The sequence below is a fragment of the Mytilus galloprovincialis genome, chromosome 3, assembly GCF_965363235.1.
Source record: "Mytilus galloprovincialis chromosome 3, xbMytGall1.hap1.1, whole genome shotgun sequence".
Lineage (NCBI taxonomy): Eukaryota > Metazoa > Mollusca > Bivalvia > Mytilida > Mytilidae > Mytilus > Mytilus galloprovincialis.
In genome coordinates, this window is record NC_134840.1 from 39,171,307 (window position 1) to 39,459,664 (window position 288,358).

Genomic DNA, 288,358 nt, shown 5'->3' on the forward strand with positions numbered 1-288,358 from the left:
GTTATAGGCATAATCCAATGTAATGTTGATAAAACGTCAATAACATTTCCTAAATTACGATGAAACATTACATAAATTACGAAAAAGTAACTTCCGGTTCCAAAATCGCGGCAATAACGTTGAAAATATCTTTTTTTATAATTTCTTTCTGATTAACAATACCTAGTTTGGTTATAAAGACGAGTTATGTCTTCAAACTAAATCAAAGCGGCCATAAACGTCCGTTACATCTGGAAATACTTCCCATGCAAGCTGACCTCTTCACTCTCCCACAAATGCTGACACAGTGTCACATCCACAGAACGCATGAAATGAAGGAATAGCAGCTACACGAGGACCAAACGCATTTGATATGTCATGCACAAGAAGCCATCGAAAGTCTTTTTTTTACCTATCCACAATTTTTCCACACCTAATTTTGCGAGTTCTGCAGTTCCTTATACTACAACATCTGTGACAGTACTACTTAACATTACTTTTTTCGACCATTTTCACTAGCAGGCTTATCATGGATAAACATTCGTGTATCTGCTTCCTCATAACTATTATAAGGGGATAGCTAGGAAGTATCCATATTGAAATTGCAAAGAATATTTTCATCTTGAGTATACGTTACATAAGCATTTTTATTAGTCTCTAAAGGTTCAATTCTGTCAGCAAGAACCTTGACCTATTTTGTTTTGTTGTCATCTCCATAGAAAACTACTCCAAACCCCTGGCGTTCTAACAGAACCAACAACTTTACGTCTAGCACCAAGTCTTTAAATAATTCATTTAGTAAACATCAAATACAATGTCTACTCTTGAATACTTATCGGTGCAAGATTTTGTGTAATGCATTATGTCATCATTTGCATAATCATCAAATCATCAAATATTTGTGCACGTGGTGGCCTGGAATCAACCATTGCGGCCCCACCAACGATAAATGTGTCCAAATTTGGATCAGTTGATGGCAAATCGCACAATATTTAAGTATACCCATTTGCTGCGATTTAATACCACTATTTAAAGTGGCTACTTAAACAAAGACAGAGGAGGCAATTTGGTTTTCATGGATAAAGAAATCTTCAAAGTCAAACTGTCTACTTTGACAAGAAACGATAAGTCTAGAAAAGAGATCGCAATCACTTTTCATGTTCTCCAGCTATGTTTTTTGACAAAGACATTTTGAGTTTCATTGTACGGTTATAACTGGAAATTTATCTTTTTTATCTGGTTATAAAAAGCATATTCTCCTTTGTTTTGCATTTGGTTCAAAAGATCTCCGTATTGTTTCAACCCAATATCTTGGAGTTTATATACCATGTATACATATCTTACCTGCTTCCGAGTTATCAATTTCCTTACAAATCTGACAACTGTTCTAGAAATAGATTTCCAAACTCATTCTTCACTCATGGAAGCCTTTGACACTTTTCGAAGAAATCCTTTTGTGTTTTCGTAGAGTGCTCATGATGTCGTTCATCTGTTGTAGAATGACTCAAACCACTATTATTTTTTCAAATTCATCTATCAGTCTACTGACTTCTGGTCCAGCTACCATCTATCGTCTCTAGGGTATCTTTGATTAAACCTATGGCACCAACATCGCCTTTCATAATTGCTTTATTCTGATTTTGTTCCTGGTCAATTGGGATATTAAAAAACACTTGCTGGTCTTACGTTCGGTGAAATTATCGTTTGCAAATTCCATTGCCTCTTGTGGATGATGTTCGTTAAGGGAAGCAATATCTTGGAGATGGATCGGTAATCATCGAGCATAATTTACACTATCTAGACCAAAATATACGGTATCATGCTTGATATGAACTGTTTGTAAAGTACGATATCTAACTTATAAAATGAGCGTACTACCGAAATCACAAGACGTTCGTAATTCATAATTAAACGTAAGAAATTAAACTGTGGTCGAGATTACTCTCTTTCCTTACACTAGTCTAGCAAATAATCGAACGTCACAGAGTTATGAGCTATATTTTCTGGATTTACGTTTTCATAAGCCGACACTAATGATTCAAGCAAAACATATGCAGTTATTGATGCCTGTGTCTAGTCCTCGTTACATTTGACCATACATGAAAAGAATATGCCGTTCTTTATGCTGCAATATCGGCTTCTGTGAGACCACATGTCCATCCACTATCGTGCAATATACTGCACTAAATTTTAAGACAAGCCATTTCAATGTACCATCCACCAAACATGATGATAATCTTCTCCGTACAATCTGGCCTTTCCCACTGAATTTGCTTAGCCAATATTACAAATGTCTGATCTGCAGCTATACTTGATGTTTCCTTGGGATTTAGAAAACTTATCACTTTGTTCACTTTATCCATCGAATGCTTGATCGTTGCAACTGAATGGGCGTGTGAGGCCCATCCCCGGGTGCGGGATTTTCTTGCTGCGTTGAAGACCCATTGGTGCCTTTGGCTATTATCTGCTCTTTGGTCGGGTTGTTGTATCTTTGACATATTCCCCATTTCATTCTCAATTTTATCGTGTATGTATTATACAATACATGTATATTATGTTTAGTTGTGTTTTGATGCTTGCTAAAGGGCAATTTTGTGCTAAATGCTTTTTAATCTAGTTATTCTTATTATGGAGATTTATTTGGTGTCTTAATATTCCAAAGATTGAAATAATCAAGTTTAATTTCGCCCTGTACAAATTCAGGAACTCTGTCGGTAGTTTTCATTGTTAAACTGTTTTGCTAATTTAGGAATTTGGTGTCAATATTTGATCTCGGGTATAATTCACTTGTTTAAGACTGGTTTCAATTAAGAGCTTTGTTTATAATTAAATTCTGTATTATTTGTTTGTTTATATATGTTGTAAGGTTGCTGTCTCATGAAGATACCATTATGAATCTTTGTATCAATACCAATAATGTATATACGTATATACCTTATATTCAAAATTGAAATAGTTTTTTCAATAATGAAAAAATAATATAGATGCTAGAATTGAATTCATTTTTATTTTAATGTAATAGTTGACAGCGCAGATCAATATCTTCTTTCTTTTTTCGACAGAAAATCCGTCATGTAGTGCACTAATTCACCATCTTAACAATGTTCCATCCATTCTACTTGGCATACATCATTTTTATAAATTCTAAAAACAGAATATATGATTTAATTTTAGGAATAAAAATTACACAATGAGAGAGAGAGAGAGAGAGAGAGAGAGAGAGAGAGAGAGAGAGAGAGAGAGAGAGAGAGAGAGAGAGAGAGAGAGTTTAAATACCATGTAAAAGAAAGCATACATATGTTCTTTTTGAGGCTTACATCAAAGTCCTAGAGCTCAGATTGTCTTCTTACATTTTTCTATTTCATTCTCACGATCAGAGCTGAACCTAGATACTGAACTGTCATAATCTGAAAGTTAATTGTAATATTTGTCAAGTGTGAGAACACATTTCTTAATAGCAACATATTATCTATTATTTATTATATTTACCGACATAATCAATTCTACCATCACCGTCAATATCGAAGTCTTTAATCATCTGTTTGACCTCAAACTCTGACATTGAATCGTCACCTAAATCTTTTAAAACATGAGTTAATTCTTCTAAGTCAATATATCCATTACCATCTTTGTCAAAAACGTTAAAGGCATTTTTCAGTTCTTCCTCTTGGTCGTGATGTTGGTCAATGACAGATGTGGCATAATACGTTGTAAACTCATCTATATCAATATTACCAGAACCTGCAGTTAGTAATGTTAATTATTTCATTATCTGCATCCAGGTTCTTCGTGTGTATTCTGTTTTATATCCAAAACGACCATTTGTATTTTGTTATTGTTTATCAGATATTATAATACCATGTTAATTGCCTTTGTTTTTAAGTTATTGCTATTACTTCTCAAAGATATTTATATTTGAAACAGATATACAGATTTTCATATTTCCAGCAATTATTAAAAGGACAACATCGAAGCAAATAAAGTTGTTGTAAATATTGGTATGTAAATCAGGCTAATGTTTTTTAAAGTTTTAATCTTGATAGGGTTATGTTTATTTATTACTATACCATGATGAATAAAAGGAGATGTATAAGTTCGTCAATGGATAGCAATCTTACGACACAAATGACTAAATGACAACTAGAGGTCAAAATACACCTTTTGCAATAGCAAAAAAATCTTACAGTCAAAATTTTTGATGCATGTTCGGTAATATTTTGTATATGGATATTCAAGGAAACCAGGGATTTTAAGTGGTAAATTTGAAGTCATCCCGTCGGAAGTTTAACGGAAGCCATCACAAGTGGTCATTCTGATTAAAATCAAACCTCTCACTTGCTATCGTTTATTTATATGTCGCGCAAGGGGGCTCCCGCGCGACATCAGAAAACGGGAGTGTTGAAAGGTTTGATTTTAATTAAACTTCTCAAGTGGTTGGCCGTTTTCGAATATCTATGTCACAGTTGACCACGGATATGTTCCACAATCCGTTACCTTAGTTGTGACATCACCGAATTAGCCTCATCATTGAACTTGTACATGTACCTACCATGAGCACCATAACGGGTGCCACTAGAGGGGCAGGAATTGCTTACCCTTCCTGGTACACCAGAGGTTACTCCTAGTTTAGTTTTAAAGGTGTTTGTGTTTGTGTTGCTTTTGCTTTAGTTTTCAGTGTTGTGTTTTGTTATATTTATTTTTCAATGTATATTTTGGCACTGCTGGTAATTGTCTCGTTTATCATTCGGTCAAGTTTTAGGGTAAGCTATTTTAAATGTACCGATGGTTTTTGTATTTGGTGATGTCTTATGGTTAAAGAAGAGACTCATTAGTGTATGTTGACAAGAGTAACACGACGGGTATCACTAAACGGGTAGGATCTGCTGACTCTCTCGGTCCCCATGATATCGACATAACTCCACTTATTAATATATGAAGATGTTTAGAATAAAAAAAAACCCACATCACATTTATATGAAAAAGGTAATTACCATCTTTGTCAACTTCAGCAAACATTTCTTTTAATTCTGCTTCCGTTGGATTTTGTCCTAGTCCACGTACAATTTTAGCTAGTTCGTCTAAACTAACCTTTCCAGATTTATCGACATCAAATAAATCGAAAAGTTCTTTAATCTCTGAAAAATAAGGTTATATAAAAAGTAAAAACACAAAAATACTGAACTCCGAGGAAAATTCAAAAAAGGAAAGTCCAAAATCAAAAAGGCAAAATCAAAAGTCCAAACACATCAAACGAATGGATAACAACTGTAATATTCCTGACTTGGTACAGGCATTTTATATATCAGATATTTTCTTTTTGAAAACTCGTGTATTAAAGTACATTCCCAAAGCTAACTCTGATGAACGCGTTTATTTTAGACCTCCACGATCCTTGATACTACATTTATGTAAATGACAAATGTGAAGTAATACATTTTAGTGACAAATACAACAACAAACAAAACATAGTCTAAAAAGGGTATTAATTAGTAATTTTTCAATACAAAAAAGTAGAAGAATTTGTATGATTGCATATTCAAGTATATTTACAAACGTTTTAATTCTAGTGTTATGAAAAAAATAATCTGTTTAACATCTGATTGTTTTATAAATATTCTTGATCACAAATCGCAGCTTGCACGCAAAACAAGTTGTTTAAGATTGGGGACTATGCGTACAAACTATTAATAATAGGCTGGTACTGGTATTTTCTATTGTAATTGTATTCTTGAATGCATGCATTACCTTTCTTTTGTTCTTCTGAAAGTCTTTCTGCCTGTGGAGTAAAAAATAAAGACGACAGTGATAACATTGGAAATTCAGTGAGTCTGTAGTAAATAATGCTTTTATTGAAATAAAATTGAATTGTAAACCAATTACTGCCCATTTAGACTTCGATCAAATCATATCTGCAATTCAAACTGTATTTTGTGGTCTTTGACCCAATATATAAATGACTAAGGTCCTGAATTATTTCACACTATGGTCATTTTTAACGCGTTATTAATATTAGCATACAATATTTTCAGTATCATAACCTCATATGTACTGTGCATTTTGAGGGGGTAGCATTTGTGTAGCAAACAATGCTAATCAAAATGGCACTAGTGGCCGTCCTGAATATGCAAAAACGTATAAGAGTTTTGCTCCGTGTTATAGCCCTCACTAGAGATGACCAGGATATTGACGAACGAACCTATCTCGACGAACGAACGTAATGGGAGCGGTAATTGTATGTGTACAAAACGTATGATTTTAAAGGTGTTATTATTTGGATGACATGTATTAAGGATCTACCATTTGATTTTTATTTGGGGGGGGGGGGGGGGGGTAGGATTAAAAATTGTGTCTTACATTTTTTTGGAGTTGTTTGAATCACTGTCCTGCCTTTTTTATTTTTCTCTCTATTCGGTCCTGCCTTTTTTTTATTAGTTTATCCTGACTTTTTTTACATAAATTGTCATCCTGCCTATTTTTTGCCAGGTTGCTCATCCTTCCTTTTTTTTACTCAAAACTCCTGTCCTGCCTTTTTTCAAATTTCTTCCTAACCCCCCACCCCCCAATAGGATTATTCGAGTGCACCAACGACTTTTGCTATGCTCAAAATTTAAGTTTCAACCCTCCACACCAATCCCGGAATTACGAATTGCAAAAGCATTTATAGATTTGCATTTATCTTATTTATGAAGATACATTTTGTTTGGTTGTTAGCATTTGTCAAGCGTTTTAAAGACATTCTTGAAATACTTAAGGTATAACAAGTACTCGGAAAATAACAGCAAACAATTGTCAAAATTCAACCTGTATAGTAACGAATATGACAAGGTGATTGTAAATATAATGTATCATTTCTTTGTTTTGATAGCGTCCCTTTTATCACTTTGATGCGCAAATTGCAATAATAAATCCCTGTTGCATACTGTTTTATTAAAAATTTTCAAGTTCATATTTGTCTTCAGCTTTAATATTTGCTAAATGTATAAAGTTGCAAGTTAGATAAAAAGACTGAACTGAAGCAGAGCATATTTCAACATTTTCTGGGTTTTGTTTTGTTTGCAGTCGCCAAAAAAGTTTAACATTACGACAGATAGTGGTGTATACACGTGACTTTAAAAGAAATGGTTAATTATGTTACAAAAAAAAAAAAAAAAAACAAAAAAAAAAACACGGGAACTATTAAAAAGATACGTTTTTAGTTGGTTTTCCATTTCGATCGATATGACTGCTGCAATATGGTCCGGTCCGTTTGTCAAAGCATATTCTTTGTAATGAAATAAAATATCTTATTCTTTTATTCCTAAATATCGGTTCCGTCAAATGGTTGAAAATTAAGACATACTTACCATGTAATACTTGGTAATGACTTAAAAATTCGGCATTAATGAATCTCTTTTTAGATCATGACAAACGGGTAGTTAACTGTTCATGGTATTAATAACAAAGGTGTCTATCTAATTTGTTGCAAAGGAGTTGAAATGACATAGAATAAACTTGTAGCATATGTGAAATGACAGATGCAGCATATGAAGCAGGGTGTCATATGTGGAGCAGGATATGCTTGCCCTTCCAGAGCACCTGAGATCACTCCCAGTTTTTGGTGGGGTTCGTGTTGCTTGGTCTTTAGTTTTCTATGTTGTGTCTTGTGTACTGTTGTTTATCTTTTTGTCTGTGTGTCTGTTTCTGCTTACGCCATGGCGTTGTCAGTTTATTTGTCATCTATGAGTTTGAATATCCCTCTGGCATCTTTACTCTTCAGGAAAATCATTCGAAATCGATTTTTTTAAGATTGATAATGATATAAAATCTTCTTTTCTTCTTTTTCAATTGTGTTTATAATATTATGATAAAGCCAGTTATTTCTTTTCACATTGAATGTTAAGTAAAAGATTTGGTTCAACACCACGTCAAAAAAAGATCAATGAACAAACAACAGTTTACAAATTAAAACCATATCCTAAATAAAAATTATTGCCTGACACTAAACTAACCAAAAGCAATTGAACACCAGGAGGGTGGACATTTCCTGCTCTACCGTGACACCCATCGTGGTATTACTTATAAAATTTATCATTATTGGCAAAATTAGTATACCTATGTTGAAATCTCATAAATCCATTAAGTAGAAGCAGATCAAGGTTTCTAACAAAAACAGGGGAAAATCTCATGAACTCTAAAAGGATCGAAAAATAGGTGTGTTGACCGGTATATTTGTAAGCATGCATCACCTGTTATGCGAATCCCCATTCAGTCAAAATGTCACTATCAGTAATTTTACGAATGAATTTTTCTGGTATCTAATGTTTTAAAAACCGCGAAAACATGTCGCTTGTGAGTTCAGATACAGATACCTCATATCTGTCAACTAATTTTTTAAGATGACCCTAAACTTGTGTGGTGTCGATATCATTCGTTTTCTTCATATCTCTGTCAGAGCAGTTTTTGTGTAAGGACCATCTGTCTGATAATTAATACCATATAGTGTGAACATGCAGGAGTATAATAATTTTTTGAGATATGTAAAACAACATATGATTGGAAAGAGGGTATGTTTCTTCTGAGAAATAGGATGTTGACGATTGGAAAGTTAAAATTACTACGTTTATCATTGGTTCGTGTTTGAAGTCGCCCATCTGTGCCAATATTTAGGAAAAGATATGAAGCAGACCTTCTTGTTTCGGAAGTATCCTTAATATCAGGTTCACTGGGATATATGAAATACAGGCACTTACTGAAATTTTGGTTATTGAGTGACAGGCCATTATCAATATATCTTAAAGTGAAAATGAAGTTAACAATTAAAGCAACTAGGATTTAATGGGTAAGGCAATGCGACATACATGTATGTGTACAGTTTCTTTTGGTAAACAATGAAAGTATTAGCACTCACAATGAATGTAGCTAATGTTTTGATATCGAACTTAAAACAAATCTAGGTTTAATCAACTTTAGTGCGACTATAGCCAGTCATATGGTTCACTACGTTTCAGAAAATATTCTTTTGTTACTAATAAGTATTTAAATTACAGTATAATGCACAAAAAACTTGAAGAGTACTGAACAGATTGTGTTCCACGGAATCTTAATATATATAATTGTAATGCAACATCGTTTGTAACGTTCATTTTGATTGGATAAATTCACAAAATTTCATGGCATCAATTGACAAATGATTCCACGAACATGTTCGCGCAAGCGAAGACGATATATGCCTTATTTTAAATGTGTGATTTGACGTTATTTTCTGTCAGTTTCATTAGAATGGAGACAACAACTTTGTATTTTAAGATCCGACGGCATCAATTGGTCATTTAATTGATGGTGGAAAATACCCTTTTACTTAAATTTATTTGCGACCATCAAATGACCAATTGATGTCGTCGGAGCTTAAAATGCAATACAGTTATCTCCTAGATGACATTTGTCACAACTCGGCCCATTTCATACTTTCGGATAACAGAGTAGCGGATTCCCCCAAGGATTACCGATTGATATAAAGGAGTGTTGAAACATTGTAGATATAACTCCCTTTTATTTTAATAGTAGAACAATAAAGAAAAGACATACAAACTAGTTACAAACTATAGGTTTAGTGATCATATATAGGATAGCCACCACTATTGACAATAAAACCTCACCATGCCCAAAAACAAGACTTTAAAGTTGGACAGCATACTTTCATATCAGCAATCTCAATACAGAGGGTTGCTGCTTACTAGGAAGCTATTAAACCAAGACTCAAAATCATTCCTTCGTAAAATTTACGGACGCCTTCTCGAGTTGGTTGACCGTTATGGAATATCCGTTTCGCAGATGATATCGGATATGTTCCTTATGTTGTAACTACAATCCGAATCCTTTTCACGAATGTGACCTACCGAATTAGACAATTTACCGGTTTTGTAATAACATGAGCAACACGACGGGTCCCACAAGTTGAACAGGATCTGCTTACCATTCAGGAGCACCTAATATCACCCAAGTCATAACATTGGAAAGGCAGTGAGTCTATGGTAAATAATGATTTTAATGAAATGAAATTGAAATTGTAAACCAATTACTGCCTATTTAGACATCGATCAAATCATATCAGCAATTCAAACTGTATTTGTTTTAAACATACCATGATTATTGAATGGTTATTGAACCAATTTATACACGAGTAAGATCCTAAATTTATTTGGCCGTCCTGAATATAAAAAAAGGTATACGATTTTTGCTCTGTGTTGTAGCCCTCACTTAGACGGATAAATAAGAACAATAATAAACAAGCGTTGTTCCTTTTCTTTCGGGTTTCGTCGAGTGTAGTGGTTATATGGATTGTGCACCAGAAATTATTATCAAACGAAATCAACTCTTTTCCATTATGTTGGATTTCTCAATACTGTTATTTGAGATGGACAACAGCAATAAATATGCAGTTCCTTTGCTATTGTTTTTTTTTGTAGGGGTGTAGATATTTGTGTCCTGATTTGTTACACCATATTCTTTCTTTGTCATAAAAGATAGGTGAAAGATACCAGAGGGACAATCAAACTCAAAAGTCGAAAATAAACTGACAAGCGGCCATGGGTAAGAATGAAAGAAAAAAAACTCAGACAAACAACAGTACATAAAATACATAGTAGAAAACTAAAGACTGAGCAACACGAACCCCACCAAAATAAAAATGGGGAAAAACGCAGGTGTTCCGGAAGGTTAAGCAATCAGTCTTAATCGGTAGGTCACATTAGGGAAAAGGAAACGAGATTGTATTGATGACATTAGGAACAGATATTTTATAACGGTCAACCAACTCGTGATGGCGTTTGTATAACTTACGAACGGATGATTCAAAATTCACCACTTGAATCTCTTGGTTTAATATCTTCCGACATCATGTTACCAATTTAGAAATGCTTAACGATAAATTTAAACTTCAAATCAAAATATGAATACAGTGTGAATTATTGACTAAAAATCAAAATTCAACCGAAAACAAAATTCTGAATGACAAGATAATGATATGGCGCTTTGTATGATACATTTTTTACAGTTAAAAAATGTAATTTTTCTTTCTTTCAACTTGCAGGTATTCTCCAAAATAGTTCTGTCCTATGATAATTCCTGAGAAAATATGCAGCACAAAGGTGATAATAGTGATATATTTCAAAAAAGTTCTTGAGAGGACGATTAAAAATTGAATTCATATAAATCAAAAAGTTTGTTAAAGATTTTTGTTCTTACCATATTACAGTTCTTCTAGATCAAGTTAATAATAGTAGTGTTTGTTTATACTTTAAACAAATTAAAATGACATAAACAATAGGTGAACTGTCCCTTATCGTCCCTACGCTCCAATGCATAGGTAAGTTCAAACCAGTTGATTTATTTTTCTCCAATTGTGAATGAACAGTTGAGCAAACATAAAGAATAAGAATAAGAATAAGAATAAGAATATTTTATTATTCCAATCAAGGGCCCTTGATGGGCAGCATAACATGTACACATAGAACAATACATCATGATTTGTAACAGAAAAACATTTTTATATAATAAAAGGAAACATTAAAAAAAGTTCAGATAGGTGTTATTATCTTCATTCTATAAAAATAAAATACATTTAGTTCCAGGCAGGATGAGAACCATAAAATCATTACAATTATCATTGTTATTACATACATTAATTAACATTTCGTCTAACTTCTAGACATGTAATAATATAGCTCCCTAAATATTTAAGTATAGACAAATTTTCATTAGTAAATAACCAAACAAATTTTGCCTCATTTGAAAGATGTATAAAATTAGGACAAATACAGTTTATCTCCTCGAAAAATATCTCCCTATCATTTTTGTATGCTGGACAACTAGTTATAAAATGTTGTTCATCTTCAACCAGATTTAGAGTACATTTCTTACAAAGCCTTTGATTTCTTTCTATATATAATGTTTTATACCTGTCTCTTTCTATTTTGAGATCATGTGCACTGATTCTAATTTTACATATGGCACTTCTCAATTGAAAATTGTTTAAAGATAGATACATTTCTTTCGAAAAACAAGTTTTAAGTTTGAAATAAGTATCTAATTTACTACTCTGTGTATCTGTTCTTTTTTTGTTCCAAAATTTTATAAAACTATTACAAAGTTTTTGCTTAACTGACTTGATAAATGTAATGCTAACACATTTCCACTAAATAATTTATAATAAAATAACTCTTAAAACCTTTGGTGTGGTCGAACCGCGTTTCTGGATCAAACATAGCCGGGAAAACGCGAATTCAAAAATGTTAAAGCCAGTGATTTTTGAGGAGTTATTACATGACGAAAAGGGACATAAAAATGGCCAAATTGATCTATGGTCAACTTTGAGTTATCTGCTCTTTGGTCGGGTTGTTGTCTCTTTGACATATTCCCCATATCCATTCTCATTTTTGTTTAAAACTATGTTTCTGAATAATATGCAAATTTTTCAACGGATAATGTTGGAAATATATGTAATTAATGGTGTCAGCAGCAAATATCTGACTAATGTGTTAATGATACCCTCGAAGATTAATAGTCCGCTGGCAGTGACATCGACTCATAGCTCAAATATAAAATTTCAATCCTGGTATCTATGATGAGTGTATTTATAGCTTGAAAATAGAGTGACTTTATAAATTAAGTGCGTCCTATGAGCTTTCTTGAATTCACCGTGAATGCTCAAAACCAAAAACAAACTCTGGTGCACTGAATTGCTTCGTGGTTAATTTTTTATTCTCTGACCAAAAACAGGCATTATACAGAAGTTATCTTGTAAGAATTTTGTGTTAGTTTTGTTTTCATTTTACATTATAGTTGAATAACTTGTTCTGTTTATAGTGAACTCTTCCTTCAGGAGTCGATTTCACAAAAACACTCACGACTAAGATTGGTCGTAAGTATACTGCATTTTTCAGGACTTACGATCAATCTTAGTCGTAAGTATTTTTGTGAAACTGACACCAGGACTCTAATGTATACTAACTTGATAAGAGAGACTTGATACAGGGTGTAGATCGCTATGTCTCATCGTTATTTGTATCACATAGCAGTAACAATGTCATACATGAGCTTGTTGTCGTGATTTACCGTGATGGAATATATTTTACTGGTTTCACTAACTTTTCAATTTAATAATGCCAACATACAACCTCTATTGTATGAACATCATATTTGGGTATTTATGATCAACCATGCAGTACACGATACTAGTAACAGTCTTTTACAGCTGACTATGCGGTATGGGATTTGCTCATTGTTGAAGACCGTACGGTGACTTTCTGCGTCATTGGGTCTCTTGTGGAGAGTTGTCTCATTGGCAATCATACCACATGTACATCATCTTTTTTATATTGTCAAATACCAAAATACTGATATCTTGATGTTAATCTTATCATCAATGTGTACCGTATGGTTGTACTTATTGTATAGACCCGAGTTTCTGTAAGACACATCATAAACATTTAAGAGCTAATACACCATGCAAACAACATGAGTCTCAGAGTATGTTGTCACTTTAGTACTGTGATATAAATAAATGTAAAATCAATAACATTTTTTTTGGTGTATGTACATATGTGTTTCTATAAAGTATTTGTTCCGCGGTTTGAAGTCCTGCTTAACAGTTTTCGTGCTTTTGGCTGTTACCCCCTCTTGCCTAATGGCACACATATATAGTGGTTTAAAATAATACACATTCAATGATAAAACTTCACATTTATTTTAGTTGAAGAATTAAATTAAAATAAATAGTACAACAAATATCAATAGTCTACTTATAATATAACGGAAAAAATCTTTGTCAATATCGTCTTTCGTTCTCATTTAGTTTTGCACATTTATAAAAGTAGATTGCAAAGCAAGTTCTCAATTCCCATTTCCTGTGCAACACTGTGGATTCATCAAATTGACAAATTCTGAAATATAAACGCAAATAACAAAAACATCAGAAAGTATAATCAAGGCATGCTTTTATAAATATTTGTCGCTTCTACTATCATGTTACCATTAAATCCCACACATATTGTCAGGAAAAGTAACATTACATTTCAACAGCAACCAATCAAAAATTAAAATTAAAAAAATACATACAGATTTCAATTTACAAAATAACCAGCATGTACATTCCTGGGATGCCTTATACCATCCATCGTTGAATCTGCCAACGATTAAGTTAAGATTTATCTTTATTTCAGTTTTTTTTTCTTTTTCTTGAATGTTTCAATTTAAAATGATATTTTGACGAAGTAATAGAAATGATATTCTTTAGATACATTTTAAATATTGTCTTTTATATAAATCATGGATTTCTTAGATATATTTTTGGCCCCTTCCCTGTCATTTCCCTTTAAATTTGCTCAAAAGTCATACTTTTAGTCCATTTACAGTAACGGCTGATTTGTGATTTTATCATCTTAACTGCAATTTTCATATTGAACACATTTGACCATTCAGTATGAGTTCCCATGTATTTTTGTCTTATATGAAGGAGGTTTTAGGTCATATTTTCATAAACACCTTATTCACTGTGTCTCAACCACACCGGTAAAATTTGTTCGGACTCGATGGTATCTAACATCCGGCACAATGACGGAACATTAATAGACAGAAGAAAGCTAGGTTTCTCCTTATTGTCTTATTTTTTTTTTATGATATCGAAGAATATATATACATATACAACTATTTTCTATTGTGATATGCAATATTTTCTACAACCGTTCTATATTAACGGAGAAATAAGTAAAAATGCACGTCAAAATGACGAATTGAGTGAACCTTCCCTTGAAATTGTTTAATTTCTCGTTAAATTGTTCACATTGTACGGAAAGAAAGGTACGAGAAGATAGATACTGACACGGAGATTGCAAAACTTGTTTTTATGAACATCTCAATACTTGTATTTCTGAGTATGAAACGAAAGAAATGGGTATGTCAAAATGGAACTGGCCGGTTTCGTCAATGTTTACCACCCGGTTTGGTCATAGATTTCACAATTCATAACCCGGTTTGGTCAAATAAAAAAAAAAATCATAATCGCATTGCATTATAATTGATAATTTAACTTCAGTGTTAAAAAGGAGTTTTGTGACTGGGTCGTTGGAAAACAAGTTCTTTCACAGGACAACGGCTTATTATTTATATGATTAGTCTCAGATTCAAATAAATAATTATTAGCAAACACTAGAATTCCTAATCTTATAGAACACAAATAATTTTAATTTTACAACGCATTCAAAAAATTTTAACAGCAGAATACATATAAATGAAGGTTATAACGCAAATTGAGGTTAAAGCTCTAAAATATGCGTTTCTATATGAATTATGGAAAATATGTTTGAACTTGAAATTAGAGTTAAACTTTACGGTCTTAAAAAATCGAAACACACAATTGGTATGTGAATTTCTCGTACAATAGGATGGACACCTTTATCACTTTTTAAGTAATCTAATCATTCTATGTTTGTAATCTTTTCTAGGATCGTTAAAAGTAAATCTTCTAAAGGATAAACGTTGATGATAAGACAAATGTGTAAATGCATGCCTAATCGACATGGAAAATGAATGTTTATAGGAAGAAAAGGATTACAACTACCATGCATCAAAGGTGGGGTCGGGGGGGGGGGGGTGCAATCTATACGTCTTCTAGATTCGCCACTTATCTAATCAAGTGTATACCGAATTAAAAATATTGTAAGAAATAAGAAAACAGGGACACCCGCGAAATCGGATTATGTGAGTTTGATTATGTTTATTATAAACATTATCATTGATATTTTTAAACAAGCGACACTAAGTGATTCGAATTCATAGCGTTTTGAACTATTTGTATAAAGCTGCATATGTCAAAAGTTAGATGGTTTGACTGTAACATATACAAGTATGGAACACAGATCTAACGATTTTTTTCCCTATTTGCCATATGTCCATTGTCCTTGCCCTTGACCTCATTTCTTTATTATTTTTCCTTCGGCCACAGACCTTCACCATATATTGAATTGTCAGTGCGTACACTTAAATATAAATAATATGTCTTATTTTTTTATTGAAAAAAAAACGCCAGTGAAATTGTTTGCTATGTCCGATCCTATGGAAAGCCAACGGGGTCAAAATTCTTAATTCGTAATTTGTCAATTCGTAACTTGTAACTATGTAATTTCTAAATTGTTAATTCGTAAAATGTTAATTTGTAACTTGTTACTGTGAAATTCATATTTGCTTAATTCGTAAATTGTCAATTTGTAACTTGCACCTTTGTAGTTTCAACATTCTTAATCGGTAAATTGTCAGTTTGTTACTTGTAACTGTTCAATTTCATAATGCTTCATTCGTAAATTGTCAATTTGTAACTTGTATCTTTGTATCAAAATTCAACATTCTTCTTTTGTTAATTGTCAATTTGTAACTTGTAGATTTCAAAATTCTTTATTGGTAAATTGTCTTTTTGTATATTGATGTTTTGTAACTTGTAACATGTTACTTGTCAATTCGTGAATTGTCGATGTGTGAAATGTCGAAGTGTTAAATGTCATCGTTGTATTATGCTAACGATCATTATGACGACAGATGGCGCTCGGCTTCTTCTTCTTTGTATGAGCCTCCTGTAAGTAGGAGCACCGCCATATGGAATATATACCAAAGGAGTTTAAATCAATTATGTACAGCGCATACATATAAAAGATAACAAATAGATAAATACATTGTTTGTTTTATATGGCATGTATAACAGGGGCTCGGTTTTGCATTGAGGTAACCTCGTTTAAACATGTTTGTTTACTGTACTAGTCACCAAACCTGCAATGAGGTGTGTCACTTCCCTTTTTAAGGTATATACATGTAGATGTGTCGCTGGAACGGGCTTCCTTATCAACTTCGCAAATATATCACTGTCACTTGGCAAGAAATTTCTACTTAATATTTAACCGGGTCAAAACAAGACTAAAAACATGAAATATAAGGATAAGAAGACATATCGGCACCTAGACAAATCGGCACCCAAGTCCTGAGTAATGAACATAAATCAGGACTCTGATGTACAGTAGTTGTCGTTTGTTTATTTAATTTATACATGTTTCTCGTTTCTTGTTTTTTTTTATATAGATTAGACTGTTGGTTTTCCCGTTTGAATGGTTTTAGTAAATTACACTAGTAGTTTTGGGGCCCTTTATAGTTTGTTGTTCGGTGTGAGCCAAGGCTCCGTGTTGAAGGCCGTGCATTGACCTACCATGGGTTACTTTTATACATTGTTATTTGGATGGCGAGTTGTCTCATTGGCGCTCATACAGCATCTTCCTATATCTATAAAAGATGTTTAATGATATCATATAAGTACTTTGCAAAACAAACTGCATGAATGACAAATTATTTTAAATGAGTCACCTAGTTAATGTATACTATATATCAAAACGGTGTTGAATATGCACTATTTTCCAATAAAATCTAAAGGAACCAGAAAACTAATCGAGGCCCTAAAATTTGAGATATTGTCAACCGGAATGCGAGAAAACCGCATATATTTAAATGGTCAGGTCAATAATGGGATATCATATCGTCAATATGGGACCAGTTCACATCTACAATCATCAATAAGCTTGAAAGAATACAGTGACAACCTGTGAGATTTATAACAGGACAGTACAAATCAAGAGAAGTTGGTTGCGTCTCAAACACGCTCACCAAACTGAAACTACAAGACTAACAGACAAGACGCTCAAGTCAGAAGCTTATATTTCTGTACGAGATGGTCGCAGTGCTATAGAACCAGACAATTTAAAAAAAAAAAGCTCGTCCAAAAAGAACACTAAACTGCTGTCAAGGGCTCGATTTAACAATTATCAGTCAAGAAATGTTGTGAACAAACATGCAGATAAAAAAACTACTATCAGTTTAATTGAGGTCTGGAGCTGGCATGTCAGTTAACTGCTAGTAGTCTGTTGTTATTGATGTATTATTGTCATTTTATTTATTTTCTTTTGTTACATCTTTTGACATCGGACTCAGACTTCTCTTGAACTGAATTTTAATGTGCGTATTGTTATGTGTTTACTTTTCTACATTGGCTAGAGGTATAGGGGGAGGGTTGAGATCTCATAAACATGTTTAACCCCGCCGCAATTTTGCGCCTGTCCCAAGTCAGGAGCCTCTGGCCTTTGTTCGTCTTGTATGATTTTTAATTTTAGTTTCTTGTGTATAAATCGGAGTTTAGTATGACGTCCATTATCATTGTACTAGTATACATATTTTTAGGGGCCAGCTGAAGGACACCTACGGGTGCGGGAATTCTCGCTACATTGAAGACCCATTGGTGGCCTTCGACTGTTGTCTGCTCTATGGTCGGGTTGTTGTCGCTTTAACACATTCCCCATTTCCTTTCTCAATTTTATCTAAGTGTAAAATACAACAATATTCTAACTCATTGTTCGTAAAAACAGTATTCGAATAGAGCCACATTGAAGAAGCGTAGTGCGTACACCGAGCGTTGACAGCCGTTCAGAAACTACTCTTGGGCATCGTCAATACATCGACGGCGCTCTCTCTACCGTTGTATTAAAGCCCGTATTTGTATCCACAACGTTCTCCTACAGATACAGATGGTACAAGATCGAAATATACTAGGAGGTGTCCCCTCTGTATATTTTTTAATGACCATGATCGTTAAACTATGAAACTGTTCATTTTTTACTACACTAGCGTCACCTACATCAATTTGAGAATGGAGATGGGGAATGTGTCAAAGAGACAACAACCCGACCATAGAACAGAAAAACTTTTAAACAAATTGACGCCCTCTCCCTCTGACTTGTCAGAGAAAATATCTTGCAATATCGCCATTTGCATGAAAGAGGCTATTATCTCTTATATGCTTACACTAATTATTCCCCACGCAACGAAGTTGCGGAGGGTGTAATGTTTTGACCCGTCCTTCTTTCTGTCTGCCTGTCCGTCCGTACGTCAGTCCGTCGGTCCTGTTTCTTGTCATCGCAACTCCACTCAAACTACACAACAGAATTTCATGATAATAAGGACATACTAAGTAGATTTGCATATCGACAAGAAATTACAATTCATTTTTCCCCCAGAAGTTACGCCCCTTTGAACTTATGAGCTTCGATATACCTCTGCAACAGTTTATCGTCGCAACTCCTCTGAAACCACACCACAGAATTTCATGAAACTTTGTAGATAATAAGGACATACTATGTAGATGTACATATCGACAGGATATTATGATTCATCTTTTTTTCTTATACAACTTTTTTTGTATCTTACAATTATTTTATTTCTCCAGTGACAATATGGGGACGGTGGGCATGTGAGCGCGCTCACTAAGGTTCTTTAATTTTATTACTCCACGAAAATATTTGCACATTTATTTGGGGTTTGGCCAAAGGAGTATGTATTTTGTAAATTTTAGAGTAAAATGATAGCCTGGGATCCTGGCCGACAGAAGAGGCAGGCGGAATACAGCCTGGGTTGTCAATAGGATATTAGGATTACATTGCAAATAATTTTTTATTTTATATTTGACATGCAAATTTAAAAAAAAATAGGTATATTGATTAACATCGTGAATCATTTCAGTTAATTAACGATTGACAACATGTTAGATTTAGTTGACAACATGTTAGATTTAGTAAGGTTGCCGGGCTATAAGGAGGTGTGGCACCAGGTGGGGTTCATATCGGGAGTACGGGGCATTAAGCAGCTGTTGAGATCGAGGGACTCGTGAATATTTTGGTCTTTTTGGTTGTACATTTTTATTGTAGGAAATCTGGTAGCAGCAATTTTTAAGCTTCTTGACTAGAAAAATCAGTAGGCATATATAGCAATACATAAAATTGAGAATGGAAATGGGGAATGTGTCAAAGAGACAACAACCCGACCATATATAATAACCGACAACAGCAGAATAGAATATATAATATGTCAGCCCTTTCCTGTCAGAATAAAATGGTCCGATAATAGCATTTTATGATTAATAGAAATCGTTTATTACTAGTACCTGGGTTTTTCAGTAATGATGTAGCCTTTTAAAGCCGACTATATGGTATTAGGTTTTGTCATTGATGAAGGCCGTAGGTTGCCTATAGTTGCTTACATCGACTTTATTTGTACTTCTCATTGGCAATCATACGGTCTATTACCACATCTCCTTATTGTATACACCTGAATAATCCAGTCGTAATATTGCACTGACCAACGACTATTTCATTTACCCCGTAATTAGGAGAGATCAATTACGTTGAGGGACTAAACTAGTCGGGATGGTTTTTTTTTTATATAGATTCCGTTCTCGAACGAAAGTCCACGCCAGTAAACAAAATAACACTGGCCATGGGATCCTGTAAACATGCAATTTTTTTGTTGCTTTTTTTAGAAGCATTTTCTGTTATTAATGGATTAAAACTACTTAATTATAAATTCACACATTGAGGTACTCCGACTTACAGGAGGATTATACACCGAAGAAGAACCCGAGCGCCATCTGTCGTCATAATGATCGTTAGTATAATACAACGATGACATTTAACACTTCGACATTTCACACATCGACAATTCACGAATCGACAAGTCGCATGTTACAAGTTACAAAACATCAATATACAAAAAGACAATTTACCAATAAAGAATTTTGAAATCTACAAGTTTAAACAAATTGACAATTAACAAATGAAGAATGTTGAATTTTGATACAAAGATACAAGTTACAAATTGACTATTTACGAATGAAGCATTATGAAATTGAACAGTTACAAGTAACAAACTGACAATTTACCGATTAAGAATGTTAAAACTACAAAGGTGCAAGTTACAAATTGACAATTTACGAATTAAGCAAATATGAATTTCACAGTAACAAGTTACAAATTAACAATTTACGAATTAACAATTTAGAAATTACACAGTTACAAGTTACGAATTGACAAGTTACGAATTAAAAATTTTGACCCCGTTGGCTTTCCATACGATCCGGTTCGTGAAATTTTCAATTTTCAGTTGTTACACTTTTTTTTTAAATTCAAGAACGGTGTAATTTTGTTTGGAATTCTTGATTGTTTTTAGCTCACTTGACCCAATAGGAATTTCATCACTTGGCACCGGTCGACCGTCGTTCATTATCTTTCAATACAATTTTTTACATAAATGTTCACATCTAAAATTACTAGGCTGCATTTAACAAACCTTATTTAAAATCATACGTCTTTTTTAATTATAATTAGGGTATCTGGTTTTAAAAAGTTTACTGTGACCCCGCTTGTCAACCAAGAAGGCCTTCATGGCTAAGAAAAAAAACAAAGGGGGGCATGCAAGTGCATGATGTCAATTATTTAAAACAGCCGTAGACATAGACAGTTCGAAAGGGCCAGATGATTATCTTCAAAATCTTGAGCTCTACCATTTGTCCATTTACTATAAAATTCTCACATTAGTTCTTAAAGGAGTTATTGCATTGCCCTTAAATGACAAATTTTAAGTTCTTTTTATTAATTTCTATCTATTATTTTTCAAACATATATATAAAAGTAATATAGCAAAAATGACTTAGGAAGTCAAGAAGATATACAAATAAATCGACTTGGCCGATATCCTAATAAAACTTATTGACCTTTAATTAAGAGTTTTTTTTCATTTCATTGTGTTTTTACACGCCCGTCACAATTTTGACAGGACGTATTATTGTATACATCCGTTCGTAAGTCTGTCTTTCCTTCCTTCCATCCGTCCGTTCCTCCATCTATCTGTCATTCTGTCCGTCCGTCCGTCTATCTATCCGTCTATCCTTCCGTCCAGCGTAAACATGTCGCACCGTAACTTGAGAACAGCTTATCTAGTTTTTATGAAACTTAAGAAAGTTATTTCTTGAAATGGTCAAACGATCTGTAAACCTTTTAGTGAAAATCAAATGAAATCTTTTTGAGTTACAGAACTTTGTAAGTAAAACAGGAGTGTGTTTTTTTAACATGTCGCGCCATATCTCAAAACGATTTATCATTATTGCATCAAACTTTACACACTTCTTAGTAATATAAATCTTAACTTCTGCATGTTTTAAATTTTGTTTATTAAGCGTTATTTAGGGTTTTTTTGTAATAAAAAAAAGGGGGGTCACATATTGCGATGTATCTCAAAACCTATATAAAAAAATATCATAATGTTAATGTAAAAAAAATAATTAGATATCAGTGTTTGCTATTGAGTATTTATATTCCATTTAAAATTAGTTTGAAAATCAGTGAAATAACGGATACGTCTTTCATTAGGAAAATGTGTAGTACTATAATTACCTATGTAAATAAATGTAAACACGCCAAGTTTACTTTATAATAAATATATATTTAAATTCTTTCGAAAGACAATGTTCAGATCCGTGTTAACGTTGCTTTTCAAAAATTGTTGGTTTTAAAAAAATATAAAAAACCGGGTGATATATATAGACGAAACCGGGTGATTGTGTAGTAAACAACAATGACGAAACCGGTGTATTTTTATTTGACATGACCCATTTCTTTCGTTCCATACTCAGAAATACAAGTATTGAGATGTTCATAAAAACAAGTTTTGCAATCTCCGTGTCAGTATCTATCTTCTCGTACCTTTCTTTCCGTACAATGTGAACAATTTAACGAGAAATTAAACAATTCGAGGCAAGGTTCACTCAATTCGTCATTTTAACGTACATTTTTACTTATTTCTCCGTTAATATAGAACGGTTGTAGAAAATATTGCATATCACAATAGAAAATAGTTGTATATGTATATTATATTCTTCGATATCATAAAAAAAATAAGAAAATAAGGAGAAACCTAGCTTTCTTCTGTCTATTAATGTTCCGTCATTGTGCCGGATGTTAGATACCATCGAGTCTGAACAAATTTTGCCGGTGTGGTTTAGACACAGTGTTATTGCTATTTGTCTATGAAAGGCCGTTCATGTCAAAAACCCGATAAAATAACGCGTTAACATTTAACGCGATAAAATCACATTTAACACGATAAATACAGTTTTAACGCGTTTAAATAATTTTTAACGCGTTATTTTATTATTTAACGCGTTAAGCACAAAACTACAAAAAATACCGAAAATACTTTCTTCTTTCACCATAACTACAATTTAAGGCGTCAGATTTTACACGAAACTTACTAAATGAAATGGCCACATGTGTCATAACATTATCAATTAACGCGATAAAGTTTATTGATTTTCAGCACATTTTTGATATCATCGTCATTATAATTACTTATCGCGTTGAAATAAGAATTTAAAACGCGTTAAATGAAGGTTTAACGTGTTAAAAGAGGGTTTAACGCGTTAAAAGAAGGTTACCGCGTAAAAAGATAAGAAAAATGCAACTTTCACGCGTGACAAGCATTTTTAACGCATAAATGCAACTTTAACGCATTGAATGCAACTTTAACGCGTTAAATGCAATTTTAACGCGTTAAATGCAACTTTAACGCGTTAAAAACAACTTGTACGCGTTAAATGCAACTATAAAGCGTTAAATGCAATTTTAACGCGTTACAAACAACTTTAACGCGTTATATGCAACTTTAACGCGTTAAATGCAATTTTAACGCGTTAAATGAAACTTTAACGCGTTTAATGCAACTTTACAGCGTTAAATGCAACTTTACAGCGTTAAATGCAACTTTAACGCGTTAAATGCAACTTTAACGCGTTAAATGCAATTTTAACGCGTTAAATGCAACTTTAACGCGTTTAATGCAACTTTACAGCGTTAAATGCAACTTTACAGCGTTAAATGCAACTTTAACGCGCTAAATGCAACTTTAACGCGTTAAATGCAACTTTAACGCGTTAAATGCAACTTTAACGCGTCAAATGCAACTTTAACGCGTCAAATGCAACTTTAACGCGTCAAATGCAACTTTAACGCGTTAAATGCAACTTTAACGCATTAAATGCAACTTTTACGCGTTAAATGAAACTTTAACGCGTTTAATGCAACTTTACAGCGTTTAAGGTGGTACCCAACACTTTCACTAAAATTAATTTGGCTCGTTTAATTTTCATAAAATTTTGTCAACTTATTTACTTTGACATTTTAACAAAAATATAAAAGTTTCGAAAATTTTGAACCAACCGTTTTGTCAGAAAAATTACACTGGTTATATAGCAGTTTGACAAGCACCAATTTTGATCATTGAGGAGCTTAATATTTCTTTTCCAACACAATGTAATTAAAACGTTTAGCTAACTTTACAGAGTTATCTCCCTGTAGTGTTAGGTACCACCTTAATGCAACTTTAACGCGTTAAATGCAACTTTAACGCGTTAAATGCAACTTTAACGCGTTAAATGCAACTTTAACGTGTTAAAAACAACTTTAACGCGTTAAATGCAATTTTAACGCGTTAAAAACAACTTTAACGCGTTAAATACAACTTTAACGCGTTAAATGAAACTTTAACACGTTTAATGCAACTTTACAGCGTTAAAAGCTACTGTAACGTGTTTAAAGCAACGTTTAATTTAATTCAACCTTACTTACATGGACTGATTATGTTAATTTAAAAAAGGCCAGCTTAATTTAAATTTGTCAACCTGTCTTTACGCTTCGTCTTGAATAAATTTTGTTTATAAGTCAGGTTTTTCAGATACTTTACTTGGTCTTTTTGCATCTTTTGATGTCTGTATCTAACATTAGGGTTTAACATAAACTATGTTAGTTTGACGTATACTTACAAAAGTCTCTACAAGTGAAGTTGTTTTTGCTGCAGATGGTGAAAACATGACATATCTTTACTACATCTATCAACCATACCTCAGTTAAACATTACAATCGGATATTGTTACACAGCTGTCAGTCAGATAACCGCCCTTTTTTAATTTTTAGCTCACCTTGCGCGAAGGGCCAAGTTAGCTTTTCTCATCACTTGGCGTCCGTCGTCTGTCGTCCGTCGTCGTCGTCGTTAACGTTTTACATTTGTACTTCTTCTGGAAAACCACGGAATGGAATAGAACCAAACATGGCATGAATGTTCCTGATGAGGTGCTGACCAAGTGTTGTTTCTTTGTAGCCGATCCATCATCCAAGATGGCCGCAATCGAGGGACTTAGTTTAACATAGGACGCAAGGGAAATACATACAAATGTCTTCTTTTAGAAAACCACAGAACAGAATGCAATATTAAACCAAAAAATCTTTTTTATACGTTTTCAAAAACCCAAGTAGAGTCAGGTGAGCGATACAGGCTGTTGAGAGCCTCTAGTTTTTCATTCGAGCGTCATTGATAAGTCTTATGTAGACGAAACGCTCGTCTGGCGCAAATACAAAATTTCAAACCTGGTATCCATTATGAATTTATCAGCTAGCAATCGTGTGTGAATTGTGAACATGTTTAAAACAAGAGGCTTTTAAGAGCAGGCATCCAGTATCTAGTAAACCATACCCAATAAGGTAATGAATCTGTGCCAAAAGTAAGAGGATGACCATTTGATATCCATTGGGGAAAGAGGATGTTATTCTTTATTTTTACTACTTATTAAGTAGGTTTTTTTTTATTGCCGCGCAATCATTCATTTTCGACATTTTTACCTCTAAATACTGCGTTGTTCTGTAATATGGCATGTATGGAGAACAGATTATTTATCCCCCCCCTTAAAATGGGCGCTATAATTAATGCCCTACCATTTAAAACTGAAAGAGACTCTCTCTGACTGTCCGTCCGTTTCTCTGTCCGTTATCAGTCCTGAATTTTGTTTAAGGTTATGATTGTCTTTCTGATATTGTTTGTCTCTAACCCCATTGTTTTATTTTGTATTTACATTGAGTCATAGATCAAATTTATTCGTTCAGTGTATCTTCATTAGTTATTTTAATATGTCATTTGATTGAGTAAAGCCATTTCAGTTGATATTTTAAAGTGTGTCTTTCTACGTTGTGATATCACACTATTGTTTCAAGTTGGATAGAGGTTGGTGCCTATTAAAACGTTTTAACCCACTGCATTTGTTTGTACCTGTCCTAAGTCAGGTATCTGGTATCGTGGTTGTCGTTTGTTGATGTGCTTCATAAGTGTTTCTTATTTTCGTTTTATAGATTAGACCGTTGGCTTTCCTGTTTGAATGGTTTTACACTAGTCTTTTTTAAGACCCTTTATACCTTGCTGTTCGGTGTGAACCAAGGCTACACGTTGAAGGCTGTAATTCATTCCCGAGTGTGCTAAAATGTTATCGTCTTCATTGGTGTCATCTTCTTGTGTTTGTGGTGGTTTTTTTTTCATTTGCAGCACTTGTTTTTGATAGTATGTTGTTCAAGATACCTGTTACAAATAGGACATTAGAACTTGTATGGTTTTCAGTTAACAAACCGTGTTTGCTATTTTGAAATCTGGTTTTTTAAAGAGAATGGGTTAATCGTGAGAGGATGTAATGTCCAGGACACCACGGTACTCCAAAAAATGCGATCAGATCATTGTATTCGTTAGCAACATTATTCCATAACTCCATCCAACGATGTTTTAACGTGTTAAACGATGTTTTAACACGTTAAACGATGTTTTAACGGTTTAAGGATGTTTTATCGCGTTAAACGATGTTTTAACGCGTTAAAGGATGTTTTATCACGTTAAACGATGTTTTATCGCGTTAAACGATGTTTTAACGCGTTAAATGATGTTTTAACGCGTTAAATGATATTTTAACGCGTTAAATGATGTTTTAACGCGTTAAAGTAATATATCGTAGCAACGTAATTGTGTTGCATTTAACGCGTTAATGTTATTCATTATGACACATGTGGCCAGTGCAACGGGTATTTTAACGCGATAAACGTCTTTTTTCACCTACGGGTTAAATCCCAAACTTGATAATTGCAAAGTTTAACGCGTTAAATATATTGATTTCTTAACGCGTTAAAATCTTGTTTTAACGCGTTAAAACTGTATTTATCGCGTTAAATGTGATTTTATCGCGTTAAATGTTAACGCGTTACTTTATCGGGTTTTTGACATGATCGGCCTTTCATATTTGTCTGTCTGGATTGTTAAAACCACAAAATCAAATATCGATGAATATGCAAGTTTTCAACAATCCAGGAGAATTGACATCCACGAAAAATATAGGAATCCACAGTAAGATTTAGGTTTTGATAAATTTTGGAAATGACATTAGGAAGTTATAAAACTTTATTCTTTGAATATGTTTCAAGCATATTACATGCATGCTCAGCACCGCTTTTTATCAGGAATTTTATAATTTATGTTAAAATTCGGGTGTTTTCCATTATAATAGGAGGATTTTCAAGTTAATGAGAAAAATGCTTTGTTCACTAATTCAGCAATGCTTTAACTGTTGTGAATGTGAGCTCCCTTCGGCTATTATTAGAATCTAGATTTACATCATTCATTTTCAATGTAAGAGTTTTCCTTTCATTCAAAAGGTAGATTTCCATGTTTGCTGGTCACTTGACTAGAAACTGCATTCAGTGATATTGTTTGTCTCAATTTACACCTGAATTTCAGATTTTTCCTAATACCAATCACTAAAATAAATGTCATTTAATACGTAATAAGTACATGTAGTATTGTATGTAACTATCATATTCATGTTTTTATTTGACATTATGAAAGTACTATTGAGATCCAGGATTCTGACTTGAATAAACAGTGTTTGTAACACACATGGTTTTATCCGTTTCTTTGCCTTCCCTTAAAAGTATCTTTCAGTTTGAAACTACCTGACAATCATACTGAGTTCACACCTAATTTGAATTGGATTGACATTAACTAATTTGAATTAGTTTAATTCACATTTGAAACGGTTTACATTAACAAACACATAGTTCAAATGAGAATCGAATGCAAGTGAATTGTTTGTCTATCTATGGTCAACATGTTGGGGTATGACTATACCACTTTTACCAATTTTAAGAAACACTAGAACACACCCGTGATATCGCGGGTCCGTGACTGAATTAAAGTATATAACTATGCGTAAGCCTTATTTTGGTATTGGTATTGTCATCTGATAAAGTCATGCCGATTATAAGATACACAATTTTCTCTGCTTTCAAATCTTTCTGTTTGAACCCGTCGATCTGGAACTTATCAATTATTGGTAATATTAATTATTTGGAAAACAAAAGGTCCTGGAATGGAGTATTTAATCAACAGCATTGTCCTATATAAGTTAAAATAAAGTTGAATTCTGTGATTCGCTGTTTAACGTCATGCCCGCTAACAAATACAATGATTGAATTTAGTAGTGTCAGCCCTGTGATTATGACCTGTGTATATAGCCAAATCCTAAATACACCGTTTGGTGGTGCGCCTGTCAGATGCGGAACGTGCAGATAAGGTAATAGGTAACAGATGAATATACTATTGGTATCGGTATCGGATTCGACCCGGAACTTGTTTCAATAATGAAAAAAATAATATAGATGCTAGAATTGAATTCATTTTTATTTTAATGTAATAGTTGACAGCGCAGATCAATATCTTCTTTCTTTTTTCGACATGCAGTGCACTAATTCACCATCTTAACAATGTTCCATTCTACTTGGCATACATCATTTTTATAAATTTTAAAAACAGAATATATGATTTAATTTTAGGAATAAAAGTTACACAATGAGAGAGAGAGAGAGAGAGAGAGAGAGAAGAGAGAGAGAGAGAGAGAGAGAGCAAAAACGCGAAAACGCGAAAACGGGAAATGAAATAGATTTCTCGATTTCGCGTTTTCGCTTTCTCGATTTCTCGATTTCGCTTTCTCGATTTCTCGATTTCCCGATTTCCCGATTTCTCGATTTCGCGTGAAAGTAAAAGGAGAAAACGCGAAAACGCGAAAAGGCGAAATGGCCGCATCCGGCCACCATGAAATCGTGATATATCATTTAAATAAAGTTCATGACAGGACGATTAAAAATTGATTTCAAATAAAGCAAAAAGAAAACATTGTATTACTAACACATTTCCACTAAATAATATATAATAAAATAACTCTTAAGGATGTACATGTACTTAGGTGTGGTTTTGGAATTTGTGTCAAATGTTCGAACTCCTTAGTGTTTTCCCCATACAATACCAGGTAAAATATTGTGCCCCATAACACCAAGGATTTGTATAGTCTTACTATACAAATCCTTGATAACACGCATTTATTTTTTCATATAAGACTTAATAGCTCATGAAAAGTCATTTACCAAAATTTAAGAAGATTTTTGATTTTCTTTGTTTTGTTTTGAGACCCTAATAATAACAGTGCAAATATAAGGTAAAAGTCTGAGTCAGCCTTTTCCCGCCATATTTTAAATCTCAAATATCTCGAAAAGGAGGTCCATGACCTATCAATATTTTTAGCTTATCTTTATCCTTAGCGAATGCTGTACCGGCTTAAAGTATCAATTTTAATTTATTAATTTTCACCTAACCTCACCTAAGTACATTTGGTGTGGTCGAAGCGCTTTACTGGATTAACCATAGCCAGGAACACTTCCAGCCAATTAATTGCAAGCATCAGTTGTTGATTGTTCATGTTGGATAATGTTATGTGTAACTCTACGGCAAAACACAGACTATGTTGGAACCTATAAGTAGGGAGTTTTTATACAGAAGCCCGATGTCAGTTTGTCGTGGATCTTCAGTAATATTCCGTATTTTGTCGTGTTGTAACGTAGTAAACCGTAAAAGACTTTCAGAACTCTGGCTAATCCCTAGCTATCCATTATGCAACGCAATGAGATCGTGCCGTTCCGTGACAAATTCGTAACAAACCGTATTCTGTACATAACAAATACGTGGTGTAACCGTACTAGTACGTAATTCTCCGGAACTAACCGTTGAAATCCTTCGGGTCTACGATTAAAAACGGATTGATACGGTTTTGATAGGGACTAAAACGGATCAGTACGTTCTAATACGGTTTAGTAAGGATATACTACGGTTGTTTGGTCCGTGGTCAAATTTTGTGCATGTTCAAAACTTGTCACGGATATACAAATACAACTACGTATGACTACGGCTACGATACGGAAATCTACGGACCAATACAGATTTGCCACGACTGATGCCGGATCGTATCCGTGGCTTCCGTGAATGTGTGACCTAGGCATTAACTACAACACAGAAGTTATCTTGTACGAATTTCGAAAGGATACCTATAAAAATATTTGTTTAATTGTCAATGTTCGTGCGTCGGTCCAAATTCATAGTTTTCCATCAATATTTTTTTTATAAACACCATTATAAAAGTCCTTCGTCCTGAACCTGCATGCAGTATTGCCACTTGACGTTAAGAAACCATCTATCAACCAATCAATAAAAGTCTTATAACCAACCAATCAATAAAAGTCTTATAACCAACCAATCAATAAAAGTATTATAACCAACCAATCAATAAAAGTCTTATGCATATGTTCTCCATCTTTCAGTTTGCTTTACGTGTTGATGTACAATATAACATTTCCTGATTGAAAGTGTTAGTCCGCATTTGGAATATATTTTACTTGAAACATTTGAGTGTTTCTTAAATTCATGCCTTTATGTAGTAATTGTTTTGGTTTTTTGTTTGTTATGTGTTTGTTTAGTTTTCGTTTTACATTATGGTTGAATAATTGGTTCTATTTCTGATGGACTCTTACTTCAGCGCTTTTATGTATTAGAGACTTGAAATAGGGTTGAGATCATTATGTCTGTTCGTTGTTGGTATCACATAGCGGTAACAATGTCATCCATGAGCTTGTTGTTGTGATTTAACGCGATGGAATATTTTTTACTGGTTTCACTTACTTTTCAATTTAATTAATAATGCCAACCATACAACCTCTGTTGTATTAACATCATAGTTGGAGATACCGGATCAACCATGCAGTACAAACGATACTAGTAACAGTCTTTTCAATACCAAAATACTGATATCTTAATGTTAATCTTATCACCAATGCAGATGGCTCTATATAATTTAATAAAAATTAAGTTCAATGTTGACTTCCAAACTCGGTCCTTTCATTAAATTAATTCATGCCGTCGAGGCATTGAAAGACGTTTTGTATATCAGGGTCAAAACGATTTATAAATAAACATAGATAGTAACAAAATAATACCTTAAAATCACATGAGTTAGTGATGAGCAGTAACTGTGGTGGGGGTTGGTTGTACAACGACGTCAGACAACTGCTATCCGCCATCAACACTCGTCGTCTTATCAATGGTTTATCTGCTGGACTGATATGAGCAACCCGTGCATTTACTTGCACAGATGGACAGTCTCTCATTGACACACTGTATTTATCTTTTTCTATGCAGAAAAGCCATATATTTGAAGAATTTAAACAGACGCTTTTTGATGTGACCACTTCGACTTCCATTTTGTTAATGAACCGTAAACTTCCGGTGATCGATAATATAATCCGTTTCTGCGTGCCGTGTGCAAAGTGTCGTCCCTCCTCTGTCACCAATGTGTACCGTATGGTTGTACTTATTGTATAGACCCGAGTTTCTGTAAGACACATCATAAACATCCAAGAGCAAATACACCATGCAAACAACATTGAGTCTCAGAGTATGTCGTCACCTTAGTACTGTGGTATAAAAAAATGTAACATTAATAACAGTTTCTTTTTTTTGCGTATACAAATGCGTTTCTACAAAGTGTTCAGCGGTTTGAAGTCCTGCTTTAACAGTTTTCATGCTAAAGGTTGTCAACCCGTCCGGCCTAAAGGTACACATATCTAGTGGTTTGAAATAATACACGTTCAATGATAAAACTTATATTTTTATTCAAGAATAAAATTAAAATAAATATTACAACAAATATCAAGAGTCTACTTATACCATATTAGTCAACAAAAGAAACGATACAAGGCAATGTATTTACCATATATAATAAAATTGGATGCACTGTACCAAGATAAATAATTGACCAATTGGTCTAATATTTGCAGAGTGTTATTTTCTTATCAAATCCATTGATTTAGGGCAAAAACGCGAATTTTGTTTTTTGCAATTTTTTGTTGTTTAAAAAATCGTATTTTCAACCAAAAATTTAAAAATCGATATTTGAACTTAAAACTTTAAATTTAAACATGGTCTGCTTAAAATTTTGAATGCCTTTACAGACATTTGAATACTTAATTCTCATCTTCGAAATTAAGCGCAATTTTTGTCATCTTGTTTTTCATTGGATAATAGAACAGACTTTCCTATTTATTATATTTAATGATAATTTAAAATTGGAGTTCAAATTGTGTACTGTTACTTTTGTTGACTAGTATTTAACGGGAAAAAATCTTTGTCAATATCGTCTTTCATGTTCATTTATATTTGCTCATTTATAAAAGTAGATTGCAAAGCAAGTTCTCAATTTCCCATTTCCTTTGTAAAAGTTATCACTGCGGATTCATCAAATTGACAAATTCTGAAATATAAAAACAAAAAGATCAGAAAGCACAACCAAGTTATGATTTTAAATATAATGTTTACTTCTACTATCATGTTACCATTTAATCACACACAAATTGTCAGTGAAAGTGACATTACATTTCAACATAGTAACCAAATCAAAAATTAAAAAAAAAAAAACATACAGATTTCAATCTATAAAATAACCCGTATGTACCTTTCTGGGATGCCTTATACCGTGGTTTGATCTGCCAACGATTAAGTTATCATTTATTTAGAAAAAAAGAGTTATCTTTGTTTAAGTTGTCTTTTTTTAATGTTTCAATTTAGTATGATATTTTGACGAAGTAATAGAAATAATCTTCTCTAGATACATTTTGAATATTGTCTTTTATATAAAAAATCATGGATTTCTTAGATATTTGGTTGACACAAAAAAATATAACTTTCATTAGTTTATTAGATATAAGAAGATGTGGTATGAGTGACAATGAGACAACTCTCCATCCAAGTGATAATTTGTAAAAGTAAACCATTATAGGTCAAAGCACGGTCTTAACACGGATCCTTGGCTCACATCGAACAGCAAGCTATAAAGGGCCCCAAAAATGACTAGTGTAAAACCATCCAAACAGTAAAACCAACGGTCTTATCTATATAAAAAACGAGAAACGAGAAACAGTAATAAACCACATCAACAAACGACACCAACTGAACAACAGGTTATAAGTCCCAATATATGTTTATCGATTGCAATGTAGCGCCATCTGCGTATCTTTCGTGAGTGATAAGGATTTAAATGTAAAATGTTTCATAAATGGAAGTCTTTCACTCGATTGTGCCATTACATAATGCCGATCGTAAGACCCTCACTGGCAGTCAAGTTCGTTAAACATCCCCTAGTAGTAGTAGTGTGAATTAAATAGTTCAGTCGTTTTCTACCATATGGTCTTAATATGTAGAATGATCAAAGAGAAAAATTCAAAAAAAAAACATATCAAAAGAAAACAAACAGATACTATGGTCAAACAAAGAGATGGCGACAAGATCAACAACAGCCTGAAAAACAAAACACAGAAAAAGAATGAGTAATTTTAAACCTAACAACACCAACGACACTCATCGTGTTGTTCATGGCAAAATAAAATTAGGGGACTAATCGCATTCTGATATTTCACAATGAAGTGAAATATGGTATTGTGGCTACGAACATTGTTTTATCCTGCAACAGTCAATTATTGTACAAACGATCAATATATTTTTGCTTTATTTGTACTTGTACAAAAAAGTGTCCTGTTACCACGCTTACATATTGAGCAAACGATAATGTGGATATTTCCCTTTGCTTGACAGTTCATTGCGGGGCCCTCTTCGCGGTCCCGGTTTAAACTTGGTCGATTTCTTTAAAAATAAAATAACAGAGACAAATATTTGGATTTCAACGACTAAATCTTCGGGTGCTAGGTAAAAAACACAGGATAAAACAATATATGTACATTGTCGGAATATAAAACGTTTTTGTACTCGCTACGAAACAGGAGAAAAGCTCTCGAGCCTCGGTTTTTATATTTACCAACAATGTACATAATTATATTGTATATTGCATATGTTACTTATACAAACGCTAAAACTGATGTTTTTAACATCCAAATTGTGAATTTTTACTGTATTGTTCTGTTTTCTCTAATTTTCACTTCGACTTAGGACTCTTAAATATTGAAATCAGTGGCGTAGCTTGCATGTATGCTCAGATGCTCAAGCATCCACATCATTTTGACAAAAGAAAAAAATAGCAGCAGTTTAACTCGGAAGTATCCAAATATAACAAGGCTGAGGATATGAGCAGTCATTTTCGAAGCACTATGCCTGGTCTTTCATTAAGGATAATTTCGTTTATGTAAACAAGATAGTTGAATCGCAGAATAGTGTTTCAAGTTAACTTTTGGTCGTAAAAAAAGGTCTACGTCATCGGCTTAGGCAAGCGGAGAGGACTGATACACAGACCCGTGGACATGTTTCATCTGAAATTGAACCTAGTGGAGTGATGACTTCTCATTTGACTATAGCAACTAACAACTAAAACACCATATCCTGATATCGTAACGTTTCTTGCGACATGGTAAACGACGTGATGAAAAAATCAATTTGTAATAGATCGTGATAAGTCCTAGGCTAATGAATCTATCTAGGTTCAAATACTAATTTTAATTCAATCAGTAAAGAACAAAGATCCAATTTTCCCCGCCAAGCACATTCCATGTCATATTTTATCTATTAAAGGACAAGGAACAAGCTAGGGAATAACTAAAAAAGCACTTTTTTTTTCTTTTCAATAAGCTTCACAGCAAATGAAATGGGATTTCCATTACAATTTATATTTCAAATGGTCATAACTGGTTAAAAATATTTGATCACGACTTATTTTCCAAATTGTCAAAGACATTGCTTATGATATGAGTTTCACTTAATCTGACAAGAATTGTACACATAAGAGTGCTAACAAGACCGGACGATCGGACGCCCGGTATTTCTATGTCTCCTGCAACGCGTTTAGCTCAGTAATAAAAAAATCAAAAATCCAAGGTTGTAGACTCAAATTCCTGGAAAGAGAAGTCACTTCAGTTCCTATATGTCAAATATAACTTTAAGATTGGGTGCAGAGGCGGAATTAGGGGGGGGGGGCAAGGCGGCACGGGTCTCCCCTTTTCTGCGAAAAATTTGGTTTCTTATATAGGGAATCACTGAAGCATGACCGGAGCGAGCCCATACTTATGAAAATTTCTGGATCCGCCACTGGGGTGGGAAACTTTACATCAAATATTTATGAATTGAATGATGGTAGTTTCGAGGAAACAATAACATTTGGTTAAAAATATAAATATATGTATTGGTGGGAATTTTGAATTTAAACAAAAATCTTACTAGTGTCGGATTCTGTGGGAGTACATGTGCTTAAATAAAAAGTAATTTTCTGCATAAAAAGGTCAAAAAAAATTTTCGCCTCGCTCCGCTCGACGCCCAGACATCCACATCATTTCAACCCTGGCTACGCCACTGGAAATAGGAACTGTGTGTTACAGTAAAGGGGTGAAATATATGGTAGAACAGCTACATTTAACTGCACATTACTCAGAGCATTATTTTTTTTGTAGCAATTTTCTGGTTAATTAATAAATAAATATTTCAGATTACACTTGGATGTTGGATAATATGATTACTTACCTTCATAGTTAACTAGTCCATCTCCATCAATATCAACAGCAGCTATCATTTCTTTAAAGTCATCGTCTGTTAAATGATCCTCTCCTTTGTTCAGCAGTGCATCCTTCAATTCGTCTATATCTATAAATCCATTCCCATCCTTATCAAATGTTTTAAAAGCTTCCATTAGATCAGCATGCTCATTTCTGTTTTGTGAACCAAAGGTTTTCATGTAGTATTCTTCAAACTCATTGTATTCTATTTCATTCGAACCTGAAATATAATGGTCTTTTTTAGTTACCCCAATTCATTCGTAAAAATGACTAAGCATAAATTTTTCCAAATGAGATATGGAGAGCAATGTAGTTGTCCCATGGACAATCCTATCATGTTTCCTCTGCATTTGTTTTCCTGTGAATATAAAATAAAATTCCTCGCTGAACCAAGCACCTGTTAAACGCAGAATCATTTCCCCTGAAGTTGTCATATGTCAGCTTAGTAAAGTCGTAACATCCAATAACCAGTCTTTTAACTCCATACATTCTTGGTAGCCACGAGTTTGTAATTTGCGTCGATCTTGTGTACGTCTGCTAAACTGGAACATGGCTAGTTTTAACAACCAATGCAATCTTCAAATTTTTCCTACTAATTGGCAAAGACATTTAGAAATCATGTTCTAGTTAGAGATTTTCTGAAGATTTCGATATTGTTTGTATAGAGACATGTCTGTAATTGTATATGTTAATATTTTTGAATGCATTTTATGAAGGAGTTCAAATTAAGTATAAAATTAAGTTCAAATTAAGTAAACAATTTATAGATTGCAAAAGTTTGCAAATGACTACAATTATAATTCAAACATTTTAGCGTCCAATTAATATGTAAATATGTAATTCTTCATAACATATATACCAGCTAAAATGATTTTCTATAAAACAAAATAATACTTAAGGCAGCTCCAAATCGATGCATAGTTCTTTGGATTCGTCCGCATCCAATTAAGGAAGCCTTAAAAAGGATTTGAGTCATTGTATACATTTTGTATCTCGGGCTTCCAGATATCAATCATAATAATATATCTCTTATTTAATTATTACCACAGCATCGTCTAAAAACGTCCTGATAGGATGTTTATAAATATACTACATAACTGACCGTCTATAAAAATACCACTCACAATATTACATACCATCTTTGTCTATTCCTTGAAACATTTCTTCAAGTTCATCTTTAGTTGGGTTCAGCCCTAACCCACGTACAACACCAGATATTTCAACTCTTGAAAGTTTCCCTGATTTGTCTTCATCAAAAATGTCAAAGTATTCTTTAATTTCTAAAATAGTTCATAACAATTTAATAGTGTATATTATTGGTATGTATATATTTACATACATGTACTCGAATCAGCTTACCAACTAAAATTGAGAATAGAAATCTGTATCTTTATTAAAGATAAAGAAACTATTTCTCTTATCATTTTTGTTTCTCTAGCAGGGTCAAAGTCAGAATTTTAATTTGTAATGGAATTTGAATATTAAATCATTATATTAGTCAATAATTTTTTTAATTTCAATAAAATCAAGATGTTAATTTTTTAGCGCTACACAATGTACATGTGACTGTGACTTTTTATACGGCAATATGTACATGTTTATTCGAAATTTGCTGTTGTCGAAATCTCAACTTATCTTTTATAAGAATATAAATATCGATGTTCAGAGTTACTGTGAAGTTAATATCCCAGACGCAGGATAAATCAGATTAAAATATCATAAGATTCATAAGATAGATACACTTATCATATACTTAAAGAAAAATAATGGTATAATTTTACCAATGATAAAAAACTAATTTGTACATATGTTTATTCATTAAATCTGAAGAATTGTCTTAGCCGTGTAATATGACTTTTGTTATCAACTGTTTCCGGTTAGTATCGCATGCCTTTCTGTAACGTTTTCGCATAGGCCAGTCTACGATTTCGCATGGCATTTCAACGTCATTCGGCAAATTCCGGAAAATACACATCAATAGTACGTTTTTAGTGAAAAACAAAATATATTAGGAATGCGGAAAAATATTATTAAAAAATGCAAAAAAAAAAAAAGAAAAAAATAATACAATAAATGCGAAGTTTAAAAAAAAAGTTCTTGTTCGAATATGTCCTCTGCTGAAGTATATGATAAAAAGAACATAACATGTCATTTTCATATCAGACCCCTTATCACCCTATGGTCAAAATCATGTTATAATCCATATTTATCTTTATTATATCAACAATACCCACTTGACATAACATATGCGACTTATTGCAGCATTTTTACTTGCAAGCAGGAAGACTTAGTGCATACCATTATTGCATTACCTTTTTCTTTTGACCATGAAGTTGTCTTTAACTTAGTTTAAACAATATTTTATGTTTCAAAATTTCTCAAATGATAATTATAATATAGAAATACAGGGATTCAGTAAATCCGTCTCCCTTAGACACTTAGAACATGATTTTTGATTTCTCATATTATGGTACATTCTTTTTCAATTTTTTGAGTTTGCAGTTTACAAAATGCCAAAACTCTGCTGATGTTAAGTTTACCTTGTTGTTGTTCTTCACTCAGCTGAGAAGCCTGAAAATTAAAACAAGGATTTGTATTGCCAACAAGTCAAACATAACTGATTTTTGACGTTAATCATTTTCATCAAAGTATCACCAAAACAGCGGTTTTTTATCTGCTATATAGATTAGGTATAGCCTTAAACTAAACCGGTCCTCTTTCTTATACAAATAATAAGATGTTGTATGATTGCCAATGTGACAACTATCCATGAAAGACCAATAATAAGATGTTGTATGATTGCCAATGTGACAACTATCCATGAAAGCCCATAATAAGATGTTGTATGATTGCCAATGTGACAACTATCCATGAAAGACCAAAAATAAGATGTTGTATGATTGCCATCGAGACAACTATCCATGAAAGACCAATAATAAGATGTTGTATGATTGCCAATGTGACAACTATCCATGAAAGACCAATAATAAGATGTTGTATGATTGCCAATGTGACAACTATCCATGAAAGACCAATAATAAGATGTTGTATGATTGCCAATGTGACAACTATCCATGAAAGACCAATAATAAGATGTTGTATGATTGCCAATGTGACAACTATCCATGAAAGACCAATAATAAGATGTTGTATGATTGCCAATGTGACAACTATCCATGAAAGACCCATAATAAGATGTTGTATGATTGCCAATGTGACAACTATCCATGAAAGACCCATAATAAGATGTTGTATGATTGCCAATGTGACAACTATCCATGAAAGACCCATAATAAGATGTTGTATGATTGCCAATGTGACAACTATCCATGAAAGACCCATAATAAGATGTTGTATGATTGCCAATGTGACAACTATCCATGAAAGACCAATAATAAGATGTTGTATGATTGCCAATGTGACAACTATCCATGAAAGACCCATAATAAGATGTTGTATGATTGCCAATGTGACAACTATCCATGAAAGACCCATAATAAGATGTTGTATGATTGCCAATGTGACAACTATCCATGAAAGACCCATAATAAGATGTTGTATGATTGCCAATGTGACAAGTATCCATGAAAGACCCATAATAAGATGTTGTATGATTGCCAATGTGACAACTATCCATGAAAGACCCATAATAAGATGTTGTATGATTGCCAATGTGACAACTATCCATGAAAGACCAATAATAAGATGTTGTATGATTGCCAATGTGACAACTATCCATGAAAGACCAATAATAAGATGTTGTATGATTGCCAATGTGACAACTATCCATGAAAGACCAAATGACATAAATGTAGAACCTATTTATTTTTTTATTTCAGTCAATGTATTGTAATAAACAGTTTTGTAATTCGGAAATTGTGTAAAATTTACCATAATTTCGGTTTTTTTTTACTGTTATCAGATGAAAGTATAGCTACAAAAAATCTAGACCACCACACAAACTGTTGTTCTTAGTGGCAGACTTCTGAAATTTACTTCAAATTAATTTTTAACCCTGAAATAGTCAAACATGTGGTATACGGGAGGCAACTCTTGATATTCATCTCATTATAGGCATATATATTTGGAAAAACATCGGTTTGAAAGAATAAAACTGTCACACGAACTCCCACAAAGGAACACTTTAAGATTTCACAACATTGTCCATAAACGTTTAAGCAAGTTCAAATAATCTCAAATGCCTACCAATTTGAAAGATGTATTTTAGAGGCAAAATTCACTCGGTGATATAAATTTATATATTTTCATTGACTTTTTCCCCCTTTAATAATTTGTAATCCAACTGTATGGCTGTACTCAATGACATTGATAAACCAACTAGTGCACGAGAAAGCATGACATTCCGGAATTTGTCGGTCACTGGTAACAAAAAATCTTAACTACAAATGTATATTTATTCCCCGTTTAGTACCGCCAATCGATAACAGTTGTAAGCAATAAAAATTCACCAAAAAGTCTTCAGTATTGAGCAAAACTCATACTTTACAATAAACTATAAAATACTTTGGCCTGACACAATCTAAAACAATTCAATCAAGAAAACTAACGGCCTGGTCTGATCTATCAAAACAATAAACGAAAAACAAAATATGGAAGACAGCAATTAACAAAGCAGGTTCCTGACTCGGGAAGCCTTTTAAGGCACAACCATGATGTGGCGGGTTTGAACATGTTTGCGAACGCTCAACTCTCATGTAAACCTGCGACTTTAGTGCAATGTGCTTTAATTGTACCGCATATCACTCAAAAAAGGCCTGTCTGACTCGTCAGATCGACACAAAGCACAAAAAACAACTCACAATAAAACTAAAGACACAGAGTATTCGGAGTTACTGAAGGCTAGTTCAAAGCTAATTACAACTAACAAATAAATCATATTTCCTAGTCGACTAAACCCAATTTTACTCATCATAACATCTTATCGGAAGCAAAAATATAATAACGACCATTTATATAAAAATAAGGATTCCAATGAATCAACTATCCACCAAATAAAAGTTCAAATGAAAGTGATTGTACGCAATTATGCGCAACCGTACGGCCTTCTTCAATGAGAAAACCCATACCGTATAGTCAGCTATGAAACGCCCCGACTTAAAAAATATGAAACAAATTCAATCGAGAAAACTATAAACGGCCTAATTATAGCAAAACAATTTACGAAAAACAAATAATACAGACAAGAACTAACGACCGCTACTGTACTACAGGCTCCTGACTTGGGACAGGCACATACAGAGTGTGGCAGTGTTAAACATGTTTGTGAGTGCTCATTCTCTGGTTTACCGGTTGATGGATGTATTTTCAAATGGTGAATCCCTAAATACAACATATTCATAAACTTTTAAAACCCTCCAAAAAAACTAGAAATAGAAAAGTCTATGTACAGACAATTTGTGCAGTACCCCATAATCTAATGGAGATGTTACAGTAACTGTTACTTCTGTTACGAATTTACAGTTTACGAAGGTTTTAATTTTCCTACAGTTGTATATTTTTCGAAACCTCTTTGAATTTTCCATTTGATCTCTTTATCATTGAAAACGGCATTAAAAATCATCCCTTTATCCTTTGTTGCTATCAGACGCTTTACCTGTACAGTTGTTGCTAGGGTGCTGTCTTCGAGGTCCGCGTTCGAAGTATAAATAGTGGGTTGCTATTCAGTTCAAATCGTCATTTGTACCGAAGACAGCAAACAGTGAACATCGGAAAGGTTGGAAAGGAAGTAGTTTATAGCAGGCAGTCGGTTAAGTTTAAATGAAGTGTAGTGCTTGAAACGTGCGGACAGAATAAAGAAAGGCTGAGACTGTTGGTTCGGTACAGATTTTCCAAAGTTTTGCGTCTCACATCTCTCACTATTGCAGTGAGTGTTTGCTGACATACCATGCCTTAGTGCTATATAAAGTGTTATACCTTTTAGGTTTCAGACCAGTTCCAAACATTTAGGTTTCAGACCAGTTCCAAACATTAAGGTTTCAGACCAGTTCCAAACATTTAGGTTTCAGACCAGTTCCAAACATTTAGGTTTCAGACAATAGTTCCAAACCGTCTGACCCGTTCCAAACATTTAGGTTTCAGACCAGTTCCAATCATTTAGGTTTCAGACAATAGCTCCAAACCGTCTGACCAGTTTCATACATTTAGGTTTCAGACTCGTTCCATACATTTAGGTTTCAAACCAGTTCCATACATTTAGGTTACAGACTATAGTTTCAAACAGTTGGTTTAAACAGTATCGGACTGAAAGGGTTTTAAACAGTTTTAATTCAATAGGTTCGGGTTAGGTTGATAGGTGTTGAAATTCGTTTTATGTAGTATTTGTTTCATATTTGTTAGTGGTAGTGTAAACTTTTTATTGACTTTAGAACTTTTGAATTGCTTTTCAAATCCCAGGAAACTGGTACGAACCCGATATAAAAATATCTAAACGTCCCCGCCCGGTTACACGTTACACTTCGTTTAACTTACATATTTTTTTTTAATTTACTGACGTTTGGTTGGCAACATTATTAATCATAACAAGCTTGGTAGATACATAAATTTACCAGGGAAACTACTTAATTAGAATATTGCTGTCAATTTGAAACAATTATGTAAAAAAAAAAAATGTCATACTTTGAGTTTTATTTGTTGTAGTGATTTAATCTTTTAAAAAAAGTATTTAAAATTTCATAATAATTATGTTTGTGTATGTAATGTGTTTAACGTATAATTAAGTTGTCAAACATTGTATATATCGTATACGTTGTTCTTGCTTTTGGAATAAAAGTATAATTATTTATAATGATTGAATACTAGTAGAATGATACATTTTCATGGTTTAATATATAGTAGTAACACGAATTAAAGCGTAATCACGTCACAGTCAGGACTGGCTGATATTTATTTTCAAAATATAAAGAGATTTTAGGTATATGTAAAAAAAAACCAGCCACCCAACCATATAAAATGTCAAAATACTTTGCTTGCATTTACCTTTAAAATTCGTCTCCGTAATTTATTCAAAATAAATATTAATCAGTGCTATTCACATTGAACGGATGTAAATTAGTGTGACGACTTTATAATGGCAGCACAATTTATATGTTTCGAGTATCTTGTGTGAATAAATGTTTTTGTTTTTATGGTTCGCCCGTGGCATGAATCATACGGAACTAGTTTATGAACTTGTATGTATGGCCTAACAAATATATTATTTATAGACAGATGTTTTAGTGTATTTTGTTTTGATCTTACTTTCGCTGCATGACTTAAATAAAAGGTTTTTAATAGTCTAACGATTTTATCACTTTTAAAACTTTGCCATATTTTCTTTAACATGTATAAGCATATGAAATCATTGTAAATCATTAACGAAAAAGAAAGTACTATCTTACCATAATCAGATCTCCTTCAGAGAATCCCCATTAAAGTTTGTTTACTCAAGGGTAAAGGAAAATAGTCAATAAGTTGATTTTTTAATATCTAAATGAAGTATTTTAAAAACGTTTTCTGACATGTTCCGATCATGACAATGAAACCTTTAAATAATCCTTAGTGATTCTTTGTATAGACGCTGTCGATAGTAAATATAAATATAAATAAAGGTTATTGAATTTATACTTTGGATTGATTAAAAGTAGGGTTGAGGGTCTGCTCTTAATCAAGTTAATGTTTAACGTATTTTGCAAGATGACCGATCCATTTTATATAGAGTCTATTGAATGAATATTAGTGGGGTGAAGTGTTTCCATATAACCACTAGATCTTTTGATTTCAAACTTAAATATGAATAAATTGATATTTAACTCCAAAAAAGCAGCATTCAATGATAAAAAAGAAACAAAGAAACATCACTGTTATGCATGTATATATATATATATATATATATATATCGAACCAAGTCTGAATAAACGGTGAATGGCTTCAACATAAAAGATCAATGGAATAGCTTATTATAGCAATCAATTCCCAGTAGAGAAAAACAAAGAGAGACAACGCAGACAATTGTCAAGATTACTGAATTTGAACGGGTACAGAAACCAGTTTGTAGCAGAATGATGAAAGAAGCATATTTTAAATGGCCAATCACAACTTTATTTTAATTTTATGATGAAATGATTTTAAGTATTTCCACATGAAAGGATGGTCACAGTAACAGTTTTGGAAAGCAAATTGAAAGTACTTCATCTGAATAATAGATGATATGGAAGTTACTGTAATTGTGACATAAACTAAATAAATGAAAAATATAAACCAAAATAATAGCAACAACAACATATGTTTTTCTTAATATTTGTAACTGTAAGAGTTATAACGAATTGATATAAATCAGCAAAATTCACGAACTGAGTGATTCAACAACATCATTTAAATTTTTATCACTGATGGATTTAAATGTTGCACAAGAGGATGATCAAAGCGCTTTCGTACATATTTTCTGATGTGATTTTTAAAATTATGCTCCATTGTTACTGAGCACGGAGTATCTAGTATGTCACGACATGAAGAATGCAACGCTACAAGTACAACAAAGAACCTTATAAATATATCGAAAAGTAGGCAACTAATGTTGAGTACTATAAAACTTAATTTGCCGACTCTATCTAATTTATAATACTTTGCAAAAGTTGTTTTCCATTCTTATTGTATCCTCACATTATTTAAGGACATATTCTATATACTGTTGAAATTAAAACGTATCCTGATTAGTCCGAGTTGCCTCTCTGATAGACGACTCGACATGTCTCTAGACGGTCGGATATGTTTTTTTTTAATAAAAAGGACCGAGTTGTATTTTACTCGGGCATGAGTTGGTTACGCTGTAATGTTTGTGAAGAGTTCCAATAAAGCATGACTCATGGATACATATAAACAACTGTCGATCTGGTGTAAACTATTGATAAGCAAAATCAAATACAGCAAGGTAATAATAAACTTTTGCTAATTTAAATCAAGACTGAATAAGTAAGAAGTACACTAGACTTTACTTAGAATAGAAAATTTCCATTTACTGACTAGGAAATCTATAACCTATTGAGCATAATTTTTGGAATTAACACGTTTTGTGTTTGAACCAGCTGACAGAGCAGTCTATGTTGAACCATCTGTCAAAGCAGTCAGTAAAGGTGTCGATGTTGAACCATCTGCTAAAGCAGTCAACAAAAGTGTCGATATTGAATCATTTGACAGAGAAGTCAGCATAGATGTCGATGCTGAACCAGCTGACAGAGCAGTCAGCATAGATGTCGATGTTGAACCAACTGACAGAGCAGTTAGCATAGATGTTGGTGTTTGAAGTACTCATATGAAATCTGTAAATCCAGAAACGTCTTCTATTACTTTTTCAAAGATAAAAAATCGTAGGTGTGCATGTCCCACAATTATTATATAAAAGTTATTGAAAACTGGTCATTATGTTTATTTCATTGAGGAACCATGTTTTTAAAAATTCTCATAAATTCATATTGTACAAGGCAAACTCGAGTTATTGTACGATTTCTATAGGAAAGAGTGAAGACCAGTCATAGTGGTAAGTATAAGTCACTGACATTCATTTAAGTGCAATTTTTCAGTATATGAATACAAAATAAAGTTTTCTATAATTTTTTACCACAAAGTATTATAAATTAGATAGGGTCGGCAAATTAAGTTTTATAGTACTCAACACTAGTTGGTTACTTTTCGAAATATTTATAAGGTTCTTTGTTGTACTTGTAGCGTTGCATTCTTCATGTCATAACATACTAGATACTCAGTGATCAGTAACAATGGAACATAATTTCAAAAATCACATCAGAAAATGTGTACGAAAGCGCTTTGATCATCCTCTTGTGCAAATTTGAACCCTGGCATATTTTTATGAATACACAATGTATAATCAGCTATAATAGTTAGAGGAGTGAATAAGATCTACTCTAACAATATTAGGTTGATTTTCTAGGCATTTTAAGAATATTCCAACGCCTGGTATTTCTTAGTCATAGCGGTGTATAAAGTCTTACCTTGCTTCTGTTCTTCGCTTATTTCACCCGACTGTAATTAAATGATGAAAACAAACATTACTTTGCATTAATATTACGAGTTCATAGGACAACTATATAATTTTATAAATCACGAGCGTATTCTTTTTGTATGATAGACTTGTATTGCATGCGTCTTTATTTTTAATATTTCTAAGTTTGTTGCTCTTCTGAATTTCAGTTTTGAATTTTCAAAACTAACAAAAACTAGATTTAAGAACTTCAGTCATTAGTTTTGAAATATTCACAATTTTTTACACTCGATGCGATTTAGTGCTTGACATACTTGTCCATTTAAAAAACAGTGTGTTGTCTCTATATGTCTTCTGGCTTTTGGTGTTGTTGGGATATTTTGACTTAAACGTATATCTCATATCATCTTTTATTTATATTAATGGACACCTTTCATTTACTCCCGATTATGAAATAATACAAACGAACGGAATCTAACTATTTTGGAGAAAGGTGAAATTTTGAGTTAAACTTATCTTGAACAATTGGTATCGAATGTTCAGTTTTAAATTAGAATATATTATCAATATGCAACCTTTGCAATCGTGTTTTCCTCCTCAACATCGAAAAAAATGCCATCATTCTTATGAAGAAAGTTTATAAAACACTTGGTCTTTTAGTGTTTTATAACCAGAGGCTCTCAAGAGTCTGTGTCGCTCACCTCATTCTACTTTGGTTTTGGAAATCAAGTAAAAATAGATTAAAATCATAACAGATACCCTAAGAATGATTGAGGCCAAACATTGTTTAATATTGGCCCCGTAATTTAATAACAAAAATCCTGGTGACCATCTTGGATAATGGTTCGGCTACAAAGAAACAACACTTGGTCAGCACCTCATGAGGCACATTCATGCCATGTTTGGTTTCATTCTATTTAGTGGTTCTCTAGAATAAAACATTTGTATGTATTTCAAATAGGGTCCTATGTAAAACTTTCTCCTCCTGCTGGCAGCCATCTTGGATGACAAATCAGCTACAACGTAACAGCACTTGGTCAGAACTTCAAAAGAAACATTCATACCATGTTCAGTTTCAATCCATTAATCGGTTTTCTAGAAGAAGAGATTTGTATATATTTCCCATGGGGTCTTTTGTTAAACTAAGTCCCCCGTTGGCAATCATCTTGGTTGATAGATTTGCTACAAAGTAACAACACTTGGTCAGCATCTCATAAGGAACATTCATGCCATGTTTGGTTTCATTCCATTCAGTGGTTCTTCAAAAGAAGACTTTGGTATGTATTTCACATAGAGTCCTTTTCACCACTTCGTATGTGACGTCATTGTTATGACTTTTTGCGTTCAGGCCTGGACTGAGCCGGGCGTGTCTATTTTCTGTGTTGGTATCAATGTATTATGTATTCGGGTTTTGTTTTCTGTAATTAGTTAAGACGTCAGTTTTATCATGTAAATCATTTATATTCATTTCATAAAATTTACTGTTAGCAATAGCATAAATTGTTCTATATAATAAGGATGTTCTTATCACAAGCAGAAAACCCTAGCCGTATTTGGTATTACCTTTTTCAACTTTTGATCCTCAGAGCTGTACAACTTTGTACCCCTTTTTTTGACTTTCGAACGTTTATATCTGGGCGTCACTGGTAAGTCTTGTGTGGACGAGGCGCGTTTTTGATGTATTGAATTTTATACCTGATGCCTTTTGTTATGTATTATCCATGTGTTTCTTTACCTAATACGTTCTCCTATTTATTTGTATTGTAGTCCTGTATTATTATGTTGTCATTTTAATGTTATATTTAACAATGCCATCAAAGTGCGAGGTTTGGCATGCCACAAAACCAGGTTCAACCCACCATTTTTTCTTTAAAAATGTCCTGTACCAAGTCAGGAAGATGGTCATTGTTATATCATAGTTCGTTTCTGTGTGTGTAACATTTTTACGTTGTGTTTCCGTTGTGTCGTTTGTTTTCTCCTATATTTGAGTGTGAATTCACATTACTATAAGACGTGTCACGGTACTTGTCTATCCCAAATTCATGTATTTGGTTTTGATGTTATATTGGTTATTCTCATCGGATTTTGTCTAATGCTTAGTCCGTTGCTGTGTGTGTTACATTTTAATGTTGTGTCGTTGTTCTCCTCTAATATTTAATGCGTTTCCCTCAGTTTTAGTTTGTTACCCCGATTTTGTTTTTTGTCCATAGATTTATGAGTTTTGAACAGCGGTATACTACTGTTGCCTTTATTTGTTAAACTAAGTCCCCGCTGGCAGCAATTTTGGAGGATTTATTGGCTACAAAGTAACAACACTTGGTCAGCACATAAAAAAGAAACATTCATACCATGTTTGGTTTCAATCCATTAAGCGGTTTCGAGAAGAAAACATTTGTAGTTTTGAACAGCGATGCTTTAAACCTGATGCTTTTTGTTATTCATTAATCATATGTTTCTTTGTCTAATGCGTTTTTCTATTTGTTTGTATTGTAGTCCTGTAATATTGTGTTGTCATTTCTATGTTATATTTAACATTGCCATTAAAGTGCGAGGTTTGGCATGCCACAAAACCAGGTTCAACCCACCATTTTTTCCTTTAAAAATGTCCTGTACCAAGTCAGGAATATGGCCATTGTTATATTATAGTTCGTTTCTGTGTGTGTTACAATTTAACGTTGCGTCGTTTATTTTCTCTTATTTTTGAGTGTAAATTGACATTGCGATAAGACGTGTCACGGTACTTGTCTATCCCAAATTCATGTATTTGGTTTTGATGTTATATTTGTTATTCTCGTGGGATTTTGTCTGATGCTTGGTCCGTTTCTGTGTGTGTTAGTTACATTGTAGTGTTGTGTCGTTGTTCTCTTATATTTATGCGTTTCCGTCAGTTTTAGTTTGTTACCCCGATTTTGTTTTTTGTCCATGGATTTATGAGTTTGAACAGCGGTATACTAATGTTGCCTTTATTGTACATATTTCCCATAGAGTCCTTTGTTAAACTAAGTTCCCCGTTGGCGGTCATCTTGATTGATTGATTTGCAACAAATAAACAACACTTTTGTCAGCACCTCACAAGGAGCATTCATGTCATGTTTGGTTTCATTCCATTCAGTAGTTCTCTAAAAGAAGACATTCGTATGTATTGTCCGTAGGGTCCTATGTTAAACGAAGTCCCACGCTGGCGGCAAACTTGGATGATGGATCGGCTTCAAAGTAACAACTCTTGGCCAGCACCTCAAAAGGAACATTCATGCAATGTTTGGTTTCATTCAATTCAGTGGTTTTCTAAAAGAAGACATTTGTAGGTATTGTTCATAGGGTCCTTTGTTAAACGAAGCCACCCGCTTGCGGCCATCTTGGATGATGAATTTGCAACAAAGTGACAACACTTGGTCAGCACCCCAAAAGGAACATTCATGTCATGTTTGGTTTCATTCCATTCAGTGGTTCTCTTAAAGAAGACATTCGTATGTATTGTCCATAGGGTCCTATGTGAAACGAAGTCCCCCGCAGGCGGTCATCTTGGATGATGGATCGGCTTCAAAGTAAAACACTTTCTCAGCACCTCATAAAGAATATTCATACCATGTTTGGTTTCATTCCATTCAGTCGTTCAATAGGAGAAGTTCAAAACGTAAAAAGTTAACGACGGACGCCAAGTGATGAGAAAAGCTCACTTGGCCCTTTGACCCAGGTGAGCTAAAACGGAATATTAAAACTACAGAAGCCTGTTTTTTTCCCATAGGGTCCTTTGTTAAACTAATTTCCCCGTTGGCAGCCATCTTGATGGATGGATTTGCAACAAAGTAACAACACTTTGGTCAGCACCTCACAAGTAACATTCTGATCATGTTTTGTTTCATTCCATTCAGTGGTTCTCGAAAAGAAGACATTCGTATGTATTGTCCGTATGGTACTATGATTAACGTAGTCCCACGCTGGCGGCCAACAAGGTGATGGATCGGCTTCAACGTAACAACACTTGGTCAGCAAGTCATAAGAAACCTTCATACCATGCTTGGTTTCATTCTATTCAGTGGTTCTCTAGAAGAAGTTCAAAATGTAAAAAGTTAACGACGGACGCCAAGTAATAAGAAAAACTCACTTGGCCCTTTGGGCCAGGTGAGCTTAAAACGAATATGAAAACTACTGAAGCCTGTTTATTTCTTGGTTTGAATTTGTTTTCATGACATGATAATTTTGTTTAGCATTTTTTTTTAAAGAAAATTTACAATGTAAATGATAAATAAAAAAAAAAAAAAAACATACAAGGTAAATAAAATGTAAAAAAAAAAAACCTGAATAATTGTCAGTTGATCAATATGAATTCTACCAAATGGCATTTCAAAAGACGTTGAAGATGTGTTAAATTAAATTTAACAAATCCACCGGGAAATAAAAATAAATAAAATTGTTTTCTGATGGTCAGTTTTGTTTAGATTGACTCCAATCTTATTTTTAAGATAATTAATATACGCAAAAACAACAACTGATAAAAATGCGGTAAAAAAAGAACAACACGTTAGAAATCCGTACATCCGATACGCTTTTCTGTATACTATTTAGATATAATTTAATTTTGGATGTAACGTGTCTTTTGATTTGCTGACAGTGTTTTTTCTATCAGCTCATAGACATAATCTTGTCATGAGACCGAGACGTCATCAACGTTTTTTCATGATTTACTCCGGCTTCAAATGGAATTTGGATTTTAATTATAAGGAATGACTGTAATATTTTTTCTGTCTATTCGAAATAACATAAAAAAAAATGTGATGCACACTTTAAAATAACCTGCTACGCGGATTATTCAGTGTGCACCACATTTTTTATGTTATTTCTAAAAAGACAGAAAAAATATTAGTCATTCCTTAAATAATTATGATTAAGTTAGCTTTTAAATGTTTTTTGATAAAACATTAAAAAGTGTTGTCAAAGTAAAAAGTTAAATAACAAAAATACTGAACACCGAGGAAAATTTAAAACGAAAAGTGCCTAATCAAATGGAAAAATCAAAAGCTTAAACACATCAAACCAATGGATAACAACTGTCATATTCCTGACTTGGTACAGGCATTTTCGTATATAGAAAATAGTGGATTAAACCTGGTTTTATAGTTAGCTTAACCTCTCACTTGTATGACATAAAATTCCATTATATTGACAACGATATGTGAACAAACAGCAGTCAATATTGTGTTATAATCTTAAAAACTATAAAACAAACAAATATGTCAACAAAGAATAACAAAAGGGCATAAAGACAAAGCAAATAGAACAAGGTATTAAATAAAATTGGAAATCAACATCAAGTTTAGAAAAATTGCATTACTTCTTACTGCCCAATTTCACAATGTCAGTTAGATTATTTTTTGAATTTGATGTTTCAATTTGTGCATTAAAACTTACCTCAATATATAAATTACAAACACTTGATAGTATGACTGAACTTTTTCATATTATGTAAACATGAAAACTTGAGAACTAAGCTTATTCCATGTATGCATGGAAGAAGGCAACTTACGTTAACTTACTCTACTGTCCAGTGTTTGTAATTTATTTATTAAGGTAGTTATAATGCACAATATGTCTTTATATCATAATAGAAAAAATCAACTAAGAAGAAAAAAATATAGTACAAAAATGTAACATCAAATTAAAAAATAATCTAACTAACATGGAAATTACGCTGTAAGAAGTAATGCAGGTTTTCTAAACTTGATGTTGATTTCCAGTTTTACTAAATGCCGTGTTCCTCTAGGCAAACACGAAAGACAAGAATACATTTTTTTTACCATAGCACAATAACACAATGACGGGATGTATAAGTACCGAGCCACGTCAAATGGATAGTACTAAAAATAGACCATACAGTAAAAGAAATAATTTAAAAAACAAATAAAATAATAATATGACATGTTATTAAGATGATAAACAACGTCAATACCTATAATCTATACTTCAAGTCCATCGTATATTATTTGTGAAGTTGATACGGAATAATTATCAACAAGGTCTTGGTATCTTTAATAAACTTTTTTTTAGAAAAAGGACGAGACGTTCTTTGACATACCCCTGGTTCATCAACTTTTTGCTCAGACACTGATGATGGTTTATAAAGTCTTGAATACCGAATGAGTTGGGAAATGTATATCCAATATGCAGGTAAAGTTGTTATATTGCTACTAAGGTAGGGGAAATTGATAATTTCAAAATTAAAATTTGTCATAGATTCTGGTACTGAGATGACCGCTTATGTCAAATTCGAGGTATAAGTCTAAAAATGAGACAGAGGAAGCCGTGTCTGTTGTTTCTTTAAATTCTAGTTATGGAGGATATATTTATGGAACCAAATCAGAAAAGAAAAAATGGAAAGAACATCATAAATATATCTGAATGTGAACTTAAATGATCTGGCTTCTTTGATCATCTTGTTTTTGACAAGTGTCTGAAGATACTCCGACTCATATGAAAATAAGAAGAGGTCGGTAAGGAGAGGCGCACAGTTCGTCCCATAGGAATTCCGATAATTTGTTGAAAAAGTCTACCTCCAAATTCAACAAATATGTTGTCAATAAGAAACTCCAGCATACTGACCACTTGTTCCTCTGTGTAGCATGTTTTACTTTTTTTCACTATTAACAAAATATGACGTATGGTATCACAAAGTCATAAATTTATAGCGTATGCTACCATTTTTATGTTGAAAAGCATTGTGGATTATTTCTTTTAAACAATTTTTCAATTTCACATGAGGAATGGTGGTATATATGGTTTAAAAACTAATTTCAGAGAAATATCGAGATTTAAAAATAATCCAGAAGTTCTTTAGAGTTTTTTAGAATCCAGATATGGTAAATACCACTACACGAGTAAACAGTTTCACAGTAAGACCCCCTTTCAACTGCGGACAGAATTTTTTTTTCAATTTATGAATGGACAATTCTTTCGCCGAACGTCGTAAAAGATATGGAACTGGCCGTAATGAGTTAAATTGAAAAGTCAGAAAATATACACAAATATATCATACCACAGCAAAAAATAAATATGGAATACATTCAACTTAACCAGACAAATAATAGCATTTTTCTTATAAATAAAACAACTTACCATGCTGATCCTATTGTCTGCAACTAACAGTCGGAACTAAACACATTTATTCAAAAACCAGTTGTTGGCATGACATGGGTTATGTTCTTCTCGTATATGTTATGATGGTATGATACTAAACCCCTAACGGGAAGGATTGTGCCTGATGTTCATATGATGAAATCATAATCTTTCAGTCAGTTTAATTGAAGTCTGGAGCTGGCATGTCAGTTAACTGCTAGTAGTCTGTTGTTATTTATGTACTATTGTCATTTTGTTTATTTTCTTTGGTTACATCTTCAGACATCAGCCTCGGACATCTCTTGGACTGAATTTTAATGTGCGTATTGTTATGCGTTTACTTTTCTACATTGGCTAGAGGTATAGGGGGAGGGTTGAGATCTCACAAACATGTTTAACCCCGCCGCATTTTTGCGCCTGTCCCAAGTCAGGAGCCTCTGGCCTTTGTTAGTCTTGTATTATTTTAATTTTAGTTTCTTGTGTACAATTTGGAAATTAGTATGGCGTTCATTATCACTGAACTAGTATATATTTGTTTAGGGGCCAGCTGAAGGACGCCTCTGGGTGCGGGAATTTCTCGCTACATTGAAGACCTGTTGGTGACCTTCTGCTGTTGTTTTTTTCTATGGTCGGGTTGTTGTCTCTTTGGCACATTCCCCATTTCCATTCTCAATTTTATTGTAAATATGATATAATTCAAAAGAGAACAGTTAAATTGTTATAAGACAAAAGAGTCGTCAAGCATTTCGCTAAAGACATTAATAATAGAACGGTAATTCAGTACTCAATATTAATAAAAAAAAACATTCTTTAAATCGTGTAATAGATTTCACCGTCACCAACAAATTTTCTATAAATCAGAATTGAATTCATTTATCTTCAACAGCAGTCTTGACATGGTATTGGACTTCTGTCTTCAATAATAGTGGCGGAAATTTACCAAAATAAAAGTCAAGTGACCGATTAATCAAATTATAACATAATAACATGTGTATCAGTGGCCTATAGCAAACATATGTCGTTTTGGTTTTATTGTGTCGTTGGGTTGCTATTTTGTTGACGTTTTTCCTTTTATACAAATGGATGGGAAAAAACGATCGATCAGTGCTCTAATGATCAATATTTATTCATCTATGTCGAAATCCACATAACATAACATTACATAAAAAAACAATATCAATTCTAGTGTTTCAAAAGTAGGGGAAAACTCGTACGGTCAATAGAAAACTTTACGTTTCTCATAAACTTGATCACTTTTGGTGGGGAAAATGCTTTATTGCTTTTGTTTTCAAAACCGATTACATATATGAGAATTTCTTACAAGTTTGAAATATGCAGAACAGTTAAATATAAGAAGTCTACTCATCTATAACAAAGTCAGAAGTATTATTTGACTTTATTAATGACCGAACTGCAAGTATATGTTAACAACATAATAGGTTGTAAGATTGTTAGATTGGTATACAGTGTCATATATCAATATCAAACAGTATGAGTATATCCGGTGATTCCATTTGGATAACTTTAAGCATCACAAAATGTTTTGTATTTGTCGAGAGATGTCCTCCATTTACACCTTTATAACTTTGGTCAATTCTGAAAATACGAATATTACTACAATTAAAGCTTTACAACTACAAACATAACGAAATTACTGAAAGAGGAGTGTTTCATTCGCCAGGATTTAGACCGTTACATTTGATTAAACCCACGTTAATAGAAAAGTTAAAACTTTATATGTTTTTTTTTTTTTCTATTTATAATTTAATCATCATTAGATTTGATAAAAAAAGTGGAAACATAGCATAGCTACACCCACAACTTCGAAAGTGAAGTGAAATAGTACCCTTCGTCCATCTTCCTGCTCCACAGCCAATGCTTTAATGAACACGCAAAGCAATATAAAGGCATATGGAAATGAGATAATTCACAATTAAAGAAAGTTTTGACCATAAGAACAATTAGTTTAGTAGGTAGTTTTTTTATATCATGTATCTAGTTCTCCTCATTGTAATTCTTTCTCTAAAACTGTTTTTGTACTTACCACTTACATGTAAATCAAGATATTAGTATCAAAACACAACTACTCTGTTCTTACGTGAAGTATATTATTGACAAAGAAATATTGAACATACCGAGGTAGCAATACAAATCATAAGTAGAAGAAGGATAAACACAATATCGTGGCTGAATTTAAAAGAATAACATTCAAACTCATAGCATTGTAAAATTAGCAAAAGACACCCACCTTCATAATCTATTTTCCCTTGACTATCCACCTCTGCCTGTTTAATCAAAGACTTTGCTTCCGATTCTGATAGTCGTTCACCTCTTGTTGTGACAATTTGTTTCAGTTCATTGGCATCTATTAAACCTTCTTCATTTCTGTCAAAAACTCTGAAAGCTTCCCGTATTTCTCGTTCTTCGTTCTTTTTGGTATTAAAGTGCTTTGCATATGCATCGAGGAAATCACTATAGTCCACCATTCCAGCACCTTTAGTAGATAAGTTATCGTTGCAATCATTAGCAGAACCTTACATTGGGCTCATACATAACTAAGGGAAATCTTTCTGGAAATTGTTTAATAATATACTTTAATTAAGAAATTAAATTCATAATCCTATCTATAGTGTAACGTTTTTTTTTATTCATATCTGGATATAGGGATAGACTTGAACTCTTCTTACGCCCTGGTAATTCGATGAAAAAAACTTTTTTGATGAAGACAGCTTTTTATTTCTCCGCTAAGTCGACAGCAGATTAATTTAAATTACCGAGCAGGATTTTGTCAGCAAGGAAAGTCTTATCCAAATCAAACTAAAATCTTTCATCCCAAAAACGGTAAGAATCAGATTGAAAACCATCATGATAAAAACACACCCAAGTTGGATTAAGAATACATTATCCAGCATCCACTCATCGAACTCCATGAATATTGGAAAATATACTAGCTTACATAAAGTCGTCAAATATACCAAGCTTATAATTGTGTACGCCAAACTCGTGTTTTGTATATGAAAAATGTAAAATAACAAAAAATATAGTACTCCCAGGAAAATTCAAAACGGAAAGTCCGTAATCAAATGGCAAAATCAAAAGATCAAACACATCTAACGAATGGATAACAACGATCGTATGTGGACTTGGTACAGGCATTTTCTTATGTAAAAAATGGTTGACTAAACCTGGTTTTATATCTAGCTAAACTACTCATTGTATGGAAGTCACATCAAATTCCATTATATTGACAACGATGTGAGAACAAAAAAAAAACCAGACATAATAGGTAAAAATGTCAAAAATAGGGTACATCTGTCAACATTGTGTTACAATCTTAATCACTATAAAAAAAACATGTAACTAAGAAACACAAAAGATAAATGGACAAAGCACATTAGCAAAAATGAAAGACAAGAATAAAAAAAAAACATATCACAATAACACAATGACGTGATGTATAAGTACAGAGCTACGTCATATGTAACAATAAAACACCGAAGGCACATAGACAAAGCACATAAGCAGAAAGGAAAGACGAGAATACAAAAAAAATACCATAACAAAAAGACGGGATGTACAGAGCGGTATATATTTCTTGAGATAGAATTTTCTTACACTTCGCCAAAGAGAAGATTTTACTATGCTTTTTTCAAAAATATAATAAAATGTATGGGCCACCGGGCTATTTTCCAAGCTATGAGTCGTTGAAAATTGCCTAAATTTGGTTATATTGTTCATGAAAAAACACATAAAAAAATCTATCAGATAGAATTTTGCAATAAATTGCAGAAGATAGGTTTTATAATATGTTGATATAGTTGTCCGATAATAATAGAAAACAGTGAACATTTTTAAATTCACACTTTTCCTGGTCAATAACACAAAATTTGATATTTGTTAGAATATTTTGAATTATACAATAAATAACCAAGTTTTCTTTATATAAATAAACAGTCTAAACAATAAATTGCAAATCTGTCTCCAAATTTGCAGATTTAGACAAATAACTAGATCGATTTTGTACTGGGATTGTACAATGCAAGGTGGTGGTATACCATGATTCTACCTTAAGATGATAAACAACTTCAGTACCCAGAATATATTCAATAATGGTTTACTTTTACATTTTGTGACTTGAATAGTTGTCTTATTTGCACTCATACCACATCTTCTTGTATCAATTCAAGACCATCGTGTATTATTTGTGAAGTTGATATGGAAAATTTATCTATAAGGTCTTGTTTCCTTCCGATGAACCGTTTTAGAAAAATAACGAGACGTTCTTTGACATACACCTGGTTCATCAATTTTCTACTTAGACACTGTTAACGTTTTACAAAGTCTGAGTAGCAGCTGCAATCTCATGAATACTGAATAAATTCGGAAATATATAACCCATATGCAGGTTAAGTTGGTATATTGCTACTAAATTTGGGGAAATTTATAATTTCAAATTAAAATTGTCTCATTTGTCAAAGATTCTGGTACTGAGATGACCGCGTATGTCAAATTCGAGGTCTAAATGAGGCGTAGGAAGCCGTATCTGCATCTGTTTCTTTATTTTCTAGTTCTGGGGGATTGAGCAGATTTCTTTTCTCTCACTCGATTTATGACATTTGAACAGCGGTATACTATTGTTGCCTTTATCTAGTGGAATCCAGTCAGAAAAGTTTAGGTTGTTAATGGAAGGAACATCATCAATACATCCTGAATGTGAAATTAAAAGATATTGTTTCTTTAATATATCTTGTATTTTATATATAGGTGTCTGAAGGAACACCGACTCACATGAAAATAAGAAGAGGTCGGCAAGGAGAGGCGCATAGTTCGTTTCCATAGTACTGCCGACAATTTGTTGAGAAAATCTACCTCCAAGTTCAACAAATATGTTGTCAATAAGAAACTTCAGCATACTAATCACTAGTTCCGAAAAGATTCAATGTTATGATATTACAGTCTTGGGGAGTATATTTTACAGCTCAGAATTATTATATTTATACATATTCTAAATGACCTGCATGGTTACAGTATGCTAGTATGATATACTGTATGTTATTGTTACACTTACGATCTGGTCTTGTTGATTGAAACATTTCTTGTAGCTCTTTCTCTGAGGGGTTGTGTCCCATACCACGAACTATAGTAGCGTAGTCATCCTGTGGTAATTTTCCTGTTTTCTCTGTGTCATACAAATCATACATATCTCTGATTTCTGAAACAACAGATTTAAAATGTAGAATAACGTGTTGTTACAAATTACGAATACAGATATGTGTTTTAATATATTTGAATAATCGTTTATTTTTTACCTTTAAGAATGAAATGTAAGCACTGTAGACTCATCATAGATACTAAGATTGAAATTTTATATTTGCGCCTGACGCGGGTTTCGTCTACAAAAACCCACCAGTGACGCTCGAATAGAGCAACATGTTAAAAAGGCAAAATAAAGTACGAAGTTGAAGAGCATTGAGGACCAAAAACTGCTAAAAGTTTTGCCAAATACAGCTAAGGTAATTTTTTCCTGATGTGGAAAAGCCTTAGTATTTAATTCTCTCTGATCCGATATGGTAAATGCAAAAACGAATAAGTTTTTTAAATAAACGCTCATCGAAAAAGGAAAATAAAATGAGAAATAAAAAATAAAAAAGTTCCTTCTTATTGAAGTTTATATGTATTAAATAAAACATTTAAAAACGGGATTTTTTAAATATCGGTTGAGTTTCTACGTACCATCTTTTTCTGCCTGGCCTAATGAAGCAGCCTGAAAAAAATATATTTCAAAATAAGATATCCTGGTGTCTTCTTTATATAACTGTCGATTTATAGAACTAAAATACTTTGTACGTCATTTGATATGCTTCTTACTTAAAAAATGCCCAACCAATTTTTAATCCATAATAAATTTTACACAATGTTATTTTTTTTGCTAAAACGTGAAGTTAATATCATAGAACGAATGCATATTCATTTGGTACAAAAGACTTCTACAAAATACACATTTTATGTGAATTTTTTGTTATATAATCAGTATTTAAAAAACTTACCATTATAAAAAGTAAAGCAAAGCTATATATTTACAATTAGTTTTGGACATTGATATATACCTTACAAAAGAAATCTCATTTCATTAGTTACAAATAGCCAAAATTATATTATGCCATTCATGCGTTTATAATTATTTAATAGGAAATATCAATCACAATAATTCAAACACTATACCAAACTTACAGTAACTGCAATTATATGTACAATGTATAGGTGATGCTATCGCTAACAAGAAATTAATTATTGACAATATAATTACTTTTAATTTGCAGAAAACAGCAGGGGTTACACGAACCACAATGCATTATAAATAAACAGGTACATACACATATATTGAAAAATGAATCATTTAAACTTGTGAACATTGGCTTTTTAACTTTCGTTGATTTGTAATAAGACAAAGAGAAAGGTAGCATTGTACCGGATCGTTAGGCAAATTAATTAAATCAGTTTCTAAAGAAAATAGGTGTCGTGTTTACAACTGTTTCGACACCATTTTAACTCTAGTGCACTAAAACATACACATGCACAATAGATATGGTGAGTAAAATAATATTTTGTTTTATTTTTTTCAATTCTGTAATCGTGCTTTTAAAGCGTCAGTAATATTGCATATAATTTAAAGCTTATAATTTCCTTTAATTTAATTTTTTTAGCTGATAAAAGAAAATTATTTTGCTGAAAAGATAAAATTGTGTCCCGAAATGTTTCAGTTTTTTTCGGCCATTCAAACGAAAGAATTCACGGGTTTGGTTGAAATTAATGTATAACTCGCGCGTATTTACCTTCAAAGTCACATGTAGCGATGGTTGATAATAAAACATTAACACGTAAGTCAACGTTAGAGAACGTCTTGTCTTGTTATAAAGTTTTCATTTGTTTTAAAGCAACGTTCATCAAAAACAAGCAATTACAGTGTTACGAGTATCAGTATCATAATAATCAAATGGGATTTTGTCTATAAATGTGCTTCTCCTTTTATTCTTTATTCCCAAAATAATAAAAATACAAATGTCATCTATTTTACCAATGATACATTTTAGCCTAACAATTCATCGTTAGAGGAAGCAACCCAATGATGGTAATTTTCTATTTGATAAAAAAAAATCTTTATCGATATCATAGCTATGTTCGATTATTTCCTTCTTTATTACAGGCTGACGGGCTAACAGAGGATCAAATAACAGGTATATATACCCAATATTATAATTCAGGCGTTTTTCTAGCCAGCCAGTTTTGTTAAAATATGACAGATAGTCGTTGAACATAAACAACACTAAAAAGCAATCAAATATTAATTATGACAGATAAAGTACAAATACAGCACTAGAATAAAAAAAAAAAAAACATTAAATACAATTAATACTTTTTTTTTTGTTTAAACGATATGAATCCAACACCCATACTTTTCATTTTAAAGAAGCACCATGGGATCTGATAAGGTGTGTCTTTGAAAAACTCTTGTTAAATGCATATAGTCAGCTATGATTTCAATTTTAAATATTACTTTATGTATCAACTTTTTCAGAAATTAAAGAATGTTTTACATTGTTTGATAAGGACAATGATGGTTTCATAAATCCACAAGAGCTAGGTACAGTAATGAGAGCGTTAGGTCAGAGTCCATCAGAGGCTGAAATAGAAATGTTAACTAAAAACTACGATGAAGGTGGTAAGTATAAGTTATTTTATTCAATTTTGAAGCAAACATGATAACGTGGATTAATACCTGGCTACTTATGTGAATCATGCAGAAAAGGAGGAACAAAATGCACATTTTTGTTCATCAATACCTAAGATGTATACAGTTATCAAAGGTACCAGAATTAAAACTTAGTACGCCAGACGCGCGTTTCCTCTACAATAAGACTCATCAGTGACGCGCATATCAAAATAATTATCAAGCCAAACAAGTACGAAGTTGAAGAGCATTGAGGATCCAAAATTCCAAAAAGTTATGCCAAATACGGCTAAGGTAATCTATTCCTGGGATAAGAAAATCCTTAGTTTTTCGAAAAATTTAAAGTTTTGTAAACAGGAAATTTATAAAAATTACCACATAATTGATATTCATGTCAACACCGAAGTGCTATCTACTGGGCTGGTGATACCCTCGGAGACGAAACGACCACCAGCAGTGGCATCGATCGATTGGTTTAAATAGTTATCAAAGGTACCAGGATTATAATTTAGTACGCCAGACGCGTGTTTCGTCTACATAAGACTCATCAGTGACGCTCATATCAAAATATTTATCAAGCCAATCAAGTACGAAATATTCCTGGCATCCGATTTGTCATATAATTAACGAACTTGATACAAATGAGAATAAATTTCTTATCAAAACTTTCTCCTTCAAGTTATTAAAAGCTTCGCTAAAGACTACATACTAGCAAACAGTTTAGCTAAAAATGGTTTGCTAACCATAAGCCAGGTAAATTTAAAAGGTGACATGATTGACATCTAAGTATTATTTCGATTCTCATTTGATAATTATGATGATTACTTAGGTCTATGTCAAGCCTTGGTCGAAGCTTTACAAAAAAATCAATTTTACCGTTTCATCCCTCCCTCTTTGCTATCATTTACAACATCATATTCAAATTGAATATAGCGGGAAATCAAACCATAAATCATCCATAAAAAAATCACCTAACGAACCAAAAATGTTTTCTATAAACATGATAAAATAGATTGCTACATTTCCTTGTCTGTTATAATCTGTTTATTTGCTAAAATTACACCACAAGTGTGTTCATCAATGAACGTTGTAGAGTTCGAAATGGCCAAAGTCCTAGAAGTTCCCATCAAAACCGGTGCTTGGAGGATTTCATGAACTAGCAACAAAATGCAAGGTTTTGTTATGTGTAGAACTTCCTCATTGTAACATTGTTGAGAAGAATAGCCAATAAAAGCTATCTTTCTTTGGTTTTGAGTTTTGTATAGTGCATTCCGTATTTTGTGTTATTAATAAATACATAAATTCTTTTGTTTCAAGCTCAATATGAAAATAGGGTGATGTAAAAAATAAAATACAACTAAAACTTAAACTACCATCATCATGTTTTCTCTCTCAGGTAATCAAACTATAGACTTTTCTGAAATGTTGAGTATTATGTCAACTCGAATGAAACCAAAAGACCCTATGACCGAACTTCAAGAAGCATTTAAAGTTTTCGATAAGGATGGAAAAGGATACATTGATTCCAAACATTTCAGACACCTAATGACAACTATGGGTGAAGTTATGTCAACTGCAGAAATAGAGGAATTAATTCAAGAAGCAGATAAAGACGGCGAGGGGAAAATCAATTACGAAGGTAATGTTAATGTTATTATGATATACTTTCAATAGCTTTTAAAATAATGTAATAAAAAATAAACAAATTTGAATATCTGAAGAAATATGAACAAGGGAAATCCAGGGCCGGACCATTCTTTCCAGTTTCATATTTTAAACATAATTTTTTAATATCCATTGAAATCTAAGTACTCGCAATTGGCCGATTGATACCCTCGGGATTAACATGCTTACTGATATTCGAATTAAAATATATATGTTTCATTAAGTTAACAATTTAGACACACTGAAATTTAAGGGAAATTTGAAATATCCTTTCTAAAATCCCTTGTTATTTTAATCGAAAATCCGTGGGAAAGCGTACAATAACAGTAATTCTAGAAGAAAAAAAAAACTTTTTAATATATGAAACTGATATTGCCAAACATTTTAGAAATGTTTAGAGAAATTACAACACGATAAAAGAAGAAAAGATAAAAAGTAAAAGGGAGGCTCATTTGGGTTATGTTAAGATTTTTTTTTCACCCAATGACAGTCCCAATTATGATAAAAGTGCGGATGAATTCTGCTAAAGAAGCAATTGAATTCAAAGAAACTGTCAATTGTAAGACAATTCTCAAATATTAATTAAAAAAAGATGTGAGGAATTTTTATAATAAACAAAATTATGAATTTTACGATTTTACTTTCAGAGTTTGTGATGACGGTGACATCAAAATGATAACGACACAGTCATATATGTTGAAGATTTGAACAGTTTTTACTTTGAAAAGCATTTAGTTATTATGTACTAAAACAGTACACATTTGTTCTTCACTACAAGAAACAAAATTTTTCAGTTTTCCAGAGATAAATGTTTTCGCACAACAACTTCTAAAATTTATGTTATGAAAAATGTAGATTTTTTTTTTTATAATTTATAACAGTTCTTAGAAAGATAAAATTGCCACGCGGCATGGTTGTTTTTTTTTTTACTATGGTTTTTATAATGAATGTAAAGATGTGATATTTACTTTACTAAACTTATCATATATACCAGGATTAAAATTGCGTACGGAAGATGGCCGTTTGGTCTTCAAAATACTCATCAATGACACCCAAATAAAATACATTAATAAGCCAAATAATGTACAAAGTATTAAAGAAGCAATGAGAACCTAAAATTCCGAAAGGTTTTATATTATATGTTCATAGTATTGTAAACTATCGAAATTGTTCACAGAATTTCGGGATGAAGATCATACTATGGGGTTTTACACTCCTGTATGGTGTTACACCTGTAATATTATAGATAACAACGGAAATTTGTGTTGCTCCATCCATGATTGTCTATGTATTGATTAATGTTTTGCAGACTGGTTAAGTCTGCCGTCGTTTTTCGTGTTTTAACATAGTTTTTTCGGTTTTCTCATCGACTCATGAATTGTGATAGTTCCTTTTTTTGTGCTGTGAATAACATTCAGTAATGGATTTCAGAATATATGATATAGGCTTTCATAGTGCACATGGAGCAAATTTAAACTAAACACATAGAATGAAATTCAAAACAGTGTGGCTGTGGCCATTGATTGACACATTAAATTCATCCATTTACTGGGACAGTTTACGTGAACGTCTGTCTGTAACGACCACTGTTCACGACGTACCTAGGATAGACATTTAAACTGTGGGGTCACCAAAGATCTCTTAACGCCTTTAATTATAAAATAATTCGAAAAATTAATCAGGAATAACCTTTATGTTTTGATTTATATAATTGATATAAATCAAAACATCGTGTTATTTCTGATTAATTTTTCGAATTACTTTATTAAGGTGTTGAGAACCTTTGGTGACCCCATAGTTTAAGTGTCTTTAAAAAGTACATAGTGAGCAGTGGTCGTTACATACAAACGTTCACCTAAATTGTCCCAGTCAATGGATGAATTTAATGTGTCAATCAATGGCCACAGCCACACTGTTTTGAATTTCATTCTATATGCTTAATCCCGCCACATATTGAATGTGCCTGTCATTTGGAGTAACCAGACTTAAGTATTACTTAGAACACATCAAACGCGGATTTTGTGAAAGTCGTCTTATACAGTCTGAGCAAAACATAAGTACTTTATATCGTTGGGAAGTTTGAATTTATCAACAACAACAAAAACCAAATGTCCTTACCGATAAAAACAATAATTTAAAACTTACTGCGGTGTTAAATTGATACCCTTCGAAATAATTGTATTCAAAGGATCAGTAATTTTACATGGATCTCCATCCAAACAAAAGAAGAAAAACTAGGGTACAAACAATCGTCCTTTTTGTTTTACATTTATGTGTATAGATAACCATGTAAAACTGAAATATTAAAATATATTAATACACAGTTATTGCTGTTTATATCAGTTGTTTTAAAAGTAATAACTACATTATATTGAGAGTACTCTCGATTACTGGTATTTAACGTAAATAGTTTTTCAAGAGAATGGTAAAAGAGATGCGACAGATGCCAGAAGGGATAGTCACATTCATCATGCGAAAACAAATTGACAATGCCATGGCAAAAATACAAAACACAACATAGAAAGCTAATGAATGAGCATGTGAGTGCATACGTTATAACAACTATTGTGTTGCTCGTGTAAGTACAAATCCGGTGATAAGTCTTATTAGGTTACATAGAAATAGAAAGTTCGCAATGTTGAAGCTGAAATCAAATCTTAAGTAAAGTAATATTAATGTTTTCAACCGACCCTCGTCAATTTATAGATGTAAGTCAATATACCAGATAGACTTGACTGTTACTAATGTATACTTTATCACAAGTCCGATTCGAAAGATGCGCACAACATAGTCACCAAATTTAAAATTATTAAGTGAGAGAACATCATCTACATAGCAGAACGTGAAGTAGAAGGATAATGCTAGCTTTTTTCATTCTTCCTGATAAGCTCCTGTATTAATTACAACGATTTTTGTTACAATTTATCACTCTCTACGACAAGATACTTGTATCTATGTTGGCCATTATCTTTTATGAAACAATGCAGGATAATTGTTTTTTTTTTCAATTTGTCCTTTACTTTGGAATGGGCAATACTTATGCAAATGGTAGAAAAGTCAAATGTGTTAGTATTACTTCTAGTGTATGTACTGTAACAAATATTGTAAAAAGTTTGGTATCCACATCTGATTCATGTCTTCTCTTGAGAAGTTAATTTTACAATGACATTGCAGTCCGCTTCAATCGCTGATAAAATAGAAATTGGCAGTAATAGGGACGTTACATATAACATTTGAAAGACCTAACAATATAACGTTGTTTGTAAGTACACATATACTTGTTTCCAATACAGTGAAGGAAGATCCAGTTCTCCATCTTTGGTTAAAAAACAGACCTATGATTGTTCAGGATTTCCTCCTAGGGGATTGTTGTGGGTGCTTCTGGCGTGTTTAGAATTGAATTGTCAATACCTAACTGCTTTATCACGTCGTTTTGACGTGGGATTTACACACAAAAATTGCGTTGTTTTGGGGATTTATTTACGGGAACATTTTTGTAATATGGAGGTAGGACAGGTGGTTAGCAACATTTGGGTCTTTAAAGATTGACATATAATGTGTATACATAATACCATTAATCTTTTTTTAATTCGAGTATATGTACATATTTTTTTTTCGTGTTTAGCCCATTGCATGTCATCGAATTGATCCATCAGTATTTTGAAGTTTTGTTGGTTCATTGTATTTCTGAACTCTGGATAACAAATTTATAAATTTACTGTTTGCATAATTATGAATTATTCGAAATACTGAGGATGTTCTTATCCCAGGCATAATTACCTTAGGCGTATTTGGCACGTCAACGTTTTGGAATTTTTGGTCCTCAATGCTTTTCAACTTTGTACTTCTTTGGTTTTCTTACTATTTTGATCAAAGCATCACTGATGGGTCTTATTTAGACGAAACGCGCGTCTAGCGTATTAAACTATAAGCCTGATATCTTTGATAACTTTTCGCAGAAAAGTGTTGTTGACGAGGTGCATATTACCAATAATAAAAAAAAAACGGATCAGATATTTATGGAGAACTAGAACTTTTTGCAAACAGAAGGTTAAGACTTAAATAAGTAAAAATTGAGATCCAGCAACAAGTGTTTGTAATGGTTGCAATTGAACAACTGGATGAAATTTTGACTTCATTTGGCCAACAACTATGTTATTACAATACAGGAACTAATATGCAATTGAAGGGTCAAAATTGGGACTAATTGGAATACTAGTACCTATTAATTGACACATCCAAGAAAACAGACATCATTTTGTATTCCATACATACGTTTCGCTAAAAAAAAAAAAAAAAAAACACCAGTGGCGCTCGAAATAAAAAAATTAAAAAGGCGTATCGCAGTATGTTGAAGAGCATTCAGGTTCGAAAATTCCGAAAGGTGTTACCAAATACAGCTAAGTTTATATATACTTTGGGGAGAAAATCCTAGATATTTTGAGCAATTGCAAGTTAATTTAGTTACATAGTAATTTATTAATGCGACCATATCAATGATAATACATCAATTTCATGTCAATTAAGATGTGCTGTCTACAAAACTGGTGATACCTGCTGATACATTTTATTGCCGAAACGTACAAATAGAAAAAAGAAAGTGTGTGTTGTGTATGTTCCTCTGCATCTCCCGTCATCGTGGGATGCTAAATATGAATATCCCAGAAGCTGAGAAAACAGTTTCACACTTTCATAATCTCATTAGACGAGTGCCACATGTTGAGCAGGATATGCTTAACCTTCCGGGGCACCCTAATATCAACCTATTTTTTTTTTTTTGTAGTTTTCTATGTTGTTTTTTGTATACTATTGTTTTTCTTTCATTCCTTTTCTTTTGTAGCCATGGCGTTGTCAATTCATTTTTTACCTATATGAGTTTTGGTGTCTTTCGTCTCTCTTTTACACTTGCAATAAATAGAGGCAACAGTAGTATATCGCTGTTCGAAATTCATAAATCGATTGAGAAAAATACCAAATCCAGGCTTCAAACTAAAATTGAAGGAAACGCATCAAATATAAGAGGAGAACTACGACACAACAGAAACACAACATTAAAATGTAACACACAAAGAAACTATAACATAACAATGGCCATTTTCCTGACTTGAAAATGGTGCGTTGAACCTGGTTGTGTACCATGCCAAACCCCTCGCTTTTATTGCAATGTTCGATATAAAATAAAAATCACAAGTAAGTATGTCTAGCATATATACTTTTTCCTTTCAGAAGAAAACTAAAAAATAACACTTTATAAGAGGGCTTCTGAAGCGGTGATTCCCGAAAGTTAATCGTCCATCAGCAGTAGTATAGATAAACTCAACATAGTACAAAGATTAAATTTTATGTTTACGCCAGACCTGCGTTTCGTCTACAAAAGACTCATCAGTGAAGCTCGAATAAAAAAATGTTAAAAAGGCCAAATAAAGTACGAAGTTGAAAAGCATTCCCCCAGTGGTTGTCAAAACTCAACAAATATACCAGGCTTATCAAAATGTACACCAGAAACGATTTTTCGTCGGCATTAGACTCGCTAGTGGCACCCAGATCAAAACAATTGTAAATAAAATAAAAAACAAAGTTGAAGTCACTTTGGGTAAATAAATTTAAATGTGTTTGACTTGTTGACTTTAACCAATTGCAAATGACTTTAAAAAAAATGAAAAGGTGTTTTATTATCGATGAAATATCTTAAACAAAAAAAACGTAATTGAATAACCCTTTGTCTATAATCCTTTCAAAGAAGTATATGTCTATTGTTTTCCCCCCAATATAATTATAAAAGAATTTAAATTACACAGTAAGGGAAGTCTTTGATGAGTATTCCTTAATAACAAATACTAGACGCAGTGATAGGAACAAACAGTCACATGTATGAGTCATGTATAGTCAATTATAATAACAAAAACATGGGGACTACGAAAATAATTAAAAGTTTTAAAACCTTGAAGTGTGAATTCTTGTTCGCACTAGATTATTAGGTGAATGTTCATGTTGGTGTCGAGTTTCAAAACATTTAAAAATAAAAGTGTAGCAGAATGGTAAGTTTTATTATTTTTGTGTAAGATTTATTATTTTTGCGTGTGATTTTATTAAACTAGTCAGGAATAGATAAGTTCTTCTCAATATCTATATTTGTTGATTGGTTTTAATGTTTCATCTTTTGATACTTGGGAATCTGCAAATATTTAATTGTTTAAAATGTTTAATATTTATTGTTATCTTAAATGACGATCATAGTAATGTATATTTGTTTGTTTCAAACAGGCGTCTGATTTTACAGAAGACCAGTTAGAAGGTTTGTATAAGCACATTTTTAATACAATTAAATATTTGAAATAAAATTACAATGCAATTTTATAAATACACATACATACATATCAACAAGAAACGCATGGCCTAAAACTTCTTACACAATTCACGCAACAAGCCATTATGGTCTTCAACTATGCATGTACGACTTTTGCAAAAAAAAAAACAGACTCTACAATATCATGAGTTCAAAATGCAATTTTACGTCGCATTCATTTATAAACATATAATGCTTTGTACATGAAGTCAAAAAGTAAAAATAAACGAAGTATGCGTATTTAAAAAACTACAGTCAAAGCCGTTATATCCTTTAATTCTCACATAACGGATTGTGGTATAGAAATCTGTTTTCGACTTTTTTTTATATGAAAATTATAGTCAATTCTCTTGCTCCAGGACCATATATATGAAACATGTATTGTTGTTTTAGAAATACAGAATATCTTTAAACATTTTAACAAGAACAAAGATGGAAAGTTAACTTCAAGGGATCTTGGTTTACTCATGAGGGCCTTTAATCAGAGTCCAACTGAAGCTGAACTACAGGATATAATCAAAGAGATAGATCAGAGGGGTATAGTATATGATTGATGTTTTATAGTATGTGTAGTTGAGACTGTCATCAAAGTGAGAGGGTTAGCGCTATAAAACCAGGTTTAATCCACCATTTTCTACATTTGGAAATACCTGTACCAAGTCAGGAATATGACAGTTCTTGTCCATTCGTTTTTGATGCGTTTTGTTATTTGATTTTGCCATGTGATTATGGACTTTCCGAATTGATTTTCCTCTAAGTTCAGTATTTTTGTGATTTTACCTTTGACTGTGTGCTTATGTTCAGGAGTACAATTTAAAATTGTTTTCATTTCTTTGAAGATTTAATCAATAGCTTTTATCAGATAAATATAATTGTTCTTCGATCTTTTTTTTATATATAAATGTTCTTCTAAATGGTTACCTGTTTTCGTCTCTTTCATAGTCATTTAAACATCCGATAAAAGAACAACAAACAAAATCCAACAAACAACCAAAGAAAAGTAATAGAAATGTCACAAAATGAGTTAAATAAAGACTTGCTATAGTATTGAACATGGACCTAGTCCTTAGCCTAAGGTAAAACTTAATTTTAGGAAATGAGGGGATAGATTATGAAGAATTTTTGGAACTTATGTATGATGCTATGAAACAACAATGTACCGATGAAGATTATAGAGAAGTATTCAATGTGTACGATAAGGATGGTAACGGCATCATTGCATCTGATGAGTTCAGAGCAGCTATGAATTCAATGGGAGAAAATTTATCCAAGGAAGAGGCAGAAGAAATGATAATGGAAGCTGATTCTGATGGAGACGGACAAATAGATCTTGCAGGTAGGCAAGTTTTACTAATGGTACAGTCAAACTTAATGTGTATGACCTAGACTTTGAAAACAAACGGTCAGAATAGACAGAATAGATATGGAACATAAGAAAAAAATATAAAGGATTATAGACTGGGAAACAAGTACACAAAAGGGTTGGATTTCAGAATATAATGTCTACATGTTAAGATTGTTCATGGGAGAAGGTTGCTTTAGTTTTATCAATTTTATTTCAGTTTAGTGCAAAGATACGGTCATAGCCTCCCATAATTGCTTGGGTATAAGTTTCATTTAGAACGCTGCTATTAGAACTTTGGTTTGTTATCTACACAATATGAATAAATAAATACGAACATTTTACAAGCATAATATAAAAGGAATTCATGAAGCAACCATAACTCGTACGAACACAAATATCAGATCATTAACACTACAGTCAAAAGAAGGGAAACACGTTAGCCCATTCATAAGAAGACATACCACATCTTCCTATATCTATAAAACATAATGAGTGGAAAGCAGACCAAAACACAAACAAAATAACATATAATAGTACATCAGTATTAAAATGCAACGCTCAACATGAAAAAGGAAGTCGTAAGATTCCATAAATAAATAGTAGTTTGTTTAAACCGCAACACAACAAAAATTTAATGAACTATTACCCCATTTTGATTTATAGTTTATGAAATAATATTTCTTTTCCTATGTTTTCAGAATTTATAAAGATGATGAGAGAAAAATAGGAATATTTATTCTAATACAGTACACACAACGTTAGATATAACGTTAACTTGAGAGTTGCATAATATGTCGTCGATTTGATATGAACGTAGACATTATAGTCTTTATATACTAAAAATGATAATTATGTATGATTTTATTTTACTTATAGTATTTATAGTATTTATAACATTGGAAATGATATTAAAAAAACAAATTTGAAAAATACTGGCATTGTTTTTGGCAGGTGTATTTTTGAAAATGATTAACCCAAAAATGTGCATGTTTTTTTGTTTTTTTTAAATAAGATGTAGTTTCTTATTCTATCTCTGACTATCATGAAAGGAAATATCACACCCCATAACAATCAGTATATGTTTATCAAAAAATTTTTAAAGACTGATTGTGGTGTAATTTTACATGAAACATTATCACTTTCAAACACTGGAATATTGACAAAGCAACTACATATTAGTTGAAATCAAAAAGTCAATAAAAAGACCATCACATCTAATTTCAAATGGTAATTTATGAATAAATGGGTTATAAAAATATCATTTTCTCTACTCCTTGGCAAAAACGAATAAGTCACTTCATGTTCAACCTGTAATTATTTTGTGTTGTTGTTCCTCTCAAGTCTTATATGGTAATAAATATCTTTGAGGTTGCAATTCATCTTAGAAAATCTGGATGTCCTAAGGTGAGTTAATGTTCGACACAATAGCAATCGGACATCTGCAAAAAATCTGACCGTGACATGTGATTCTGGTAGATCTTTAATTGCAGCGAACAGTAAAGGTCCAGGGACAGTTCTCTGTGGCTCATCAAGATTATAATCACTAATGTATTATATGTTCCTACATATATCTAAGGTGGCAATTTAACTTATATTGGAACTTCTTGGGGGTCTTTCGTTAATTGAATGTTCCTAAATAGCAATCAGTCATCTACCAATAGTCTGACGACCTGTGATTCTGGTAGATATTTTTATGACAGTGACAGTTCCTTGTGGCATATCAAAATCAAAATAGTCACTGTTTTGATGTTAATATGAAGCGACTGCTCGATTGCAATGATCTTGATGTAAGGAAGTGTGAAGGTTACATATAAGTTACCTTGCTGTTATATGAGTTTCGCTAGTACTTTGTTGTAAAGCCTTTCAGAAATCAACAATGCTCATAGCTGCTATAATGATCCTCTTGTAGCCAAGTTTTTATCAGTAGTCAATCTTGCTTTGCTCGATCTTCTGAAGTATACAGATGTAATATATGGTGCCGGTTCTTTGTGTGGGTTTTAGACAATTTTTTTGTATTCTGTCTTGTCAACTATTCATTGGATGGTGTTATTATTTTTTTTTTTATGTCAGTCGATTCCTCAATTTCAGGTACTAGGTGTAATGGTACGTTCTGTGATTTATGTTTTGGTTTTTATTGGCGATGTATCCGTACATGGTACATGGTTTTGTCTTGCCATTAGTGTATGTAAATAAACTCATCATAGATACCAGGACTAAATTAAACGAGTGTTTATGATTTTAGTTTCCTCATTGGTGTTGTTTGTGGTGATGCCATTAGAATCAATGCTATCCTGCTCCATATAGTTCATACATCTCAGACTTCAGGTTGTTTTAATCCCCTTGTTTGCACCTTTTGTTAATGAATGTCTCTTTATGGAACTTTACCCCAAAAAAAAAAAATCATCGATACATGTAATCGTTAAAACTCTAGAGCTTGATCGAACAGGAAATAGAAATTGAAATGAAAACAGGACAATAGTTGCTCCTCGGGACAATAAACTTACTATTCCACTCATACCCTGTCAATAAGTATACACTTTGAGTTATGTATTCAATACATGTATTCAGAAGCGAATGGAATGTTTCTACGCGCGAATGGAAAGTTCACAATTGGACTATTTTGTCTGAAAGTTCAGTTCTCAGACTACCCTTTGAAAAACGGGCACAAAACAATACATTTAACGGATAAGACAAGATATTACTTGAAAATTGAATAGCTCAAAATACAAAGTTAAAAGCCAAAACGAGATCCCCTATAAAACACAGCTACCATGGCTATGAAAGAATAATATTTTATTAGATTAAACACATTCCTATATAATGCGTAAACAAATGATATAACAAAATTAAACATGATAAATAATGTTAAAACAGTATAGTTTATTAAAAAAGTTATAATAACCATCTATAAGTATCAAAATAATTCATATATAACATCTAAAAAAAAAAAAAAAAAAAAAACCATGGACGATACGTCTTTACAAAGTATGGCCGTTTTTGTACTATGACCGTTTCATCTTTTCAGGGTATGGCCGTTTCATCCTATGGACGTCATGGCAGTATGGCCGTTACGTCCTGCATCGTAAGAAACTACAGTCAGGTATATTCATGTTCTACTGTTTGCACCCGTCGTGTTACAATGTGTTACTCATTGCAATTAAAAAAACTCGTTTTGAAATTTTAAAATGTTGTCATGTCACAATCGAGGAAAAGAAAGAAAGAATGATTATGACTATAACCTGATAACAAGAGGAACATATCATCGGTCACATTGACACATTTATTCCATAAATATCAACCAAATATAGTTGCGACCGTAAAACTTTCTTAGGTTTTTAGGATAGACTCAATAGCTTTCTTGTGATAGGAAACGAAAGCCCTGGTACATAGTATCAATTATTATACCTCAGTTATCATTTTCTATATAAAAGTTTCACTATTTTGCAAATTACAAGCTTTGAACTATTGGACCGGTTAAATACTAAATATATCCTAACGGAATAAATGGCATAGAATATTTGTTCCAACAGGAATAGATAGTATGACAATGTTTATAACAATGTTTCCGTTAGGCGGAACAATTCACTGTCCATTCCGGAAAATACTACACTAGTGTCACCGATACCTAAAAAATTAGAAACCACTTCCGGTGTAAACAGAAATCCACAGAAATTAATTTTGCAAACAACTTTTAGAACCCTGTTTTTGTTTTTTTTGCTGTTAGTACAAGTTTATATATACAGAAAATATATAAGCATTACAATCACAATTTATTAATTTTCAATTATCAAATTCTTGCATTAATTCGAAGACATTACACTTGCCTTCACTTTCACTTTCAATTCGCGAGGGAAACCCTTTTTGATGTAAAAACAAATCTTACTCCATGATAGATCATTCAGCAGTTTAGATCTTTAGTTGTTAGTTTCTGATAAGAGGAAACATAAACTAAAAAACTTTTACTAGGTACCGTATGAATTGGTCAAAACTGAGACAGGCATTACCTGTGAAAGAGGACGAAGTCCATATACAATTTTTTTTAATTCAAGCCTATTTTAACTTCAAAATCTGTTAAAAAAGAAACCAAAATACTGTAATGTTTCGTATTTTGGTCCTGTTGTTAGGGATTTTAATTGTATCATTTAAGTTATGACATCTTTTTTTTTTTATAAAAACAAAGAAACGCTATCATCATGTAATGTTTTTCATATCAAATAACTATCAAAAATGAAATTGTTATTTTGCTCCTTCCTATATTTTAAAAGACTGATAGATATATATGTCACTCGAGGTCTCATGACAAACGAGACTGGAAGAAAGAAAGTGATCATTTCTGCAATTTACATGTATGCTATTTTGTCAGCTCTGATTAAAAATTTCTTAATGTAAAGAAATGTTTTACAAAAAATGAACTTCATAGCAGCCAGTAATGGGGGGGGGGGGCAGTAACAACCCTGTTGATATGTTTGACAATAGACAGCATTTATATGCTCCTGCTGAAGGGGAGGAGGCATTAAGTGTTACTCTTGTAGTTGTAAGTCTGTACGTATGACATCCCTATATCAGGGTTGGCAAAGTATTACCCACCCGGGAATTCCCGGGCGGGAAAACCCGGGTTTTCTCGGGCTGGGCAATACTCCCAGAAATGGGTGATAGTGGGCATTACTGGGCAATATGATTTTTTAAGCTTATTTTAACACAAAATAGTAAAGACTTGTTATAGTTTCATAGTATAACAGCTAAATATATACTTTTTATACAGATAACCATTGACAGTCATTTCTAGAAAATTCAATTTCATTCTCTTCTCTATTAATTTTATATGTAGACAGAATACAAGATTTGCACATTTAAAGATACCTTTTAATTACCAAGTATTGTTTCAATAATCCAAACTTTGAAAAATGTATTTTATAGCAGTGTTTAAGTGAATTGTTAATTCTAATTGTTATACATTCATATTGCTAAATAAACACCCTACAGGGTCATGCCATTAACACTTATAAAATTGAAAGGACTGATTATTGTTACATAAACAAATCTGTGTTCTAATCTGAATAATTCCTTATTAATTAGTGACAGTACATATACATTATTTAAATGTGATGTTTCTTTAATACATGTAATTGTTCATTCTTAATAGGAGCTATATTCATTTGAAAAAAAAAAATGATTTATTTGCTTTCTATTTACAGTTTGCCAATCTAAACAAATGCTAAACAAACAAAATAGGGTATAAATATCTTATTAAATGTATTGCCTTTGTATTTATCACTGAATCCTCTTTAAAATTAAGACAAATATTTTATATTACCCAGTATTGCCCAGTATTACCCACTAAAACCCAGTAAAACCCCGGTTTTCCCAGTATTTCCCACTGGGCTGGGCAATACTCATAAAACCCGGGTTTTTGCCAACCCTGCCCTATATTGGTTTCTGTTCTCTAACTTTAGTTTGGCTCAACCAAATGTTAGGAAACTGATACACTATGATTGTTACTAAAAAAGCGCAGATCAAGTTTGAATTCTGGTGGCGTCACTGTTGTCATTTTAAAGATATGCCCCTCTACAAATGGAAAGTCACTGAATTTTTTGTTTCCTTTACTCTTACTTAAAAATGCTTGAGTTGCCTCAACCAAATTTTTCAAATTTATACACAATGCTTATTACCAAAAAACTCAGATCAAGATCATATTTGGGTGATCAGTGTCCCATGGACAAGAATAGGATTTTAAGCGAAACAGAAACTTGTGCTACATTGTACTGTGTTATCGTCATAAGTGTTTGAATCGGTATGTACATGTACATTTATGTGCTAAAATACCCCTTTAACACAATGTTAATGCCTGTTTTGAGGTGTTCAAGTTATAAAATTAACATATTTCAAAATTCAAGTTGAAACCTCTAATGGGGATAGCCCTAATAAATTGGGATTGTTGGCAGGTCTGACAAAAAATTGGAAATCAATTGGCAGATTAAATTTGGTCATGCATTTTCTATTAGAACTTACCATGCTTACAGTGCATTGGTAATACAATCAGATTCATTAAAAAACTGAATATTTGCATTGCATTGATATAAAGAAAATGTGATTTTAAAAAATAAAATATTCACAATTTGATTTTGCAGAGCAAAAGAGGATCTTTTTATTTCTAGTTGTAGAAACAATGAATGCTAACTAAAGATGTTTAAAAGAAAGAATTTAACAGAATCAGATGAACCAGCAGAAAAGAGAAGTAGACTATCTGATGAAGGAGTGAATGAAGGTTTATACAATTTAGATTATTCTCTAACATTCTTTAGCATCTTTTATGATAATATGATGAAATCCAAGGAAATCAAAATTTGTTTACCTTTAGAAAGCTTCAAAGCATGTTTACCAGTTATAAATATTTCAAGGGAAGATAATTATGTGAAATATATAAACACAATTGAAATAATGTACAAGTTAGTTTTTAATTCTTTTGGAGGATGGAGAACATGAAAAAAAAAGTGAAACTTTGAATAAATGAGATTAAAAATAAATTGCAATGCATACATGTATAATTTATGCAAAACACCATTACTTCTACATTCCCATTGTTTGTATTGTTAGTTGAAATTTTATAAAATTGAATGTATTTTTCAACAATTGCACTGAAGTTAAATTTGTAGAATTACTTTAAATAAATATACTGTATGTGTTTGGAATGGGAGGAACACACAGATTAGACTGTAAGATTGGAACTGTTTTTAAGTTATTATCCTATGGGCTTATCAGAAACAGGTGGAACTCATCCCTAGTGAGAAACTGAGACCCCTAACTTACCTGTTGGCTTTTTTTTTGTTCCATTTATGGGCATTATGTTGTCTGGTAGGTGCGTCCCTTCATCCTTCCGTCCGTTTGTCTGTCCGTCCTGCTTCAGGTTAAAGTTTTTGTTAAAGTTTTTGGTCAAGGTAATTTTTGATAAAGATGAAGTCCAATCAACTTGAAACGTAGTACACATGTTCCGTTTGATATATGATCTTTCTAATTTTAATGCCAAATTAGAGATTTTCCCCCATTTTAACTGTCCACTGAACATAGAAAATGATAGTGCGAATGGGGCTTCCATTTACTGGGGACACATTCATATTTATATGTAGAATTATGTTCCAATATACAGCTCTGGTTAGGTTTTTATCCATGAATAAAGAGGTGGATTATACCTTTGAGGCAGTAGTCACTAATGTAATCTTTACAAGGGTTACAATCCATATGGCAGACTACAAATGAATATTAATCATTATTACATTGACAATTGAGAAAAATTTATAGAGGCATCTATTCATATACATGGTGTATAAAAACTCAACTTTAACAAACAAATAATTTATTAAAGTCTCACCTCTTTAAAACATTTGATATAAAACACAATATAATATTAACAATTTATAAAAGAGCCATTCTAAAAGAGTTATGAGAGACTGTAAAAACACAGATTAAAATACATCTATATTACATCTATAACATATATCAATATATCTTAGCATAAAACACCATACTATTAAAAACAATTATACAAAAGAAACCATAATATACACTTATTACGAGTATAAAATACACTTTCTCTTAAAATGTACTTCATGGCAGATTTTGACTGTAAAATAACAAACTCTATCATCATGAAACATAAATAAAAACTTTTCTTCATTACTTAAATTACTAAAACTACTTTCTATATTACATACACTGTAAAAAAATATGGTTTGCAAATCTGCATATTCTAGGCATTCTTATAAAACCTGTTTTTCATCTTCAATTATATTCAAATCATTTTTTCTACAATTAAAACAAAACCTTTAATTTACATCTATACCTTCATATCTGCCAGTTTCAATTTTAATTGGAGCAACACCTGCTCTAAATTTAGCATATGCACTTCTATATTTACCGGGCATAGCAATGCTTAAATATTTTTCTGTACAATAATTTGATTTAAATAACCTGTAAATACACAATTTACTGCTTTCATTAGCTAGTAAATTTAAATGCCAATTATTTTGGTACATAATAAATAGTTTGTTTTTAATATCTTTAATAACAGACTTGCTCAAAATACATTCAATATTACAATACTGATTAAGATCAAGTTCTTTAAACTTAGTATTCACTCTGCAGTTCCAATTTTTAACTTTATTAAAACTGATATTATTACTCCAAAGAAAAATTTTCTTATTAAGTCTACAATTAGACATCTTATTAAATTGTGACCATGTCCTAAATATGGATGACCATTGTTTAACAATACATGGTTTCCATCCCATATCTCCATAAAGTGCTAAGCTAGGGGTATATCTACCCACTCCCATAAAAAAATCTCATAGCCTTATATTTAACAGCGTTTATACATGAAAATTCTTTAGTACCCCAAATAGAGGCACCATAGTCAATCACTGACCATACAATTGAATTGAACACCATGAGCTTTACATTTTGCTATTAGTAACCCGTATGCCCTACTGGCAGATTTGGCAACTGCTTTTGCCATATCCTCATAACTCAAATGTTCGGTTAATAATAAACCTAAATATGTATAATTTGATACCTTATCAACACATTTTCCATTAAAAACAAAAGGAAAACTAGTACATGGCACAGAAGGTGTTCTAAAATGCATAACTTTTGATTTTTCTAGATTAACCTTTATCATGTTTCTATCACACCAACATTCTAAAAAAACTACATTGTCTGCATATAACATTATACACACTTTTTCTTCACCTATGCTTATACCAACATTTAACTTTTTGACTTCATCAATTAAATCATTAATGAAAAACTTCATCAATTAAATCATTAATGAAAAACTTCATCAATTAAATCATTAATGAAAAAATTAAACAATAATGGTGAAATTATACACCCTTGTTTCAAACCAGTATTAACAGGGAACCAGTCAGATAAAATCCCATTTAACTTAATACAAGACTGAACATTATTATACAAAGATCTTAATGCCTTTATCATTTTAGAACTAACACCAAGTAACTCTAATTTGCTAAATAACAATGCTCTATTTATAGTATCGTATGCCTTTTTAAAGTCAATAAAAGCAGCATATGTAGACTGTTTACATAGTTTTCTAGACTCTATTATACTAGTTACAGACAAGAGGTGATCAATGGTGTTATGATCTTTTCGGAACCCATTCTGCTCATCATGGATAATATCTAATGCATCAAACTTTTCCCACAACCGACAGTCAAGAATCAAATTTCTAGGTGGACATTGACAACCACTGACAAGGCTACACAATCAAAAATATTGTAGAAAATAATAGTTTTATAAGTACTTCATGTATTAAGTTAATCACATTTACAAATTGTACATCTTACATGATCAAACAAACAAAAATACAAATTTACTATTAGAATTGAAATGATTGCCAATATTCACACATCTCTAACACTTGAAGATATTAATGAAATATAATGGCTAGTAATTGTTTACCAATGTTAAAATTAACATAGATGATGGAATTATTTCTTAAATACATTGTAAAATATATTGAATTATTATATAAGATACATACTATGAGGGGGGTAGGAGGGTTCTGATACCAGGCTTAAAAACACGAAATCCTGAGGTCCCGAATTTAAATAAATTTAAATCCTGACTTCCCGAAATTAAAAAAATGATTCACGGATACCGAAAGGGCTTAAAAACACCGGATCCCAGAGTCCCGATAAAGGGCCTATCCCCTCTCATACTAAGCACTGTTATGTTCATAATGATTTGCACATATTAAACCAAATTTTGTTTGTACATTTTATATACTTGTTCTTCTTCCAGATGATGGAGAGAATAATGACATTTCTGAAGAGAACACCAGTTTACAGGATGATGAAACCTCTATTAACCAATCACCAAGCAAATCTTCTTATAAAAGTTTCCTTGGAAAATTTATGCCAAATTTATCTTGTATGTATTAAATGAATATTCTTAAGATGAATAATTCTGTGTTTATAGGTGATTTTTTTCCAGCATTATAAAGACAGGATCCAAAATCCAACATAAATTAGCGGCAAATAATTTTTATATGACTGCAAAAATGTTTTGGGGTTTGCATATTGCTACTATGTCGTCATTGTATGCGTCTGTGTCGTCATCATCCAAAGACACATTTGGTTTCCAAATAGTAACTTCAGTTTAAGTGAATGGATCTCTATGAAATTTCACAAGAAGATTCAATACCACAGAGGAAGATATGGATTGATTTTGGGTTTATGGTATCAACAGGTTAGGAATAAGTGCCAAAACAAGCATTTTTGTTGTTTCTGGAAAATAACTTGTGTGTAAGTGTATGGATCTCTCTGACATTGTACCACAAGGTTCCATATCACAAAGGAAAGGCTGTGGTTGAGTTTGAGGGTAATTGCCCCTTACATGCAGGAATCAGGGGCAAAAAACAAGCATTTTTGTAGTTTCTGGACAATAACTTGTGTTTAAGTTCATGGATCTCTCTAAAATTGTACTACAAGATTCCATTCTACAATTTACAAAGAAATCTAATATTCATCTTCTCTTGATCATGTTTATGTTGGAAAATTGCTGAGAATAGAGTGACTAGTCTTCCTACAACATGAGCACTACATGTATCATACATGTATGATAAGTCCAAAGAACTCAAAATCATGGATATATAAATGCACTGCATCTCTCCCTAGACCATAATTGAGCTCTTGCTCCACATCCTACAAATTTTATGTTTGTGTTGACAACACACAATTTACACATGAAATAAACCATGTTAATTAAATTTTCTTGCTAAATTGAAAAAGATAAATGGAATACATCAAAATTTGCTCTACAAAGAACATTGTTTTTAAGGAATATGGTTATTGAATTGAAAGATAATAACGAAAGTAGTAATACAGGAGAATCATTCTTATATCATTGGTCAAGTTTTATTTGTGTGAAAATTTTATTGACTTTTACAGCAAACTAAAATTATGATTATCATGATTAAATTCATGTGTCTCTGAAATTGCAATAAATTTTGTTAATTTACTTTTTAGGGAGAAAAACTGGAGATAGTCCAATTGTAACTGAAAAAGGAGACAACTCCATCAAAGGTATTTAAGGTTTATCTTAATATTTATTTACTGATAATGATTTTATTTTGTCAAATGATTTCTGACAATAAACATATATTCAAGAAATAAAATTGATAACAAATAAATGTATATGAATATTTCATTTAAATAAAATGTATACAAATACAAATATGAAAGTTTTTTTTTGATACGGTTCACATATAACAATTCAAACATAAGCTCTTGAGAGATTTTTATCAACTAAAAAATAACATATATGTAACATTAAAACACACTACATGCACATAAGATATATAAGCAGCAAACTATTTCAAATGCATAGAGATAGCATGGGCGTATTGAATACATGCAAATCATTGCTAAACTATACATCTAAACATGCCAGAACTGAATCACAACTAAAATTTCAACAACTAAAATTAACCACAAATAACAATACAGCACACATGCAAAACTTAAGTCATAATTCAAAAATTTAGAGCAATTAGTAGAGTATGAAAACGCTTATCTACATGCAGAACAACATCATTTTAATCATTCCAGGACTGTATCAGCCTCTTAAATTGAGAAATTACAATATTAAAGTCCACTGGATTCATGTTTGAGTTGATATTTATCATGTAACTTTAAATTTTACATAGCCTTTTGTGTTAACATCGATGCATGGTTTGCATAGAATTTTAGATGTAACTTTCTCTTATAATTTTCATTAGAATTTGATATGTAAAATTATAAAGTTATATAAAGCAGATATGTTTTTTACTTATCAAATCAGTTTGTTCTAGCATTCTACTATGACTGCACAAGTAGATACATTTTAGATGAAAGTGCAAGTGGTTCAGTATCCAACAGAAACAGTTTGTCCCCCAAAAAAGCAAGTTCTATGTTTACAGACCGTAAAGGTAAGAACATTAATTAATTTTGGCTAAGAAAACTGCCTGTAGCACAAATGAAAATGCTATTCCCTTTAACCCTCTATTTTTGCTGTTTCCAGTTTCTGTTTAAAAAAGTTGTCCTCTAACTGTTTTGTTTCATTATGACTTTTTATGTGTGCATAGAATATTGAGAGTTAATCATTTATACATTTTTCCAGCTGACCTGCATATATTAACAAGATTTTGCTCTTTATCCAATCTACCATGTGTAAATATAGCACATGTCAACCAATTTGCATTAATTGGCTCACATGAAGCATGATTTAAAATTATGTGAGAACACAATATCTTGTTCAAAGTGAAATTATTTTGCTGAAAAAGGTAGGTTAATGACAATAAAGCTTTGGTTGTGCTTCAGGCAGTACATAACAGTTTATGAATAAAAGAGACATATGCATGGAGTAAAATGAAGAAAAAAAGCCAGCAATGTATAATTTAGATACTTGAAACTGGATCTATTCCTATTTCAAAACAGAAACCCTTAAGTCAGTAATTTTCATGTTTTCTATATGAAATTTTTTCTCTACTACTCAAACAAGTCCTTAAAAAATCTATCAGTCATTATATTAATTAGAGCAATCTAGGACTAGCTACAAGTTATGTTTTTGGCTAATTGCTAGATGTAAATAGACTAATTTACAATAAAAATCAGTTCAGAAAACATGCTCCATGTCTTATATGATCAAATAAAGGTTTAAGTAAAAAAGGAAAAAATTGAATCACTTTTACTTGTATTTATATTTTCACTTAGATTAATATGTTCACTTGTAAGATTTCTGCCTACAGCAGAATTTGTATTTAGATCTTACAAGTGATTTATGAATTAAGAATGTTCGCTCCTCTACTTTTTGAATTTTTGCCAGATTTTCGGAATCCTCTGGTGTTATCCATGTATTAACATTAAAAAATTTTGCACACTAACCCCTACTTTTCTTTTCATATTTTTATTACATATTATTTAAAAAGCCATATTTCAAAATCTTATGAAATCTTTGTTATTTTTTCATAGTTTTTTAAACAAAAAAGGTGCCAATGTTAAGTGAAAGAAAAATCTAGAGAGAATTATTTCCCGCCAAATTTTCAATGGCTTATATCTCGAAAACAAGCACAATCACCCTCCATTTTTTTCTGCTTTTTTAGTTTCTTTATTTATATACTTTCAAGTTATAACTGTCTTTTAAAAAGCTTGTTATTTTTAAAAAGAGTAGCGAACATCCTTAATGCATTTTTTATATTGTAACTGTATATTTGGTTTCATTGTAGGTACTGTTACACTAGAAGGTAAAATCAAACTGAAGAATAAATGGACAGATGATCTTCTAGATCCTTCTACAGAGGAGTACAAAACCTTGTCAACAAATTTTGTGAAAGAGGTATTATCTTATTACTTATGCTGTCAGTAAATACAAATATCACAGAGGTATTATCTTATTACTTATGCTGTCAGTAAATACAAATATCACAGAGGTATTATCTTATTACTTATGCTGTCAGTAAATACAAATATCAACATTGTTTTGTCACAGAGGTATTATCTTATTACTTATGCTGTCAGTAAATACAAATATCAACATTGTTTTGTCACAGAGGTATTATCTTATTACTTATGCTGTCAGTAAATACAAATATCACAGAGGTATTATCTTATTACTTATGCTGTCAGTAAATACAAATATCACAGAGGTATTATCTTATTACTTATGCTGTCAGTAAATACAAATATCAACATTGTTTTGTCACAGAGGTATTATCTTATTACTTATGCTGTCAGTAAATACAAATATCAACATTGTTTTGTCACAGAGGTATTATCTTATTACTTATGCTGTCAGTAAATACAAATATCAACATTGTTTTGTCACAGAGGTATTATCTTATTACTTATGCTGTCAGTAAATACAAATATCAACATTGTTTTGTCACAGAGGTATTATCTTATTACTTATGCTGTCAGTAAATACAAATATCAACATTGTTTTGTCACAGAGGTATTATCTTATTACTTATGCTGTCAGTAAATACAAATATCAACATTGTTTTTCTGGCTTTTGTTCTGTACTTCATCCTTATTAATAGAAATATTAGAACAAATCCTGCTCCTTATGAAATGAACAAATCATATACATCTGTAACTGTCAATTAACAATCCTTTTCAATATGCACTTTAAGTATCTGTAGTATAAAGATGTGACAATATAAGTTAGTTTGTATTTTTAATTTAAGGACTTGACAATTTAAGTGAATTTGTATCTGTAGTTTAAAGACTTGACAATTTAAGTAAATATGAAATTCAAGGTATCACAAATACACAATTAATCCGCCTTAGATGAAATTGCTCCAGTTACATTTAGGTTTATTAGGTGTTGAAAAAGAAGTGTATTTTCATATTGAACCAAAACTTGCAGCTTGTGAAGAAAACTTCATGTTAAAAAATACTATATTACAATATGTACTAGAACATATCACAAGTTATTCTGAATGATGTATAATTTGCAACATATTTTTTCAGTGATAAGGGCCATTGATGTTAAATAATATTTCATAAATTTTATGAAATACATATATAATAATGTTTTCCATTTAGTGAAATCACAATTTCTGTAAAGAAATGTCACAGTAATAATAAGTAAAAGCCTAAATGCAAATGTCCTTATGGTTAATGGTTTTAAATTTCTCATAAGACATTCTTGTATTGTTTCAGATTAATGGACTGCTGCAGAACAGTAATGTTTCTAAAGTTTATATGAATGATGTAGTTGTTATAAAATACAGGTACATTTTTAGGCAGTTATGGATGTCTGCTTGTCATGTTTTGGAATTTTTGTCAGATTTTCAGAATCCTCTGGTTTTGTCCATTTGAATGCCTTAAAGAAATTTCCCCATGAACCCCCATTTTTCTTTTTATAAATCTTTTACATGTATAATTATAAGTCATTTGTAAAAGTCTTATAACATTTTATTTATTTTTTTAATAGTATTTGAGAACTTTAACTGGTCAATGATAAAGCTATGAAAAATCAAGAGAGAACATTTTCCCGCCAAAATTCCAATAGCTAATATCTCGAAAACAAGCACATTGACCCTTATAATTTTTTTGCTTTTTTGATTCCTCAATTTATTCCCTATCAATACATACTAGTTTTATGAAAAGTTATTTATTTTGAAACTGAGCAGCAAACATCCTTAAGCTGCTTTATGCTAGCACCCTAGAGTTGTGTTCTTCCCAACGAATGCTTAAAAAAGTGCCATTGTTAAAATCTAGCAGGCTTATATGTTATTTATAACTAATTGGACACTTCTTTCATACTTTTAATTCTGGAATACAAAAAATATGACAAGAATAACCTTAAATGATCGTCGAATGACATATAATATTTGAAGTTGCACATAGGAAATAGTGCTTAATAGAAATCCCTAAGTAGTTTATTATCCCATGTGCTTTTGGCTAAGATGTCAAAAAACAATTGTATGAAATATTTCATCGCCGAAAATCTGTAATTGCAAGTCATTTATATTTCCTAAATTGCAATATGCGCAGGAATATTGCTCATGTACACCAAATCTCTATGATAGAGGAAATAAAGTTATATATAGTAGTCTAAGTTGGTGGTAATTTCAACTTACACAAAATTTAAATTTATTGGTCGTTTACCTTTTATATTTTCTTTTAATTTATTTGTAGCAATATACAGAACAATACAAGATCTACAAGAAAAAGGTAAATGTCTCAAAGTTTAAACTATTTCTACGAGAAAGAGAGGGGAAAACAAGGGGTATATATTTGTTCACCTCATGCCTGACATTGACCTCATTTCATTGCTCTTGGTTAACATTCAGTTATATGGTTAATTTGTAGCTCAGATACTTTAAACAATCAGTAAATTGATTTAGAGCATTGGATGATTTTAAGGTGCATACATCCTTCCAGCAACTTTCATTGGACCTGGACCTCATTTTTAGGAATCATTTATAATGTTAAGTTTATTTGATACCTGTAGTAAAAACCTTACCTTGACTTCAACACAAAATTCTATTAAAAGGCAGGCAAAAAATTTAGATGGGCACTTTAATTTATTACATATATTATTAACATATAAATTATGATTACTGATTTTTCTTTTTTTTTTAGTCCAGGGAATATAATGGTTCATTCAGAGATGACATTCCACCATACATATACAAAACTATTTAGTAATCTGAATGAGCTGTGTGATAACATAGAAGATTTTATCATACTCCAGTCCTCACTAGGAGAAACAGGAGGCACAATACAAATGGAGGATGGAGCAGATTCTGTCAATAGTGGGAGAAATTTTATGTTTATAAGTTTTAAGTTTATGAAATGAGTTAATGTAAAAATTTAGGGAAATGAGTCCATGTAAAAAGTTAGGGAAAAGAGTCCCATGTAAAAAGTTAGGGAAAAGAGCCCTTGTAAAAAGTTAGGGAAATGGCTCCATGTAAAAAGTTAGGGAAATTGGTCCATGTAAAAAGTTAGGGAAATGGGTCCTTATAAAAAGTTAAGGAAATGAGTCCATGTAAATAGTTATTGAAATGAGTAATGTAAATAGTTATTGAAATGAGTCATGTAAATAGTTATTGAAATGAGTAATGTAAATAGTTATTAAAATGAGTCATGTAAATAGTTATTGAAATGAGTCCATGTAAATAGTTATTGAAATGAGTCATGTAAATAGTTATTGAAATGAGTCATGTAAATAGTTATTGAAATGAATCCATGTAAAAAGTTGGGGAAATAAGCTATGTTAACTCATTGAAATAGCTAGCTAGTGAATTTGGATAAGCAGTAAATATTTAAGTATGAAGTGATGATTATGTTCATTTTTAGCTCACCTGGCCTGAAGGGCCAAGTGAGCTTTTCCCATCACTTTGCGTCCGTCGTCGTCCGGTGTCCGTCGTCGTCCTGCGTCCGTCGTCGTTAACTTTTACAAAAATCTTCTCCTCTGAAACTACTGGGCCAAATTTAACCAAACTTGGCCACAATCATCATTGGGGTATCTAGTTTAAAAAATGTGTCCGGTGACCCGGCCAACCAACCAAGATGGCCCCCATGGCTAAAAATAGAACATAGGGGTAAAATGCAGTTTTTGGCTTATAACTCAAAAACCAAAGCATTTAGAGAAAATCTGACATGGGGTAGAATTGTTAATCAGGTGAAGATCTATCTGCCCTAATTTACAGACCAATGGGACAACCCTTTGTTGGGTTGCTGTTTCTGAATTGGTAGTTTTAAGGACATTTTGCTGTTTTTGGTTGTTATCTTGAATATTATTATAGATAGAGATAAACTGTAAACAGCAATACTGTACAGCAAAGTAAGACCTGAAAAGAAGTCAACATGACCAAAATGGTCAATTGACCCCCTAAGGAGTTATTGCCCTTTATATAGTCATTTTTTAACAATTTTCCCAAAATTTGTAAAATTTTACTAACATTTTCCACTGTAACTACTGGGCCAAGTTCATTATAGATAGAGATAATTGTAAGCAGAAAGAATGTTCAGTAAAGTAAGATCTACAAACACATCACCATCACCAAACCACAATTTTGTCTTGAATCCATCTGACAGTGTGTCCTTTGTTTAATATTCACATAGACCAAGGTGAGCGACACAGGCTCTTTAGAGCCTCTAGTTGATATTACTAAGGGGTCATCCATAATTGTCAACCATTTTCTAAAGTGTACAAAACGTACACTTGGGGGGAGGGGGTGAAAAAAATCAACATTTTTACTGTATTTCATTTCCATAGTGAAGGTCGATGTATAAAATCGAGAATTGGCTAGGGTGTGTTTCTCTTCTTATTTCTTCTTTATTATTTTCACTTGATGATATTTATTTCGATATCATAATTCTCCTCAATCCGGATTGAACGATTAAAAGATCAAATCATATGAAAACTAAATCTTTCAAAAATGTGAACTAGTAGAATTATTTAAACAAAAAGTTTGCAAGCATTTCTCAGTACCCCCGATTGTCAATTTCACCTGCTTTATTATAGATCGTTATCGTTTCACTCTGTTTAATAAACAAAATCGATGGAAACACTAAATTCTTTGAATGTTTTGATTTTGACAAGACGCCATTTTGTGAAAAGATTTTAAACTGGTTCTTTGATTAATTTCCTTGTAATGCATTCCAAAATAGTAAACCAGTAAACCGGAAGTAAACTTATTTTTCTTAGTATAAGCCTCCTTTAATTAGGAGCACCTCTATATGAAGTTTAACCTTAACTTAAAATATCCAATACATGTACGTTACATTATATATATATAAACGATAATAGTGGCATGAATGGCAAATTTACAGGGACCTTTTAAATAGAAATACAGCCGAGAAATTTAAAAACTTAAAATGTTTTAAAACATTACACTTTTATTGATTGCTGTCTTGAGCTCTGATTCCATCAACAAGTGTCAGTCCATACTTTATCAATGCAATATAACCATGCATATCCCTTTCTTTGATTCTTAGCATAATTTATGTGCCCTTTTGTTAATCTTTTGCATGCTCTAGGTGCCCTTTTTCATTGGAGTTACCACAAACATCACAGATAGATGTCATCAAATAAAACAGTCAGATATGTTTTAGTTTAATTTCTATATTAAACTAAAATATAATAAACAGGATCTTCTTTTTATTAAGAATGATTGATTCCTCTGTTGAAATCTGAAAATGGTTGATGTACACTTTTTGAGGGAGGGTAGGGGGTCTAAAAAAGTTTATGTTTTGTACACTTTGGAAAATGGTTGACAATTATGGATGACCCCTAAGCTAAGACACAGATAATCTTTGAAATAGGAAAATTTTCTCAAACCATTTGAACAGCTATCTCTTGCAAGAGATCTTTTCTACAGTACCAACCTATATAATCAATTGATGATTTAATCCAGTGATTACCAAGAAAAGTGATTCCTCCAAAATGCATATTTTAAATTAGACATGAATATATATTTGAAATTATCTACCTTAAATATATTTGAAATCCTACATTCAAGTTACAAATATGATATATGGTATTTAAAACTTGTGTATTATTTAGGACATTTGTTGATTTCTAGACATCTTTGCTTGATTAATTATGATGAGATCTTAGACCCGTTTTGTCTTGCTAATGTAAGCCATTTCTCTCAATTATACCCATTTTCTATCTGTGATCAAACGTTGATGTTTTACATGTAAAATTTTGTATTTAAAGTATATCTTAAAAATAATTGCTTAAGTCTGTCAGATTTGATATTTTTAAATGAATTATTGTTGTAGTAAACCAGAAGGAAGAGAAATCTATAGAAGTAGAGGAAGAAGAAAATATGCCACATAATGGCCAAACAGGTACTCTTATATAGAAATAAAAAACCTTATTTTTTGTAAACTGGGTAGAGTTTTTATATTTTTTTCACTGTATTTTGTTATCATTTAATAGTAATTTGGTAAAATTGGCTATTTATGATGCATAAATATACACAACATTTTAAATTGTTTGTCAATCTAACTTTTGACTAAAACTTTTTATATGCTACTATTTAGCTTTGGTATAATTAGCTGCTTAAAGTATAATTTGTCAACAATTAAGTTTGTTAAAAAGTCTCAGATATATGATCCTAATTAGCAAACATTTGATTAATACAGAAGTTGAAATAGATGAAGAAGTAATTGAGGATAAGTTTGTTGATGCAGAACAGATTGTATCAATTGATGTTGATGAAATGAGAACAGAGAACAGTAATGATATAACTGAAGAACAGAAGACAGAAACCAATAGTAAACAAGGTGAAGCATCAGCTGGAGTAGAAAATAAAGTTAACGGAAGAGAAATTTCTGTAACAGAACGTATGGATGACAGTGGTGCACCTGCAGAAGGAGAGGAGATAATTATTGGCAAGGCAAAGATACCAGATGTTGTCCGTGAGGAGACAGGTATACATGATATACAAAAGAGAAAATACATTTTTTGGGGTTTCGTGGGTACAGGTGTTCAATGAAATACAGATTTTCTATAGGCTTTGTATGTAGAGATTGGCAAAACCTCCAAATAAAAACCAATGAAAATGCAAGTTTTCCTCAATCAACGAAAATGGATACCCACAAAAATAAATGAATTCACAGTATGTTTTGGTTGGATGGAAAGATAGTGTTCATTTGTATTTATTTCCCTTTTCAAATTTGTAATAGTTTACATGACTTTCCCATTCACAGTAATAAAATAACTGAGTCAAAAGACAATACAAGGTTTTCTGTGCTTCTACAGTTATTCAAATCCTACGATTTTATATTTTATATGAAAATCATGCTCTCCTGTTACATGTTCACACTTTTTCTTTGTTCACACAGCTAAACAACTATTTGCATTAAAATGGTATGAAGTTGTTGCTAATGTTCTCCATTTGTCCAGTGGTCATTCTGAAATTTTACTTCTATGATCTAGCTGAAAAAAGACAAAATAATAGAGAGAAAATTAAGAGAGTTTAGCAAGGCTTTGAAGTAAAAAGATAAGGAATAGTCATAGATGACCATATGTGTATAGACATTCTCCTCTTCCATTTATTGTCCTTGATACTATTCCAAAGTCACATCCAGGAGCAAGTGTCAAGGTCAAGTTTAATGTCAAATGGATGGTGACTGTAAAACTTGTTAAATGAATACACTGACCCTTAAGAAAGGATGTCAGGCATTATGTCAGACAAGACAACAGATTGTTATTATATTTTACAGACTCCAAAGTTAGTAAGGCTGAAGCTATGAAGAAGACACCTGTAGTTAAGAAAAATAAAAGAACACCAGGTATAGTTTACTATATATTCCCTGTGATAATGTGCAAAGTGAGGCTAATTTGACATATTTCAAATGTGTTTTTATTTAGAGTTCTGCTCCTTAATGTTGGGAAGATTGTCTCTCAGGTCAAGTTCAAATTTGATATATTTTTCATTTTCATTTTGCAAATGATTCAGTTCAATTATATGCATGGGACATGGAACTTTGTGTTAAACTATACATCCTTTTATTTTATTGAAAGAATAACTTGCTCATGTACACTGGCATGAATGTTTTTAGAAAGTTTTACTCGGTTAGAAAGACATAATTAGAGAATTAATGTCTTTTTAGTTGTAACTAGCTAGAATCCCAGGTTTCTTTTGTAACAAAAATAGACAAATCATAATCATATCTGTCTATAAATGAGTTCTGACTCTACTGAAAAACATTTTGTTTATATTTAAAATGTTACCATATAGGAATAAAACCACTAATTAATGGTCCCATTGCTTTCTATGTTAAATTCCTTATTTTCAAGCTTTTATAGCTCTTTCGTTTTAAGTTTAAATGAAGTGACACTCATTCCATGTTAAAACAATACCTTTTGGTTACCCATGCGGGAAAAATCATCATACCTTTAATTGCACATAAGACCGCAGTGGTTCCCGTCAGTTTGGAAGTACTAAAACAGGTACTTCAGATCTGAGAATTAGGCCCTCCTGTTTCAATTTCATATAACTTTCTTATTATTTAATATAATCATTCAACAAAGGCTCTACAATGATCCACAGTAATTCACCCTTCATTTGATACCAAAATTGCCAAAATATTTTACAAATTAAAGAAGTTACAGCTATGCGTAGGAACTATTTTGTTTTTTAAATATGTACTCCTTTCTTGTATGTTCTTTCAGACCGGGCCCGAATTAGTGGCTCAATACATATATATGATATCAATAGTTGCACATAATTAATTATCATTTTAGAAAAGAAAGATAAACCAGAGAGTAAAAAAGACCAGACCAAACAGGAATCTTCTAGAGAAAACCAACCATCAGGTAAGATAACACAGGGATTACCACAGATATATTTTCAATGCTGGATATGTATATATGGTTTTCATAAATTCAATTAATATATTTTTAGCTCACCTGGCCCGAAGGGCCAAGTGAGCTTCTGAAACTACTGGGCCAAAGTTAACCAAACTTGGCCACAATCATCATTTGGGTATCTAGTTTAAAAAATGTGTCCAGTGACCCGGCCAACCAACCAAGATGGGTGCCATGGCTAAAAATAGAACATAGGGGTAAAATGCAGTTTTTGGCTTATAACTCAAAAACCAAAGCATTTTGAGCAAATCTTACAGCGGTAATATTGTTCATCAGGTCAAGATCTATCTGCCCTGAAATTTTCAGATGAATCAGACATTTCGTTGTTGGGTTGCTGCCCCTGAAATGGTAATTTTAAGGAAATTTTGCTGTTTTTGGTTTTTATCTTGAATATTATTATAGATAGAGATAAACTGTAAACAGCAATAATGTTCAGCAAAGTAAGATCTACAAATAAGTCAACATGACCAAAATGGTCATTTGACCGCTTTAGGAGTAATTGCCCTTTATAGTCAATTTTTAACCATTTTTCGTAAATCTTAGTAATTTTTTAGAAAAATCTTCTCCTCTGAAACTACTGGGCCAAATTTAACCAAACTTAGCCATGATCATCATTGAGGTATCTTGTTAAAAAAATGTGTCCGGTTACTCGGCCAACAAACCAAGATGGCCGCCATGGCTAAAAATTGAACATGGGGGTAAAATGCAGTTTTTGGCTTATAACTCAAAAACCAAAGCATTAAGAGCAAATCTGACAGGAAGTAAAATTGTTGATCAGGTCAAGATCTAACTGCCCTGGAATTTTCAGATGAATCGGACAATTGGTTGTTAGGTTGCTGCCCCTGAATTGGTAATTTTGAGGAAATTTTGCTGTTTTTAGCTCACCTGACCTGAAAGGTCAAGTGAGCTTTTCTCATCACTTGGCGTCCGTCGTCTGTAAACTTTTACAAAAATCTTCTCCTCTGAAACTACTGGGCTAGATTTAACCAAACTTAACCACAATCATCCTTGGGGTATCTAGTTTTAAAAATGTGTCCGCTGACCTGGCCATTCAACCAAGATGGCCGCCATGGCTAAAAATAGAACACAGGGGTAAAATGTATATTTTTGCTTATATCTTTGAAACCAAAGCATTTAGAGCAAATCTGAAATGAGTAAAATTGTTGATCAGGTCAAGATCTATCTGCCCTGAAATTTTCAGACGTATGGGACAACCTGTTGTTGGGTTGCTGCCCCTAAATTGGTTATTTTAAGGAAATTTTACAGTTTTTGGTTATTATCTTGGATACTATTATAGATAGAAATAAACTGTATACAGCAATAATGTTCAGCAATGTAAGACCTACAAATAAATCAACATGACCAAAATTGTCAGTCAACCCCTTAAGGAGTTATTGCCCTTTATAGTCAATTTTTAACAACTTTTCGTCATTTTTTGTAACTTGTACAAAAATCTTCTTCTCTGAAACTACTAAGCCAAATTTAACCAAACTTGGCCACAATTATCATTGTGGTATATAGTTTAAAAAATGTGTCCAATGACCCTGCCTCCCAAACAAAATGGCCGACATGGCTAAAATTAGAACATAGTGGTAAAATGCAGTTTTTGCTTTATATGTTTGAAACTAAGACATTTAAGGCAAATCTTTCAAGATTTAAATGTCCATCAGAATCAGATCTATCCCCTCACAAATTTTCAGATGAATCCGACAACCCGTTGTTGGGTTGCTGCCCTAAAATTGGTAATTTTAAGGAAATTTTGCAGTTTTTGGTTATTATCTTTAATTACACCTTATGTAAGATTACGGGGTTTTGATTACTGTTATCAAATGAATGTCGTTCATTTTTAACGACACCGGGGTATTTGCTAAAAGGATATGCCTTTTTTACCCTCTCTGCCGTGGTATTTGCCAAAATATACTCTATCCGACTGGACGCTTGTAACGTCACGATCATCAATGCGTTTAAGTACATTAACATTCGGTGTAATTAAACAGATATATCATGTTATTGAGGGGTATTTGCGAAAAATACCAGTCTTGAGAATGAATTTCCCTCGCCTTACGGCTTGTGAAATTTAACATTCTCTCGACTGGTATTTTTCGCAAATACCCCTCCTTAACATGATATATCTGTTCAGAATACTATTATAGATAGAGATAAACTGTAAACAGCAATAATGTTCAGCAAAGTAAGATCTACAAATAAGTCAACATGATCAAATTGTTAGAGGACCCGTTAAGGAGTTATTGCCCTTTATAGTCAATATTGAACAACTTTTCGTCATTTTTGTAACTTGTACAAAAATCTTCTTTTCTAAAACTATGGGCCAAATTTAACCAAACTTGGCCACAATCATTACTAGGGTATCTATTTAAAAAAAGTGTCTAATGACCCCACTTACCAACCAAGATGGCCGACATCAGTAAATACAGTAACAGGTGAGCGACACTGGCTCTTGAGAGCCTCTTGTTTTGTTATTATCTTGAATATTATTATAGATAGAGATAAACTGTAAACAGCAATAATGTACAGCAAAGTAAGAACTAAAAATAAGTCAGTATGACCAAAATAGTCAATTGACCCCCTAAGGAGTTATTGCCCTTCATATTCAATTTTTAATAATTTTCTTAAAATTTGAAGATTTTCAATAACATTTTCCACAGAAAGTACTGTTATAGATAGAGATAATTGTAAGCATCAAGAATGTTTAGTAAAGTAAGATCTACAAACACATCACTATCACCAAAACACAATTTTGTCATGAATCCATCTGTGTCCATTGTTTAATATTCACATAGACCAAGGTGAGCGCCCCGGGCTTTTAGAGCCTCTAGTTATTTTATAACCAAAAAAAAGTTCAAAAGTTTATTATAGAAATGTATAGTATTTCCACTTTATACTGATTAAAAATTCTCCAAAATGATTTCATATTATCACATGTAAGGTTTCAGCTGAGAAAAATAGGAGTGGTGCTGGAAATCAAAGGGTTTTGCTGAAAATCTAAAAGAGAATGAGCACAAACATTACATGACTTGTGAGGATCCTTCTTAATATCTTTAAAAGTTCAATTATCAATAAAAAGGTCATTTCAAAATAGGGTTTCTCTCCCCTTTGAAAAAGTTAAAAAAAAAATTGTGTATTTTTGTATTTTTTTGGCAGTGAGATCAGATGTTTGGCTGTTATGACAGTTTTAACAAACAGCCATTTAATATTATCATAATAAGGTCGCAATTTAGATTTGAAGTAGTTTTCTTGCTATTTTAAATTGAAAGATCGATGTAATGGATAAAAAGGACCCTGTTCAAAAGGTCTCAAATAGACCTGAAAGCTAATTTACCTATTGGAAATTAAAAACGAATTGGTTTACTAGTAGAGTAATAGGATTTATTGATAACTAGAAACTTCACATTTGACTGACATAATTTAAATTTGACTTTGAATAAAAAGGGGGGAAAATAATAAGTCAACAAAAAGTGAAGTTATTTAAAGTACAGAGTACAATATCAGAAACCTTAAGAAAAATAAGAAAAAGGTTCTCACAACTAACAACAAACAAAATACCTTCTTGATGAAACGTTTTAATTAAAACATTTTATATTTGATATAGGCAGTGGGTTGCAGTCCAAAAGTCCAAAGGAAACAAAAGCCCCAGAAAAGGCAGCAGATGAAGAGTCTGACAATGATGATGTTCCATCTGATCCAAGTGTACCAACATCTGTAGCTACTACATCAAATAGTATTACATTAAAATGGAGTCGTCCAAAACGAGGAGTCAAATCTGTAGACCATTATGAAATAAAATATAAGGAATGTAAGAAGGGGAAAGGGAAGTGGGTATCTGTTTTGTCAGAGGGAGCAGAAAGAACTGTTAAAGTGAAGGACTTGAAAGCTGAGACCAAGTATGAATTTAAAGTTCGTGCTGTGAATGAAGACGGGGAAGAGGGGCCATTTTGTCTTCCTATCAAATTGACAACAGTATCATCCTTGGCAAGATCTCTCATTCCAAAGGCTAACAAAATAGAAGATGGTCATCCAGTTGTTTACAAGCTGCCATTAACTAAAAATATTGATACAGTCAATGAACTTGCTAAAACGAGGAAATGTGTATTTGGATCAGGTATATTGCAGTCTAATCAAAACCCTGAATAGTTAAGACATTTGTAATGCATTGAATACTGTGAACTCAGAAATTATTGCAATATTTTTATGATCTGGAAAATTGCATTGGAATATATTTGCAAAAATAAGAACTTGTGTTTTAAATTTTGATTGCATTATTAATGCAGCACTTCCAGAAATCAAAATGATTAATCTCACATTTGTATGATAATGTGCTATTTCCTAAATAATACACATGCATAGTTCGTAGAAATTAAGTCATAAATTGTCACAATTATATATATTATATGTTTTCCAAAAAAGAGGCCAAAAGAACATCTATAGAGCCATATCATACTGGTGTGGTAAAAAAAGAAATCAATTGCATTATATGTGACATGTATATTCTTTAAATTTAACTTAATATTTTTTTACATCTAAGTACTCTTCTTTTTCAGCTTCGGAAAACGTTCCTGGAAGAGAGAAAACTATAATGGTAATAGGGGCCACTGGATCAGGAAAGACAACTCTTGTTGATGGAATGATAAATTACATCACTGATGTATCATGGGAAGACGAGTTCAGATTCTCTATGGTAGATCTAACAGAAGACGAAAAGAAGAGGAAAGCTAGTGAAGTAAGAATCATTGAAAACAATAAATAAATATCTTTATTATTTTTTATGACTTTCAAATTGGTAGTAAATAAAAAAACTAAAAATATTGCCTAATTCAGTGTCAACACTATGGCATGATGATAGTAGTTAACGGGCATGTATATATTTTGTATAATTCACTCTTCCTACAGTTTCCAGTTAGGTCCTTGAAACTTTACAAAATGTTGACATTCATATTGATGTTGTTCAACTCTGTTTTAGAATTGTTTGACAAACTTTTTCCTGACTTTTCCTGGATTTGGAGCTAAGCCCTTTTTCAGCAAACTCTTTTCCTCAAAGAACGGAAATTAATTGTTCATAAAAAATCAGTTAATCTATAGTTTTATAGATATAGGAAGATGTGGTATGATGCCAATGAGACAACTCTCTATCCAAGTAACAATTTATAAAAGTAAACCAATATAGGTCAAGGTACGGCCTTCCACATGGAGCTTTGGCTCACACTGAACAGCAAGTTATAAAGGACCCAAATAGTCTTATCTATATAAAAACAAAAAACAAGAAACACTTGTGAACCACATAAACAGATGACAACCACTGAATATCAGATTCCTGACTTAGGACAGGTGCAAACAATTGCAGCAGGATTAAACGTTTTATTGGTACCAAACCTTCTCCCTTTTTGACTTGTTTTCAATATTTTATTTTGATTATCTGGATCCATTTTGCTCATGATTAGAAAAATGCTTTGTGCTGAAATGTTATAACAGGTTTATTTTATATAAAATTTGAAAATATCATAATGAAAGTAATATATCATTTCAACTATTTCAGTCTGAATCTCAAACAGAATGGATCACATGTTATACAATTAACAAGATGGAAGGTAGTACCATAGATTATACCCTAAACATCATAGATACTCCTGGATTTGGTGATACTAGGGGTATACCACGTGACAAGAGAATAGTTGATCAGATCAGAGAATTTTTCACCACACCTGGACGTCAGGGGATTACATGTCTTGATGCAGTGTGTTTTGTTACACAAGCCCCTCTTGGTAAACTCACTCCACCACAGAGGTACATATTTGATCAGATCTTATCTGTTTTCGGTCAGGATATTAAATCTAATATTTTTGTTCTAATAACATTTGCAGATGCCAATGAACCACCAGTTAGGGCAGCCTTGAAGGCAGCTAATGTGCCTTATCAAAAATCTTATAAGCTTAATAATTCAGCATTATATGCATCACCTGAAAACCAAGCTGAAGCAGAAATGGGAAATTTATTTTGGAAAATGGGAAGAGAAAGCTTCAAGACTTTCTTTGATGAGTTGAGAACAGTGGAATCTAAAAGTTTATTGCTAACATCAGAAGTATTACAGCTAAGAAAGAGACTTGAGACTACTATTCAAGGGTTACAGAAGCAGATTGCTGATGGTATGAATAAACTCAATACTATAAAACAGGAAAAGGAAATTCTAAAGAGGCATAAGGAGGATATAAAGGCAAAGAAGGATTTTACATATGAAGTGGACGAGGTTCACATGTATCAGATTGACCTTGAACCTGGAGTTTATGTTACTAACTGTATGGCATGTAACAGAACATGTCATTTCCCATGTGGCATTCCTGACGACAAAAACAAACAAAACTGTGCCGCCATTGATGGTGAAAAGTGTACCATATGTCCAATGCACTGTCACTGGAATATTCACAAAAATAATTCATTCAGATTTGACACTTACACCATGAAAGTCACGAAGACTTATGATGAACTAAAGAAAAAGTATGAAGTCGCTCAGAAAGAAGCAGAAAAACATAAAACTGTTCTTGGAAAAGTGAAAACAGCTTTTTCAACTCTTGGCTTAGATGTAATGAAGATGGTTCACGAGGTCCGTCTCCTCATCAATAAGTTACATGACATTGCTCTAAGACCAAATCCACTCAGTGATAAAGATTATATTGATCTTCTGATTGAAAGTGAGAAAAGTGAGAGAAAATATGGATGGGATAAAAGAATCAGTTTGTTCAACAAATTGAGAGAAGAGGCAGCGTTATTGGAGCAAATGCACCAAAAAAACTTCCAACCATGGGTTTACATAGACAGTGATGAGAGTGATGAAGATGATGAAAAGACAGATGATTCACAAGACAATACTGATGATGACGAAAAGACAGATGATTCACAAGAGAATGATGATGGTTCTACAGCTGATGATGAAGATTACAAACCAAAGGACTTGCCTCTCTATCAAGAACCAGATATGGATGTGGAATAAACTAATAAAACCGACCATATTTTATCTTCAATATAAGATGAGAAACTATTTAAAGGCAGCTGTATTAATCATTTTATGGAACTGTTTTAGTTACAACAAGCTGTAATTGTTTTTTAGAAGAGTATTGGTCATTTGTTTTGATGTATCATATAATCAAGAGCACATCTTTTGTTAAAATATACCTAGCTATGAATATTATGAATTGTTTCTATTATTACAGAGGGACCCAAAAAAAATCAATGATTGATCAGATACCAGTTTGAATATAAGTCATTAGGTAGCATTTATGAAAATTTATATGAGAAATCTGTACTTTTTAATTTTATGATATCAACAAGTTCTATATTGCAAAAACCTAGTGTACTGCATTAAATTGATGTGATTCCCATTGGTCTTGATTAGTTTTTATAAATTTTAACTATGATAAGAAATTAACCTATGCATGCAGTTGAAAGATAATATGAATTTTTTTTTGTCCTAAGATATCAAAGTTAATTTACGTTATAAGTAGGCATGCATGTTAAAAATGACTGAAGAACAATCATTTATACATTTATTATGACCTATATTATTATAATCATATGTTTAGTATATCTTACATTAAAAAAAAACCAGTAATGTTTGTTTTATACAAAAAATACTAGTTGATATCATAGGATTGTAATGATTTATTTGATTCTTATCTAATGATTTTTGTAGATCAAAAACCATTTGTGTTTTAAAATCTGAAGTCAAAGAAAAGATAGATTAGTTCTAATTATAAGTTAGTTTATACTATTTAGCTTATTTTGTAATTTTATTTGTTGTTTTTAATGCAGTTTGAAGTTCATTTTAAAACAACATATGGATGAGAGTATCATATACATTGGGTTTTTCATTTGTTAATTTGTATCAATTTTACTTTCTTTAAGCACAGAGAATAAGAATACATAATGATAATTACCTATAGTGTAAATGTTTGATTTAAAATGAAAAATGTTTTTTCAAAAGTTTTTTTGTTTTTTAGATATATTTTGACTGTTTTAAATTGGTTTTCCTCAGCCAGTCAGATGATGCTGTCAGTGACTTGTTTCCCTATGTTTCATTGACTTCTGGAATAAAATAAAATAATGTTTATAATTTAACCAATAGACAAATCTGGTTAAAATTAATTTTATTTCCCCTATCTTTTTTTATTTAGTTTCTTAAAATACAATTGCATTAAGGTACATAACTTTAGCAAACATTTTAGCCTTTGTCTACCTTTATAAATTATGCATGTAAGTTTTTAGTGAATAACAATTTGATAACTTTGTGTAAGATGTTATTCTGGAGTAGAAAAGTCTCTCACCAAAAGGCTGAACAACATAATCTTTGATAAGATAGATAACCAGTAATTTAAATATACACTATTGTATGAAAAAAGGTCAAATATAAAATATTTGATAGGTTAGAGAGACAATATCATTGCAATCACTACACAATTATCATTCAGTGTAGGCTACAAACATTACTTTTAAATTAAATACTACATAATTTGATATATTTGACTTTCAATTTTTAGCAAATTTGTTCGAAATGGTAGTGAATCATTTTGATAAAATACAATTTTTATTTGCCTATAGATGGATGTTAAAAATTATGTAGTCTGATTATTTATCAATCATAAACTGTGGTTTATTAAACTGTGTTACATTTTAATGTTGTGTCGTTGTTCTCCTCTTTTATTTAATGCGTTTCCCTCAGTTTTAGTTTGTTTCCCCGATTTTGTTTTTTGTTCATCGATTTACGAGTTTTGAACAGCGGTATACTACTGTTGCCTTTATTTAATGAAAAGTTTTGACTTGATATGAACTTTTTGTCGTTTTATTATTTGACATTAAAGTTTTAGATGGTGAAATACTAGTACATTTATTGCCTTTTTTCCCTACAGTGGCATTACAGGCAATGAACAGTTTGTACAGTTGTTATATATTTTTATCAAGTCATATGTGGAAATAAGTGTCGCATAAAAAGTAAAATCACAAAAAAAACTGAACTCCGAGTAAAATTCAAAACAGAAAGTCCCTGATCAAATAACAAAATCAAAAGTTCAAACACATCAATCGAATAGATAACAATTGTCATATTCCTGACTTGGTACAGGCATTTTCTTATGTAGAAAATCGTGGATTAAACTTGGTTTTACAGCTAGCAAAACCTCTCGCTTGTATGACAGTCACATCTTTTTCCATTATATTGACAACAATGTGTGAACAAAACAAACAGACGTAATAGGTAAAATGTTACATTTAGGGGTACAGCTTTCAACAATGTCTATAATCTTAATCAATATAAAAACAAACAAATATGTAACAGAAGCACGAAAAGGCATATAGACAAAGCACATAAGCAAAAATGAACGACAAGAATACAAAAATCATAGAACAATAACTAAATGATGGGATGTAAAAGTACAGAGCCGCTTTATATGTTAAAAAGTAACACAAAAAGGCATATAAAAAAGCACATTATCAAAAATGAAAGACAAGAATACAAATAATATTATAGAACAATAACACGAGGATGGGATGTATAAGTACAGAGCCATGCCAAATTGATTTCATCAAAAACCAGACTGAACAGTAAAATTAATGTTCATAAAGGCATGCAAAAAAATACTATAACATGTTATTAAGATGATTGACAACTTGTTTATGTTTATGTAGTTGAAAGTTTATTTTGAATTATGTTTACATAAGAAGAAGTACATACTACAGGTGTTTGGTGTATGATATGCAGCATATGCCGTTGAATATATAAATGTTCATTTGATTGCATACCAGCAGTTGTTGACAGGAGAAGTATTAAGTAATTGTAGTTCAGGAATTTTCTTTTTGCTATTTTTGTCTTGTGTTGATTTCGTATCAACAATAATTTACTATTTCAGTTTTTTTTGTAGCTTAACAAACATTTACTTCCCATTTTAAGCTCACTTTCCAAGTGAAATATGAGCATTTGCCATCTCTCTTGGCGTCCGTTGCCGTCCGTCCGGTGTGAACTATTTCAAATATCTTCTCTGAAACTACTGACAAATTCCAACCAAACTTTAGTTGAAGGATCCTTAGGATATATAGAATAAATTTTATGTTTTATTTTCTGTTTTTGAAAATAAATATTGCTGCCATGGCTAAAAATAAAACATAGGGGTAAAATGCTGAAAAATATATCAAAAACTAAAGCATCTATTTGGAGTAAAAGTGTTTATTAGGTCAAGTTCTGTCAGGCCTTAAATTTTCAGATGAATCTAATAACCAATTGTTGCGTTGCTACCACTTTATTTGTAAATTTTAAAGAATTTTCGCAGTTTTTGGTTTTCATCTTGAATATTATTATAGATAAGGTAAGATCTACAACTAAGTTATATAACCAAAATTGTCAATTGACCACTCAAGGAGTTATTGCCCTTTAAGGACAATTTTACACAACATGTTTTCTAACTTTAAAAAATCTTCGACTCAGAAAAAAACAAACTAAAGCTCTATGATCCTTGAAATATCCAGAATAAATTTTGTGTTTTATTTTCTGTTTCTTCAAAAAACATTACCGTCATAGCTAAATATGGAACAAAGGAGTAAAATCCACTTTTTAGCTTATATCTCAAAAACTAAAGCATTTATATTTAAAGCAAATGTGAAATGGTTTATTTAGTCATGTTCTCTCAGCACTGAATCTTTTAGATGAATCTAACAACCCATTGTTTGGTTCCTGCCAGTAAATTGGTAATTTTTATGAATTTTGCAGTTTTCAGTTATTATTTTGTTTATTATTATAGATACAGATAAACTGTAAACAGCAAAAATGTTCATCAAAGTAGGATCTACAAATAAGTTTTGATATGATCAAAACTGTCAATAGACCCTTTGAGGAGTTATAGCATTTTAAAGTCAATATGTCACAATTTGGTCATCTAGTTTGCTTACTTTAAAAAATATCCTCTACTTTGAAACTGATGAATCAATCTCAGCCAAACTTAGGCTGAATGAGTTTCATAGTATCTAGTATAAATTTTGTATTTAGTTTCCCTGTACTTCAAGAAACATAGCCAGTTTTGCTAAAATGAAAGATGGGTAGGGTAAAATGCATTCTTTGGCTTTTAAAGAAAATATGACAGATACAAAGTTAGTTTAAATGACATTATGCCACTCCTTAATATATGTTGTAAACCAAAAATAATCATTGATGAAAGATTTAAGCAAAATATTACAGATGAGCAAAGCGGGCTCTTGAGAGCCTCTTATATGCCACATAACTCAGTTTTAGTCAACAATAATGGAATGTATTCTGAAACAATGTAACAGTTCTAGGCTCACAATTCATATTCATTTTCTTTGAGTTTACTTTATATTTGATTTAGAATCTATTGTCAAATTTAAGTACAGAATAGCATTGCAGTAAATTTGTTGACTACGATCAACTTTGCACTGAGGTTTACACTTCACAGATGTAGGATATTTTAACTCTACATACATTCCACTTTTCAGTTGGTTTATTTATCTAATAGTTCACAAACAAATATTTTTACAGTGTTTTATCTTCACTTTTTTCAGTTATTTTTTCTTTGATATAATTGGTATCAAAATTATCATAGTAATACTATGCTTAAACTGTTTCTATTGTTTAGAACTCAATAAACTAGTAATTCCTAGCACCTGTTCCCAATCTCCGATAGAAATATACGGATACAATTTAAAATAACATTGTTTGTAGTGAAGTGGTCTATTGCCAAGAAAAAGTGGAGGGGAAAAAGGGGGTTTGACTTTATTAATCATTGTTAAATGTCTCTTTAAAAAAAATAATCGAACGTGGTTTACTCTAAGGGCACGTTAATTCGATTACTTTATATATTTTTATGTCTCATTCAAATATCTATGATATTACGCTTGTAAACTTTAATTTAAGTTTCTCAAATTTTAATGCTGTTTTGACTTGCCTCGATTGGCATAAGAATCTATTTTTTACCACTTGTACAAAATTGGAAATACATCATTATAAGATTCACACGACGGTATCGTCTTAAATTTACAGCATATCCTAATTTAAGTATATACTAGTAATATTATATCATTTACTTGTGAAATTACGAAAACTGCGTTATTAAAATGTACAAGTCGTTTATTTATAATCAGTAATTCCCTAATTACATTTTTTTAAACTTACAAATACCAATGACTTGAGAGGAAAACGTGAAAAAAACTATTTGTATAAGGGAAAATGAGTGTACGACTTAATTAACGCCATCACAGAAAAGATAGAAAAAAACATTTGAAAAAAATAATTCTTTCCTTATTTTACAAATATACAAAAGTTAAACCTGCAGTAAGATACTACAAATATATACTCTATAGTTTGTTGATTTCGAATGATTTGTAAGTTTATAATCCAAGTATGTCCAATGAATATTCCAAAGTTCACAGTTTGATAAAATACAGTAGTTAAAAGAGGATTCAAAGGTAAATGTATACATGGCATATATGATCGGTTTATTTTTTTCCATAAAATCGTCAAAATTATTTTTAGGTGTCTGCAATTATGCGGTCTTTAAAAAACTTGGATCTGCCTCCTTTATTTTTTTATCACTGCTTATTGTGATTGTTTTGTAAAGAGATATCTCAATCATAACTTGGTTTACAGACGAATATATCTGGTCATGAAGTCAATCATTTGTGCATTAGAAATTGCCTTTTTGACGAATTTCAAGAAAATCTCTAGAAGCTGTCCTCGTTGCTTCTAATTTTGTTGATAAGAACGCATAATACCTGATTTAGCTACAGGTATTGTGTTTTAAAAGATTTTTTTTATGTTGGGTGGAAGCCATTAAGTAGACCTACGATATAATATATTAATGTAAAAGTCCCAGGGTAGACCAAATTCGTATGCATTAGCAGCATCAATCTCTCTCGAAAATAAGATGAACCTTTTTGATACACTTTTCAACTTTGAATTAATTGATTTTTAAATTGAAAGCGAAACTTGAATTCTTATTGTTTCCAAAAGGTATGTAGTTGATAGTGACAAAAATATACACACTTACATAATTTTTTTTATATCCGGGGATTTACAATGTAGAGTTCGACTTATCGATCGGCACAGTTTCGTGTAAGAATTTATAAGCGTTTATGTGGTTATCTGTCTAACTACTTATTTATATGTATATGTATTCGAATGCTATCATTTAATACATGCATTAAGGACTGATGTCTGCTTTTGGAAATGATTGTCACTTTTACTATAACACTAGTTCAGGATGTGAAAAGGTACAGCTATATTTTTTTTTAATTTTAACTTATCATAAAGGAAGTCACTTATTATAACATCGTATGTTATTTTGATAAAAAATAAACTCATCATAGATACCTGGACTAAATTTAGTATATACGCAAGACGCGCGTTTCGTCTACAAAAGACTCATCAGTGATGCTCGAATCCAAAAAAGTTAAAAAGGCCAAATAAAGTACTAAGTTGAAGAGCATTGAGGACCAAAATTCCTAAAAGTTTTGCCAATACAGCTAAGGTGATCTATGCCTGAGGTAGAAAAGCCTTAGTAATTCAAAAAATTCAAAAATTTGTAAACAGTAAATTTAATTATGGGTGAAAGGCGTTAATTGGTGATTGTTTGATGTTCCCAAAGCCCGTTAAGATTTGTTTTTCCGAACTGAATGTCTGACAATAACAGTTAAAAGTATAATCACAAAAATACTGAACTCCGATGAAAATTCAAAAAGGAAAGTCCCTTACTAGTGATAATATTTACTAAGACAGACTGATTATCACATTTTCCTTTAAAATTTAAAAAAGAACGGACCTATCACGTCATAAAGTCGTAAAGGAAAGACAACACGAAGACCAAAAGAAAAGCAATATGATGAGTCCTTAAGTGATTACAGTTTGATATTACTTTTTTTATATTACGTAAGACCCTGATAATAAACCTGATTTTAATGCACGTACTGCAGAAGAATGGTTAGTTGTTCCCTCTTCAATAGTGTTGTCCATGGTAACAATTAATATTTGAAAAAGTCTTATCCGCCGAAAAGTCATGAACAAAAAAAATAAATCAGAGTGGAACGACAAATATATTTAGATGAATCTAGATGTTAATAAGGAGCTGATGGTGACTAATAAACATAACAAATAAAAATATAATTAAAGAAGCTACAACACACATCCTGGTACACTGTATGTTGTATTATTTGGGGGATAGCCAGGTCATGTTTAAGAAAAGAGCACCAGTGCTGTTAGAAAGTTACTATACAAATTAAATTTTCAAAATGGAACAATCCAAGTTATTATTTTTTTTGTAGTTTAGTTCTCAATCAAGCCTTCTGTTGCTTTCTATGTGTGTTCTATCTGTATTTCTTACAGGGAGGAAATGTATGACATCTTCCGCATATTCAATTGCCAAAAGGAATAAGTTTAGGTGAAAAGTAATATAGCGTGTTGCCTTATTTGCATATTCACCAAAAAAGTATCAAACTATCAAAAATATTAAAGGTTTTTTGGTGGTAGTGAACTATTTGTTGGAATTAACGTGTTTTGTTTTAACAAACTATGATTTGTTCGAACTCAGGATAATATTTTAAACTTCACTGTCCATACGGTTTTATAATGAAACAAAGTTGAACTTATTCTAACAATTTTTTATTTTGAGTTTAGACTATCATGAGAAGAAAATTGTGACGTAAAGTGTAGAGAAGTTCTTTTGAGAACTTAACTGTTTGTCTTTATTTTGTTTTTCTTCATTGGAAAGGATAGCAAACAACCGATTACAAGAGTATATTCAGAGGTATATTTACAGTGGATATGTATAATTATTTCCGTTTATTAACTAAACATCGACGACTGATAGGCGCAACATTGTTTCATACACAACAATATTATCCATCTAATTCCAAGCTTCCTTCCACTGTTTTATAATTTGAAGGGAAATGCACATTAAGACCAGCAAACCATAGCTGCGGATGAGCCTGAGATGCCCATTTCTCTCAGTTTTGCGCATTTTATATGAGCATTTGTATGTATAATACGGTCTCTTGTAGGTCTTGACTTGCAAACAAAACTACGTTTGGCTATTTTTTTTTTTATGTTAACGTCTTTTTTTATTAACGTGCATTAACTTAAACGCCAAGGGAACGTTATTGTTTCACAATAGAACTGTTTTAGAAAACAAAATGAAGCTGACAATAATTTAACCTTTAATCTCACAACCCGATATTACGGTGTTGTTTTTTCACTGGTCAATTAAAAGTTTGGTGACTATGTTGACTGCATCTGATCGTTTTAACTAGAACCAAATAATAATACAGACACATATTATTGAAATATAAACTAAGCGAAAAGTTACAAGTAGTTTATTTTTAATCAGGGAATTCCCATTTTCTTATCTTCTGAACCTTTCAACAACAAATGTCTTAAGTTGACATCGTAAAGAAACCAATTTCAATTGAAAAGGCATCAAAGTAAAAAGCAAGATAAACAGTTTAACAAAATGATTTTTACATTATTTTACAAATATAGTACCAAAATTAAACCTACGGTCAGATATTAAGTATACAGTTAATGAGTTTATACTGTATTGCTTGAAGATTTCGAATCAATCTTAATTATAATCAAGGTATATCAAAGGCGTATTTTTAAAAAATAAATTCGTCCAAGATATGTTGTTTTCTTGAATAACATCCTTAAAAACAAATCCATGATCCACTCCTGATAGATTTGCGTTCGCTGCTTTTTTTTTTTGTGACTTTTTTGGCAAAGCAAAATCCTATTCATTTCCTGGTCTAAAAAGTAAAATCACAAAAATACTGAACTCCGAGGAAAATTCAATCGGAAAGTCCCTATCACATGGCAAAATCAAATGACAAAACACATCAAACAAATGGACAACAACTGTCATATTCCTGACTTGGTACAGACATTTTCAAATGTAGAAAATAGTGGATTGAATCTGGTTTTACAGCGCTAAACCTCTCACTTGTACGACGGTTGCATTAAATTTAATAATATTGATAATGATGCGTGAACAAAGGCGAAAAGATAAGGTGAAGAGGTCAACTATTTGTTCATGGATATTGCCCTTATAAGGACTTTCGACACCATCGAATTCGTCAGAAACTGTATAAAATTTTGATATATTGACGCATATTACCTGATTGATTGATTTGTGTTTAAAGCAACATTCAGTGTTTATTGGTGGAGGAAACCGGAGTACCCAGTGGTAACCATCTACCTTCAGTAAGTAACCTGACAATTCTTGTAAATTAAAATTGGAGTCCTATGTATCTGCCCCGTGCGGGATTTGAACTAACAACATCAGTGCTGACTGGCTATCCGTACACATGGTGCAGTAGTTCGACTACTTAGACCACTTGGTCAACGATGCTCCCTAAATATCCGATATAGTTCTAATAATATCAAATTGAAATAATATTTATTACATTATATTACCCATAAAGTGAGTGGACCAAATTCAGATTAACGTTGGAAGTATCAATATCACGGTAACAAGATGACCCGTTTTGATAAAATTTTTAAGTTTCATTTTAAGTGAAACCGAAACTTGGATTCTTTTTGTTTCCAAAAAGTATGGTGTCACGCGTGAAAAAAAAAAAAAAAAATACACAATCACATATTTTGTTTTAGTATCCGGGTATTTAAATTTGACTCATAGATCGGCACAATTTCGTGTACAAATTTATAAGTGTTTATGTGTTATCTGTCGCACTATTTATGTTTGTATATGCGTATGTATTCGAATGCTATCATTTAATGCATAAGGAGTGATGTCTGCCTTTGGAAATGATTGTCATTTTTACTACAACACTAGTTCAGGATGTGAAAAGGTACTGCTATATTTTATCATGAAGGAAGTCACTTAACATCGTATGTTATTGTTTATTGTTCATATATTATGCGTGTGAACTAGTGATTGCTTGATTTTCTCGAAGTCCCGTATAAGAGATGTTGGTCTGAATGAAATATATGACAATCACAGTTAATTTCCCAATAGGCAAAATTTTTACTTGGATACAAATTCTAACAATTTCCCCATTTAAGGTATGGTAATGATTTAATTTAGACCCTAATAAGATACCGAGTATCTCCTTTTTCTATAAAAAAAAATGATATTGAAAGGACTATACTAATCACATCATGTTAGTAAACGCAAAATAATAAAAAGAAGACATATCATAGTCCGTAAGTGATGACAGTTTGATATTGATTTATATTACGTAGTCAAGGTACTCAAGAAGAATGTGTAGTTGTTCACTCTTCTGTAGTGTTGTTCAAAATTTTGATTTTATTTTAGAGAGATAGATGTCCTTTCAGACATAGCGAACCAGCAATATCCTGTTTCGTTACGTGTAACTTTTGGCAGAAAGGGAGATGCACCAAATCTAATTGTAAATATAGACATTCAGTAGTAAAACACCAACAGGTAAACAGTCTAAGATTACTTAATATCGCTATCAGTAAAGGAAACTTTTTTCTATCTATAAAATTGGTCCCAGAAGTTAAGAAATGACTGAAGTTATAGCAAAATGTAAAAATACATAGATAAAGATACTTCCTAAATTTTAATGTCATGTTATCTGTCCCCCCCCCCCCCCTGTTAATTTAGTTGACAGAGGAATTGCATGACACATACGATATATATAATTTACATAAGGTCCATATATAAAAGTATATACCAAATGGCTTGATCGATTGGTATTCAGTCAAATCACGCACAATACAATGTTAAGGTAGCTTATACAACAATGGGAAAGATTAAACTTTCAGGGCGCAGCACATTTGAGCGAAAAAAGCTGGGAGGGGACAATTTGGTGAAAAGTTAGCTTGTTTAATGACATCCTGATTAACGTACTAAAATCCAAGAACAGCAATTTGGCCATGGCGCTGTCAGTTTATTTTCAGTTTACGAGTTTGACTGTTCCTCTGGTATCTTTCGCCCCTCTTTTAGGCTGGGTTATTGTTTAAGTTGTTTGCATTTACAAAAGTAAAAACAACAATTTTTTTTTAAGTACCGATGAATCTACTCGTTAGTATAATGAAGACATAGAGATGGAACAATTCCTATCGGAATTATCCGAACATCCTAGAACAAAGGGTATATCAATAGTACATCCTGTACGTTAAATGTTACACACATTTACAATTAAACATTTGAATTAACTTTACACACTTTTAGCGTTGTATTTTGATTAACACAATATTTTCTATATTGTGCTGTCCTCTTTTAAAATTTATCATTCATTATTTATAATTTCCGTCGATAAAACTGGCATTGATTATTTCAATTTTTGTAAAAATTGATAAAAAATCTGAAGCTAAAATGGTTTTGATATTTCACTTTTGCATAAAATGACTTAAACGTCAGCTATTTTTCGCTAAAATGTCCTTATCCAACTGTGACGTATTCTAAGTTTTCTGCCATTGGTTCATTATCTTATTTTGTTACATAAAAAGAAACCACACACTAAACGCATCTTGTAAAACGAATACAGTTTAACATTCTTATAATGTATGTTTCCTTTATTATAAATAGCCAATGAAATATTCAACTTGTATTTAAGTAGGACTACCTCTGTCTCAGTGGTTATTTCTTTTACAGAAAAAACGGGAACTTATACCCTGCTTTCATGAAACCCAACCATCCGGTTGTTCACGCCCAGGCTGTCCCTTTAAACACTCCAAGCTTGATCCAACCACTCGGTATAAGTATGAAGATACATTATCCGGTAGGTTATTTGACTTTCAGCAATATGACTTGATATCAACAGATGTTTGTGTGACGAATGGGTATTTTTGTGTGTCAATATTTGTTATTAATACACACTATGAGGTAAGATTGTCAAAATGACTAATGGCTTCTTAATCTTTATTCATTCAATGATCGTGTGGTTGTATATACTATAAACTGATAAAGTTGTAGTGAATTTTTTGCTCCAACATCATAATGTTTTTTAATCATATTATAATGAAGTCCATCGTTATGTAGTTGCTAAGATGAAGAACAGTAGTTTTTCCTTATTATTTTACTCTGAATAGAATGAATGTCATAAAATAGCAATTTTTCTTACAATTGTTTTGATTATTTTAAATTTTCATATCATTCGAAATAACAAATTTTAAAAAAATATGCGTAAGTGAATTATTTTCTTTCGACATGTAGCTACCCATGCAATGGCACCAGTTGAAACTGGTTCTGGTTTTTTGGAACCTTCATCGTCACCGAGTGCCCCTATTTGTTTGATTTGTACTAGTAACAGTATCATGCTGTCATGGACAGAACCAGATAACACAAATGGTAACTTCAATGAGTATAAAATTGTCTTCAGAGAATACAGTACGAGTAGTTCAAGATGGAAATCTGCCACAACTAAAAGTAAACAAACAGTTTGCACATTGAATGGCTTGAAAGGTGATACCCAATACGAGTTCAAGATTTGTACTGTTGACAGAGATGGAGAGGAAGGATCATTTAGCCATCCATCAGTCGAATTCAAGACTGGGCCATCTCTAGCAAATCATGTTATAGCTTCAGCAATGAGAGTAAGACATTCAGATCCAGAAATTTATAAAATTCCATTTCAAAAAATAAAAAGTAGTACAAATAATGCAGCAAAAACACAGGAATACCATTTTGGTAAGTAAATAATATTTTGTCGAGGATTTTGACCGAACATCTTGCATTAACATGTGTCTAATAATCATTTAAAACGTATGTAAGGAAAAGTTATATTTTATTTATCCCGACATTGAGCTGGCCTTTAGTGTATCCTGTACAGATGAAGGAACTTTGATGCGCTGTGATGGGATGTATAAATATTTAACTTGTATTCATGAATAACTGCAGTGTGTTTTAATAACAATCAAAATTTTGACACACAGCGTGATATTTTCTGTCATTTTTTCGTAAATACTTCTGAATTTGTGTGAATACTATCACCAAGCTCAATAGAATAATATTTTATATGCAATAACAAATGGTAAATACTTGTCTTTTCCTAGTTGTTATTATGAATCATAAATTTTAATATTGTCGCCGATGGAGGAACACATTATACAATCTTAGATATACAGTTGTGGTTTTAAAATTGAAAAATGGTAACATGTGCTTGGGCGTTCGTAGTGGATTTCCTGTTTATGAAAGCTTTTCGATCAAAAGGTTTACATCCATATTGGGAGAAAGTAAAATTTTATCATTAATATTCATCTATTTTTATTTTTAACAAGAAATCTCACCAGACTTGTATATTTTAAAAATAATACCATCACTAAATGATGAAGAGACAGACATAACTAGCAGATTAAGAACCTTAAATACCTCAAATAAAAGCAAGATACAATTGATCTTCTCTATTGTTAGTTTATATTTTACAGATTTTTGACTACTGCATACCAATTATTGTCACATTAACCAATTGTGTATGTTTGGGTTGCTCACCCAATTTTGTCAATATAGCGAAACTATAAACAAACAACAGCATACAGTAGTAAGGTTTAGCGAGCCATAAAACCAGGTTTAACCTACTATTTTCGTTCGAAATACATGTATTTCTGTACCAAATCAAGAATATAGCAGTTGTTTTCACTTATTCCGTTGTTTGATAGTTTGTTTTTTAATCTTTTCATGGACTTTTTGAATGTGCCTATTTGCCTTGGAGTTCAGTATTTTTGTTATACCTTTTTGGTTAAGCTACAAAAAGTTCTTCTTACAGTGTGAAGATGATGAAAATCGCAATATATTTAGTTTACAAAAGCAATGAAAGAACCATTTACGAGCATAAACCATTAATCTAAGACAGGTGGAAATAAAAAAAAGGTGTACATGCTGTAGATTACGTTTGCTATTGTCGTTATGAACTATTCTAAAAAGTATCAAAAAGATTAATAACATTTTATCAGCATGTTGAGGATGTTTTCGTTGTAACACGAAAACAATATGCACAACAATATATTCTACAAAATATTGTTTACAAAAGTTGTCAAATGAATATGTTAGTAGACATAGGGCCTGAAAATTGAATCTGTATACAAAGAGCAGTTTGTATATTTACCAGGAAAAAAGATACCTGGCAGCAGTGAGAAAACTATAATGTTAGTTGGAGCTTCAGGATCAGGAAAAAGTACACTACTTGATGGAATGATTAATTACATTTTCGGTGTTTCCTGGGACGATAATTTCAGATTAACGATGGTCGAATTGTCGGATGCTGAAAAAACTAGATACACTGATCAGGTGAAAATTACATTCATAGCAAATTATTACCATTGCCCTGGGAGATTTTGAGATAGCTGTATCTAAATAAATGTCTTATATGATCTTAAATTATTTGTTTCTTTAATATATGTCTAAAGATGTCCAAAGTATCCGATGACAATTTGCTATATATATTGCCTAACCTCTGCATTATATATGCTAATCCACCAAAAAAAATATTTCCAAACAATTTCAGTCGGTAACGGAATGGAAAACTGTTTACGTAAATACATTGACTGAAATCAAAGAAATAAAAATAAGTTATTAGACTGAGCTCTAAGTGTTTTAAAAAGTTTTTTAAGTCTCAATTTGATATTTTAACGTCTCCATTCTGTACTTTCATGGAAATCAAGTTGCGTAAACATAGTTTTGACGAGAATTGCTTTCCATACGAATGTGTAACGAATTTATTTGCAATTATACAGATCATTTGATTCTTCATTTCAGACTAAGTCACAAACTGAATGGATCACCAGTTATACCATCAGCTCAATGAGTGGAAGTAATCTTGGTTATGATTTACAAATAGTAGACACTCCAGGATTTGGAAATACTCGTGATTTAGTCAGAGATATAGACATCGTAGATAAAATGAAGGAGTTCATTAAATCAAGAGAAGGTCAAAGAAATATGAAGTTAGATGGGCTATGTTTTGTTGTGCAGGCACCACTGGTTCGATTGACAACCCCACAGATCAGTAGTTTTAATGCAATTTTATCCTTGTTTGATCAAAATTTTGTGAACAATATTTACGTCTTGATAACATTCGCAGATGGAAACAAACCACTTGTTCTTGATGCTTTACAAGGTGCGAAAGTGCCATTCAAAAAGTTTTATAAGTTTAATAATTCCGCGCTTTTTGTTTCAACCCAGGATTCACAAGAATCAGAATTTGGCAGTCTCTACTGGAAAATGGGGATGGAAAGCTTTCGCTTATTTTTTTATGATCTCCAATGTGCACAAACTAAAAGCTCACAGAAAACAAAGCAAAAATAACAAATTCAATAATTATATCCAAATGGCTGCATAAGTTGAACACTATTGAACAGTTAAATAAAAATCTGAGACGACACGATACAGACATCAGAGATAACAATAATTCACATGAGAAAAATAATTTTATCTGCTAAGACTGACGTCACCAACTGTATACTTGTATACTTGTAACATAGCATGTCACTTTTCATATTCCATAACCGAAAACAGAAATAAAATGGGGTGTACTGCAAAACCTATTTAGTGAAAGTAAAACGATCTTATGAAGAGTTAAAAGGTAAATATGTCCTAGCACGAGTTGGTAAAGATAAGCAGACCTTTGTTCCGGAACCAATCAGATGTGCATTGCAAAAAGGATGAAATAAAATATGGTTGACAGGAAAGAAAAAGGTTTTTCGTAAAAATGAGATAAAAAAGGCAAAATTTATGACTAAATAGAGAAACATCTATAATTTTATCTATTTGACTTTTTGTGTTTCTTTTACATTTTTGTTTGTTTTTATAGTGATTAAGATTATAACACAATGTTGACTGTTATACCCCAATTTTTGAAAGTTTTACCTATTATTTGTCTGTTTGTTTTGTTCACACATTGTTGTGAACTTTGATGCGACTGTCATACAAGTGAGAGGTTTAGCTAGCTTAAAAAAACAGGTTTAATACACCATTTTCTACAAAAGAAAATGCCTGTACCTAATCAGGAATATGACAGTTTTTATCCATTCTTTTGATGTGTTTGAACATTTGTTTTTTGCCATTTGAATAGGGACTTTCCGTTTTACATTTCCCTCAATGTTAGGCATTTTACTTTTTATCCTTGTGGTGATTTCAATGACCTTTAAGTTTTGAAACCTGATAGACAATCATTTTCCCTAATAGCTTTGTTAGTAGACGTGAAAAGTTTTTTAACTATATTAAAATCAATGACTCAACTAAACTAAATCTTGTTTAAGTTTGACCATAGTTTTTTTTCATGCTCAATGTACATTAAGTATAACTGGGTCTTATATAAATATATGTGAACAGTTGTGTTTTTTTTTATATGAGCACACTACTACATTTTTAAATCAGTTAATTGATCTACGAATTATTTATGTAAACTAAAATAAATATGTTCAAACGCAAAATATAAGCTCAACCAGAAACTTTGCTATCATATGCTCAGTGGTTCTCAAGAAGATCAAAAGCTGGAAAAACTGACCGATCACAGGCTTTCATTTTAGCTAGGACAAATGTAAGAACTACATAGTCTGTGACAGAAACTCGGTAACGATCCATTAAGTCGTGATAGCGTCTGTAAAACAATCAAAGGTCACGTCAACTTTATTGTTATGACCCTTGTTTCAGTAGCTATCTTGTATGAAGCAATCCCCTATCAAGAAAGTAAATGCAAGCTCTGCTGTGCTATGGACTGTGGAATATATATTATCCTGATACATTTGAAGAAATGTTCTGTATAAAACTAGAAAATTTACATTCAAAGTGACAGTGAAGTCATATCTGATCATATATTTTGTTGGAGAGTGGTTATCGTAAATACAGTTTAATCATACTGAGACTTACGACTAAAAATCTACGTATACGGTGTTGAATTCGAGGTTTATTGATGCAGGCTTAGTAGAACTCAATTAACTAGTAATTCTTTGCACCTGTTTCCAATCTCCGATAGAAATATACGGATACAATTTTAAAATAACATTGTTTGTAGTGAAGTGGTCTATTGCCAAGAAAAAGTGGAGGACTTTATTAATCATTGTTAAATGTCTCTTTAAATAAATAATCGAACGTGAATTTACTCTAAGGACACGTTAATTCGATTACTTTATATATTTTTATGTCTAATTCAAATATCTATGATATTACGCTTTTAAACTTTAATTTAAGTTTCTCAAATTTTAATGCTGTTTTGACATGTCTCGATTGGTATAAAAATCTATTTTTTACCACTTGTACCAACTTGGAAATACATCATTATAAGATTGACACGACGGTATCGTCTTAAATTTACAGTATATTCTTATTTAAGATTATATCATTTACTTTTGAAAAATACAAAAACTGCGTTATTAAAATGTACAAGTCGTTTATTTATAATCAGTAATTCCCTAATTACATTTTTAACTTACAAATACCAATGACTTGAGATGACAACGTGAAAAAAACTATTTGTATAAGTGTTCGACTTAATTAACACCATCGTAGAAAAAGATAGTAAAAAACATTTGAAAAAAATAATTTTTTCCTTATTTTACAAATATACAAAAGTTAAACCTGCAGTCAGATACTACAAATATATACTCTATAGTTTGTTGATTTCGAATGATTTGTAAGTTTATAATCCAAGTATGTCCAATGAATAATGTTTAGTCCAAAGTTCACAGTTTGATAAAATACAGTAGTTAAAAGAGGATTCAAAGGTAAATGTATACAGGGCATATATGATCGGTTTATATTTTTCCTTAAAATCGTCAAAATTATTTTTAGGTTTCTGCAATTATGTGTTCTTTTAAAAACTTGTATTTGCCTCCTTTATTTTTTTTTTCGCTGCTTATTTTGATTGTTTTGTAAAGAGATATCACAATCATATCTTGGTTTACAGACGAATATATAAGGTCATGAAGTCAATCATTTGTGCATTAGAAATTGCTTTTTTGACGAATTTCAAGAAAATCTCCAGAAACTGTCCTCGTTGCTTCTAATTTTGTTTGATCAGAACGCATAATATCTGATTTAGTGACAGGTATTGTGTTTTAAAATAATTTTTTTATGTTGGATTGCGGCCATTAGGTTGACCTAGAATATTATATATATATATAAATTGTAAAAGTTCCAGGGTAGACCAAATTCATACGAGTTAGCAGCATAAATCTCTCGAAAATAAGATGAACCTTTTACTACACTTTTCAAGTTTAAATTAAATTGATTTTTAAATTGAAAACGAAACTTGAATTCTTATTGTTTCCAAAAAGTATGTTGTTAATAGTGATAAAAAAATACACACTTACATATTTTTTATATCCGGGTATTTAAAGTACGATTTATAGATCGGCACAGTTTTGTTAAAGAATTTATAAGCGTTTTTGTGTTTATCTGTCTGACCATTAGATGTCTGCTTTTGGTAATGATTGTCATCATTACTACAACACTAGTTCAGGATGTGAAAAGGTATAGCCATATTATTTACTTTTATCATAAAGGAAGTCACTTTTAATAATATCGTATGTTATTTTAATTGATATATTATGGGCGTTAGGCGTTAATTGGTGATTGTTTGTCCCGTATATTGATGATTTTCCGAATTGTATGTCAATCACATTTAATGTTCTACTAGTCTACTGGGGATAATATTATACAAATACAGCCTTTGTATGAGGTTGATACAAGGATATATTGACTTGAAAGAAGTAGATGGACTGAGGACGAAGTCCGAGCTCTATATACTTCTTTTGGTCGATATATCCTGTATTGACCTCATACAAAGGCTATATTTGTTATATTATTAATTTCCGACCATATTTGTATTTTTAAATTATTAATTGATGCGTTTTAATATAAATAACATATTTTAATTCATTAGTGATTTTATTTCCGGTCTCTTGTGGACAGTTGTGTCATTGGCAATCATACCACATCTTCTTTTTTTATATTAAGGATGGAACTGGGCCTTGTAGTTTTGCATCAGTAAAATTAGATTTTTTTCTTTTGCATATATCAAAACGTATGTTAATTGCAGTAATAAAATAAAATATTTGAAATACTCAGTATTTATATGAAAGATGCACGATTATATTTTTAATTTTAACTATTTACGATTAGTTTGTTCAATTCTAATATAAAAAAGTTATATTTTTTGGACTATTTTTTTTGTTTCAAAGAGTTTAAATGTACAAATATAATTATATTAAAATTATTTATTACCCTTAAATTATAAAACTTATAATTATTTTCTAATAATGAATCGGTTTTTGAATTATAATTGTTGGTTAAATTGTATACAATATTTCAATTTTTCATTTGCTATTTTCTTTTACGTCAATACATAGGACAGCGGTTGGGACATCCTAGCTAAAATAATCCTCAGATGGCTTCGATGTGCATGCTGAGACATGTCGTAAGTCGGTCACAACTTTATCCTAATTTCTGTCCCTAAGAATATCTTGTAGGACCGGATAAAAGGATAGTTTCGATAAACAGTCCACAGTTCTCATATTGTTATTATGTAACAAATATATTTTTATTTGAATAAATAAATGTCTTTTTTTTACTCGCATTTATATTTTAGGCATTAAGCTTAATGCCTGCACACATTTTTCAGGATTTAAGACTAATGCCTAACATCATTTAGGCAATAGACTTACTGCCTAGGCGTTAGCTTATTGCCTAGGATTTAAGCTTAATGCCTAATTTCACTTATTGCCGCTAACATATATAAAGAGCCCGGTGTTGTTGGAATGTTTCTATAAAAATTAAATTTTCAAAATGGAACAATCCAAGTCATTACTTTTTTGAAGTCAAGTTTACTTCTCAATCGAGCCTCTTGTTTTCTATGTGTAAGCAATGCGATAACTGCAACTACTTTTCCTCCTTTAATTCCCATAAGGAGAAAATATAAGACATCTGCCGCATATTGAATTTCCAGTAGGATTAAGTTGAGTTGAAGAGTAATAAAGCTGGTTGTCTCATCTGATGAATAGCATATTCACCAAAAAAGTATCAAATTATCATCAAAAGTTTTAAAACATATAGTAGCGGACTCTTTGTAAGAATCAGCGTGTTTTTTTTTTTTGTTTTTTTTTTTTTACAAACTATGATTTGTTCATATTACGGACAATATTTTAAACTTCACTGTCCATATTGTTTTATAATGAAACAAATTTGAACTTATTCTAATAATCTATTATTTTAAGTTTAAACTATCATGGGAAAAAATTGTGTAAAGTGTAGAGAAATCTCAATACATATTTCTTTGTCTTTAATCGTGTGTTCGTCAGTGGATAGGATAGCACTTAAACAATTACAAAATCTTGAGCAACACGACGGGTGCCACATGTGGAGCAGGATCTGTTTAACCTTCCGGGGCACTTGCGATCACCCCCAGTTTAAGTAAGGGTTTGTGTTGCTCAGTTTTTAGTTTTCTATGTTATGTCTTGTGTACTATTATTTGTCTGCTTGTCTTTTTCAATTTCAGACATGGCGTTGTCAGTTTTTTTTTTTTATTAATGAGTTAATGAGCCGATAAAGTTAGAAGCGGAATCATAAATGAGTATATAGGTCGTACGTCCCTCTTTGGTTGATTTTTTAAACAATTTAAAAAATCCTGGATCCACTTCTCATAGATTTTCGTTCGTTGCAATTTTGTGATTTTTCACATGCTGGTCTACAGGCGAATAGATAAGGTGAAGTAGTCAATTATTTGTTCATTGGATATTGACCTTTTCGAGACTTTCGACACCATCGGAATCGACAGTGTTTATTGGTAGAGGAAGCCAGGGTGCCCAATGAGAACCATCTACCTTCAGAAAACCTTGAACTAACAACATCAGGGTTGACTGTATATTCAATACTTCGACTACGTAGACCACTCGGTCAACGACGCCCCCTTAATATCCGATATAGTCAGATATATCGTGTTTCGAAATAATATTTATCATATTATTAGCCATAAGATCAGTGTACCAAATTCAGATTAACGTTGGCAGTATCAATATCACGGTAACAAGATGACCCTAGCTTTTTGATTAAATTTTTCATGTTTAATTATATTGAAACCGAAACGTGATTTTTTTGTTTCCAAAAAGTATGGTGTTACTCACGACGATATATTTACACAATCACATATTTTGTTTAAGTACCCGGGTATTTAAATTCGACTTAAAGATCGGCAGTTTCGTGTACGAATTTATATGTGTTTATGTGTTTATCTGTCTCACTATTTATGTTTGTATATGCGTATGTATTCGAATGCTATCATTTAATGCATAAGGAGTGATGTCTGCTTTTGGAAATGATTGTCACTTTTACTGCAACACTAGTTCAGGATATGAAAAGGTACTGCTATATTTTATTTTTGTTATCATAAAGGAAGTCACTTAAGGATGTACTTAGGTGAGGTTTTCGAATTTGTGTCAAATGTTCGGACTCCTTGGTGTTTTTCCATACAATACAATGTAAAATATTTTGCCCCATAACACCCATTTATTTTTTCATATAAGACTTAATAGCTCATGAAAGGTTATTTACCAAAATTTTAGAAGATTCTTGATTTTCTTTCCTTTGTTTTGAGACCCAAATAATACCAATGCAAATATAAGGTAAAAGTCTGAGTCAGCCTTTTCCCGCCATATTTAAAATCTCAAATATCTCGAAAAGGAGGTCCATGACCTATCAATATTTTAAGCTTATCTTTATCCTTATTTGATGCTCTACCAGCTTATAGTATCAATTTTAATTTATTAATTTATTAATGTTTACCTAACCTCACCTAAGTACATCCTTAACATCGTTTCTTATTGTTTTTTTTATATATATTATGCGTGTGATTCGTTAACTAGTGATTGCTTGATTTTCTCGAAGTCTCGTAAGAGATGTTATTTTGAATGGATTATATGATAATCACAGTTAATTTTCGTATAGGGATAAAACTTACTTATATATAAATTCGTAAAAATTTCCCCATTTAAAAAAGAAAAAAAAGAAAATTACAAAACAGAACACATTTCACCGAAATATTGATCAAAACCCACCCAAAATCTTATTTAAAAAAAATCATTTCTATAGCAACATTAGAACAATGATTTGATATAAACCCTCATAAGATACTGATTATCCTACTTTGCTATAAGTGATTACAGTTTAATATCAATATTTATATTACGTTAGACCCAGATGATAAATCGAAGGCTATTGCATGTACTCCAGAAAAATGGGTAGTTGTTCCCTCTTCTCTAGTGTTGTTCCCAGTAACATGAAACATTTGATCTTATCCGCCGAAAAGTCATGAACATGTAACGAAATCGAAGAGGAACAACACATAAACGTATCCTTATGCATCTGTGACACAGTGCTCTCTATCTGTTAATAAAAATCTGTTTGTGATTATTAAACGAAACAACTTGAAATATTGGTTAAGTAGCTACCCTCTATAAAGAAAATTTTGATAAGAAACATATATCCTGGAATGTTGTATAAATTGGGGGATATTTTTGGCATACGGAAGAAAACAGTACAGGTGCTGTTCTAATGTTGCTATAGAAATGATTTTTGTAAATAAGATTTTGGGTGGGTTTTGATCAATATTTCGGTGAAGTGTGTTCTGTTTTGTCATTTCCTTTTTTCTTTTTTTTTGTCTGTTGTGTTGATTTTTTTTTTATATTCGACTTATGCATTCTGATTGCACTCTTCATAGCCTTTCGTTCTTTATTTTATTACATTGTTCTTTTTATTATCCCCCTATTTGCTCTTTTCAGCAGTAGAATACTCAGTTGAACTGTTTGAAGACTAATTTAATCATTTGTATATGATTTTTCAAGCTTTTTTTTATTTCTTCTTCTAATACTCCTGTTATTAAAATGTTAAACTGTTTTAAAATAATAGTGTTCAGTGCTTCTTCTCAGCTTGTCGGTTCAAACCCTAAAATTAAACAAGCACAACATAATTGGTTGTAATAATTATAGTTCAAAATTTAGTTTCTATTTTTAGAGAGATAGATGTCCTTACAGACATAGCGAACCAGCAGTATCCTGTTTCGTTACGTGTAAATTTTGGCAGAAAGGGAGATGCACCAAATCAAATTGTAAATATAGACATTCAGTAGTAAAACAACAACAGGTAAACAGAGTCTTATATTTCTTGATATCGCTATCAGTTAGGGAAACGTTTTTTTTTCTATCTATAAAATCGTTCCTGGAAGCTAAGTTATGACTGTAATTATAGCTCAATGTAAAAGTACACAGATAAAGATACTTCCTGAATTTTTATGTCATGTTATCTGTTTTAGGAGGGTTATCCTGTTAATTAAGATGACAGAGGAATTGCATGACACACACGATATATCTAATTTATATTAAGTCCATAAAAGTGTATAACAAATGTCTTGAACAATTGGAAGTCATTCAAATCACACACTATAGTATACAAAGGCAAACAACAATGCGAAGGATTGAAGTGTGAGGGCGCAGGACATTTGAGCGATCATTTTTAAACAAGAAGGGGACATTTTAGCAAAAGATTATATGGTTGATTGAAATTCCGATCAACATGCTAAAACCATGAACATTAATTTAGACTGGGTTGATGAGTATGTTGTTTGCATTAGCAATTTGGTTAGCTATAAATAGAAAAAAAGTGTGACATGTAAGGGCCAAAGTCATCCGGCTATTTTTATTTCTTCTGGAAGTTCTGGAAATTAGCATATTACAAACAACCACATATATTATGAAGAACCGATGAATAAGCTCTTCGGTCTATTGATGATGAAGAGAAAGAACAATTCCTTTCTCAATTTTATGAACTATCTGGTACAAGGGGTATATAAAGAGCCTTTCACGTACGTTCAATGGTACATACATTTACAATTTAACATTTCAATTACCTTTTAAGAATTTTAGTACTGTATTTTTATGACATGATTTATTATTTATAATTTCTGTCGCTAAATAGTTATCAAAGATACCAGGATTATAATTTAATACGCCAGACGCGCGTTTCGTCTACATAAGACTCATCAGTGACGCTCAGATCAAAATAGTTAGAAATCCAAACAAGTTCAAAGTTAAAGAGCATTGAAGACCTAAAATTCAAAAAAATGTTGTGCCATATACGGCTAAGGTAATTTATTCCTGACATAAAAAAAAAATCCTTAGTTTTTCGAAAAATTTAAAGTTTTGTCAACTAGAAATTTATTAAAATTACTATATAATTGATATTCATGTCAACACCGACGTGCTGACTACTGGGCTAGTGATACCCTAGGGGACGAAACGGCACCAGCAATGGCATCAACCCAGTGGTGTAAAATTGGCATTGATTATTTCACTTTTCGTTAAAACATTAGACTTAAATCGGAATTGATATTTCACTTCAACCTATATTGACTAAAACGTCCAATTTTTTTCTTGAAATGTCCTATCAATGCGCAAAATTGTTCTCCGCCGAACTGTGACGTATGTCAACTCTACTGCCAATGGTACGCTATCTTATTTTGGTGCAAAAAGAAAGAAATCACACACCAGATTCATTTTGTAAAATCAGTACAGTTTAACATTCTTGTAATGTATGTTTCCTTTATGATGAATAGCCAAAGAACATCCGACTTGTATTTAAGTACGACTACCCTTGTCTCAGTTATCATTTCTTTTACAGAAAAAACGGGAACTTATACCCTGCTTTCATGAAACTCAACCATCTGGCTGTACACGACCAGGCTGTCCCTTTAAACACTCCAAGCCTGATTCAGCTACTCGGTATAAGTATGAAGACACATTATCCGGTAGGTTACTATGTATATATAGTATTTGACTTTCTGCAAGATGATTCGATATCAACAGACGTTTGTGTAACAAAGGTGTTATTGTGGGTTATTTTTGTCAACATTGCTTATGTACGTAGTTGCGACGGTAGGGTTATCTTTTGGTTTTACTTTTAAAAGCATAAATGTCATATATGAAGCAATATTCGTTATAATTGAAAATAAAACATTAAATTTTATATCAGCTTATAAGATCATTTAAAATTACAAATCCTCAATAAATGTGCACAAGTGAATTATTTTCTATTGACAGCTACCCATGCAATGGCACCAGTTGAAAATGGTTCGGATTTTTTGGAACCTTCACCGTCACCGAGTGACCTTATTTGTTTGATTTGTTATAGTAACAGTATTATGCTCTCGTGGACAGAACCAGATGAAATAAATGGTTCTATCAATGGGTATAAAATTGTCTACCGAGAATGCATTATGGGAAGTTCAAGATGGAAATCTGTCAAAACTAAAAGTAAGCAATCAGTTTATACAGTAAATTACCTGAAAGGTGATACTCAATACGAGTTTAAGATTTGTACTGTTGACAGAGATGGAGAGGATGGATCATTCAGCAACCCAGCAGTCGAATTCAAAACTAAGCCATCCCTAGCACACCATGTTAAAGCTTCAGCAAAGAGATTAGGACATTCAGATCCAGAACGTTATAAAATTCCATTCCAAAAAACTAAAGGTGGTACAAATAATGCAGCAAAAACACAGAAATACCATTTTGGTAAGTAAATAATCTTTTATCGAGGATTTTGACAGAACGACTAAACATTAAGACGTTTCCTTTTAGTAATATTCAATTAAAAATTCTATCTGAAAAAGTAATACTTTGTATCCTGACATCAGGCTGACATTTTGTGTATTCTTCTCAGATGAAGGAACTTTGAAGCGCTGTTAAGGAAGATATAAATAATAAACTTTTATTTATGAATAACTGCAGTGTGTAATGATAACAATCAAAATTTTGGAATGCATCGTGATATTTTTGAAAAAACTTCTGTATTCGTGTGCATACTATTAACAAGCTCATTAGGAAGATAATAATTCCAATTTTTCAAACAAATAATCAGTATTTATATAACAGATAACTGTCTTTTCTTGGTTGTTATTATTTGAAGTGACATCTACAGTCTTAAATATACAGTCCTGGTTTTAAAATTGTGCAAACGATTACATATGTTTGAACATTCGTAGTGGATTTCTTGTTTGTGAATGCTTTTCGATCAGAAGGTTTACATCCATATTTTGTGAATAGTAAAATTTTTCTATTTTTATTTTTAAGAAATGCTCACCAGAAGGAATTCGGACTAGAATATTTAAAAAAAAATATCAACATTAGATTATGCCGCGACAGGCTTAACTAGGGGACATAGAACCTAATTACATTAAATAAAAGAAAGAAACAATTGACCCTCCGTATTGTTTGTTTATATTTTACACATTTTTGACTGCTGAATCTCGATTATTGTCACATAAACAAATTATGTCCGTTTGGGTTGCCCATCCAATTTTGTTAATATAACGAAACTGTAGACAAATGTTATACAACAGACAGGTTTTAATTGGCTAGTTATAAAACCAGGATTGACCTAATATTTTCTTCAGAAAATGCCTTTACCAAGTCAGAATATGGCAGTTGTTTTTCACTTGTTCAATTGTTTCATTGAGATTGTTTTTTTTTCAGCTTTTTATGGACTTTTTCAAATATTTGCTTTGGTGTTCAGTATTTTTGTTAAACTACTAGGAATTCTTCTTATAGTATGAAGAAGATGAAAACCTTAATATCTATAATTTTATAAAAACAAAGTAAGAACCATTCACGAGAAGAAACTATTAAGCTAAGACAGGTGGAAACTAGAAAAAAATGTACGTGCTGTAAATTACGTTTGATATTGTCGCTATAAAAGTCTAAATAATTATTGAAAAAAAGATAAATAACATTTTATCAACATGTTGGGAATGTTTTCATTGTCACTCAAACATAGTATTCACAACAATATATGTTCTACAAGATACTGTTTACAAATAGATAGTTTAGAAAACATAAGACATGACAATTGTATCAGTACATGCAAAGTGCAGTTTGTATATTTACCAGGAAAAGAGATACCAGGCATAACTGGGAAAACTATAATGCTTCTCGGAGCTACAGGATCAGGAAAAAGTACACTACTTGATGGAATGATTAATTACATTTTCGGTGTTTCCTGGGACGATAACTTCAGATTAACGATGGTCGAATTGTCGGATGCTGAAAAAACAAGATACACTGATCAGGTGAAAAATTATATTCATAGCAAGTTATTACCAATGTCTTGGGAGATTTTGAGAAAGTTGTGTCTTAAGAAATGTCTTATATGATGTAAATTATTTGTTTCTTTAATATACGCCTAAAGACACAAAATTGTCATAGATGTAACTGAGTACAATTTGCTATATTATGTTACTTAACCTCTGCATTCTATATGCTAATTCCCAAAAAACAATCTTCACAAACTTTTCTGTTAGCCAGTTGGAACAAATAATTTTCAAAACTAATTGGAAGTAAATTTCAGATGTCTTCGTAAAGTTTGTGTGGTGGTCCAAATGTTTTGTAAGCTATGTTTGAATTAGATATCAGCAAAACTTGGGGGAAAACACAGGTAAATTCCACCAAATCACGGAATTGAAAAATGAATATGCCAATTCATTGACTGACATTAAATAAAGGAGATGATAAGGCTAATTTCTTAGTTTCTTTAAGAAGTTTATTGAGTCTCAATTTGATATATTTACATCTACATTGCAAATCCCCTTCCCTTTCATGAATGTGACCTACCGAATTAGACTATTGACCGGACTTGTTATCACATAAGCAACACGACATGTGCCACATGTGGAGCAGGATCTGCATACCCTTTCGAAGCACCTGAGATCACCCCTAGTTTTTGGTGGGGTTCGTGTTGTTTATTCTTTAGTTTTCTATGTTGTGTCATGTGTACTATTGTTTGTCTGTTTGTCTTTTTCGTTTTTAGCCATGGCGTTGTCAGTTTATTTTCGATTTATTAGTTTGACTGTCCCTATTGTATCTTTCGTCCCTCTTTTGTATTAAGTTGTGAAAACAAGTTGTGTAGACATAGCTTTAACGAGGACTGCTTGCCATACGAATGTGTAACGAATTCATTTGCAGTAATGCAGATCATTTGTTTCTTCATTTCAGACTAAGTCACAAACTGAATGGATTACAAGTTATACTGTCAGCTCATTGAGTGGTAGTAATCTGGATTATGATTTACAAATAGTAGACACCCCAGGCTTTGGAAATACTCGTGATTTAGTCAGAGATATAGATATCGTTGATAAAATCAGGGAGTTCATTAACACAAGTCAAGGAAATATGTATTTAGATGGGATTTGTTTTGTTGTGCAGGCACCACTGGTTCGATTGACATCTCCGCAGATCAGTAGTTTTGATGCAATTTTATCCATATTTGATCAAGATTGTGTGAACAATATCTACGTCTTTGTAACATTCGCAGATGGAAACGAACCACTTGTTCTTGATGCTTTACGAAGTGCAAAAGTGCCATTCAAAAAGTTTTATAAGTTTAATAATTCCGCACTTTTCATTTCAACCCAAGATTCACAAGAATCAGAATTTGGCAGTCTCTACTGGAAAATGGGGATGGATAGCTTCCGCTTATTTTTTGATGATCTGCAATTTGCGCAAACTAAACGTAAGACAAAGCAGAAATAATAATTCCGAATTATTTTTTGATATATCTTCAATGACTGCATAAGCTGAACACTATTGAACAATAAAAAATGATGAGACGACACGAAACAGATATCAAAGATAACAATAATTACATTGAGAAAAATAGATTTAACTAAATGTATACTTTTAACATATCATGTTACTTTAATATCCCATAATTTACGATAGAAATGACATGAACTGTAAAACAATACACAATAACGAATATTTGTCAAAGTTATGTCAATCTTCTTATAGAGAGCGAAAAGGATGAAATAAGAAGGGATGGCAGGAAAGAATAAATTGCATCGTTGAAATGAGGAAGCAGACAAAATTTATAACAAAAATACAAAATATGTACCACTTCATCTTTTTGGTGATCTTAGTGGCTTTAAAGTTTTAAAATCTGATAGACAATCATGTTCCCCAATTGTTTTGTTAATGGACGTGAAAAATAATATGACAATTTAAAAATTGCTGACAGTTAAATCTTGTTTTTATTTGACAATATTTAGATATTGAGAGGGGGTAAATATTGTTCATGCTTAAAGTACATTAAGTTTAACTGGGTTTTATAGAAAGGTGTGTGAACAGTAGTGTTGTTATTATGAGCACAATACTACATTGTTAATCATTTAATCGATTTAGGAATTATTTATTCAAAATTTAATATGTTTCAAACGAAAAGATATAAACCTGAAAGTACGTTTGCTATCACATGCTCAGTAGTTCTGAAGAAAATGAAAATAAACCGACGAGTCAAATGGCTTTCAATTTAGGTACGACAAATGTAAAAATGTCATAGTCACCGGTGACAGAAATTATGTAACAATCAATTAAGTCGTGATCGCTTCCGTAAAACATTCGAAGATCCCTTCAACTCTATTGTTATAGCCCTTGACTCGGGAGCTATCTTGTAAGTAGCAATCCCCTATCAACCAATTATAAAAAGAAAACGCAAGCTCTGCTGTATGATATACTTTAAAAATATAAACTCTATATGCATTTAAAGGAATTTTGCTGCATAAAACTACTGGATAATTTACAATCAAATGTGACGGCAAAGTCATCGTATGGTTGTCATATAAAAAGCTTAGACATGACTACCCATGGTGTAGAATTCGATGTCTATGATGCAGGCTTAGAAGTATCAATGACATAACTGAAATCAACATAATCACCAGTCCTAGAGTAATGTAACGAAATACATTTATCTTTTTGATCTTAACATGCAAGAGAAACTATGTAAAAATAAGTGTATAAAACAGATACAGATATGGTTCTATGGTTCTCATAACCTTATTAATTCCTAGCAATAAACGAAGAGGGTTTGGTTGAAAACTACGATTTGCAACAAACGAGATTATTTCAATTTTTCAATTCTAATTCTCTGTGTAGCAACATTCCAGTAGTGCCTGTTTGTAGAGTATATGTCACTCAGTATATATAAAATCTAAAGGCTAGCGTTGTTTTCTATCATAATTTCCTTCATAGGAATTCATGCTTACACGGAAGCACTTGAACAAAGAAGTCTGTGTAGTGTTTTCTGTGCTGTCTATTTTTGTTTTCTTTCTTTTTGTCCGTTTAGTTCCCTGTTTATAGTCAACTTATGGATTATGATTGCTCCTTGATACATATTCTACTCTTTTTAAATTATATTGTCATTTTGTTACTCTCTCTATTTGCTTATTTCGCCTGTAGAAAATCAATGAGAACTGTTTAAAGAAGTTTTTTTTATTTCTACTACTGTTACTCCGATTGATAAAATGTAAAATTGGTTTAGATACAAAGGGTCATTGCTTCTTTTTCGTTTTTTAGTCCATTGTATAAATCCTTTAATTAAACAAGTAGTTACAACATTTGTGGTTAAACTAATTATTAGAAAGAAAGGTCATATTTTTATTTTGATTTTAGAGAGGTAGATGTCCTTTTCGACATAGCGTACCAGTAACATCCTGTTTCGTTACATGTATTTTTAGGCAGAAACAAAAATACACCATATCTAATTGTAAATATAGACATTCAATAGTGAAACAACAACAGGTAATCAGAGTCTTAGATTACTTGATATCGCTACCAGTAAGAGAAACTTCCTTATTTTCTATCTATAAAATTGGTCCCATAAGCTAAGATATGACTGAAGATATATATGACAATGTCAAAACACACAGATACAGATATTTTTTTCCTTTTAATGTCATGTTATCCGTCTTGTCATAAATTACAAAAATACCGAACTCCGAGGAAAAGTCTCTAACCAAATGCCAAAAAAATCAGTACCGTTTGTACTGTTGTCTGCCAAAATTTATGTACACCTAAGAAAAACTAAAATATTTGAATTTCTGGAATATTTTCCTAACTTTCAGAACTAGTGATCCTTTGTCAGGCACGGATTCAAAAGATGGTTCCAATTTGTGTTTTCAGCTAAGATCTTTATAACTTGAGATAAATTTTATAAACAAACCTGTTATATTTGTTCGGCTTTTAATATTGAGATGTTCTAATGCTTTAATGAGCATATTATACCGATGTTCGTGCTTCTTTTGTTTTGGGATACACTTATGGTATAATGACTTAACGTCTATGCAAAATATGATGCAGTTTGGAGGTGATAGTTAAAAGTCCAATATGTCTTAGATTATAAAGGAATGAAATGTCTAACATATTCAGCCATTTCTACATCTCAAATTTCAGCAACAGTGGATATATAACTTACATATAAAATTTTTCTCACCATTTTAATTAATTTTGAGTTTGCTTAAGTCACAATTAAGTCGTATGATTATACTCAGCAACATATCAGCAATAACCGGGAAATTCTAAAATTTTGCAAGACACTTTGCATTGGTACTTTTTGTTTGCGAATATTGACGATGGCAGCATTATCAGTGTGTTTTTCTACCAAAGAATCTCCCCAAAAGCAACAGTTTGGTCGTTACCAGTAAACCGTCCATGACTGTGGGGGAGTTGTCAAATAATCTCCATTGAAATTAGTTATGCCAATGTTAATACCACTATTAGTTCCCCAAAGATTGACATCATCACAAACAAATAAAATAAACCAAGCAAAAGTTTCAGAGTCAAAATGTTATACCAAAAGTGCATTACTCGACTGGTTATACTTATAAATACGGCCAAAGAAACCAAACAGTGTCCGAATTCTATTGTAAAATGGAATCAACATAAATAAAATCAAACAACCAAAAGACCCTTTGCCTACTTTCTGCCTAAAATCCACAAACTGAATAACGAAATACTGAAAGATATTTATAAACAACAAACTGATATTAAAATACAAGTACCAGCAAGGTCAATCATTTCACAATGCAACGGTCCTTTAGAAAGAATCGGACAGTATTTGGATTTCTTCCTATTACCAATAGTTAAAACACAAACTACGTACATATCTGATACATGTAGCTTCATACGTCGACTCGAAAAATCAAAGATAGAAACTGATACTTTACTGGGGACTTATGATATCACATCCCTTTACACAAATCTAAGATTTAGCGAAATTATTGACGCTTTAAACAGTGTTACGGGGATATATGAAAACCTAGAATATCACATAATGAAACCCAGTTTTTACTATTTACTACATATAACAAACTTTATTCTCCTTAATAATGAGTTCAACAAAAAATGTTATAGGCAAATTATAGGAGCTTGCCAAGGACATGTAGCAAGTCCTCAAATCTCAGATATAGCTAAATACCAACATATAAATAAAATTCTAAATATCTTTCCACACAAAAACAAAATATTATTTCATAAACGTATGAAAGATGATGGATATATTTTTATTTCAAGGTACTACGGAAGAAGTTAAATTTCTTTTCAAAATAACAAACTCAAACCACAACCTACTGCAATTTACTTATGAAATTGACAGACAAAGTTAAAATTTTCTAGACTTAGAAACGTATAAAGGACAGAGATTTCAAAAAGAAAATATCTTAGATATTAAATGTTTCACAAAACCAACTGAAAAATTCCAATATCTAGACCAAAATTCTAACCACGCTAAAAGCTGTTTTAAATCCTTTATTAAAGGTGAAGGAATAAGAATTCTTAGAAATACCTCTGATCCTGACAATTTTAATGAAAGAATAAACTTATTTACAGAAAAATTAATACAAAGAGGTTACAAAATCGCTTTTGTAAATAAAATATTAAGAAATATTTCCCATACAGAAAGATTAAACAAATTAACAAACAAGCATAAACAAAAACACAGATAACTGTAATATATCTTTCATAACACAATACCACGCTAATGCAGAAAATTTACAAACCATTGATTAAAAGAAAACATTGGCATTTAATTCAAGACAACCCACAGTTCAAAAATCCCTTTGATAAAAAACCTACAATAGCATTCAAAAGAAACAGGAACATTGGGGAAATCGTTTAAACACTTGAAATCAATCAATGTCTCCCAATAGAAATTAATTAGACAGTTACACTAAAACCAAAGGAATGTGCGCTGACAATGAAAAATGCATATTGAAACGTATCTAAAACTAAATCTAATAACCAAAACCAGTGATCCATACGTTGATAAAACGAGCAATAATAAATAAAAGGTACAATACTAAATAAAATGTACAAAATAATAAATAAATAAACATTTAGAGAATAAAAAACAAAACGGACGACCTCTGAAGAGATTTACCTGGAATATAATTCCGAAAGAACTCGAAACATTGTACACGTAGCACGTTATCAATGTAAGGTCGGAAATGTGACCCATACTACGAACGGGTGGATATTGGATCAATATACCTATAATCTCAGAAAATCAGTAATATCAATTCAATATTTCTTAAAGATTATGTCATAGTTTAATTCTGGTATATTTTGAGATAAACTCAATTCACTAAATATATAGTTTGAAAGCAATAGAAACATTTGTCTTTGTTTTCTTCTACTGAAGAGCGGAAGTGTTGTTATGACATTGCTTGTTGGAAAAATTATAGGAACCGATATGTGCAGGTGTAAGTTGACATAAAGACATGTCTGGTAAAAAAAAATAGTGCATACTATTCTGAAACGTTTTTTTCGTCCTGTTGACATATTTGTAGATTTTCAATGATATTGTTGGTTTTTTTCAAAACTACCTCTACCCTTTTTATTGGGAAAATATGTGAAATTTTCATCACATTGGGAAATTAAGATTAAACCATGAATTTGACTGAAACTTCAATTTACAGACCCCCTTTCAAGAGTCAAACCCTGCTTTGAAATAAGACTCCTTCTTGTCAGTGATGATACACAAATAGACCCTGAAATCTGCACATATATTAATTTTATGTATGAAAAATGTATAAACTAGTGTTTTTCAGTTTGTATTCATGCCAAATTACTTCTGAGACTGCACTGTTTGGGAGAAAAGTTGTCTTTTGGGAATAATTTTAAGCCATATTTTTTTTCAAATTGGGATTCTTCTCCAGGGGAAAAAGCCTTTATTCTCCATTAATTTAAGGCAGACAATATCACTGATCTTATACTGCTGATAATTTTTCCTTTTGAATTTTCTATTTATCTATTAAAGTTGACAAGATAAAAAGGCAAATATTGCCAAAAAAATAATTCAAATTTTTATTAATGTGCAACCACTATATTAATTAAGTCGACTGAAGATTTCAGTAATTTGACTTCTATGTGAATTTTTTCTTGTTGGTCATTTGTGCTATATATGCTTTGTTCTTTGAATATTTTATTAATATAATTTTTTATCCATAGTTCGAGATTGCATGCTAGTTACGTACGTGCGTTACTGTTTGTAACATCCTGTGGTGTCTATTGTTGATGGAATATGTTCGTTGCTGTTCTGTGGTTTGCATGTTGTGTCGACTTTTATATTATTTGTTTGTGCGTTTTCTGTGATGAATGTTCGTGCGTGTGTTTGTGTTGTAGTTTTGTCACGTAGTGTTGACATCTTAGCGAATGTCATAAAACGGGATGTTTGGCTAGCCATCACAACAGGTTCAACAACTATTTTGTCTTAAAATGTCTTGTAAAAAGTCAGGAATATGGTTGTTATCAAATAGGTCGTTTCTATGTATGTTGGCGTTTGTTTATGTTGCACTTCAGTATTCCTGTTGTTCCTTTGTTTCCTCTTATACTAGTAGTTGATGCGTGTCCCTCGGTTTTAGTTTGTAACCAGGATTTCCTATTCTCTCAATCAATTTATCAATTTTAAACACCGGTATACTACTATTGTCTGTATTGAAATAAGAACAAACGTTTTTAAAACGTCAGCCATTTGATTTATTCTAATATCAAAACAATTTTCTTGGAGCATTTATTTTGTCGTCGTATCAATCGCAAACAATCGAAAAGAAATATTTTTTTTACTTTTTGTTTAACACATTTTGACAAATAACTCTTTAAATAATGAATTATTATATTTCCATACAATAGCAGCTACAAAAATTTATATTTCGTGTAGCGTGTAACATCGAATTAATATACACCGAAACAAAATAAACTGAAATAATAAGATGACATACTTGACTTTCTATACAGTATATGGGGCGTTGATATTTAACAGGACATACGAAAACTAAACATGATTATGTTATTTTAAATGCACAACTAATTACATCAATACGCGGACCCTGATTATTAAAGTCATAAGAAACCTCAAATTAAAAAAAAAATATGCATATGTTTTTTTTATAACTAAATGGATAGTTTTCATTATAGAACTTATGTACATATACTTTTTTTCTGAAGAAAGTTCTGTAATTTGTCAACATTTAGAAGAAATTTACTTATTTTTAATTGCTTGCTTCCAGGAAGCAATTCGCCGACATATTTTCCGCATGTATAGTGACCTGAGCGTAACCCTCCTCGTAAAAATCCGGTGATCGCAATACGTATGAATCTGTCATTAGAATAAACAATTATCGGATTGTACATGTTAAACACGTGCCCAATACCCATGCTTTTTGTTATTTGTTTACTATAAGGTGGCAATCGGTAAACTTCGGCTTCAAAACACGGCATTTAATGAGCAGCCATATTTGTTAAATCATAACAGACACAGAGAGAAAAATTGACGATTATACGATATATTTGCGTAAAAAATGATAAAATCGTACACAGAGGACTAAGTTTATGATATATACATTCATTGGTTCAAGAATTGGATAAACATTATTTTTCACCACTCACTGGTTTCTTATGATTTTAACACTTAAGATACTCATACTGAGTAAATATGTAAAAAGCAACTCTAGAAGGTACTATAAATGAAAAGATGTGGTTTGAATACCAATATGACAAAAGGGGGCGAAAGATATTAGAGAGACATTCAACGCTCTATCCAAGTCAGAACGTATAAAAAGTTAATAATTATTGGTCAAAGTATGGTATTCAACACCGAACAAAAAGCTATAAAAAGCCCCCAAAAAAACTAGTGTGAAACCACCGGTCTTATCTATATAAAAATTGAGAAACAAGAAACTCTTCAGAAACACACTAACAAACGACAACCACATCACATTCGCCAGCCTTCACCCTTACCTGAGACAGTAGTGTAACATTGCAATAAAAAAAAGACACACTATAGATATCAATTGAAAGGACTTAACTTGGTCAAAAAGACTTTTAAACAAAAAACAAGTAAATATACACTGAACGAATAAGTTTGATCAATGACACAATATTCATACAATATCAAAACTTAGGTGTCTATATAACATAGACGTTACAGGTAGAAATACAAATAATTGAACTCTACTGGCTTCACTTATATATACATACCATTCATTTCATTTTCCAGTCTGTCAGTCTTTTGAAGGCCTCGATGACATTACAAAACTTCTTAAAAACCCGCTGATAACGGATGACGTCCAAGGTCATGTTACATCAAATGAAAATATAGAGTCAGCAGTGAACAATGAGACAAGTGAAAGGAAAGTCTTATATTCTGTTACTTGTGGTAAAAAAGACGAAAATGCAGGCAGTAAGTATAATATTTTCAAACATGAGTACATTTTATTTCAATAGGGTCAATAAGCTGGATATACTTACTAGAAGTGTGATGAGACAACATCTATGTAGTTTCTGCAATAAAATGTAGCGACATGTTGTAGGTATTCTAATTGCACCCCTATTAAAACAGCTCTTTCTTTCTTGTTCTGTTATGAATGCAGGTTTATGTCCAAACTAAGTAAAGTTCCGTCTAAATTTCATAAAAATGATAACTGCAACAGGGCCCACACCTTGGTAACATCTATTCGTTAAACAATAAAAATTCTATAAATATACGGTCGAAATTTACATTAAGGAACTGACTTTAAATACCATATAAATATAATCACGTTCGAGACCAAATAATTGGTTAGCCAAAGATATAATGCGATGGATAGCACGAACACAACAGACTAATGAATTAAATGTCAATGTTGTCCGAGAGTATTCAAATCTTAGATTGTGGCACATTACAATTAAAAAGTATGAAATACGAGAAAGCGGGTACGGAACAACAGCATGCAAAGTGTCACATATTTATAGAATAATGAAATTTTTGTTTTTAATACTGACTTTATCAGCAAAGATATCAAGCATGTCTGCTTAGGCTAGTTAATGAAGAAGGCCAGTATAAAAAGATAAAATGTTCTAACACGAACTTTCATTGATTCAGTCATTTTTGTCGAGCCTGCAACTTTTGTTGCAGAAAGCTCGACATAGGGATAGTGATCCGGCGGCAGCGGCGGCGGTGTTAGCAAACTTCTTAAAAACTTTATATTTTAGAAGGTGGAAGTCCTGGATGCTTCATACTTTGTATATAGATGCGTCATGTTGCGAAGTTTCTGTCAGTCACATGTCCAATGTCCTTGACCTCATTTTCATGGTTCAGTGACTACTTGAAAAAAAAGTTAAAATTTTTTGTAATGTTAAATTCTCTCTTATTATAAGTAATAGGATAACTATATTTGGTATGTGCGTACGTTGCAAGGTCCTCATGCCCGTCAGACAGTTTTCACTTGACCTCGACCTCATTTCATGGATCAGTTAACAAGGTTAAGTTTTGGTGGTCAAGTCCATATCTCAGATACTATAAGCTATAGGTCTTGTATATTAGGTGTATGGAAGGACTGTAAGGTATACATGTCCAACCGGCAGGTGTCATCTGAACTTGACCTCATTTTCATGGTTCAGTGGTTATTGTTAAGTTTTTGTGTTTTGGTCTGTTTTTCTTATACTATATGCAATAGATCTTCTATATTTGGTGTATGGAAGAATTGTAAGGTGTACATGTCTAGCTGGCAGGTGTCATCTGACCTTGACCTCATTTTCATGGTTCAGTGGTCAAAGTTAAATTTTTGAGTTTTGGTCTTTTTTCTAATACTATATGCAATATGTTAACTATATTTGGTGTATGGAAATATTTTATGATCTATATATTAGTTGTGCAGGTTTTATTTGACCTTGACCTCATTTTCACGGTTCATTGCTCAGTGTTAAGTTTTAATGTTTTGGTCTGTTTTTCTTAAACTATAAGCAGTAGGTCAACTATATTTGTTATATGAAAAAATTGTTAGCTGTACATGTCTTTCTGAAATGGTTCATCTGACCTTGACCTTAATTTCATGGTTTATTGGTCAATGTTTGTCTTTCTTGGTTAATGTAAAGTTTATGTGACAGTTGTAATAAAGTTTTATATTTAGGACTATCAACATACTATCAATGATTAGTAAAAAAGGCGAGACATATCAGTGTGTGCACTCTTGTCTGTAAATTAGTTGTTTACAGCAATTGCCCGTAATAAAAAGAATCATTTGAAGTATTAAGGGCTTTCTTTCACAATGCTTATGTTTCGATAGCATAAACTAAATTTGAACAAAGTATGGTAATATAATGGTTTCGATGCTGTTAACTTTGTAATAAAATTTCCCTTCAAACTTTTTTGTTTTTAAACACCAACGTTGAGTGTTATCTATACGAACAGCGCATCTGATTTAATTTATATAAATCCTGCTGTGTTTGATAATTGTATGTTTGTTCAGACTAAAAATGGACACACTTAGGCTTATAAAGATCAGAATTATATATTACTCAAGGGTTTGAAACCCAATATGCTAACCCAAATTCATTTAGCGCCACATGAAGTGGATGTAAGCAATTATAGGCAACCTTAAGTTATTTGTACTCATTGCACATCACTCTAAGGTGCACTTTTAAGATGTTCAGTTGTCATCTTTAGAAATTTTTAAGAAATTTAGACTGAATGAAGATTAATTTGAAAAAAGGATTGCAACATTAACTATTTTAAGCTTAGTTCTTAGAGCAACATTTCTGGTCCTGTCCAATTTACCCTTATTTTTCAATGGCAGTCCAAAATGCCCCTCTAATTGGCGTTCAAAATCAACAATGGATGTTACAGGCATTTTCTAAATTAAGGCATTTTGTAAAATGACTGAATTTGGAGGCAATTTATAAAATGTCTAACCATGACGGGCATTATACAACATGACTAAAAATACCTAGTCATTTTGTAAAATGCCTGAAATTTTGTTTCAAACTTCAACAAATTGCCTGTTTAGTTTCAGGCAATTTGTAGAAGAAGGATATCATTGACATGCATTTGACAACAGTGGACAAACACACACTATCTTGCAAAGAAAATAAGTAATTGTTCTGTAGAATTAATTTATTTTCCAAAAAACAACTAGGAAGGTTTGTATTCATATAATATTTTATTTTTAGTGAAATAACGATACGTATTCTCACTCTTCATTTCAGATACTAGCAGTAAATTCATGATTATTTCAAAATGTCATAAGGGCAAATAGTTCTGTCAATAGAACAAAATTTACAAACGACTTTTTAGAAAATCTAGATTAAATACAGTGAAGAGAAACATATGAAGCAGAGAAAAAAAGAAGTTTGTTTTTAATTGACTGATTGCTGTTTGTTTCCTTTCAGTCGCAAAAATTTCATGCATTTTTAAGACGTGAACAATTTGGTTATAAATTATATGGTTTATATCTGCAGTGGATTGACCTGGATAAAGGTCAGGAACTTCGACTGCAGCTTACGATTGAAATGAAGGTATTTTAGATAGGGACAGAAAATTCCAGTTGCAGAACAGCAATGGAGTTTTTTGGTCTTTGCAATCTGATAAATGAATAAGACAGTAGTAGACTGAGGGTTAAAGTTTGAAAAATAAATAACAGTGCTTTAACAGTATAAGAGTATCCTGCTATAGTTGCATCACCCGTCATGGGCAGAATTGCTTCAGTCCGTTAAAAGCTAAAAACCAAATGATACAAGAAAAAAAATCATGATAATGTTCTATTTTTTTGGGAACACATGAAAAAGAAGATATTCATGTGTGACGTGTGTGCTTATTGAGAAACTTAATGTGGTCGAATGTTAATTGTTTTATCTGTAAAGGTAATAAATGAGCTGATGATGATTCAGGATTCTCAGTCCAAATGTAGTCGAAGTACTTAAACCTTATTATTCGCCAAACAATGTATTTGAAAAAAAAATCAGGACAGATAGTGTGTAACAGTTATGCAATCCAAACATTTTAAGAAAGTAATAAATAATTGTTTAGTCCTGTGCTAGTGTGAATTTGGAATAAATAAGTAAAATGTATTCATTATTTTTTTAACTCTTTTTTAACTCTTTTTTTCTTAATTCAGTAATAATCATGAATAAAACTGATCCGATGCTCAGAGCTTTCACCTGATTTTTTAACATTTCATTCTATAAAATAATTTCAGGCATTTTGTGAAATGCCTTTCAATTTTTCCAGGCATTTTGTAAAATGCCTTGAAAAATAAGTCATTATATAAATGACCGAATCTTGCAGGCATTTTACAAAATGCCTAAATTTAGAAATTGCCTGTAATATATATAAATATCGAATTGAATGTAGCGCTAGCTGCTATATTTTTTTTATTTTTAATCTTCACCAAAAATACTAAAAGTAAGTAGTGTTAAAATATGAACGAATAATGACACTTTATCATAAAACGCTATGTTAATATTCCCGGCTGAGTTTGTATGCCCCACCTACGATAGCAGAGGGGCATTGTGTTTTCTGGTCTGTGTGTCCGTCTGTCTGTTCGTCCGTTCGTATTTTCGTCCGCTTCATGTTAAAGATTTTGGTTAAGGTAGTTTTTGATGCAGCTGAAGTCCAATCAACTTGAAACTTAGTACACATGTTCCTTTTGATATGATCTTTCTGATTTTAAAGCTTTTTAGACTTTTGACCCTAAGTTCATGGTCCACTGAACATAGAAAATGAAAGTACGAGTTTCAGGTTAAAGTTTTTGGTCAAGGTAGTTTTTGATGAAGCTGAAGTCATATAAACTTCAAACTTAGTACACAGGTTCCTTATGATATTATCTTTCTAATTTTTAAGACAAATAAGACTTTTGACTCCAATTTCACGGTCCACTGAAAATAGAAAATGAAAGTGTGAGTTTCGGGTTAAAGTTTTTGGTCAAGGTAGTTTTTGATGAAGTTCAAGTCCAATCAACTAGAAACTTAGTACACATGTTCCATATGGTATGATCTTTCTAATTTTAATGCCAAATTAGAGTTTTTATCCAATTTCGCGGTCCATTGAACATGGAAGAGTGAGAGGGGCATCCGTGTACTATGGACACATTCTTGTTATTTGATCATTTGTACTTACAATTATCATATTACTTATATATGTTAATGAAGCTTCTGGTGTGGACGAAGAAAAAGAAACTGGATCGGACTATTCTGAAATACCAAGTGAACCAGGTGAACCTATTGAAGTTGAATCCACTTCGAATAGCATTACTTTAGCTTGGAGTGAACCAATAAATGGTTCAAATAGTATTGATAATTATGAAATTAAATACAAGGAACGCAACACAGAAACCGCTAGATGGATACCAGTAGTCACAGAAACCAAAAGACGAACAACTACAGTTCCAGACTTAAAATGTGGAACGGAATATGATTTTAAGATTCGAGCGGTGAATCAGGATGGTGAAGAGGGTCCATTTAGTAAACCTGTCAAATTCTCTACCAATATATCTTTAGGCAAATCTGTTCAGACTTGCGCTGAAAAGATTAAAGATGGAAATCCAACAATTTTCAAACTTCCACTTCATCAACCAAAAAGTTCAACCAATCACGCTGCCAAAACACGAAAATGTACATTTGGTTAGTATCATTTTGATTTAAGTGAATTTATTGTTTTTGATTATCATACATGTCTTATATTGATCTTAGAATTATTGGTAAAAAAATTGAAAATAGGATATCGCTTGCTATCAACAATTTATGATGTTGGTCTTTCCTTTTAAATCGTTTCACATTTTTCAGCCGGGCCTTGTTTAGCTTACTAAACGGTATTGGTTTTATTCGTTACTTTATACCATACGGTAACATAAAGTTGTTTATATACTCGCCATTTTAGTTGATAGGTTCCTACAGGAGAGTTCCAAAATAGATTTTGCGTTAATGTGGAGATTGAAAAAAGTCGTATTGCCCATTTATAAAGCTGTGTATAAACAGTCAATATGTTTATATGCGTATAAACAGTATGTAAACTGCATTTGAAACATAAATGTAATATATTTGGGATAACATGATAATTTTCTTTAGATCTTATGAACAGATGTACAGTTTATATTTTGATATGAGCGTCACTGATGAGTTTTATGTAGACGAAACGCGCGTCTGGCGTACTAAATTATAATCCTGGTACCTTTGATAACTAATTATATACATCTATATAATGTACATTGTTTCCGCAATATCTGTTTAACATTGTCATAAAGCAGGAGGTTTTGCTATCCATTAAAACAGGTTTACTCCACGTTTTTCTTAAAATGTCCTGTACGAAGTCATGAAGAAGGCAGTTGTTATCAAATAGTTAATTTCTTTGTATGTTGGCGTTTGTTTTCCACTTCAATGCTCCTGTTGTTCCTTTGTTTTCCTCTTATAGCTAATGTGTTTCCCATGGTTTGTTTAAGTTTTTAACCCCGATTTGCTTCTCTCTCAATCCAGTTACGAATGAGTTTTTAACACCGGTAAACTACTGTTGCTATTTATCTATATACAGTTTAAGAGATGTACAGGTTATGTAGTTGTGTTCAAATTATCAGTTTGTACACATTATAATTGGTACAAAAAAAATGTACAAATCATAATTTGTAATTTGGCTTTATACAAATTTTAATTTGTACAAAAAGGGCTTGTGCATATTACTTGTGACAAAATGTGACTAAAAATCGCTTATAACATGCACAATTATTTATAGTATGTATTTTGTTATAAAAAAAAAGCATTGATACACACTGTAGAATATTCATTCAATGACCCGACAGGCAGAAATCCCAATAAATTGCTAACACTGACGATTTCGACGAAAAGATTTATGTCACGCATTTTGCGACGATCGTAGAGACGAATCAAACACAGAACACCGAAAAACCCTCTTGTTGATGTATTATAATTGTTTACATCCTCATTCTTTGGTCTTTGTTGGATAAGTGTCTCAGTCGCAAGAAGTGTTATTACAATGACTTTCTCGTATAAATGGAAATTTTATGAAAGGAACCACTGAATCGTTCCATTGCTGATTCACAATCTACTGTTTCTATTGATTAGACGTCTAACATAATTTCCGAACAATATGCAACATATCAAATAAATTAACGTGGTTCAAAACGAAGAACATCCAAGCAATGGCGGTAATACAGTATCATTGGTGTTTATGATTGTATGCACTATATAAATATAATGCACTATATTTGAACTTCTATACACTTCTCATGGTTTTTCCCCCACTCTCAGTAAATGGATTCTAAATCCGTACGCATAGACAAGCTATTGTGAATGACACAATCTTTCTATGTGGTTTACACCTGATATGTTGTTCTTGTAGGGCAGAGAAGAGTTAGAAGTGTTGAAAAAACTATAATGTTAGTGGGTGCCACCGGATCTGGGAAGAGCACATTGATAGATGGCATGATAAACTATATTACTGACGTATCGTGGGATGACGATTTACTTTAGTTGATTTAACCGATGAAGAAAAGAAAAGACTTAAAAATCAGGTAAACCACAAGAATATGATAAGATATGAAAATAAGAAGTTGTGGTATAATTGAATATGAGCACCCTATCGAATGATATAAATCTCTAAATGACATAGAAGTTAACAAGCATAGGCCATCGTACGGCCTACAAGAATAAGTAAAACCTATAGCGCATAGTCAGTTATTAATATTCCCTAAATGACAAAACAATTAAAACGAAAAAAATTAACGGCCTGTTTATATGAAACAATGAACGAAATACAAATATGAAATACAGCAACAATCAGGCAACAACTGAATCACAGGTTCCTGGCTTGGGACCTGCACATACAGCACGTGGTGGGGTTAAACGGACCCCCATTCAATAATATTTAATGAAGTTAACGCACTTTTACTTTTGGTTTGGTTCTTGTTTTTATTATATCAAAATTAATATTCTCAAATGTATTTCACTGAATGACCAGTCATTAAATGTCATACACTTTACAAAGCTTTATTCACTGAATTGACCGTGCTAAAATCATGTTTGCCTGTAATTTATAAAATCAATAACCAATTAGTCAATCGACCTTAAGCTTGTTGTTTGGAACGACTCTGTTCGATCTGTAAACCTTATTAAAAGTCTCACGACAACAAGTCATTTAAATGTTCATGTATCTAAAATACGAGTCCTTTTCTTCCACGGCAACTAAATTTTCGTTAAACATAATGTCAAACGGTCCCTTGTTTTAATCTTTTAGAGACTATTTGAAATGGTCAAATATTAATGTTCTTCTTCGTGAATATACATGACATATTTGCCTATTATAACATTTAAATAATCAGAAGGTCACTACTTTTATTTGAAATATAAGGGCTTCAAACAGACACAATTTGTTTTTTGCTGTTCGTAGTAATGTGAGGTCAAATGTTTATTCATTTCAAATTTGCATTACATTTTCGAAGGAAAAATCGGTTATTGATTTGGGTATGTACGGCAGTCGGGCGGCTACCAAACAGTGTCCGTTAAGTAACATGAAAATGCTTAGACGAATTTTCTTGATTTTAGCTTTTCTTGTTCATGAGTTATCTTTCTTTCAAATAGTCAAAAATGGTACTGATTTTGTGATTGAATTATTTCCCTTTGAACAGAAATGGTTAGTTATATATATAAATTTCGATTACACTTACAGATAAGTTTTAAAGATTTCTAATAGACATTCCATTAACGAGGATTTGTTATATAAATCCTTGGTATTAATGATCAATGACATTTAGGATACAAACCTATGCTGTGTCAAATATTCAATCTTATTCCAAAATCAGAGCTGTTTAAGCTTATTAAATGTAGTGTAAATGTATACTTGTCCAACTGTTCAAGGTTCGACCTATGGCAGGAAATCCGCTTTGCTGTCACTCTGACACTCTCTTGTTATTTTCAAACTTTATTTTGCAGTCTGACTCCCAAACAGAATGGATAACATGCTATACAGTTCATACAATGGACGGCAGTAAAATTGATTACAATCTTAACATAATTGACACACCAGGATTTGGAGATACTCGTGGTATTATCCGTGATAAAGCTATCGTCGACCAAATTCGAGAATTCTTTACATCTCCAGGAGACCAGGGAATCAGATTTTTGGATGCAGTCTGTTTTGTTACACAAGCGCCTCTTGCTAGACTTACACCTCCACAGCGTTACATCTTTGATGCCATTTTGTCTGTATTTGGTCAAGACATAGCTAGTAATATATATGTATTAATAACGTTTGCAGATGGAAATGAACCACCAGTCAGGGACGCACTGAAAGCTGCATGTGTCCCTTTTCAAAGCTCTTTCAAGTTCAATAATTCTGCCCTCTTTGCTTCTAGCCAAAAATCTGATGAGGCAAAATTTGGATCTCTATTTTGGAAAATGGGTCTAGAGAGTTTCAAAATATTTTTTGACGAACTCAAGTTCGTCGAGTCCAAAAGTTTACAGCTGACAACTGAAGTCCTGGAATTGCGTAAAAATTTAGAAGCTACTATTCAAGGACTGCAGCCTCAAATTTGTGAAGGAATGAACAAACTAAACACGATTCGACAGGAAAAAGAAGTGTTAAAGCGACATAAAACAGACATTGAAGCTAACAGAAATTTTACTTATGAGGTCGATGAAATTCATATGCGAAAAATAGATTTACAACCAAGACAATATGTTACAAATTGTCTTACATGCAATAGAACATGTCATTTCCCTTGCGGTATCCCGAATGATGCAAATAAAAGTGGTTGCGCTGCTATGCGTGATGGCTCATGTAAAGTATGTCCTAGAAATTGTCACTGGAGCGTCCATAAAAATAACTCGTTTCGGTTTGAAACCTTTGATATCAAAGTCAAGAAAACATACGAAGAACTAAAACGAAAATATGAGATCGCACAAAAAGGAGAACAGAAGCAGAGAACTGTTTTGGGAAAAGTTAAGAATGCTTTTACTTCTTTAGGAAGCAAAGTAATGAAAATGGTAAATGATGTACGTTGTTATATCAACAAACTGAACGAAATTGCACTTAGACCTAATCCTCTTAGTGACATTGATTACATAGACTTGCTTATAGAGAGTGAGAAAAATGAAAGAAAGTACGGATGGGAAAAGAGAGTAAAGCTTTTCCAAAAAATGCGAGAAGAATCGGAATTGATGGCCAAAACGTCAAATGCAAACTTTAGACCATGGGGCGAAGACGAAGATATAATCAATGATGAACCAGAAAGTTAGTAGAGGATCTTCATTTAACTTTTGAAATGAACATTTACGTAAAGACCTTGTATTTCCAATAAAGGTATATTGATAAACTGTATGACCAGGGTCATTAAACAATTTCAGTTTGTTGTATCTTATATCAAACATCACATAAAATCAAAACAAAAGTGAGGACTTTGAAATGATTTATCTGCTTTATTAGTCTTGATGACTGACAAATGTTACTACTAGCTCTGTAGAAATTTTACATTAATCGCTAAGCTCCAATGGGGTAAAGGTCAATTATATTTTGAGGACGAACAACTGATTCAATCTATCTTAATTTCCTTTATTAGATTCGGTACCCCATATACTTCAAGTATTAAAAAAAGGTCAAATACTAGTATATATATTGTACAAAGAAAAGTAAATAGGAAACTGAATCTAATGGGGAAAAACGTTCGTTAATGACAAAAAGGTCTGGTGAACACTGTTAGATGGACATGTACACATAAATCATTTGAGACAGTTATCAAACATACATGAAGCTGGCATTTATCTATGGACAACTGGAAGTCCCTTATAGATCAAAATGTAGTACTAGTATGTCCACAATTATTGAACTTCCACAATTCAAATCCTGTGGCGTGCTCCTTGTAAGAAAGAAAAGGTAAACCAGAAATTCACATTCGACTGCATAGTCAATACTCAAGTTTTCCATTAAGTTGTTAATGAGAAAATTGAAGCATTGAACACAAGATCCGAATAGACCACTTTCCAGTTCATCCGTGACCGGAAAAAAATCGTCAATTATACGCGCCTTTATGACGTCATTTACCAGATAAAGGGCTCGCCTGTATCCCTGCACTATTAACGTTCATCAAGCGTCTTAGTAAACGTCATTGTACAGGATAAAATAGAAATAATGGTTGTTCTGTAGGTACTTAATGACAATTCCCTAATGACAGCGGTGCTTATTGTCAATTTTGAGAATTCAATTTGTCGAATAATTTGTACAATATAGAATTATAGTTTTCCACAACCAGTCGCTCAACATTGGAATGGAAGTGAAGACGCCCCTAAACGCACAAGTGACGTTCACTTAAACCAGAGTTTTTGACGGAAATGCATCGAACTCGAAAGTTGTCTATTGCTTTTCTGTATTTACCTTCATCATGAATTATCTAAACTTTAAAACATTATCGTCTCACTATGCCTACGAATAACATAAAGAAAATACAATGTTGTTCTCAAATTATGCCATGCCTAGTACATGAAATCAAAATTACACAAATAGTCAGTCCTATGTTCAATGTGCGAAAAAGGTGGTTTAAAAAATGTCTCGCGTATTTTTTTAATTATTAAGGACGCATTTGATTTTCTTATCCCAGGCATAGATTACCTTAGCCGTATTTGGCACAACTTTTTGGAATTTTGGATCCTCAATGCTCTTCAACTTTGTACTTGTTTGGCTTTATAAATATTTTGATATAAGCGTCACTGATGAGTCTTATGTAGAAGAAACGCGCGCCTGGCGTACTAAATTATAATCCTGGTACCTTTGCTAACTATTGATACGACGGGTTCCACATGTGGAGTAGGATCTGCGTAAACCCTTCCGGCGCACCTGATATCAGCCTTAGTGATTGGTGGAATTCGTGTTAGTCTTTAGTTACTTCTCTATGTTGTGTTTGTGTACTATGTCTAGCCATGGCGTTGTCAGTTTATTTTCGATTTATAAGTTTGACTGTCCCTCTGTTATTTTTCGCCCCTCTTTGATTACTGATACACTTTGTATTCGAAAAGAAATGTGCTTTATGCATCTTGTGTTTTGGTCTATCGACAAATGTGATCACGTATTAACAATATTACATTATTGCGATATCTTTAAAGAGTCTATACTAAGTAGCATTATCATACAATTGCTTCAAAGATACCAGGCTTATAATTTTGTGCTCCAGGCGAGTAGTTCGAATACAAAGAATCGTGTGACGATCGAATAAAAAAAAAAATAAAGATCAAATACAGGGCGACTGTTGAAGAGCAGTGAGGACAAAACATTGCAAAAACACATTCCAATTGCAGGAAGATTAAGAAACACTTTCAAGAACTGGGAAATTATTTCCTCAGACAAAAAGATCATAAAAGATCATAAAAATATCCAGAATGTAGAAATATTTATCACCAATCAAGGTTTACTGCAACGGATGAGAGTTCATTCGATCATATAGTTGCACGGTATATATTCCTATTGGTAGAAACCTAAAGGAATGAAATTCATTTTTATTTCCTCTTCAATGATTAGGTTTTCTGAGAGAGAAAAAATGAAAAGAAAAGAAGCTTAAATTCAATAGTAAATAATAAGAGTTTTGGTGTTTTCAGACAAAACACTTATGTGTTGTATATTAAGTACTGTATTATTCTGACTCAGAAATTGAAGTGAAATAGTATCATTATTCATGGCCATCTTTGAACGGTGCTTGTTTGTGATATCCATGCCCACCGTCAATTATTTTTAATTCTCAAGAAAATATTTCAATGAAATTTAAAATTTATATCAAAGATATACACTGCATTCATTAATAGATAAATAAAGAACGTCCGATCACAGCGCTCCTAATTTGACTTCCTATGCCTGTCTTGGGTACACGAAAAGCTAACCTTAAGCCGTAAAAATGTAATACTTCTCTTTCCAAATACAAAAAAGGAAAGCAATTGTTTTAACAAGAAAACAAATGAATTTAATGGAAAAGCAATAACACTTTGAAGATATTGTGATTACATCCGACGCTTTAGATGTAGGATTCGGACTCAAATATCTTTATCCTATCTTTTTGTGTATCTATGTATACTATTGCTGAAGTATTTATTTAAAGTTATTGATTGGCGGCAAAAGGGGAATAATTATATCTTAGCTTCTTTTTTTGTTGCTGGTGACACATTCCAGTTTGTCGTGGGTTTTCAGTTCTAATTGTTTCATCAAATGTCTTTGGTATCCAATGTTATGGGAATTGTAAAACAGTTCCAACATAGAGGGCCTCTCAAGTTTGTGTCATAGAATTCAAATTTCTGGCGACAAAGTCCAACAAGTGAACTATTAAAATCTCTGTTGCAGAGTTGAATGTGGTGAAATGCAGATCAGACAACGAGCTTTCTTAGAAGAGCTCCTTGGAATAATCAGCTGGTGAAGAAAAAATAACAATTAATCCTTCCCAACTCACATTCGTCACTGCATTTGAAATTCTGAGAAATCTGTTTGAAGATAGTTTACAAGAAATTACATTTCAAAGACCCATCTATTAATTGATGGTTTGCAAGTAAAATAACACCTTTTTGTTATTAGACATATAAAACCTATTTTCAATGACACCATTGATGTTAAATACTGTTCGCAGATGTAAAAGTCAAAATATGATTTTTCTTGGTATTTTGATAAAATTTGAAAGTATAAAACAAGTTTTTAACCTAAATCTACTGTGGAATAAACAAGGAATGTGTTTTTTAATTTGATAGATGCTTTTTGTGTTTTTTGTATATGTTTGTTTGTCTTGAGATTATAACACAGTGATGACTGCTGTAACCATATTTTGACCATTTTACCGATCATGTCTGTTTTGGTCACGCATCGTTGTAAAAAAAAAAACGGAATTTGATGCGACTGTCATAAAAGGAATAGGTTTAGCGCTTTAAAACCAGGTTCAATCCACCATTGTCTACATTTGAAAATGCCTGTACCAAGTCAGGAATATGACAGTTGTTTGATGTGTTTTATCCTTTGATTTTGCCATTTGATTAGGGACTTTCCGTTTTGAATTTTCCTTTGAGTTCAGTATTTTTGTGATTTTACTTTCTACTGTGATGGAAGTCAGTGATACAATTGATACAATGAGTCTTTGTCGTTCACCTATGCATATGTACATATTCAAAAATTGACACTCTCAAAGATTGTGGACTTGAATAGAAATCCTGACAAAATTCTTGTATTGCTCACTTTTTCTGTTGAAAATTTCTCTCTATCTTCTTTGCTTTTTGCCCATAACATAGAAAAGGATAAACAATGTTCTAATAAGGATACCGACAAAATTTGATTTCTCTGTTGATCTTCGTCCTTATATCATCATTAAAGAGCAAGAACTACAATTCGACTGACGATATAAGCCATGTTGATTTGTATATGTAGACCTTATCTTGCCGATACCTTTGTCATTTCAAGTGTCTGTGAATTTTAGTTTTCAAGACAAAAGTGCATACGCTGACATGTGTCACTTGTCTTGGTTATCACTGAATTTGTGTTGAAAGTCTGTAATATGAACTAACATTTGCTTTGTTGCTATGTTCTATTATAAAGATGTCATGGTCAGATGAACCAGGCTAGACAGACATGTACACATTACAATCATTGCATACACTAAATAGAGTTGATTTGTTATTTATAGTATCTAATAAACAGACAAAATTAAGAAACTTATCATTGTTGACCAATGAATCATTAAATGAGGTCAAGGTCAGATAATACATGTCAGACAGATAAGTACAACATAAAATTGTCCCATATGCCATAGCTGACCTATTGGTATTTGGAAAACCAGGCACAACACAAGAGTGCACGCACGCTGAAATATGTCGCCTTCTTTACTAATCATTGATATTATGTTGATAGTCCTAAATATGATGCTTTATTACAACTGTCACATAAAGTTAACATTAACCAAGAAAACTAAACATTAACCAATGAACCATGACAATGAGGTCAAGGTCAAATTAACCATGCCAGGCAGGCATGTACAGCTAACAATTCGTCTATACAACAAATATAGTTGACCTATTGCTTATAGTTTATGAAAAACAGACCAAAACACAAAAACTTAACACTGAGCAATGAACTGTGAAAATGAGGTCAAGGTCAAATAAAACCTGCGCGACTGACATGTACCCTCTACAATCGTTCCATACTCCATGTATAGTTGACCTACTACTAATTGTATCTAAAAAAACAGACCTAAACAAGTAACTGTAACCTTGATCACTGTTCCATGAACTGAGGTCGAGGTCAGCAGAACACTGTCTGACGAAATGTAGGAATTACAAGGAAATCATATATCATATAAAGTTATCCTACTAATAATAAAAAGTGAGAAATTCACATGACAAAGACAGAAAACTCTTTTTTTTCACGCAGTCCACGAACCATGAAAATAAGGTCAAGGACAATGTACATGTCAGACCGAAATTTCGTTACATAAGGTATAAAATTGAGAAAGAAAATGGGGATCTGCATACAAGGTATGAAGCATCAAGGTCTTCTACCTTCTAAAATATAGCTATACACAAATAACTTACACTGCTATCAAACATCAAAACCTTTATCTGGCATACTGAGACTTATTAGTTTATTATTTGATACACGGTTAGTAGTGGTGTTTAGTCCCTTTATAAAAACAACACGGTTTTGAGGAAAAATCTTAAAGGTTAAACTATGTAACTTATATTATCAAAGGATCATAAAAATGAGGTCAAGGTGGGATAAATATCACCAGAGGGATATCTACACCTAACACTCATTTTTTTACACCAACAACAGTTGGTTGTTTTTTTTTTTTTTTTTTTACATCAGAAGTATTTTGAGAACTGGACCCCATAAAATATGAACCATGAAAATGAATTCACGGTCAGATGAGCTCTGAAAGACAGACATAAAATCATCTTTACTCAAAATATATTTTGAAATATATGCTTATACTAGCTAAGAAACAAATCTTATTGGAACAAGAGTGCACACACTGAAATGTCTGGCCTCCTTTACTAACCATTGACATTATGTTGATAGTCCTAATTATAAAGCTTTACTTCAACTATCACATAAAACTAACAAGATCCAAGAAAATAAGTTCAAGGTCATATCAACCAAAGGAGAAATACATGTACACCTTACAATCAGTCGATACACTAAATATAGTTGACCTGTTGCTTATAGTTTCTTAGAAACAGACTTAACCAAGAAAACCAAATGTTGACCAATGAACCATGAAAATGGTGTCAAGGTCAGATGATACCTGCCAGACAGACACACACAGCTTACAAGTCTTTGATACAACAAATATAGTTGACCTATTGCTTATAGTTTAAGAAAAACAGACAAAACACAAAAAATTAACACTGAGCAATGAACCATGGAAATGAGGTCAAGGTAAAAACAAACCTGTGAGACTGACATGTACATCATAAAATATTTCCATACACCAAATATAGTTGTACCAAGTCAGAAGCCTGTAATTCAGTGGTTGTTGTTTTTTGATGTGTTACATATTTTTTTTTGTTCATTTTTTTGTACATAAAATAGGCCGTTACTTTTTGTTGTTTAAATTGTTTTACATTTGTCATTTCAGGGCCTATTATAGCGGACTATGTGGTATGGGCTTTGCTCATTATAGAAGGCTGTACAGTGATCTATAGTTCTTAATTTCTGTGTAATGTGGTCTCTTGTGGAGAGTTGTCTCTTTGGTAATCATACCATATCTTCTTTTTTATATTGACCTTTTGCATATATAGTACTAGAAAGAAAGACCATCACTCAATCGAAGAGCTGAATACCTCTGAGGGGAAAGATGGCCATTTTTTCTAATTTTTTTTTTTTTTTTTTTGGGGGGGGGTATCTTTTGATAGTCTTCATACAAAGAATGAAAAAAAAAAGAAAAAAAACAGCTAGAAAATGTAGAAAGGTCGACAATATTGAAATTAATTGTTGTTTAATGTAAAATCGTTTCCTAAGTTTAGGATTAAATTTGGACCAATGGAAGAGATCTGCATCTGTTAATTATATATAAATCTAACCATTCGATTAAAGTTGATAGTTAATTATCTAAAATTGAATTCTGTCACTTAGCAAATGCTACAATATTTTTTGAAATCTTAATTGTGTACCACTGAACAGCAGGCTAGGGCCATTTTCCATTTTTTGTGTACTCTTAAGATTTGAATTTTTTTTCTTAAAGTGAGGACTGAAAAATCTATTTAGTTTTAAATTTCCATTGATAAAGTTCCCAGTTACAACTCTCATTACAGGGATACAGGTACTAATAAAAACCAGTATGATTGATGTAAACTGTGTGAAGCTTGTTTGCAGATCCTACATTTTGAAATATTTGTAATTTTCATGAATAAATAGGTTTATACTACAAAATGCAACATTTTTTTTTTTCCATTACAATGATTATGTTGGTACACAAAATTTAGTTTTAATGGAAGACTACTAAATCATAAACTAAATGTCACATTTTAAGTGTTCAGATACATTTACTTTTATTTTAGTGGATAATTACTCATAAATTGAGGTGCTCCTGATTTGGAGGAAACTAAAGAAACTAGAGCCTCTCAAGAGCCTGTGCCGCTCACCTTGGTCTATGTGGATATTAATCAATGGACACAGATAAATTCATGATAAAATTGTGTTTCGATGATGGTGATGTGTTTGTAGATCTTACTTAACTGAACATTCTTGTTGCTACAATTATCTCTATCTATAATGAACTTGGCCCAGTAATTACAGTGGAACATATTTTGTAAAAATTTACAAAAATTTATGAAAATTGTTAAAAATTTACTATAAAGGGCAATAACTCCTTAAGGGGTCAATTGACAATTTTGGTCATGTTGACTTATTTGTAGATCTTACTTTGCTGAACATTATTGCTTTTTACAGTTAATCTCTATCTATAATAATATTCAAGATAACCAAAAATGGCAAAATTTCCTTAAAATTACTAATTCGGGGGCAGCAACCCAACAACAGGTTGACGGATTTGTCTGAATATTTCAGGGCAGATAGATCTTCACCTGATAAACAATTTTATACTGCAATCAGCTATTTTACTATACAGATAAAGCTATACGTATAAACGTTAGCTTTATACGTCAATGACCTCAACTCACCTATAAGCCCCGCCTACTTACAACGTCACTTCACAACCATGACAACGTGTAGTAACAATGGTCAAACTTTTATGAATTTAAACCTGTTATGTCTTCAAATTGGTAATTTATATACCATGTTTATCAAATGTTATGAATTAAATTCATTTTCCCTTTCTAATTCCTTAAATTGTCAATGCTTACCGCCTGGACTACGCTCATAGGGAAATACCCCAAAATGGTACCCCAGGGGGGAAATTCCAAACACTTTTTTTTAATAATATTTGTTTCATATTTTTATTATTTTTTTATTTTTTTATCGATTTCAGTATAAAAACAATATACGTATAGTGTCTTGAAATATAAAATTTATATGTATTCGTCACGAAACGGGAAAATGCTCGGTAGAACCTCGCATTTTCCCGTTTCTAAGCCTCATACAAATAAATTTCATATTTCAAGACACTATACGTATATTGTCTAATTACCTACCTCAGATTTGCTCTAAATACTTTGGTTTCAGAGATATAAGCCAAAATCTATATTTTACCCCTATGTACTATTTTTAGCCATGGCGGCCATCTTGTTTGGTTGGCGGGGTCATCGGACACAGTTTTAAAACTATATACGCCAATGATGATTGTGGCCAAGTTTGGTTAAATTTGGCCCAGTAGTTTCAGAGAAGATGTTTTTAAAAGATAACTATAATTTTAGAAAAATGGTTAAAAATTGACTATAAAGGGCAATAACTCCTTAAGGGGTCATTTGACAATTTTGGTCATGTTGACTTATTTGTAGATCTTACTTTGCTGAACATTATTGCTGTTACAGTTTATCTCTATCTATAATAATATTTAAGATAATAACCAAAATCAGCAAAATTTCCTTAAATTTACTAATTCGGGGGCAGCAACCTAACAACGGGTTGTCCGATTAGTTTGCAAATTTCAGGGCAGATTGATCTTAAACAAATAAACAATTTCACCTTGTCAGATTTGCTCTAAATGCTTTAGTTTCAGAGATATAAGCCGAAATCTACATTTTACTCCTATGTTCTATTTTTAGCCATGGCGGCCATCTTGGTTGGTTGGCCTGGTCATCGAACACATTTTTCAAACTAGATTTACCCCAATGATGATTGTGGCCAAGTTTAGTTAAATATGGCCCAGTAGTTAATATACAGTTGACCTACAAATTAAAGCATTGCAGGTTGATGTTTGAATCATCTACAGCAAACATAATTATTTTTAAATTTAACAAATAATCAATTTTTTAATTAGTGCACGAACTCTGAGAATGATATCCCTACTTCTACATAGTGTGGCATTCTAACAATGACGTCACTATAAAATATAATGTAGGTTGGATATATTTATAATATCTGGTCATACTGATTTTTCTGGATTGTAAAAGAAACCTATAAGTGTAAAGGAGAGCTCAAGATACAATAATTTCGCGAGAAACAGAAGGCAAATGTGTAAAAAAAGTGTTTAAGGTCAATCTATTCATTTATGTGTCTCCTTCTCATCAATCTCAGTAAGATTTGTTGGGGTGTTTTCCACACTATAAAAACAAAATGAATGACCTGAGGGGATGTCACTCTGGTCAACCACATAGGGGATTGACGGCTTGAAGCCGTCTTTCCCCAAAAAACTTAACTTTAACCACTGAATCATGATAATGAGGTCAAGGTCAGACTAAATATAGTAGACCTATTGCAACAGTATAAGAAAAAAAGCAACCAAAACACAAACACTTAACTATAACCACTGAACCATTAAAATCAGGTCAGGTCAGATGACACCTACCAGCATGACCAGTTGGACATATACACCTTACATGTACAAAGGGACAACAATTTTTTTTTTGCATCACATAAATAAAACATTTTTGTTCTAAGAAAATCATTTCTGATAAGATTACACCACACACATGACACACAAGCAATATAGCATTTATAACCATGCTGCAAAAAAAGCCTATGGGGAAAACAATGAGATAAGGATCCCTATGTCTTGCATTCTGTAACTTTCACTGGAGATCAGACAAAATGAAATAATTCAAAATATGATATATATTTTTTTTATTTTATTTTAGTAAGAATATTAGCTCTTCTTTCAGTGTTCTGAAACAATGCTCTTATCATTTGCTTTACTTCTGTTGCTGAAAATTCATTGGCAAGAGGTCCTTTCCCATCAGCCCATCTATCTGCTATTTCTAACAAGCTAGCATTGAGTATTGAAATGAGTTCACCAAATCTAAGCCATTTTGGTACATTTCTCTGTAGTTCTACTTTCACATTAATTCCTTCTTCGTCTGATGATTCAAACAGACCTCCAGCTTTGTCCTGTATTAAGGTCAGGAGACTACCTAGATGTTTAGCATCATCTGAGGATATATCCTCCAATATCACAATACTTGCTACAATGTCTGATATCACTCCATTCATTAAGGTTCCTAAAATATGGAATGTTAGAAATATACTGTACATGCCAGACTGTGGTAGGATTTACAAAAAGATGATGATATATATTTTTTTTCATTTTTTGAATTGACAGAAAGATGTGATACATATTGGTATTTTTTCTCTCCATTTTCCATTTCTAAGTCAGTTTTCAAAATAATTAAATAATACAAATGAGTCAGGCATGGTGGTTGATGTGTTCTGTATACCAAGATGTATACTTGCAACTCCTGGTTTACCTTTTCATGAATTATCGTACATATTAGGCAAAATTATAAAATAATTTGGATTTTATACTTGCTATTAACAATGTCAACACATTAAAAAGATTTAAAAAATATTCTAATATGTAATAAGATATGTTTCAATTGTTATACATATGTGCATACACTAAAAAAAATGTTGATCTATGAACTATTAGAAGTGGAAGATCAGATGTATACCCCTATCAGCCGACAAAGTACAACTTACAATTATTCACATCAACATAGTTTACCTATAGCTGACAGTCAGGGATATAACTCTATAGGGTAATTACAGGAAATAACATACATTTGTTATTGTGGACTAAAAAATCAAAGAACTGTGATAACATGTATGTTACATGTTTCAAAGGGACAATATACATCATTAGTTTAATTAAAATGTATAAAAGTTCTATTGATATTACTTTTTTCTATATGTATACTTAACTATTTAAAGATATAACAGTTCATAGTTTGCCAATTTTGCACAGTACACCTTTATGTAATTACAGCAAAAATATGCTTGTAATAACTAAAGGGTGTTATCACAGCTTCTCTATATCACTTCAAAGCATTTGCTCAGACATACATCATGCTTAATTACAATGTAGTTTAATTTATTGTAAGAAATCATGACCAGAGCATGTAATGAGGTTCTGCGCAAGTTTCTCAGTAATTCCCAAGTTATATTCCTTTAATAACTGACCCTTGTTATCACAGCTAAGTTTATCCATTAATAGCCTCGACTCATTGATATACCATGGTCCATCAAAAATGTATTAATTTTATTAAATTAGTTATCAAGACTATGCATTTAGTTTCTGCGCAAAGTCTCAAGAGTTCCCTAGAGCCCACTATAAATGAAATAATTTTACAAATAACAAGCATATGTTATTACAGATTTAGAAAATTTAAGGTGAAAGTATCTGTAATAACACACGTAAGTTATTTCCTGGAATAACCCTATAGAGTTATATCTCTGACTGGCTGAGAAATTGCCTCATTTGAAAAACTTAACATTGATCAATAAATTAGAAAATGTCAAATAGGTCAGTGAAATGTGATAGACAGACATGCACAATGTGACCCATATCCATTGCTTCAAATATCTGAGATATAGACAAAATACTTAATGTTGATCATTCAACCACGAAAAGTGAGGTGAACACCTTGCAATGATTATGTATACCAAATATAGCTTTCCAATTACTCATTACTACAAGAAATTCAGTCCCTAGCTTTTAAAATATCAAATTTCCAATTTGAGTGACTCCATAAATTTGGTTAAGGTGCATATAGGCCTTAAAACTTTCCAAGCTGCACAGGTAAGTCTGCACACAGAGTAATTTTTGAGAAAAAAAAATTGGCCATATTTGTCCATTTGTTATTATGAACCTTAAAACTCATTTTCACCATGCATGCCATGTTTACCATATACTTTTAAAAGCCTATAAAAATGACCATGTGACTACACATTCATGGTAAACAGCCTTATACTAGACTAAACACATGATATAGATCGATGGATGCGCACCCACAGGAATAATAGGAAATTTGCCACTGAGCTCATCATGCTCATGAACAAATGGTTATATGCTAGACCATGCAAACAGACCAATCAAAATAATGCATCTGTAAAGAAGATATAAATTATCAGAAATATAGTGCCTCATTAAAATGGTTACTGTCATCAATGCTGTTGTATCTACATTCTTCCAAGGGCAAAGGGAGTCAAAAAACAGACTTAGAGAAAATTGCCTGTCAAGACTCAAAAATGTTTAAATATAACTTGACACATATTAAACTAACACATCTCTATTTCCCCATATGTAAGAACACTAGTGTAACAAAAGCATTATTTCATAATGGATGGGTGGTCCCAGCTAAGGCACTGATACTATTTCATTCATGTCATATAAATACATAAATGATTTTGCATATCAATGTACTTTCATTCACGGACAAACTTTTCCTGCTTGTAATTGTCATCAATCTTACCAACAGCTTTTCTATAAATAGATCCTGGAAGAACTTCCTGCCACACTTTCTGAAGATGCTGGAACTGGAATAAGGTCTGTTTAATTGACTTCTCTGCATCAAAGTAAACCTGCTCATCAGAAACATTCACAAAACCTGAAACATTTGATACAAAAGATGATAATTGATTTTTTAATATTTCACATAATTTTTTAGGAATACTATAAGCCAAATTGATCCTTACTCTATTGGAAAATAGAACACTTCTTCTTCCTCCAAAATTAGACAGGATCCTTAAGGAACTCAGGAAGTAAAATATACTTCATCATGTTAATTATTATAAAATATAAATGGTCAGTTTCTGTGCATACATGTACATATAACAAACTGTAGAATGAAAGTCAGTAAAATCAGATGAAGAGGGAATTAAATGTCATGTGCTTATAAAGAAAGTAAAAACAAATACACCATACAACATGTATGTTAAAACCCAACAATTGTTTTGGACATTCAAATGCGTGTTCAAAAAGTCTCCTAAAAATGTCTTGTTTATATAGCTATTTCAAATAAGTAAATAAACTGAGCTTTAGTGTTTGAAATACATGTACTACAATCATTTTATGAACTAACATAAAAAATAAAATGATTTCTGACTTCCTGGAACTAATTTCTTTTATAGATTTAACTGGGTTCCCAAAATCCAGGAGTAAGAAATTCTGTGGTTGCATTTGTTATGTGTCTCTAATGATTTTGTATCAGATCATTCATCTTGCTTGTATTGGTTTTTAGCAATCAAGTATATATGACCTTGTCCTTTGTGTAATTTTTGCTGATGTTTGAAAACAATGTGATAAATTTCAATTCGGACCAGTGATATTGTTGGCTTTTTTCAAAACTACCTCTACCCTTTTTTATGGGGAAAATATGCGTCATTTTTATCAAATTGGGAAATTTAGAATAAACTAGGAATTTGACTGAAACTTCAATTTGCAGACCCCTTTTCAAGAGTCAAACCCTGCTTTGAAATAAGACCTCTTATTGTCAGTGATGATACATAGATAGACCCTCAAATCTGCACATATAGTCATTTTAGACATGAACAAGAGGCTCTCAAGAGCCTGAATTGCTCACCTGGTAAACAATGCCTTATTAACTAAATTAATAAATTAATGTTTGTTGTAAATTAAACAGAGTAACAAAGGCCATGTACTATCCAGGAAATACCTTTTAAAGCCTCTTAGGAACCTCTGGAAAGAAATGGTCATGAGTTCGCCCTACACTTGATTAAGATACAGTCTAGGTCAATCTGATGATTCACAATACAAACAGATGAGTGTGGATAGTACTATGCATTACGAGAGTTTTGAATAAAACTGTGAGTCATCTCACTAAGGATACCCCCCATTTCATTATGGCATATTTACTACACTACATTCAAGCTTTATACATCTCTGAATTTGGATTGTGATGAACTATTTAACATAGAATGAATGTGTCACCACTATTTATGACTTTAAATAAAAGGAATACACATACATTTACATATAGCTATATTAAATTTACAGAACATTAAAAGTTATTCCTATATACCCTACAACTCCCCAAAACTTTGTTTTTTGGGGTATAATAATGATTAGAGTTATCTGTCTTTGCATATTGTAAGTAAGTGTGTGGAAACAAAAAACAATAACTACATCTTTATAAAGTATGTTCAACAAGAGTGGACACAGATGAGTGTGGAAATTTTTATGCATTAAGAGAGTATTGCATAAAACTGTGAGTGAACTGACTAAGGATACCCCAAAATCCCATTATGGCATATATACTATTAGTACCTTAAATTCAAGCTTGATACAGCTCTGAATTTAGATAGTGATTAAATATTTAACACAGCATAGCCTTTACATCTCACTCAACTGTTGAATTAGTCCATGGTGCATGCATACTAGTCAACCATTATAGTAAATGTCCTTTGTTAGATTTTATAACAGTGCAATACATATTGCTTACAATATTCTCTACACATCAACATATAAATTGAATCAAAAATACAGTTGAAAGTGCTTAGTACATAAGCAGTTGTAAAAAGAGTTTTAAACAACAGTATATACTCATGAAAAATTATAGAAACAAATAACAAACTAAGATTTAAATCAGATTGATACAGCAGTAGATTTTTTAAAGTAAGTCAACATGATGAACAAATTATGAAAAAAGTCTTTAAAGGGCAATAACTCCTTAAGGGGTCAATTGACAATTTTGGTCAAATTGACTTATTTGTAGATCTTACTTTGCTTAACATTTTTGATATAACAGTTTACCTGTATCTATAATAATATTCAAGATAATAACCAAACACTGCAAAATTTCTTTAAAATCATCAATTCAGGGGCAATATACCTGAAAAACCAGTTACCCAATTCGGCTGAAAATTTCAGGACAGGTAGACCTTGATCTAATAAATACTTTAACTTCTTGTCTTATTTGATCTAAATGATGGAGTTTTTTGAGATACATGTATAAGCCAAAAACTGTATTTTACCCTGTGTTCCAGGGCTTTCAATAAGTTTAGAAGTAGGAGGATAAAACCAAAAAATAGGAGTCCCATCAAAGCTTGCTCGTAGAACCTACGGCCGGGGGTCTGGGGCCCGCTCAAGGGCCCTGGGAATTTTTTTTTTAAATGGTGCAAAATCCTGCATTCTGGGAGTCTCCTGGAACCTGTTTCAGTCCTCTCAAAACATCATTTTTTTAATGAAGATAATGTAAATGTTTGACTAAAATTTGTAGCATGGTTGGATTTTCTGTAAATACAGATTACATTTATATATGCATTTGATCCAGACTTCAACTTAAAGCTTGTATTTGAAGTTGTTTGAGAATAGCAATGACATGGTGATAATATAGGGAAAGATCATATTTATTCATTAATAAAATTTTATTATACTTGATATTATGCTTGAACTTCTTGAGTTGATTTGTATTGATTTTCATTTCAGGTATAAAGGGTGAAAAACTGAAAAGTATCAATTCTTCATCTTATGTTTTACTGCCTAATATTACCAAAACTGTATGAATTCAACTCTAGTAAATTATATATAATGAGTAAAATTTGATGTACCCTAAATACTTTTTACATGGAAGGTAAATTATAAATTATCTCAAGACTTTATGTAAATTTGTAATTTGAACTAGTCTATGATCATTTATGAACATTCACAGACAAGTCAAGGTAAACATATAAAAAAAAGAAGATGTGGCATGATTGCCAATGAGACAACTATCCACAAGAGACCAAAATGACACAGACATTAACAACTATAGGTCACTGTACAGCCTTCAACAATGAGCAAAGCCCATGGTGATAATGATTATGTCAGATGATGGATTTGCTTAATTAAAGAAAAATATAATTGATATTGATTAAAATCTTGTATTTTTAATTGGCTTAACATTGTTGTTTTCTAAAAGTCAAAGTTGCTATCATCCTGAGTATTGCTACGGCAGTTAACATTCAGTTCAGTAGATACAACAGAGGCAGACAAATCCTTAACAGGATAATAAATTATATGATCCTTGACATGGGCATTGAGTGTGGGTACATCGTTGTATTGTGCATTGAAGTCAGAAGACCCTAAAGTGGCCCCAAATTTGACAGTGATGCTTTACAGATACAAAGAAAAGAAGATTGCGACACCAATTTATTTAATTTCTAATACAAAGCCAACATAGTTATAAAGGAACATGTCCATGTAGTTCACTCTATGTAATAGGATTTGAATCTAAAACAAACGTGGGATCGGTGTCCTTGCGAACACGTGGGTCAGCAGTGGCTGTACGTTGTTTATATTGGAGTTTGTTTGTTTTTTATTTTATTTTAACATTGTGAAAATATACAGTGTTCTCCTTTGAATTAGTTGTATTTCCATTCAATATTTATAAAGCACCTTGTTTTTTTATTTTTCTAATCCATTGACTGATGTCACTTTGTTTTCGTTTACTCATTTTCGTACAGGCCTATTAATTACACCAATCGTAGGTCGTTTAAGAAAACCGGTTGTAAATCGACCAATCAGGAGTCTGTTTACGGACGGTGTTCGGGTGCCTTCTGCTGGTTTCTACTTTCAGTAGTTTTCGCCTTACTCTCCTTGTTGATAGCAATCCCAGCCTAGGCGTTCGTGACCACTCGGGTCACTTCACGTAGATAGGGAAAGTTTATAAATATCAACCACATTTTATCGGAAATCCCCTGGTTGTGTCAACAGCGTAAATTTCCCCTTCAGTCATTTTTATTGATTTTTTAATTTTACAATTTTGAGCAAAGTAGGCGGCGGATTTCCTTCAAGTAGACGACGAAAATCGCCGCCTACCGCCTTCTATTGAAAGCCCTGTGTTCTATTTTTAGCCATGACGGCGATGTTTTTTGACGAAATAGAAAATAAAACACAAACTTTATTTTATACACCCTACTGATCATTCAAATGAAGTTTGGTTGAATTTGGTTGAGTAGTTTTAGAGGAGAAGATTTTTTAAAGTTAGCAAATATGATGAACAAATTGTGAAAAAGTAAAGGACAATAACCCCTTAAGGGGTCAATTGACAATTTTGGTCATATTAACTTATTTGTAGATCTTACTTTGCTGATCATTTTTGCTGTTTACAGTTTATCTTTATCTATAATAATATTCAAGATAATGACCAAAAACTGCAAAATTTCCTTAAAATTACCAATTAAGTGGCAGCAACCCAACAATGGGTTGTTTGATTCATCTGAAAATTTCAGGGCTGATAGATCTTGACCTAATGAACATTTTTACCCCATGTCAGATTTGCTCTAAATGCTTTCGTTTTTGAGATATAAGCCAAAAACTGCATTTGACCCCTATTTTTAGCAATGGCGACCATGTTTGTTGATAGATCAAAACTTCGGATACAAGTTATAAACTAGATACCCTAAGGAACATTCAGTTAAAGTTTGGAAGTATTTGGCCTAGTAGTTTCAGAGGAGAAGATTCTTGAAATAGTTTACGACGACAGACGACGGATGACGACGGACGCCAAGTGATGGCATAAGCTCACTTGGCCCTTTTGGGCCACGTGAGCTAAAAATGTATAAATGAGTGTTTTTCAGTTTGAATTCAGGCAAAATTACTACTGAGACTGCAGTTTGTGAAAAAAGTTGTCTATTTGGGAATAATTTTTAGCCATTTTTTTTCAAATTGGGATTCTTCTCCAGGGGAAAAAGCCTATATTGTGCGGTAATTTAAGGCAAACAATCACTGATTCTTTGTTAAGTTACTATTAATATTTTTAAAATGATCTCTTGTTCTTAAAATATAAGTCTGTTTAGTTTACAATCATTACAAAATTTGAGATCTAATCAAATTGTGTTCAATTAAAATGAAACCAATTTGTCAGATTTTATCAATCCTGCACAAATAAATGATTAAAGATACATGTACAGCTACATTAAAGTAAGTTGCTCAAATTGAATTGTTGACTGACCATTATGAAATATATCATTTTAATAGCATGCACACCTATTGAAAGGAAATATTACAAATCAATCAAAATAAATCGTTCCATTATTAGAACAAAGTTTAATTCAATATTCATAATAATCTTAACTTTTCAATTTTCCTTATTGTCCTACATGTACACTTTGTACAGTCAGGGGCACTACTTGTACAAGTAATTTTTATTTACTTGAAGATGTAAAAAAAAATTATATTTATATAAGTAAATTTGTAGGATGCCTGGCCTATACAAGAAATTTTATTTACTTGTATAGGTAAAAAATTGACTTAGTTATGTCCCTTGGACATTTAGATTTTTTTTTACAAAATAAACATTATAGTAACATATAGAAGGTCCATTTGTCATGTTTTTTAAACTAACCTTTAGCACCTTCCAGATATACAGTCATTATCTTCTTCTGTTGAGCTAGCTGCTGTAAAAAATGTTCAGCACCCAGTTTTCTTACTTTGGGAACCAGATCAACAAAGGTTGAGCTTATGTTGGTTGGTAGATTTTTACTGAACTGGTGCCCTAATGTCATCAGGTGATGGGCAATAAACATACAGTTGTTATGGAAAATAGCTGGAAATTACAATTTATACATATTATTTAGATATGGTAACAATTCTCTCTAAAGCAAAAGGAGCCTTTTATATATCTCATTGTATGTTATTAGTTATGCTCATTGTTGTAGGACTGACTGTAACTTGTGGTTTATATCCTTACAAACTGAAATAGTGCTATGGGGACGCTGAAGTATGATGGTTCTTAGTTCAGAGTCTTACATATATATGTATTTATTACATGACTATAAATTTTCTGTTTTCTCATTGGCTAAAAGCATAGGAAATCCTCTTTGTTAAATGTTATATTAGTCACATCAAAAATCAGGAGAGGTTAATATAAGATATGGAACAGCGTCCATGTAACTAAATATAGATAATCCAAGGCAATGTCACTGACTTAGGTTAATGACGTCAAGTAAATTCCTTGGGGTTTTTTGGTGTATTTTTTCCTGTTCTTCTTGTTTTTGATCTATTTGCTTTTAGTTAACTTTATTGAATATTTCAACTGATGAAAATTAGCAACTGCAAAAGCGCATCATATATTTAGTATTAAACAGGGAGCAGTTACTAGAGAATATATATATATATATATTATATTAAAATAAAATTGTACCACTTAGTTGAGGAAATTTCAGAAGACTGTCTCTGTGAAACGTTGGTATCACACTGCAAAATAACTCAAACATGTTTCTGACAGCAAAGAAGAGCTGTATGGCACACTGTTCAGAACTTTCTGTGGCTTCAGTCAAGGTATCATAGGCTACATTCATCAACTCCTGCACACATACACTGAATATAAAAAATTAAAAAATACTAAAATTATCACAATAATTGTCATAACCATATAACTATGATAACAGTGAAGCCGGAAGTAAATATTTGATCTTTAAAAAGCAAAATTTTGACATGGTTTTATTTAAAGATTAGATAAAAATAAGTACATGAAATATATTTTTTATCAGTCAAAGATAAATGCAAAACTGTACATGCAAGTTTAATTTCACCATTTGACTGAGTTATCTGCCAACACATGGCTGTATTAACCAAATAAAAGAATCATTTTGAATCAAAACTGCAATGTTTTTTAAGTACTTTATAAACAAGAAGATGTGATATGAGTACCAAAAAGTGAAAACTACAAATGTATCTAACCAACATTGTTCGAGTCAGAATGTATAAAATATTAACAATTATAGGTAAAAGTACGGCCTAAATACAGAGCCTCAGCTCTCATTGAAGAGCAAGCTATAAAGGACTCAAAAATGACTAATGTACAACTAGTCAATTTGGGGCCCTTTATATAGCTGGGCAGTAGATAAAGAGCAGACACCATGCGAAAATGACCTAGCAGAAACACTTCCTTGAAAAGGTATGACTTACCTAATATGGCATTCTGGTAAGCGGAAAGTGTTAGAACTCAGATGTACTTCATTAGCTAAGTCCAGTTTTCTTTTCTTCTTTCCCCCTCCACTGTCAGGACCAAGTGGAGGTAATTCTCCCAAGGGTCTATCACTGGACACTTTGACTGTATTATGTATTTCTGTGGTCATCAGTTTTCGTGCTCTCTCTAAAATTGCCTGACATTTCTTGTTAGCAAATAAAACATTAATATTCTGAATAAAATCAACTAGAACATTGTTGGAAGGTGGTATGAAATGAATTTCCACCCATTTACAGTGCACTGTGTCAGTCATCAACACAATATCTTTGAAGCTCTCCAATTCACTATTATTGGTGGGAATGGCTGCCTTTAAACATTCCTTGATAAGTTCCAGGACCTTACTTGATATGGCTCCCCCTAACAGTTCCATTAGATTTGGATATCGTTGTTTACCTCCTGTATCTACATTGAACAATTTCAAAAAACAATCATTTAGTAGGTGTAAAATATTTCCAAAATTTGAGAAAACTTCTTTGGGGTTCTGGTAAGTACTTTGCTTGTTTCCTGAAATGTACCGTACTTGTATAGTACTACTATTAGGACTTATAGCAACCTGGCAATCTGAATCTGTTATCAAAGGGTTCAAAATATAGGTCAAAAGCTGATTTCCAAAGTGCTTCATTTTGGATTCAAGAATTCCAAATTTATGCATGGCAATAACAATTCCACGAAGGCTTTCTAAACTATCAGCATCTTTTTCTAATTTTAATTTACAAATTATCTCCCCTGTTTTTTCACTAACTTTTGATACATCCCAAACTATCAATTCTTTCCACTGATCACCTAAATCAAACAAGAATTTTTCCTTCTGAACACAACTTTCTTCATGAAGAGCTGATAGAATTTTAATTTCACTATCATCTTCAGTGATTGGCTTGCTAAGAGAAACCTGGATTTCTAGCAAAGCCTCAGCGGCCTTTGCAAAATCTTTGGACTTGTTGGCTAAGGTAGCACTCTCCAGTGTATTCTGGATCTGAACAATTTTATCTAAAACAACAAGGACTTCAGATGCTTCCTGATACTGTGTATTCAATGTCTGAAATACTCCAGTTGACATATTTAGCTGACTTTTAATCTGCAAATAAATCAAAAGTCTTGGTTATACAATCTATACTTTAAAAACAGGTGAAATGCAATTATTGTCCTCAATCACATAAGTTATTAAACAGGAAATGCCAGAATTTTGGATTTATTTACAAAGACTGCTTCTCAAACTCTTCTGGTTTTTGAAAATATTCTTATTTTTCTTTTTTGTGTAAAATTTTGTAATTTTTCATCTCCCAATAAAGACTTAAAACCTACCAGTAGTTTGAACTCACATGAGTATCACTGTATCAAAACAGGTGCATCATGTAAAGCAGCATCTGTTTACCCCATAACCTGGTTTTTAGTGGGATACTTGTTGTTCAGTCTTTTTTATATTGTTTTTTGTGTAATGTTTCACTTCATGTTTATCTTTTGGTCTTTTCTGTTTTTTGCCACAGCTTTGTCAATTTCATTATCACTAGGGCCAACATTAAAAATATCTTTGTTTCCCCTTTCCCGACTGAGGTTGTTAAGGTATGGGTAGGTAGGTAGGTAGGCAAATTATTTTATTTTATTCCTTGATATGGTTTTCTATATTCATGATATTGAATTTGTACAAAATTCAACAGTGAGGCTCAAGTCAAGAAAAGTTGGGTATTCCCTGTATTCTAATTCTGACAGTTTACACCCCAGTTTTCTGGTGTTAAAAAAAAAAGTATACAGGGACCTCCTTTTTTTCCTATTCATTTAATGTAATGAATCTATAAAAGCGCACATTCTACTTGTGATAACAATGCTTAATGATAGCAAGTGTTTTTTTAGTTAAAAAATCAAGCTTATTTCAAGTCTTAATTTGATGCATAACTCACAACAAAATAATTCCTTTGTTCACCAATTCATACCTTGATCATCAATTATGAGATGACAAAAAGATACAGGTATGTTAATCACTTGGGAATTAAAATTCAATGAATAAAAATTTTCAATAGAAGTGAACATAATTCAGTTATGTTCAGTTACACCTGGATCATGCAGCTTGGTCAATTGATTCCTAAGGCCAAAAATAAAATATTGTTTGTTTCCCCTCACACGACCGACCTGGTAAAATCACCGTTACCCGAAAAATTTAATGGCCATTCTTGTCCACTATTTTGTTTTTTTGCTATGTTGGTTATTGGTGATATCTTTCCGATGCTGAAGTCAACGATCATTGGGTTTTGGGGATACCATTCCGATGCTGTTGTCAACGAGCGTTTTAAATCAAGGTATTTTTGCATTGAAGCGTCTACATGATTCGGAATCAAGGAAAACAAACAAAATGCTTTCCCACACGATTTGTTTGTTTGCAAGGGTGATCTTTTTTTGAAAATAAAAAAAAAATGAAGCATCTTTCAATCCGCTGAGTGCATCTTGATTTGCTCTGTGTCTAACCTCTGTTCCTGTTTAAAGGATAAAATCTTAAAGACTTTGAGTAAAAATGGTCTGACTCGTGCTTTAAAATCTATCTACTTTGTCTTTGAACAGGTTGGGCACAAGTCAGGAAATATGGGATACATGTATTCCCTGTTTTCTGGTGTAAAAAAAAAAACAGTTTAAATGGGATTTCCTTTTTCAATTTATGGCATGAAAATTACAAAAGGACACGTTTTAACGTTATACCTGCATCAGTAGAATTCGTAAATACTTATTAAAAGTATTTTAGGAAATACAAAACATGAATATAAAGGGAAGCCTTGTTTCTTCTAGAACTCGAAAAAAAAACATACAAATCTTTGTTTGGGAATCAATTGATCAAGCTGAATGATCCAGGTGTAACTGAACATAACTGAATTATGCTCACTTCTATTGAAAATTTTTATTCATTGAATTTTAATTTTCAAGTGATTAACATACATGTATCTTTTTGTCATCTCATAATTGATGATCAAGGTATGAATTGGTGAACAAAGGAATTGTTTTGTTGTGAGTTATGCATCAAATTAGACTTGAAATAAGCTTGATTTTTTAACTAAAACCAGGTGCTCCGCAGGGCACAGCTTTATACGACCGCAGAGGTCGAACCCTGAACAGTTGGGGCAAGTATGGACAAAACATTCAAGCGTGATACAGCTCTGAATTTGGATTGTGATCAAATTTTTGACATTACATGGTTTTTTTTTACACAAAACAAATGTCAAGATTTTACAAATCAATTAAAGATTTCTTCTTCAAACTTTTTAAATCTAAAATTAAATAGTTGACACAGCATAGGTTTCTGACACAGAATGAATGTGGTCTAATGAACATAAAAGGTTTTTTTGCCTTTGAGCAATTCACTATGCTGTTGAATATTAATCCTCTCAAAAAAATGTTTGAAGAAATTTTCTTTTTATTTATGAAATCTGAAATGAGAAAAATTTAAACCCCCCCCCCCCTTTTTTTTCACATCCCCGCTTCCCTTTTTCCAAAACTAATATCAATTCAAATTTCTAATGGAGTTTGCAACAATAACTACTCTTTTAAATACATCATAAAATATTAAAATGTAAAATAAAGTGCTTGTTATCACTGAATGGTAAAGATTGGTTGGTAGTAAAAGTAATTATACATTGTTTATTGTATAAAACAATAAAAAAAACTTCATCAGCAACATTTTATATTGGAAAATTTCCAATGAAGTTATTTACATAAAGTTATTGGCAAATAAAAATAGAAAATGACATCATAGTCATGTCTGGCAAATGTCCAACATACATTATCTAAAAACATTTTAGATAAGATAAGGAAAAAAGCTTCATCAGCAACATTTTATATTGGCAAATTTCCAATTAAGTTATTTACATAAAGTTATTGGCAAACAAAAATAGAAAATTACATCATAGTCATGTCTGGCAAATTTCCAACATATATTATCAACTACTATTCTATACAAAGAAAGATAACTCCAATTGAAAATTAATTGCTATTGCATAATATTGTGCAATTAGATATTTCTTGCTATTGTGCAATACTGTGCAATTGAAAATTTCTTGCTATTGCACAATACTTGATATTGAATCCTGATTTGGACCAACTTGAAAACTGGGCCCATAATCAAAAATCAAAGTACATATTTAGATAAAGCATATCAAAAAAGCCCAAGAATTTAATTTTTGTTAAAATCAAACTTAGTTTAATTTTGGACCCTTTGGACCTTAATGTAGACCAATTTGAAAACTGGACCAAAAATTAAGAATCTACATACACAGTTAGATTTGGCATATCAAAGAACCCCAATTATTCAATTTTTGATGAAAACAAACAAAGTTTAATTTTGGACCCCCATTTGGACTAACTTGAAAACTAGGCCAATAATTAAAAATCTAAGTACATTTTTAAATTTAGCATATCAAAGAACCCCAAGGATTCAATTTTAGTTAAAATCAAACTAAGTTTAATTTTGGACCCTTTGGACCTTAATGTAGACCAATTTGAAAACAGGACCAAAAATTAAGAATCTACATACATAGTTAGATTCGGCATATCAAAGAACCCCAATTATTCAATTTTTGATGAAATCACACAAAGTTCAATTTTGGACCCGCCCCTTATTCCTAAACTGTTGGGACCAAAACTCCCAAAATCAAACCCAATCTTCCTTTTATGGTCATAAACCTTGTGTTTAAATTTCATAGATTTCTATTTACTTATACTAATGTTATGGTGCAAAAACCAAAAATAATGCTTATTTGGGCCCCTTTTTGGCCCCTAATTCATAAACTGTTGTGACCTCAACTCCAAAAATCAATCCCAACCTTCCTTTTGTGGTCATAAACCTTGTGTTAAAGTTTCATTGATTTCTATTTACTTATACTAAAGTTATTGTGTGAAAACCAAGAATAATGCTTATTTGGGCCCTTTTTTGGCCCTTAATTCCTAAACTGTTGGAACCAAAACTCCCAAAATCAATCCCAACCTTCCTTTTGTGGTCATAAACCTTGTGTCAAAATTTCATAGATTTCTTTTCACTTAAACTAAAGTTATATTGCGAAAACCAAGAAAATGCTTATTTGGGCCCTTTTTGGCCCCTAATTCCTAAAATGTTGGGACCAAAACTCCCAAAATCAATCCCAACCTTCCTTTTGTGGTCATAAACCTTGTGTTAAAATTTCATTGATTTCTATTCACTTTTACTAAAGTTAGAGTGCGAAAACTAAAAGTATTCGGACGACGACAACGACGACGCAGATGACGACGCCAACATGATAGCAATATACGACCAAAAAATTAAAATTTTTGCGGTCGTATAAAAACACTTGCTATCAATAGGCATTAGTATCACAAGTAGAATGTGCGCTTTTGTAGATTTCATTAAATTAAATGAATAGGAAAAAAAGAAGGTCCCTGTATACTGTTTTTTTAACACAAGAAAACCAAAGTGTGGTGTACACTGAATTAGAATACAGGGAATACCCCACTTTTCTGGACTTGAGCCTTACCTGTTGAATTTTGTACAAATTCAATATAGAAAACCATATCAAGGAATAAAATAAAATAATTTGCCTACCTACCTACCCATACCCTAACAACCTCAGTCGGGAGAGGGGAAACAAAGATATTTTTAATGTTGGCCTAAACAAAGATTTGTATGTTTTTTTTCGAGTTCTAGAAGAAACAAGGCTTCACTTTATATTCATGTTTTGTATTTCCTAAAATACTTTTAATAAGTATTTACGAATTCTACTGATGCAGTTATAACGTCCCCTTTAGTAATTTTCATGCCATAAATCAAAAAAGGAAACCCCATTTAAACTGGGTTTGTTTTACACCAGAAAACAGGGACGTTCCCTGAAAGCAGGGAATACATGTGTCCCACATTTCCTGACTTGTGCCCAACCTGTTCTAAGACAAAGTAGATAGATTTTAAAGCACGAGTCTGGCCATTTTTACTCAAAGTCTTTAAGATTTTATCCTTTAAACAGGAACAGAGGTTAGACACAAAGCAAATCTAGATGCAATCAGCGGGTTGAAAGATGCTTCAGTTTTTTTATTTTTAAAAAAGATCACCCTTGCTTCACAAACAAATCGTGGAGGAATCGTGTGGCAAAGCATTTTGTTTGTTTTCCTTGATTCCGAATCATGTAGACGCTTCAATGCAAAAATACCTTAATTTAAAATGCTCGTTGACTACAGCATCCGAAAGGTATCACCAAAACCCAACGCTCGTTGACTACAGCATCGGAAAGATATCACCAATAACCAACATAGCAAAAAAAAAATAGTGGACAAGAATGGCCAATAAATTTTTCGGGTCGCACAGTGTTCTCCCCAGGCCGTTTTAGCGTGCAGTACCGCGACGCTATATTTTTTCACCGTGATGCTATAATAATTCCCGCGACGCTATAATTATTTTGAAGATGCAACTTTACTTGTCCTCAATTTTGAACTTTTATCTATTATCGATTATGATCATAAAAATTATATCACCTTTAATTGTAATCCCTTTAAGTCGGACACTAAAGGCATTTAAGAGATTAAATAGCTAGGTGTTAATTGCCCTCAGGGTGATAACTGTTTGGATGCGAATATCCCAAGCTGACACTTGTGACATGACTATAAATACCACGTGTCTGAAATCACCAATTTCGACATGGAAAAATGCAATCACAAAACAATTCGAAATCTATAAATCTATGTTTTGTATTACGAAATTTCAAAGATTGAAACTATTTTTTTTTTTTTTTTAAAGATCGTTTATTTGTGCAACTCTACAAAAATTACTTTTTTTCTCTTCCGGTAATACGAGAGCGAGAATTTTGGTTTAGAGCTAAAATAAGTTTAATACTTCTTTAAAAAGTTATCATAATTGGCTTGAGTTTATGTTTAATCCATTTAATGCATTAAAAGCGTCTTATTCATTCACAATCTCTTGTTAAACAATATTTATTCTCGGACTCATTTTCGTAAATTTTTCTACGGCCGCCATTGCACATTTTTGTGTAAACTACGGATAGGAGCCGGACCAGATATGACAAAAATCCGCATTTTCACGAGATGGACAGTAGACAGAAAAAATATACCAAGAGAGAAAAATACGCATTAACAGACTATTTGTTAGATAACTTTGTTAAAAATACATATCATTTTGATGTATTGAAGATAAGAAACAACTGGGACTTATTCATTGAGTGCCATGAAACAATGAATTTCATAAACATGATAAAAAAAGTTTTTAAATTGATTTTTTTTTGCTACTTTTGCTACTTTATCTTTACTTAATATAATATAAAAAATAGTTAATTTTGTGTACTAGATATTTAGTTTTGTATATATGCAGGTTGCACTATAATGAACCATTCATTCATTTGACTTATTGTTGGGTAACTGAAACCACATATTTATTTTTGTTTGGCACAAAATGAAAAAAAAAATTCTGTAACTATAAATGAATAAAGAAAACATAAACTGAAACAACTGTTTTTGTGGTTATAGTTTAATTGTATTCTCAGTTATGAATTGAACAATGTAAGCTAAAACATATAAAGGAAATAGAGCATCAACGCGACGCGACAAATGACATTAAAAAAAATACAGTTATTTTTTTTTACGCAAAATGTGATGCTATCCAAAATTTCTGGGGAGAACACTGGTCGCAGTGATTTTACCGGGTCGGTCGCGTGAGGGGAAACAAACAATATTTTATTTTTGGCCTAGCCTGTCAACACTGACAGTTGAAAGTGGGGCTTAAATACAAACCAATTAATTGATCAATATTTACTGGTACATGGAATAATTTTGGAGCTAGTTTCCGTGGATCTACCTTTTATGCCTTTGTCATTACAATTTTTTTTCTAAAGTTACATAATAAAGAGTCATACATGTATCTTCTTTTCTTTAAATTTCTCCTGATTTAATTTCTATGACAACAGAGTTTTAAATTGTCAGACTCAAACATGTGTACATGAATTTATTTACAATAAAAAAGAATTATTGATCATAATTATTGCAAAGCCAATGAAATTTTCAAAGTCTTTGAATCTTAAAATTTAAAGAGTTCACATGTCAAAATCAATTATCTTTAACTATCTTATTCCTTTGAAACATCTTCAAATAAATCCTTTTACCTCATTCTCAATCTTATCAGCCACTTCTGTCATCTCCTTTGATAAACTACCCACATTATCAGACAGGGTCTGTGCTGTTTTAAGACGTGGGAGAAAGTTGACATACTGTTGATGGATAGAATCATGGACTTGCATCTTCATGTCTGTCAACTTTTTATTCAACACCTCAATCTTTCCCTGGATCTCCTGAGTTTCCAGCTTGCCTTTAGAAATAAAAAATAACAGATGTAAAATAAAAAGGCTCACACCATCTACATGTATATATAGTCAAGAAAAACATGTAGATCTTGTAAAATGCAGCAGGTTCTTTCTCTGTTCACACTTCTCTTCATCTATTATATATTACAAGAAAAAGAAACAAGAATGTGTCCCCAGTACAAGGATTCCCCATCCGAACTATCATTTTCTATGTTCAGTGGACCGTGAAAATGGTGGAAAATCTCTAATTTGGCATTAAAATTAAAAAGATCATATCATACATGTAGGTAACATGTTTACTAAGTTTCAAGTTGATTGGACTTCAACTTCATCAAAAACTACCTCGACTAAAAACTTTAACCTGAAGCAGGACAGACGAACGAACAAACGAACAGACACACAGACCAGAAAACATAATGCCCATAAATGGGGCATAAAAAAAACAGCAAAACTGTCAACATGGCTAACACAGAGATACATGTATGTTGAGTCTGTCTGTAATTTTGATAGTATAATGCAAATGTTGAAATTAAAACAGGAATACTTTGAAAACGTAAACTACAAATGTATGCAAATAAAATTGAGAATGGAAATGGGAAATGTGTCAAAGAGACAACAACCCGACCATAGAACAGACAACAGCAGAAAGTCACCAATTCAGCAATTGGTCTTCAATGCAGCGAAAAATTCCAACACCCGGAGGCGTCCTTCAGCTGGCCCCTAAACAAATAAATATACCTGTTCAGTGATAATGAACCCCATACTAAACTCCAAATTATACACAAGAAACTAAAATTAAAAAATAATACAAGACTAGCAAAGCCAAAACTTGCATCCAACATGTCCAAAGTCAATGTACCATGACTAAAAGTAATGGGCCAAATCATCTCTGTGGAAATGATAAATGCCAATGCTATTACAACAACATTCCAAATGATATTCATAATAATTTATCTTTAGTTCCCTATAAACATGATAAAGGAGCATTTATAGCTGTCAAATTTTTTTTCACGGATTTGACCAATTCTCGTATCTAATTTTAATATAACTGCTAACATACTAAAATGTAAATTCAAATAAATAAAGAATACATGGCCTCATCATATTGTAATATTGTATTAGCATTTCGTGTGTATTTTAGACCAGACACAATCTAATTAATCATCAAAAGATCTCCAATAATCATGATAATAATTTTGATGGTCATATGACAATGCATGACCTGATGTGAACTAAATATTGATATATAAATGTAAATACAGACATGCACATGCAATGGTATTATGACAATATTTCTACATATTAAATGTATGTCTGTTTTTTTGCATGCTATAAATTAAAACAAATGTAAATCATCATTTTACCATGTTTCATGTATAAGAATGATTTTTTGTGAGTAAAGTTAGTCAACCAAACTTTCATGTACATGCTTAAGATATGTGTAACCCAACTTCAGTTCAGAATAAAAGTTCATGTGAATATAGATTCAAATTAGGTTAAATAATTGACTTGCAAGCCAATAATACAAAGATGTACAAAATGTATTTATCCTTATTTTGACAAATATTGAAGCAAACTGATTGCCAATAGCACCATGTTTACATAAATCTTAATTGATATTTGTTACAAAAAATCATATCATAATTTGCTGTTTACTTCGTTATTAATGCTTCTTTGAACACTTTTACACAAACGTAAACATTTAAATAAAATATGCCAAAATTTTAATTTCAATGAACCATGTCTGAGGATGGTGCCAAATACATGGATATAAGATATATGCAAATGCTAATGTTGAATGTCAGAAAGTACCTTACAGTCATGCACACCTATTATCCAGGACATTGTGGTTCTGCATTACAGAATAGGACAAACTCTAGGATGTAATGTGGCTTAAATGAAGGTTGGGTGCTTCTTCAGGGGTCCTTCATAGTTTTCTAAGGTTTGAGAAGTGAGCTGGTCAGTATTTCTTTTATGTTTCAATGTCTAGTATACCTACATGTATAAACTGTTGGTGGTTTGCATTGGGAAATAGACATTGCTAAGTTGGTTTTTTTCTAATGTTTACACAAAGCTTTATTCATATTTCCTAAGGAAAAGTGATATTCAGTTACAATTACTAGTGGATATGCGGGTCAGATTCTTGTTCAAAGCAGATTAACTCAGATAGTTTGATTTTGAGAGCAGATTTACAGTTACAATATATGTCTTATGCTATTTCAATGGTTGAAAAATCTGCACTTTGTTCTTTAACTGTAGATCTGCTAACTACTGTGAAAAAAAACCACACAAAAAAACCAACATTTGCTTCTACCGGTATGAGGTTCAATCGTGCCCAATACAATTTCTCATCTCACATATTTACGCTCTAGGTCTGTTAGCACCCTTTATGTTAACACCCAATATTCTATTCAAATTCCAGTTTTATACTGTAAATTCAGAAATTATTGCATGCATTTATTATTCATTGTTATTGCGATTTTGTCATTCTAGACTTAAATGTGATTGAATTTTTACGATTTTGAAAAACATCCTGTTTAATTCATATAAATATTTTAAAATGCAAGTTTAAATTATTGCGTTTACAACTCTGTTGCATTTTTCAGTATGTACAATGTATAAAAAAAATCTTTTCCTGAATAAAAAGTGGGGAATCATTTATTATATGATATATCATGTTTATTATAAATTAAGAATGATTACTGCTAATTGGTATTTATCCACTGCTAAATTGTGTGATATTGTTGTGTCACTGTTTCTAAATCATGATAGTTGTTTTAACTTTGTATGAGTAATACTGCAGTCACACTTGGCCACGATCGCACTACCATCTGTGAAAAAATTGCAAGTTTTGACAATCGTAGTGCAATCGTGCAGATCACAGTAAGGTCGTAGGATGGTCGTGGTGAGGTATTCATGATCTTGATGAGCGTGGCCAACTTTGAACATGTTCAAAATGATCCTGGTGCGGCCGTGGCGAAATCAGGTCGTAATAGAAGCGTAGTGTGAGCACATAAGGTTGTGAAATGATCGCAAATGTTGCTAAACCATTGTAGCCACAGCAAAGTGATAGCGTAGCAAAAGCTCGATTCTGGTCTAGGAGACTGCGCTAAGATCTCAGTGACTTTAGTACGACCTCACTAACACCATCAAGTTCTTATTGCGACCCAACCATGCTTCCACTCGACTAAACCCTGTTTATACAACGCTGTTTAAGACCATAATACGATTTTAGCACACCCATGCTCTCAGTAACATCCTCTTACTAGGTTCATACTACGACCATCATGGGCATTGTCATTGCCCTAAAAAAACATGTTTTTGGACAAATAGACCCTGAAATAGTAAACTCAATATAATATCATATGTCCCTGACTTATGTAAGTGCTGGATGATACCTTTGTAAGTATCGAATAATAAGGTATAAAGCCTAACAGTGGAATGTAAACAAAGTAGCTGATTTGTCTGTAATTAGTGTACATGTATATATATCAAATATTCAGTCTTTCTTCAGTTCTTGGGCAATATTGGGTGTCGTTGTGTCTTTCGCCGATTTGTCTCGGAGGCGATGTGTCTAGATTTCCCATTTATAAGGGTACTCCACAAGCACAGGTACTTGTTTCTATCCATTGAAATATATGGATAGTCGACCTTCCCATGGCCATGGCCAGCTGAAAATATCGTAGGCGTACGTGGCTTAAGTCAAGATACTTTCTGACATTCAAAATTCAACAATGCTAAAGATGATATCAAATGGGAATGGATGTTTTTGTTTTTTCTGAATTACCAGCTGATGATAGGACTTCTGTTACGAATGATGCCATGGTTTGTTCTTTAAAAACTTTGACAGCTCATATGCCGCGCAATGGCTGGTAAGGGAGACAACTTCGACTTAAAAATTTCGCAAAAAATATAAATACAATTCCGGTGACGGCACACAATAATAAAATTCCGGATAATTTCTCTACTTGCAATCATTCAAATTAAATCCTTTAATGGGACACAAGCTGTCAAATTCATGTTCACCGACTTGACTGAAATTCTCATATTTGATATATAACAGATCAAAACATTATTGTTAAGTCAAGTCGCAAATAAACAATTTACCTGACATGGGCTCCTTTATGTGTCAGACCACCAATTAAAAATCCCTATCTGTTCAACCAAATTTTGCAATTTTCACAGCTTTCTAAATATTTTACCTTAAGTTTAACTTCATAGAAACCAGGTATATAATTGTACATGTGTCAGCTTTCTACATGCCAATTTTCACTATACCTTTAAAGCCTTCTAACAAAATAACTGACCTTCATACAGAGGTACTCTAAAAAAAAAAAACCTGGATTTCTGGAAATCTAAAATAAGTATACTATAGAGCACATAAATCCTCAATTTTTAATGCAAACTCATAGACAAGTAAATTTTGGCTCAAAATTATCTAGATATATTTCTCTTTTACCAAAAGTTTCATTTCTGCAAATTTGTTGGTTAGTTTAAGTAAACAAGGACATCAAAAGCACTATTTTGTGTCAGAGTAGGGCTACTTTTTCTAAATTGGAGGGAGTAATTGGTGGTCTGACACCTTATCTTACCTTACCAGGAAATCTTTCTCCGTCCACTTCGGGACAACCTCATTTGAGTAGTTAATATTCCACCACCACATCTATTTACACTATTTTACACACATTATCGGTAATTCACTTGAGTACGGAGATATCAATGTTTCATATTATCCTCCATGTATCACTGAATTAGCCATGTTTAAAATAATTTCAACATTATACGAATATATACAGTACACTATTTGACTGGTATGCTCTCGGCACAACAACAGTATAAATACGGGAGTATCGATGTTCGGAACATATTATTATCAGTTCACAACAATGAAAAATCCTCATTTTCTTTTAATGTCTAAGGATCGGTATCTTGCTATATGTAACGCATACGACATTTGCCTGCATATTGCATCTAATTTAATAATATTTTCACTATTTCCTTTTAGTCCAGGATAGTGTAACGAGCAATCCAGAATTATTTGGATTTTATCATGACTAGAAAGTGTTGTAAAATTTTCTTCCGATATTAATTGTAATATTTCATCGATCTGGTATATAGCTTTTTCCGGATGAAATTATTGCTTCTTTCCAGTATTTATAAATGGCAATTTGAACAGTTCTCTTCCATTGAAACTTTGTTGGCGCACAGTTTAGAAGTTGTAACGGAGATGGTAGTCCATATTTGAATATCATTTTCTTAATTGAAATAAACCAGCTGTTGCTTGATTGATCTTTGATGGATAAGGCAGCAACCATTTGATTTTCTGGGGGGGGGGGGGGGGGGGGGCTATGGTTTTTTTTGGAAAAAAAAGTTTGTTTCCAGTTTTTGGAGAAAAAAATAATTTGTTTTTGATTCTGAGAAAAAAAAAATGTTTGATTCACCCTCAGCTGCCACTATATGTAATGCTAAATTTGAAAGAAAAAAATTGTTTTCGACTTGTCGCGAAAAAAATTTGTCCAGAAAAAAAAAACCATAGCATTAGACTGTTTCTTGCGGTTAGTTGGTTCTATTTGTAAGACAACACTTTTTTGAGGCTGTAGTAGATAGTGATGGTTTTGACTATATTCAGCAGCTATATTTATGAGAAGTTGTAGTTCTGCTGGATTTTCGCTCATTAAGGCAACATCATCCGCACAGGCTATTGCATTAACAGAGGTTTCTCCAATTGTGCATCCCTGTGCAACATTTTCAAAATTATGAAGTAAATCTTCAATATATATTTTATACAAATCTGCACTGAGAAGACCTCCCTGCTTAACTCCCTGTTGGACTGGAAACTTTTTTGAATAATCATTTGCCCATTTGACGCATGCTTCTGTGTTTTTATGTATTTCATCAATTAATATCCAAGTAGCTGGATTGACATCGGTGAAGGGTACTTTCCGTAGTAGCATTTTTAAGACCACAACATCGAAGGCAGATTTCGCATCCAGTAAAGCTATAAGAAATGGTGATATCTTGTCCATGTATTCTCTATATACTTCTTCTACTATAATTGCTGCATTCAGTGGTGAAGCATTTGCAGTGAAGCCTCTCTGTAGTACTGACTGTAGATCGAGAGAATGTTTTCTTAGATCATCACGTAGTATGTACTCAATTATTTTCAATAGTATTGGTTAAACAACTATACCACGGTAGTTCTTGGAGTAGGATTTATCTCCTTTGTTTTTGTAAACTGGTGATAATAGACCCATCTTTATTAAATCAGGAATCAGCCTTTTTTGGAACATAGTATTAATGAGTTTATGTAGAAATTTCAAAAATACGTCCCCTTCATATAAATAATTTTCTATGGAAACGCCATATATGTCTTCTGCTTTTCCTTTATTTTTAAGATTGTATCATAGTCCATTTCACATAGTTGTAAATGCTGGTAATTAAATGATGGATGTTCAGTTGGTATTGCCAGTTTGCTAAAATGAGTATGCCATCCAGATAAGATATCATCTCTTTCAAAAGTTTCTCCATCGACATTTAGGTCATTTATGAAGGTATTGCCATTTTGTCTTTGCTTACGTATCAGTTTATAGAAGAGATTTTTGTCGCCACTATTTGAGTGTATCAAGATGTTCCTCTCGTTATGCTTCCTTCATAGCTCTTCGTTCCTGATTTCCGTCCTAAATGTTTTCCTTGTCAGTTTCTTTTCAATGATTAATGGATGGTCGATGTTCATTGGACGTCCATTGTCCTTCCATATTTTATATGCTTGCTTATTGGCTTTTAATGCGTCTGCAATTTCTTTGTTCCAGATGTTTAATTTTAGTTTGTTCTTGCCATAGGTCTTCTGTTTACTAACTTTTTTAGCTGTTTCAGACATTAAATTTGTTGTTTCTTTAATGATCTGGTCTATGCTCTCATTATCGTTTTCTAGCATATCTGAATATTTGATGATCTCCTTGCTAATGATGTTCGTGTACTTTTGTTTATCTAATTTTTCCCATTTAATTTTCAGTTTCTGATTGTTTGATGTTTGTTGAGCATGTTGAGTTAAGTAGCATTGCATTTGGAGAAGTATTGGGTGATGGTCAGATACATTTACTGGATGATCTGTTATTCTCTTAGATGGCTGTAGTGTAGGTCTTTATTGCTGTGTAGAAAATAATCTATTTCTGATATATCTGCACCGGATGTGTTAATAAAAGTTGGTCCTTTATGGTTTGTTGTCAATCTACATTCTTTCATAAATTCAAGAAGCGCAATTTTACGTTTGGAGTTTTTTGTTTCTTTGACAATGTCTTCATTAAAGTCCCCTCCAATCACTATATCATGTGTCCATTTGTATTTTTGGACTATCTCATATAGCTGGTCAATGCAGTCATCAAAGATAATTTTGCTGTCTGTTGTTGATTTAGTTGGTAAGTATACGGACATTATGATAGTTGGTTTGCTAGTTAATAACTCAACGCATTGAATACGAGTTGAACCGTCTGAGATAGGTTTATATATTTATATATATATTTATCCATGGCTTTATTCCATAAAATTGCTACACCTCCGTAACCACGTGGCATGAATGAGGCTGATATTGGATCATCTGAATCCACGGCTTTACCACTTCCCGCAATTTCGTCATGAATTTCTGATAACATATTTAATTCACAATGAAATAACCAGTGTTCTTGTATTAAAAATATATCTATTTCCTTTTCCATTTCCCTAATAAAGTTCCCACTTGTCTTTATATTCTTACAGTTAAAAGATAAAATGTTCAATTTCTTGCTATTGCCTTGTTCTGGGTTAGAGTTCTGATTACTACTTTCTGATGCTATGTTCTGCTGTATTGTGGCTGGCTGTGTCCTAAAAATGGTCTTTTCGTAGATAATTTTGGTTGTTGCTGTTTTGCTGATTACCTTGCCAGGTATGCTGATTATGATGAATCAAGGGTTGAGGCTCCACACATATTTTGGTTTGTACTGTAGATGGTAATGTACTGTTGAAATGTGGGTGCATATATGGTATCTTCTGGTTGTTAGTAGAAACTGCCTGGATACCAGCTGGTGGGACATTAGCTTGGTATTTTGGTGTCATATATGACGGTGGTGAATAATAGATAGTTTTCCACTTAAAGTTCTATTGACGCCAATATCATTAGACCCATTCCTACTCGTATCTTTATTGCTGTTTATGTTATTCATACGATTTGGTGGAATGCATGTTGGATTCATAGTCAGATGTTGATGATTGACGTTAAATTGTGGAGGTATCTGTTGTTGGAACTCTCTTGTTTGTGATTGATCGGGAGATAAGTTGGTACCTTGATAAGATGGTGATTGACTACTTTTGATGAAGGAATCTTCAAGTTTTACTAACTGGTCATCAATTTGTTGCAAGATAAAGTTTGAGACCCTGTCCTGAATATTTCCAAGTAGTTGTATATTGCTAGTATTTGTTAGTACATGTTGGTTCTGGCTTGGTGCTTGACTACTATCTTTATAAACTGTTTGATTAGTAGGTTCAGGTATGTTTAACAGATTGGAATGTTTACGTAAAATTTCATTCGACCTTTCTAGTTCTTTCACTCTTTGTTCAAGCTTGTTGATGTAAGTTTGAAACCATATATTCTCTGTTTGGGTTTCTTCTATAATTCTCTCCCTTATCATTAATTCCTCCTCTTTTTTTCCTCAGTTTTAACTCACGTTGTCGTAGTTCTGACTGCTTAAGTTCTTTTAACTCCGAATCTGTTCGTGTGGTGTTGTTGGTAGTATTACTAGTAGAGGATGGTGGTTTCTGTATCATACAATGATCTACGGTGATATTCTGCAATGGAGTAGTCCCTTCTACGTTGATATTCTGCAGTGGAGGTGACTTATCAATGATAATATTTGGCGATATAGGTGGTGTATCTTTGTGTTGTTCAGTGGCCACTATTACTGGACTAATAGACATCATAGTTCGTACGGGGTCGCCCCCGGGTCGGGATCTTGTACAAGTGATGTTTTAGGTTTTACACCTTGTTTGGTAGTCTCATTTAAGCCTATGTGAGTTGGTACTGAAATATGTTCATTTGTTGTTATATTGGGCCTAGATTGTCTATGACTGAAGTCTTGATTATCTGGCATGCCACATTGAAGTTGTTGATTAGTTACATTGTTACAATTCAGACAGATGTTTGTGTCATTAGATGTATCATTTACGTCTTCATTGGATGGACAAATAGTGGAAAGACAATCCATATGACAAGATTGAAGACATATTTCACAGTTCACAGATTTGTTGTTTATATGAGTATCGCATACAGAGCATATTGTTTGGATCTCTTCTAATAGAATATCTCTAGCGGAGTGTAAGCATTGTTTATGATTAGTAATGACTTGTTCGATACTTTTGAGTTTTGGTAAGTGAGTATGTTGGTCTGACTTTGATTCTGCGCATATGATACAACAAAAGTTATTTGTGTTCTTATCTTCTAGTGCACTTATGTCAGCATCCTTTAGTCGGGCACACCTGTAGTGAATCCAGTGTTCACCAGCTGAGCAGTACACACCTTTAGTTTGAACATTACGTTTACATTTTAAACACTTGGCAGGATCTATTTTGGAAATTAGTTGGTTTGTTTTACTAGGTTCCGATACAGATTTTTGTCTTTCTTCAAGCCTTTTTTGTAATTGCTCTTCTAAATGTTTATTGAGAGATTGGAGATCAGCTTTGGTACCATTTAGGATCACCTGATTAATTGTCTTGTGTATTTCGGGTAGATCAATTGTAAAGAATCTAATTGTATCTCTTCCATTCACAAGTAGTGAGCATGATGTATAGTATACAGACAATGTGTAGCTCGGGGTATCATTGGCTATCACTCTGATAACCAAGCCAACTGTGAGGTCTTTCTTATCTAGATCTCTATCAACCTTGATGTTTATATACCTATCATTGGCATCTAGTTGTTCATAGTAATGTATTATAGCATTTTTCATCAGTTCAAATGACACAGTATCAGCCTTTGCAGTAAGTCCCCCTCCTGTGAGTTTATAAGTTACATTGACTGGGCGTTTAGTAGCTTCAAGTTTCCTAGCAATTGCTTTGTCAAGATTTAGTTCAAAGTTTTTGTGCCTAGTATTGGTTACAATTTTTGGCTGATCATTAGAGCATTGAATTTTAGGACATGTGGATATCGTCAAAGTGTCCGTTTTGTTGATTGATTGTACAATGTACTCTGTTTCGTAAGCTATCAGAATTAATAAATTCCTGTGATTATGTGAACGGTAGAGAATACTATGACTGAAACAATGATACGTTGTGGTAAGTCCCACTGTCGATCAGTTGTAACGGCCAAGTATAATTGTCAATCACACAAATCTGTATATATATATATATATATAACGATGGTAAAGGATACTACGACTGAAACAATGATACGTTGTGGTAAGTCCCACTGTCGATCAATTGTAACAACCAAGTATAATTGTCAATCGCACGAATCTGTATATACATATATAACAACAGCTGGATTTCAATAGTACTCAGTTTTCTTTATACAATGTTTTTTATATTAAAAGTTTGCTCCTATGATACAGTGAATGATACAACAATACGTTGTGGTAAGTCCCACTGTCGATCGGTTGTATCAATATAATAGTCAATCACAACAGTATGTACATATGTATATATTTATTATATCAAATCAGGAGAATATTTAGACAGACCAACATTTGTCTTTGACTTTAATTGTAAGTTTACGTAACCAGACTCCAGCTAGATTTCGGTTGGGATGAATTCCGATTATATTGGTCACGGGGTCGATAGATTGTGTTTGATGAAGTTTTGTATTTTGAGTGGCTTAAATCCAAATTGAAGTTTGGTGCGCTTGTTCCTAAGGATGTATTTATAGTACGGATGTGTTCATTAAGTATGTGCACCTGTTCGATGAGTTGGTCGTCTTTAGTTAGAAATTCATTAGGATTTTTGTGGCCAGCTTTTTTGTTCCAGTCAAATATGGAATATACCGGAGTTTCCAAAAATGTTAATTTGCATCCAGGGTATCTAGTAAATAATGAAGAGATTTCTTTAAAATTCGTTATTATTTGTTCTATGTTCTCTTTGTTTTCTGACCCAAGAGCTATGAATTTTTTATTATATGTGGTTAGATCACACGTTCCAAGCCAAACATACAGTGATATATTATCTAAGCGACCAATTTGTGTTGCCAAGTTTTCTTGTAACCACTCTAACCCTTGTCTAGAGTTTCGACCAGATTTACACCATAGTTTTATGCTTTGTTCCACCGGATTAATTGCTTGTTTCTGTAGAGAAAATCCCTTGCTATCAGAAAGTAATATTGGTGTGAGATATTGTGTGCCTGAAGGTGCCTTGAATTCCTTCCTCCTCAAGTATTTGGTTAATTTATTCTCGGACATGAGAGGCTTCACTATACGGATTAGGATATACTTCAGTAATCTGCGAAGGATAATTGTAAGTTCTAAATGAGTCCAATGATAGGAACCAAAAGGTCAGGGTACGTTGTGGTTAGTCCCACGATCGACCCTGAACTAGTGGTCTAAGTAGAGTTATCGTTAAATATTTCCTTTATAGTTCCGACTTCACATAAAGTATTATAAAAAATACGTTTATTATAATAAAATAAAATATCAAGTTCAATTCTAAAAAGTAAGATAGACTTTGCTCACAGTGACATTGTTGTTCGGCAATTTTATAAAACGGGATATATGCAGGCAAATAAAATTATAGCAAGTACAGGATTCCAATTTCAATGGATAAAATCTGATATAATTCTTCAAACGTTTATAAAAATGTTCTGTATTGGATTTTACTTCTCTAAAATCTAAAACTGGATTGACTTAACCAAATCAAATCACCCGCTGGTCGCCATTTTTTCTCGTGTAGCGGGAATGTTTACATTTTCAAAGTTCGTATAAGTTGTTAAAATTGGTATTTAAATTTCTTTAAAATCTTTTTTTTTTAAATGATAATATGATAATGTAGTGTAATGTTTGTTTCCTGATTCAATATAACGTCTCCAGCATAAAATAACTTGTGAATTCTTCACTCGATAAAATAGTACGTCCACCACCTTCAAAATCTATTTACATATCGAGACTCTGGGATCGGGTGTTTTTAAGCTCGGGATTTCGGGATTAGTCCTTTCGGATCCTGGAATTCTTTTTCCGAATTTAGGAGATTTAAATGTCTAAGTTCGGGACCTCGGGATCTCATGTTTTTAAGCCCGGGATTTCTGGATTAGGACCCCTCATAACTCTTCTCTTAATATGCCTCATCATTCCACGTGTATATTAGTCTAAACGCCATCTAATTAACTATCGAGTTGACCCCGAGTACTGCCGATGGTCATATGAACATAAATATAGATATAAGTAGTTACCGAACTCGTACAATTGGATTCTAGGTCCGTTTTATTTCATATAATAGGTTAAAAATATATTTTGATACTCGATTTTATCTGTACATGCTGTACAACAATGAGGTTTTGTGGACAGAATCAATCAATCAAATGATTTACCTTTGTTTCAAGGAAATTTAGATAAAACAATCAATGAAAATCCAAAAAGCGAGAAGAAAATTCGATGACACAGTTTCCTGGCTGCAGGATTTCATGGAAATAATGGTTTATATCCACGCACTTACATGTAAGTATTCGTTTTGTGTAAATTATATATGTCTTTCCAAAATTATTTCATGGACCTGAAAAACCGTGATACCAATTAAATTGAATATTGATAAATTGGAAATATTTTTTTTAAAACTACGTAAACACAAAAAAGTCATATTGACCCTAGAACCAGAGACAAATTAGAAATTTTATTATATATCTCTGATAGAACAAAATGTTCCTGATGTTGAACCATGATACATTATCAAATGAATGATACCAATTGAAGGACAAATACATATTAAAATTGTAAGCTAACTTGAAAATGTTAAATTAAAAAAATCAAAAATTTTATTCAGGAATTATATTCAATTTACAATGTTGCAGATAGTTCATTGTACTGAGAAGATGAACATTCAATTTGCCCTAAGTGAGCGACATTTTTAGAGCCTCTAGTACAATTTGAGTCTGCGATTCAAAAATCGAATCACTTTACATAAAGGTTCTGGATGTTTAAAAAAAATATTATGTTATTTCAGTCAGAATATTAATGAAATCTTCAAATTAAGATTAAAAAACTAAATGTTGAATTTATATATATAATCTATGCATACATGCATTGATTAATAAATTAACAATATTTCGTGGTATCCAAACTAATGATTTCTACTGTTACAAAAATAAAGAGATAAATTTCAGTGGAACTTTGATTGGTTAAAGGGGATATCATTACCAGATTCAATATACTAAAATGGTTATATAGGTGCATCAAATTATTATAAATTATCCCTTTACAAATATTGATATCATAGAGGACAGATATTGAAATAATAGACAAATGAAAAATAAATGTATTGTAAAATTTGATATCTTAATATATCATGATTAGGAAAATTGAAAAATGTTTCAAATTCTCCAGTTACTCTGACCAAATGATTGTGATCAAATAATCAATACAATACGACTATATCATTTATGTTATTAGCAGGAGAGTTTAGCGCATTTTCATTTAATTAAATACATGATGGGACTCCTACATTCAAAATCAGATTGGTTTCATTTCAAGGATCACAAATGATTAGCAGCTGAAACCTATTCGAATTTTTTTAAGAGTCTTAATGTCATGCTTATTTATTATTTTTCATTTTTATACATTTTTTTACATGAAAATATACTCATCAATGAAAATGCGCCACACCCCCTAATTTTTAAATTATATTATGTCTCGATTATAGTAAATTTACGGTTACTGAATTTATTTTAACTATATGTAAACTTTGGAAAAACACCCCTTTGCCAATTTGCAAATGTGTTAATTTATTTCAGTTTTCCTGAACTCTCTATTTTAGCCTCGAGCATACATGAAGAATTGTCACTTTTTAGCAAAATTGATAACTTAAGGGTATAAGTCTTAATATAAATGGTAGTTTTTACTTGGATAGGTTGAAAGGCTTCAAACTTGTTATAAGTAACTCTTAGATTTGAACTCTGTGGCTTAACATGTATTGTTTTATTTTGTGCTAAATACGGATCAGAAGGGTCGAGACCTTTCCAACTGATTTTAAACTGAAAGACATACAGGTTATGTCGATCTTATACGGATCCCATTTAACGAACAGATAGATATGTGAACAATTTACATGACAGAAACAACACTTTACTATTTTTTTAAACAGTCGCTAAAACAAGTAAAATAAATAATCAGGACAATTGATATGTGACTTATATATGTCTTTACAAACTCATCTGTTTAACGATATGAAGCAATCAGACTTCTATACCATGAAACATATAAGGCTTCATGCGAATACTTTACGCAATCGCCGGATTGTAATTCCTGTGTCTCAAATTCTTCAACTTTCTTCGCTCGCGAGATTATTAAAAAAAATATAGCACCACGACTTTTGACAAAATCTATAATCGAACGCAGTTGCTCCGAAAAGGGTTGAAGTTCATGATCAACAAATTATATCAAATGCGGTTCTAATGAAAGGTGAACTTTCAGCGATTGGTCGCATACTTATTTATAGTATAGTCCCTTTTCTCATGGTAGCTATCACACCAATTCATTGCTTTAAAGGTCCGAAAGGTAATTGATATCTTTCCCCAATTTGTAAAATCATCAGGCATTTATCAATGATATTCTATGTAGTATAATAGGCATAAGAAACAAAACTCATGTGCCTTTTTTAAGTTACTAAGACAATTATTTAACAAAAGGAAAAAGTGGAAACAGTCATTTCTCTTGTCTGATTTCAGGAATGTGTTTTATTCTAATTTTTAATCTTTTTTCTTTTAAAAGATCTCTTTCATCAAAATCAAAATCAAAATATAACCAAGAGTTTTTCAAAGATAGACATCTTACTCAAGGTGTTTTCAACGAATTAAGAAATTAGTGCAAGTAAAAAAACGTAATGAGTTAAGTTTGTTATAAGATATTATAAAATCAAGTCAGGTATAAAAGAGGTGCGAACGATACAAAGGGAGAGGCAAACTCCTAGATAGAAAATAAACTGACAATGCCATGACTAAAAAAGAAAAAGACATACAGACGAATATGAGTACACAAGACACATTATAAAAAACTAAAGAATAAGCCACACGAACCCCACCAAAAACTGGGGTGATCTCAGGTACTCCTGAAGGGTAAGTAGATCCTGCTCCACATGTGGCACCCGTCGTGTTGCTCATGTTATTACAATTCCGGCAAATAGTACAATACGGTAGGTCATATTCGTGAAAAAAGAAGGGTATTGTAGTTACGACATAAGGAACATATCCGATATCATCTGTGAAACGGTCATTCAATAACGGTCAACCAACTCGTGATGGCCTCCGTAAAATTTATAAAGGAATAATTTCAACTTCACCATTTGAAACTCTTGGTTTAATAGCTTCCTTGTAAGCAACCCTCTGTCAAGGAAATCATGATAGGACATACAAACTCGGGAATATCGTATTAATTGTGAGATATGTACTCCGTATGAAGGCGCTGCTGGAATACTGATACATAGAAATGGAAAGTTCACAATTGGGAAGCTGAAATCATCTCTTTTGTCGTAAAGTTTTCTTTTCAACCGACCCTCATTGTCAATTTCTAGATGCAAGTCAAGATATGAGGCAGAGTTAATTGTTTTGTTGTATCCTTTGTCTCTGGTTCGATAGGATAGATTCGTTTATCATAGTCACCAAATTTTGAATTATTTAGTGAGAGAATATCATCTTTATACCTGAAAGTAAAGTTAAATAATACTACTACTGCTAACTTCTTATCTTTCTTCCTAAGAAGTTCCTGTATAAAGTCATCCCATCCTCAAAATAATAAAGAAACAAGTGGTCAATAAGAGGGGCACAATTGGGTGTCATTGGAATGCCGACAGTCTGTTGAAAAAACGTCCTCCATACATACAAATATGTTTTCAATCAAGAAATCAAATATCGTGATAATGTCAGTTTCAGAGAATTTTTTGTATGAGTCAAGTGATTCTTTACAAAGTAGGATGTATCCCTCTCTAAGAAAAGATACTTGTATCTACGTTGGCCATTCTTGTTTATAGTACAAAGCAATACCATGCAACTCGTTCAATTTATAACTTGTTTATGACTTCACAGTGACAGAATACATGCATTACGTACAGTTAAGAACTTAAGAGATCGACTGATATCAAATGAATTTAACATACATCTGGATAAATAGAAGTTTTTTTTTTAATCTCTATTTTGTCAAAATTTTTAGTGTGCTTGATTATATCGAAGTGTACTCAAACTATGTCGTCTCTTAGTCGCATTATCAAGTGGATTAAATGGGGAAGTTTTGCTGAGTTTTTAAATTTTAGGAGTCAGGAGATACCAGTTGGCTGTTCAAGCTCCTTTAAGTTTATGCATTTAGGATGAAATAGGATTTTTTTTTTATGGCAGTGATGTATTAAGTAATATTTTAAAATGCAATCTATTCCAGAGAAATGTACAAGGTAACCAAAATTATCAGTAATTTTTAGAAACTATCACATTATTTCACATTTTTACAATCAAAGACTTAAGTAAATAAAATGTACCGTATACATGGTATACGTCAGTGAGATGATCGTAACCCAAATTAATGCTTTAAAAGTACCCAGCATGACAAAATGTGAAACAATAAACGAAAAAATAATTTCTAGAACGATAACATCACCCGACGACAATACATAAAGTAGTCTTAATTGATATCATACATTTTTCGGATAAGTTTTTGAAGATCCAACAATCATATTGATACAGTAGTTTATTGACTAACGTTTTGTTTGTTTTGTTTGGTTTTTTTTAAATATTTTTTTGGTGAGGATGTTAGAAAATGGGGTTTTTGGCTAAAATAATATTCATGCCAAACAATCTCAAATTCTGGCAATGATGGAATGCGACTTCTCTTTTTTCTTCCAGTGAGCAACATGGTGGGTTCCACTGGATTTACTTTCCTATCCTGAGTAGGGCATGAGTTCGCCCCGTTTTTTATAGGGTCCGCAATGCTTAATCTTGTAATTTTTGTAGTGTTGTCAGGACTTTTGTTTGTCTTAACGTTTTGCCGCTGTCTGCTTTATAGGTACTTATTGTGCTCCTCTACTGGCGAACTTGTCTCTGTATTGTATCAGAGTTTATCTACTAGTAAAACCTTCTTGCCGAGTTATTTGATTCCACCTTCGGATATATCAATTTTGTCCTGTCACTCAACAGACCACACGTAAGCGACTGCTGGCATTTTACACACAATCAGGTGAACTTGGAATTAATAATACTACCGAAACTAGAAACATATAAATAGGGAAATGTGGTATGATTCTATGAGACATATTCATCAGATGTAAGCAATAATAGGTCATTGACCGGCCTTCAACAGTGATCAAAACCCGTATAGAAGTATATGACAAATGTAACACCACAATGGTAATACACTAAAAACAAATATCAGACAGAATAGACACCGACTAGAGTACAGGCTCCTGATTTTGGAAACATCGTAACACATTCGTAAGGCATGCATTTTTGCGAGCGCCTAACCTTTCTCTTATTTTACATGGGACATTGGTGTAACTATCACTTATGGTGACATTTCAATTTAACTGAGTGGGTTTTGTTTTGCTGACGATAGATTCTTAAACATGAGTTAATTTGATTATAGTGCATATACTTTTCTGTATTATATCTAAATTTGTACATTCTGAATGAATTTATGAGATTTGTACATCGGTGGACTATTTTTACCTTAAAATTAATATGGATCTAAAATAATAACAAAAAACACACATACGAATCAGGATCTGCTTACTGTTCGTGATACTTAGTCTTTATATATTGTTTTATATGTTGTGTGTCTGTGTACTGTTGTTCTATATGTTGTGTGTCTGTGTACTGTTGTTTTATATGTTGTGTGTCTGTGTACTGTTGTTCTATATGTTGTGTGTCTGTGTACTGTTGTTTTATATGTTGTGTGTCTGTGTACTGTTGTTCTATATGTTGTGTGTCTGTGTACTGTTGTTTTATATGTTGTGTGTCTGTACTCTTTATCTTTTGTTTCGCCATGGCGTTGTCTGTGTTTTTTCGACTTATGAATTTGATTGTCCATATTGTAGTTTTAGCCTCTCTTCTTGATAAGCGAAACATATTGACCAAAATTTACATTTATAAGATGCAAAGGACAAGCAGTTGATAAAGTAAACAGAATAAGTATAGATGTGTTTTGGTTAAGAAAACCCAAGGGTTGAATGGATCTCTAATGTCCGCTTATGTCTATGAAGGATACACAAATACACAGCCACGTCTATTAGGAAAGGTAACGTTAAATAACGCCACGACTTCTACACTCTAAACAAATCCTATTACAATGCCTTGTCTGTTTAAAGGCAACATTTCTGACCATATCCAACACTACCGTTATTTTCAATCATTAGCTAAAGGTTCCACCGGCAGTAATCCTGGTCGACCTACACAATTTTTAGATTGCTAATTTTTTCTCGTCCTGAATATGCATGAAATGCTTTCTTTTCGACGTAATGCAAAATAATAGGTTAAAAGTTAAAATATGGCAAGCTGTTTTACTATTTATTCGAACTTCAAGATATCTCGTATTATATGAGATATCTTATATATTAAACAAGATTTTATCTTATATAGCTTATAAGATATCTCATATAATTTATAAGATATTTAAAAAAAAATGTATATAAGATATCTCATAAACTATATAAGATATATCATACACTATATAAGATATCTTAAAACAAAGATATAAAAGATATCTTATAAACTATGTATGATCTCGTATAAACTATATAAGGTATCTTATAAACTATATAAGATATCTTATAAACTATATAAGATATCTTATAAACTATATAAGATACCTTATAAACTATATAAGATATCTTATAAACTATATAAGATAAATGTATCTTGTAAAGTTTATTTGATATCTTGATGCCTTAAAAAAATAGCGAAACGGGTTGATATAAAAAAAATATTCTCTCACACAGAAGGAGACACATGATGCAACTCTGTGGCTGATATGTGGAGAGAACAATTAGCACTATACTAGTAAATGGTAAAATATGAGGTTCCCAAGAAAGATATAAAGTATACTCAACATTGTTGCAACAAAACATACTTTTTTGAAATGAGGTGACATATCATTTTCTTTAATAGTTGATATATCATCCGTTCGAAACAAAAATATCAATATTAAATTTGCATGGCTATCAATAATAAAGACAACATGAGGATTTCAACTCAGCAGCAACAAATTTTAAGTCTAAATCTACTAATATGATCGTCTTATCTGTATTTTTACCGATTGTGTCCTGTTACCGAATGTGAGATTTAGACTTCGTGTGTATTCGCACGACGGTTTGAAAGTATAAAGCAGGATTCGCTTAGCATGTCGATGCATCCGGTATCGCTCCTATTGGTTTGTTATTTTGTTTTGAGATTTAAACAGCGGTTAACTACTGTTGCCTATATTTAAGTTGAAAAAAGCCATGTAAACTCAGACCTGCTTAGCACGGGAATAATTGTTATCTATACTTCAGCTTAACGTCTTGAGCAATAGAATGCTATCTATATTCATATCATTAGTATTTTATTACAGTCAGTATATCATCCATTCGAAAGAGAAAAAAATCATATTAAATTTGCTTAGATTAACATGCCTTTGGAGAAGATCGACTTTCGTTAAACGTTCAATCAGGATTTCTAACAGTTAACTGCCATTTTACCTCGGACTGTTAGTTCAGGCAGAAGAAGTTTCAATGTATTATAGACCATTTTTTTCCCATAAAATAATTCCAATGCAAAGTTGAAACTTTGGGTTTAAATAACCGAAAAGGAGAGAAATATAGCCAATCCCGGATAAGGAATATAAATAATTTTACAGTTACAGGAAATAATTAAAATGGAATTTACTTTTAAAGGCATGATTTATTTTGTGTTTTTTAAAAGACAAGCTTTATACTCTCAGTAGAATAACTGTTCCTGGTAAAATATCATCTTCTTTATAAGATACATATGAATAATATTTATCTAAACTGAGGTTAAAAGTATTCGGTAATAGTCAAGAATAAACGGTGATGGTGAGTATATTACGTCAATGCAACAGTACTATTTTATCAAATGTTCCAAAAAATGGTATAATATAGTTACATTTTTGGATGGCCCATACACAGTTACGATACTGTGAATGTTGGTGAAAATTGTATGGTTTTTATTGGCAATGTATCTTTTTATTCAATTTGTGGATTAATCATATTTTCGAAGAATAAATTGTGTTTCATTGTTTAAGTTTGAAACATTAAATGAATTATTCAACATATAACAATAGAGTTATGAGACAATATTTACAATCACCTATATTTAAGTGTTATTAATTCTAAAAATACAAAAATAACACTGTATATAGTTGCAATAAAACTACTGTGTCTCATAACATGTCCTCGGTATATTTACGGATTTAAAATGCATTTGGTCAATTGAGGCTGGTTCGAGTTTTTCGGAAGTTCTGGCTTTTTAATTAACCTCCAAGTATGGACATTCAGGCTCTTTTCTTTGATAAATCTGGTTTTATTAAATACTTCATGTCACACTTATTAAAGTTTAACGATTTAATGTTTCAATATTTAAAATTTAGGAAAAGGAATTTAATAATTATCTTTCCGCCAATTGACATGATTTGCATTAATACATAATCATAAGACATAATTTAGTATTTTTATCTTTGTATTTAATCGAAACACAACAGTGAATGTGGCCACAAAATTTTTAACAATATTACTGGGAAATACAATACGAGAGTGCGAAATGACGCGTTAAATATACCAGAAAAATAATGTGTCAAGACTATTTTATTTTCACATAAAAGTTATCATATAAACCCACCTCATTACATTTGAATAAAAGATGTCAACAAATTCACAATCGTTGAATAGACTATTGTGCATAGTGCGAACCCATCATCTGATATCAAGTAAAGTGACACGCCCCTCGCGTATTCATTAGAACGTCCTCTTGATTGTAATCGACCAATCGTCTCTCGATTATTCTCAATTAAAAAATATAGATGGTGTAAATATAACTTCAATATCAAAACACACTTAAATTTAATAAATCTAGCATGATGGATACTGTTGCAGCAAACTTAGATCCAACATACGAACCCGATCCTATGGACTGTGTTAATACACCAGTAACCGTAGGGCCTACGAATGGTACATTACAAACTTTAACAGACACCACTAAAACAGAGGATAAAGATTCAGAGGATAGCAGAGAAAATTCAACGCCTGGAAGTGATTTTGATCCAGAAAAACGTTTGTCTTTATCACCAGAACAAGGAACAGACAAGAGACTGACGTTCTCTCCAGAACAAGTGGCATGTGTTTGTGAGGCTTTACAACAAAAAGGAGACGTTGAGAGACTAGCCCGTTTTCTGTGGTCCTTACCACCTAGTGAGTTATTGAGAGGTAGTGAGGCAGTGCTTAAAGCTAGGGCTCTTGTTGCATTTCACAGAGGGAGTTACAGAGAACTGTATGTGATTGTAGAAAGTCACAAATTTGATGAAAGCAATCACAGTTTCCTGCAAGATTTGTGGTACAAATCGCACTATATGGAGGCACAGAAAATCCGTGGAAGACCTCTTGGTGCCGTTGACAAATACAGACTCAGACGAAAACATCCTCTACCGAAAACTATCTGGGATGGAGAAGAGACAGTGTATTGTTTCAAGGAAAAATCGAGACAAGCATTGAAGGATTGTTACAAAAATAACAGATACCCAACACCAGACGAAAAACGAAATTTAGCCAAAAAAACCGGTTTAACATTAACACAAGTGAGTAACTGGTTCAAGAACAGACGGCAGCGTGACAGAACACCTAGCCAGCAGACGATGCACGGGTTAGTATTCAAATAATGTAGCAACACAATATACCTCATCTTAAATGTGACAAAAAGATATCACTTGATAAACTTAAATGTCTATAAAAATCACATTAATGTTACCCGTTTTCCATTTCACCCCACATCTGAATTTCATAATCTAAAATACTGGCGTCAATTTAACATCTGATGATAAAAAGATACTTGTTTAAAAAATGAAATAAATTGCTGAGAAATTTGATATGCATTTTAACAATACATTTTACAAATTCAATTTTATTTTAAATAAAGAAAACTTATGAAATATTATTTAGAAAAAGCGATTAATTAAGAGATATGCACACGGTTGCAATGAATAACCTCGGCTATAGCATATCAACCATAGAAATTGTTCTGATTTTTTTAAAATTTGTATTTGCTTAACTTGAATCAACATTATATTGTAAACGACATGCTTCCTCTTCACAGATAATTCTTTGTGTTTTTCTCTATACAATCCGAAGATCCTCTTTTCAACTTTTATATTTTAGAAATGTTCGTAATGTAAGAAGTTTTGTAAACACATTTCTATTTGCTTTAGGAATAATTTTCAAACCCCTATTCAACCCATTTAGCTTAATTAAGAAATATTTAAATTGATGAGTAAATTACTAGCTGCACATTTGGAGGTAATAACTTGTTTTCATGTGTCATTTTTTTAAAGATATTGTATACATACGATTGTCAATCTCGGAGGGTAAATAAATTGTATGAAATATTTGCTCATGAAAAGCTACAAAATTGAAAATCAACAAGTACATCCACTTTTAACCACTTCAATTCAGACAGTATAAAAACGTTGAACAGGTCAAAAGAGGTTGCAATTTGTTAAACTAAAAATAGCATTGTCCTAAATGAACAAAAGATTGAGTTCAAGATCATGAATATGCTTAAAAATAAAACAGTTACGTGAAAAATATTTGATCGACAAATGGTTTTTTTATTTGGAAAAAAATAATTAAGTTACATTTTTCAATTAATTCAAATTGCGGTCACATCGGTCCCTTACTAAGTAATATTCATAGCATATACATATAGATGTAACTACATGTATTTTGAAATATATTTTGAAAATTTCATGTGGAAAAAATGAAGAAACAAAAGCAGTACAATTAATTACTACAGCTTGCGTTAAGCATCTTGCAAATTAAGTTTTATTTGACTGCTTTAATTATATATACATATATACATATATTTATGTATAAATTATGAAAAATTCAGTATAAGCCTAACTAGTTCCATACAACTGATGCACGCATCCGTGTGCGTGATTTTCTTGCTGTGTTAAAGACCCATTGGTGGCCTTCGGCTGTTTTCTGCCCTTTGGTCAGGTTGTTGTCTCTTTGACACATTCCCAATTTCCATTCTCAATTTTATGTATGTCGAAAAGATTAAATTTATAATGTTTGCGTAGATATGACCCCGGTCGTGGGTGGGACTTTCACTTTTTGCACTTATACGGCAACCATTGTTTTTAACTTGTTTATGCGGTCCTGTTTATGGAGTTGCATCGGCATAATGATTCTATATTTAAAAATATCTAAAATTAAATTAAATTCCGGTGGTTATAAAATGTTCACAATATTAACACTGTGTAAATAACTGAAACAAATGTTCAAAAAATAATGGGGATGTAGAGTGGTAGATATCCTCCTTTTTTCGTGTTTACCAGTTTAAAGCTTTCCAGACTTTCCAAGAGATTGTTTATCATCTTCTTTCCCAGTTCCGGGTATCACTACTTTCACTGTAAGTCAATTTTCTGCCATTTTAACCGCATCTGAAAAAATTACAAAAAGTATTAGTTATGCAATTTTTATAGCTAATATTAAAACTGATCAACGCTGATAGTAAATCCATTCTGCGTTCGTGTCATAAAACACATTTATCATGAATAATATAAAAGATATCAAAAGTTAAATTATTCAAAAAAAAACCCAATACAGGAATATTTTCACGGTTGTATCTTACGTGTCTGAATTGTGTTTATGACATAATGTGATTCAAAACTATTTTTGGGAACATTTCAGTTTTATTATTTTTCTGTAACTATTTTGATATATATATTCTATAAACAAAAACTTCCTTCTTTGTTCTTTCGAAATTATACAATTGAAAGATGGAATCGTGGTATAGTTAAAAAAAAACTTAGATGAGGAATGATTGCAAAAAGACAATTTTCCATCAGGGAACAAAATTAATGACTAGTTTTAGCTACTTAATAGTTGTTCATATTCAAAGTCTATTTTTTTTTTATTAATTTGTAAAGTTTTATCTCTGAAATTTAATAGAAAAATCTGTGCATGGTTTAAGTATTTCTACTATACATCGTTAAAAAAAACACTGTTCATCATATGCATATGCAGAATTTTGACGCTAAAATATATGAATGAGCTATTGTTAAATTTTGAACTGTCATAAAAATTATCGTCTCCATCTTGTGAAAATATTCAATCTAGTAGCAGTGTTTCGGTAGAAGCTGCTTGCTGTCATATTCATCGCAGGTTATGATTAAAGGTGCGCAGTTTGAACACATCTGAATGTGTTATGATAATGAGGCATCATTTTAAAGACGACAAAATAACTTAGAAATGTTCTCATTTAATCAACAAAAAAACGATTTTTCTAACTTTATCTGAAATTGTTCACAGTAAGTTAATTATCAATTCTAATTCACAAACTTGTTGCGTATAATTGAATTCGCTCCAGTGCACCTGTAAAACCTCCCGTTTTCAGCCTTTTCTGAGCAGTTGACCCGTATAAATGATTAAAACTTTAGCGATGAACTGCCATAAGCCGAAAGGGCTAAATAATAAATGCAGGTATGGAAAAAAAGAAGAATGCCAAAACTTCTTAGAAAGGGTTGGTGCCTTAAGCAGAACCTGTTCGTTGTGGTGTCTTGACCCCAAAATGGGGATAATGACACTCAGATCATTTGAGGACACAAACTTAATTGTACTTGTCAGTTTTCCCTAATTATACAGCGGAACAATACTTCCACAAACTACAAACCATGTGATTAGCTCTGTGGTAGTAACGATGTTTATTATGAGAGAAATAATAAGAGGTAATTCACAAATGCAGGAAATGATCACCATCAAACGTAGAAAACGGTTATAATAACACTCCTCGAAGGACATGGGAGTACAGGGCAACCAGGGTCAAAACTCGAGATGTCAAAAGGGCTATATAGAGCGTAAATGTATTAATTGAAAATTTAATTAAGATATGTTTGTAAGACTTAACAGTAAACCAGTTATGCAGTATTTATTTTTTATACAGATCCTTCGAGTCGGATGCCGTTATATTCAACTTTGTTCTGTTTGAAACTAATTGCTTTTACAAAATTTTTTCGACGATTGGCAATCATTCCACAAACCGAGCAATGTATGATATATTTATTATGGATACATATATACAGAAATTCTGTATATCTTTCAAATATTTTCCAAATATACATCTTTATCTATCCGATATAGTAGTTTTTGCACAAACTTAAACCAAATTAGAACACTTTTAACGTTGTTTATCGACATATATTAATCTGTGACAAATGAATGCGAATATGGAATATAAGATTTTCAATGTTATTGTAGTTCGAAAACGTCTAAGGCTATCAGACGAAAAGTGAATTATTCAAAGACTATAGATCCTTCACAAAATAGTACAATATCTTATGGTCCACAGCTGCATTTGTATTAACTGGCTAATTGTACAAATACTGTTAATGCGACAGCAAAATTTTTCCTTCTGTTGTACAAGATAATGATATGTAAGTCCTAGAATTGTCGTCGTCGCCGGTCTGAAATCGTAGTTTTTGATCTAGTAACTGTTAATTCTTTTACTTTTTAGTAATAATCTGAGCCAACCCTAAGACGATTGGTACTCCAATGGAGACTTTACTGAAACCATTTCAGAGCTTCACGTTATACACATAGATATATTTAATGTAATCGGGGTTTTTTCTTCAAATTTCCTCCATAGACCAATTTTTGATGGGTTTTTTGATTCTGGAAGAAGACTCGATAGTCTAAGGCACACATATATATATGTATATATAATTTATAAGTTCTGAAGACTAAAACAATATTTTTTTTTCCATTTCATGTAGGAATACGGCGCATTCTAATTGTTGAAATTCTTTCGATTTTTTTTCCTCCAAATGTTAGAAATACGACCAGACACCAAGAGTTTTTAAATATTCGTTTTTTGTCAATCATATTCCTTACTCATAATTTTCACTCAATCACATTTATATAACCCAGCTCTTACATGTTGGTTTGTGAAATAAAATGGGAGTAAGTTCTATTAGCTTTAATCTGAATCATTCTTGTAATTCAATGTAAAAATTATGCAAATGAAGATAAAAGGATTATCTTATGTAAACGTCAATTGACACGTCAAAAAACAAAAACAGAACATTAAATTTTGTTTAGATGCAGTAGCTATTGGGACAGACGAAATATTAAAGACTGTTTCTAGCATTATACCTTCTCCAGCGCTTAGTGCCACTGCTGGTGGAGATTTATTTCCCCGAGGGTATCACAAGCCCAAGTAGTCAGCACTTATTTGTGCTGACATGAATTATCATTGATATTGTTATATTTGTAAATTAACTGTTTAAAAAATTTTGAATTTTTTGAAATACAAAGGCTTTTCTACACCAGGCATAGATTACCTTAGCTGTATTTGGCAACACTTTTAGGAATTTTGGATCTCAATGCTCTTTAACTTTGTACTTTATTTGGCTTTTTTAAACTTTTTTGGATTCGAGCGTCACTGATGAGTCTTTTGTAGACGAAACGCGCGTCTGGCGTATATAAAAAATTTAGTCCTGGTATCTATGATGGATTTATTTAGTCAAGAACGCCACTATTTACAATCTCAATCTCTTCTAATAACCAAATGGTCAATTTTGTGTGGTTAAAAAAAAATAGCCAAAAAAAAAACCAAATATGCTAAGATTTTTCATTTTAGCTCTTTTGTAAATAGCTGTTTTAAATTTTATCTATACTATATATATGTGTTTTAGATTTATCATCTTCCTTTATAAGTTGATCCTCAAGTGCTTTCCGGATGATTTTAGAAAAGTTATTTGTATTTTTTTTCTGTCAAACTTACTTTTGATAATTGACTCGTGAATGGTGAATGTGTTCAGTATAAAACCTGTAAAAAGTTTTGGTGTTTGTGGTTCAACGTGTGTTGTTGTCTTTGTATTTCGTTTTTTTTTATGTTATTGACTGAACTAAGTCTGTTGGTTTTATTGTAAATATCTTATATTATGATAACCCTGGGCCTAACTGACCAGTTGTAAAGGGTCGTACGGTATATGTATATGTTTACATTACCGAATGGTCTTTGGCTGTACATTGTCACTTTAGCTTTCCATTCTTAATTGCTCAGTTTAGCACTGAACACTTTATCTGATTGACTTGCATAGAATTTATGGACAAAATTGAAGCGATATAAATGTTATGATAAAAAAACCAACTTTTCAATTATTTATTATGTAAATGGTACACTTCAGAAATCAATATTAGAAAGTAACTTAAAAATCAGTTTTACTCTTCTTTTTTTTTTTTGTCCCCGGCATTATGCTAAATTTTATTAAAAATCTGTAACTCATTAATTATTGATATTATTGAAGTTCGTTTATGGGCTTATAGTACTAATTGACTGCGTTTTATCATTATTATTTTTTAGAATGCCTTCATTTTCTGACTCTACGTAGTTCGAAGCAAACAATATAACATTTTTGCTTTATACCAAAAATCAATACAACCAATTAACATAAAGACCTGTTACCTGTGCGGACACGCCCATTTTATTTAATCATGTAGATTCTATAGAAGTCTGGACATTCGGATTGATTCAGAGAAATTAATAATTGCAGTTAACATGTTATCCTAACAAAACATCTGGCTAAGAGGTTGTTGAGGCATACTGGGTGCGAAAAACTACTGAATTTGTTATATTGTTTGAAGATAAATCTCCATCAATTAATTTTTGTCGCTTCTAGTTCAAGCTTTAGTATACTCATAACAGTTACAAATACAAGATATATATCGTGCTATCAACAACATATCTATTTTTACCAACATTTACATGAATTAGTTTATCTTTAATAGGGCATTGCAATGTAATTTGTTAATTGTTTGGCTTTTAACAATATTATCATTATGAACATGACCGCATCGTTGGAATTTGTTATTTTATGGAGACTAAGTGTGCTGTGTTAATGTTTCATTGTTTTAACTCGACGAGTTATATATAAAACGAACGCTTCTAAGTTCTAAAAAGATTTGGAATCAGTAATGAAAAAATGGAATAATTGTAATAAAAATACACTCAACATGAAACATTAGCAACATAGATAATACATTTTAGTTTTCCTATCAATTGTAATAAATAACCCAACCATTTGCATCAGCTATAACAATTAACACAATATTTACTTTTTCTTCATATTATTTATTTATAATTCTAAAGGACACACGTTGTTTTTAAAATATCATCGCTTTACTCGACAACATTCCCTCCCACGGGAAATGTCTTTTTAATTTACCGACGAGAAACTTGTTAAAATTTAACATTTCAAATATTGACATCATTCAACATTTAATTGCATGATTCCATGAAAAGTGCACTTCAATTCAATTTTGCTCACATCAAATATGGACAGATTTCGCGTCGAATCAATTTCAAAACTTTGTGTGACGACCGATTGCTTTATATTTTCGAAAATTTACATTAATATTTCACTTCTTAATTTTGTGTTATATAAAACATCATAATGATTAAAATGGTTACACAAATTTCAGCATTTTTTTTAATTTTCCATATTTATATAGTCTTAAAGTAACTCTTTTTCTAGGCTTTTGAATAATTTGTTTTAGCAATAAATCATTTTGAACTACTAGTACCTTTGTACCAGTCATCTCGATCGCTAAATAGCATGTATTCAAGTTTCTTCTTGGTGAGATAATATAAAAATACAGGAGCCAAAGGGGTCTGGAAAGAGAAATGTTAATCGAAAGAAGAACACAAAGATACTAGTACATTAAGAGTATAAATTACTACCTCCATTAGAAAAGAAGACAACAAACAAGATTATGGTAAAAACTACTTCTGTCAATAGAAACGAAATTTTGAAACAAGATTCAAATATCTTTAAACATCCAATGCATATGCATATATATTCTCAAAACAAATTATTGATGAAAATTTATAAAAGGTATAATCTGCATAGAATAAACCATTTATTTGCTTGCAGTTTTGTATTGTTTTAAAGCGTAGACTAATGCACATTTAATACCAAACACTAAAACAAATGTGTTACGGTCATCGCACTAACAAAAGTATCCTCTGTTTGATCATTTCCAATAGTTGGCTTCGAGCACCGCTGTTCAGAAAAATGAATTATTGAAATATGTATATGAAGAATTAAATCGATTTCGTGTTTGTTTGTTAAAACTACAAAAGATATATCGAATTCTTAATTAAATATCTTTTGTTATTGTTCATCGTTTTATTTCCTTAGTTTGGGTATTTTACAATATTTGTGCTCAACATGAACATCTTGTGGTATTTTTCGTCCGATAGTTAATAAATTCTTTAGAGAGAAAACATTTAGAGAAAAAAGGAATTTATCATAAAATATTGAATAGAGCTACATTTTTTTCTGCAAATGAATAAAACTACAAATTAAGTTAAAGATGCTATAAATTGAACGATGGCGCCTCCATGCCAAGATAAGAGACCAAAAAACTTGATCACCGCATAGGTGTAATTTCACAGTATAGCATTCCAGATAAATCCGAGAAACCTAAGATAACTTTTTATATCTGGACAATATATCCTATGCATTGTTTTAACATCAACAAGCGAATAACTTGGTTATTATCAGAAATGATTAATTTTATCTAAATTTTCAACGATACTGTCCACCCTGAGAGCATTTTTTGTTGTGGCTCGCAATATTAACATAAATACTGTATACATGCGAAAGTATGCCAGTTGCAAACTTTTCTTTTCATTCATAGCAACAAAAAGTTGAAATAAAATGTTCCGTGAAAGCAAATCGTCTTTCCAACAATATTTGAATGTACCATTGAAAGAAACAACTAAAAATGATAGTATGTGTTGAGGCGAATTGCCATTATTTTTCTATGTTTGAGTTACGTGCATTTCGCGTACTAGTGGACCTTTTTGCATTTTGTCGCCTCGCCAAATTATTTTGTCATACGAAATATTGTATTTCAATATATTATAGGATGTTTAAACAGATGGAAAGGAAAATAACGGTGTTATATAGCTGGTTAGATGTTCTCCTTATATTATTCACTCTACCGACACCAAGTATTCACGAACCAAAATACTCCCAAAAGTTTGGACTATCGTTAATGGAGATTTGCCCATAATAGTACTTGTATAATATTCCATGTTATCGTGTGTGTGTGTGTTTAATTCTTTTGTGAGCTTGTTCTCTTCAGCTTTTTTCCTATTTTTACTTCAAATGTAAAAAAAAAGATAGGCGAAAGATACCAGAGGAGATTCAAACTCATAAATCGAAAATGATTTGAAACATTTTGAAATTAGATAACATATACCATAGCAGATAAGCAACTGCTTTTCATCGGGATTCATTTACTGTTGATAAATGATAAAAATAAGACGTGGGTGTCATTGAGACAGCAACCCAACACTAAAAACTCAAAGACACCCTTTCTATAAGTCTAAATTCACTTAACTTTTCACCTTGCTATATTAATGTCAGCAATATTAACACTTATGTTTTTCTTGGACTTTACACATCTCCACTATCATATACTTTAAGGTTTTATTACGGAAACTAAACGACATTTTAAACTGTGTACAAAATGTGCAGTACTTGTGTGTTTCATTGTAAATATTCAATTAAGACAAATGATCCCCTTACTTATGAAAGTTTTAACGACCTTCAATGGCTATAAAGCCCTCGCAAGGTCGGCCAATGATAACCTTTTTGTGCACTGTAAACATATATTACCCAATATGAAATTTACTGACCCCATATATATCGTATTAGGTCACTAACACCAAGTAACTAACAATATAGCCCTGCTTTTATCTGTTTTGAACGCAAGATTCCTAAGCACACTAAAATTAAGATTGTCTGTTTATCTCTTGTAATACGTAAATCTTGAAGCCGAATTCTTCATATATTTGAACTGATAAACTAGATTTTCTAACACAGTAGATACTTGTTATTCGAATACTTTTTTTTTTTTATAGTTTTATATTTTTTCTGCAAGTTAAAAAAAGTTCGTTCATTCAACCTCTGACCAATAAATCATGTATTAGTCCCGGATACCACAACTTTTAAAAAATAAAATAAAATGGCATTAAATAATTCTGTCAAATGGTTGAAATTTTTTTATTATTGTACACAAAACATTAATTTTATTATGAACAATCCTATACATTTCTTTCATATTTCTGTTTATAGAAAGGCATTGACACTTAACTAGTCATTTAAAATAATATACTGTCATTTTACTTTCCTTTTAAATCTTTTATATTCGGAATTGTTAATCTATTTGGCTTCCCGCCCTCTAAATTTATTGTACCTTTCACCGTCGAACAAAATGATGTCGGAATATTATAATAAACAAATTTTGGATTTACAAGTGTCCTGCTCTGAAAATATTTATGGTGTATTTAAAGAATAAAAAAATTAAAATTTGTGGATCTCATTAAAGATGACAACTCCTTTTGGAATTTTTAATATCACACGTCAAAATATTGTCTACAATTGGACTGAAAATACTCGATTTAAAGTTTGTTTGGAATGTAATCGTCAGGTTAAAGTTCGACTGTTCTGTGTCTTTTGTTCATAACAATACTGGGGGGAAATGCGGAAGGCCACCCTGTATCTGTATTTAAATTTACAAGATTATTAATAGACAATGAATGAAACAGTTTTAATAATATAATTTAATGAAATAAAAAGCCCGAGTTATAGTGTCTTTATTTAGATCGGTTTAGAGAAAATGAAAACGAAATGACGAAAAAAATCCGACAAAACGTAAATATATATAATTTTATGAATGTATGGCTCTTTTTTCGGGTTGTTGTCTCTTTGACATATTCCCTTTTCTATTCCCTATTTCATTTAGGACAGTCTTTTGTTTATCATATGTATATACCAAAAAAATCACATTGTTATTTTCTTTCCTTTTGTCAAAAGAAATCTAATTTATGGTAACATATAAATAATGTACAATATAAGACATCTCTTTTTCAATTTATTTAATGAGCTTACATTTCTCATTTGGAAATAGGCAAAAAGATGCTGAGTAATGTTGTCAACACTATATCTTCATACTCTTTGTTCTAGAGGATTTTATGGATCAGTATTCATAATACAACACACACGTCAATAAATATTAGATTGCAAAAAGGCATAGAAAAAAGTTTGTATTATATAACGATTCATATATATCTGAAGTTTTATATGAAATTCTAATTATGTACGCTGCATAATTCTTTAGTGAGATGAACTACAGGTTGTACATTATAAGTAATGATACATTATTGTTCTGCAACTCCAAAGAGACCTAAGATATTTTCTTACGCCAGCGGATACTTGTTTTTGTGAAGGATAGAACATATCTATTTTCAATTCGATTCTAATGTTGTCAGATTTTATTTAAATTAACGGATTTTATAACGTGTCTGCTTAAAGAGAGCAAAACGGCTAATGACTCAAAGTCGTTTTATTAAAAGCCTCTTTAATAAATAAATAAATAAATAAATAAATACATGAATATTTTTATAAACAACTGGGATTTAGACTTTTTTATCGTTTGGTTTTGTGTCGCAGAAATTTGAACTTGACCATAAAACACAAATGTAAAACGATTCAATTCTAATGAAATTTGACACAAATAATAATCAGAAAAGTTATATTGTTTGTGCAATTTTCTGATTATCTTATAACTGATTTTTTTCATGCATGCTTGTAGTTTCATGTTTAATCGACGTTTTACGTATTTAAGATGTATTTTTTATTCGTTAAAAGATTTGAGTTTAAAAATAAAGCACTTTATAAATTGCGTGCGTCCGCAAATTTTTGAACTAACTAATCTAGGAATGGCTCTAACCCATATATAAAAAAAATCGGGGATGTACAAATTCGTATATTCGTATATTCGTACTTCCGATAATAACTAGTCTAAAATTTTAGGTATGGTAAGCTATCATATTGAAAACTTTTCATTATATATATATAATCTGCTGTAGAGAACTAGAATATACATATAATCTATATTAGATTATCGCTACAGTCAGGAGCGGATATGTAGCCATTTTTAAAAAATGTGAGTTTAATCCCCGGAACCCCTCCCCCACCCTGAATCCGCCATGTTATAATCCTATTAAGTCTATGATATTATAATCTGTTGATTGTGCATGACCTATTGTCCTAAAATATATCATAAAGGTAATGACTTGTTTTCAAATTGAAACTTGAATGTATTTAAAATGGAATGTATAAGTTACTTAAGCTAACGACTGTAATAATAAATTAAAAACATGTGAAGAAGTTATCAAGTGGGCAATAAGTTTGGAAAAACTTATCAATTTTCTGGAAACAATGGTTTCTGGAAACGGCGGATTTGACGGACGTCATCTCTAGGAAAGTGAGAAAACCCATATAAATTTTCTTCCTTATAGGACATAGACCCAAAATACCCGTCAAATTTTAAATATTTTATAAATATTTAATACTTCTAGTGAAACGGTTATATAATGATAAAAATAGACTACATTACCATTACTGATAATTTTTACAAATGATTTAAATCAGTATATCATCTTTAAATAAAGTGAACATGCATTATTATTCAGTTTTATAGCTATAGAAGTAGAGTTTATCATACATCAAATGTAGAATAAATTAACAAAAGCGTGCACATTTATTGTAACAATGAATTTATTTATTCTACCACATTTTTCACGAAACCTCTATTTCATCAGCAATAAAAATAGACTTCCAGAATTTTGGGGCTATAATACATTGTACCACTAAATTTTGAAGAATGGGAGCTACATAATGACAAAATCAAATAACACCATGTATTTCTTGAGTCAGAAGCACTTTTTAAATCAGCCTCCATCAAGAAGAAACAAACCGAATTTGAAACTGCAGGAATAACAGTAAATTATGAAAATTGATGTAATCCTGCGACTGCATGACAGTCTTTAGAGTCTGTACTTTACTTTCGTGCTATTGTTGTCTAGTCCGACGATTCATTTATGCTTAAATAGGGCGAACAATTCATGTACGAGCCCAAGCCACCCCTCCTCATCAAAAAGAACAATATCAATTATTAACCTATACAGTTTTGGGTAAAAAAAAGAAAGCAATGTGACAGACTGTGACTGACTCAGAGTATTTTGTGATATCTCTGCAGCTCAGTCATGCAACAAATCGTCGGAAGTCAAGAAAAATAAATTGATGAAGATTTTGAAAAAGCGAAACTTATGCTTCATTGTTAAGCGTCATTAATCGACACCGGATTATGTAAAATTTATGTAGTTTTTTTCATTTATTTAAAAAAAATCAATGTCAAAGTTAAAATAACTACGTAAATGCAATATCGGTTGTTTGCACGAGAGCCCTACTTGTAATGGTAAAAAGTTGTTTAAGAAACTTTTTCTCCCTCCAACACAAACTGGAAAACACTGGCCAATTATCGCGGACCAGTTTAAGGAAGAATAATGGAATGATAAATGTCTTATCCTCACGATCATTTGTATAGATTGTGCATTCGGAAAATGTCATAGTACAATCTCGTTGCTTAAACTTTAGACCGCAGACTTGCATTTAAAGTTGTGTTTTGCGGTATAATTTCAGCACTAAAAGATCATATTTGTGATATTAGTTTTTATCTTCGAAATCATCACACTTTGATGTTGTCATATTTTATACCACTGAAAACTAAGTACATATTTGTACCGTTTAGTGAAGTGCTTAGACATTGTCTTATTTTTTTATTTTATATAACTTACACGATACATTTTAATAAAGCATTGTTATAAGACATATTGTGGTGTAATATATTATTTTTGGACACAGCTGCTCCTCATGTGGGTATCACCGTCAGTAAATTTGGAGTCGTTCTTGTACTTCCATCTCATATTGAAGGTCGAGATCTTAAGTAGTATGCAGAACAACAATTCAAATAATTATTGATGTCGGACAGACTAATATCTAAAGAGTTCTTTGATTGTTTCAATTCAAAATGGCTTTTACTTCTAATGCAAGTTGTCAAAATTGGATCTTATACCTACTTCTTAACGGTGAATAGAACAAGCGGTGAATTATAGTACAAAATATCGGATCAACGGTTGAGCAATTCAAAGGATGTTTAAATTTGTTGACGGCAATGCACCCTCCACTTGAAGGACACATTGTTCATCCATAGAGTTAGCATTACAGGTCCACTGGAGTACGTGCTCTTTTTTTTCTCGATGTTATGTTTTCATAAGTCTATATCTTGTAATACTGTTTAAAAAATGTTATTTCACAATTCGTATAGATATTGCAGTTTTATATCAAGCTTTAAAACCGCACATTGACATTAATTTCAACCTTTTCTCCAAAAAGATATGCTTTAAGCTAATTAATTTTCCATGTATGTGTGATTTTATTATTATTTCTCTATGCTACATATACTCTAAAAATTATTCATTCTCAATTCTTTTGATAATGCATTAACCATGAAATTATACGAAAAATTCATTCTTTTGTTGTTGGAATTTTGGGGGGAGAAATCGAATGCGGATTTAAAGCCTCGGTCACACCTTACCGGATAGCTCGAACGGACGCCTAACGGATAAAATAAAAGTTATCCGTTGACAAAATTTTTATCCGTTGGGAGTCCGTTGGTGTACTAACGGACATGTAACGAATGCCTAACGGACACACAACGGACGTTAAACGTACGTGGAACGGATTCGTACCGGACAGAACGGACGTCGAACGTACATACAACGGACGAGTACCGGATAAAACGGACACCTAACGGAAGCGTAACGGATAAAACGGATGAACAAAATATTCTTAAATTAAAGGCAATAAACCATCTAAAAATTAAAGGCAATAAACCATGAGAAATTTCAATTGGCATTTGTCCGTTTTACATCCGGTAGGCATCCGTTTTATCCGTTATCCTTCCGTTAATGTCCGTTTCACATCCGTTTTATCCGTAAGGCGTCCGTAAGGCGTCCGGTAGACGTCCGTTGGAGAATTGGTCTACCGGATCTTCAACGGATGCATAACGGACACGTAACGGATACAAAACGGACGAGTACCGTACAAAACGGACGCCTAACGGACGTTCAACGGACATTTTATCCGTTGGACGTCCGTTCAAAGTTTTGAACATGCTCAAAATTTTCCACCGGAAAGAACGGACGTCAACGGATAAAACGGACGCTTAACGGACGCCTAACGGATATGGACGGACGCCTAACGGATAAGAACGGACGTCCAACGGACATGAACGGATTGAAAAAAAGTTATCCGTTAGGCGTCCGTTCGAGCTATCCGGTAAGGTGTGACCGAGGCTTTAGAAATTGCAATTTATTCTTCTTTAGAAATTAAATAATTTGATACATACACAAATTAAATATATAGTTAAAATATGCATGATTTGAATAAAGGATGTGAATTTGCAAGTCATTTTATTGACATTGCGATGAAAAATGATACGAGCCATTTATTATTTTAAATGTCGGATGTTACTCTTTCAGAGATATTAGCAATAAATTCTATCTACCCTCGGTATACATTTCATCCGATAAAAATCAGGAATCAAGTCAATCTGACAAATGCCAAAAACCGACTTTCTATTCAATTAGAAAAATGATTAATATTCATTGTCCAAGTTTTTTTTACCTAAATTACGAAACGAAAATAGAAAAAAAAACTAACTGCTTGTACAGGTAAAAACAGCAGAAACATCAATTCACAGAATTCCCTTTGGTCGTTAACGCAGTGATGTAACTTCGATCCAACAACTGAAGGATCGAACCCCAACTTGTGCACGTTGAATTTTGTATGTTTCGCCTCATTTAAAGCTAACCAAGCGAGTCATGATATATTAACGATTAAAGAGGAAGCATAAAATAGATGTTTTATAAGATAAAAGGTTTCATCAATCTTGCAGTCATGAAAACCTCCATAAAAATAATTTGTTTATCTTCCACACATTAGAATATAATAGATTTGAATGGGTAGAATATAAGTTCACAGTGGTAAGTAAACAGTAATGGTCCTGGACGGGATTATGATTGGTGATGGTTAAGTCAGATGTTCACGATTCCATTCTAGGTTTTGCTATCTCTGCATCAGTTATGACAGACGGTATTGTTTTGCTGATAAATGTCTATCTCACACAGGTTTGCTGTCATAATGGAGTAAAGTACACAATACATGTCAAAACGGAATGTGGGTTAGAAAAAATGAGTTTATGGTAATCATTTCTGTCTATTAACGTTTATTAATTTCCATCTATTAAGATGTAGAGATTGCTATTCAATTTTATTTATCATAGATAGAAAAATACAATTATGCTTTGACAATAGGAATCGACATTTTTTTTTCAAATATATTTGTTAAACGGGTAAATAAACTTCCTCCCGGAGTTGGACTTTAAACGTTAATGAAGATCGTTTACAATGGTTTAGGACCAAGATAAAATGCTATTCATCATACTTTATTTGTATTGTTACGTATTTGTTTCCCTAAAACCTCTAATAACATATGGCAACAGATGTCGACTGAGCTCAAACACAGCACATTTATTGTTGCTGTTCTGAGTGAACAGACTCCTAACGTTGAAAATGTCTTAACGCATACAACTACATGTGTTATTAATTTAATTTTCTATATTGGATAATAGGAACACGAGAAGTTTTTTTTTTTTTGGGGGGGGGGGGGTGGGGGTGGCACTGAAGGGCTCGCTCCGATCATGCTTCAGTGATTCCCTATATAATCAACCAAATTTTTCCCAGAAAAGAGGGGGGCTGCCCCTTCTAAATCCGCCTCTGTTTATAATTATACAATCATCTCCCATCTATAATACGTATTTCATATTTACTGACATTTCCATTATGCGTTTTACTTAAAAAGGAGGCAATAACATGTATTGTAATAAACAGTTGGACAGGGGATTAATTCTTATATTTTCAACACGAAATATACGAAACATAGTATACTGGAAGCAGTTCATAAGAACAAATGTTTATGATAAATTTCGTAAAATTCAAAGTCAAAAGTCTAAATAATATTATCATATCGAATCAAAAAGTTTAAAAAGCAGTCAAAAGTAATGTGTATCGACTTATGACATAGAAACTATTTTCCGAAAATATACAAATAATCAGACTAAGTATAAAATATGATAACACTGCGATTAACCGAAAAATAATACGCTAGACAAAACTTAAATAAGGGTAAGGAACGACTATTCAACTTCAAGTGGAAGGAGGGTTATGGTATTTTCCTAAGAAAAAAAAACATATATTCAGATCCCCGATTTGGTGACAAAATATATTCTGAAATTCAGATCAAATCAGAAAAACAGGATTTGACTTATGACAATTCAAAAATTAAGTACTTTTTTTTTTAGGATAATCTGAATATCTAAAGGAACGTGACTGACAGTTTTCTATAACAAAATGAGGAGTATCATTTAGCATATTATACATTGAACAGCAAGGTACATGAAAGTTAAATGATACCATATTTTGCGCTATTCGTTTTGTTTCTGTATTCATTATAAAATTATTGTCTCATAAATGGATCATAACGACATTTTAAATGGTGATCATAACTGCAAGTATAGCTACTTCGAATTAGACAAAATTTGTTTTTATCTTAAAGCCATTAAGGACAGCTTGACAAAGTTAAAAGAGTTTTTGTCAATTTGTATAATGATTTAGTACTAGTCGTTTGATTATAATAATAGGGCTAATTAATGTAAAAGACATCCTGAATTCTGGCGAAGGTTTTCCTGTTTTTGTACAATTTTCTCCTTGTCTTTTTCAATATTGTAGGCGTGTATTATCAAATTAATGTAAGTACGAGTAATAGTCGCTGTCTTAAGAAGAAGGAAGAAGCAATTGTCTCGAGATCTGACTTGTGAAACCTCTTAAAGCCATTTCCGATACAAATTGACATAGACCGCAACATCCTGTGATTCGAATCCAAAACATTTCGACATGGGAATTTAATTTTTCTTTTGGTTGAGGCAAAAATTGGTGTACGAGGAACATTTCCAAAAAAAGTCGGCAGCTATTGGCTGACATGCACTTCCGTATTTTTATTGTAAAATATTTTTACATCTTCAGACTATAAGTATATGAACTACGTCAATTTGAATATTAATATCTTAATGGTCCTTGCACTTCTATAATTGTAACTTATGTAATTTTTCACAACAGTCACAAGAAGTATATACATTCCATTAACACTATTTTCTCGTGATATAAGTATATTGTTGAGTAGAATTAAGGTATGATCTCCGGTTTACTTCAAAGTACATTATTTAAGTCACAATTGCGGTAGTAGATACTAAAATTAATAATATAATAAGCTGTACTAGTATTTTACATTTGTCTTTTCGGGGCCTTTTATAGCTGACTATCCAGTATGGGTTTTGCTCATTGTAGAAGGCCTAACGATGACACATAGTTGCTAACTTCTGTGTCATTTGGTCTCTGAAATTCTGAAATGTCTGGTGTTATCAAACAATCATGTACCAATTTGTATGTCCACCATGCAGGCATGCGTTCACCTTTTATGAAAATATGTATAGTCGCCGACAACTGGATTCTGTTAACATAGACTACCAGTGCTTTTGTCACACCCTGATTGTACCTAATATTCCTGTAATAGAATTAATCAATCCTTTAAAATACTATACTAAAATAGTACCCATTCTTATTTTATAATGCAACTGGATTCATATATTCCCCGTAACTTTCTTATTCAATTATATACCAAAGAAAAGGTGTGCAGATGAAAGAAGGACATACTGAGAAGAAAACATGTTTTTTTTATTTTTTTAAACATGGTGTCCACAGTAAGGTCACAAGTAGATCAGCTGGTACTAAATTAACTTATGATCTCTAAAAACTTATATAATACAATCCTAGTTCAATGTCTATAAAGGTCATAACTATTAAACAACTTGACTTTGTTCGACATATTTAATACTTTTACAAACAGTAGCGGCCATGATTATTTTGTGGTGTTGGGGTCAATAACCGCCCTCCTTAAAAGAGGGACAATGAATGTAAGTTCCAAGTTTACTTACTGCCCTTCTGTAGATTTTCTTCAGTATTAAAAATGTCTGTTAATTTACCCTTACTAATATTACAATTAAGGTAAAGGAGGCTTTTTCGAATGGAATAAAGTATATCAAGCAAACGGGACAAAACGTTCATCAACAACATTCAAATTAGACACTTTAAAGATGATATAACAAAAAAAAGTTTTTTGAAGAGTTGCTTATGGAAGGAAGACTCATCATTCGTGTTATTTGATGATGATTTTATAACTTTTGAATTTAAATAAGTTTCAAATACATGCAACCTCGGAAAGAAAACAAATTATTCGTCTATTCTACAATTGTTTTATTTTTGAGTTTGTATCCGATATTCTACTATCATGTCTTTTTTTTTAACGATATACTATGTTGAAATTGTTATCATCTGCACTGTGAAAAATAAGTAAAATATTATATATATGTTTTGATTCAATCTATATTTATTTTATACGTTTCTTAAATATTGTATTGGTGTTGAACATCTGTCAGCAAATAAATACAATGTATTGCATTCTGGATGTACAATAAATGTCTTCTCCGTGGACATTAAGGATTAACAGCCGCAAAGGATGACACGAGTCGAGTAGATCGCATAACAAATTACACTGTGAATTTCATATGGTAATCCAAACTTGTTTCTAAATTGTTCATGATTAAATGTAATCAGATATGTTCGATACCGACTTTATCAATTTAATATCAGACTATATGTTTCACATCCTTTCTTTAAAAAAAAGACAAATACAATCAGTGTATCAAATTGTCCGTAATTCATCTCGCAAACTTTGAAAATAAAACAACAAAGACAAATTGTTTTCAAAGTAGATTTCTTTTGTCTTTATTTTATAAAATGTATATTGTGTTGTAATAAAACAATAACAATAGACCACCCGTTTCCCATTAGGTGTCCATAAAGTTCATATGCGTTGTTGGGTTGCTCTCTCGTTGAAATTTACCAAACCGCATTTTTTTTATCACATTTGGTTCCACAATAAGTATCTTTTGCTTTGTTGATACACGGTAAACACATAATGTTTCCACGTCCTTTACGAGTAAGTTATAGAATTTTCTAAATTTATAAATGTGTAAAAGAGAATAGACAATTGATAAAGGAGATCTGTCAAAGAGGCAACAACCCAAACAAAACGTAGAACACAATTCAAGGCCATTAATGGGTCTAAACTAGTTCACCTGCTTCAATTTTGGCGTTTCCTGTTTCCATCGCACGATTCCCGACACTTGTTCGTACGCAACAAAATCTAAATAGCTTCGCAACAGCAAGTGTTCTGCAACGCCTACAAATCAATTTCTGTATACCAATTACGGAGTAGAAACACTAATAGAGTGAGTAATAAAAGTACATGTTTAAATAACAAATCAAACATTTAAATGCACAAATCAAAACTAGATTCGTATAAACTTCTAACGACTAGAACAAGACTGCGATTGGTTTGATTATCAATGGAGTTCTCCTTACGAAAAGTAATCTTGTTTATTATAGTATCCAACATTTAGAAATCTACAAAATATACCTAAATTTCTAAAAACCACGACAAACAGGATGGAAAACGAATTATTTTCTAAGCAAGCTAGTTTCATGTTGGTGCCGAATCGACTGACAAAGCAGCGAACAAAACAGTTGCCGTTTCAAGGAAACCTGAGATTGTTGTACATTAATATTTTCTACAAAACAATAAGGGAAAGAGAGCCTCTGATTAAAGACTGAAGCTAACACTCAAACAATGTGTTGGATGCTTTACGTTGGTTTTTATTTGATAGCTTCGTGCAATTAATATTCATCTGTTATGATGGTGATCTTGTACGTGTTAAGGAACTCATTTCAAATATTTGCGAAACACTAATGTTTATAAAGTTCTGGACTATTGTGTTAAGATTTTTCGAAGTCTGACACATGGTGCGATATTTTCAGTAATATATGTCGAGTTATAATTTATGAACTCTTTAATACGAAACTTCAACATGTAATTTTTTTTTTTTTTTGTAAACCAGTTGCCTCCTCATGAGTCTATATTTATCAGTTGGTTCAATGTAAGTGTGTGTGCAGTAATGTCTCTAATTTCAATGAACGTAATACACGTATTCAATTACCAAAAAAGTTTGAAGAAGGATATATGAGATATCATAAATTGGTTAAAACTTCCTCTAAGTTCTTGCACCAAATTAGGGCCGAATACATTTTGAAATATTATTTTACTTCTTGAATTTCATTATACATGGTTCTCAAATACAGCTTTTTAATCGTTATGTCATTCAAAAGCAAGCAATTTTAATATCGCCCTTGACATCTTTCTACACATGTATATAGTCTTCCATATAAACTGATAACAGTTATATATATCATATATAATATCTTGATTTTGCGAGTAGCAATTTTGGACGAATATTGACTCCCTTATTCATAGTTTCAAAAATGAGTAATGCAGTTTTTCCTTTTCTCTGTCTCTCTCTGTTGATAGATGCACCTGAGTGTTGCATAAACTAGGAATGTTCTGCATTCTTGAAATTTATGACGTTGGTGTAACACCAATATTATCCAGTCCTTACTTCATGTAAAATTATTTTTACAATGTACTGTAAATTTGTTGTAATTGTACCTTTTATTATTCCAAATGATAAAAAGGGTATGTGGCAAACATAGTTATATAGTTTAACCCAACTAGACATAGAAGATAAATATTTTCCAATTACAGACTCCGAGAGGGAAATTATTCAATACTCGACCTTTGTATTTCCATTGTAAATGACATAAGTAGGATACAGAAATAGTAAATCGTTATACATTGCTTAAGAAACTCTTAAGCCATTTTTTGTTGACCTTCGGTCTGCAGTATATTTGATATTTTGAAAGTATTCAATGTGTTCATTCAAGGGAGAAAGTACATTTTAAATCTGTTATAAAATTACATAATTAGAAAGATAATCTTTCGGGTACAATATACACTACTAATTACTTTTTTTGAATTTTGACACGTCGTCTGTCATAATTTAAATATTTAGTTAATATATCTGTTGGTTGTAGTGTTTTTGTTTAATCACTTTTCGTTTTCTTTCAGCAGTGATGGATTAGAGGACTGCAGGGCACACAAAATTCCAATGAACTTTAACCCCCATCAGCATCTCCCTCAACCAATGTGGACCAACCATCAGGACATTATGATGAACGATTACAGAAATGACCATAATATGGAAATGAAAATGCTAGATGACTTCCGACACAACATGACATTGGCGCCAGTCAAAAATGAACCAATGGTACCGCCTCATTTTCTGTGCGGACCACCTCTAGATCATCCGCATAGACTGCATCATCCAATTTCATCGGTGTGATAACTAATCAAAATTGAAAAATGTGTTCTATTTTTTGTGTATTTAATTCTGTGTCCTTTGTTATGTTAAGTATTGTATTTCAGAAGTTTTATAAGATATGTTAAGCAGTCAAAACTAATGTATGGAGACTGTTTTATTTTCAATTTGTTTTACTAAAAGGAGACTAATACAACGGATACTAGATTGTTCTATCATTATTGTCAAAATTAATCTTTATTAATGATTTACGAAACGAAACACCCAAACCACCCACAAACAATATTAAATGAAATTAACAAGAAGATGGCAAGTGGCTATATGTATGTCAAATTATAAGTATAAAACAGATGGATGTAACGCAAATTTAAAATTCACAGCCAAGTTTAAGTTTATATGAATTTTAGATAAAACGTCAATGAGATAAAATGCAAAAAACAGTAACTATGACCAAAACACATTGGTGTTGTAAATTTTTTATTCTGATGTGTATGATATACAATAAGGTGCAAGCATTAATCTTGTGTTAAAGTAACTAATTATCACTAGTTTTGTCATTATTGTTTTAATTTTGGAGACATAAGTAGATTAAGCTTGATCATTCTATTATTTACAAACCTTAATCTAAAAGAAGCACTGCTTATATTACATCTAAAGTATAAAGTGATATGTACTAAAAGTACTCTTTGTCCTTAATTTTACAATTCAATTCATCGCCCTCGTAAGCTTTTACAGAATGGTTAAAATAGTTGTTTTTATGCTGTTTATGTTTTACCTTTATTGATATGATAGCTACACATTTTGGATCGTTTATTGAATATGGAGTATCAAAGCAAACAAAACAGTTTAAGGACAAACTATCCCAAATTATTGCCTTCATATTTTGAATTCGGCGGACTAAGGGACGACATCAAAAGATCGATGTAGGATAAAAAAAACTTAAATAGTTTGGGGGTGGGGTCAACATGGCTGCAAGTTTTGTTAATCCAAAATCGATTTTACATATATCCATATAGGTAAATCAATTTTTCCCAAATTAAGTTAAAAGGGGGGTTGGGGGGTCACTGAAAAAAACTATGTGAATTAAGTTTGTTATCCTACATTGAACTTTTGATGTCGTCCCTAAATAAGAAAAAAAAAAACAAATTTAAAACAAGACGTCAATTAGTTTAAACATATTTTGTTGTTCAAAACAAATGGATTAGACACAAGTTTTTTCAACTTAGTTCCGTTTTCTCCATACGTATGATTGTTGAAGTATTGACCAATTTCTGCTTTTGTGTTATCATTATAGTCGTCGACTATCAGTATCCTTCGAATTTCAGTAAAAGAGAGTAAAGCAAAACTACATATATGAAACATACGAAGGAACATCTCAAAATAATAAAATATGGGAAACAAGAATGTGTCCAAAGTACACGGATGCCCCACTCCCACTATCATTTTCCATGTTCAATGGACCGTGAAATTGGATAAAAAATATAATTAGGCATTAAAATTAGAAAGATAATGTCATAGGGAACATGTGTACTAAGTTTTAAGTTGATTGGACTTCAACTTCATCAAAAACTACCTTGACCAAAAACTTTAACCTGAAACATGCACTTTCATTTTCTATGTTCAGTGGACCGTGAAATTGGGGTCAAAAGTTTAATTTGGCTTTAAAATTAGAAAGATCATATCATAAGGAACATGTGTACTAAGTTTCAAGTTGATTGGACTTCAACTTCATCAAAAACTACCTTGACCAAAAAATTTAACCTGAAGCGGGACAGACGGACGAACGAACGAACGGACGGACAGACGGACGGACGGACGGACGAACGGACGCACAGACCAGAAAACATAATGCCCCTCTACTATCGTAGGTGGGGCATAGAAATGAGACAAATATTAGCCAAGATAAGTTTAATCGGAATGTGCAAGTGAAATCTTTTAAACATTGAATAATGATTCGTAAGTTTTGAGTTTGACAACATGCTAAAACTGAAATAATCATAATAATAATCAAAGTAACAATAAAGTACCTGGATGTATTTTGTGTAGAATATATTTGAGTAGCATATGACCGGACACTATTGTCAATGCTGTATGTGCCTGGAATATCTAGCAGCTATATGAGGCTTTTGATTTATACTTTTGTACTTTTGTTTTATTTCGTTCTGCTCATATTTTATGATATTTTGAATAAATTCTTCATTATCGATACGAATATTAAAGATACCCGAGCTTTTATCCATTTCATTTATGTTTCTTTTCAAATTTACTCATGATAAACTCTGCATTTTCTCATTTTAAGGCTTAAAACGTCATACAAATACAGCCAACTTATAAAATAAATAGCATACTCAAGTATAATTAAGCAAAGACCACATAAACAGCAGTTTTCTTTTCTCTTCCATATCTGTTACTGACAATTTCAAAATATATCGTGAATGTACCAATACAATAAAAAGCAAATTCTGTATTAATTTCAATGAGTATCAAGAACAATGGCTACTTTTACCTATCGATCATGGGATGAATGTATTGCTGTATTGTGTTAATGTTATGTTATGCATGCGCAGTTCAATGTTCGAAAGAAGACAATATATATATTTGTATTTACATTGCATCTTTAGAAGATATACAAGACGAGCATATCAAATATGTGCATAGAAACGGCTGAAATATGCTGCGCTCATTTAGGTAAAGTTTTTCAGAGACGTCAACTTTAAAAAAAAAATTGCAACTTTAATGGTTTTTTTTAAACAAAAGTTATAAAAGTACTAGTGCAACAAATAGAAAAACCTGAAAGACAAGATCTATGGTAAACAATATGACAATGAAACTGAAATCATTAGTTTAGACACTTTGAATTCTGTGAATTCTTGGAACACGTTTTAAGTTCTATTGTGTTTTTTCGTAAAATCTATCATAACTGTCAACAATAATTTGTATTTTTGAACTCGTCATTGTAAGAAATGTTCTTAAATCTGCATTCACACAAATGACATGCATATTGTAAATGTATTTGTTTATTAAATATGGAATAACAAGGAAAATAAAACAGTTTCAAGACAAAATATTTCAGACTGTTATTTTATATACAGAAACTTCGGCTAGACAATATTGTAGTGACTGTCAAATGAAACCAATATTATTATTACGTTTTTAAAATAAAAACTGTTGTAAAAATGCGTCCTTAAAAGGTAATATTTGTACCAAGACAGGCTTTCTAGACCAAGTGTTGTTCATAATTGTTGGTTGTCTTTTGAAGCATGTGCGTCGGACTTTCTTTGTAATAATTAGGGTTTCCGTAGGTCTTTGGTTCTGTCCATTATTTTCAGTAATTGCTTATGCATTATCCATCTGGGAAAAAAAAAAATCAAACAAAAACATGTATTTCTTTAATTGATCCTGATACATGGAGGGTTTAGTATTAATGCATACGAATAAAAAAAAAATATTTGGTATAAACCAATAAGATAGCTGCAACCCAACGACACAAACTACCGAAGAATTAAATCAGTTTTTGAGAAGATCTTAAAAACATTTCCTGTGTGTTGTTTTTCAATTTCAAATGGACGAACAAAACGTGCATAAGAAATGTAAAAAAAAACTAGTGCAGGAAAGGTACCGAATATAAATGAACTGTAGGTTACCGTACGGCTTTAAACTATGAGCAAAACAAATACCGTATAGTCACCCTTAAAAGGTCCTGAAATGACGAATATGAAACAGTTAAAAAAAAAATGGAAAACCATAAGTCTGAAGACAAAGCAATAATAGAAAAACAGCAAACGACAACCACTGAATTACAGGGTACTGACTTAGGACACGTAAATTTAGAATTTGAACGACTTAAACGGTTTGTGAGCGCTTAACACTACCCTAACCTTAGATTATGGTGTAACTGCACAACGTAAGAACAAACTGTAAAAATCAGTTGTCAACTGTTCCTCATAAAATCGAACCGTAAGAAAAAATTAGAAAGAAGATTAACGACACAACATTCGAAACAAAGAGCCCCTACAGTTACTTAAAGCTAGTTCAAAGTCACTAGCAACAACTAAACAAACTAAAAAAAAAAATCCAGACAAAAATAACAATCAGAACACAGCAAACGGATTTAGTGTAAAGACGTTATAAAAAATCTTGCGATAATCATTTACTTGTGTAATGCCAAAATATAAATGCATAATATTCAATTATTAGCTGTCTCATTTTAAAGATGTACATGATTTTTTTACCATGAACAACATAAATTGAAATTATTTTTTAAAACCATCTATTGACAAACAAATATGGTAGTCATTATCGCTGAACCAGTATATATTTGTTTAGGGGCCAGCTGAAGGACGCCTCCGGGTGCGAGAATTTCATGTTGCATTGAAGACCTGTTGGTGACCTTCAGAATCTGCTGTTGTCTGCTCTATGGTCGGGTTGTTGTCTCTTTGACACATTCCCCATTTCCATTCTCAATTTTAAACATATAAGTAAGAAGATGCACAAGAATCCACAAGAGACAAAATAACACAGAAATGAACAAATATAGGTGATCACACAACAATAAGTAAAACCAATACCGCGTTTCAAAGTAGAAAAAATTTAATCATGACCTGATTTAAGTACAAAATAATAAACAAAAACAACATCAGTAACAAACTACAACAACCTGATTAAGTGGTGTAAAACAGTACAGCATGAGAACAAGCTATAAAACATTATGAAAAGGGCTCAACTCATCAGATTGATACTCACAGCAGAAATACATCTAACAAAAAGTAAAATCACAAAAATACTGAACTCAGAGGAAAATCAATTCGGAAAGTCCACAATCACATGGCAAAATCAAATAACAAAACGCATCAAAAACGAATGGACAAGAACTGTCATATTCCTGACTTGGTACAGGCATTTTCAAATGTAGAAACTTGTGGATTGAACCTGGTTTTAAAAACACAGCTAGGACGTGGCAGGGTACTTATACATCCTCATAACAAAAAGACACGAACTTAAGTAGAAATCTATGAGTACTCGAGGTTACTGACAGCTAGTTCAAAGCCAAATAACAACTGATAAAAAATCTTTCATCTAAGACTAAAATATCAATCAGTACACGTTCAACATACAATGGTTGGATTTAGTGTAAAGACGTCATTAACAGTCAGAGAAACACGCGACATTATTATTTATTATAAAAGTATTAAAACCCAAGTGAAAAAAGGTCTGTCAGGGAGAACGATTTTCACAGTTAACAAGTTAAACAATATGAAACAAACAAACAACAACAAATCAATAGTCACCTCGGAAAACAAGATATCCTTCATTACTATTAGCAGCATGGCTAAAAAGGGCGTCACTAGCTATGCTTTAAAAAAAAATCCCTGAAATTTTACAAATTAAACACCGAATATCGTTTGTTAAGAAGTAATAATTCAACAATCTTGATCTTCATACAAAATTAATTAAAATGAAAGATGGAAAGTTAAAGTCTTAGAGATTAATAAAATTGAGAATGGAAATGGGGAATGTATCAAAGAGACAACAACCCGACCATAGTAAAGACAACAGAAGAAGGTCACCAACAGGTCTTCATGCAGCGAGGAATTCCCACACCCGGAGGCGTCCTTCAGCTGGGCCCTAAACACATATATATACTAGTTCAGTGATAATGAACGTCATACTAAACTCAAAATTAAAAATAATACAAGACTAACAATGGCCAGAGTCTCCTGACTTGGGACAGGCGCTAAAATGTATTCTATAATCTTTTAAACTAGATACACATTAAGTATTTACAACTGGAGTGCGTAGTATGCATTTAAAAAATGAAGCAACATATCCAGTACTGTATAATTTTAATTACCTCTTTTCGTTGATCCCATTTGATGCAAACGTTTTAAACTTTCGTAACCAAAATCTTTACAGAGTGACTCTTTTCTCTCTGGACCATAAAATACTGTGGTCAATGATAGTGATGGTCAGTCGGTTCAGATCTTCTTAAGGTGACACTGTCGACAAAAGTGAAGGTCTAGCTTTTTAGTCCTTGGAAATACGACTCAGTGACCATCCATACGTTAGTGAAATAGTCAGTTTACTGTTGGCTACATTTACACTGAAGAAGATATTCTTACAATAAACATTATGACAACGTTTGTTCTCACAACACTTACAAGAACCCGATTTAGTGGAGAAATATGTATGCGCTCAAAGGTCTACAAATAAACACCAGTGTCGCTCACCTTGGTCTATGTGAATATTAAACAAAGGAAGCAGATGGATTCATGACAAAATTGTGTTTTGGTGATGGTTATGAGTTTGTATATCTTACTTTACTGAACATTCTTGCTGCTTACAATTATCTCTAATCTATAATGAACTTGGCTCAGTAGTTTCAGTGGAAAATGTTAGTAAAAACTTTAAAATTTTATGAAAATTATTAAAAAGTGACTATAAAGGACAATAACTCCTTAGGGAGTCAATGATTGTGGCCAAGTTTGGATTAATTTGGCCAAGTAGTTTCAGAGGAGAAGATTTTTGTAAAAGATTACTAAGATTTACGAAAAATGGTTAAAAGTTGACTATAAAGGGCAATAACTCCGAAAGGGGTCAACTGACCATTTCGGTCATGTTGACTTGTTTGTAAATCTTACTTTAATGAACATTATTGCTTTTTACAGTTTATCTCTATCTATAATAATATTCAAGATAATAACCAAAAACAACAAAATTTCCTTAAAATTACCAATTCAGGAGCAGCAACCCAACAACAGGTTGTCCGATTCATCTGAAAATTTCAGGGCAAATAGATCTTGACCTGATAAACAATTTTACCCCTGTCAGATTTTCTCTAAATGCTTTGGTTTTTGAGTTATAAGTCAAAAACTGCATTTTACCCCTATGTTCTATTTTTAGCCATGGCGGCCATCTTGGTTGGTTGGCAGGCCGGGTCACCGGTCATATTTTTTTAATTAGATACCCCAATAATGATTGTGATACTACGTTCTAAAATCTTACAGCACAAACTGGTGATCTAAGATACAAGAGTGGTTTTGCTGGCATTATATTAAAGTTAACAGATTTTTACATGTGACGAAAGAAAACTGAAGCACTGAACTAAAGGTTTTTTGATTTGAATTGTTTTGAATTGTTTCTTATGAATCATAAATGGTAACGGCTCTTTAGCAAGCCTAAAATCTTACAGCACAAACTGGTGATCTAAGAAGATACAAGAGTGGTTTTGCTGGCATTATATTAAAGTTAACAGATTTTTACATGTGACGAAAGAAAACTGAAGCACTGAACTAAAGTTTTTTTTTATTTTGAATTGTTTCTTATGAATCATAAATGGTAACGGCTCTTTAGCAAGCCTTTATTTGATTGGAGGGTTTGGATCCCGCTTACATGATCAACACCGCCACATTTTGTATGTATGTGCCTGTGCCAAGTCAGGAGCCTGTAATTCAGTCGGTTGTTTATGTGTTACTTATTTGTTTTTAGTTCCTTTTTTTGTACTTAAATTAGGCTGTTGGTTTTCGCGTTTGAATTGTTTTACATTGTCATTTCGGGGCCTTTTATAGCTGACTATGCGGTATGGGCTTTGCTCATTTTTGAATTTCGTACGGTGACCTAGAGTTGTTAATTTCTGTGTCATTTTGTCTCTTGTGGAGAGTTATCTCATTGGCATTCATACCACATTTTCCGTTTTTTTTTATATTTTAGATCAAATTACTATTATATATGTACTTTTTTTTGTCGGCATTCGTTACAAAGACAGATTATCAATATACTAGTACTATACCTCGTTAGGTGTAGTACACATTGTGCAAGATTGTCCATAGGCACGAGTGCTACATATCTTAACCAGGGTCTGCTTACACTTCCGCAGCACACGAGATCACTCCTTTTTTATGTGTTTTATGTAAAGTTGATTGTCTGTTGGTCTTGTTTTTAGGCCATGTGTTGTCAGTTTATTTTCTACATTCTCTTTTACCTAATACTTGTTCTAAGACACAACATAGTTTGTGAGTAAAATATTCTTTTTTAATAAAAATGTGTATTTTTTATTTCTCCTTTTCTTTACATTATTCTCGTAATTTTACTCATTTACAACAACAAAATACGTAGAATAACTATACACATTCTTGTGTTTGTACTACGGTTATAGCGCATACCTTATTTGATTCGAGTCGAGTATAAATTAAATTTATATATCGAGACAAGGTATAGTTGTTCTCTATATATAATGCAACCCTGACGACTTCAAAAAATATTTTGGATAAAAAAGAAACAATTTTGAGGTTGGAGATTACCACGCTAAACCTTTGTTCTGTATTAAAGTATTTATTGAATTGTACGGTAAAATATCAACGTCATAAACGAGGCGTTATACGGTAGAAAGTGTTAATCTCAATAAATATTAATCTTTTATTATCCAATGTAATATTTTATTTGTCGGTGTTCACTGAAATTACGATAATATCAAATGAGCAACATTATCCCGTATTTGTTACATTAATTGTGATCTACATCGTATAAATATTTATAAATACAAATAGTGTAACCAACTGTTAGTGCAACTAGGGTATTTTAATCCTCTTGCTGCCAGAGAGACACCTACGTCCGTATGTTTGATTGATGCGAGTTCCTGTGCATTACTGTGTACCGAAGTTTATACAATGTTGTTTTTTCTTCGATTGGTCTTTGATTTTATGCCTTCAGGGCGTTGCGTTATATGACAGGCCGTCATTATCAGGGAGTGTGACTTCACGGACGTTCAGCTACTGTATTTTATGACAAAATACCCGACAGCAAGAGGGTTATCTAAAAATATAAAAATGATATAAAGATACCAAGTATCAACAACTTCATGATACTAGTATTTATATACACATGGAAAAAAGTATTGCAACACCAAATTTAAATTCAAATTAAAAAAACACTGTTTATTTTTTTGTGATATAATTTGTTGAAATAGAACTAGTTAAACATTATCTAAATATCACCTGAGTTTAATCAATAAATATCGACTCGATAAGTTCTTATCTGCACATGCAGCTACTGTACTCGTAAACAGTAAATCAGATGTTTTCATCCTCATTGTTTTCAACACTTTAAATAACAAAGTTTATAAAGTTATGTGATTGACACCTTGTAATTGGTCATCCACAACTCAATATGGCAGATAATCAGCATGAGAGAAACAGGTATTTGTTACATTAATTGTGATCTACATCGTATAAATATTTATAAATACAAATAGTGTAACCAACTGTTAGTGCAACTAGGGTATTTTGAACCCTCTTGCTGCCAGAGAGACACCTACGTCCGTATGTTTGATTGATGCGAGTTCCTGTGCATTACTGTGTACCGAAGTTTATACAATGTTGTTTTTTCTTCAATTGGTCTTTGATTTTAATTCGCTGTGACAATTGCACGTATTGTTGGTCATCACCATTCCACTATAAGTCGTTTTGAGAATAAAAATCAGGCAACAAACGATGTTAAAAACCTTTCGAGATCAAGAAGACCCCTGTAACATCTGCTAGGGAAAATCAAGCATAATGAAGGTTGGCCAGAAGGAAACTTATTGCAAACAACACAATCCTAAAAAGAGAGTGATGACCATACAGGAGCCTTTAAACAAAAACTGTTCGAGATCGGCTCATCGCTACTGGTTATCGTGCGATAACACCATTTCGGAGACCTTTGCCTACGAACAGACACACAGTTGCCCGTATCCAAAGAGCTCGCCAAAGTTGGAAATTACCATCGTGGAGGAAGATCCATTGTTCCAATGGAATTCGGTTTATCTTCCTTGGCCCGATCGTAGCCCGAATTTGAATCATATCGAGCATATATGGGACACTATTGGTCGTAAAGTGCACGAAAGGACACTCCATTCAAACACGTCATGAAATAAACAATACCCTTCGTCAGGAATGGTTGCTGCTACCTTAGCAACAAATTAGTCGACTTATGGCAAGAATCAGAAGACGTTAAGATGCGGTTATCCGTTTGAATGGAGGATGCGCACAAAGTACTTATTCTTTGGTATAACGATCAACCATGATGTGAACAATCATCTAAAAAATAATTTTCAAATGTCTGACATTGTAAAGTTCGACTACAGTAATAGTTGTAAAATGCATTTTTTATATACAAAAAACACTTCATTTTGTTATAAATATTTTGGTTAGATAAAACATTTTTTTTTCATACATTTTTTGTTCGTTTTAATGCCAATGTTATCATTATTATTTTACAAATATTGTATCATATTCCATCCAAAATAAGAGACTGATTTTTCAAGTTTTAAAAAATCAAGGTGTTGCAATACTTTTTTCCATGTGTATATAAAGATATGAATTAAAACATTAAAATGTTGGGTTTTTTTTGTCATTGTACTGTCGATTCAACTAAACTATAAATATATATTTGTTTGAAAAAAGTAGAATCACAAAAATACTGAACTCCAAGAAAAACACATTCCCCTCTTAATATTGACTGAATATAAAGAGGGAAATAAAATCATTGAGATGTATATGCTTCAAGGACAGGACAGTATCATAACCTAATCCCTTTTTTTACTTGAAAGTCGATCAGTAATGAGGGTCATTTTTTCAAATGACACCCAAAGACCACCAGTTATTCTGTTATTCAGAATTATACTCATTGCTAAAATTTGTCAATAAGTCATGACATATTTTCAAAATGTTATAGAAGGGAAATTTGCAAGGGAACAACTAGGGTGTATTTACGCCTTCAACAAAAAAGGGACGTCTTACTGAATAAACTCATCATAGATTGATTCCAGGATTAAATTTTGTATTTACACCAGACGCGTGTTTCGTCTACAAAAGACTCGTCAGTGACGCTCAAATCCAAAAATGTTGAAAAGGCAAACAAGTACGAAGTTGAAGGGCATTGAATACCAAAATTCCAAAATTGTTTGCCAAATACAGCAATCTAGGTGATCTATTCCTGAGGTAGAAAAACCTTAGTATTTCAAAAATTCAAAAGTTTTGTAAACAGTTATTTGATAAATATGACCATATCAATGATAATTCATGTCAGCACACACAAGTCCTGACTACTGGGCTGGTGATACAATTGGGGAATTAAAACTCCATCAGCAGTGGCATCGACTCAGTGGTTGTAAATAAACTTATCATAGATACCAGGATTACATTTTGTATTTACACCAGATGCGCGTTTCGTCTACAAATTAGTCCTTGATTGGTATGTGTCATTAGGTTGTTGTCTTATTGACCAAACATTTGTTTTAATTCAACATTGTCATAAAGCGGGAGGTTTGACATGCTATAAACCAGGTTCAACCCACCAGTTTTCTTGAAATTTGCTATACCAAGTCAGGACTATGCCAGTTTTTATCAAATAGTTCGTTTCTATGTGTGTTGGCGTTTGTTTTTGTTGCACTCTAGTGTTTCTGTTGTTACTTTGTTTTTCTCTTATAGTTGATGTGTTTCCCTCGTTTTTAGGTTTTTAACACGGATTGGTGTTTTTTTTCTCAATCGGTTTATGACTTTTGAACGATGGTATACTAATGTTTGAAAACCTACGCCGTATTAGGCACAACGTTTAGGAATTTTTTGTTCTCAATGCTCTTCAACAATGTAATTATTTTGGCTTTCGAACTTTTTATATCTGAGCGTCACTGATTAGTCTTGTGAAGACGAAACGCGCGTCTGGCGTATTAAATTTTAAACTTGGTACCATTTGATAGCTCTTATTTGTGTGTTTCTCTGTCAAATATGTTCTCCCATTTATTTGTATTGTAGTCCTGTCATGTAATGTTGTCATTTTCATGTTATATTCAACATTTCCATAAAAGCGGGAAGTTTGGCTAACCACACAACCCGGGTCAACCCACCATTTTTTCTTAAAATGTCCTGTTCCAGGTCAGGAAAATGGCCATTGTTATATCATAGTTCTTTTCTGTGTGTGTTACATTTTTGTGTTGTGTTTCTGTTGTGTCGTAGTTCTCTTATTTTTGATGTGTTTCCCTTAGTTTAAGTTTGTAACCCGGATTTGTTTTTTATCAATCGTTTTATGAATTTCGAACAGCGGTATACTACTGTTGCCTTTATTTGAACAAACTAACGTAAACTATGGTTGTTAGTCGTAGTCCGTACTAATTCACGAGTATTTAACCGATTTATGAATTTCGAACAGCGGTAACCTACTGTTGCCTTGTTAATCACATTATAAATGTGACGGGATTTAATAAGTTTGTAAGTGTTCAGTCCTCCTTTTACCTGGGATCAAAAACTTACGAAAACACTGTCATATTTAGTCGCAGTTCGTGTTGCTTAATATTAAGTTTTCTATATTCTGTTTTATGTGCTATTGTTTGTCTGGTTTTTCTAGCCATGGCGTTGTTAGTTTATTTTCGACTCATGCGTGTTAATGTCCCTCTGCCATCTTTCGGCTCTCGTTTGCAAATGTATTAAATCACTAGAGGGAAAATGTTAACAAAATAAACAACTGAAGATACGAAGTATCGAATTAATAATAAATTATGTCCTCTCATACTAAAATGTCTAGCAGTACATCCAGACGATTTCAGTGTAAAAAAGGAAAAGACGGTCTGATAAAAGCATGACTTTTTGCAATGCCAACATATAATTACATGACGGGATATAGGACCATAAATGATGATATCTTGATGGCCAGTATATGATTAGATATGTATTAAACTTTGTACCAATCAACACACACGAACCGATAAGCACAGTCAAAGTGAATGTATGAAGTTTGAAAGTGTGTCACAAACACGATAACATACAGTTCCTTTCCTAATACAATCGTTTCTCCACATTCGATTCACAATCAGCAGCAAGGTATCAATATCATCCAGCACAAAACCAGGACAAACCGGCACATAACCAGGACATACCTAAATTATTGAAATGAATATTTAAATACTAGTATATTGCTACAGATTTTTTTCACAAAAAATGATTATGTCGTGCAAATTTGGTTAAGTAAGCTGAGTCTAAGAAAACGCCAACTTTGTTTGTTTATTTTCGTTCCGTTTGTTCTAAATATAAGCACTCCTGCGCTACGCATACTGAAGCAATATAGAGGGCCAGTGTTTTAGTCGCTTCTCTTTGAACTCAAACGAAATCAAATTTCAACATCTCCCTTATATTATTTCATCTGATATTCAAGAAAACGTCAAACATCCCCATTTGTTGTCTCGTATTAACGGGTCGCCAGAAATAATCATGACAAAATCGCTCATCGGTACAGACAACGATTTTATTATGTAATTTAATACAAAAATACTCATATCCTGTTTAACACTTTTGGTTTTACATCCTATTGATACGTACAACTCGGGATAATACAGGGCTATACTTGACCTGTTTTATACTTTTAGTTTTACATCCTTTAAATACGTACAATTTGATATTAGACAGGGGTAGACTTACCCTATTAATCACTTGAGCTCTACATCCTATTGGCACATTTGAGGGTAGACTTACCCTATTCATCACTTGAGCTCTACATCCTATTGGCACATTTGATTTTGGATGATACTTTATTTTCTAACTTTGAATGATGCGGTTTGGGTGTGTAGTAATTGTCTGATTGATAAATTGTTGCTGTTTAACATTCAAGTTGCACAAAAGAGTTTTTTGAGGCGATAAACATTAAGACATGAAATGACACAACTAAGGACGAACTGAGATGTCTGTCCGTGTAAGAAGCTTTGTACTTCCCTAACACAACCAATCACGTAGATCCAATTGAGTTGGCGATATATCCTCTAGAACCGTGGACACTCTTTGAGAAGGAATGTCGTTCCTTTCAGTCTGTGGAGCTATGTCTAAATGTCTATGAACGTGACTCGTCAGGGATGCGATAACACATAACTTCATTCTCCTAAGGCAGCACAAGTCCAAAGAAATAGTGGCTATCACTTCATCAAGCATACTTCCTGCAGACGGACTCCCTTTCAGCAGAGATTTACTGTCGTATATTTTTTTTAAATTTTATTCCGACATATCAGAACAAGCGTTTGAATAAGTAATTAAAAATGAAGAAAAACGTTTTTTCTCGTAATTTCAAAGAGCGTTTGGAAAATTATTACAGCTCTATTTTTTTTTCTTTCCGGCCAATGATACTTAATCAGATATGCCTATGGTTTATTTGGTTTTCGAATAACAACTTTTTATTAATATCAATTGAGGATAATAGGACAGTCATCCTGAAATATTTCAAAATCATTAATTTCTTTAATATTTTAAATTGACTGGATTTATAAATCCATTTATGTAAAGAAAAGCAATATAAACTCGTGTGCTCCTTGTGTGCTTGTAGTTCTTTCCTAACCGGTGGCACGTAAAATTCCGAAAATGTCACGCACAATTAAAAGGGAATGGGCTTTTTGGCTGTGACAAAAAGAATATAGTCACAGTACGACAATCGACACAAAAGGGAATGTGAACTAGAGGTTTATATACATGCAAGCAAGCTTACTCTAGAATACAAATCTAAATATCAGTTTTAAGCAAGGTTTGCGTAGGATATAAATATGATAAAGAATCAGTCAAATCGGTTTGCAAGTGTAAAGCATGAAAAACAAGCTACATTGTGATACCTAATTACACTTTAAAGAGCAAAAATACTTTAATAGCGTATTTTCGTTAAGTTCATACTTTACCCCCTTGCACCGTTTTGAATGAAATTAAAGTCGATAACGCTACATCAGTGTATTAAAACAAAACACGGACGTGGAGTGACATCAGGTATCACGGTAGTTAGTATTTGCATTCCAAAATGTAGGTTACTCTTTTGTGTATCTGAACAGTGTGATTTGAAAAAAATACAGTATTAACTGAACATACTTTCCCAAACTGAGGGATTAATCAGATGTAGAAAAATATAAAATAATTTTATATACAACTTTGCTAAATTTTGTATTCACTGCCTGATAAAAGACCTAAAAGTACTAGTGGCCTTAGGTTTTTAAAGATATATATATATAAAAAGATCATGATACATATTCTTAGACTAATTCATTTCTGAATACTAGTAGTATAATGAAAGTACTTCAGTTAACTGTTTATGCAGAATTTTGGCAGTGATAGAAAGTGGTGAACATTCTAAAAGTGCTATCATTATTCCTTGCGGGCCAGGAAATACTACCGTGCCCCCATCAACAAATAACAAATTATTGCAGCAAAAGACGGGTAAAAATTCTGTTCTAATTTGCCCGACAATCTCATTAAAAAAACAAAAAGAGAAACATATTGTCTAATTGGTTATAACATCCACATCTTCTATATTCAGACAAACAAAGGCACGGTCTTATTTGTGTAAGATAGCTTGTCAGGGAATACTGAATAGATATTAGATACGGCAAATTGGACCAAAAGATAGAAGGCAGTGAACGAGTATACACAAGAAAAGTAAGTATGCATGCACAAACTGAAGCGATTGTAGATCTTTAATTGTAGTTGGTTAATGGTCATCATTTTGAAACATTGGATGATTACAGTAATTAAACTGAGCATATAATTACCCTTAAAATCATATATAAATTATGAATCAATTATATAAGTTTCATAGAAACAAGCACCTATCAATGTGTGATTTTGGATCGGATTGAAAATTAAACGTAAAAATGGGATCACGTTAAAAAAAGATTTGATATTTTGTGTATGAAACGTCAGCATTTTTCGTATGCTTTTATTTGATTACAGTTTTTGCAATGTTTTTCTTCGCATACCGTCTGGCATTTTAATTTGATAGACAGGGACATGTTATATAACACTTTTATCACTAATTTCCGTATGCTTTGATATAATAATCAAAGGTCTTCGTATAAGTACAGATGTTTTTGTGTTTTTTACATTTAAAACTGAAAATCATTTTAAAAAATCACGGAAGTTGATTCATATAATAGAATTGCTAAATTTGAGATGGGTCTATTTCTCTGTATCCGTAATAGAATTACAGTAACTGTTTAATATTTCATAAAAAAAAATATTTAAAAGAATAATCGATTGCAATCATAACATGTACTTATATGATCTGCTGAAAAATTGAAAATTAAATTATATTGTAAAAAATAATGCTTCCATTCTTAATTTTATTATTCAATTTTATTGTTTCAAGTACAAATTTTTCAGCTTAGTCTCTTTGGGGGGAAATGGAATCCGATGTCTGAACGGTTTAATTGGTTATTTAGTTCGTTCAATAAGATATACCAACAGTAGCCTAAAGGTGAGAGTAAAGCAGCAGGAATCAACAAATCAAACAACAGTTTAGATTCCTTTGTGAAATCATCAACAATAACCTTTGAAAATACAATACTAAATTGCCTTGATTAAAGACTGAACGGATTGTTAGAGATGTGGGTGGTAGCTTATATCGCGTGCTAGACTATTTTGTTTATAATAAGTATTTGTTCACGTGTTTAATTTTGTCCAGATTGGTATTAGGGAGAAATACACGTGTCCGTATGGACGTTGGTGGACACTGACCAGGTGCCTTTTTCACAGCTATAAACTAACTGTGAAGACAGCATTTTAAGTTTGTGTATACATTTTGAATAGAAAACAGTAAAAAGTTTACTGTTTAAGATATACATAGTATCTATAAGTTGGTTCTCATGCATAATATCCGTAATAGTTTTTATGTTTTGCCTATTTTTTGAAACCAAACAACTTGCAAGTAATAAGAAATTTTCTGGATTCTTTTTGCCCTACAGAAATTTGCACAATAGGAAGATACATCCAATTTATTTTCTCCCCGCTAAAGCGTTTCGAATACGTTATGGCTTGAACTATTATTTTAGTTAAATGTGTATCAAATGGTGTATTGCATGTTTTCTTTTAACAAACATTTGAGGTGAATTTAGGATAAAATTGTTGTGTTGTCTTACAGGAGGTGGCACAGTACACAGAAACTTACTCCGTCAGAATTGTTTGGTTCTTTTTCTAATAATGGAATTTGTTACAGTTAAGTTAGAACTAATAAATTCGTTCTGATTAAATTTCGATTTTGCGTAAAAAAAAAAAATATATAATACAATGAAGTTACATATTAACAAAATAATACCAACATTACCTTGCTTTCAGACATCTCTACTTTTTATGATTTGGCTAGAAAATGTTGTATACGAAGATGCTGAAGTAATCGAAATAAGGTTTACAAAAGTTGGGCTAAGGTACAAGATTTTTTTGTCTTTTAAAACACATCAATATGATTTGGATTGTATTTAAAAACAAAATGCTATTTTTAGGTCGGTATTAACGACACTTCCTCTTCCGCAAAAACTGTGCCATTCAAAGCATTTTTTTTAATTTGAAATTGAAATACGATGACTGTTCTTAGAATCTCAAAGTACCCACTTGAACAACCATACTGTGAATTTTGATACAGATTTAAATACTTTTGAAAACGATCCGGTGTCATTTATAATATCTAAACGAAATTAGCCTTACATCTTTAATAATAAAATTGGCCAAATTTTAAGATATTGCAATATTAGTTTTGATTATTGTACAAATTTTAAGATATTGCAATATTAGTTTTGATTATTGTACAAATGCCACATCATTATGATTCAGCTCGCTCCTATAAAAAAGTAAAATCATAAAAATACTGAACTCCGAGGAAAATTCAAAACGGAAAGTCCCTAATCAAATGGCAAAATTAAATGGTTTAACACATCAAACGAATGGATAACAACTGTTATATTCCTGACTTGTTACAGGAATTTCCTTATGTAGAAAATTGTGGATTGTACCGGGTTGAATAGCTAGCTAAACCTCTCACTTGTATGAAAGTGGAATCGAATTCCATTAAACTGACAAAGATATTAGATCTTAGAACAAAACAGACATAATAGGTAAAAATTTCAAATATACAACAGTCAACATTGTTTTATAATCTTAATCTCTATAAAACAAATATGTAACAAAGAAGCACAAACAGTACAACAACACAATGATGGGATGTATAAGAACAGAGCCACGTCATATATGTAACGACGAAACATAAAAAGGCAGATATAGACATAGCAGAAAGCAAGAAATGAAAGACAAGCAACAAACAAGTTTAAGAATAGCACAATACCTGGATGTATAAGCACAGAGCCACGCCACATGCATACGAGAATATCACAAACAAAACTGACAGGACGTACAAGTACCACAAGCATCTTAATCACAAAAAAGTAACACCACCAAATATATAACAAAGCACGAAAAGGGATATATATATATAAATATAAACGCCTGTAAATGATGATAATAATAATAATGAGAATAATACCCTTCCCTAACACGGAACAGTGGTGTTACTTATGTGATCGATAATGTTGCTAAATGTTTGCCACCAGGAAAAAACTACTACATTTGTACACGAAGTGAAGGCATACAAATCAAATAAATGGCTGGGGCATAGAGATATGGCGATACATTGAACATCTGTTGTCCGGCAGTAAGATCGTGCTGTAAATACGATCATTTGGCTGTACACGATGTATGAATATATATTGAGAGAGGACAAAGCTGTCTAAACATTAAACAATCGTTGCAATTACTCAAAAAATAGTCCTGACGTGTTGCTCTTCATAAACCATAATTAAATTTTAACCATAAGACGACATATATTTTTTTATTGTTAAAATGAACGTTATGGCCTGCTTTCGTTGCATTCTACATGTATGTTAATCGCATACAGGTATCACTTGTGTGTTCCACTTGCTGTAGTCCCTTGAGGGATTTTTTCTTGGATAACTGATATTTGACTAACATTAACGCAAGACCGTTTACAGTTGTAGTTTAATACAATTTAAATGGTTAAAATGAATGGTTCAATCATGCATAGTGATTAAGATTTAATAATATTTCTTTCTTATCCCTTTTTGTTTAATGTGGAATTTTCCAAGTGTCACTTTTTTATTTACAGATTTATGCTTGTCCCTCTTGGAATTATAGAAAGCACTTTTTTCATTGTCTGTAGGGACGACATAGAACCATGGCTGTTTGGGTGTCTTGGTTTTCAATGAACGTTAGTAAAGTCAAATGATCGTATGATAATCGGTAAATCATGAGTCAAGGATTTCTTAACCATTTTAAATGACTTCAAATCTTTCAAAGACAAAGATTTTTTTGGAAAGTTTGAATGTGGAAAATTTATAACAAACGGAATATTCCATCCTAATTTTACAGTTATGTAGTCTATAGAGCTCGTTGATTGAGATACGAATCGATCCAACTCATTGGTCCTCTTATAAACGTTTTCTTAAAATCAATTTAACCAATCAAATGTAGATCTTTCCAATTTTGTTTTCCTATGGTTAGACATAAAAAAAAAAAAAAAAAATTGGTATGTCCATTTATCAACACTTATATCCTGCCTGACAAAACTTATATTTTGATATTGCATCAGGGTATTCTTTACAAAGCTGCTTATTATAAAATAAATTCGTTTGAGTTTTACTTAATGATATTAAAGTCTGGGAAACCATGGTTAATTTATATTTTGAAATTGGTTCTTATTTCTCATATCTGTACCTACTCTTAGGTCGGTATTAGTGTCTGTTAGTCATTAAATTATTTTGTTAGTTTATTTTATGTACATGCTATTGTTACGCTACTGTTCCAGTTTGGGTAGATGATTGAGCACTCACAAACATCTTCAACTATACCAGATTCGTTGAAAAATTACATATTTACTTGTATTTTTGTAACTAGTGTAAATTACATATGATATAACGCATTTAAATATTTCAAATGACTAAAATGAGTGTGGTATATGAAGAAAACATTTAAAACAGTAAAATCTTTCCTTTCTTCATCCTTTATACACTACAGATTCAGGTCGTATTTTTGTAAATAAATGACAAATTGACCTGCTACTCTTTTTAGCTATAAACTAATTTGTTTCACTACTTTTTTTTTATCAAATTAAAACAGGCACACATTTTATTAGATTTGTAATTATATGTTTACCCCGTCAGTTTTCTCAGACATTTTAATATGGCGATTGTCGGAATAATGACTATGTAAAGATTTAATGAACTTTTTATCTTCCATAAATTTCTTCGTCCTATTTTGTTATTTTCATCAGTTAACCATCGATATCAATTTGTCTTTGGCAAATTTTAATATATCTTTACACAACAGACTAAGGTGTTTCATTTGTTCCACGCTGCACATCTGTGAGGATTTAATTTCTTGTAATAATACCTGGACGACAACACGCTGATTGCCACGTTAGCCTCAAGCTTGTATTACAAAGACCATCGCTCAAATGATCTTTCTCATTTTACGAGAATTTGAAACGGTATATTTCTTCTTTATTATTACTTTTGAGTTCAAGAAAAAGAAATTACAGTTATTTGTCGTGTGCAGAAATGTTTGCGAATTTAATATTAAAGAACAAAGTATATCTCATATTCCTCCGGTAAATTGTTTTTCTACGTTTCATATTTCTAATTTTGAGATAGACATTAAAGCAATTCCGATATTCTATAAGATTCAATATTATGAAAGCACCAGCAGAACGTGCTATATATCTAATATATAATATATAGATATATTTATGTTGTCACCAAACACTTTGATAAGCCTTCATTGCTGTGTCAGTTAACACCTCCTTTAAATTAAGTATGTTTTTTTTTCAATTTTTCATTTTTTTGTTCTCTCATTACTGACGGAGTTATGAAAAAAAAATCACCTCATTCCATGAAGATTAACTTGACATTGACCTTAAACAAGGACTGTTTTACACCAAGGTAGATAATTTCATTATGTTTTTTTTTCTCTTGATACATTGATGTAGGTCTCGATATCTGTTTATTTTTGTAATTGTTTTTAAAATGAATTTCAAAAGTGTATATAATTAACTGTTAAAAACCAAACTAAAAAATAGGTTGAGATGCCTTATTCTGGATTTTTATATGACAAACGGCTACTTAAATATATGACACTTTCTTGAATAACATGTAATTTGAGTAAGAAATTCAGTTTTTTGTACATTGTAAAGTAATTTAAAATATTGACGCATTTAGAATACATTAAAATTTAGCTATGAATGTAATTACCAGATAAAATAGTTTAAAGAACGATAAAATGTTATGGGTCATTTGAAATCATTTTATCAGAACTATCAGCAATAAGATATTTCATAAATCTTTACCCACAAGGAACGTATAATTTCTGTCATGAGTAATTTTTTAATATAAGTAACAAGAAAGGTTAACATAAATTTATCTTGATTCTTGAAAGCCGACAAACCTTAATCATAAATACGTGTTTTAATCATCTTAACCTGTAACATAAAATATAACCAGAAGAAATTTGTTAATTTTCTATATGAACAAGTTTAATATAAACTGAAAATTATTTTGTACTGCTGTTTGGAGAAGAAACAAAAACTCTTTAGGCAACATCAAAATTAATATTGTTCTGAGTTTCATGCTCCTCATCGATATGGATTAAACTAGAAAAATAAACTATTAATGTATCAGAATGGTTTCTCTTTATTTTTGTACATAATTTTTATAGTCTGGAACTTAAGAAAGGACATATTTTGAACGATTATCAATTTTGGCAAAGTCGAGGATGGTTTCTTTTAAAAATATTTAAGGCTACAGTACTCCTTGCATTTGTATATATAGTACAAAGAACAATATATATATAAGTTTTGGCGGAAATGAGAATATGTTGGAAAAGACAGAAACTTTTCTTTGCCTCCAACAGCACAATTTTTGAAATTGTTTTTAAGACAGATATACTAGCATGAAACTGCATTTACACAAGGCATCTGATTGAGCTCCTACTTCCGACCGAACGGGACTGCGTATTTATACATCCAGCACTGCCAAACGCATTTATAACCTTTTATAGAAGTAATACCAATTCATAGTACGTCACATCCAGTTGCACGAAAAAGGGTAGAAAAAATGTGCCCTTGATTTTGACAGTTGTAGAATATTAATACAATATTAATTTCTGAGTCATAAACATATCTTGGGTGATCCAAAACATCATTCTTTTTTAGAGGAAAGACAGTAGTGAAAATTGATTTCCAGTGATGGTCAATAGATCTTGTATGCAATGAAATGTTATGTGAAATTTTGACAGTATGAAACTTTACTTATGCCAATTAAATACTGGATTTTTTTTTGAAAAGTGCAAATTAAACAAAGACCAATGAGGGGAAACAATGGTCATATTACACCTATTATTTTCTGCTGGATAGGATATTCAGGGCGACTAGATTTCTTGGCCACATATTTAGCAATCAATATACACATTCAATCAACCAAAAGAAAAATATTTTTTTAAAGAAAACTTTTTAACGAAATAATGCAAATCCTCACATGAACTCGATAAAACTAAAAAGTATTGCCGTCCTTCCTCTTAATGTCACAGTGAAGCCTTCAAAATGATGAAAAGGAGACAGATGACAAATTAATCAGTAAATATTTGATATTTTCTGAACCAATGAAATAATGTATAAATGTAAAACAAACGGACATAAAAAAAGTCACAATTTGGGGTACAGAAGTCACACTTGTGTTTTATCTTTATCACTATAAAAACAAATAAAATGGCACAAAGACAATCTATTGACAAAATACTGAAGCAAAAAGAAAAGAAAAGAATACAAATATAAATTCAATATCGTCGCGCAACACCTAGTATGCTACCAAAAATGGACTGATCAGTAAAGGTTAGAAATATGCAAAGACAAATAAAAAGAACTCCGCTATAACATGTAATTACGATGACAAACAACTTCAGTTCCTAGAATCTTTACTTCCATATCATCATCTATTATTTTTGAAGTTGATGCGAAAAATTTATGTTTTTTGACATAACCCTGGTTCATCAACATTCTCCCCAGACACCGATGACGTTTTATAAGTTAATACAGAACTAAGAACTATGTATATTATTTTACCGATGCTTATAAACTCATCATAGATATCAGGATTAAAATTTTGTATTTACGCCAGACGCGCGTTTCGTTTACAAAAGACTCATCAGTGATGCTCGAATAAAAAAAATTAATTAAAAGGCCAAATACAGTACGAAGTTGAAGATCATTGAGGACCAAAAATTCCTACAAGTTTTGCCAAATAAAGCTATGGTAATCTATTCCTGAGGTAGAAAATCCTTAGTTTTTCTAAAAAAAATCTTAGTTTTGTTAACAGTTAGTTTTTATGAACATATCAATGATAACTCAGGTCAACACAGAAGTGCTGACTACTGGGCTGGTGATACCCTCGGGGAAATGAATCTCCACCAGCAGTGGCATCGACCCAGTGGTTGTAAATAAACTCATTATAGATACCAGGATTAAAAAAATTAACATTGACTCTGTTATCATAATTAAAACAGAAATATTATGTATTGAAAGCAGTTTTGATAACATATGATTCTACATACTGTCAATATAAATTACTTGTATTTTGGTATCAAGGCACACACTTTTCTCGCATTTTCATACTTAAGTTTAAGGGATCATGATCGTTCTTATATTGAGCTGTTTCACCACTGTTCCAGGAAGGGATCGAGCACTCACAATCATGTTAAACCCCGCCTCATTCGTAAGTTGTTTGTCCTAGTTGAGCCTGTACTTCCGTTGTCGTTGGTTGATGTATGTCGTATTTGCGATTTGTTTAATATTTTGTCATAGTCTTTCCGTTGGTTTTCATGTTTGAGTTTTTTTTTTATTTTGTCATGGCGACTACGATAGGATGTTCATTGTCGAAGGACGTACGGTGACCAATAGGTATCACGCTATTTGGACTAGAACAAGTTGTCTCATCCTCTAATAGGGATATAGCTATTTCGCTTTAGGTCTTTGGCAATCATACCATATATTCTTATGGGCGCATTGCATTTGCGCCAATTTTTAAAAAATCCAATCTTTCATTTGCGTCAAAAATTAACTACTTCATTTGCGCCATTTTACAGGTAATGCAGGTAATATATAACAGGACAGGAATACTCATCGCTCTATCGTGAATATTAAAGATTTGTTTATATAGTATTACTGAGACTACAATAATAGTAGTCTCAGAGTAATACCCTTGGATAATTGATTCAGTTCAATCATACTCATTTCTAAATACAAAACTGAAAATCACTTAGGTTTAGATCTATATGAGTGTGCACATTTTAGATGCACATGTATCAATATGGACATTGTCAATTCAGAGACAAACCAAGGAAATAAGTCTCATCGGATGTTCTGAAAAATTGTGACAAGTCATTTAGGTGTCCTAAAAGACTTGCAAAGTAGAATAACTTGTAAAGGCAGAATAACAACTGATATGGAACACAAAACAATTATCAAAACTTTGAAAAATCGCAACCATGGGGTAAACCAGCAGAAAGTATAATCTCAAAAACTCATTGAAAGGTATATTTATGGTTTTATGATGACTTATTTCTGAGGAATGTGTTTTGAATAACAAGAACTTTATCAAAAGTGTTGGGGTTTTTTAACATTTTTTATTAATACCTGTATTAATCGTATTTACCTGTAAATTTGGCGCAAATGAAAGGTTTTATTATTGGCGCAAATGTATGTATTTATCTACATGTAAATTCATTGAAGGTTTGGTATTTGTCTTTCAAATTTGCCTTCGGCTGTTACCTTTGCTTTGGCTGGGTTATTGTTTCTATGACACATTCCCCATTTCAATTCTCAGTTTTAAAAAAAAACTAGAAATTATATCAACATTTATCTGTTTACTCCTCCCTCTTTTACTCGTTTCTCCTATTGCAAGAGAACTACAAAATAACAACTCTTTAACCTGTCACATATCCATTTGCAATTCACAAAGTTACAAACTTCGTCAGTGATTGTCTTGCGTAACATCATGTGATTGATTAAAAATAATTACTAACTGTACAATTATCTTCCTTTGGAGGAAAAAAAACCCTCATAAACCCAACAAATAAATGAATTTAAAAAAAGCCTTGTAGCAAAGAAGTGCATTTAAGATTTTAAAAATAATAATATTTATCAATAAAAATTTGTAATTGTATGAAAAGATAATGGTATTGTAATTATAATAATAAAAATATTAAATGATAACGATAACAAATATGTCTGAAATTTTTAATTTGATGTACTATTGAAAAAGACCACTAAAATATTGAAAAATACCACTAAAACATTTTTTTTATATTTTGAATTCAGTCTTAGACTAATTTACTTTGCATTTTTAGCATTTTAACTAGAAGCGTCTCTACGTCAAAGAACTTCAGTACAAAGTATATTCGGCTTCATATAGCTTGAAATGGTAAAACTAAATGAATATAATAACTATTTTGAAAATACCATGATTAAAAAAAAGAATTTCCTGTAAACAAATGAAGTCAAGATTTACTTGTTCTCCGTTTGTACAGATTAATTTATACGAAATAATTCTTTTTTGTATGAATATTTAGGAATGTGCGTGTGTTTGATGGTCTTGCATGTATGAAAAGTATATCAGGTCAAATGTGCGAGTTAATACGAAGTCAATTGAATTTAGGTTCATGGAAAAAAAAATTGTTTGGTATTTTGAATACATTTTTTAAAGCAGTCAGACTGTGAGATAATTGCGATTGGATTTACACGACGATATATCAAATTTTCATTTGTAAATGTTGTCGTCTATATTTTCTGCAATTCTGTAAAAACCTAAAGATAAGTTTCAGAAGATTAATCCAAACAAAACATGTTCAAGTTAAGACGTTAATAATGCCTCTTATTGGTTGTCATGGTATGACAAACTGCTCTCAATAATTCAATATAAGTGTTTCTATTTTCTCTGGTATATAATTTTGAAGAAAACAATGGAAATGAATAACTATTAAAAAAAAAAATTCTTTGAAAAAAAGCGACAAATAAATATAAATTTTAACACTTACGTGTATTCCGAAGAAAATAAATAGAAATATAATTTTTAAGTCAAAACTGGAACAGACGAGTTTTTACCATTTATGACATAAACTGAACCTGAGAAACAGAACATAGTAACAAAAATCAACATGTGATTTTGTTTTTGTTTTGATTTGATTTAATTTCATTGATGTAGAAAATGTGTCCCGTTAATGCTCTTATTAATTTTATTATAAGAAAAATTAATACAGAAGGGAAATAGATATTTTAAAGAAAAAGAAAAATCATGACAAGCAGTAAACCAAATACTCGTAAACAAAGGAACTAAATTAAATTATTTGAGAACACCGACCACTGTCTGGTACCTGATTTAGTGTTCTGTTTCCTTACTTTACAATGTTTTGTGACCCCTTTTAAGCATGCATATTGTTGTAATACAATCCTTAAAACTGAAATATCATTTTCTTTCATGTTTCTGCACAAAATATAAATATGACAACTAATTTACTGTTTAATAAATTTTGCCGATACCATATAGTGACAGGCAATCGGAGAAATAATGATTATATATTATGCATGGTATACAAAATAAACAAAGCCTCGGTAGGGAGACCTAAATTTCTTCAGTAGACTTTTTACAATAATTAAAAACATTGAAGTTAAAAATATGAAAATTATTATCAGATTACACCGTGGTGGATGTTTTCCATTCTGGTCTATTTTACCAATTGCATTGTGCAAAATCTGCACAGTCACCACAATACAAACGAGAGAGTAAATTGAATTGATAACATCGAAACAGACAACGTTTACGTCCATTGAAATTGACATTTGATAGTGTGACACCAGCTAAGATTGTGTGAATCTATTGGTGTTGGTTTTCGTTATAATCTCCTGTATCTGTATATGATTGATCTACTGTTTTTATGACATAATTGCTTGTAGATCGAGTTAAAACTTGAGATTTATCACTTTTAACAGTAGTTGCAAGTGATCAGATATAACTGAGGAGATAGGAATTATTGCAGCAAATGGAGAAAACCATTAATTAGATGCCGAATTTAACGTAACAGCATCGGCTATGTGTTATATTGTCAGAAATGGACAGGAAACAATGGTCTTTGATATCAAGATATACCACAAAACACACAAACTCACTCTATCCTAGACTTAATGGTACAAAACTCTGACAGCGAAGCATCTGGCTTATAAGAGAGAAATTAGTTGAATATTCTGAAACATAATACCTAGTCATTTGAAACCGAGTATTGAATCCTTTTTTAAGTATGCTTTAATATTAAAATTATTATTTTAAAAATCGCCTTTGTATTCCCTTGTTTACTCCAATGAATTATAAATGAAGGACCAAAATAGCTTAATTATTTACATAAGCACTTTTAAAATTTTCTGTTTTATGATTTCCATGATTAAAGGAATTTAATAAATCATGTTTTTGAAATTCGAAGCAACCATACAAAATAGATAGCTCTTCGCTAAAACTATTATAGATGAATTGCTACATGTTTATTTCGTCTCAAACGCAACTATAAATTAAGGGAACCAAGACATTCATTTGATAGTATATGTCACATCACAAATATTAAACGGTCAGTTTAGAGAGATATTCAAAAAAGAAGGTAAACTTTGTATGTGGTAAGTTATTCAAATGGTTTAAATTCGCATTTTATTTTATATCGAATTATCTTCAATCTTGTGTTTTATCATATGGTATTTGGTCTTAAAATGATCTCAGCATTGATTGACCTACCAAATATTTTGATTCAAGCAATACTTTTTCGTCTTACGTAGACAGAACGCGCGTCGTCGTAACAATTCATGACATAAGCATGGGACCAGTTTTGTGAAGCTGTCTAAGGGCTATGACATGTCTTAGTGCTAAGTCGGTTTCACAAGGTGGTCATATCTTGAACATCTCTTATAGTTGGTCATAAAGTTAGGACTACGCGAGAGGTGTCTTATGATGGTCATAAGTTAAGACATCGTTTTGATGTCCTAACCTGCGTTGTAAAAATACGACTCTTGTAGTTTTTATGCACTTCTGACGACAACAACAAAACATACGCAGAAATATATTCCGAAACCCTGACAATCCGTTGGATTACGTAGATAACGCAGAAATAGTAAAAAAAATATAGAATATCACGTCCTATGATTATAGATATTTGCAGAATGATTGAATTTGATCTTCAAAGACCAACGAGGAGATCTCGCGCTTTCCCGGTGTCTTTTCAAGTTATGGTTGCTTTGAGATTTTTAGCAACTGGGAATTTTCAGCTCGTCAATACCGACGTACACAGCATTTCGATATCAATTACCCAAGATGTGACAGTGTGTTTGAAAAGAGTATGCAACCAACATAGTAAGATGCCAACTGATTGAACACATATGCATAACACGTTGGGAGGCTTTTATAGCATTGCTAACTTCCCAAATATCGTCGGGGCAGTAGACTGGACGCACTTTAGGATAAAATCTCCATTAGAAGATGAACATTTATATGTAAACAGAAAAAAAAAATTAGTCTTTTAATGTCAAAGGAGTTTGTGACTCTAACATGAAATTTCTGAACATTGTAGCTAAATGGCCAAGTGCAACTCACGAAGCCTTCATTTTTGGCTAATTCTAGCTTAAATGAATTGTTCGAGGACGAAACAATTGATCATGGAAGGCTGATAGAAGAAAGTGGGCATCAACCTAGACCATGGCTTCTCACTCCTGTGCTAAACCCACAACGAAAAATCAGATGAAGACGAGGGGCGTTGTCGAAAGGAGTTTTAAAATCACGTTTCCGCTGAATAGATGCAAATGATTGGACATTGCTTTATAACCCATTACCATACTGTGACATTTTTATTGCTGTGGCTGTTTTACATAATATGTGTTTAGCAAATAGTGTCCCATTGCCGGAAAACATTGACGGGAATCACTAAGACATTATTTCCGAGGATGTGTGCATGCGCCGAAATTGGACGTATCCTTAGGAAAATGAATTTACTTGAATGTACATAAGGATAAGATAGTTCCATTATCCATCAGATCAACTTCTACATAGAAATTAGATCTTTTCATCGTCTTTCAACACTGAAATATTCGATCAGAGTGTGGTTACCTATGTAAACAAAGTTAAAGAACAAAATGGCGGCAATTACGAAATAAAATTCTGACAGATCGATAGTCAAGTAGAAGTTAAGCAAGGTGTGTAGGCAATATAATAAAGAAGATGTGGTATGATTGCCAATGAGACAACTGTCAACAAGAGACCATATTACACAGAAATAAAGAACTATAGGTTACCGTGCGGTCTTCAACAATGAGCAAAGCCCATACCGCATAGTCAGCTATAAAAGACCCTGGAATGACAATGTTAAACAATTCAAACGAGCAAGTTCATCTTATAACCACCTTAAGTTTCTTAATCAACAAAGAGATATAACTCCTAATCTTATTTCTATTTCTAATGTTAGTAGGATACCATATTACCTCTAGAAACACAACAGATAGACAAAATGACAAACTGCTGCCTATAAACCAGCTTCTATACAGTGTGTAGTAGGTAAACAACATAATAAAGAATAACTTTAATCACAAAGGGAAGCTGTTATTATGCCTGTCCATAGTTCTTTTTACTGTTTCAAATGATATTGAATTAAACCCTGGCCCAACAGGAAACTGCTCAAAGATCAGAAAATAATTTCACGATATATTTCACGATATATCCATGTGACAAACCAGTCACATGGGACAACAAGGGAATTGTCTGTGATATATGTAACCAGTGGTATCATGCTCACTGCCAATTCATAGACATTAAAGTGAAACTACTAAATGGTCTAAATTCCTATAAAGATGCGGGTCCAGATGACATCTCCCCTTTTATTCTTAAAGACCTATAAAAAAAAAATAAAAGATTAGCCAATGAAATAGCTCCTATACTCCAACTTATCTTTTAAATATCATATGACACAGGAATGATTCCAACGTTATGTAAAAAAGCAAACTTTGCCCAGTTTTTTTTAAAAAGGGAAATAGTTTGAACTAATCTACTACAATATCGTTAAACTGTATATACTGTAAAATAATGGAGCACATTGTCACCAGCCTTATTATATGCCATGCAGATAACAACAAAGGAAGAAATTATCATGTGAAACACAGCTGATAGAACCTATCGATTTCACCAAAAAAAAAACCATGATAGTGGCCAACAAACTTTTCGAAGGCATTTTACACAAAGAAAGCCATAGTCTACTCGCACACAAGCTCCAATACTATGGATAATTAAATTCTAATTCGTAAACTCAAACGAACATAAAATATTTATCAAATAACCACAAACTCTTACATTGGAGACGCCAATGTCTTGCAGAGACAAGCGCACATTTTATTATAAATATGAGTATAATATTGTTGAAAGCCTACATATATATAGCTATTAAGCAGCTTGTACTGGTTTCCCCATACTTGTGGTCCGCGAATCTGAAAATAAATAATATTACTGATAAATATTATTTATTTTGCAAAATGCTACTGAACACTTTGACTGCAATAGCTCGAATGACTTAAAACCATCTCAATATCCAAATCGAACCGACCTTACTATAATTAACCAAACACGTGTTATCTATAAACAAACAAAATTTTACATGTTCGATTTTGTACAACTTTGATAAATATATACAAGTGGATCAAAATTTTCCTTTGTGGGAGAACCCATGGAGTACTGATAGAAGGGGAAACATCTGACTCCATCGATGTAGAGTCTGTTATACCACAAGGATCTGTGCTTGGGCTTAGCTTCTTCCTCTTCTATATCGACGACATGCCAGAAAACATCAAATCGACCGCGAGGTTCTTTACAGATGACACCATTAATTGCATAGATCACAGTAACATCAGATGATAATACTCTCCAGGAAGATTAAGACAAGTTGGTTCTCATGGATAAAAAATAAATGAAGAAATTCCATTCAGATAAATGCCAGGTACTATCAGTAACAAAGAACAGAATACCAATTATCAAGGATTGCCTTTTACATAGCCACACTCGGCAAAATACTTGATGGTAACTTTAACATCAGACCTGAACCATATCAGAAACATATGTGCCAAGGCAAATAAAACAATTAGATTTCTCAAAAGAAACATCTCCCTCGTTAGACCCAGTCGAGTATGCCACCGCTCTATGGAATACACACCTACTAAAAGACAAACATAAGTTAGAAATGGTTCAAAGGAGATCGGCAAGATATGTAACAAATCCGTAACTGATATGTTATAACAAATAAAGAGGACACGATTAAAGGATAGAAGAAAAAACGCACGTTTGACAATGCTGTATAAGATCAACAACTAGGAGGTCAATGTTGCAGCAAGCCACAAACTCGTACCAGACAGGATCTCACCAAATATGGGCATAAACTCTTTCCTGATCCCACAATATAACATTATGTCATTCTATCCAAGGAACATCAGAGATTGAATGCCTTACCCTCCTAACCGGTAAAGAAGTTGAAGTATGTCGGCTATTTGCATAATGGTGCAAATGTTTGAATCATGATAAATGGAACATTTGGACATTGAATGATTTGTATCATCTAAGTACTTTTTAATATTGTATTTAAAACTATTTAAACTACCATGGATTTATTTAATCCTCTTCTCTCTTTGCAGAAATTTGTTAGTCGTTCAATGTTTAGATTGACAGCTTTGAGTAAAAAAAAACAACACTACACACATTAATAAATCAAAGAAATAAAGAGTAACAAAAAATAAGTAATATAACATTATGCGAGTTTTATAAAATTTAAATCTAGGCATCATCAAATGTGTTTAGTGTTTGTTGGTCTAACACTTTGACTCCCATTTGTGCTTAATTAAAGTTCATTTGTGCCAAATACAGTTGGTGTTCCTGTTGTTTAATGTTGAATCGCTGTCTCCCTATATTGAGACTTTCTGACTCCATAGACAGTCTCTCATTTTAAACAGTCTTTCTTTTTCTGTTTTAAGTCGTCTATATTCGATGGCACTAAAACTCTGCGTTGTTTTGTCCTCTAGCGTCTTGTTAGATTTCATTTGCAATTTGGCGATTGGTGCCTCTCCTGACCTACATGAATCCTCGGTGCTCTTTGTAAAAAATGAGAAGCTTGGTTCTGTGATAGAATGAATTGATTAATACTCATGTTTATTGCATTTTAATATCTTGAAGGTAACAGACAAAGAGCAATGCGAGTCTGAATGATACTATTAATTTACCACTGGACGTTAAGCAGCCATTCAATATCATTCATCTTTGTTCTACATGTAGAGATTCACGAGATGTTGATAAAACAAACGAGTTAGCATACCACATTTGAAAAAGTGCATCATAACTTTGACATTTTAAACTCACGACTAGTTTTTTTTTTTTTTTTTTTTTTTTTTTTTTTTTTTTTTTTTCGTTTTCCGTAATGCGCACTTTAGGTTAACTCTTTGACTGTGTTTATCCTAAATATTTAGGCACTTCAATTCGTAATTGCATATTAATGTAGTAAAAATAAGGGGGTGTTTCTAGTGTATAAGTTAAGCGTTTAAACCGCTCTCATTTTTTGGCTGTATTTGTCCCAAGTCACACGTTATTTTGTGGCCCTCCATGGATTGTTTATCATTTGTGAACCTGAGATCCGCGTGAACGGCCGTCTCGTAACATATAATTGCGAACATTAATGCTTGGCGAGTTGTCTCATTTGCCCTCTAGGGTTTGATCGAGTTATTTTAAAAATGGGATGCAACACATGCAAGTCACATAAGAAGAGGTGTAACAACCAGGTATAAAGCATTACGTGTCGAAAAAAGAGGCGGGCACTGTTCTCATACTACTTCTTCTCATTTTATCTAATAAGGAAACTTACCGTTTTCCATAAACGAATTTGAATTCCTTCTAGAATTTGGACAAATAGGGAAAGTGGAGTTAAAGACACATGTTTCAATTCCATAACCAGCTAGTACAGATCATGTGTCAGCTCTTCCTTATATGCCTTCTATTAGGGTTTCTCCAAATGTGTCGACGACTGTATGAGTTTGAATGTTCCTTTGATATATTTCGTCCCTCTTTTATCTTGCAGTCGAGTCAATTCCTTTAGTAGTTGTCCACCTCCAGTCTTCCGTGCATCGCAACGGTAATTTGAAGCAGCCTTCTTTACACTGCTCATGAAGGTCGTCCACTACTGCCTTATTTCCTCTATCCGACGTTTATGGTTAGTGCGGTTTGTTGCATTAATCATGGTACTGCATAATTTCTCCAAAATCTTAGCACTATTTGTAATTACATTTGACTGTTAACTGAATAGTACAGTAAGTACTGACTTGGTTTTTTTCCACGGCATCCAGAAGAGTTTGAAACTCTTATTCTGTGAACTCCTTTTCCTGTTCCTAACTCAATCTTTATAGGTTGACGGACTATCAGAATGATTTATTATCAATGAACATTCTTTGTATATATAGCAAGAATGCACGATTTTAAAGTAAAGTTTAACCTTAATATAAACGATACAGTTACATAACAAATTGAATTCAACTCACTGGTACAACAAATATCATCAAATTAATATGTATTTATCTCCATTTTGTATTTGAATTATCATAGTATATTGGTCTATTATTTATATACACTAATTTTTGTATTAATTTTGCAAATTATCTATTTATGGAATATTTATCAATATGTTTACTTATCTGTTGACTAGAAGGAGACTATTATGTGCTGGAACTGTAGAACTGATGGTATACTTCGTATGCACGTATCCTCTACAGTCCCTCTTGCAGCGAAGTAAACGTAAATATTAATGAACTAAGCTCATACGTGTAAACGAAGTCATGATCTACTTAGAAATAGTTTTTGCTCAGAGTCTCTTTGGATCTATTTTGGAATACAAACCTTTAGGTATGATATGGCCATTTTCATCAAGATATCTAATTAAAAATATTTCGGCTTTCTACCTCATTGTGCAACAAGACACACAACATGTAGATGAACTTTGGCAAATGGAATACGATATCATATTGACAAAGGTTTGAGTACACCAGATAATTTGTTAGGATAAATCGACTTTTGAAATAATCCCCATCAATTTAACCTGATACTTATTTCCCTGGTCTAATTTGAAACTTAATCATACATTCAAATTTCTTGATTTTTTATTTAGATATTTGGGTATGCATTCGTCCAAGCTACTACCAGGTTTTCTTCTTTCTTTTTTTAAACAAAAATACGAACAATTATGTAGTGCTGATTATTTGACATAACTAATATTTCGTTGATTCATTGTATTTGGTTAAATGTCCAAATATCCTCAAAATAGATATATAAATAGGGTACTCGTCAGTTAAAATTTTGAGAAAAAAATCGCAACCCTATTTAAGAAATAGTGGGATAGTATAGCTTAAACAAAACGAAAGTTTTGGAATTCGACATTTATTATCCCCTTCTGACTTTTAAAATTACACAAAGGGTGGACTTCTCACGCCCGACAGTAAAGCATATGCCGAAGAGTCGATGGTTTTCGTTTTGTTTGAAATGCATACATACAAAGCCATGTCAAGGCAGAAAATATACGAAATATACGAGTAAGACATTGTTTAACTTAATTCAAAACTCCGACCGAATATGTTTTTACATTCTACATTGAACAAGATGTGTGGCTTATTTGGTTTGTTCTTTAAAGAATGAGTGTACACAATACAGACACTACAACATATAAGAAAGGATTAAGCTTAATATAACACTCCGCTTGGATATTGTTTTTACATTTTATATTGAACAACTTCTAGATGTAACGTTTTTGGCTAGTATTCTTCATAGAATCAGTACTATGTACAATGAAATACAAACATTATAACATTTTTAACGATGTTCATTCCAGACAACTACCCAGTGACCCGTGGAGAAAAAATGTGACTTCTGATGTATGAGTTTCATCACGGCTGAGTGATATTGCGATTTGCACAGGTAACGTTGAAAGCATTTTTAAACACCACTACAGATACTGGCATCACGAAAGCATTGAGAAATAAATGGGCAAAAGGCGCATTAAAAACGAAGAAAAGAAAAGCGTACAAAAGAGAACCAAAAGGTTCTAGTTGTTAATTTAAGGGGGAAATGAAAACAACTCGTTATTAATTTCTTGCGTCCGAACCGTTTTTCTAGGTTTACCGACATCAGGCCCGCTCAAAGACCAATATTTGAACGTCAAGGATGTAAATAGACCGAAACAGATGAAAAGCTATAACGGAAAATAATTTCCGTGTGAAACTGAAATTTCTAAATCAAGAACAAGAAGTAGTGCTGTTACTGTAACACCTGTTTCAAGTATTTTATATGGATAAATGTCAATAGTTTAACTAGAATCTAGATCTTATTTATAAGATATTTAATATACCCATATCATATTTAGATACTGATGAAGTTTGAGTTTCATTCCAGTTGTGTGATATTACAGAATTTTATTTTTTGGTACATACATGTAGAAAGTTGGTTTATAAATGTCAATTTTCCAACAGAAAAAAAAAAAATTCTTCAGGAGTTGGATTCGGTTTACTTTCTAATTTTGGACTCTTATGATAAATTTTCTTGCGAAAAAAAAAAAAAGATGATGGACGTTCCCAAGCACACTACAACAGATCTTTCCAAATTTGAATAGCAAACTTCATCGGACCTCCCTCAAAATCAAATAGAAATAGGATGTGGTATGAGTACCAATGAGATCAACTCTCCATCCAAGCCACAATTTGTAAAGATAAACCGTTAAAGGTCAAAGTACGGTTTTCAACACGTTGCCTTGGCTCACATCGAACAGCAAGCTCGAAAGGGCCCCCAAAAATGACTAGTGTAAAATCATCCACACAAGAAAACCAACGGTCTCATCTATCATATTAAAAAAAAACGTAAAAACACTCACTGAACATCAGGTTCCTGACTTAGAGGACAGGTGAAAACAAATGCATCGGGTTTAAACGTTTTCATATGTAACAACACATTATAGAAAGACACACTGTAAATAGCAGTTAAAATGACTTAACTCAATCAAAAGACAAACAAGTTAACATCCACTGAACGAATACATTTGATGTAAACGATTGGGTTCTAGAGCGAAGTAGACATTCTTTTAAGTTGTTTGTGTTTTATTTCATTCTAGGCCAAGGATTCCGCAGCAGTTTAAACTGATTGTGTAGTGCAGTGATATGGCGGTTTAAGGCATGGTTTCCTGACGTGAACACATTTTGTTAAGTACCATATTGATAAAAAAATAAGTTTGTTAATTCTTAAAATAGTATAAATAAAAAGATTGATTGTTGTTGGTTGCTTAACATCCAGTGGCAAATATTTCATGCATATTCAAGACGAGAACAAGTTCACAATAAATACAATAGGTAGGTTGTTGTAATAGAGGCCATCTAGGATGATGGTCGGAGAAATTTGGACTGCCACTGGAAAATGAGGGTATATTGGACAGGGACAGAAATTTTGCCTTGCAACAGGCCACCTACGGACCCCTCAAAAATTTGTTGCAAGGGTTCTTAACGTGCAAAGAGCGTGGCACTCTCTTAACACGAGGCATCGGATTTAACGTCCCCCTTCTGACCGGACGTGACTGCGAACTTGATACATTCCGCACAGCCAAACGGACGCCCCACTTCAGCAAGCGTTTTACTGCCGGTCGGGAGAAGACCAAGTGACCATATTTCTATACCCCAGTCACCCTTGGGGTGGATATATATAAATAAAAAGAAATCTCTTCTAAAACAATTTATATCAAATTATTATATACAAAGTATAAGTGATTATAAATACTAACTGCTTGAAAACAAAACTACGCTGTAAAAAAAGTTGGAATTTTTAAGAACAAATCCGCCGATTGTCTCATCGGCAGTCATACCACATCTCCTTTTTTGTATATAAATATATTGTTTCTGTTTAAATACAATCTACAAATAAATATTTATAAAACTTATCTGGCAACACACACTAAATAATTTGTTAGACAATCTAGCTTGTAGGCGTTCAGCATATCTGTGTTTGAGCCGAGTACGATATAAAACTTTTGCAGATTTTCTATAAGGTTTAATGCTATTCTGACAGATTTAAGCTTTATGACCCCTTCTGTAGCCATTTTCATACGAACTTTTCAAACTTCAATAGTATCAAAACTGTAGATATACTGAATATTAGAGATAAACCATTCTGTACATATAACCAGGGGAAACTTGATGCCAAGCATTATTATTTATTGTTTCATTGCATTTAATAGAAAAAGAAGACTTTGTGGCAAGTAAACCAAGATTTTTAAAGAAAAATCCATAGCCTTTAATACAGAGGTTTTTGTTATAAAATTTGAAACATAGATTACTCACTTTATTTTTTACCAAAAGTTCTAAGCAACCTGTAAATTCCAAAGTGTGTGAAATGTGCTAAGTCACATAAGTCGAGCGCACCCTAAAAGGTGTAACTTAATTTGGTCCATATTTATATTTGTTTTAACCAATAACTACATTAATAAAATTGTTTTTAAGGAAATTCATGCTAGCACTGCATGCAATAATCCTATATCTATCAGTCACCAAATTGCCAAATATGAGAGTACTAGGATAAAGGCTGTAGATTTTCAATAAAATTTCCATATGTTTAGCATTGAATCAACACAAGGGTACATAAGCCTTAAAGTACACAAATGTGTACACGATTATCCTGTGCAAAATTGTATGACATTCAAGATTTTTTTGGAGTGTATATATTTCAAACTAATGCATGCATAGTTTAATTGAGTGTTGGTTGCCTAACGTCTTGTGGAAAATATGTCATTCTTCTTCAGGACGAAAACAATTATAATAAGACAGTTTTTATACATATTCTAAATATACAAATTTACCTTTGATGGATTACAACTTTCAATGCAAATGATTCATTAAACATACAATAAATTTATATGCTTTGCAAATATTTGAAACTTTGAAAACAAAGAATACGCATGCGTAACAATCACGAGTTCAACCATCAATGGAACGGTAATGACTCCTTACTTTCTTCCACCATAGTCATATAAACTTTCCTCTCCATTAAATATATTCCTCGAGGATGTCAGGATAAGATAGGACCGACCTTCAATTTCTGTCACCTTTATTTTGCAGTTGTAGTTTGTCTTGCTGTGAGTAACAATAGTCAATTTTTTGCAGTCGCATCTACAATAACAAACACCGCTGACCGACCTTCAATTTCTGTTAGTAATACCTTCATTTTGCGGTTGTAGTTTGTCTTGCTGTGAATAACAGTCGTCCATTTTCTGCAGTCGCATCCGTACAATAATGAACACCGCTGGCAGACTTTCAATTTCTGTCACCTTTATTTTGCAGTTATAGTTGTCTTGCTGTGATTAACAGTCGTCCATTTTCTGCAGTCGCATCCGTACAATAATGAACACCTCTGGCAGACCTTCAATTTCTGTCACCTTTATTTTGCAGTTATAGTTGTCTTGCTGTGATTAACAGTCGTCCATTTTCTGCAGTCGCATCAATACAACAACGAACACCGCTGGCCGACCTTCAATTTCTGTCACCTTCATTTTGCAGTTGTAGTTTGTCTTGCTGTGATTAACAGTCGTTCATTTTTTGCAGTCGAATCCATATAATAACGAACACCGCTGTGACCGAAGGAAAACATGAAACAGCCAACACCCGGGTCATTGCAGTATTGAGTGTCGTCTACCGTTAGTATTTATTACTTAATTTATCTGTAATATAAACATGCTTAAACTATAAAATATATAAATAATACATTATCAATATAGAATGATCCATATATTTGAATAGGAATAGAAAAAAAAATAAATAAATAAAAGCAAACACAGAACAATAGGTCTTGCAACATGCCACCTACGGACCCCACACAGAGTGTTCAAGGTTTCTAAACGTTTAGAGAGCGTGGCACTTTACACAGGCATAAGATTTAACAACCGTTCTGACAGGAGGACGTGGCTGTGTACTTTTACATCCCGCCCAGCGAAACAGACGCCCACTTTGGAAAGAGTTTTACTGCCGGGTGGAGGCTCATCTGTAGTATCCATATTGCTATTCCCAAATTATCCATTGGAGCTGCATGCATAGATGATAAACCAGTGATTATTGCCATTTTAGACCCCTTGTGAATGGTTTGAAAATAAGACATTTGGCCAAACTAGGTAGAGCGCTGTGGAAAGCAGATGACCATTGATATGTTCCAACGTAACTACAATCCTATAGTTTGGAGACAAATTTTTTAATGGTTAAATCATTTATTTATAAGTGTTCAGTTTCAATTGAAAAATATATATTTCCAATTTCTTATACTTCATTGGTACATGTATATTGAGACTTCAGTTATACCTTCAAATATTTAAAAAATGTTTATCCAACTTCACTGAAGCCTTTGTTATTTAGGTGTCTGTGTCGCTTACCTTTGTCTGTGTGAATATTAAACAAAGGACACAGATGGATTCATGACAAAATTGTGTTTTGGTGATGGTGATATGTTTGTAGATCTTACTTTACTGAACATTCTTGCTGCTTACAATTATCTTTATGTATAATGAACTTGGCCCAGTAGTTACAGTGGAAAATTTAAACATTCACAAATTTTCTGAAAATTGTTAAAAATTGACTATAATGGGCAATAACTCCTCAGGGGGTTAAATGACCATTTTGGTCATGTTGACTTATTTGTAAATCTTACTTTGCTGTACATTATTGCTTTTTACAGTTTATCTCTATCTATAATAATATTCAAGATAATAACCAAAAACGGCAATATTTCCTTAAAATTACCAATTCAGGGGCAGCAACCTAACAACGGATTGTCCGATTCATCTGAAAATTTCAGGGCCGATAGATCTAAACCTGATAAACAGTTGTCAGATTTGCTCTAAATGCTTTGGTTTATGATGATTATGGCCAAGCTTGGTTGAATTTTGCCCAGTAGTTTCAGAGCAGATTTTTGTAAAAGATAACTAAGATTTACGAAAAATGGTTAAAATTAAATATAAAGGGCAATAACTCCTTAAGGGCTCAACTGACCATCAACAGGAAAATTTCCTTAAAATTACCAATTCAGGGGCAGCAACCTAACAACGTGTTGTCCAATTTATCTGAACATTTCAGGGCAAATAGATCTTGACCTGATAAACAAATGTACCCCATGTCAGATTTGCTCTAAATGCTTTGGTTTTTTGAGATACAAGCCAAAAACTGCATTTTACCCCTATGTTCTATTTTTATCCATGGCGGCCATCTTGGTTTGTTGACCGGGTCACCGGACACATTTTTGAACTAGATACCCCAATGGTGATTGTGGTCAAGTTTGGTTTAATTTGGCCCAGTAGTTTCAGAGGAGAAGATTTTTGTAAAAGTTAACGACGGACGCCAAGTGATTAAAAAAGCTCACTTGGCCCTATGGGCCAGGTGAGGTTAAAAAAAGTGTCCACTTTCTTCAACTCAAACTAAGCTATCTAAAATGCGGAATATTCTACTTTCGTATTACTAGCAAAGTGGCTAAGCTACGTTAAGATAATTTACTAGCTGTTATTTCTGAATTTGAATAGCTGCTCACTTTACCCCTAAATCGTCATTTATTCCACCGTTCTTGATAATGCATTTAACATTAACTCTTGAAGTACATTTATTGATCGTTTTTTACATTGTACAGTGAGCTTGTTTCTAAAACAAATTCCAATTCTTCTTTGCTCGATTATCTATAAGAAAACGCGGAGACGTTGTGTGATTATTATTGAGACGACTATCAACACAAGAGCAACGATGTAAACAAAAAATAATCACCATACAGTCTCCAATATTGAGCTTTTCCTACATCGCACAGTTCGTCAGTTGACAGTAGAGCAGGATCTGCTTACCCTTCCGGAGCACCTGAGATCACCCCTAGTTTTTGGAGGGTTTCGTGTTGATTATTCTTAAGTTTCTTCTATGTTGTGTCCTGTGTTCTATTGTTTGTCTTCTTTCATTTTTAGCCAGGCGTTGTCAGTTTATTTTCGATTTACGAGTTTGACTGTCCCTTTGGTATCTTTCGTCTCTTTTTTACAAAGACCACGAGATAAAAAAAAATGAGAAAGAAATCAAAGAAGTAAAACTAATGACCTGGTTTAGGCTAAAAGCAAATGTGGCCGACAGCAACCAACGAATACCACTGAATAAAGGCTCTTGACTTGTGCTGTAGCCAAGCAAGAATGTGCTATTTGAAAAATAAAAACATGGTCAATCCTTCCCGTCAACACCACACCATAAGAACAAAGTGAAAATGAGAAGTTAGAAAGGATTTGAATCAAATGGTCGACACGAAGCACTCAAAAAAATACAGAAAGAGTTACAAATTTAAGAGAACTTACATTACCGAAACGGCTAGTTCAATGTCAGTTCCAACTAATAAATAAACCATGTTTTCCTAGCCTGGAATAGTGATCTAGCATTGTGGTTCAAAAATCAATGTATTGATTGTTGGTGTTTATGCCACTTTATGCACTATTGGTTAAATTGAGGAGGTCAGCTTGAATTGGAGTTAAGTGAACCTGTCACGTGCGGGGTTCGAAATCACACCCACTGTTGAGAGCGTAGTTATACATTATATTTCTTGCTTACACCAATCGGTTCCTTTGTATTACTTGTGTTGGTATTTTTATTATATTATCTATTATACACAACTCCTATTTTAAGTGACCTCTCTGTGAACTACAAAGAACACTCGCTACAACCATTTTAGGGGACATTAGGAGGCCTGTTGAAACGTAAAATTTTTTCGCCTTGCTAACATACATGTTTTTCCATTGTCAGTCTTAATATCCGGGCCTTAATCCGGATCGAAACTCTGTACACAACCTACCTATTGAAGTCATTGGTAACTTGATTCATTTAATCTACCCATGTTCATACCTTTGGTACTGGATTAATTGATTATTCTAAAAAATAAAAGATATATAATAATATAATAATGATTTATTTTATTAAAGTGTCACATACTTGTCTACAGATTTTTATACAGATTATATAAAATACATTGCACAATAATAAAATAAGACAAATACCCAGCCTAGATAGGCTTATGAGACACTATATATACAAATATATATCGATTTAACAAATACAAATTGAAAAACATAGTAAAATGTTAAAAATGTATTAAATGATATAATTGCCAACTAGACAACTCTCCACCAGAAAAAAATGAACGAAGTGCAAATATGATATACAGCAACATATGTGACAATATGATGGGCTTAAAAAATATATATAATCCGAAGATGTACAAAATGTATACGTACCGAAACCGTTAAAGCATATAAACAAGTACTAGTAACAAAATACCGAACGTGGCAGTGTATTTATAAATCTCCACAGTATCTGAGATGCTCGCAGTTACTGACAAGTAGTTCAAAGCCAATGAAAACTAACAAAAAAATATATATCTCCAAGACTAAAGTAACTGTCAGGAAAATCAATCCAACATCCAATGAATTGAGTGTGAAGACGTCATTAACAGTCGGGAAAAAAAAATGACCTTGTGCAATGTCAAAATACAGGGTTCTATATATTGTAAAACCGTGATTGTGCATATACAATAAAATATTAGTTATATAATTTAATGATAACATCGGCAGTTTGCACTATTGTTTTACTCGACAGACAATATCATTATTAAGCTTGGGTGTCTGCCCTTACAGAAGAATATAATTATGTTTTGCTATATTAGCTTGTTTTATGTGCAATTAAATTGACTAATGAAACGTAAATGAAATATACAAATATAAAATGTATGTATCTGTAACTCAAACATCTGTTCTATTTACATTAATTTGATCATATAAATGTTTTTTTCGTTGATCTTTGCCTTCGAAGGTATTGTAAGGACATAATTCATGGTCTGACATTGCCTTTTTTTTTTAAAGTGGTGTCGTCGTTATCTTACATGTATGTGTTTCTAAATTTATTTTCAAATGCCTAGTATAGATGGGTTTTTATATTTTCTCCTCTTAGATCTTAATTTAATGATTGCAATTCTCCGCATCAGGAACCCAAATTAAAATTCAGCACATCAAATTATTTTTTCTCAAAACATAACTTTATACTAATTTGTGGTTAGTGTAATCAATTCACATCGCATATTCTTAACAACGGATAAAAAAGTTTGTGTGTATCTTGCAGATAATTTTTGTTATGATATTTCTTGATTGTGTAGCCCATTCTATTTTAGGATATTTCTTGATTTAGTAGCCCATTCTATTTTGGAATTGTCTATATTGTACGCTTTAGTATTACTTAATAATATTTCCTGAATATATCTCGTGACTTATTCAAAGTAAACTCGATTACAAGTATCTGATAAAATTGTCATTTGATCAATCCATTTCTAAAGGCTCTTGCAAAACATATATACCTACAAAATGTCTTGATAAAGACTGCTAACGAAAAAGATTACTCGAGGTTGTATGGTGACCTATGTATTTTTGAAGGCGCTTACATCTTCGTCATTGGACTCGTGGACAGCTGTATTGTTGAAAATTAGATCACATCTTTTATACTATTATCAAATCTTATTGAAAACTGAGGATTTTTTTATAGAGCAAGAAGTGTAAATTTCATTGAAATTGGAGGGTATATAAATTTTGTTAATAGGTAAAGTCGTCGATATAGTCTGAAATAGGAACTTTGATGTGAAGATTATCTTTTTAGCTGAATGTATAGCACATACGAGTAATTCACACCCATACTTGTCGTTTCACAATAAAATTATTTCTGCTATCTTTACAAGAAGTAATAGTTTGGCTTGCTAGATACATGTATGTGACGATATATTTTTGAATTGAATATATCATGTCCGTATTTGTATTTTTGTGTTCAGTAAGAGTGCAAGGCTTAGTGCATTAAGTCATTAGTGTTTGATTAAGTGTTCTGCATTTTTAGCATTATTACTTGCAAGCTTTAGCTAAGAAGCGATTTGTTTTCTTGACATGTCTTTTTAAATAGTCACGGGTGACGGACCACAACTCTGCTTGACGAAGGAATCTTAACAATATCCCTTAAAATTAATTACGATAAAGTGTCTGCCATATGTATAAAACATCAACTTCCAATATTTCATAATGTCTCCTATAAACTGTACGACACTTAACCTTTCCTTTATGATTTTGATTCATATCATTTGATCAAATCGAGATACGAAAGCAACACAGTGAGCCGTAACATCATAACAATATGCGAGAGTGGTGTCGGATTTCTGTGTTAAAATAGATCGTAAAATATAAAGAAAAAATTAGAATAATCACATGTAGGAGATTTTGATAAATGTCATCATCTTTCTGTTTATGTGAATTTGTTTGGTATCAAATTTCCTAATATGGTTTTATCTGCCAAAATTGTCGCCAGATTATTTACCGCTGAGAGAAATTGTTTTGTCGCACATATTGTTTTGAAGTGATTAATGAAAAATGATATACTGTTGAAGAAAGATATTATGTTTTATAGAAACCAATACGAAGTGAATATTAAACAAAATAGTGATATATGACTTGCCATAATAATTTGAAAACAGTGTTCAGAAATTTATATGCAAAAATCACACTTTTCATCACCATATAAAAGTTACAATAACTGTAAACTCACTATTATTATTAAAACTTCTACATCTAACGTTAACAATCAAATTTTCAATTCTTTGTAATATAAGTACAGTCTTCAGAGTTTTAACTACAAACATGATAGTGTCGAATTTTTAACGGGAAATGTCCAATAATAATCACAGAGTGGGTGTTGTAAATGTCCGTTCCTCTTAATGTCCATTACTCTTAGTATGTTTTAACTTCTATGTATTATAAAGATTTGATATATTATTATCAATAACTAAATAATGAGCTATATCGCGTTAAAGATTTCAAAAGTGGTCTTTCACAGTGGGGTGTTCTATTTTCATCACTGACTGTTATTACATTTCAGCTTCTGTATTAGACAGATTTGATATGTTGTCTATCATTACTAAAAAATGACTGAATATAAAAGATTTTCAGATCTGTCAGAAAGTCAGCTCCTGTTAGACTATGCTTTTAATATTTGTTTTACCCACTGAGCATCTAATTTTTCGAGGAATTACTTGATTTTAGATCTGCCAGACAGCATCTTGATGTGCAACGACAATATGAAATTGAATTTTCTATTTAAGACCCATTGAGTTATTTTCTTTGCGTAAACATACAGGTATTTCTGTTTGAGCTATTGAATATGGTATTCCCTCGTAGATAATGTGTTTTTTTTTTGCAGTTTACTATCTATAATTTGATTCAAAGTGAGAGTACAATATATGGTTGTGCGTTTGTGTTTTCTACATTGGCTAGAGGTATAGGGAAGGGTTGAGATCTCAAAAAACATGTTTAACCCCGCCGCAATTTTGCGCCTGTCCCAACTCAAGAGACTCTGGCTTTTGTTATTCTTGTATGATTTTTAATTTTAGTTTCTTGTGGATAATTCGGAGTTAAGTATGACGTCCATCATCACTGAACTAGTATACATATTTGTTTAGGGGCCAGCTGAAGGACGCTTCCGGGTGTGGGAGTTTCTCGCTACATTGAAAACCCATTGGTGGACTTCGGCTGTTGTCTGTTCTATAGTTGGGTTGGTGTCGCTTTGACACATTCCCCATTTTCATTCTCAATTTTATTTTTAGTGTGTCGTTTTCGACTTTCATAATTATCTAACAAATATGACTGTCTCTTATCTTCACAATTTACAGAGTCGTATATGAACTTATGCTTATTCTTTTAGCAGGAGTTATTTGAGAAATAATTTGGATGTCATTTAGTCACCAAAACATCTTTCCAGAAAATGTATCTCTGCAAAGTAATCGATATCTTTCTTTTTTGTAACGAAAGAGTAGCACATCAACGGACCATAAACCCATTAACGACTAAAATGATATACTTGAATTAAAATACGCTAACGCATACATGTATCTATATGATACAAACTTTTCCAAACAGTAACATCACAAACAGCTATATACCGCAAAAAAAACTGTTACAGTATTTCAGAAAAATGATCAAGTGAGACTTTCATCATGAAATTTCGAACGTGTTCAGTGGCGGATTCAGAGGGGGGCGTAGAGGGCGTACGCCTCCCCTTTGCTCGGACATTTTTTATTTTTTTTTTGGTAAAATGATTAATCAGACTTTGCCATTTCCTTTGTACCTTAATTAGTACTCTAGTATTTAATTTTTATGCGACAATTCTTTACTTAGAAAGATATATTTTGCTGAAATTTACTGATTATCAAAGTCATGTGATTCCCTACGGTGGAGTCGACCAGTGCGTCTCTCTGTCAAATTACAGTAACACAATGCTCAGGCTGAGTGAGGATATGACAATCATGACACCTTCATAGCAACGAAGTATTGACTTCTATTTCACTATACTACCAAACAGAAAGTAATACTCTATAGACTCTCACTCCACAGCAAAAGAGTCATCTAACTACGAAAAGCCCCAAACGCCCCAGCCTATTTCAAAATAACATAGCTGAATAATGATCCCTGGGGCAGTCGTTTTAAGCTCTAGATAGTCGTAATTAAGTACGAACCAATGGATTTAAGGAGACAGTCTTAGATATTTGAGAGAAAAAAAAATGACTCTGATTTTTGCCGTAATGTCTAACCGGAATGTCTGTTTCGCCGAACTGATATATGGAATACTTTTTTTCAAGACCAGACTGCAACCTGCCTGCTGGGTGTGACCTTTATGAAAAATGTTGGCCGTACCTGGATTGAAAACAAAAATCTTGTCCACCTTTTTGCTATTAGAAATGAATATTTCCAACAGAATTGTATGGCATTAAATGAACATGATGAATAAAACGGGCATATTTTTTTGTGGCAGGGGTTTTAATGTCTGACCCGAATGTTCTTATATGATAGACAAAAAATAGGGAGAATACAGCATCGAAAATGTCCAACCCTAAACACCTTTACAGCAACTACAAAATATGCCCCACGCCATGAACGGTTTTTAAAAAAAGTGCATATTACTTTATTTTATGTTTTAGCCCAAAAAAGGGCCCAAAAAAATTTCGCCCCCCCTTTCCAAAATCCTGGATCCGCCCCTGGTGTTGAAGTAAGTATAAGACAATAACAATCAAAACCAAGGAGTAAAAACCAAAAGACATTTACATCAACAGTTATAAATAATAAATAAGAAAAAACACGAACTCCACTACAAACCGGGAGTGAAATCGGGTTCTATATATAACCGAGCATGTATGTATGTGATTACTAACAAACTGATGCATCCATAACAATATATACACACTTGCATCAGAAAACACGGTTATTACAAATAAAAAAAAATATTTTTTTTATAACGGACTATTTAGTTGTCTCATTGTTAAACACCACAACTAGTATTTAAATATATATAAAAAAGAATCTTTAGTTAACTCACAACAACTAGTATTTATAAAAAAAAAAGTTCTTTAGATAACACACCACAATTAAAATTTATATAAAAAAAAACCATTTTTTAGTTATTTCCATTGGACAGATAAAATGTGTGCAACGCTGGTGACATTGCCAATTCTTTTAATTATTGTTTTTGTAAAATTTGGTAGACTAAACATCTTATTGTGCTAGGATTTCAATGAAAACTGATATACCTATTGGTAAAATAAACTGTTAAAATTAATTCCTTGTACCTGCAGGAAAACAAAAAATCACAGACTCTGAGAAACATTTTAACCTCTTATTGTGCTAAGGTTTCAATGAAGATTGATATACATTTGTATGACATCTCAAATTGGTTCCCCTTTCGTTATAATCATAGATGCTATGACAGAAAAAAAAATATCCGATGATAGTGTAACTTGATTTCTTGAATATATTTTGAATTTTCTGATGTCAAAATCTATGAAATTTAAACGCTATTAAATGTATTCCTTAATAAAAAAAATGTTATGATATTTAACCGACTTCTATCATTGTCAAATTGTTTATGTAAACAATTTCAAAGTCACAAGACTAGTAAAATTAACGTAAAAAAACAAATAATGATTGGATATATTCCGGTTTAATTATTTGGATGACACGCAATGGTCATATGCTCATATTTTTTGTGTTGTATAAAATGACTCGTATCTTACCTCCCATACATTGGTTGGGTTCACTACCGTTTACAAAAACACATAAGTTAATATACCAATATTTCCGTTAATTTAATTATTTTGGAACATAATAAACAAAACGTTTTACCATTCCATAGAACAAATTGGTATGCATGTTGGACTACTACATCTTAACACTTTACCGATAAGATATGTTTTTGTGACGATCAACACACATCTTCACCATTGGGGGTAAAGAAAGAGTGTTTTAAATACTAAAACTGTATCCACTAATAACAATTAGAGTAGAGTGCAGCATACAGTCTTCAATAGTGGTAAGGTGTCTGTACAACATATCAAGCTCTTAGACTAAATTGTCCCGAGTCTATTAATATAGACATTTCTGCGTCTTTTCTAAGTGTCTTTAAATACTTTTTCTTTTTGCAACCTGTAATACCGCGACGCGAACATGTTTATATCGTGTATGATTGCTGTGCCGTGTTCATGTCGGTGCTTTATTTTAGATTAGTGTTTCATGAAAGGCATAAGTATACAGTCATGATACGTGTGAATGTATTCTGATATCAGAATTCTAGTGATTCTGAATTTTTCATTATCGCTTTGTCTTTTAGGATGACACAAGAAAAAATCATAATGAACTGTTTCACAAGAAGTAGACACATAAGCATGATTTGAGATTTCGATAGTAAAGAAGAATTTCTTTAAACTTGTTAGTAAAAGGATCATGCACAGCCAAATTTTTTAAACGCAGAGAAGCAATGGTTCCTTGAAATAAATGTCAACCTTAGACAGATTACAAGTAGTGATGAAAACTTTAATATACTATTATATCGTTTGTCTTACTTTTAAATTTTCAAATTTTATATGTACATGTTAGAATGACGAGAAACCCTTTCCTTAGTGTTGGATTGACTCAACTTTAAATTCAAGTTAAATTGTTATTTTCACATGCATAAGAAGTTACAGAGAAAGTTCTTTTTTTCCAGCAAACATTTATTAAATCGTAAATGCCTTTACGTTTTTGCTTCTTTTTTTTTTTGGCTACTTAAATAAATTAACCCAACGGTCACGTTATGTGTCCCTCTCCTCACTTATATTACTCAGATTGTGGTTGAACCTTTTTTTACTTTAGACCTCTATTTGTTGTACTCTTGTAGGACAATTTTAAATTCTGCATTAATAAGAAGAAGTTTTAAAAGACAATATCTCACGATGATTTAGGACATAATGTGCTGTTGGATCACTGCCTCTTTGACGTATCTACATACATCAACTTTTATTTAAAAAAGGGGTTTAGCTTTTTTTTTTCTTATTTCAATTATTTCTTGTATAATTAATTTTAATTTTAGTGATATGCATGCTGTCTTTGCATATGTATGAACCATAAAAAGACATTTTATTATTTAACTGACATTCATCAATGACAAATGTTTAAATTTTCTGGTAATTTTATCATTATCTTTTACAGCAATATGCATATTTATGTCCAGGTTCTTTATCAATACTGCAATATAACACTTGCAACAAATATTAGTTAACTGTTTGTCATATGTATCAAATATTGCAGAATGACTTGTAAAATTTTTGTTTTGTTTTATGTGAAAATAAGCTTAAAGCAATCTTTCGATCTATATTAGCATTTCTTATGTCACCATGCGTTCTTAAAAATAGCTTGGTTTGAAGGTCAAAACGGAGTGTGAAGAACGTGAAATCAAAATAATTGGACATATTTGCATCTAAAGAAATTGTTCATGTTACCCATTCCAATAGTTCGAAGTTATCCTGTGTCGGTGCTTTTCAAACAAAACATTCACATGAACCCTCGAGATGATGGTTGATTTTAAAATCAATTCATTAGAATATGAAAAACCTCTGATAGGTTTACTTTTTTGTTTTTAATTAATTGAACGATAATACCAAGTAATGTCACTATTTCTGAGCCAGTGACCACAAATGACCACTTATTAAAGAGGTGAACTGTAGGATTTAATAATGTCCCCAATGAAATAGTGTCCACGGGACATTATTTCCTAGTAAATACGGTCTCGGGACGATATTTACTTATTTATATGTGTCCTGGACATATTTTTCTATGAAAAACTGTCCTCAGGTATGAAAAAGTGTCCCTGAAAGTGGACATATTTAAATACTATATACTTCAATGATAAGATGTCCACCTGGACATTTTTTCACAGGACATTTTTGTCCTCCTGGAATTTTTTTTTATATATTTATATATGATTAAAATAACATTCATTGCTAAGTTATGTTACTAAATGTATCCTAATCTATACTTGCTAATTTTTGATACACTAATTTTGTTACTTTGACAGGAATTACTTAAGTTACCTCATTGGCATTCATACCATGCTGATGTTCTTAAATTTAGATTATTATTATTCCTTACATGTTCTATAATGTTTGGAAAGTAATATTTAGAAGTAATTTTACTAACTGTCTTGTTAAAACCAAGATAGCATCCACTTTCATCATAACATATGAATAAAACAGCATCTAGCTTGTCACAGTGTACCACTAGTTTTTCCACATTTTCTTTTGCCTTCTTGTCATAGTACATATAGTACATTTCTTCAAATTTAATTTTAAACTTTTCACATTTCCTTCTTATAGTTCTTCTTTCATTTAGATTCGTATTATCACGATATTTCTTATATAGTTGTAAATTTCTATGTATTCCTTTCCATCCATTTTCTATTTTGTTTATATTAATAAATTTCTAATTAAACTTTCTTATTTTATTAAAATTCAAGCATAATAAAACATTTTAATGACCATTGTATTACTTCCCTTGGAGGACATAATTTGTTAATAATAGTAGGATTTAATAATGTCCTCTATTTCATAACATTCTGTAGTCAAGTGGACACTATTTCATAGATATTGCTATGACAATCTGTCCACTTAGGGGACAATAATCCATGGTAATGGACATTATTAAATACCTAAATTCTAGGAAATAGTGTCCATGTGGACACTATTTCCCAGGACACTATTTTGCCTTACAGAACAACCTTAAACTCATCTAACCGCACCTCGCGTATATTTATAACCAATCTTTTGATTCAAATACTTCTTAAATATAATCGGCATTCAAAACATAATCAGCTATTTTCTTTAAACTTTCTATTTCTACAATTTATTTTATTAGCATAATCAAAAATTTACGGTAAAACTTAACATGTTAATTGGTATTGTATTTTTCCGGTTGAGATAACGTTCAGTCGAATATCATCCTGAATATGCATGAAATATTTGCCACTGAAACCATACTGGTTAAATATCTCTTAGGACTTTGTTACATATAAACGGAACGGGTATCAAAATATCTGAATTGACATTAATTTGATCATGGAAGTATTATAATATAATACTTCCATGATTTGATCAATATCGATTCCAAGGAAATAACAAATTAGATGTAACTCAAAACAAGCTTTCAGTAATTTCGTATACCTGGAGATAAAAAAAACCCTCATCATAGATACCAGGGAGCTGTCGTAAGATATATTTCAGGACATGTCTTAATATGATCCTCTCATAACTATTTTCGGGACAAATCTCGGACCTCGTCTCGAAGCTGCCTTCGGATGATCTTAGCAAAGGTGTCATAAACATGGGTTTATGCAAAAATACATGGAAATATGGCGTGTTTCACATAAATTACATGATGTTGCACTTAAAGATCTGTGGTATATTTTTTCCTTGATGAGAACTCGCAAATAAAAGAAAAAAAAAATCTTTTTGAATTGTTGTTTTTATCTGATCTGATTTAACCCACACTATCTATTTTGAATTGATTTACAATTTATTTAATTTCAATTTAAAATATTTAATTTTTCACTTCGTCTCCCATTGCATCGGAAACAATGACAAATCAAGAAAAATGCACAATGTAAATTATTTTGAAATTATATACGCATATATTATATACAACATATTAAGGGAATGGTCATTGTTTATCAGCTGAGGGGGTCAGTTCAAGTTTTGTTGGCACCCCCCCCCCTTCACCACCATATTTGTATGAACCACATAACGACCCCCCTTTAAATGATGTTTCATAAGTATGACACACACACACCCTTTTCCCACTAAAAAAAATCCCTATTAATTAACAGTTGGTAAATAATTATGAGAAGAATGTGGACATTGACACTATCTGTTACCGACTATGCATGGCAGAAAGAGATTTTCCCTGATTGCAGTCATTTTCTTTGATTTTGTACTGATTTTTATAGTACATTCTACATTATAATAAGTTCTATTATTTCGTATAAGTAGATTGAACTTATTAATTTGATAAAGATAATTTAGTTTGTCTGCATGTTCACAGTTATTTTTAACTGATATTCTCTAAATATTTTCAAATATTTTTATTGGATAAAGCTCAAAAACTATAAGGTACTTTTATATTCCCTTGATGTTCATCATGACCTTCCATGTTCTTTGTTTTGAAGCTGATAGAACTGATTTTAGTTAATATTTTTCAGTTTAATTCTACTTTGAGAAAACCCACCTAAATACATAAAATATCACATCAATTTTTGTTTGAATTTTTTTCTGAAGCATGAATTTCTGACACATGCAAGAAGAAAAAAAGGGCAAAATAAGCATTTAAATGAAAAAATATAGATCCCAATTTAACTCCAATGTTCGTGTACAGAATGAAGGAAAATACATTTAATATCTTTATTAAAATTTTAAAGTTTTATAAATGTTTTGTGGATTTTAATTTTCTAATCATATAGTTCTAAAAAGTGCAACTTATGGTTCTGGTCCTTCCTGCTTCAAATATGAACATGCATTATTTTGGAGCTTATATTTATATCTATTTCATGTATATATGGGTTTTTTAAATATAAGAACATTCAATTTCATTTTTATGTGGAAATGGTTTACAAAATCCCTGAGTGTACTGTTTTTTTTTTTTTTGTGTGTGAATGCCATGCTACCCAACAAAATTAAAGACCATAATGATTACTTGAAACACTAAATATTCTTTTTCTTAATCGATAACTTTATAATAATTTAATAAATTATTATTATCTATTTACAAATGATTTTAGAATGTACACAAACTTTAACAGTCCTACATCTACCCTAAAAAATATCATCAACATGATTTTAACACTTTAGAAAGTTGAAATAAACATGTTCCACTGCATGTTTAGAAACTTTTCATGTTTTATACAGTTTTTAAGAGAAGTCTGGTTGTAAATTTTCACATCCTATGGATAATGAACCATAACAAATAAGTGATTAGATACACTACCCTTGAGAGATTGGTCATTCTGCTGGTGCTGTACACTATCAAAGATTTTTAAATGACAGAAATTATCTGAGATTGCACGCTTACTTTAATATCGTTAACAATTTATATACTTGACAGACATAAAAACTATAATTGTGTGACACCCCCCCATCCCCAGCTGTGTGATATTTTTGGTAATGACACCCCTCCTAAAATGCACCGACCCCCTCAGCTGATAAATAATTAAATAATTACTGTTCCCTAAAGAACCAGAATAATACAAAAAAATGTAAATATAAACAAAAGTAAAAATTAAAATGTAAATGTAAACAATTGTATCATCGTTTTTCTATTAACAGGAAAAGAAAGATAATTCTCGTGAGTATTAATGTACAATAGTAATAGTATATCTTTTTCAATAAATATCCAGATAATTGCCGCCATTTAAAAACCTTTGAAATAACATTATAACTGTTTATTCTACGATAGTAGTACAGAACTTAATTAATGTAAAAAAAATTTTTAAAAAATACTGAACTCCGAGGAAAATTCAAAACGAAAAATCCCTTATCAAATGACAAAATCAAATGATAAAACACATCAAACGAATTGACAACAACTGTCGTATTCCTGACTTGGTACAGGAATTTTCAAATGTAAAAAATGGTGGATTGAACCTGGTTTTAAGTTAGTGCATATATAAAACGAACATCAACATCATACGGGCTTATCATACTGGTGATAATTCAGCAGTAGTATGAACTCCGTCACTCTGCCCCTTACCCATTTTGCTGTTCTGGATGTACAAATACGCAGTCACGTCCGGTAAGAATGGGGAGTTGATTTTATGATGAGTTTATTTGCAACCACTGGGTCGATGCCACTGCTGGTGAATATTTATTTCCCCGAGGGTATAACCATTCCAGTAGTCAGCACTTCTGTGATGACTTGAGTGATCATCGATATTTTCATAATTATATCTTAACTGTCAACAAAACTTTGATTTTTTGAAAAACTAAGGCTTTTCTACCTTCAAGAATAGATTACCTTAGCTGTATTTGGTAAAACTTTTAGGAATTTTTGATACTCGATGCTCTTCAACTTCGTACTTTATTTGGCCTTTTAAACATTTTTTGATTCGAGCGTCACTGATGAGTCTTATGTAGACGAAACGCGCGTCTGGCGTAAATATATAATTTTAATCCTGATATCTGTGATGAGTTTATGTAATACCCCCGCGCGGACACGAGAACTCCTACTAGAATTACCTCACTTCTTCCTTCCAAAAACTTATTTGATTTCTTTCAAATTCTGACTTTTTTGGTTAAATCGCATGAAACGGAGTCTAACTTCTCAAAATGCCCTTCGATGGTTTCCAAAAAAATAATAATATTGTAGAGTAATATCAAACAGTCTTGAAAGGGTCCTTCGCTAATGTACTTCTCCTTTAATCTCTGAATCGTTACACCCACATTGTTCAATCCGAACTCTACCAGTTGCACTCACAAAATCGCAAAGAACATCTTGAACATGTCCAATTTAGTGAACATTGCCAGTATGGTGACCTTGATTCAAGTTTGCATAAAACTTTTAACTTTTATAACAATCAATGGTAAAACAATACGATGCGAACCAGATAATTTTTCAGTCAACCTAAAAAATAACTTCCTTAATCAATACAAAATCTAATCAAGTAGTCCTTTTTTCGCACGAGTACGTTTTTAAATGGTAAAGACTTCGACATTCACGAATTCAGCCTTCTTTCATCATTAATGTTTTCTCTATTCGTTATACATGTTTGGTTATTTTTATCTATATGCATTTGTCGTGACTATGTAATCCCGTCATTATGTTATTGTGCTATGAAATATTTTGTAACTCTTGTCATTCATTCTTGCTAATGTGCTTTGTCTGTATACATTTTTGTGTTTCTTTGTTACATATTTGTTTGTTGTTGTGGTGATTAATTTAAAACTTTTAACACAGTCATTATTGACTGCTTTACCCCAATTTTTAAATTTTTTACCTAGCTAGCTATAAAAACTAATCCACCATTTTCTACACAAGAAAATGCCTGTACCAAGTAAGGAATATGACAGTTACATCAATCATTTGATGTGTTTGAGCTTTGGATTTTGCGATTAGGGACCTTCCGTTTTGAATTTTCCTCGGAGTTAAGTATTTTTATGATTTTACTTTTTATCCGTTGGTGGAAAATCATTATTAACAAGATCGGGATTATCTATATCTGTCTGTGCAATTGTGTGTTACATTTTAACGTTGTGTTTCTGTTGTGTCGTTTGTTTCCTCTTATCTTTGAGTGTGAATTTGCATTGCTATAAGACATTTCACTGTACTTTTCTATCCAAAATTCATGTATTTAGTTTTAATGTTATATTTGTTATTCTCATCGGATTTTGTCTAATGTTTAGTTCGTTTCTGAGTGTGTCACATCTTAATGTTGTGTCGTTGTTCTCCTCTTATATTTAATGCGTTTCCTTCAGTTTTAATTTGTAACCCAGGTTTGTTTTTTTTTTCTATTGATTTATGAGTTTCGGACAGCGGTATTCTACTGTTGCCTTTATTTAGTCGATTTACATATATCTATAGCATCAGAAAACGTAAAATGGCGATTTAATTCTTACGGTTTCTCTAATTTAAACATTTTCATCTAAATCTTAATTTTAACTCTTAATTTTTTCGTTTAGAATCTTGTTTAAGGATGTTTAGTCGGAAACTAAATATAAAACGTTGACCTGAAAATATAACGGAAATGGAATGTACCATATTACAAGAGACTATACCTGTAGTCATGAAGTGCAGGTGTTGAACATGTTAACAGTATGTAGTATATGTTTTTACAAAGACAGGTCGATCTGGTCACCGTTCAAACAAATCAATAACGACAAATGTTGTATTGTACAATTTGTATCTAATTCTCGTTAGCTCACGTATAAATACAAGTTACAAAGAGGTTAATCAAATCAAGAAGAAATACAAAATAAAAACAATTTAGAAATGAAGTGTGTAGATATCATAATAAACATTAATAATAATAATATTGTTGTATTGCTTGTAACTTCTACTTCATCCAAGTTTTACTATTCTTGTGATGTCTTGGAAAGAAAGATATCTAAGTTTTACTATTCTTGTGATGTCTTGGAAAGAAAGATAACTCGGAGTATCAACAAAACAATTTATTTTAAAACCCATTATAATTCAAATAACAAGAAAATTAAAACCATTACGCATCACAAATCTCTCTTGAACGATAAATCACAATGTTTTCGTATAGATCTACATAATAAACATTCTGAACCTAGTGAGGCAAATTCTATTCTGTGCCAATCTGTCTTTTCATCATAACGAATCTGAAAGCAAACAAACACCTATTTAGGAATAAGTGTTTATTAAGACTGACTTGTCATAAATTGTTAACTATTTTGGAGAGGCCTAAAAAAGATACTCATAATATATTTCAAAGATAACTGTGACCCAAAATCATTTGAATCACAGTGCTGGATTGTGCTTTTGTTTAGTGATGACATCTTACCAAATTATTATTTTCAATTAAATCCATAAACTATCTTGCACTTATTAAAATAACACGGATCCAAAGTATTCTTTATGTGAAAGGTAACAATGGTCTTTCTATTACATTATTTTTAACAACGTTATGTGTTCATTATTTATATTTTATCATAGAATAAGCGTCTGCCTTGATAATGAATTAACAAAATGTCCTATTTTTTTCGAATGCAAACGATGTCTTACAAAATGACACTGATCCTATACATTATTTGGTCTATCGAAATTCCAAAAATACAGTAAAAATAAATAATAGACAATTTTCGTTAAAATAAGCTCATCATTGACACCAGGATTAAACATTTTTTAAGACATTATAGTTCTTTCAAATTGGCAAATTTTGATACTGTTTTTTCGCCCTAAATGTGATTAAATAAAGTACAGATTTATTCCAGATGCGATGCATAGTAGAAAAGTTGCAAACAGATTTTGTCTACCACAATCAGTGACAATAATTTTCCACTCAAAATTCATACGACTCAACTGAAACTGGATTACCCATGTTAAATACTGTTTTCAATGAGTATCTGTGACAAATATCTTCATGATCTGCGAGTGCATCATTATTGTGTTATTTAAAGCATTATATTATCTTTCAATTATATTTATATCTATACCAAAGTATTGAGAAATAAAGATTATCGTACCCTAAAATGCATGTTATCATTCTTGTGGAAATGGAATCGTTTTGAATCGTAGTAAATGTTTTTCATTAAAATAACTCTCTGAAACAAAGAATCTGGACCGCCAGCGGTTTGTAGTTTAATATGATTAGATCCTTCTGTAGGTCCAGGACCAAATATCCTTTGGACAATTGCTATTCCACACACAGCACTGAAATGAATAGTAACATTACATATTAAAAAAGTGAAAAATAAATTCATAATACAAGATATGCAAGTTGTTTTATTAGATTTATTTTAAAAGGGTTGTATTATTTTAGTAATGATCAGTACGTTTTTCATGATGTTGTACAACAATACTAGTCAATAGTATTAGGACTTTCCTGTCGATTTCATTTGTAAATGGCGACTACAAAATGATGTCTTGTTAGACCTCTCATCTGTAATAAATCAAAAGAAATGCTGTTCAGTTTACTGCAGCAGATATTATAATAACCATTTGATATTACCCTCTAGTAGTATTTTATGTTTTCGATGAGATAAATCCTATTGCTCGCATTCATTTTAGAATAATAGTTTGATGCTTCTAAGATCCTTGACAATAAATTTAAGTTACGATTCATAATAATTCCCACTAACAAGGCAAATAACCAATATACTGTTTCAGATGAGAGAGATCAAGGTTTTTTAAAGTACAATTCGTCGTGTTCTAAACATTAAGATTATATGGGACTGTAAATGTGTAAATAAAATAAGATAGATAACAAGGACCACCAAAAAAACATCATGTATACTTTAGAGTTTTATCAGCTCTGCAAACGTCTGTATGAGGTTTTGGATTTTCTAATAGTTTGGCATCGAGCATTAATGACGAGACATCTGCATTTATTGACTAAAAGGGCATTTGTTGCAGTAAAACTTATTTACCATTAATGTTATTTCTTCTATGTGGTTTTAAAGAATGAAATACGCAATTCATATTGGGTCAATGATGGTTCTTTTACCCCAACAACTCTACAAAAAAAAAACCGCACTTACTTTATTGACTCCACATTCATCTTCTACAATCCTGAAAAGAATATGAAAATCCATTATTTTCTCAAATATGTATTATAGTGCATAAAATCACTTAAAAATGACTGGAACGAAGTCAACTTGAATGTAGATGCGTTCTTATAGATTTGATAGTTCGTTATATGCTCAATACTGCCGAACATCACATATATTTATTTTATGATGGCATATATCATTCTAACATTAAATTTTCAGCATTTTCAGGTACGCTTAGACGACATAACTCGGTGTAGCAGAACTCAGTAATTCAATACACAATTTGTTTCGTTTAAAAATATGTTATATACATTATGCATCAATTTAAACCGACATCAAATTGTCAAACAAATAAGTTGTACACTATCAAATCGGTATCATGTTTATATTACCAGTGCTTGAATATTTATACATCTGCTTGTTTACTGTCAGTCAACAATGGTACACCCCGTCAATAATTAAATATTGGTATGCATTAAAAGATATATTTTGACTGAAAGAGGTTGAAAAGTTCACATCTCAAACCGAGACTTAATTATGCATGTAAGGCCTTAAGTACAAGATAAAAAAATTATAATACACTTTTAAAACTATTTGTCTTTCACATGTATCATGGTAACAGATTTGTTCTAATCAATATATTTACTTGACAGATGTCGTAATGATTAAAATCTACAGGTATAATTTGTCGATTTTTCATGTTCATTTTACTTATTCTTACAAAAGCAGTACTGTCTTGCGATGGGGTTAAAATTGAATAAATGTATCGAATTAGATTTTAATATTTGTATATGTCTGATAGTGATATTTTGTTTTTTTTTAGCAATGTCATCTCCATTATAGTGACGACTATGAACCTCATATAAAAAATATTCACTACATCTAAAATCACGTTTTATAGCCTTTTATCATTGTATCAGCAGAGACAATTATTCTTATTAAGTTTTAACAGAAAGATTTCTGAGTCTAGAATGAGTGACACAATAGAATATGTTTACATTGACCTATAATGGTTTACTTTTTTTAAATTGTTATTTGGATGGAGAGTTGTCTCATTGGCAATCACACCACATCTTCCTATACCTATGAAAGTATTGTAGGACAATTACTATTTAAGTCAAAAAATTAACTGTTGCACTTCCTTTATCTACGAATAATGAATACCCCATATTTTGTGATAGTGTATTCATGCAGATTAGTAGAAGAATAATAAAAAACAAAAAATTCTAGCCAACGAAAGATAGATTGATAAATAAATGTTAAGAGGACAAAACTAACCAATTATAAGTACATCTTTATTAAAGTGGTTAATTTTCTTTCATGTGTTTTCATTTAACGAGTTACTTTAGAGGGCCATACATATATGTATATTGTACACATGGTGGGTGATACATGCAAAGCAGGAGACACGTGTCCTGTCGATTCAACCATAGAGTTCAAGCGATTCTCTCGGTTTTAATTTGTGATCTTGACAATTAGTTTTATAATTGATTTACTAAAACAATTTAGACTATGAGAAAATTGCCGGTATATTTGTCCTTCAAATATTATGTCATCGTATTCGCACTTCAATTCTTTTTAGTATCTGTAGCGGGGTTGCTTCCCCTCCTGAGTACAGGTAGAACATATAAAGCCTGTCTTAATCAACTGAGTTAGGGAATCGATTATTTGGCTCTGTTGGTTAACGCACTGACTGTCACGCAGGCGACCAGGGTTCGAATCTCGGTGGTGACGATATAAATTTGAAGAGTAGATACATGCTCTCCGGTTACATATCATTGCACAAACCTTTCTCCTTGACTACTGTGTTGTATCATCAGTTCCCTCAGAGCCAGTTACATAAGATCTGAAACCTATTCAGTTTGCTGGTTGCATGTTTTCAAAGACTTATGACACACCAGGCAAAAGATTGAAAAGGGGGAGATGTTCCATGACCACCAGAACATCAACTGATCAATGAAAGCTTTTAATTTGTTACTTGTTAATCATACCTTTGTTAGACGAGGTTTACTACTCAATTGTTCATTCTTCCCAATTTTGATTCTTTTCACCTGCAGTTAAGTGTCATATAAGTTGAACAAATCAAACGTATTCTGGCATGTAGATCCTGTTAATTATAACAAATAACATGCGTACACACAGATCGTTGAATCAATCTATAATATGACCTTCACATGTTAGTCTATTTATACTTTTTTTCTTGACGTAGAAATAAACTATTTATAGAAATTATTATTATATTATATATATGTACCGACCCTTAAAAACGTTATCAGTCAAAATTACAGTTATTTGTTTGAATTAGCGACATAAAGAGACATACTCGACTTTGATTACAAATGCAATATATGTACAATTAATATTCTTACTTCTTCCTTGTACGAGTTGTTATCGCTGAACAGATAGAGAATATGTCAAGTTGTAACAATAACTATCCTTAAGTTAGGAATTACAATAAAACATATACAAGTTCTAGTATGCACATACAAATCTATGCGAACGAATATTTTTTAAGTCTCAATACATATATTGTGTCACTAAGCATTGCTAAGCGTAGACCCATAATCTGTATTTTTAGGTATAAATAACCCAAAAGTCTAGTTCGTAAAAAATAGGTCTAATCTCAATTTTAACGATATATCATTTGAATAGATATCAAGACAAATAAAGTTCTATATGAAAGGAGAGACTGGCAAGAATACGTGTATACATCTACCATTACCTGCAATTACATATGGAAGGACATTTATAGAAAAATAAACCGTTCACATTTTCACATTTTAAAATTACTGTTGTAAGTGGAGGAGATACTAAATGTTGTCTTTCCCCTCATTTCATCTAAAAAAAAAAAATCAAAAGCAAATGTTACAATAACGTGTCTCAGATTAATTATTGAAGAGTGAACTATTTTGATTGCTTTAATTATTGAAACAAAGAAAGTTCCATTCATTATTTCATATCAAGACTTGATAATAAAAAAAATCGAGAAAAAATTCGGCAACTTGTATTCTGTGCTTATTTACGCTAATTAAAATTACATGATTGATGCAAAATTGAACGGTCTTATTTCGATAATAATGACTTTCAAAAAGTATCTAAAATTTCTCTACATATGGTACCTTTTTAATATAACGTATGTAATATGATTTACATAGTAAACAAGTAAACTCATTGATTTTTCTTTCTTTCCTTACCTTAAGTTTCTTTATGTCTCAACTAAGGATATATATACGGCGTTTGAAACATAAACAATAGCATTTAAAAAAAAATAGTCTGTTGTGCCACCTTAATCAGGTTGTATTCTTAACGAATCAAAGGTCAGAATGTAAAACGGGAGGGGAAGTTGATATATGACAATATGCAGCTTTTAGGCAGGCTCCGTGTTGAAGACCGTACTTTTACCTATAATGGTTTACTTAAATTGTGACTTGGATGGAGAGTTGTCTTATTGGCACTCATACAACATCTTCTTATATCTATTTATTTTATGCATGGGACCTACGCAAAAAATCAAATGATTCGTCCTTAAAGTGAAACCATTCAGAATCATTTTACCAACTTATCACCAAATGTATGTAATATGTAAACGTCAACGAGACTAAAAACAACCATAACAACACACAAAAAAAACATCTACAGCAATGATTAAACAATTTGCCAAGCCCTTATCACCTCGAGTCAGGATAAAGCATAAAAAGGATAGGATACAACCTCTCCCACAACATAATTAAAACAGTCAACACGAATCTAATCCTCAGAGTAAAGAGTTCAAAAGGAAGTATGAAATAATTTAATATAGGCTACGCAATTAAAAAGGTACATGTATATCACAAAATACAAAAGGGGAATGAAACAAATAAATCGTTACTGATATAAGCCATGGTTTTGTTTTCAAGGTGAACGTGTAGCTATTGCTTTACTTTTAAATGCAGTACTTTTAATTTTGTTGAAGTTTGTATCGTTTCTGCCAAAACCAGTCTTGTCCTGAATGTCTTGAATGTGTTTCACGCAGTTTCAAAATATCACACTCGGTTTGAAAATTGCATGATCGCTGAATTAAGAATTTAGAGATGTCATAGGATTAGCTAGATAAGAATCATTTTTTATAAATAATCCGGTATTGGGTAAACAATAATCACTAATATAACTTATCACCGAACTAAATATAGGAGTAGCATGCTATTTATCACAAGTTTCGATTCTGTTTATCTAAATATATAAATTTTATAACACACCATCATGTTTGTAATTTTTCAATTTAGGTACATTGGATTCTTTGTAATTTGATCACCAATTTAAATGTGTCCTCATACCCAGCACCTAAAAGATTGAGAATATGCTAAGTGGTAACTATAACTATCACTAAGTTAGGAGTTACAATAAAATATACACACGTTCTAGTATATATGTTCATACAATCTATGCGAAAACGGACATTTTGAACTACCGAATACAGACATTGTGTCGCTAGCGTAGACCTAGAATCTAGCTTTTCCGGTAAATGTAACAGTCTAGTTTGAGAAAATTAAGAGTAATCAACATCCCGCTTTACAACCTGTAAAGTAGCACAACAAACTATTTTCTCGCCAAATGTAGGGGCAATTTATAACGGTTTTTGCGTTATAAGCGTAGGAGATACTAAATGTGTTTTCTCCATTTCATCACATAAAACAGAAGCAAATGCTACAAAACGTGTCCCAGATTAATTATTAAAAGGTCTCAGATTAATTATTGAAAGGTCAATTTTACAAATGAACAATTTTGATTGCTAAAAGTATTGAAACAGAAAACGTTCCATTCAATATTCCATATTAAGACTTGATATATTTAAAAAAAAATCGGAGATAATGTTTTGCAAATTGCATTCTGTGCCAAAAAAAAACCTATAGGATTGATGCAAATTTCGATACTAAAAACAAAGGATTCAAATATGGTACCTTTTTAATATTAACTTATTTGTAATGTGATATAAATAGTATAGTACACACAGTAGCTCATTGGTTCTCCTTTCTTTTATTGCCTCAAGTTTCTTTATGTCTCAACAGAGGATATAGATAAGCGTTTGAAACATAAACAATTGCATTATGAATTTGAAAACAAGAATTTGTCCTTAGTACATGGATGCCCCACTTACACTATCATTTCTGTGTACAGAGGATAGTGAAATGGGGGGTAAAAACTGTAATTTGGCATTGACATTTTAAAGATCTGATTCATATTAAAGAGAACATGTGTACTCAGTTTTAAGTTGATTAAACTTCAACTTCATCAAAAACTACCTTGACCAAAACTTCAACCTGAAACGGGATAGACGTACAAACGAACGAACGTACGAAAAAAACAAAAAATATGCTCTACATTTGACGTAATGTTGTGCTACTTTATGGGTTGTTGAGCGGGATGTTGATTTATGACAAAATGCATCCGATAATTTATGCATAGAACGTACTCGAAGGATTTGTCCTGAAAGTGAAACAAATTCAAAATCCCTTCACTTGGTATAAAGGAGACCTTAACACAACACAAAAAGATCACCACTACATCAATAGTTAAACAATTTGTCTAGTTCTGAACACCTAGAATCAGGATAAATTATAAACAAATAAAAAGGATAGTATACCCCGTCTCCCAAAAAAAAATAAAAATAGTCAACACGAATCAAATCCTCTGAGAAAAGAGTTCAAAACGTTATGAAAGAATTTAATATAGACTACCCGTTTAAAAGGTATATCACAAAATACATACGGGAATAATGAGATTAGCAACCGTTTTGTTTATAGGTGTACGTTTGTGGATATAAAGTACTAAATGGTGGCCCCATTGCCGGCAATGCTATTTTTAGCAATTATCTCCTTAAAAGGCGCTTTTAATAAACTAATTATGGAAAAACTGCTGTTGTCTAATTGAAGCTCGATATCTATTTGCGATTTTACCGCACTCAAATATATAAGGTCCCATGGCTTTTCTTGGTAAATTTTGGGGTTTTTCACGATACCTGACGATTTCGCAGAAAAAATTCCCTAATTTTGAGCAACGTAAAAAAAATATTTCCGGCCCTTCATACTATACATTTAAGGACAAATTTGTGCTTGCATGAAACTTCATTCATAATGCTTTCCAGAAGAAAAATATATAAAAGATATAACAACCAATCACAGAGAGCCATCTATTTTTATCTCTATGTCATGTTCCCTTCAAGAAATGGCTGCGCCCATGTAATTTTATTTGGTACATTGTAACCTTGTTTCCAGTGCAGTACTTTACAATTTTAATTTTTTCAATGTCTGTGCTGTTTCTACTAATACCAGTATTATCTATCTTATTCCTGGATGTCTTACACGCAGTTTCAAAATGTCACACTCGGTCAACTTGAAGGGTTTGAAAATTATATGAACGTTGGATACATGTACGTTGGATTACGGATTTCAAGATGTCATAGGGTAAGATAAGAATCAATTACCGGTATTGCATAATCCATAATCATTTAAAATAACTTATCAGCGAACTAAATATAGGAGTAGCATGATATTTATCACTAGTGGCGTTTCAGTTTATCTAAATCTAAGAGATTTGGATGTCCCTTAAGTATCTTCCGGCTATTTTTTTTAAATATCAACAACGAAGACCCAGACTTTATACAGGCACATTACCTCTCGGTGGAGTCCCAACAACTCACCCTACCACTGTCAAGGATTTTTAAGGACAATTGACTACTTTCATATATTTATCTCGATAAATAAAATAAGACGGTGCGCATTAGAAATCTTAATACTGACAGGAAAGAAGGAAACCAAATTATAATGCTGTAAACAAAATATATTTTATACTAAAAGTCATTTAACAGCTTTCTATGTAATCACAACTGCCAGTAATTTAGGGTCAGTAATTTGGTTAAATTTAATATATTTTATTTAAATCGAGCCGACAAGGCAGCTTCCATATTTCCCGTACGTGTGACATCTTCAACTTCTATTTCGGTTTCATTCAGCATCAGTATAAAATCATCAAATAAAGCAAGCTAGTAATTTTGCACATCAGACTCGTGTTTCGTCTATATCAACAATAATCAGTGTGACAGTTGAATGGCAAAATCAAAATTTCAAAGTTCAATAAAAGTTGTGAAAAATAGGCTGAGACAATATGAAGGAAAATTTAGAGTGTTTTGAATAATTTAATTTGTATAAGTAGTAAATTAACAGATAAATGAACTTATCAATGGTATTCCATGTCAATAAAGAAGTGCTAACTTTTTGATAAGAAAAATATTGCGCTGGGACACTCTGGCTTGATATATGATCATGCTAAAATATATTCTAAGTCCCTGGTACTGGGTCGCAATTTAATCGCCTGCAAACGATAAAAAGGGGGTTTATGCAAACTGTCGAGGATCCAAGGAAGTTTCACTGGTTGAATGCTTTCTCGCAATTATGAAAACGCATTTCATACAGGGCTTGTCATTGCGTTCAAAAATAAATGACAATTAAAGGCAATAGTAGTATCCTGCTATTCCAAAGGCATAATTCGACTGAGAGAAAACAAATCCGGGCTACAAACAAAAACTGTGGGAAACACATTAACTATAAGAGGAAAACAACGAAACCACAGAAACACTGAAATGCAAAATAAAGTGCCTCATACAGCTAATATACAGAAAAAAGTGGCATGATACAGCTGCTACAGGTCACCGTATGCGATCAACAAAGAGAACGAAAAACATACCGCGCATTCACCTATGAAAGCTATCAAACTTTTACAAATGAAAAAATCGATCTCCCAGATATTGATAAAGTTCCTAAATGTTCTGTTAGCTTAACCATGCCTCAAATCATGTATTGCATTAGGTTATACTTAACGGGCCAGCCTTTTTGTATGTTTGAACCGTTTAAATAAAGTCTGGCCTTAATTTCGTATGCGATTCGTTAAAGATTCACAAAAAATGAAACATGTAGTCATACTCCAGCTAGTTCTACCTTTGAAGGGTTGTGATGGTTAGTGCAACCGATATTGTTTGATACCTTGCTTACACTTGGTGCAAAAGACGACAATTGAACTGATTTTGGATATTTTTTACGTTGTTTACTCAAGAGGTGTGCTTGATTTTTCTTGGTTGTGAAGGTAGGGTTAATATTTGAAATGCGGATATGTCTGTTCAGCTGCATATTTACAATACTTGTACAACAATATATTTGAGTTTTTAATGACAACGTACACCATAGTTTGGTTGTTTTCATATTAAATCGGCTTCTAAAGAGATTATCTATGTGATAACTATCATTGCCATTTCTTAGCCTTCTGTGAACTATTCTAATATTTTTTTTGTCTGTTCTTCGTTTTTATGTTGGTCATTGATATGTATGCCTTTCTACCTTTCTCACCGCAATATAGCCTTTTTATGCTGATGCGGCGTTAAGTAATAACCAATCAATCAAATTATAGTGTAGAATACCCCCTTAGAATTATCTTGACCTTTTCAATCTTAGGGTAAGATAACATACATATAGATTGTCCCATCATTCTATACGAGGTTAATGAACAAAATCTTATTTATCCAGCTCATACAATTGTCAAATAGAGTTATCTTTCTTCCTACAATGTGTACTGTCATAAAAGGAGGAACACCACTAATTCTTCGCTCCATTATTTAATATGAAAAATTCCTTAATTTAAAGCAGTCATAGCTCTTTTGTATTTATTCAAATAAAGTGATTGTCATTGCATGTCAAATCAAGACCTGATCAGTCTCGTCTACTTAAGAAATCCACATACCTTTAATTGCATATAAGAGAGTCTGGGTTTTGAAATTGGGGAGTACTCAAAACAAGTTCTTTAGACCTGAATCAAGGAGAAAATTTTACCTTCCATTAAAAATTGTATACATTTTTTTTATTATCAAATTACTAAATCAGAAAGGGCTCCTATGATGATCCCCAAACATTCAGCTTTCATTTTGATACCACTCTTACCAAAATATTTAACAAAATAACGTAAAACATAGTGCGAGAATGGTTACGCAATAGGAATGATGTGGACAAAAATGCATTATTCCGTGCACAGTAGATTGCTTACAGTAACACGTCTTTAGCGTGGGAATGTTTTCAAACTTAAATTTTTGTCACCCGAGACAATCAGATACGTGGCATTTCCTGTCCTGGTGGTGTGTTCCATTTGCTTAATTTTCTTGTAATTACGTAACAAGGCGACACATTCATCTATGTTTACAGTTAACTAGTTTTATCTTCAATATATTGTAACTGATGATACACTAGTGCAACTAAAATAAAATACTATTAACTTGTATATGCATGCGGAAATATTATTTTTAATTGGTTGAAACATATGAAAATTGGTATTCTCAAAATGTATTTTAGATTGAGGAAACCTGTAATTTTTTTAAAACTTAAAATTAGCCATTCATACGTTGTTTTATTTTCTAGACAAATCATAAATGAATGAATCCAATTATGGAAACGTTTGTTAAAATGAAACGAGCCAAACAAAAACATTAGAAAAGAAAGAAAAAAATATTACTCCTAATTGGCGATCAACGATATATTTTATGAACACAAAACAAATATTTTTTGTACTATATGAAACCACACTAAACTACCAGCATTAAATGTACTGTAAAAATAAATTCTTGTTTATAGACATGATTAAAACTCAGATTTATCGTGATTGGTCATCTCTTCAAAGTTACATATCAACGTGGAATCACAGGTCTTTTTTGATTAGATAAAAAATTCAGGGATCATACATCACAGGTTCGTCAAGAAAATGTTGTATTAAGCAATATTTTAATAGATTAACGAAGTTATAATGTGTTTGTGTTGGTTTTTTTAATATTTAAAAATGTTTTTGTAAATAATTTGTTATGAAATTATTACCAGAGAATATCATACCATAGAGAACTGACGCACCGAACTTGTTGACAAGAGCCGTATAGTTTTTGTTGTATACTTTAAGGAAAACGGTTTTAAATTGTGTTGAATCTCATCAAACACAATTTAAAATGAACATCCACACTTACATAAAAGAAGCAGTTTCATAACGTCCAAATAATTCATTTAAACTCAAATCTTCGTCATATGAGCTAAATATCGTGCAGTTTTGTATTGATGGATTTTGTTTTGTTTTATTTTACAAGCAAATAGAATCAAGTGACTGAATTTAACGGACTATGTTCACACAATGCAAGGTTAAACATATTATCGGATACTTAGTACCTAAATGATCAAAGATAAATAGATTACTGCTGTTTCCAAATCTTAAATGAAGAAAACATTAACAAGTTACATTCGATAATTTCATATTGCACGTCATAGTCTACTTAAACAAAAATATCAAACAGTGTACTCGAAATGACTGGAAAGAAAAAAGATATGTTGCTTCAAACGGTGTCTGATAACGACTGGAAAGGAAAATATAATCTTTTAATAAATAGGTAAACTGGTAATGGCACGAAAACAAAAACAGATGTTTTGACTCAACCAGTATACTGGTAATGACTGGAAAGGACGAAAAGACGTTATGACTTAAACAGTGCACTCTGTAAAGGCGAACAGTGAACTTGTATCAACTGGAACGGAAAAAAAAGGTGTTTTGACTCATACAAAGTACTAGTAATGACAGGTAAGGAAAAAGAGAATATGTTTATCGATCTAAAAACCGGGTGCCTTTTACATATTGTCTTATGTAGACGAAACGCTCGTCTGACGTATTAGATTATAATCCTGGTACCATTGATAACTGTTTACACTACTGGGTCGATGCCACTGCTGGTGGACGTTTCGTCCCCGATGGTATCACCAGCCCAGTAGTCAGCATTTCGGTGTTGACATGAATATCAATTTCTTATCCCAGGAATCGATTACCTTAGCCGTATTTGGCACAACTTTTTGGAATTTTGGGTCCTCAATGCTCTTTAACTTTGTACTTGTTTGGCTTTATAACTATTTTGATCTGATGAGTCTTAATTAGACGAAACGCACGTCTGGCGTACAAAATTATAATCCTGGTACCTTTGATAACTATTTGCATACCCGGATTGTTTTTTTTTTCTCTCTATCGATTTAAGAACTTTGAACAGCGGTATACTACTGTCGCCTTTATGTACTTAATGCTGACTGAAAGTGTATACTATATTACAAAGAATTCGAATTTGTATAGGAAAAAAAATTAACCAACAATGAATAATCCGATATGATGAACTTGGGTTTTCATCCTGATACAAATAAAATATCATTGAAGCCCCAGTGGAGCCTAATCTTATAGAATCACACTTAAATTGGTTGATTTGTCGTGGGGGTATCATTAGTATGCAAACCCACAGTACAGCTTGTGAGGATTGGTCTACAGCAATTTCCGGAAAGATTTATATTGTATTTCTATCCAAGATTACATTACGTGGTAAAGAAAGTTTTGATTGCTAGAAAGCGAATTTACCTGGAATATTAAATATATAAAAAGTTTAGGACTCAAAAAAGCGTGAGAAAATATGACAAAAGAGGATTGCTCTGAAAAACATGTCAATATATTTCTATTTGCTTGCCCATTAAAATTATACATATCTGGTTTCTAATTATTTGATTTCATTAATTCTTCCTATCTTAATGCAATATACGTGTTTGAATTTCATGTTAAAATCGTAGAATAATGAATTAAGAATGATTTATTAATCAGATGAAATTGCAATTAGACCTGCCAGCAACGTTTGTAAGAGATTACACCAAATTAATGTTCGATGTATGACATTTTAAAAACTATGATACCTTCATGTAATATTTTCAGGCAATATTATCCTAAAATTAGTTACTTCTTCATATCACCGATTATGACTCCTGGTATCTGGAGTTTATTCTTTTAGTAGATATCGATTTTTTTTACCTCTTCAGCGTATCTGGTGTTGTGCAATTGGTACTGATAGTGTTATTCATAGAAGACAATAACAATCAAAACCAAGGAGTAAACAAAGACTCATAAAACCAAAAGACATTTACATCAACAGTTATAAATAATAAATAAGAAACAACACGAACTACACTAAAAACCGGGAGTGAAATCGGGTGCTAGAATATTAAGATGTATTTATAAGAACACCGTTAAAATAATGATCAGAAACACAAGTCCTATGGTTTTAATGCTAACAAGGCTTGGTCCGAGACTGGTTACACGTAGCTTCGTCGTGACAAGATCAAAGAGCGTCAAGGCAGTGATCAGCATAAACATTCACTCTCATTGGAACTAAATCAGACTGTCAACGACATGTCCAACAATATCGCATCTTCTGCATAGAAACCCATTATTAAAGCACTCAAAGTTATGTACTACTTAATTAGCAAGAACTTACCACTTGACCACTTCGACAGAATGATAGATCTCTGCATTGAACTTAGTACTACCAACTTACCAAACCTACGGTTAGCAAAGAATGCCACATACTCAAGTTGGGAAATAGTACACGAGCTACTTAACCTTCTCAGTGAGCAAGTCTCCGACACGGTTACAAACAATGTAAAATCAAGTCCATTTTTTCCCTTTAATGGTAGATGAGGTATCCGACAACCGATCTATTAAACACCTAGCTCTCTGTTCGAGATA

General features: G+C 32.1%; 9 protein-coding genes and 2 long non-coding RNA genes across 24 annotated transcripts; 6 read left to right on the forward strand and 5 right to left on the reverse strand.

Annotated features, from left to right (window-relative positions):
• Positions 1–2,967: 2,967 nt before the first annotated feature.
• On the reverse strand, positions 2,968–11,319 carry LOC143067897 (uncharacterized). Its single transcript, XM_076241510.1, has 5 exons — positions 11,203–11,319; positions 5,725–5,755; positions 4,971–5,114; positions 3,469–3,720; positions 2,968–3,123 (listed from the first exon to the last, which is right to left on the reverse strand). Exons 1-5 carry the CDS (start codon positions 11,203–11,205, stop codon positions 3,095–3,097), a joined length of 459 nt encoding a protein of 152 aa, XP_076097625.1. The 5' UTR covers positions 11,206–11,319; the 3' UTR covers positions 2,968–3,094.
• Positions 11,320–31,707: 20,388 nt separating this feature from the next.
• Positions 31,708–43,120, reverse strand: LOC143067898 (uncharacterized). Its single transcript, XM_076241511.1, has 5 exons — positions 42,998–43,120; positions 38,141–38,171; positions 36,737–36,880; positions 35,569–35,820; positions 31,708–32,362 (listed from the first exon to the last, which is right to left on the reverse strand). The coding sequence occupies exons 1-5, from the start codon at positions 42,998–43,000 to the stop codon at positions 32,334–32,336; spliced, it is 459 nt and encodes a 152-aa protein (XP_076097626.1). The 5' UTR covers positions 43,001–43,120; the 3' UTR covers positions 31,708–32,333.
• A 10,964-nt stretch (positions 43,121–54,084) lies between these two features.
• On the reverse strand, positions 54,085–58,831 carry LOC143067899 (neo-calmodulin-like). The gene is made up of 5 exons (XM_076241512.1): positions 58,752–58,831; positions 58,438–58,468; positions 57,773–57,916; positions 54,953–55,198; positions 54,085–54,300 (listed from the first exon to the last, which is right to left on the reverse strand). The coding sequence occupies exons 1-5, from the start codon at positions 58,752–58,754 to the stop codon at positions 54,275–54,277; spliced, it is 450 nt and encodes a 149-aa protein (XP_076097627.1). The 5' UTR covers positions 58,755–58,831; the 3' UTR covers positions 54,085–54,274.
• A 342-nt stretch (positions 58,832–59,173) lies between these two features.
• Positions 59,174–63,007, forward strand: LOC143067900 (uncharacterized). Its single transcript, XM_076241513.1, has 5 exons — positions 59,174–59,292; positions 59,909–59,939; positions 60,281–60,424; positions 61,830–62,072; positions 62,746–63,007. Exons 1-5 carry the CDS (start codon positions 59,290–59,292, stop codon positions 62,772–62,774), a joined length of 450 nt encoding a protein of 149 aa, XP_076097628.1. The 5' UTR covers positions 59,174–59,289; the 3' UTR covers positions 62,775–63,007.
• Positions 63,008–68,015: 5,008 nt separating this feature from the next.
• Positions 68,016–70,719, forward strand: LOC143067901 (uncharacterized). Its single transcript, XM_076241514.1, has 5 exons — positions 68,016–68,136; positions 68,363–68,393; positions 68,838–68,981; positions 69,538–69,780; positions 70,488–70,719. Exons 1-5 carry the CDS (start codon positions 68,134–68,136, stop codon positions 70,514–70,516), a joined length of 450 nt encoding a protein of 149 aa, XP_076097629.1. The 5' UTR covers positions 68,016–68,133; the 3' UTR covers positions 70,517–70,719.
• A 2,698-nt stretch (positions 70,720–73,417) lies between these two features.
• LOC143067902 (uncharacterized) lies at positions 73,418–100,556 on the forward strand. 3 transcript variants are annotated; one of them, XM_076241516.1, is made up of 16 exons: positions 73,418–73,508; positions 75,918–76,054; positions 79,603–79,731; positions 80,829–80,885; positions 81,689–81,769; positions 83,066–83,175; positions 84,504–84,574; positions 85,485–85,520; positions 85,932–86,104; positions 89,082–89,150; positions 89,448–89,735; positions 90,531–90,599; positions 91,555–91,626; positions 95,288–95,797; positions 96,237–96,415; positions 97,229–100,556. In XM_076241516.1, the coding sequence occupies exons 2-16, from the start codon at positions 75,973–75,975 to the stop codon at positions 98,675–98,677; spliced, it is 3,375 nt and encodes a 1,124-aa protein (XP_076097631.1). In that variant the 5' UTR covers positions 73,418–73,508; positions 75,918–75,972; the 3' UTR covers positions 98,678–100,556. The 3 variants fall into 3 exon arrangements, with proteins under 3 accessions (XP_076097631.1, XP_076097633.1, XP_076097632.1); XM_076241518.1 differs by having other exon boundaries at positions 73,455–73,508; positions 75,945–76,054; XM_076241517.1 differs by lacking the exon at positions 73,418–73,508 and adding an exon at positions 73,575–73,755.
• Positions 100,557–103,757: 3,201 nt separating this feature from the next.
• Positions 103,758–127,711, forward strand: LOC143067903 (uncharacterized). Of its 11 annotated transcripts, none has more exons than XM_076241520.1 (11): positions 108,379–108,537; positions 109,005–109,133; positions 110,310–110,436; positions 110,871–111,344; positions 112,762–112,940; positions 113,409–117,122; positions 121,656–121,784; positions 123,318–123,444; positions 123,737–124,210; positions 125,585–125,763; positions 126,686–127,711. In XM_076241520.1, exons 6-11 carry the CDS (start codon positions 117,063–117,065, stop codon positions 127,220–127,222), a joined length of 1,506 nt encoding a protein of 501 aa, XP_076097635.1. In that variant the 5' UTR covers positions 108,379–108,537; positions 109,005–109,133; positions 110,310–110,436; positions 110,871–111,344; positions 112,762–112,940; positions 113,409–117,062; the 3' UTR covers positions 127,223–127,711. The 11 variants fall into 9 exon arrangements, 8 of the variants coding, with proteins under 8 accessions (XP_076097637.1, XP_076097636.1, XP_076097641.1 ...); XR_012976059.1 differs by having other exon boundaries at positions 121,656–121,749; XR_012976058.1 differs by lacking the exon at positions 108,379–108,537 and adding an exon at positions 103,758–104,952.
• Positions 127,712–134,557: 6,846 nt separating this feature from the next.
• LOC143067905 (uncharacterized) lies at positions 134,558–145,174 on the forward strand. The gene is made up of 4 exons (XR_012976060.1): positions 134,558–135,200; positions 139,925–140,395; positions 142,125–142,296; positions 143,714–145,174. It is a non-coding gene; the product is annotated as an uncharacterized LOC143067905 (long non-coding RNA).
• A 9,788-nt stretch (positions 145,175–154,962) lies between these two features.
• On the reverse strand, positions 154,963–177,307 carry LOC143067907 (centromere/kinetochore protein zw10 homolog). The gene is made up of 7 exons (XM_076241528.1): positions 177,191–177,307; positions 173,206–173,408; positions 165,037–166,172; positions 164,270–164,445; positions 163,472–163,672; positions 157,598–157,732; positions 154,963–155,347 (listed from the first exon to the last, which is right to left on the reverse strand). Exons 1-7 carry the CDS (start codon positions 177,225–177,227, stop codon positions 154,974–154,976), a joined length of 2,262 nt encoding a protein of 753 aa, XP_076097643.1. The 5' UTR covers positions 177,228–177,307; the 3' UTR covers positions 154,963–154,973.
• Positions 177,308–194,623: 17,316 nt separating this feature from the next.
• LOC143067908 (homeobox protein SIX4-like) lies at positions 194,624–220,234 on the forward strand. Of its 2 annotated transcripts, none has more exons than XM_076241529.1 (2): positions 194,624–195,445; positions 216,918–220,234. In XM_076241529.1, exons 1-2 carry the CDS (start codon positions 194,664–194,666, stop codon positions 217,189–217,191), a joined length of 1,056 nt encoding a protein of 351 aa, XP_076097644.1. In that variant the 5' UTR covers positions 194,624–194,663; the 3' UTR covers positions 217,192–220,234. The 2 variants fall into 2 exon arrangements, with proteins under 2 accessions (XP_076097644.1, XP_076097645.1); XM_076241530.1 differs by having other exon boundaries at positions 194,630–195,445; positions 216,921–220,234.
• A 53,448-nt stretch (positions 220,235–273,682) lies between these two features.
• LOC143067909 (uncharacterized) lies at positions 273,683–277,924 on the reverse strand. Its single transcript, XR_012976061.1, has 4 exons — positions 277,753–277,924; positions 275,750–275,780; positions 274,736–274,922; positions 273,683–273,871 (listed from the first exon to the last, which is right to left on the reverse strand). It is a non-coding gene; the product is annotated as an uncharacterized LOC143067909 (long non-coding RNA).
• Between the last annotated feature and the right edge of the window lie 10,434 nt (positions 277,925–288,358).

Excerpts from the sequence above, each read along its gene's own strand:
- LOC143067897 (XM_076241510.1), bottom strand. Across the intron at positions 5,115-5,724 it reads TTCAGAAGAACAAAAGAAAG|AGATTAAAGAACTTTTCGAT; the intron begins GTAATGCATGCA and ends CTTATTTTTCAG. Across the intron at positions 3,721-4,970 it reads TGCTGAAGTTGACAAAGATG|GTTCTGGTAATATTGATATA; the intron begins GTAATTACCTTT and ends TACTAACTGCAG.
- LOC143067898 (XM_076241511.1), bottom strand. Across the intron at positions 36,881-38,140 it reads GAGTGAAGAACAACAACAAG|AAATTAAAGAATACTTTGAC; the intron begins GTAAACTTAACA and ends GAACTATTTTAG. Across the intron at positions 35,821-36,736 it reads TCAAGGAATAGACAAAGATG|GTTCGAATGAAATAGAATAC; the intron begins GTATGTAATATT and ends ATTATATTTCAG.
- LOC143067899 (XM_076241512.1), bottom strand. Across the intron at positions 55,199-57,772 it reads TCAATCAACAAGACCAGATC|GTGCTGGAATGGTGGACTAT; the intron begins GTAAGTGTAACA and ends TATCTACTAAAG. Across the intron at positions 54,301-54,952 it reads AGGGAAAATAGATTATGAAG|AATTGACCAAAGTTATAAAG; the intron begins GTGGGTGTCTTT and ends TCGTATTTTCAG.
- LOC143067900 (XM_076241513.1), top strand. Across the intron at positions 59,940-60,280 it reads AACAGAGGATCAAATAACAG|AAATTAAAGAATGTTTTACA; the intron begins GTATATATACCC and ends CAACTTTTTCAG. Across the intron at positions 62,073-62,745 it reads GGGGAAAATCAATTACGAAG|AGTTTGTGATGACGGTGACA; the intron begins GTAATGTTAATG and ends TTTTACTTTCAG.
- LOC143067901 (XM_076241514.1), top strand. Across the intron at positions 68,394-68,837 it reads TACAGAAGACCAGTTAGAAG|AAATACAGAATATCTTTAAA; the intron begins GTTTGTATAAGC and ends TTGTTGTTTTAG. Across the intron at positions 69,781-70,487 it reads CGGACAAATAGATCTTGCAG|AATTTATAAAGATGATGAGA; the intron begins GTAGGCAAGTTT and ends CTATGTTTTCAG.
- LOC143067902 (XM_076241516.1), top strand. The coding sequence starts at position 75,973 with ATGTTTAAAAGAAAGAATTTAACAGAATCAGATGAACCAGCAGAAAAG. Across the intron at positions 85,521-85,931 it reads ACAAGATCTACAAGAAAAAG|TCCAGGGAATATAATGGTTC; the intron begins GTAAATGTCTCA and ends TTTTTTTTTTAG. Across the intron at positions 90,600-91,554 it reads GAAAAATAAAAGAACACCAG|AAAAGAAAGATAAACCAGAG; the intron begins GTATAGTTTACT and ends TTATCATTTTAG.
- LOC143067903 (XM_076241519.1), top strand. The coding sequence starts at position 108,478 with ATGTCTGCCTTTGGAAATGATTGTCATTTTTACTACAACACTAGTTCA. Across the intron at positions 108,538-109,004 it reads CTAGTTCAGGATGTGAAAAG|AGAGATAGATGTCCTTTCAG; the intron begins GTACTGCTATAT and ends ATTTTATTTTAG. Across the intron at positions 110,437-110,870 it reads GTATGAAGATACATTATCCG|CTACCCATGCAATGGCACCA; the intron begins GTAGGTTATTTG and ends TTCGACATGTAG.
- LOC143067907 (XM_076241528.1), bottom strand. The coding sequence starts at position 177,227 with ATGGCATCATTCGTAACAGAAGTCCTATCATCAGCTG. Across the intron at positions 166,173-173,205 it reads CTGATAAGATTGAGAATGAG|ATTAAAAGTCAGCTAAATAT; the intron begins GTAAAAGGATTT and ends ATTTATTTGCAG. Across the intron at positions 155,348-157,597 it reads TATTTATAGAAAAGCTGTTG|GAACCTTAATGAATGGAGTG; the intron begins GTAAGATTGATG and ends TCCATATTTTAG.
- LOC143067908 (XM_076241529.1), top strand. The coding sequence starts at position 194,664 with ATGATGGATACTGTTGCAGCAAACTTAGATCCAACATACGAACCCGAT. Across the intron at positions 195,446-216,917 it reads AGCCAGCAGACGATGCACGG|CAGTGATGGATTAGAGGACT; the intron begins GTTAGTATTCAA and ends GTTTTCTTTCAG.